General features: G+C 48.5%; 7 protein-coding genes, 1 non-coding gene and 1 pseudogene across 16 annotated transcripts; 4 read left to right on the top strand and 5 right to left on the bottom strand.

The window, feature by feature from the left end:
* Window positions 1-9,250: 9,250 nt before the first annotated feature.
* On the top strand, window positions 9,251-20,777 carry Pik3ip1 (phosphoinositide-3-kinase interacting protein 1). The gene is made up of 6 exons (XM_057771094.1): window positions 9,251-9,493; window positions 10,344-10,460; window positions 10,539-10,658; window positions 11,838-12,044; window positions 12,162-12,240; window positions 19,255-20,777. Exons 1-6 carry the CDS (start codon window positions 9,424-9,426, stop codon window positions 19,457-19,459), a joined length of 798 nt encoding a protein of 265 aa, XP_057627077.1. The 5' UTR covers window positions 9,251-9,423; the 3' UTR covers window positions 19,460-20,777.
* A 973-nt stretch (window positions 20,778-21,750) lies between these two features.
* On the bottom strand, window positions 21,751-88,140 carry Limk2 (LIM domain kinase 2). 2 transcript variants are annotated; one of them, XM_057771092.1, is made up of 16 exons: window positions 87,996-88,140; window positions 71,359-71,458; window positions 41,502-41,637; window positions 39,985-40,094; window positions 39,231-39,419; window positions 36,861-36,966; window positions 36,312-36,508; window positions 32,998-33,184; window positions 31,784-31,870; window positions 30,052-30,183; window positions 29,792-29,848; window positions 27,647-27,712; window positions 26,268-26,442; window positions 25,614-25,669; window positions 24,864-25,021; window positions 21,752-23,595 (listed from the first exon to the last, which is right to left on the bottom strand). In XM_057771092.1, exons 1-16 carry the CDS (start codon window positions 88,009-88,011, stop codon window positions 23,451-23,453), a joined length of 1,917 nt encoding a protein of 638 aa, XP_057627075.1. In that variant the 5' UTR covers window positions 88,012-88,140; the 3' UTR covers window positions 21,752-23,450. The 2 variants fall into 2 exon arrangements, with proteins under 2 accessions (XP_057627076.1, XP_057627075.1); XM_057771093.1 differs by lacking the exons at window positions 71,359-71,458; window positions 87,996-88,140 and adding an exon at window positions 50,867-51,280 and having other exon boundaries at window positions 21,751-23,595.
* Window positions 88,141-97,627: 9,487 nt separating this feature from the next.
* Rnf185 (ring finger protein 185) lies at window positions 97,628-136,216 on the bottom strand. Of its 2 annotated transcripts, XM_057772762.1 has the most exons (7): window positions 136,089-136,216; window positions 114,428-114,648; window positions 111,365-111,383; window positions 109,223-109,335; window positions 107,732-107,786; window positions 102,054-102,171; window positions 97,628-99,834 (listed from the first exon to the last, which is right to left on the bottom strand). In XM_057772762.1, the coding sequence occupies exons 2-7, from the start codon at window positions 114,601-114,603 to the stop codon at window positions 99,737-99,739; spliced, it is 579 nt and encodes a 192-aa protein (XP_057628745.1). In that variant the 5' UTR covers window positions 114,604-114,648; window positions 136,089-136,216; the 3' UTR covers window positions 97,628-99,736. The 2 variants fall into 2 exon arrangements, with proteins under 2 accessions (XP_057628745.1, XP_057628746.1); XM_057772763.1 differs by lacking the exons at window positions 111,365-111,383; window positions 136,089-136,216 and having other exon boundaries at window positions 114,428-114,481.
* LOC130876266 (small nuclear ribonucleoprotein Sm D2-like) lies at window positions 117,425-117,782 on the top strand (annotated as a pseudogene).
* A 30,435-nt stretch (window positions 136,217-166,651) lies between the features above and the next one.
* LOC130876629 (U8 small nucleolar RNA) lies at window positions 166,652-166,764 on the bottom strand. The gene has a single exon (XR_009057291.1). It is a non-coding gene; the product is annotated as a U8 small nucleolar RNA (small nucleolar RNA).
* A 14,696-nt stretch (window positions 166,765-181,460) lies between these two features.
* Pla2g3 (phospholipase A2 group III) lies at window positions 181,461-186,655 on the top strand. Its single transcript, XM_057773023.1, has 7 exons — window positions 181,461-181,974; window positions 182,836-182,968; window positions 183,218-183,352; window positions 184,004-184,290; window positions 184,973-185,102; window positions 185,207-185,323; window positions 186,023-186,655. Exons 1-7 carry the CDS (start codon window positions 181,461-181,463, stop codon window positions 186,234-186,236), a joined length of 1,530 nt encoding a protein of 509 aa, XP_057629006.1. The 3' UTR covers window positions 186,237-186,655.
* Window positions 186,656-187,396: 741 nt separating this feature from the next.
* On the bottom strand, window positions 187,397-198,878 carry Inpp5j (inositol polyphosphate-5-phosphatase J). Of its 2 annotated transcripts, none has more exons than XM_057773120.1 (13): window positions 198,724-198,878; window positions 195,792-196,939; window positions 195,314-195,427; window positions 195,081-195,189; window positions 194,780-194,896; window positions 194,355-194,530; window positions 193,877-193,988; window positions 193,629-193,738; window positions 193,314-193,497; window positions 188,774-188,911; window positions 188,554-188,631; window positions 188,319-188,423; window positions 187,397-188,177 (listed from the first exon to the last, which is right to left on the bottom strand). In XM_057773120.1, the coding sequence occupies exons 1-13, from the start codon at window positions 198,826-198,828 to the stop codon at window positions 187,671-187,673; spliced, it is 3,003 nt and encodes a 1,000-aa protein (XP_057629103.1). In that variant the 5' UTR covers window positions 198,829-198,878; the 3' UTR covers window positions 187,397-187,670. The 2 variants fall into 2 exon arrangements, 1 of the variants encoding a protein (XP_057629103.1); XR_009057284.1 differs by having other exon boundaries at window positions 188,041-188,177; window positions 188,319-188,451.
* An 8,448-nt stretch (window positions 198,879-207,326) lies between these two features.
* Window positions 207,327-209,719, top strand: Selenom (selenoprotein M). The gene is made up of 5 exons (XM_057772392.1): window positions 207,327-207,533; window positions 208,727-208,762; window positions 208,910-208,944; window positions 209,209-209,287; window positions 209,354-209,719. Exons 1-5 carry the CDS (start codon window positions 207,405-207,407, stop codon window positions 209,510-209,512), a joined length of 438 nt encoding a protein of 145 aa, XP_057628375.1. The 5' UTR covers window positions 207,327-207,404; the 3' UTR covers window positions 209,513-209,719.
* Window positions 209,720-209,890: 171 nt separating this feature from the next.
* Window positions 209,891-233,401, bottom strand: Smtn (smoothelin). 6 transcript variants are annotated; one of them, XM_057771449.1, is made up of 21 exons: window positions 232,804-233,401; window positions 231,043-231,148; window positions 226,087-226,235; window positions 225,664-225,757; window positions 225,494-225,572; window positions 225,318-225,415; window positions 224,123-224,449; window positions 223,967-224,039; window positions 223,326-223,397; window positions 222,729-223,244; window positions 222,401-222,573; window positions 219,272-219,424; window positions 219,114-219,189; window positions 217,976-218,140; window positions 217,819-217,881; window positions 217,545-217,620; window positions 215,380-215,553; window positions 215,068-215,185; window positions 214,387-214,538; window positions 213,416-213,484; window positions 209,891-210,210 (listed from the first exon to the last, which is right to left on the bottom strand). In XM_057771449.1, the coding sequence occupies exons 2-21, from the start codon at window positions 231,091-231,093 to the stop codon at window positions 210,060-210,062; spliced, it is 2,829 nt and encodes a 942-aa protein (XP_057627432.1). In that variant the 5' UTR covers window positions 231,094-231,148; window positions 232,804-233,401; the 3' UTR covers window positions 209,891-210,059. The 6 variants fall into 6 exon arrangements, with proteins under 6 accessions (XP_057627432.1, XP_057627427.1, XP_057627428.1 ...); XM_057771446.1 differs by having other exon boundaries at window positions 210,077-210,210; window positions 213,320-213,484; window positions 232,804-233,399; XM_057771444.1 differs by lacking the exon at window positions 213,416-213,484.
* Between the last annotated feature and the right edge of the window lie 13,962 nt (window positions 233,402-247,363).

The raw sequence follows: 247,363 nt of genomic DNA, 5'->3' as shown, positions 1-247,363 counted from the left end.
ACCCTGTTTCTCTGCCCGGCCTGCTGTGATTCTTAAAAAGAACTGTATATGAAGTGTGATATTAGGTCACGACTCGGGGTTTCTTAGAAATATTCACTGGCCAGGCGGTGGTGGAGCATAACTTTAATCTCAGCACTCAGGAGACAGAAACGGGCGGATCTCTGTGAGTTTGAGGCCAGCCTGGTCTACAAGAGCTAGTTGCTAGTTCCAGGATAGGCGCCAAAGCTACAGAAACCCTGTTTCGAGAAACCAAAAAAAGAAAAAGAAAAAACTATTCACTACACTAGCACACTAACCCAGTTAGGACAGAGTTATATTGGGAAATTAGAACTTTGTACATGCTTTCTCGGAAGTTGTATATAATGAAGCCAGGGCTTGAGAGATGGCTCAGAAGTTAAAAAGCACTTGCTGTTCTTGCAGGGGACCGAAGTTCTGTTCAGAAAATCCAAGATAGCAGCTATCCTTGCCTCTTGTTCCATGAGATTTGGTACCCTTTTCTGACCTCTGTGGGCACTAGGCATGTAAATAGTACACAGACATACATACAAGGCATATATAAAATACAATCAATAGGCTAGGCTGTGGTGGTGCATGTCTTTAATCCTAGCACTTGGAAGGCAGAGGCAGTCGGATTACTGAGTTCAAGGCTAGCCTGGTCTATATAGAGAGTTTCAGGACAGCCAGGGATAGACAAAGAAACCCTGTTTCATAAAAAAAAAAAAAAACCAAATGAATAAATAAATAACATAAATAAGCTAAATGTAAAGCTAGGCATGGTAGCACATGCCTTTAATCCCTGTTTTTAGAAGGCTGTGCAGACTGCTGAGTCCAAGTCCAGCCTGCTCTACATAGCAAGCTCCAGGCAAGTGAAGGCTACATAGTGAGACCCTGTTTCAAAACAAAACACACGCAAACAATATAAGCCAACAAACAAAATTAAAAGAAAGAAAAAATTAAATGTAGCTCAGTGCTTACCTAGCATGCATGCATGGACCCTTTTTCAATTCCCAGCACTGAAAAAAAAAAAACCAATATTGTTCATCCAGGACAAGAAATATTAAGGCTGGGGAGATGGCTCTATCAATAAAGTCCTTGCCTTGAAAGCATGATGACGTGAGCTTGATCCCCAGAACCCATGTACAAAAAAAAAAACTAGGTGTACCCCTGCACTGCTTACAGTCCCAGTGTTTGTCAGGCAGACACAAGTGGATCCCAGCCTAATCTGTGGGGTCTAAATCAATGAGAGGCCCTGTCTCATAAAACCAAAGTGGAAGTGTCTGAGGAACACTCCAAGGCTGACCTCTGGCAGTACACAAGCACAAGCACACTCACAAGAAATAAATCTGAAACCATGTACTTTCAAGCCTCAATCATCACTGGATCTCCACATAATCTTTAACTTTTATGTGTATGGGTATGCTTGTATGTCTGTGCAAGCCTGGTGCCCCAGAGGTCAGAAGAGGGCACCAGATCCTCTGGAATTGGAGTTAAAGATAATTGTGAGCCATCATGTGGGTGCTGGGAACTAAACCTGGGTCCTTGGAAGAACAGCAGTACTCTTAACAGCTGAGCCATCTCTCCAGCCCTGACTTTTCTTGTAAACATGGTGCTGGGGATTGAGTCATGAGCTTATTATATATGCTAGGTAAGTGTTCTACCATTCAGTTGCATCTTCAGTTCTTCTTAGTTTCCTTTTGCTAAGGTACCCAAGCAGGCCTTGAACTTGTGATCCTTCTGCCTCAGTCTCCCAAGTAGCCAGGATTTGAAATTTTTTTTTTTTTTTTCGAGACAGGGTTTCTCTGTGGTTTTGGAGCCTGTCCTGGAACTAGCTCTTGTAGACCAGGCTGGTCTTGAACTCACAGAGATCTGCCTGCCTCTGCCTCCCAAGTGCTGGGATTAAAGGCATGCGCCACCACCGCCCGGCTCAGGATTTGAAATTTACATGACCCTTGCCTACCTCATCTGTAGGATTTAATTTCACCTTGTATAGTCCATGCTAGCTTCCAATAGGCACAAACAGCTCTGTTACAAATAGTTATGCACCAACAACTTTACTGAAATGGGCACAGAACCTAAAAAGGAATGCCAACTTTTTCAGAAAGTAAAAAGGAACTCAAAACTGTCCATAGGAAAATTACTGAGATGCACATTCTTTCTGTTGCTCAAAAGGGAAAGAGTGTTCAGTAATGACAGTAAGGAAATCCGGGGGTGGGGCAGGGAGCAGGGCTGAGGAAGCCCTGAGTGAATGAAGTCTTAAATGAATGTGTATTGTTTAACATGGGCACAGCTATGGGAAAATAGGAAAGTCTTCCCTGAACTACGCTCAAGGAAATGGCAATTCCTTCCCTCTTGGTCCCTGTGGGAATGTTGACAGTGTATGCAGAAAATGCCCACCATAGCTCCCTGTCCTCCATGTTTACTGCCTGAAGACCCCTCCCCTACAGAGATTGCTCCTGTCAAAATTAGCTAAACCTGCCTCTTTATTTAGCTGCACGCAATAACCCTGCCCTCCTTGTTCAACAGGGTATAGTAAAAATGCTTAATTTTCTGGATGCTGAGACTTCTCCATTAGACAGTTCAGTGCATCCAATCCAAGCTTTTTTGTTAGTGAGTTTGTCTTTTCTTTATTCCCTTGCTGTCCCAGTCATGTGGAAGCCTGTAAGCCATGCTAGGACTTGGCAAGGGTGGGAAGCGAAGGCTATTTCTATTAGCACTGAGGTCACCAGGTTCTTTCAACAGGGTCTAGATCGCCTGGGAGTTCCTCTGTAAACACAGGGCAGACTAGATGTAGAAATTGCTGGCAGCCCGAGAGATTCAAAAGACAAGTTCTCTCAGTCAGTAATGGATCTCAGGACAAGGTGTTCATGTGCGTATCCCAGCACTTGGAAATACAAAATAAGAGGTTTTTTTTTTTTTTTATTATGTATACAATATTCTGTCTGTGTGTATGCCTGCGGGCCAGAAGAGGGCACCAGACCCCATTACACCATGTGGTTGCTGGAATTGAACTCAGGACCTTTGGAAGAGTAGGCAATGCTCTTAACCTCTGAGCCATCTCTCCAGCCCCCAAAATAAGAGGTTTAATACAAGTTCTAGGCTATCCTGGGCTTCTACTTCCAAATGACAAAAAGCTAGTCATGGTGGCACAAGTCTGTAATCTCATCACTGAGGGATGGAGGCAGGAGGGTCAGTTCATCATCAGCTACACAGTCAGTCTGACCCAGCCTGGCTACAAAAGATACTGTCTCAGAAAACAACAAAAATCCTTACAAGTCAGGTGGTGGTGGCTCAAGGCTTTAAATTTTAGCACTCAGAGGTCAGAAGCAGGCAGATTTCTGAGTTTAAGGCCAGCATGGTCCATATAGTGAGTTCTAGGACACTCCAGGCTACACAGAAAACCCAACCAAACATAAAAACCCTTCCAAACAAACAAACAAAAAAAAGAGTGAGAGAAAATGGTTGCAATTTACCACAAAACATATAGCACTGTTGCAAGGCTCCTGAGCTTTTCTTAGCAGGCCTTCTGTCCACATCTGTCAGGAAGGGTCTGTCTAAGGGAGACGGAGCAGCCCAAAGCAGTCACTAACACTCCCTGACATCCAGGGGGGGAATTATAGCTAAGGAGTTTGTGTACAGATCTCATAATATGGGGCCAGGCTTTGTCGTATATTAAAAACCAACAGATGAGCCGGGCGGTGGTGGCGCACGCCTTTAATCCCAGCACTCGGGAGGCAGAGGCAAGTGGATCTCTGGGAGTTCGAGGCCAGCCTGGTCTACAAGAGCTAGTTCCAGGACAGGCTCCAAAGCTACAGAGAAACCCTGTCTCGAAAACCAAAAAAAAAAAAACCAACAGATGAAGCAATAAGCCAACCACAGCAGTTAGGCGGTAGGACAAACACTTCTTTTTTAGTTACTATTTTATGTACATTGGTGTTTTGCTTTCAGGTATGTCTGTATGAAGGCAAAGGATCCCCTGGAACTGTTATAGACAGCTGTGAGCTGCCATGTGGGTGCTGAGAATTGAACCCAGGTCCTCTGGAAGAGCTGTCAGTGCTCTTAACCGCTGAGCCATCTCTCTAGCCCCTGGACAAACACTTCTTAACTACTTTAAATGGTAACAGTGCTGACTATTTGAGTGATCCACAAAGGAGTTGATGAGCTAAGAAAAGCAAAAAGGAGAACACAAAGTACTGATTACTGTATACAGTACTAAAATCACAAGCATATTTGGAATAATAAAAATGACCCAGATAAAGCAGCATGCACCTATAAATCCAGCTATTTGATAAGCTGAGGCAGGAGGATTCCTTGGAGCCTAGGATTGGAAGTTTGAGGCCAACCTCAGTGACACAGTAAAAATCATTTAAAAAATAATAATAAAATAAAAATGTGTGGATTAATAAAAATGAACATTTATAAAGCTAATAAAATTATACAGTACTGGTATAGAGGATGTGTATACCTCAATGAATAAAACTAAGAGTCCAAAAATAGACAGCTCTATGGACTATTAGTTTTCCACTAGGGTATTAAGACCATTTAAGAGGGCTGGAGAGATAGCTCAGTGGTTAAGAGCATCGCCTGCTCTTCCAAAGGTCCTGAGTTCAATTCCGAGCAACCACATGGTGGCTCACAACCATCTGTAATGAGGTCTGGTGCCCTCTTCTGGCCTGCAGACATACACACAGACAGAATATTGTATACATAATAAATAAATATTAAAAAAAAAAAGACCATTTAAGAGCGCACTGAAGTTTAGCAAGATTTAAAGTTTTGTACATAGGATTATCAAGAAAGTGAAGAAGGAGCCGGGCGTTGGTGGCGCACGCCTTTAATCCCAGCACTCGGGAGGCAGAGGCAGGCGGATCTCTGTGAGTTCGAGACCAGCCTGGTCTAAAAGAGCTAGTTCCGGGACAGGCACCAAAACCACAGAGAAACCCTGTCTCGAAAAATCAAAAAAAAAAAAAAAAAAAAAAAAAGAAAGTGAAGAAGGGGCTGGAAATTAACAATGGAGTGCGTGTTCAGTATTCAAGAGGACCTGAAAGAAAGCGGGGAGGGGCGGGGGCGGCATTAGTCACAAGAATTCCAGGGAGCTAGTTCAAGAGCCTCAGACCCCAGGATTAGGGCTATCATGTTGTCCCACTCCTGAAGCCTGTGTGAGGACCATCACAAGAGGCTGCCAAACACTATGGGAAATTAGAGTTGCTGTGGCATGAAAGAGGAAGACACTCAATGTCCTCCTTCAGTCTAATGCCTGGACTCTTAACTCAGGTCTTCAAGCTTGCAGGACTCTTACCCACTAAGCCATCTTGCCAGCTTCGTTCTCTCATTCTCTCCCTTGCTCCCCTCTCTCATTTTTTTTTTTTTTTGGTTTTTCGAGACAGGGTTTCTCTGTGGTTTTTTGGAGCCTGTCCTGGAACTAGCTCTTGTAGACCAGGCTGGTCTCGAACTCACAGAGATCCGCCTGCCTCTGCCTCCCAAGTGTCTTTTTTTTTTTAAATATTTATTTATTTGTTTATTATGTATACAATATTCTGTCTGTGTGTATGCCTGCAGGCCAGAAGAGGGCACCAGACCTCATTACAGATGGTTGTGAGCCACCATGTGGTTGCTGGGAATTGAACTCAGGACCTTTGGAAGAACAGGCAATGCTCTTAACCTCTGAGCCATCTCTCCAGCCCTCCCCTCTCTTCTGGTTTTGTTTTGGGACAGCATCTCACTACATAGCCCAAGACAGCCTTAAACTTAGGGATACTCTTGCCAAGCCTCCTAGTGATGTAATTACAGGCATTTCTTTCTTTCTTTTTTTTTTTTTTTTTTACCGTGCCTGGCTTCCAGTAGTTTCCTATATGTAAACAGGTCCTATGTTTGTCCCTTCTCATGGCCCTGTTCAGTCTGGACCCTTCCAGACCTTCCAGATGCCCCTGGTTGAGCTCTCCCTCATATCTACAACAAAACCTTCTCCTCAACCATAACTAGGAGTGGTCGTGTCCTTATTTTCATTCAATTTTCTTGGCTATCCCAAATTGCTTTTAAGTCAGGGTCTCTCTACATAATCCCAACTATCTTGGAACTCACTTTGTAGACCAGGCTGGCCTTGAATTCACAGAGATTCACCTGCCTCTGCCTCCCCAGTGCTGGGATTAAAAGTGTGAGCCACCTCTGTCAAGCTGTTCAATGTTTTTTAACACCATCTCTATAAGAACAGATTCTTTTCAAAGTTTATGCTCATAAAGTATTTGATAAACTTCTGTGTAAGTCAGTGCTATGCTCATGCTAGGTTTTGGCAAATCTTGTTTTATATTTATTTCAGGTTTTTTTTTTTTTGGTTTTTCGAGACAGGGTTTCTCTGTGGCTTTGGAGCCTGTCCTGGAACTAGCTCTGTAGACCAGGCTGGTCTCGAACTCACAGAGATCCGCCGGCCTCTGCCTCCCGAGTGCTGGGATTAAAGGCGTGCGCCACCATCGCCCGGCTTTATTTCAGGTTTTTCAAGACAGGGTTTTTCTGTGTATCTCTGGCTGCCTCGAACTCACAGAGATCTGCCTGTCTCTGCCTCCCAGAATGCTGGGATTAAAGGCATATGCCACCACTGCCCAGCATTTTACATTATATTATGTGTATGGAATTTTTTTTTTTCTGAGATAGGGTTTCTCTGTAGCTTTGGAGCCTGTCCTGGAAATAGTTCTTGTAGGCCAGGCTGGCCTTGAACTCACAGAGGTCTGCCTGCCTCTGCCTCCCGAGTACTGGGATTAAAGGTGTGCACCACTGCCACCAGGCCTGTATGGATGTTTTTCTGCATTTGTCTATATATTGTTTGCATGCCTGGTATGACAGAGGCCAGAATAGGGTGTTGGATTCCCAGGCCTAGATACAAAGCACCTATTGCTCTTTAACTCATGAGCCATTTCTCCAGTTAGCAAACCCTTTCCCCCAAACACACATACACATAATTTAAAAATAATAATAAAATCTAAATACCTCTGGTCTATACTTACCAACTATCTCATGCTTAACAGCTAAGTTTACAGTATCCGGTCTCTCTATGACCCTATGAGCATGTTTTCATAAATGGGAAAGCTATGTAATTTTTCTTACTTCCTTTCCTTCTTAGTTTCTTTTTTCTTTTCATTTTCCAAGACAGGGTTTCTCTGTGTAACTGCTGTGATTATCCTGGAACTCGCTCTGTAGACCAGGCTGGCCTTGATTAAAGGTGTGAGCTGCCGGGGCTGGAGAGATGGCTCAGTGGTTAAGAGCATTGCCTGCTCTTCCAAAGGTCCTGAGTTCAATTCCCAGCAACCACATGGTGGCTCACAACCATCTGTAAAGAGGTCTGGCGCCCTCTTCTGGCCTTCAGGCATACACACAGACAGAATATTGTATATATAATAAATAAATATTTAAAAAAAAAAAAAAAAGGTGTGAGCTGCCACCGCCCAGCTCAAAGTTTATGACAGGGTCTCATACAATTTAGTCTAGTTTCAAAATCCCTATGTTCATACTCAAGGATGACCTTGAACTTGTGATCCTCCTGCCTCTACATCCAGAGCTGGGATTACAGGGTTGTACTCCCCTACCCAGTTTGTGCTGTTAGGGATCAAACACACTATCAACTGAGGTGTTTAAGAGGACATGGCTCTGCACTTATGAGATCTGAGTTCAAATCCTCAGCACAAACATTAAAAGCCAGGCATGGCTATGTGTGCCTTATAATTCAGCACTGGAGAGCATGGAGAGGAGGGTCCCCGGAACTTGAGTGTGTTCTCAGGAGGATCACTGGCCAGCCAACCTAGCTTAAGTGTCCTCCTTCTGTTTCAGTAAGAAATCCTGTTTCAAGGCAGTAAGACAGGAGACATCCTGCTCTGGCTTCCTTATCTACACACACAGGCACATATCACACACCCCATGTGGTACCCCCCCCACATACATGCAAATTCTTTTGGGAGGGGGCATTTATTTGTATGAGTGTTTGGTCAGCATGTGTGATATGGGCCAGGTTGGTGTCTGGAGGTCAGAAGAGGGTGCTGGATTCCTGGAACTGGATACAGTTGGTTTTGAGCTAAGTGAGGGGAACTGAACCTGGATCTTTTGCAAGAACAAGTGTTTCTAAGCACTGAACCATTTCTCAACCCTGACACAATGTTTTGTTTTTGTTTTTGTTTTTGTTTTTTTTTTTAAAAAACACCTCAGGAAAGTTGGAGAGACAGTTCAGAGGTCAGGAGTACTTGCTGCTCTTCCAGAGGACCTGAGTTCCCAGGACACACATCAGTCACATCCCATGGCCCACAACTGCTTGTAACCCATGTTCTAGAGGACCCGAAGCTTTCCTCTGAGTGCAGACACCGATAGACACACAAATAAAAATAAAAAGACACCTCAGGATTCAATCACTTCTAATTAGTTCGAATCGTGTCAGCTTTCTACTATGATAAAGTCCATAAAACATATTTAGCAGTGTTACTTTCGCCTCCCTACATTATTGTGGCAAGATCAAAACAGAGTCTCCCATTTCTATTCTGGGACTTGCCTGAGTCACAAGGTAGTCTTGGCAAATCACTCTGCTCTATCTCTCAATTTACTGAGGCTGTTTGGGAACTTCAACTGCCAGCCAAACTAGCTCCAAAAGTCCCAAGTTACATGGTGGATGTGGTTTAAGGATAGGAATGCATTACTGCAACTGGATTTCCTACAGACTGGTGGGGGGAGCCATTTTACTTAATTTTAGGGCTGGTAGGAAGGGCAGACTTTACAATATAGCTAGCAATCCCAGTGTTTGTATAACATGCATTTTCAACTAAAGACACCCTCTCCGCATTCCTACTATATATGGGTACCCCAAACCTCAAATGTGAGTAAAGGAATGTGACTGACCTGACCTTGGCAAAGTACAGTTTAAATACATACATATGGCTAGAGTTGCTTCCAATATTCTTACTTGTGCTGCCAATGTGCTCTTAAATGCCTCCTACTTTTGTAATCAGCATCATCTCTCACTACTGCTCTGGGCTTTAGCCCTCGTAATCCAGCCCACTCCGCGATGCCTTCTGACACAATGGCTCTGTACTCACAGACGGAAAAAAGAAGAAAAGCTCTGGGGATGCAGTCGTGCAGGTCGCAAATGGATCTGCTGCTAAGCAAAGCCTGAACCTCATTCTTGGCCGAGTTCCTCTCTTGGCTCAGGGTTAGTGATCTAGTATGGTCTAGGAGGCTTAGGACCCAGGGGGCGCCTTTCAGCTGACAAACACCTCGGCTGCAGCAAGCTAGCTGGGAAGCTCCCAGTTCTAAAGAGAGGCTGTTTACCAGAAGAGCGAGCATAACAAGGGCCGGTCTCACTGCAAGGCTGGGAACTAGGAGGCAAAACTGCTGCCAAGGAGACCCCATTCCGACACTGGCTGTTCAGTCACCTGCAAGCCGGAAGAGGCAAGGATGCTGTTGGCAGCGGTACACATATTTCTTCTCAGCAACATGCTTCTGGCAGGAGCCTATGGATTTGGAGGTGAGATTACATTGTTTTTTTCTTTCTGCAGCAACTTAATGAAGCAGAACGGGTAGAGCCCCCCGATTTCCCAAAGTGGCTAGGCTGACAGAGAAGGAAGCTTTTGGCTGTTTTCTTGTTATCCTACGAAAGCTCTTCTTCTCCCCTCTCTCCTTCCTTGCCAGAGGCTTGCAGCTCCATCTTTGCCATTAAGAACAAAGACAAGTCACTTTCTCTTCCCCTTTCCGTGTGCATGAGTGGATGGAGCTTGGTCCCCAGAGTCCTGCCCTTTTAAAGTCCTTTTGCTTGATGTGGCAGGAGCACAGACCTCCTCCCCTCTCCAGCTTCCTCCCGTGGCTCTCCGCTGAGGGGAATGGGAGCTGAAGAGCTGTGGCAGATTCCCTCAGCTGAAGTCTCAAATCATTGGCTTCACTAAATCAAAGGCTTTTGTGGAATTCTCTTGGGAGCTGGTGGTGTCTGTTAAACTAGCAGAAGGTGGCTGTACCCGCGGAGAAGGGAACATCAGTTTATATAACATGGACTTCTCAACACTGGGATAACTTCCAGGTCTGACTGCCCAGAATCAAAATCTCCACAGACCGACCTTAGCCAGCCCTCCGGCACCTCCACAGCGGCCCCAAATCCAAGAGTAACAACACCTTGCACCTGGGTAGGCTTTTTTTTTTTTTTAAAAAACAAAACAAAACAAACAAAACACCAAAGCTAAATCTCTTGAGTGTTGCCTGTGACCGGACGCCGCTAGGGGCATGACAAGAGCTCTCCACTTTCACTCTGAGGTACACAGGGCTTTCCACCCCACGAGGCCAGAGAGCCGCACTCAGGGTCCCGGGCGGGTTGCTCTTCCTCACAGGCTGCTTCTGGGACGGCGGCCACCTGTACCGGGAGGACCAACCGTCGCCCGCGCCGGGTCTCCGTTGCCTCAACTGGCTGGCCGCGGAAAGCGGCCGCGGGTCACCCCCCGAGCCCAGTGAGTGTCCGCTGGGGAGGCGGGCGGGGTTGGAGGGCGGCGGCCAGCGGTCCCTGACGTCTCTTCTCTCCGCCTCAGGCCCCGGCAACCACAACTACTGCCGGAACCCGGACCAGGACCCGCGCGGGCCCTGGTGCTACATCAGCAGCGACACCGGCGTCCCTGAGAAGCGGCTTTGCGAAGACGTGCGCTGTCCAGGTACCCGCCCTGGACCCCGGGGGAGAAGACGCCAGCCCCCCGGGCGCGAGGCAGCGGCGGTTGCACCCGCCTCGCACGTGCAGCCGCACGACGCCCGCCCCGCCCCGTCCCACCCCCGCGCCGTCCGATTGGTCAGAGCTATCTCCAGGCCGCGGAGCCCGAAGCTCATTGGCCGCCGCGGCATTCGGAGTGAGCTCATCCTCCGCGAGCACTTGTAAACAACGGTGGGAGGCTGCTTGCTTCTTCAGCGAAGCGCCGCACCAGCCTTTGCTGTTTGTAGCGTCTGCTGTGAGCTGGACACCGTGCTCACAATTCCCCGGGAAGAAGCAGTGTGAGGGAACTGAGTCACCCAGAAGTTCGGAGACCTGCCAGAGGCTGTGGGGGTATCCGGATTTGTATCCAAAGCTTTAAGGCTTAAAATAACTAAGACAGTTCTCTAGGAATAAATGCAATTATTCGTGCCCTTAACACTGTAATTGGCACGAATCTTGCGCTCAGTGTGGACTGTCTCCTGACGTGAAGACTGGGCACTCTGTGGCGACACCCTCCAGCAAGTCCAACTGGGTGTTGGAAAATAGTAAGGACTTGAAGAGACAAGTGGGAGGCAGGAGAGAAGTTGTTCCTGAAGACGCTTTCCTCACATTTGCCTTGTATCACATCCCCTCCCTTTCAGGCTTCATTTTGCCCCTGGGGCAGGCAGGGGAGTTGTTTTTTTTCCTTTCTATTTTTTTTTTAAATATTTATTTATTTATTTGTTATGTATACAATAGTCTATCTGTGTGTATGCCTGCAGGCCAGAAGAGGGCATCAGACCTTATTACAGATGGTTGTGAGCCACCATGTGGTTGCTGGGAATTGAACTCAGGACCTTTGGAAGAGCAGGCAATGCTCTTAACCACTGAGCCATCTCTCCAGCCCCCTTTCCTTTCTATTTTTGAGACAAGGTCTCACTGTGCAGGTCTGCCTGACCTGGGACTCACAGAGATCCTCCTGCCTCTGCCTCCGGAGTGTGCCAATTCAGGTGTTTGCCACCACGTCTGACCGGGGGCAGGCTTTGGTTTCAGTCTAGCAGAGCATTTTAGGGTGAACCCCTTCCCATAATGCCCCCAGCAATCAGGTCAGGTTCAGCTGTAGAATGCACTCCGGGCAGTCTCTCATGAGAGCTTCTTCTCACCTCAGCTCCAGAGACGGCTTCCCAAGCACCACCAGCTGCTACAACAGAGCTGGAAGAGAAGTCTGAGGCTCCAGGTGACAAAGAGGCACAGGTGTTTCCTCCTGCTAATGTCCTGCCAGCCAGGAGCGAGGCAGCAGAGGTGCAGTCAGTGATTGGCATCAGTCAGCGCGTGAGGATGAATTCCAAGGAGAAGAAGGATCTGGGAACTCTGGGTAGGGTCGCCTCACCACTGCCTTGGTTGGGATTCATCAGATGACGTCATTTGCTGATTGTCTGGGGTGTGGCTAATAGGACCTTGTGTCCTGTCGTCCCCCCCCCCCCCCCCGCAGGCTATGTGCTGGGCATTACTATGATGGTGATCATCATTGCCATCGGAGTTGGCATCATCCTGGGCTACACTTACAAGAGGTGAGTCTTTTCTCTTCCTAGCTCTCTCTAAATAGGGCTACAGAAGAGACACAATGTCATATCGGCTTCTAGGTGTCTTTCCAAAGGAAGGAAGATATTGAAGAAGGAAAACCCAGCTCAGGAGCAGAGATCTGGTTTTTGTCACTGCCAGGTGACCTTAGACAACTAGGGCAAGGATTTAAATACTGACACCCCCCTCCCCCCACGCCCAGGGTCTCCATCTGTAGCTCAGACTGGCCTTGAAGGAGTAGTCTCAAACTCATAATCCTCCTGCCTCCACCTCTTGAGTAGTGGGATTTATGAGCACATGTCACCATGCTCTGAAGGAGACTAGATTCATTTTTGTCGAATTTTAAAATTCTGCTACTACACCGGGTGGTGGTGGCACATGCCTTTATCTCAGCACTTGGGAGGCAGAGGCAGGCGGATCTCTGTGAGTTCGAGGCCAGCCTGGTCTACAAGAGCTAGTTTTCAGGACAGGTTCCAAAGCTACAGAGAAACCCTGTCTCGAAAAACAAACAAACAAACAAACAAAAAAAAACTTGACCTTGAGCTCTTTGTTGTTTTCATTCACTGTGGTGGTGGTGGTTTTTTGGTTGTTTCCTTTTTGGAGACAGGGTCTCACTATGTAATAATTCTGACTGGCATAGATCTCTCTGGGTAGATCAACCTGGCCTTGAAGTCACAGAATCCTTGAGACAGGGTTTCTCTGTAGCTTTGGAGCTTGTCCTGGAATTCACTCTGTAGGCCAAACTGGCCTCGAACTCACAGAGATCTGCCTGGTATGCGTCACTATGGCCCCGCATGGCTTCTTGAACTTTGAATCCTCCTGCTTCCTCCCCATTATGCTCACAGTTGCGTTTATGAAACAAATGCTGTTCTTCCCAGTTTTCTGAGGAAACTTGAAACAAGAAAAAGTAGGTGCCTTGCCTGTGGCTTCACATCCAAAATATGGTGGAACAGACTGCCATCTGGGTGACCGGGCAGGTTGTTTTTTGTTACTAGTCCAAAGCATTCCTAGGGGGCAAATGTGTGTTAGCTCAGTGCACGGCACACAGGAAATGGTTCCTAGTCCTGCTGTGCTTATCTATACAGTGTGGGTACTTGATGAGTTATTCACCTTTCATTAGGTGGGGTATTAGAGATGATGATGACCCTGCAGCTCTGATGTTTCTGAGAAGGCACTGTTGACTGGATTGGTTTAAATCCCAGCTCTTCCATTGGCCTGAACAGATGGCTTTACTGGTTTCTCTGATTGTTCATGAGTCAGAGAGCAGAGAGGTTGTTCTGGGAGCATCCTGCCTCCCAGACTGAGGCTGTGTCCACAGAAGGACTGCTGACGTGCAGGTCCAGGGACACCTGCTTGTTCATTTAAAAAGTGAAGAAACAGTAGTTGCTTTGCCTGTACCAGCCATTGACCCAGACCATGCACTGAGCCCTGAAATACTCCCCTCTTCCTCGGCGTCTGGTAGCATTTGGCTGCCATTCAATCTGTGACAGTTTCCAGACCTTCCAGGTGCTCAAAGTAACTGCTCTTTCTTTTCTTTTCTTTTTAAAGTAACTGCTCTTAATTCCAAACTCAGCTGGTGCCCAGCGGAGAAACCAGGTCTTACTTCTTTTGTCTTACTCTTTTCACTGTCATGGGACTACCATGTGACCTTGAGATTACTTCCTGTAAACTCGGGGGAAGGCACTAAGTCACCAGACTGTCACTAACCTCGGACCACCCTTTTCCTTAGCAAACATGCTCTGAGAACAACCTGTTCAACAGGAAACCACATGTGGGTTAGAAAGAAGCTCTGAGACTCCATCTCCTCACAATTAGGGGACAGATGTCAGGGCAAGAGCTGGAAGGTGAATGCCTTTTCAGGCAGCCTTTGCTTGGTGGATATCGTGCCTGTTAAGTGGGGATATTTCTCCCTATACATCCAGCTACCCAAAAGTGTTGTTAAACATTGTAACAGCAGGATGATAATCAGATAGAAATCACATTATCAGCTCTTTGTTTCATGCTTTCTTGGTAAGTCAGGCCCTGCTGTGCGCCTTTCTCTGTTCTTGCCCAAGGTTCTTCCTAATGAGGAGCCCAGGCCTAGAAGAGTTAAAGTACCACGTCCTAGGTGCCCAGACTAGACCGTGTGTTCTTGTTGTTATGTGTGTGTTCCTTGTTTTGACATAGGTTCTCACTGTGTAACTCAGGCTGGCTAGGAACTCTCTCTCTCATTTATATGTGTGGATATTTTGTCTGCATGTATGTCTGTGCACCATGTGCGTACCTGGAGGGTTGTGAGTTGCTATGTAGTTGCTGGGAATCAAACCTGGGTCTTCAGAAATAGCAGCAAATGCTCTTTCCTGCTTAGCTGTCTCTCCATCCATGGCCAGTAATTCTTGGTCTTTATGTCTCAGCTTTCCTGAGTGCTGGAATTTATGAAGCATGAACCACCATGCCTGGCTGTCGATTGTCTTCAGAAAGTCCAGCAAAGTCCAGTAGCCTCATTTAAATTTAAATTTCTCAGGACAGTAGGAAAAAGTGAAACTTCTCAAAGAATGACTGAGTTTAGAAAGCAAAAGAAACAAGATCTTGTTCTGGAATTCCCTCCACTTGTGGACGCCACACACTAAGCACATTATTTACCTTTTCTGGGTCCCAGCTTACTCCCCAGGTAGGGAGTGAGCTCTGGTGACCTCCCAGCACTGATACTTCTGTAGAGGAAACTATTGCTTGGTTTAAATCCCAGTTCTGCTCTTGGTTTACACTTCCTCCCTCCCCACCCCCTTCTCAGTCTTCTCAAGTCTGACATGATAATAGAGGGCACATGGGTCTCAAGGAGGATGGAATCGGGGTGCTTTGGGTGTACAGTAGCGTGCCTGTACAGTAGCCACAGAGCACGGGGTGGCACAGAGCAGTGGGGTGGCACAGCATGGCTTCTGACTCGGAAAACAGCAGCAGCTCAGAGTAATCTCTGAAGAAACCTGCACTGCCTTGAAGAGGCTCCGTTGTTTCCATAACCCTAGGGTAGGAAGCCAGAGGCAGGTAGCAGCTCTGTTTCCTCTTCTCTCTGGCCAGCCCAGCTTGCACTGACCCAAGAGCAGTCAGGGTAATTCCTGCAAGTCTTGAACTCTGCAGAGCCACGGACTTGGCTGATGGAGGGAGCTTTCCAGAGCTGGGAAGGGTAGGCAGGCACCAGGCTTCCTCCTGCGAGGAAGAGCTAAAGGTGAGGGTAGAAGGGAATTGTTTGGCTGGGTCTTTGTCCTAGTAACTCTGGCCATGAGGTGGCTAAGCCCTTGGCTGGGCTAGCTCCTTGTCCCTGCTGAGTGCTGTCTTAGCTCTGCAGGGAGCTCTTATTCTCTGATAAAAAGGGAGGGAAACACTAAGTCAACACCATTTCACCCCCTTGGGAGAGAAGCTGAGCCGGTGAATAAGCCTTTGTTCTATCTTGGCTGCCGGACAACAGCCCAGCCCGACTTTCTCACCCACCCCCACGGCAGGGAGACGGTTCTGGGCCACCTAATGGTCAGTTTAGCAGGCCTGGCAGCATCAGCTACTTCATCTCCAGGATTCCCAGGCAGGACTCAGCAGGCACGTGGGGTCAGGCATGCTTCCAGGTTCCTAAATGGATGAGGCCAATCTAGACTAGGCACACTGTCTGCTTCCTTTACCCCAGATTGCCTTTCCAGCCCTGCTTTCCCCATGAATAGAAATAATCTCTCTCCCCCGCCTCCGGCCCTGCTCCTCCCAGACTTGTGTGTGATGAGGCCTGACAGTTATCAACTGCTCAGCAGGCTACAGATACATGCTTCATAAGCGAGGGAGCGGAGGAAAGAAAGCAAGGCTTCTTCATGTAGGCAATGGACACTGCTTGCGTCAAGTGTGTGGCATCCATCAAAGGTGTAGTTGTGCTCTTTTGCTGGGTGATAGGACACCCTTGGTACCTTGGCTAGGTATTTTGGAAGTCATGGGTTCCTGGCTTGCCTTCTTCCTCCATCCTTCTTATAGACTTCGAATTTTAGCCTCTGGCAAAAGATACTTGAATGTTTCATTTTTGCAAATCTCTGCTAGCTTAGGGAGGAGGATCCCTTACCAAAATTAAACCCAGACCTTCCAAATGTTTCCGTTCATGAGCAGTCTTTAAGAACGTGGCTTTTTATTATGCAGATAGCCGTCAGCCACCTCCGATGGGTGACTCAGGGTTTGAGGAAGGGAGTGGTTATTGTAGAGGACCCCCTCTTCATGAATCATGTACCTATCTTTGCCTGTGGTGCTCCAGGAGGTTTTCTGCTGTGGGAACTGATACCCAGGACAGATGCTAATGAAAGAGTGGGCTAGGCTGGGCTTACATGTTGAGAGACTTGGTTGCCCCTGTCCCTAACCCATGCCATAGGAAGATGAGCTTACTGACCTCCTGTGACCTTCCATTTGGGATCAGAGCATATCTCAGGTGAACGACTCTTCCAGAATATCCAGGGTTCTGGAGATTATTACATCCCAAATAGGCTGAGCAGGATCCACAGCAGAGAGAAGTGGCTACGTAAAGAGTCATGAGGCCTCTGCGCACTTGTCTCCTCCAGTACTCTGTTCTCCAGCTTTTCTCATTGTACATCACGTGACAGATGCAGACTACAGCAGATCAGAGCTATGTCCCTGAGATCTGAACCAGGCTCCTGTGCTGCTTTTTGTTTTGTTTCAGTTGGAGGGCAGGGCAGGGCAGGGAGCAGGTTCTCCTAGAGGGAAGCAGCCCCTACTCTGCTTGCCTGGGATAAGTGGGGTTCACAGCACACAATGGACAGGTCCGTCTTGGAGATGTAGCGGTCCATGTTGACTGGCATGGATGCCTTCTTGTCCATTACTCTTGGGGGTCCACATCTCCTTCCCATTCTCCAGCACCGTGTCTAGTGCCTGTTGAAGGCCTTCACCTCGCCCAGGGCCTTCTTTTGCAACTATTGATGAACACCAATGTGGTGGTTTTTCTTTGTTTGTTTTTCGAGACAGGATTTCTCTGTGTAGCTTTGTAGCCTATCCTGGAACCCGCTCTGTAGACCAGGCTGGTCTCGAACTCAGAGATCTTCTGCCTCTGCCTCCAGAGTGCTGAGATTAAAGGCGTGCGCCACAACCGGCCCGGCTCAGTGTGGTGGTTTTTTTTTTTTCGAGACAGGGTTTCTTTGTAGCTTTGGTGCCTGTCCTGGAACTACCTCTGTAGACCAGGCTGGCCTCGAACTCACAGAGATCTGCCAGCCTCTGCCTCCCAAGTGCTGGGATTAAAGGCGTGCGCCACCACTGCCCGGCTCAGTGTGGTGTTCTTGAGTGACTGCATGAGCAGAGAGAGGGGACCTTTGTTGGCTTTCTCATCCTCCCACTTTCGCAGTCCCTCTGGGGGGTCATCTCACTCTTGAGTTTGAGACTTGTGGAAGTTTCACTCAAAGATCACTCCCTCCTCTGCTGCATTGCTCTGGCCTCTACCCCAGAGTCCTGTGTTTATCACCCACTATCTCCTTCAGATAGTTTCCCTGGCAGCTGAGCCTAAATTGTTGGCTTCAAAGGATCTGCCCTGGGCTCTGTACTGGTTCTGGTATGCAGTCTATTGGAGTGTGTGTGTGTGTGTGTGTGTGTGTGTGTGTGTTGGCAGGTGGGCAGGGGTCCATTGGAAAGCGTCATACATGTCCATTAAGAAGACCTAAGTTTGGGCTGGAGAGATGGCTCAGAGGTTAAGAGCACTGACTGCTCTTCCAGAGGTCCTGAGTTCAATTCCCAGCAACCACATGGTGGCTCATTACAACCATCTGTAATGAGATCTGGTGCCCTCTACTGGTCTGCACCATATATGTAGGGAAAATGCTGTATACATAATTAATAAATAAATCTTAAAAAAAAAAAAAAAGAAGACCTAAGTTTGCCAGGTGGTTGGTGGTGCATGCCTTTAATCCCAGAACTTGGGCAGAGGCAGGCAGAGCTCTGTGAGTTCAAGGCCAGCCTGGCCTAGAGTGAGTTCTAAGACAGCCGAGGCTACACAGAAAAACTCTACCTCCAAAACCAAAACAAACAAAAAAGACCTAAGTTTGAATCCCTGTACCACTGTGCCTTAGGGGCTGACTCTTAACAGCAGTCAGTGCACAGTAAACTTGTTGGAGCCTATCCTGCATCCTTGGAGCATCCCTTAAATGCACTGGGCCATTTCTTTGTTTATAAAATGAACAAGAACTAAATCTTTGGGCTGAACTGAGAATGACGTGAGATGATCTTTACATACATACGTACACAATGCACACATCCATTCATCTCTGGCATGGCGTGAGTCGTCTACATAAGTAGAGCAACTCTATGGCTCAGATGAGTCACTGACTATCAGGAGGAATCAAAGGCAGTGACTGAGATGTTTGATAGCCATTTTCATTGTATTCTCTTGCTCGGTGCAGCCCTGAATCCTTTTGTCTCTGCATGGGTTGGGAATAGTTCACTGCCAGCCTGGGCTCCCACTTTCCAGGACTAAAGGATGACAAGGCAGTCTTTGAAACACACAAACTTGTTTTGTGGTGGAGAGGAACATGCCTGCTCCTGCAGCTGTAGATGTCAGATGGCAGCTTGAGATGGGTTCTTTTGAACTCATGTCATCAGGCTTGGTGGTAGGTGCTTTACTGGCTGAGCCATCGCACCAGCACAAGAAGGCAGTCCTGTAGCAGGATGGTCTGCTCCATTTTCTGGACAATTTCATTGGTTAGGGATGAAGCTAGGGTAGGTCTTTAGGTTTCTGGGACCCCTGGGCTGGAAACAAAGCCCTGCTTTGCTTTCAGTTTCTTCTACAGTATCCCCACTGAGTCTCATGCAGCAGCCACCCCACCTTACAGTACGGGATCAGAGACAAGAGCCGGCAGCAAGGCCTCATGGAGTTTAAGGCAGCCAGGACGGACTAGCCAGTGTTAGTCCTGTCTTGGTCAGGTGGTTCGCCGTCACCAGGGCGAGCTCCTGCTCAGGCTTTGGGAAAGTTAATTGAGCACAATCTGAGTGTTTTCTTTGCCTGACAGGGGGAAGGACCTGAAAGAGCAACATGAGCAGAAAGTGTGTGAGCGGGAGATGCAGCGAATCACCCTGCCCCTGTCTGCCTTCACCAACCCTACCTGTGAGATCATGGACGAGAAGACCATTGTCATACACAGCAACCAGACTCCCGCTGACCCTCAGGAGGGCAGCACCCTCCTTGTGAGCCAGGCTGGCACCCCTGGGGCCTGAGCCCCTTCAACGGGCAGGAGCCCATGAAGACACTGGTACAGGACAGGCCACACTCTTGCAGCTGGGAGGAGCTATATTTTGTGTTGTGGTTAAAACCCTATCCCATTTTTCTTTTGAGCGGGAGACAAGACCCCTCGTGACACAAGCAGAAGCAGGGAGCATTGTGGGTGAGTGTGAGGAGGCTGGGTAGGGTCCCTCAGTGCTATCCCTTGGAGCGGACCTGCCCCTGGATAGTGACTGCCACAGTGGTGCTGTGGCAAATAAGGGCTTCCACATTGCCTGACCCAGGGAAAGACGGGAGCTGGCGAGGCTCCTCTATGCTGTACACCTAAGGTGGCCTCAGTCTCTGCCTTTCCATTTGTCACCCAGGAACTTGAGTGGCGTATACTGTTATTCATAGTTAAGGTCAAACAGGTCATGCATGAGGCAGCATTTATATATATAGTATTTGGGATGGAAGGTCCCTTCTGACTTCTGAGAACCAGAAGTGAATTTGTACACGAGTCAGAACTTGGGTCTGCAAATGGGTTCTGGATGAGGGCTGCTGGGCGTGCTCCAGGTTGTGCCTTGACAACCCTGGGCCAGGCCTGGGCCCAAGGGACTCTTCCTGTTCTGTAAGGAAAGAAAGGGAAGAACTGCACTAAACATTCCGCTTAGGAAGACACACACGGGCCTGCTTCTGCCTTCGGCTTCAGATGTGGGTATCGAGATGGTCTCTCCGTTTTGTGCTGATAAGAGAATAACCAGTCAACCCGTGGGAATCACACATATCAGCGTCTGTGAACCCAGAGCAGGCCCAGAGGCTAGGTAATAGGTCACAAAGGCATGGAGGGGCTTGCCTTCACAATACATCTTGGCTCACAGGCAGCCTGATGGCCTCCAGGCCAGTGCCTTCCATAGGGCTAGGACTGTAACCTGTACAAAACAATCACTGAACGACCTTAAGGGGTTCCAAGTTTCAGACACAGGGTCTCCAGAGAGGGAAAAGTGTCTGCATCAAAGCAAAATCTGGATGGCCAGGGGTGCCCAGCTTCCTGGCCTGGGCAGTGTTCCCCAGCCATATGCCCTCTACCACCCACCACAGAGAGGGGTGGGTGCGGCCCACTCCCTTCCCGGGGCTGCTTTCTGGAGCCATCTGTTAAGGGGGCCTAGACCTCAGGGTTCCCATGGTGGAACTGACTATGGGAAAGAGAACAGTACTACTTCCGACTTTTCTATGAAAGTATTTCTGTGTATGTTTTATATACCTCATTCTGACACCTGTGTATGAACTGTGGGAAACTGCTCTGCATTTGACTTATATAAACACAAAACACAACTCTGCTTGCCACATTTTTGTAGTGCTGGGAATGCTCCCCGAGTACCAGTCCATACTTCTGCCTTCTTGATCACTGTGGCCCAGTCACTGGGAGGTAGTAATGGCTGAAGTGCACAAACTGCAGCCCCCGCACCGACTGTCAAGGCCGCCACGAACATCTTAAGGTTGAAGCGGCAAGTTGATCCCTTTATGTCTTCTCTCCTTTAGTATTCTTTCCAACGTAGAGGACTTAGGATGGACCCTCCCAAAATCTCTTGTTGGGGACTAGAAACAAAGAAGCAGTTGGCAGTCTGCAGCAGCCAAAGGAGAAATCACTGCCTGGGGCTGAGGGTGGTTCTTGCAGGTTAGGAGGGAGGTTCCTAGGGTGGGGCGGCTGGGTAGTGTGTGGGGTATTTCTTCAAGTTTCAGCAGTGGACCTCAGCAACAAACAGGTCAAGTTCTAGGTATATCAGAGCAGGGTGACCTTGCCCATGTTCAGCCATTGCTGTTTTCAGATCATCAGTGTTTACTAGGGACTAGATTCTGCCCGTATTCTGCATCCTTCAGCATAATACTTAGGTGAATTTCGGTTTATAGGGAAAAATCTGGCTGTTGGCCTGACACTCACTAGGTAGGCTAGGCTGCCCTTGAACTCACGGGGATTCTCAAGTGCAGGTGTGTAAACATACTGTGACTCCAGGGGGGAGTTGTAGGTTTGTGTTTGTGCACAGGACCTCACAACAGTAGCATCATTTGCTCCAGCCTCTGGTGTAGAAGCCTGGAAGCAGAAGGTCCCTGAGGACTGGGACGGCAGCTCAGAGCCAGGCTTAATAGCCCTGTGGTGGGACTAAAATGAGGCCACTGACCTGCTCCACAGAGAGGGCTACCTCAAGTGGATGTGCATGACCTCTGAAGGTTTGCTGTCCAGGGGAGGGGATTCGACTTGAGACTGAGAATTCCCTGATGTGAGCACTTTTGGATCTGGAGGTGGGCAGACGAATGTTTCTTTAAAAATTTTTAAACGAAATTTGATATGTATATCTGTACCTGGGAATATATGTGCACTGCATGTGTGCAGGAGCTCACAGATATGAGAAGAGGTGCTGAGTGCCCCCAAAACTGGAGTTAGAGATGGTTGTTAGCCATCATGTGGGTGCTGGGAACCAAACCTTGGTCTTCTGCAAAAACAGTAACTGCTTTTAAGTACTTACTATCTCCAACTCCTCCAGGCCCTGAGTTACTCTTCCACTCTCAGCGCCTTCGCTATGTTAACCGCTTAGTTTATTTAGTCTGCTTCACGGCCCCAGCTCAGGCCCACCACTCCCACACTTGCTGGGGACAGCTCAAGCGTAACCAGTTGCAGGATGCTGAACCATGCTGGGAGTTCAGGACTCCCCTACAGCAAGTTTGCAAACTCCACACACAAGGACAGTCCACACAGTAAGTAAAGTGACCAAAGATGACTTCCCACCCCACAGTTCATCTTGTTATGTACAGTATTTCACATGTCACCCAATAGAGAAAAATAACAGCAACCACTCTCCAGATCCCCTTACCAGTACAACCCACCACACATTGTATTTATAACCAAACCCACTCCCAATTTGTCAAATACGGTGTGAGCTGGAGAGTCCCTGGACACCTGGCAGCCAGGGGTAGAAGGTACCCTGAGGGTTTCCAATGCCCGTGGCCCTGGAGTGTGGCTCAGGAAGCAAGAGCTGGACCCGCAACAAGGGAGGTAGAATCAAGAGGGCCCAGCTCAGGGAACTCTCTTCGTATCTCAGCTCTGGGACTCAACAGCCACCAGTTCCTGTCCCAAGTTGCTGCCTGGAGCGGACATGCTAGAGATGTGCAGTAGCTGCCACAAGGATGCCAAGAAATTGACGGGCCTCCCCTTTCCCTGCTTAGACCCAAAGTCTGAGACAGACCACACTGACCTCCAGAACCCATCTAGCATCGGACTGCGCCCACCAGCCAGGATATGGGGCTTTTTAAAGGGCAGGACCTCCTCCTCTCCAGCCCCAGCTTCTTTGGTGCTTTTGTGAGTGGCTGCTTGTTGAGACAGGACGTTGAAGTGGAAACTCGCACACACTGATGTGGTCCCTGGGCCGGTGAGCAGAACCAGTCCTTTTTCTGGATCCTGTGGGTTTTGCCACATACTAAGAGACTCCTGAGAACCTGTTCCAGAGGGCAGGGCCTGGAGTGGAGGAGGAATCACTGCTGCCATTTGGCATGCTTTGAAGGCTCTCAGTTGTCATTCAAACTACTGCTTGAAGTTCTGCACCTTGCTGGACCAGACTCCAAAGCACTCAGGCCAGTTCATCTGTCATCCTGCCCAGCAGGCCCAGGCCATGGTTGATTAGTGTAAAGCTACAGCCTCCCAGAATCTCACTGCCGCAAAGGTCCCAGGTAGTCCCTAGTAACAGACTGGTCTAGAATCCAGGCTCTTTTTATCTTCTTCACAGCTTTCAGGCGAGTGTTGGATTTACAGACAGTAACCAGGCCCAGTACCTGTGGAGAACTGTTTCCCTGCACCCGCATGCCTCCTGGGGAGGTAGTAGGGATGGCTTATTCTGCTTCTAAGCAAGCCGTCAATCCACAGGAAGCCTAGACAGTCCTGCTCCTAGCAAGGACAGGGCGCAGAGGGGGCAATGCTGGCTGTGGAATGTCCCCCTGCAGGGGGATGGACCAGGGTTAGGGTGGCGAGTCCCGGGTCAGGCCGTACTCCATGCTCACAGTGTGGTCCAGTTCTTCCAGCTCTGCGGGCAGTGGGATGGCTAGCTCTCCCAAGTACAGAGACAGTGCCTCAAAGGAGTCCTCCAGCTTTGAGAATGCCGGTCTGCAAAGAAAAGGGATGACAAGAGAGGGCGCCTGTGAGCATGGAGGGGAGGACACAGGGCTGGCTTGCAGCTGTTTCCTGGGTCTATGAGCCCTTTAACCTCTTGCTGTAAATATAAAAGGTAATGCTATGAGAAGTCTAGCCAGGCTAGAGGTCCTGGCCTAGGACAAAAACATCCACAGGGAAAAGAAGCCCTTTCATGTCTTCTGAGTAGAGGCGACAATCAAAGATTAGATTGGACTTTTGCACTTACTAAACGAACGTTTCGGTGCTGGCGATGTGGCCGAGCTGGTATGGTGCTTGCCCACCATCCACAAAGCCCCAAGTTCAATTCTCAGCATATTAACGGGACATGATAGTCCTAGCATGGAGGAGGTAGAGGCAAGAGAGCCAGAGGTTCTAGGTCATTTTCAATTATACATCTAATTTGAACCAGCGTGGGCTACATGAGACATGGTCTCAAAAACAAATCTGCAAACAAAGATTGTGAGGCCCCCCCAAAAGAACATGTGTCAGGGATGGGAAGAGCTCTATCACCAAGCTGCATCCTTGGCTCCTGTGGTGGTTACAGTGAGCTCACACAGGCTCATGTCTGATGAACTGTTCTGCAAGGATTAGGACGTGTGGCCTTGCTGGGGCAGGTGGTGTGTCACAGGGCTTTGAGGTTTCAAAAGCCCAAGCCAGACCCTGCTGTGGATCAGATAATGCTCTAGTGCCACACCTGTCTACCTGCCTGCTGCCATAATCCCCTCCATGATGACATGGACTTTGACACCATCAGCAAAAATCCAGCTAAGTGCTTTCTTTTGTAAGTTGCCTTGGTCATGGTGTTTTGTCGTGGCAACTGGAAAGTAACTTAGGCAGCTTCTAAGTCTATTTTTATTATTCAGTTAGGTGCTTTATGTATGGGTCTCATGGTCCTTCCCTAGGTGCCTCCTCTTCACGTGTCTTAGGTGTGCACCTGCCTATGTGGTACTGGGGATAGAACCCAGGGCCCTGGACATTCTAGCCAAGTGCTGTACAAGGTGATATCCTTGCCCCCTCCCCCTTTAGATAGCGCCTCACTGTAGCTCTGGCTGTTCTGGAACTCGCTCCATCTTTCCCCTAATGTGGCACGTCAGAGCTGTCAGGTGCCTTCAGTGGTTAGCAGTTTACCCTCGAGCTCAAGGTTTCTGCCACTGCTTGTGCCAGGGAAGGGCGTGGGATCACTAAAGCGAGCATCTCGGGACCTTGGAACTGTGCGTTGAGAGGAAGGATGAGCCACCAACCTGCTCTCAGGCTCCAGTTTGCAGCAGATAGCAGCCAGGGGGAAGAAGGCTGGGGGGCAGTCTGTTGGGACAAACTTCTCCCAGAAAAGCTTTACATTGAGGCCAAAGTCCAGTGTGCGGGGCAGGCAGTCAGGATCAGCGTACACCTGCCCGATGATCTGCAGGCGAGAAGACAGCTGGTCAGGAGGGTCTACAGAGGCCGCAGACACATGCAAAAACCTACGCTAGAGGGCAGCCTCGTGCCCCCCTCTCTCTTCATCTTGCTAATCCCAACCTCTCCATGCACTAGGAGTCTGGCTAATGAGGGTTTAGAAGACGCCTCCCTGCAGCAGAAGCAATGCTGGTAACTAGTACCCGAAAGCTAGAAGCTTCCGTTTACCCCACCCTGTTCATGTCCCTTTGTAGCCATGTCCTCTACCAGGGCAAGCTCTACAAGGTGAGGGGCTGGGTCTGATTAATGTCTGAAGTCCGTTAGCAGCAGCTTAGTTTTCTGTAATGACAGCTATTCTATCGCTGTCTCCTGAAGGAAGTAACTAGGTAAGAAACTTGCACTGTTCCACCATTGTTTGACCCTCCTCTCCCACTCATAACTTTGTAGGAGTCACAAAAGCTGTCTAATGTGACTGCTTGACCAAGTGCTTGGAGAGATACTGAGCCATGCTGCAGCCTAACTGCTGACTTTGTGGCAAACTGTTCACTTCCAGGAGAGCTCAGATCCGAGGCAGGCAGGGCCTCTGAGCTGGGGCTCACCTCACAGAGAACGATCCCAAAAGAGAAGACATCCACCGTCTCGTCGTAGCTCTTGCCTTGAGGAAGAGAAGAAAACAGGCTTAAGGTCAGGTCTCTTACCTGCTCTGCACTGGGTCAAGCCTAGCCACAGCCAAGAACTAGGGCTAGAACACCGTAAAGGCATCCCGAGATGGGCATCACTTGGAAACCATCTTTATGGTCTCGGGTGGCCTGCCTGGGGGCTTGTAACACACATTACTCAGGATGCAGCTGTATGGCAGAAAGAACTGCACCCAGGTTCAGGTTCATCCAGGCTCTGGCTGTGAGCCACTGAAAGGCTGTTTCCAACAGTTTCCGAAGTCTGGCAACCCCAATGTTTTTCAAGAATGCAGGCCAGCATCCACCAGGGGGCACCACACTTCAGTTCTTGATCTGGAGAGGGGAGGCTAACACTAGAGCTCCGAATGACCTGGCCCTTAGCTACCCTTTGGAGACAAAAGGTAGTCAGGTTTCACCTGATGCCCAGGATGGCATGCTGCCACAGCTGAGTCTGGAAAGAAGGAATTTATTAGGTCTGGTTTGGCCAAGGCTTAAAAGAAACCCCATCACCTACTGAGTGTCTGTCCTTAGCAGGCTTCCCCAGCTTATGGCCCTCAATTTCCCGCCAGAACTCACCATTCAGCATCTCGGGGGCCATCCAGTAGGGGTTTCCCACCACAGTGTAGCGCTTCTTGCGGTCACTCTTTCGTAAGGTGCGTTTCTTGGAGGCGGCCTTCTCTACTGGGGGCCTTTTCCTCTCTTCCACTATAAGACGTGACAGCCCGAAGTCTGCCACCACCACAGTCTTGTCCTGGCCAAACAAGGGCCAGGTCAGAACTTGGGAGAACATTCTCCGGCCTGTCCCTGGGGTGTGGGCATAGGCCAGAAAGGCCACTGACAAGGGGAGTGGCTACACAGCAAAGGAGGGTCACACGGAAAGCTCTACAGAGAGGGAGTGGTTGGGCCTTTGTGGGTCTTTCCCTGGAAGTCTGATACCTGGCCACATCAGATTCCAGGCCAAAGAGGGAGGAGCCCCGGACAGGTGACATTCTGGGAGCCTTCAGAGTGCATTCAGGTGGGTCAGGATTTTGTCTTGTTCTTAAAAATGACTTGTGGTTGCCAGAATAGGTTAAGAGAAAAGGTCAGGCAAAGGATCAGGGAGAGCTGTGGAGTAGTTGTGAAAAAAGGGTTAAGATTATTTTATGCTGGGCTGGAGAGATGGCTCAGTGGTTAAGAGCATTGCCTGCTCTTCCAAAGGTCCTGAGTTCAATTCCCAGCAACCACATGGTGGCTCACAACCATCTGTAATGAGGTCTGGTGCCCTCTTCTGGCCTGCAGGCATACACACAGACAGAACATTGTATACATAATAAATAAATAAATAAATAAATAAATAAATAAATATATATATAAAAGATTATTTTATGTTGGTTCAGAGGGAACTCAGCAGGAGAAACAACATGGGAACAACTAACTGAGGGCTGTGGGAGGAAGGCTGGCCTCAAACTGGCCACTGCAGCCTCAGATCCCGCAGGTGTCAGTGCGGTAGAATGGGGTTAGCAACTGTTTTAGGGGCCTGTTACAAGGCAAGACCCGGTAGTGGGCTAGAGCTCTACATACACACAGACAAGAAATACAACCCCTATCCCCACCAAACCTGACACACTAGATTAGTGTAAGGGGTTGAGCCCAGGGCCTTCTGTCTGCCAGACAAGCAAGCTGATCCTTTCTAATAAAATGATTTCAAGGACTGCTACCGTGTGTGTGTGTGTGTGTGTGTGTGTATGTGTGTGTGTGTGTGAGAGAGAGAGAGAGACAGAGAGAGACAGAGAGACAGAGACAGAGAGAGACAGAGAGAGAGACAGAGACAGAGAGAGACAGAGAGAGAGAGAGACAGAGAGAGAGACAGAGAGAGATTGTTCCTGCATGTATGCACACATCAGAGAGCTTCCAGAAAACTGACACAGAAGCCCCTAGGTGGTGTGTCCACAGCTCGGGCAGGAACGGGGACGTACCAACTTGATGAGGCAGTTGTGTGAGTTCAGATCCCGGTGGATGATGCACATGGAGTGCAAATACGCCTGCAACAGAAGCAGGAGCCATGGAGCCAGACAGACCCTGGCTCTGGACTGTGGCCAACGAGCCTGTTCTCCCAGGCCAGGCCTGCGCAGCTTCCCCTCCCTCAATCCCAGCCACCCTAGTGTCCCTGGAAGCTTGTTCAGCTTCCCATCCCCGCCCCCAAGCCATGCTTGTGCCCCCACACCAGCAGAGAGCGGCCAGCTCCTGCCCAGGTTCCCCTACAGTCTCCAACTCTCCTGGCCTGAGCCCCCATCCTTTTTACTTAGACTGAGGCAGCCTAAAGGGAGCGCCCTCAGACACACTGCTCCTTCCTCCTCCTCCAGTGTCTGGCTTCAGCCCCTTTGGAGCTTTCCTGTCTGTGATGGGGAAGAAATGGCCGCCTGACTCACCTCCCCTGAGACTCCATCCCTCTGTCTGTCTGGACTTTAGTCCCCTCCCTCTTCCTGTCCAAATTGTTCTAAACTAGTTTTGCTAGACATTCTCTTGTCACTCTTAGAAACTTTTTTCTTTCTCTCTCTCCTGCCAGTGTGGAAGGTACACTGCCCCCTTCCCTAAGCCCCTGTAGACTGTCTTACTGTTCCCAGGCCCACAGAGGTCTTCCTATAGCTGGACTACATGTCCTGGCTGCCCGCACCGCCCCCCCCCCCGACACCCATTGTGTGTTCGAGTTTCCCTTCTAGCCTCCTCAGGGTCAGCCCTTTCAAAGTTATCTTTTATTTAAAAGTTTTTCAAGACAGGGTTTCTCTGTGTAGCCCTGGCTGACCTGGAACTAGCTCTTGTAGACCAGGCTGGCCTCGAACTCAGAGATCTACCTGCCTCTGCCTCCCGAATGCCAGGAGTAAAGGCGGGCGCCACAAATGCCCAGCATAAAGCCATCTGCTCATGTGCTGACCACACTGCTACAGTCTGTATACCTCTCCGGCACAGAGCTCTAGCCGCCTCTTCTCTTCGGATAACTAGGTGACCACCCCCAAATTCCTGCCCAAGGCATGCTGGGATGTTCTGCTGACAGGCAACAACTGCAGCTCTCCCGATCCTGTCCCTGACCATCACTGCTTGGTAAGTGGCAGCACTATTCTAGGGGCCATGAGGCTACCCGACTGCTAGCCTTACAACCGTTCCCTCACTGCCAGCCAGTCTCTCCATTCTGACCCCACCCTGCCTCCCCACTGCCGTTACCATAATCACACAAACCTGAAATGTTTCCATGGCCTCTAACCTATTCTCTCTGCTTAAGGCTTCCTCAACTCCACCCTAACACCTTGGCGAAAGCCCAGTTCTGTTCACAACACGCCCCCTCCCCGGTCTTCCTGATGATCTCTAAGTCTAGAATCCTTAGTAGCTGATACACATGGCTCCTTACTGCCTCCAGCCTCCTCTTCCAGACTGATACTGTGTGAGCCCCCATGTGAGGAGCAATGCTAAAACCTCAGGTGTGGTGGGGTCACTGACAAGCCCAGGATCCCAACCCTGACCCTTTCTACTCCACGTCTCAACTTGACACAAAGGTTACGGGAGGAATAGCCTTCTTAGGTGCTGGCCCTCGCACAGTGCCTGCCTTGTGGAAGCGCTCATTCCATCAGGACTTGTCAGCTGTGAGGACTGCTAGACTCATGCCCATAATTCACCCCATTCATCCTTCTCTCTTCCCAGTCTGCTGCTGTCATTACTAAAACTTGGGGCCTCTTTGTCTCTAGAAACCTTAATGTACTTCTGACTCTTCAGAATTCATCTAGAACTTGTTTCTTCCTCCTCCACTTCCTCCTATTTTCTAGGCAGCGAGGTCCTGTGTTTACTCAAGGACCCTTTGCACCCCAACAGCTCTTTGGCAGCAAGGTCAGGGTACCCTGTGCTATGATTTGCCTTGTTCATGCCTTGTTTGCCGTTAAAGAGATTTGGAATCCTTTGAGAATAAGATTGCTGGCTGAAAGGCAGTAGCTGGCCAGAATTTCCTTGGCACTGAAAGAAACTCAAACAGCTGCTGAGTACCACATCCCACACAGTGGGTATCTGGCTTCCAGAGCAGTCTGCGATCCCTGCACCTCACTCTACCCACGGGCAAGGCTGGTGGTAGGACTCACCATTCCAGAGGAGATGCCTTTGGCAAACCTGACCTTCTGTTGCCAGGGGAACGGGTCCTGCAGGGTAGGAGAATGTCCGTAAGAGGTGTCCTCTCCAGCTCATGGTCTGGGCTTCATGGGTCAGCATGTGTGCCATAGAAACCTTTCAGTCCCTCCCAGTATACTTCTTTGAGGGCAATGCAAGGTCCCTGGGTAATGGGCACCGGTGTCCCTCTGGTAACCCGCCAAGGCTCTTCGTGACTACGGGGCCGTGTGCTCACCGCGCTGCGCAGAAAGTCCTTCAGTGTGCCCCCCTCGATGTACTCAGTCAGCAGGTTCAGCTTCTTGTCCTTGTACAGAACGCCAATGAACTTGAGCACGTTAGGGTGGTCTAGGCTTCGCATCACTTTCACCTGGCGGGGAGGGGCAGAGCATCACACAGGTGGGAGAGGGTCCACCCACTGCCTTGCTTTTCTAGGAATGCTCTGGGGAGCTAGGGGAGGAGGGTCTAAGAGTGAGACCAAGGCCTGTGGTGGCCCGGACCACTCGGTGGGCCAGCTGCAGCTACCTAAGATGGGAGGGGCAGTATAAACTAGATGGTCATGGGATGGGGTATCTGTTCCCTGGAGTCCCACTTCAGGGTGTTTGGTGGGGATCATAACAGCATGTGTATCAACTCATGTGTTCAATCACCCCCACCACCTGAATCGCATCCTTCCATTGGCTTGTACCGTTTTTAGTGAGTGTTCACTGAACAGAGGCACTCATTTAGAAGGGACATTCCCCTCGGTCATTTTCCTCCTTCCTTTCTTTCTCATTTATTTATTTACTATTATTCTTTGTTTGTTTGTTTTTTTGTTTTGAGACATGGTTTCTTTGCATTGCTCTGGCTGTTCTGGATCTCACTCTGTAGACCAGGCTGGCCTCGAACTCACCGAGATCTGTCTGCCACTGGCTTGGGGCTCATTGTGTGGACAAGGCTGGCCTTGAACTCAGAGATCTGCCTGCCTTTAAGGATGCTGGGCTAAAAGTGTGCAGTATCACACCTAGATCTCCCCTCACACTTTAAAACAATGGTCGAGGGCTGGAGAGATGGCTCAGAGTTTAAAAGCCTGGCTGCTCATACAGATGACCCCAGTTCAATCCCTAACACTCACTGTCTATAACTCTAGTCCCGTGGGATCTGATGCCCTCTTCTGGTGTGTATATATACATACAGACAAAACATCCATACACATAAAAGTAGTAATAAAAGAAAGAGTGAGACAAAAGCAACTTTCAGCTCTTTAAAGAAATAAAGTAGTGGTTGAAGACAAATCTCTCTTTCTCTTCATCCTCCCCCGACTCCGTCCCTGCTCTTTGTCCCTCCCTCCTCCTTTGTCTCTTAATGGAACCCAGAGCCTTGTGCTGCTCTGCTAGCACTCTATTACTGAGTTATCCCTAGCCCAACCCTTATTTATTTAGAACGTATGTGCATGCATGTTTTTTCTTCATGTATGTATGTGTACCACACGTGTGCCTAGTGCTAGAGAAGGTCAGTGTGGGCCTCAGATCCCTGGAACTGGAGTTTTGGATGGTTGTGAGCCACCGTGTGGGTGCTGAGAACAGAACCCGGGTCTTCCATGCACACAACCGCTGAGCCATCTCTCTAGCCCCTCCCCACTCATATTTCCTATTTTGAGACAACCTCATTGTGTTGCTCAGGCTAGCCAGGCACTTCCAATCCTCCTGCCTCAGCCCCCTGGGCAGCTGGAATGGCAGGGCTGGGCCACTAGGTCTGGCAGCCAAGTTTTCTTTTGGGGAAAACAAAAACAAAAACAAAAGTGTATTTGTAGGTTTCTCCCTTTTGCAACAGAGGCAGCAAACTTCCCACACTCACATCTCGCTTTCTTTTCTGAACAGGGTCTCATGACGCCATATCTGGCCAGTTCGCGGCTCGCGGGAGCCTCTTGCTTCAGCCCCTCACGTAGCTACGAGTGTAAGTCTGATGGAAAGACCAACCCCACTTCTTACCTCAGTCAGGAAAGTCTTCTGTGTTTCCTCATCACAACGAATTAACTCCTTCATGACCATCACTTTGCCTGTGGCTTTGTGAGTCACCTACAGGAAGGGCACGTGTTAACAGTGCAGAGACCAGTTCTGGGGGACTGTGAACATCTGTGGGCCAAGGGAGGCACTCAGTGGCAGAGAACTTAGCTGGCATGCTCAAGGTCCAGGGTCTGACCTCCAGCACCAGGGGAAAAAAGAAGAAAGAAAAAGGGGGGAAAAAAAAGCAAAGGAAATGGTTGTGGTGCACCCCCATTCCTTGGAGGACATACTAAGCCACAGCAGATTGCCCAGAGATCATGTGTAGAGACAAAGCAAGGGATGGGGGACTCAGGAAGGACATGTGTCTTCTCCCCTAGATGCCAGGCATGCACAGAGGAAAGCCAGGACTCCAGAAGAGGAAACTGGGGAAGGGGGGTCACGCTGCCAAGCCAAGCAGGGGTTTTGCTCGTCTGGCACAGGAGTGAGTCCTCTGGATGAACAGACTACGGGCAGAGTGTCAGTGCCACAGACATGCACCAGGGGGCGGGTGGGTCCGAGGCGAGCCTTCCAGTCTGGCTACCTGGAAAGCTGAGCTACTCGGCTTACCTGACCCCCCCTCCCAGCTCTCAGCAGAGGAGGAGGAGAGAAAGAGAGAAAGGTTAGTTCCTGAGTTCACCAGGGTGGTAGGAGCCTTTACCTGGTAGCATGCCCTGCCCTGGGGCCTGTGGGCACCTGACACACACACCCTTACAGACTGGTGAGGGCTAGGGACCTGGATCCTAACCTGGGTTTCCAGAGCCCAAGCTCACTAGAGCAGCAATGCTGCTCTTAGGTGGCTGTGCAGGGACAGAAAGGCCACTTCAGATACCGTCACTCACAGCCAGGAAGGCCGAGTGTCCTACAGGGTCGCAGTGTGGCACTGTAAGGTAGACTCGCTGAAAAAAGTGTGAGAGGCCTAGCAAGGTGGCTCAGCAGGCAAAGGAACTTGCTGTATAAGCCTGACGACCAGAGCTGCAGCCCCAGAACACAGGTAAAGGTGGAAGGAGAGGACAGACCTGCTGCCGTGCCCTCTGGCCTCCCTACGTGTGCCACGGCACTACAGCACCCGCATGTGCCCACACAGGCATCACACACGCAACGAAACAAAGAAAAGGAAAAGAACGGTGGCGGCGGCAGCAGAGTCCAGCGGCTGTGCTCACCTTGATGGCCTGCCCGAAGAAGCCCTTGCCCAGGACCTCCCCGTGGAGCAGGTCGCAGGGCCGGAAGATCTGCTGTGAGTAGCTGCTGGAACAGCGCAGGGATTCGGAGCGGCTGATGTCACGGCTGAGGAGCAGGGGCTCCTTGGGAGAGCTGGGGCCAGGAGACTTGGAGATGCTGTTACTGCGCCTAAGGATGGGCAAAGGCAGGCTTTAGAGACTCGGCAAGACACCGCAACAGGAAGACACTGAGGTATACCTGGTCATTCTGGTGTCTGTAGTTGTGGTTCCCTGGGGGAAGGGAACTCTTATATCAGGGAGATATGCTATTTGGGAACTGCAGACAGTATTAATCATAGTAAAAATACATTCAAAATGGGAAATCTGGAGACTAGAGCTATATCTCAGTGGTGAATTATCCACCTCGCATGTATGCAGCCCTGGATTTCTTTTTTTTTTTTTTAAATAATTATTTTATTTTTAGATTTATTTATTATATATACAGTGTTCTGCCCATATGTATCCCTGCAGGCCAGAAGAAGGCACCAGATCTCCTTATAGATGGTTGTGAGCCACCATGTGGTTGCTGGGAATTGAACTCAGGACCTCTGGAAGAGCAGCCAGTGCTCTTAACTGCTGAGCCATCTCTCCAGCCCCAGCCCTGGATTTCATACCTAGCACTGCGAAGTGCAGCGCTGTGTATTTGTGTGTGCACATGCACGTGCATATGTGTGTGTGTGTGGACAAAGAACTTCACATAGATGATTAACTATAGTCTACTAGCGTATGATACTCCGGACACAACAGCACTGTAGATAGCGATCTATTCCTGCTTGATTCAAGGTACCATACAGTGATGGAAAGCTCCATCTACAAAAGGGACAAATGCATTTTACATCAAATTTTGAATAAATCTGTATCTGCCTGTACTGCTTACATTTTAAGATAACAAACATATGATTTTTATGGCAATAAAGTCACTGTATTTACATTTGCAAAAGCAGTCAGTTACAGCAATGACTGGTGACTGGTTCTTCATCTTACTGAGGGCCGACACTGCGGGCCAACACTGCGGGCTGACACCGTCCTGTGCTGCCAGCTTTCTTGCCCCTGCTCTTCGCTGTGCTGCCTCATGCTTTCCATGCCTACGGCACATGCAAGGGAGCTGCCTGTTCTTGCACAAGGCTTCTCTGGGCAGCTCTCCAGCCACTGCACTCCTCACCCTTTCCTGCCTTCTGCCCCTGCTGCTTTGCCTCTCCTCAGTCATGCTGGCCAAGGCCAAGCGGCTGTCAGGGTGATCTGGGGAGAGGTCGTGTTTCCGACAGAAGCCAGATGACAGGGAGCTGACTGATTCAGCTCATCTGAGCAGGGGGTGGAGAAAGGATCTGGTTCCTAGTTACTCTAATGGTACGTCACATTTATGGAGTGCAGACCTGGATCTGTACCTTGTCTACTTTGCTACATTTAACTCTTATAGAACCAAAGAGACAGTCACCTTTATTGCAACCCCATGACAGATGGAGAAACAGGGTAAAACGTAAGATGAACGTTATGGATGTTTCTGCCTGAGAACATGGCACTTCTGACTCTGGTCCTCTAAGTCACCTTCATGGGGCTCACACACAAGATAACTGTTGCCCTCCATGGGCTTTGCCAGCTTTAGGTGTGGGGGTGTTTGTCCCCAAGTCTTAAAACACCTATGTTTGACAGTACAGCAGTGCTTTTGACCCAGCCCTCAGGAGGCAGAGACAGGCAGATCTCTCTGAGTTCAAGGCTAGTCTGGTCTCTAGAGTTCCAGGTTAGCCAGGGCTACATATTAAGATCTTGCCTTGGCTGGGCGGTGGTGGCGCACACCTTTAATCCCAGCACTTGGGAGGCAGAGGCAGGCAGATCTCTGTGAGTTCCAGATCAGCCTGGTCTACAAGAGCTAGTTCTAAGACAGACTCCAAAGCTACAGAGAAACCCTGTCTCAAGAAAACAAACAAACAAAATAAAATAAACAAAAACAAAAGATCTTGTCTCAGAAAGGGGGGGAGGCTGGAGAGATGGTTCAGCGGTTAAGAGCATTGGCTGTTCTGTAGAAGACCAAGGTTCAATTCCCAGTACCAACATGGCAGCTCAGAACTGCCTGTAACTCTAGTTCCAGGGGATCTGATACCTTCACACAGACGTACATGCAGACAACACATGAATACACATGAAATAAAAGTAAAATTTTAAAACAACAAGAAACAAACCGAAACAACCCCAATAATACTGCCCTTCCCTATTTGTTCATCTCTCTTCTCTCTCTTTTTTTCCCCAAGACAGGATTTTCTGTGTAGCCTGGCTGTCTTGGAACTTGCTCTGTAGACCAGGCTGGCCTCAAATCAGAGATCCGCCTGCCTCTGCCTCCCAAGTACTGGGATTAAAGGTGTGTACCACCACTGCTTGGTATTGGTTCATCTCTTTCATATATATATACACACACACACACACACACACCCCATTTCCCCCATGTTGGATTGTAAAGATTTTTGGCATTATAATTTCCTGTCTAGCTTGAGCTTTTTTTAATTTTTTTGGTTTTTCGAGACAAGAGTTTCTTTGTGTAGTCTTGGCTGTCCTGGAACTTGCTTTGTAGACCAGGCTGGCCTTGAACGCATGTAGATCTGCCTGCCTCTGCCTCCCAAGGGCTGGGATTAAAAGCACGCACCACCACTGCCCAACTGGCTTGAGTTTAATGGATAGAGCCGGATTCTCTGTTTTGGTGTGTGTACACCTGTGCATGTGTCAGAGGGAGAGAGCACATTTGTTAGTGTGTATATGTGTGTGTGTGTGCATGCACTCATGCAGAGGGTGGAGGATATCACATGTTCTCTCTCACTTTCCACCTTATTCCCTTGGGAGATCTCTCCCTGAACCTGGAGCTAAACTGGCAGCCAGCAAGTCCATTAATCCTCCTGTCTCCACTCCCAACGGTGCTGGGGTTTCAGGAACATGTCATGGCGTGTACAGCTATGCATGGCTTTTTACACGGGTCCTAGGATCTAAGTTCTCCTGTCTGCTTAGCAAGTAGTCTGAACCCAGCCACAGCCTGGTCCTCTTTGAGATAGCATTTTACACTATAGTCCAGGCTGGCCTTGAACTCATGGTGATCCTCCTGCCTCAGCTTCCTGAGTGCTGAGATTATGGATGAGAGCAATGCTTTTTTAAAACTTGTACAAGTCTCCGATTCTGTCCCTGGTCCGAGGTTCCCTAAGGCTGCTGGCCTCCAAAAGCCAACATAGCCTCCGAGACACAGAGGATAAACGAGACAGGTAGGACAGCAGCAGCACCTCAGGGAACGTCTCCTCAGTGTCCCCTCCTGATTCTCCTTGGTGTCCAGGGTGCCGAGCGTGTGAGAGTGTCCAGTGCTCTGCACGTGGGGAGAAAGCCGGGTATCTAGCCGCAGCTGGTCCAGGCGCTGGGGGACAGGGTCATGCTCGATCAGCAGCTGAAGCGTCTGGCTTGTCTGGTTGATCGCATCTTCCACCTGTGGCCAACAGCAGTGTAAGGTTCGTCTCCACAACCTGTCCTACCCCAGGCTACCTACCGTCCCCACAAACGGTCTAAGTACAGTGTAGCCAATGCTCAGTTTGGTTAGCGGTGGCCTCTAGCCACTAGAGGTCATTCAGTGCCCTCTGTCTGGCATTTTGTTACTTCGTCACCTCTCAGCCCATCTTTACTGCCCTGGAAATGTTAGGTTGATCCAGAAGGTCAGTATAGTTGTCACAGGCTCAATGCTAAGATGGGGTGGCATAGAAAAAGGCAAAGGCCGCAGCCAGGTCCTCTGGGAGCCTGTTCTGTGTGCCTTCCTTACAACACACACTGGACACACACTGTACCTCTTCTACACGCAGAGTGCGGACAGGGGTCCCATTGATCTCCAGGATGCGGTCCCCAGGGTGGATGGCATTGCGGTTGTTGGGACTGATGTGCATCCGGTTGACCCTGAAGGCAGACAGGAATTAAGGCAGGATAAAAGCATTCTGAGAACTCACCTGACCGCTTGTACAGGGAAATCTCACCAAGGGCCCATTATGTCAAAACTCTTAAGGCCACCCACATGAAAACACAGTGCCCATCTCAGAATGCTTTCTTCTCAATGAAGGGAACTGTCCTTACCTATTGGCCTAAGCCAGAAGCCTGGACATTGTCCCCATTTGGAGTTCCCTCAAATCCCTCCTTTCTTCCCCCCAACCCCCACCCACTTCTGAGAATCCTGCCTTCTCTCCGTCACCATAGTTACCAGCATCTCTCTCTCCTGGATCACTGGAGGAACCTCTGCTCTACATCTCTAGGCCTTTCCTCTCTCATCTCCAGCCTCCACACCAGTGATCTTCCAAATGTCAATCCAGCTGTGTTATCTTGCTGCTTAAAGTCCTTCACGGACCTGCTGGGCCATCACAGTCAAGGTCCACCATGACTAACAGCCACTTGGGCTACCTATCAACTTACACTAAACAGTCCCAGATACCTACCTCTGGAGATAACTGGTCTCCCTCTACCCCAAACAATTTCCTCCTTTTTTTATCTACTGAAGCTACAGAACAGATCTCATCTTCTCCTGACTTCTTAACCCTAGTAATCGCCTACCTATACTGTAAGACCCAGCCTCACAGTCAATATTGACAGGGCTCCCTTTCTCCCTCAGTCATCATGAGGTGAGTAGTTTTACCACACTCCCTGCTGCCATGATGCTCTGCCATCAGCCACCATGAGGTGGGCAGTTTTACCACACTCCCTGCCATGATGCTCTGCTTCAACACAGACCCACAGAAAAAAATGAAGCCAGGTATTCCATGAGTGTAGTCTCTCCTCTGATCTTTGGACAAGACCCAGGGCAGGATCTTACCCCCTCTGAGGTCATGGACTCTTATTTTCTTCATCCTCCATTCAAATATGCAGCCAGTAAGACAATGACCGATGACTTCCTACTAATGGCAGGCCCTTGAACACAGTATCGAACGAGCCAAACAAAGCAAGTTCCCTTCTGGAGTTTATGTTGGAGTGGTCTCTTAGTTAGGGTTCTATTGCTGTGAAGAGACACCACGACCACATCATCTCTTATAAAGGAAATCCGGGGGGCTGGCTTACAGTTTGAGGTTTAGTCCATTATTACCATGATGGGAGGCATGGCAGCTCACAGGCAGAACTGCACTAGAGAGGAAGTCAAAGTTCTACATTTGGATCAGTGGGCAGCAGGAAGAGAGACTGACACTGGGCCTGGCTTGAGTTTCTGAAACATCAAAGCCCACCCCCAATGACACATTCTGGTGTGGGATAATTCTGTATTCTGTCAATTATGTTTTAAATAAACTCTGATTGGCCAGTAGGCAGGCAGGAAGTATAGGCGGGACAACCAGACAGGAAGTAGAGGCGGGGCAACAAGAACAGGAGTATTCTGGGAAGAAGGAAGCTCTTCCCCTAGTCCTGTCTAGACACTGAAGAAGCAGGATGTGACCTGCCCTGCTGAAAAAGGTACTGAGCCATGTGGCTAACACAGCTAAGAATAATGGGTTAATGTAAGTTACAAGAGTTGATAAGAAGCCTGAGCTAATGGACCAATCAGTTTATAACTTATGTAGAACTCTGTGTGATTTTCTTTGGGGATTTACCAGCTGTGGGAACTGGGTAGGACAGAAACCCCAACTAGCAGGACCTCATGTTACAACATTCCTTCCAACAAGGACATATCTCCATTAGCCACTCCCTAAACATTCAAATATATGAGCCTATGGGGGCCAATCTTATTCAAACCACCACAAGTAGGGAGGACAGATGACAATCAAGCTGATATGCATTAATCAAGCCAGATGATTTCAAGGAGCAAACATGATCTGAAACCTGACACCTGAAGGCTGAGAAGGCAGCCTTAAGAATCTGGTAGAGCCGGGCGGTGGTGGCACACGCCTTTAATCCCAGCACTCGGGAGGCAGAGGCAGGCGGATCTCTGTGAGTTCGAGGCCAGCCTGGTCTAGTTCCAGAACAGGAACCAAAAGCTACGGAGAAACCCTGTCTCGAAAAATCCCCCCCCCCCCCCCAAAAAAAAAGAATCTGGTAGAAAACAACTTGGGCAGAAGAAACATGAAGCACCAAGGTCAGGAGCAAGGTGGAGGTGAGAATGGAGGAGACTCCACGAGTTCTGAGCCCTGTAAAGACTACCTGTGGACTCATACCATAAGCTTCTGCTGCAAGGCTCCCAAAACACTCACTCTTTTACTTGTACGGTGGTGGCATAGTTAGAAGAGGCACTTTCCACGGACACGGAGAAGCCACGTCTGCACTCTGTGGTGGCCGGCATGGAGATGAGTGTGACCGAATAGGGCAGCTGGTCCTGGACAGACTCCGTGGACAGTCTTTCGAACATGGGTGCCAGCACCACCTCATTGTGGCACTTCCCACTGGAGAGAGGGGCACAGAGGGAGCTGAAATCCTACCGACCAATCTGGAAGCCCTCAGCAGGCACTGTGTCAAATGCCCAATGTCACCACTACTCTCTTTGCTACGAGTCTTGATGGCTTGAGGAGGCTGGGACTGGGTGGCAAGCTGAGACAGCGGCAGAGAGAATACTGGGAGGAACCCTGGCCTGGAGATGAGATGGGCTGGGTTTTCTTGCTTTGCCTGACTCACAGCAAGAACCTTGTCCTAGACTCTTGTCCCCTCTCTGGGTCCAAGCAAACTTCTTTTGTTAACCAAGACAGTTGGACAGAAGGATATGGATGAACTCTAGGGCCTTTTCTTTAATAGGAGGCTGCTCCTAAGAGGGCACCTTCTACCCATTTTCTCCCCCTGGGAGGATTACAGGACAGAGTGAAGTCCTGGGACAGGTCAGGATGGAGGGCAGAGTGATGCTATCTAGCAGTCCTCCTAGGATACCACCCCAGCCGCCTTCACCCTACTGCTCCTGTGCTCCTGTCCCACTTTCCTGGCTGCTATGACTAGCGAGGACACACAGGGACATCTTACCAGTATAGTGTAGCATGCTGCACCAAGGCATATGCATCCCCATCCTCAATGATCACCTTGCAGCTCATGCAGGCAAAGCACTCTGGGTGGTATTTAAACTCCCCAGCCACCTGTGAGCAGATGGGGAGAGCACAGAAGGAAGAGGTGAGCTATCACTTTTGTTAGAGTGGATGGAATCAGTGGTGGGTGAGCAGCCTGCATCAGGGTTGTGCTGACTGCAGCCACCAAGATCAACTCTTTTCAAGTAAGGACTTGCAGATCCCAGTCAAAACCCAAGCTGTCAGTCCCTGCCCTAGAGTTTCTGTGGAAGTGACAGGATGTCTCCTGCTGTTTCTGACACCACAAAAAACCGTTGGCCTCAGTCACGAGAACATGTCCCCCAAGGTAATCACTCCTACTGCCAAGGCTCACCATCTCTCTGGCACAGGGCTTTCAGGTCTGTCTATGCGTGAAGTTCACGTACAGAGTAGCTATAGGCAGCAGAACCTCTCTCAGTCAGCCCATGCTGGTTCCCACCGTCCAGTTTCCTGATCAGGACCTGGATACATCCTTTTCCCAACCTGTCACCCTGTCCTAATTTAAGGCTTCATCTCGCTACACTGTTTTCTCCCTCCTGTCTACCCGCCCACTCCCAACAATGTACTGTAAAGTCTCTAGGAGTATAGTAGACATTACACTGCTACGTTGTCATGTGTGGTTTGAGCTCACCAAGATACTGGCTCTGGAAGTGGGGCTGCCCGCTCCCATTTCAGACCTAAGAATATTTGTCTCTAAGTGTCTTCCCAGATCCCTTGTCTGGAAACGGGCTTGCCCTCCTTGCTCTGAGGGTGGGAAGAGATTGGCAGCACAACCCAAGAAGAAAAACACTGTCCTGAGAGCAGAAGTTGAAATCACTCAACAGAGGCTACTGCTGTTAGTTCATGCTATAAAATGCAGAAGAATTTTTACAGAGAACCTGGAAGTTCCCCGGGATGCTCATCTTTGGGAAGAAAGCTCAATCAGGAATGCTGACTGCTTCCAGTGTCTGCTGGATGTTGCACACACCCGACTTGATGTCACCTTTCTGTCATTTGTCTTTACTTGGAAGCTGAGGGGATGCTCCGTTCTGCCTTGGACTCTCCCAATCACCGAGGAGCCTCTCACTCAGGAGCCGCAGCTGGTGCCCTCCCTGGGTCCTCCCTGGGTCGCAGTCATTCTGCTGGTGTCTGTGAGCCTCTGATTTGATGAGGCTACTCCAGCGGTGTCTGCTACGTCCTTAGGAGCCACTACACTGCTCGTGCGTTGGCCTCTGTTCGCCATCTAAACTCACTCGCTGTGAGCCAAGCACAGCCATCACAGAAGGTCCTCTAGCCCTTGCAGGACAGAGGAAGGCCAGACCCGTCTTTTAAGAAGAGCTCAGCAGACACCTAAAGCTGAGTGGATGATAAAGGACGGGCCCTAGCTAATGAAAAGACCAACCGTGACTGACCATGGGGAACTGTGGACTGGGAGGGATGGAGGGGCAGGGGCTCACTCACCATGGCAGGCCCTGTCATCAGCAGGGAGCAGCCGTGGCAGAATTCTCCAAACTTGGCCCAGTAGTCCTTGTGGCAGTAGAGCCTCCCATCCTTCTCATAGTACCAGTTGGTGAGGGATTCCTGGCATTCTGAACACCTGCAGGGACAGAAAAGAGTCGCTAGGACAAGCCCACAGGTGGTCCCTGGCTCCCAGCTTAACGATGAAATGGGCGTGCCTCTCTTCTTCCAGAGACAGGATGGAAGGAAGCTACAGCTTAGTGCCCTCCCAAGGGAAACTGCTCCAGAGCGAACATGGCTCCAGATCCCGCTGTGTTGAGCCGCCTGCTCCTGTGAGCAGATGCATCAGGCGCCGGAGCCCTGAGAGAAGCTGCGAAGACCAAAAAATCCTCCCCTAGAAAAATGCACATATAACGTATGTGTGGGGCATGTGGGTAGCCCTCAAGTTCACGCACAGCCCCAGTTAAAAACCTCACTGCCGGGTGGTGGATCTTTGAGTTTGAGGCCAGCCTGGTTTACAGAACAAGATCCAGGACAACCAAGGCTACACAGAGACACCCTGTCTCAACAAACAAACAAACAAACAAACAAACAAACAAACAACCTTTCAGAGCTGGTTCAGCAGTTAAGAGCACTGGTTGCTTTTCCAGAGGACCTGGGTTCAATTCCCAGCACCTGAATGGAGCTCACAACTGTCTGTAATTCTACTCCCAGGGGATCTGACACCCTCATATGGATATACATGCAGGCAAAACACCAATGCACATAAAATGAGAATAGATCATTTTTAAAAATGTTAAAAAAGGACCTTTACTCTAGATAGATGTTTCAGTGATAAAATTTCAACCAACCCATCTTCAAAAGTCACAGTATGATGGTGCTCTTCCCCCTCCCCAAAGACAATGTTTCTCTGTGTAATAGCTCTGTCCTAGAACTAGCTCTGTAGACCAGGCTGGCCTTGAACTCAGAGATCTGCCTGCCTCTGCCTCCTGAGTGCTGGGATTCAAGCCACCATCTATCACCACTGCTGGCTATGGCGGTGTTTCTTGAGGAGAGAAAAAGGAGTGTGTGTGGGGGGGAAGCTCAGCATGAAGAAGTCTGTCACCAGGCTCAGCACTGACAGCGTCACAGCAAAGAGCCAGAGTGTGTTCCCAGCACTCCTCACTGGTTCCCAATTGCCCACATCTTCACAGTGGGGGTCCAAACACCTCTGGCCTCTGAGAGTGCCACCTGCACTCACACACACAGCTACTCACTGACGCGCTTGAAACCAAGGACACCACGGCTCCAGGGTATGGTTGAGGGGAAAGTTTTTATTGTAGATATGAGGGAGACTACAACCAGAGGCATCGGAAGGGTCCAGAGCAGACAAAGTAGTAAACTGAACATGGCCAGCAGAATGGATAGGGCCATAAGAGGAGGGAGATGGAGAGATCAAGAGAAGAAGCCAAAGAGATTGTGGACAGATGAGACTAGGAGGGAAGGAGGGAGGGGCCAAGAGAGGAAGAGAGAGAGCGAGCCGCGAAGCACAGCCTTAATAGCAGGGTTATCAGGGAATGAGGAGCCAGCACAGGGAAGTCCAGGAGCAGAAGGTTAGGGTAGGTGGTGGGAGAGAAGAGCTAAAAAGAGGTCGTTGTGACACCGAATGAGCCTGGAGGCCAGCGCACTTTGGCATGCTAACAGGCACCACAGTGTGAGCCGAGGACAGCGCGCTTTGGCTAACAGGCACCACAGTTAGCCATTTATTCTCAGGTTTTTTGGGGCCTGATACATATACATTAAATTAAAATAATTAAAATTAATAAAATCTTTATTATTTATTTATTTAAATAAATCTTCCTTTCTTTTTCCCTTTTTTTGAGACAGGATCACAAGTATCCCAGGTAGGCCACAAAAGCACAGTGCAGCCCCAGGGCAGACTCCTAATTCTTCTGCCTCTAGCTCCCTGCAACAAGCTAGGCTGCCACTAGGCCTTGACTATTGTCATTAGTATTTTCTCTTTCTCTCTCCTTTCTTGAGAAACTTCTATTATTTCTTACTGTTGGCTAAACTGGCCTCAACTACTTGGCAAGACTTGAAAAAAAAGCCCATTTCATTGGAGTTGTAAATTTCAGAATAGAGCGCGTGCATGCTTTTTTTCTCTGAGTAACCCTGGCTGTACTGGAACTCGCTCTGTAGACCAGGCTGGCCTCAAACTCAGAGATCTGCCTGCCTCTGCCTCCTGAGTGCTGGGATTATTGGCATGTGCCACTAATGCCCAGCCACAATTTTTAGTATTGTAATTAGCCTGAGTTGTTCTTTTCTTGACAACTTAAGGCTTTTTCACAGTTTATTGTACCATTTTTTTCATTTAAATATTTTGGCACATCTATTTATATACATTTATACAGATTTATTAATTTTATGTAAAACCTTCCTTTTTATTTAAACAGAAAAGGGGAGGTGATGTGGGAGTCCCCTCTGTGTGTTGCTTGTATTGGTTAATGAATAAAGAAACTGCCTTGGCCTAATAGGGCAGAACTTAGGTAGGCAGAAAAGACAGGACTGAATTCTGGGAGGAAGAAAGCAGAGTCAGGGAGAAGCCATGGATCCTCTGCCTGAGACAGACGCCGGTTAGAATTTTACCCGGTAAGCCACAGCCATGTGGCAGGATACAGATGAACGGAAATGGGTTAAATGAAAATATAAGAGTTAGCCAATAAGAAGTTAGAGCCAATGAGCCAAGCAGTGTTTTAATGAATACAATTTCTGTGTGGTTATTTTGGGGCTAAGCTAGCCAGGCAGCCAGGGCGAACAAGCAGCCCCCTCCTTTGTAACAGTATGCGTATGAATGTTTGCCTTGATGTGTGTCTGTGTACCGTGTGTGCCTAGTACCTGTGAAATGAGAAGGTATCAGATCTCCTGGAAGGGGTTATAGATGGCTGTCAGCAGCCAAGTGGTTCCAGGAGAGGCAGGTAGAGTCTCACTACGTAGTTCTGGCTGTCCTGGAACTCTCTCTGTAGATCAGGCTGGCCTTAAACTCTGGCCTCGGCTCTTGAGTGCTAGGATCAAAGGTGGGCACCACCACGTCTGGTGAAATTTGTTAATTTTCTTAGTCTTAAGAGTAATAGCTGTCACCTGGTGGGCTAGTTCAGTCTACACTGGCACCTCCATCTCCTTCCTGAGCCTCCCAGCACACACAGCTCAGAGCCAGCTCCCTGGCCACCCAGTCAATGTACCTCCTTCCTTTCAGCTAGATTCTCTTTTATTGAGATGGGTCTTACTATATCGCCTGGTCATGGACTCAACAGATCTTTCTGCCTAAGCCTCTCAAGTAGCTGGGATTGTAGGCACCTACACTGTGAGGATAGACTGCCTACCGTAAGTGCCAAATACTCTGTCTCCCCTACACTGGCTACTTTCTTGCTTCTCAGAGGTCACCTGCAGTAGCCCCTTGGTAGGGCTCCTAGTCCTGCCACTTACTGATTGCCTGGGTAAGATACTTCACCTTTCTGATCAGTTCCTCACCTGTGAACAGACCGCTGTGGAGATGAATGAGACAACAGGTATACATGTGTATAAATGCACAGATAGCTTATATAAAAGGTCCAGTGCAGCAGGGACAAAACAAATGTTAACTTAAATTAGAGGTCACAGCTCATGTCATTGGACGAGTTAGGCAGCTTTGCACAAGTCTTTCTGTGTACTCCTGGTTATCCTGAAACTTACTATATAGACCAGGCTGGCTTCCAACTCAGAGAACCTCCTGTGTCTGGCTCCTGAGTGCTGGGGTTAAATGTATGCTACCATACCTGGCCTTGTTATTTATTTATTTATTTATTTTTTGTTGTTGTTCTGAGGTAAATGTTCACTCTGTAACCCAGGATAGTCCTGAGCTCACAGCAATCCTCCTGCCTTACCTCCCACTATACCCAGCTTGGACAAGTTCCCTTAGAGGGCAGTGTTTGAGGCAGGCTCTGACTATGTAGCCCTAGCTGCCCTGGAACGCAGAGATGTCCATCTTCAAGTACTGACAGTAAAGGCATTCATCACCATGCCTGGCTTTCTTAGAAGCTTTGTTAGCCAGATGTAATTAACAGCCAATGTCAGGATCCTTCTCCAAGGTCTAACAGGACAGAGACTCTTACATAAAACAACTGATCAAAGCGCCGCCAGGTTCTGGAGTGCTCTCCCAGCCGATGCTACCTGGGCTCAGGGAGCACTGTGCAAAAAGGAACAGAAAGACTGAAAGACTGATCTAGAGAACAGGAAGTTGGGGTTTTTTTGCTTTTTTCTTTCTTTTTTGTTTGTTTGTTTGTTTGTTTTGATTTTGGTGTTTTGAAATAGGGTTTCTCTGTATAGTCCTGGCTGTCCTGGAACTCACTCTGTAGACCAGGCTGACCTCAAACTCAGAGATCCCCCTGCCTCTTCCTCCTAAGTGCAGGGACTAAGGGCATGTGCCACAGCTACCCAGCCAGGAACCGGAAGTTTGATTGTGAAAATGTGTCTCCTAGAAGGGTCTGAGGAGCTACTTGAGGTCTCTATCTCAGAAACACCACCTGCCACCTACCTCATCTGGGTTATCCCCTTTCTCCTATGGTAAGATGATCTCAGGCACTCAGAGTGGCTGTGAGGGTAAATGGTTCTGAGTGACTGGGAGGCACCTAGCAGGGAAGCCAGCACTAGAAGCCAGGGCTTCTCGTCTTCCCATTCCTGATTTTCACACTCTTGTGTAAGCAGCCTTCTCTTTCATCAGATTGTAAAGTCCTTGAGAGGAGAGACTGGGTCCTAGTCCCTCTTGGTACACTCAGCATCCAGGCCATGGGCTAGGCAGAGTAGGCCTTCAGCAAATGTTTTCAAGCTGAAAATGGTGCAGGAACCATGTGTCAGGAGTAACCATGAGCTAACGTGGGAATACTAAGGTCCCAAGTCATCAGACCTGTCCCTCTCCAGTCTGCTGTAGTGAAAAGCTGGTGCACTGCAGGCCTGGGCTCTGTTACACCCTCACAATGGTATGTGCGCCACCTCAGGGTATGGGAGCACCAGAACACACCCTCCTTTCTACTGCCAGTATCCTGCTTTTGTTCACTGCAAGTAGCTCTTGCCAGGCAAGGGAACAGGCAGAGAAACAAGTGTAGGCACGCGGTAGCAGCCACACCAGCCTGCTGGGAGGCACACCTGGCTGGAGAAGGACATGGCCAACGCACGTCGTGTGCCATGGAATGCCTTTGTAGAGTACGGCCAGGTACTGCACAGGTGCCTGAAGTACAGGACGGCGAGCAGCTGACAGAACTGGCTGCAGGTCCCTTAAGCTCTGTTCTTGACAAGGAACTCGATGGGACTCTCAGGCCACTGGAGACTTCAGAGAGCTAGCCGAGCTATTAACGATATCTGCTATTAGTTGATCAACACCCAGGTGATGGAGCTGTGACCATCTCTGCCGCAGCTTACCTCAGACACGGCATGTCTAAACTGCCAGGCTTCAGGATTCCTGTCTCCAGTAACTGGAAGACTGGAACCGTGACAGCCCAAGTCGAGTGCTAGCCCTTCATGCTGTTTCCCCCTTAGCTCAGCCAGTGTAACTGGGAACATCCATTCTCTTCATTCATGGACCCACTGTTCTGTTCTCCAGTGGTAATGTCTGTCACAGACTCCAAAATACACCGTAGAAAGGCGGCACCACACAAAGATGTCTGTCCCACCTCAGAGTTTCATAAGCCATGCCTTTTTCTACCCCCACAGCTTTCAATTTTTGAGAGCTTCAATAAGTCAGTCAGTCTTCTCTGGCTCAGACCCCAAAGCACCCAGCTAGGAGGCATTAATGGTGGGTCAGAAACCAGGGCTCCTGAGGAACCAGGTACGCAGAGTTAAAAACCTCAGAGAGACACACAGGAGGCCAGGAACAGGAGCTGAACCTAAGGGGAGCCTTTGAAAGGCTGGGCAGATAGACAGGGTGAATGAGAACAGGGCGCTACTTCCCTCCGCCCTGACTCTACAGAGAAGGCGTCAATGACCAGCTGAGTTTTTCCCAGGTAACCGCCACCTTTCACTGAAGCCAGTTGCTTAATGACTCTCGTGGAGCTATGAAAATGACATCAGGTGAAATGCCCCCAAGTGGCACTCACAGCAGCTGCCCAGGAAGTGTTCCATTTCCTTCCTTCTCCAATTTGAGAACAGTAAGGGCAATGGAGATGAACCCTCTTCCCCCCACGCCCAGGGAATACACATCTGTTCACCTAGAATTAAGCAGGCTTCTCGGGAGAAAAGGGAGGTGCTGGAATGAATTTTCTGGAGTCTTAGCAATTAGGGCCTCATTACTGTGCATCTACAACACCTAAGGACCAACTGGCCAGATAAGTGCTGGGAGAAGCCAAGTAATACAGGCCCCACCTTCACACATCCAAACAGACCGCTGTTTACAGGTAAGCTCTCAAGCCCATGGCGGGAAGGAACTGAAGAGCCATCACTTGGGTGGGTTTACACATATTAAAGCAGGGCCCTCCCATGTCCTGGGGATGGCTGAGCTGGATGCTCTCATCTCTCAAGAAGTAGCTCTGGCTGCTGCTGTCAGCCTCTTGTCTCTGAGTTTGGACTAGGCTAAGGAGGAGAAAAAGAAGCTACATAACCGGAGGGTACCACGAAGTAGGGGTGCCAATTGTCCTCCAGGGCCCACCAGGGTAGGTATGAACAGGGGCATGGATCCACACGATTGAAATCATCTGCAAACACACCACGCCTCATGTGGAGTAAATTGTTATTCCGTTTTTACAGAATCCACCCGACATACACCAAGTTTCCGCTCAACCATGGTGTGAACTGTAAAGCTAGGAGGCTGGCGGTTCAAATAATGTGTGCAGCTTCACAGAGGGCTTCCTCTCCCTGGGAGGGGGAAAGTTTGCACGCCTGAGTAGCCAAACAAGTTACAGTTAGGAACCATTTACCTGATCCAAGCCCTTCGCTTCTTCAGATAAGAAAGTCTCAGAAGGCTGAAGGGAGGCTGCCAACGCTTATTACTACGTTGAGTAAGTTTTCTTTTTAAACATGGGTTGCTAATTTATAATGCAAAGCTGTGTTTGTTTTCTTCAAGAGATAATGTAGGAAGCAAGCTCATTAAACCAATGTTGGACATTAAGGGAAATTCTATACTAGGGAATTCCTTCAAAGATGGGGTGGAGAGGGCACCCGTCACTCTTCCGACTGAGGAACATAACTCAGTGACAAGAGCTCCTACTGATAAATGCGTGAGGCTGTGGCCTCACCGGCACTACACAAAAAGACCACTCCCTAATTTACGTCTTCTGTAAACGGACAGTCTGAGGTGTTTCCTTACCTGGGGCAGACAGGGAAGACCATGTGCTCTCTGCTACTGAGGACTGCCAGGCCAGGGGGTGTACAGGGTACAGGGATGACACCCTTCCTTCCCGTCTCCCTCTTTCCCCATCACATGGTCACGCCTGATCACGTCCCAGGGAATCTGGTTGCGTCACCTTCCTTGCAACCACAGCCCAGAACTCCAGGACTTTACTCCTCCGGAGGCCTGAGGGTCAAGGACTTAACTTGTTTGACACAATCCAGGAAGGGCTCTGGTTCAGGAGCCCAGGAAGTCTCATCCCTGCCTTCTGTGTAGGAACAAACAGGCCCCGGGAGGGGACAGGCACTTGGTCACAGAGGAGCACACGTAGGAAGGAGGGGGCTGGTGGGAGGCAGCTTTATGACCAGGTAGTGATTTAGCCCGAAAGCTTAGAAAGCAGAGAGTTCAGGCAGTCCCTCCCCTGGGGCACAAAGCCGCGTGCTGCCCCCCTTCAGCAGTAGCTTCAGGAATGCGGAGAGGGCTGAGGGTCCACTGCAAGCCAGTGCCCTTTTGATTCCAGCTGGGCAAACAGAGCCTGGGGAATGGAGGTGAGGTCATCAGGTTTCCCAGAGGCTGGTGTAGAACAAGACAAAGGACTGTTGGGCCTGGGAGGCCCTGGGGACCCAGCTCTCAGAAGTTCATTACCTGCTCCAGCTCCAGAGAAGCTCATGACCACACAGATTAAAAGGGCACAGTGTTCCTGGTCGCCAAAGGAACAACCCTTCCCCCGAGATTCCTTTCCAGGACTTAGAGGAACAAGGACCCGAACTAACGTCTACAACACTTGGCATTTGGATTCCGCAAGGTAAAAGTCACCTCCTAAACTCAGAGCAACTTCTTTCCACATTTCAGAAAAAAACAAAACTAAGACCTCAATAAACCTGGCAAAAACATCCCTTTTCTGCTCTGTTGGGGGGAAAGTGAACCTGAGAGCAGGTGTGTGGGGGAGATGTGGACAGAGGCAGCTGCAGCCCCCTAACCCCCAAGGATGAGAAACTCCAAAACCAAAGCAAGCCTTGCATTTTGCTGCTGTTGAGTCTGGGAGCTTCATCAGTAAAATGGGGTTACACAGTCTCTTTTCAGGCTTGACAGACAAAAGGCTGAAGTGCCCAGCAGGACGGCTGCTGTGTCACTATCTGAGACCAGTCCCTCTCAGTCTCTGCTTCCCAGCACTCTACAAGGGCCCAGTCATTCACTGAAACCTCGTGGTAGCAGCTCTTCTGCCCAGGGACAGCCACAGATTACTATCCTAGGAGTGAGATCTGGTCACCAAGCTAGGCTGGGGAAGCTGGAAGAAAAAGTTAGGCAAGACTACTGGTGAAGGGGAGGCAGCCCTCAGAAAAACAGGTTTCTCCCAAAGAATAAAAACAAGCCCCACCCCAGGCAGGAATGGCTCCATTCAGAAGGGACCCAGAGGGCCAGAAACCCCCTGGGGAGTTTCTCTTGAAGGTGGGGTGGGGCAAAGAGCAAAGACAGACAGGTCAGGGAAGAAAGTTTCATGCCTCCTCCTGAAGGGCCCACAGAGAGCCCCTGCGGACACTCAGACCTGGGGGCTGACCCAGAAACTTCACTCACGGGAGCTAAGAAACCATTCAAGGCCAGGGCAAATATGCTTGCTATTAAGGGCACACATACACAGTGCCTACTGTGTACCAGGCTACTTACACCCAGGCCTTGCCAGCTTTCAGTTTGGCAAAACCTGCCCATCCTGCTTGTTGGGACAAACTCCTGGGCAGGCGGCACGGCCTGTAGGTAAGACATGTGAAGGTTACAGAAGGCAAGCCACTTGTGGTTCTCCCCAGAAACAGCAACAACCAAGGTGCGTTAGGAAGGCAAGCCCGGGCTCTTAGGCGCTTCCTTGACCTCCCTGTTTTCAGGACATCGGGGTGCCCTTTCCAGGCCGCTTCTGCCCTGGCATAAGCTCTTCTGGCAAAACCAGGCACAAGTGAAGTCAGGAGAACAAGGAAGACGTCGGCCTTCCCCTCAGGAGCAGGGGCCGGGAGAGGGGATGAGGAGGAGGACTTGGAGAGCAACTCACCTAAAGGGGTCTCTGGAGGTGAAGTAAGCCGGGACAGACAAGTAACTCCCCATCTTCTTCCCACACCAGATAAACAGGCTCAGCTGCAACCCCGTCTGGGAGTGCCTCAGGCTGGCTGCAGACGGCCACCATGACAGGCGGGGTTCCCGGCACCTCTGGTTGGAGCCGGCCGCCCGGTGCTCACCTCTGCCTCCGGAGCAGTAGGAAAGAGAGGACTCTAGGCCCCTGGCTCCCTGGCAGATTCCCGCAGAGGCACAAGGGTGGTGCTTCTCCTCCCTAGTGCTCGGGAGCCCCGTGCCTCCTCGGGGCTGCGGGAGAAGCACCTCTCTTCAGAGGCTGTGGACACTCAGGCATTCTGGGGAAGGGGCCGGTGATTAGCTAAAAATGAGATGCTGCTGTCAAGTTAGTCCCGGCCTTCAGTCCCACCCACCCCGAATGAGGGAGGGAGGAAGAGGAGGGGCTCGGGCAGAACCGAGGTGTGTGGTTGGAGCAGCTCTTAGGAAACAGAGCTCGCAGCGAGGGGTGGAGCCCGGGCGGGAGCGAGGCTGCGGGCAAGCGCGGTAGACAATAACTGGAGGTAACCGCGCGTCCACCGCACAGCTCTGGGCGGGACAGCGCGGGAGGGCCAACACATCCGAGTCCGAATGTCCCCAGCCTGAAGAGCTGCCTGCGGGACTGACTCGGCCGAGACGTGAAAAGCACGTCAGCCAGCATCGACAGAGCGACACCCACGGGAGGTGGGGGTCTCTCCAGGAAGGGAGGCCGCTCTCTAGAAACATCTTCAGCTCCTGACTGGTTCTGTCCTGGTGTGGGGACTCCCATCCACCTACTCCCTCTGGCTTGGTCTGGGGACAGCCTCAAGGGGCTGGTCACTTCCACTCTGGGGCAGGGCTGTGCTGCTGGACAAAAAAACAGGGCCCAGGGTAGGCATTCTCTCAAATAGAATCATCTCCACTTTATCTTATAGGAAAGTGCAGGGGCAAGAAATTAGGTGACTTGCTGCTGGCCAAAAGCCACTCAGTGGTGAGGCTGGGACACCCAGCTTCGCTCTGTGTCCTCTCTCGTTCCCATAGTCACCTATTGATCCCAGTAAACAGTGGTTTTTCTTCCACTGTGTCTGTACTAATTAGAGCCACCCGAGAAAGGGAAACCTCAATTGAAGAATTACCTCAATCAGATTGGTCTGTGGCCCTGTCCCTGAGGAACTGTCTTGATTGATGATTGATGTGGGAGGGCCCAGCAGGTGCGTCTAGAAAGTGTAAGAAAGCTACAGAGGGCCAGGTACAGTTACCCACACTGTTAACCCAGAGTTGGGAGACAGCGGCAGGCCCAGTGCTACATAGGAAGAGTCTGTCTTTTTTTTGTTTGTTTTGTTTTCGAGAACAGGATTCATGTAGCCCTGGATGTCCAGGAACTCGCTCTGTAGACCAGGCTGGTCTTGGAACTCAGAGATCCACCTGCCTCTGCCTTCTGCGTGCTGGGAATAAAGGTGTGTGTCATCACCTACAGCAAGACCCTGTCGTTAAAAAAATAAATAAATAAATAAAGCTAGCAGAAAATGAGAAGAGCAAGTAGGAAGTAGCTTTCCTCAAGATATGTACTCCAGGCTCCTGCCTTGAGCGCCTCTCCTGACCTGGACGTGTAAGCTGAAATAAACCCTTCCCTCCCCAAGTTGCTTTTGGTCCTGGTGTTTACCACAGCAACAGAAAGGAAAGTAGGCTAGTGTCCAGTGGTAACTATGCTTCTCCCACTGAAGAATGGACAGGCAGAAGAGATCCGAGGTGCTGCCCAGGAGAGCGACAGCCCTGGATATCTGGGATAGGAGCAGACCAAACCAGAGCCTACATGAAGATCTCCTCTCCCCGAGTCTAGAGCGCTACAGAGGGGAAAGGGAGACTGCTGGAGGGGACTAGGAGCCCCCCGGGCCCTGATGGACAAGGAGGGCTGAGACACAGGCTCTTCCCATCTGGTATGCACACCTAGGCAGGAGACAGAGCCTTAAGTCACACAGCGACTGTCACTGTGAAGGGTGACAGGGAGGTCCAGGACAGAAGTGATCCCTAGGTGACAAGGGACTGCTTTTCCATTTCTCCAGCTGGGTGTGCAGCCTGGCTGGCCTGTGTGGTAAGAGTCTAGGTCTGTATCCTGGCAAGGAGCGTTCACTGAGCATGTAGTACGTCCTTGGCCCCTGGTTAAGCGCTCACCATACATTCTTTACTGTTTTAAAGTGACCCAGTCTGGCAGTGGTGGCACATGCCTTTCTTAATCCCAGCACCCAGGAGGCAGAGACACGTGGATCTCTGAGTTTTGAGGCCAGCCTGGTCTACAGAGTGAGTTCCAGGACAGCCAGGGCTGTTACACAGAGAAAATCTGTCTCAAAAAACAAACAAAACAAAATAAACAAAAAAGCCTTTGTGCGGCATACATGTTACATACATGTTACACCCATTGAACAAATGACAAAACCACAGTTCTGAGGGGTTATTGCCAGCTTGAAAACACCTTGTTAATAGTGAGGATGGATCTCAACCCCAGTAAGAATAATGCCTTTGGAGGGGGGCAAAACACTTTCTTCTGTAAGGGGTTAGAGGTCAAATAGGTCAAAGATCATATAGACCCTGTCCTAGCTACTCAATATTCAACAACACAGCATCCTCAGTAAAATATAAACAAATAAATACAGCTGTGTTTCAATAAAACCTTATTTGTGGATACTGATATCTGAATTTTGTATAATTTTCTGGTGATGTGAAATAATCTATGGCTTTCTTATTTGTTTTTTTACCCCCTCAACCATTTAAAAATGTAAAAACTCAGCCTGGTGGTGGTGGCGCACGCCTTTAATCCCAGCACTCAGGAGGTAGAGGCAGGTGGATTTCTGTGAGATCGAGGCCAGCCTGGTCTACAAGAGCTAGTTCCAGGACAGGCACCAAAGCTACAGAGAAACCCTGTCTCGAAAAACCAAAAAAAGTAAAAACTCAAAGACAGTGCAGAAACATGGTTAAAAATGGCTTTGAGTGCTAACTGTGGTATTCTAGCAGAGACAGGTGGCTCTCTGGGAGTTTGAAGCCAGACTGGTTGTCATAGAGAGTTCCAGGCCAGCCAGGCTTCATAGTGAGACCCTGTCTCCAAAATTAAAGGCTTTGGCATCTGTAGTGGATGTTGAATTCAGGTTTGCCCATTTACCACTGCAGACAGCACTGCAGCTCTAGAAGCGGTGGAGAGTGGGGAGGGGGCATGCAGCCTGCACCTCATCAGTGGAGAAGAGTGAGCATGGGATGGCCACGCAGCCTGCACCTCGAACTGCTTGCAACACTGGGAATGACGGTTAACCCACTATTTGGTAGTGCCATACCCACCCCCCCCCTTAGAGAGGAAGGAACTGAGGTACACTGAGGTTATCTAACTGAACAACTAGGAAGGGAAGCCAGGATCTGAACCTAAGCTAGACAGGATAGGCTGTGCTTCACCATGCTGGACTGGGGTAGTGCAGCCTGGGCCCAGAGCCAGACTGTCTGGGTTTGAATGCAACAATGCACTCCCCTTAAGCCCTTGGCATTGAGTCTGGAACACATTAAGAGTTGATAAATGCTAGCTGTTAATATCATTAAGACTGCTGTTCAACTTCTGCACTAGATGCGTAGCCTTTAGAAAGCCTCTGCCTGTCTAGGCTTTGGGTTAGGTCTCTAGATAGCTTCAACATCTTTTCATTTCTATAAGGGGCTGGTGGGCTCCCTGTTTTCCTTGGACCTCAAGTTGAGATTAAATCTCTTGAGCCAGTCTTGATGGAATCAGGATCTTGGCTGGGGGCCACACAAGAGCCACGGGGGGGGGGGGTGAAGCAGAGTGGAAGGGAGGTACCACAGGACACTGAGGGCTGGTGGCTGGCTGGAAGCTCTTTTTCCTCCAGCTACAGAGCCCAGATGTACTTTGCTCCCCTGTAATTCAATCAGGCAGGGAGGGAGCCCCTATTTAAATCTACAGATAACATCAAATTTATCCTTTGATTTCCATCTGATGAACGGAGTGTAGACGGAAGAAAATCAGGGCACAGAGGCCAGGGCCAGGGAGCCCCTGAGCATAACTCCTTTTGACGTTTCCCAGGGCTGTTGCTCCGGTGGCCGCGGGCTGCAGTGAGTCGGTGTCTAGGAATGCAGGCAGGAGGCTGCGGGCCTTCTCCTCTTCCCTCTCTCCTCACAAAGGATATGGTGGGTGGAATAGTGGGGAACTAAGAAGAGGATTCCTCAGCGCCACGTGAGTGCCCCTCACCCGGAAGTGCGGCAGCTGTCTCCCCAAGCTCTGGGCTGCAGCGGAAACCCCTCCCTGCTGGAATCTATCTGACCCCCATTAATCTGGCTTTCAGGAGATGCCTTTAAAGGATTGATTACCAGATAAAGGGAACGCTGGCTAGTCAGATGCTGGCTACTCATAGTGAGATTCCTTCAGGCCAACCTCAAAGGGTCCAAACCACTCAGAACCAGGAGGTGGAAAGCCACACTGGGGGATACACTTTCCCTTTCTGTCCAGAAAAGGGAGCTGCTCTCAAAGGTCCAAGGAGCAGCTGGGAGGGACCCAACAGTCACAGATGCCCAACGCAACAGCAAGGACCCTGGGACCGGCAGTTATAGCTCAGACAAAACGGCAAGGTGGTACTAGTCTCCTGTACATTTCACGGTTTGGAAACGATCTGTCCAGAACCAGCTGAGACTCCAAGGTGCCTGGATTTGGTACAGGTTGAAGAACAGTTTTCAGAGCTGAGAGCCTCCAAGGTCATCCTGTCGAGCTGTGGTGAATGAATGGATCACCCACCCTGTCCTCTGCCTGCACGAAAGCTTCAGACAAACGAGCTGAAACTCAGCGACCTGTGTTTGCAGCACGAGGCCCTCTGTTGGTGTGGAGGACTCCAAGCAGGAAAAGGTTGCTGCTTGCTTGCTTGCTTTACATAGTTCTGGTGACTACTTGAGCACGCTGGGTGAACATTCCACCACTGGGCTATAAATTCATAGCTCCTTTTCTTTTTTAAAGAAAAATTTAAATTTTGAAACAGGATCTCAGAATGTCAGGCTGTCCTTGAACTTGTAATCCTCCTGTTTCAGCCTCCTGAGTAGCTACAGGCATACGTATCATGGCCGTCTGGGGACCTGTCTCTTATCCGACCATCCGGTCTCTGCTCTTCCCCTCCCCAGCTTACTTTCTAGACTTTGGAAGCACCTAGAAAGAACACTTACAGCATGCCCCGATAGCTTTATGTCACCTTGACACAAGCTAAAGTTATCTGAGAGAGGGAACTTTAAGAAATGAACTTCATACTCGGGGTGTGGTGGTGCACATCTTTAATCCCAGCACTCAGGAAAAAGAGTCTCTGAATTCAAGGCCAGCCTGGTCTACCTTGAGTGAGTTCCAGGACAGCCAAGCCAGGATTACACAGGGAAACGCTGTCTCGAAAAAAACCCAAACCCGAACCCAAAGAAGAAAGAAAGGAAAAGAAAAATGAAAGAAAGACAAAAAATGCCCCCACAAAATAATGCTGTAAGCAAGTCTACAAGGCATTTTCTTAGTGACTGATGGGGGAGGGCCCAGTCCATTGTGGGTGGTGCCACCCCTGGGCTGGTGGTCCTGGGTCTAAGAATGTAGGCTGAGCAAGCCATGATCAACAAGCCAGTAAGCAGCATTCTTCCATGGCTTCTGCACCAGCTGCTGCTCCAGGACCCTGTCCTGGCTTCCTTCAGTGATGGACTACAAAGTGGAAGTGTAAGCTCACAAACCCTTTCTTCCCAACTTGCTTTCTGGTCATGGCGTTTCCTCACAGCAACAGAAACCCATAGCAGGACACCAGAGGACTCCCCTCTAGGCTCATCTGTTTAACTTTTGGAGTAGCGTGACAAGACCAGGGATGAGGGAGCATGTGCTTTCTGCCATTTACACACGGCTTCACCGTCACAGAATTCCTCAGCACAAATCCCTCACGACACCCCATCCCCCTTGGTGTTGTCATCCCACCGAAAAGCCTGGCAGGACCACCACACCAGGACCCGAGGCTGTCACTTTAACTACTCCACCAGATAGGCTGCTTTGACCATATCCTGCCCTGACCACAACTGGCTTCCCTCAGGTGCCCCCAAACCTCTGCTCTTAGCTCCTCCCACAGCCTCCTGTGCCTTCATCTGGCCGCTGTCTTTTTTTTCTTTCACCCAACTATAATGGAACACTCATTCCCTTCTAGGGTTTCGACATGTCTTCAAGCCCTTCACACACAAGCAAGGTTCCGTGTCCATGTGCGTCCACCACTCTGCCATATCAGGCTCGAAGAGGGTAGGTGCCAGGTACTAGGTTTTGGTATAAGACGAGCCTAGCTATGTGATCCGTAACTATGGCTCTAGACTCTCCATGTGGGTGTGACTACAGTCCCAGAGGGAGGACGATAACTAAAATCTTCAAGGCATGCTCAGTTCCCAAGGACTTTAGTCCCTCATAATGGTGGGGCACGGCAAGCCAGCTCAGAGGCGTCAGGCAATCCACCATATTTACATGGACGGAAGTACAGGGCTGAGGTAGAAGCAGTGCCTGCTGATCTTAAGTCTCAAGGCCTTTCTCCTCCACAGACCAATCTGGGAACTGGACCTGCACTGGCAGATGTATTGGATCCTGCTTCCTGTTTCCCTCCCTACAACTGTACTGTGAGGATAAAAATGAAAGGGTAACAAACTCCTGGGAAACCCCAAGAGAACTGCATGACCAGCAAGCCCCTGGGAACTGGAAACACCCACTTCCTGCAGAGCCTAAGTAATCGGCTCCTCCCCCATGGGTTCACTGCCACCTGCCCCTCATCTGCCCAGAACTTGTATGGAGTCGACAAGATCATAAACTTACGTTTTTCAGGACCTCTCTTTCCCTGTTTAAAACAAAACAAAACAAACTGGGCCACTTGTATGTGTTTTTCCCTCTCAGATCCCCATCTGGACAGGCACGGAGACGGAGGGGGCAGCCATTAGACTCTGGGTATGACCACCCTTCTCCAGTCTCTCTAGAGCTACCACAGGGGCTCCACCACCGTATGTGCTTTCCAGCTGCGCCCTTTCAGTGTGGATCATCTAATATCTCACACATCATATAACTGGGTGCAACTGTACATTTGGGCTTTTCTATTTGCCATTCCTACTTTTGACTCAGTTTCCACGCAGAAGCCAAGCTGTATGCTCTTTCTTCCCGTGAGAGCTGATTAGTGTGATGCCTTCGTCAGGGCTGGTAGGGCAGCTTGAGCCCAGGAGCTCACAGTCACCCAGAAGTCGTGGGTACTTAGTTTTCACACTAGGAAACACAGAGTTCCACAAGGCAGACACAGAGGTGAGCTTGGTATGCATGCACATACGGTCACTAAATTACCACGCTGGGGACTGTCACCTCCTTTTTACACAGTAAGAAATGAAGGCTTTTCTTCAATTGAGACGGCCTTTCAGAGAGGCTCCCGTATTAGAACTGGCAGGGCTGGGATTTAACTTGAGTATCCAGGTTCAAAACACTGAAGTTGTCACAAACAGCTATTCTGGAGCACACTAGGAAAATGAAGCTATCCCCGGCAGCGCCCAGTACACAGCACCACAGTTTCTGAGGCTGGGGGAAGACCGAGTAGTTGTGGTACACACCGAAGGCCGAGGATGCTGCTTTCTTCTTTCCAAGCACTTCTCCACTTGATTTCGTCTCCCTGCCATGCTAACCCTGGAGCGGACAGAATAACCATTGCCGCGCCCTCGCTGCAAACGTGAATGTACAGAGAGATGCTCATTTTATGCTGAAGGCTGCTTGGTTACTGTCAGGGTTAGGGTTGCTTAAGCCTCGACTTACTGGGGACTTTTGCCTTCCTCGTGCTGCTATTACTCATTTGAAACTCCATGGCAACTGTCGCCCTCTTTTTGCAATGACACTGTATGGAAGAGGAGCTTAGGGGACATGGTCATCCTGTTCCAACTGGAGTTGCAGAAATGACTCAGTGATAGAGCTTTTCTAGTATGTAGGAGGCCTTGGGTTCCACCTCCAGCAACACATGCATGCACATACATGTAAGCTCAAACAAATGCGTACTGCTAACTTCAGAACCCGTTGTCACGTCTACAGGAGTCAGTCATGGAGGAGGTAGGGAGGTAGACCTCTGAGCCAATCACGTGTTTCAGAGCACTGTCAAGAAGGCGGAGCCAGATGATGATGACAGAGACACAGAAGGAAAAAAAAAAACCCTAATTTAAGTCCGACATGGGATGCCGAAGCTGTTTGGTCATCGTGAGAAGAGTGAAGAAAGAAGAATTGTGCTGTGGCACATGCCTTGCATTCAGGAGACAAAGACAGGAGGATCTCTGTGAGTTCGAGGCCAGTCGAATCTACATAGTGAATTCCACGACAGCCAAGGCTATGTTGAGAGACCCTGTCTCAAATTCCTGCCCCATCCCAAAGAGAGAAACCTTGGTGGCACCTCTCTAGCATGACTCAGAGAGGGAAGGGGGGCGGTTCGAACATTTGGTGGGGGTGGAAGAGAAACAGCAGAGTGGACTGCCATGGCAGCAAAGGAGGGCTTTGGTGGTTTAATACTCAATCATATCATGGACAGAGGTCTTTCCGTTTGTTTGTTTTGAGACAAGGTGCTCTCTGTGTAGCACTGGCTGTCCTAGAATTCACTCTGTAGACCAGGCTGGCCTCAAATCCAGAGGCCTGCCTCTGCCTCCCGAGTGCTGGGACTAAGGGTGAGGGCTAACACCGCCCGGCTCTAGACAGAGGTCTTATTACACTGTCCATCTCAGAAGAAAAGCTCGCCTGGGGGTACTGCACAGCAGACAGGATGAGGGTGCACACGAGAAGGACTTCATTCAAGCTCTCTGAAACATTTCACAAGGCACTACTCACCGAGCGAACACTCTGACACCGCTCCATTCTAGGCAGTGTGCGAAGCCACGCAGTGTGCAACGCCACGGGGCACAAAGGTAGATTAGATATGGTTCCACCCTTGGAAAACTATACTCGAAGACTACGGCTATGTGAGCAAACAAATATGGCAAGGGCTATAACTCAAGTATGAGGAAGATTAACAAGGAGGGTGAAGAAGTCTCCTCTGATTGGTGGGAATGGACACGGGTTCCTCCAGAGGACAGGCTGGATCAGCTGACATAGCAGGCTGATTGCCATGCAGACAAGAGACTTCTAGCTTGAAGGAACAACATAACCCTGAGCCTGTCCACTAGTAACAATGTAGTTGAAGAGGGCGGGATGGTGAACAGTGATAGATCACTAAAGACCAGACCCCTGGGCAACTAAACATACACACAGGCAATGAAGGGTTATCAGAAGCATTTAAGCAAGTAGAGGGTCCCAATGGCTAGGGACCTGCTAATATCTGTTTCTAATATCTGAAACACCAAGGTGCTGTCTGAGCTCAAGTCTACAGCTAGCTGTGTTATGTTCACACCAGTAGACTATGTCTTTGTCCCGAGGCCACATCTCCATGGACCTGGCTATTTTAACCACTGACATGTATCTGTATGGCTGTGAGCACTTAGAATCAAATGGTGGCCCCTGTAGATAATCATCCACTGCTCTGTGATACTGGGAAATTCAGGGCTGGGGTGTGGCTCAGTGGTAGAATGTTTGCCTAGTACTCATGAAGTCTGGAGTGGATCCTCAGTACTGAAAACAAACAAAAACATCACAAGAAAAGGGCTGGAGAGATGCTCAGTGGTTAAGATGCAGCAGATCTGGGTTTGATTCCCAGCACACAAATGTCTGTGACTCTCGACCAGGAGATCTAATGCCCTCTGCAGGCACCAGGCATGTACATGATGCTCGGACACGCATAGAGGCAAAACACCCATACACATGTTTAGGTATGTGTGTGTGCCTGCTTGAGTTTATGTGTGTCAGGTGTGTGCAGGTGTTCATGGAGTCCAGAGTGTGTCAGAACCCCCTGAACTGGAGTTAGGGGGTTCTGTTGTAGGTGCTGGGAACTGAAACCAGACTTTCTGAAAGAGCCACAAGTGATCTTAACCACTAAACCATCTCTCCAACCCCTATTTTAAAAAAAAAAAATTAACAAAAATAACAGCAACAACAACAACAACAAAAACCTCATAAAACAACAGCAAAAATGGTGGCCATTCATTGTCAAATGCTTCATTCGCATGGACATTCTTCTCCTGGGTGCACCAGGAGGGAGAAATCCTTTTGCTATGCCAGCACATCTTAAGGCAATGGCAGCAGAGTCCGTAAAAGACCCGAGATCCTTCCCTGGTTAACAACAGCTTACCGTGTGATCTCACCAAGGCTTTAACCCTCTCTGTGCTTCAGTTTCTTATTTGATAAAAGGATTAAGGTGAGAAAACAATTCCACACCCATTAGGTCAATGCTGAAAGACGCCATGGTGGTCAGAGGAAGGCCGGCTGCTAACCACCCATAGCCCTCTCTACAGCTGGCATCTTGGTGAATGAACCTAAACTGGGCCCTTTGGTCTAGCAGCAGACGTACCCCAGAGAAGTGGAGACACACTGTGACGGTTTACCAACCCCACTGTCTACCTACACAATGACAAGAGAAATCAGCACAGGGAGGACCGAGATCTATGCTGGGCATCGTAGTTCACACACTTAGAGCTCCAGTCAACTGGGAAGCTGGGGCAGAGAGATCAAATGAATCAAGCCTTAGTGCTTAAAGCCAGCCTGGGTGATGGAGTAAGACCCTATCTCAAAAACAAACAACAAACAAAACAAAGCCTGCGTGGCTAACTTGGGCATCAGAAGGCTGCTTTGTATGCATGGGCAGAGATTTTTTTTCCCTCTGGGATGTAATGAGTTGGTCAAACTAGCTCTCTTTCCATATAGAACCCAGCCTGGCGGCATATAGGCGCAGCAACGACTCTGCCTCACGGGCCTTTTCACTTCTGCCTTGCTGCTGGCCACTGAGTTACTCATTTTTACTTTTGTGTGTGTCTTAGTTAGGGTTCCTATTGCTGTGAAGAGACACCATGATCATGGCAACTCTTATAAAGAAAACATTTAGTGGGGTGGCTTACATCTTCAGAGGTGTAGCCCCTTATCATGGTGGGATGTGGCGGCATGAGGACAAACGGAGTGCTGGAGTTGAGAGCCCTACATCTCGGTCCTGGCAACAGGAAGTGAGCTGACTTACTAGGCATGGATTGAGCATATATGAGCCCTCAAAGCCCACCTCCACAGTGACACACTCCCCCCAACAAACTCACATCTCTTAATAGTGCCACCCCCTTTGGGGGCCATTTTCTTTTAAATCACCAGTTTGTTTTACTGTTCTGTTTTTTTATGGCGGGGTCTCATGTATCTAATGAAGCCCTGAGATTGTATGTCCTGAGTCAGTACATGCTGTTGACTTGAGACAACCATTCAAGGACAAAGTCTCAGACCCACAGGAAATTGGCAAAGCCTCACTGTCCCCTAGCCCCTCAATGAGGCTCGGAACGGTGGCAAAGTCCCATGTTGACAGCAGAAAACGTCCACCACAGCCTTCCCTACCTGGATGTTTACGGCCTGGAGTCGGTTCCTCTACAGAGACTGTTCCCACCGAGAATAACTAACCCTGCCTCCTCATTCAGCTATATATAATAACCTGCCTCCTTGTATCTGTATACAATAACCCCACTTCCTTGTTCGGCTATATAGAATAACATCGCCTCTCTGTCCAACCCTATATAATAAACACACAGGAGCCTAGTCCACCCTATCCCAACTTTTCGGTACATGTGTCTGTCATTTCTTCATTTCCTTGTTGCCCTAGACAGAGTTCTAGGATTCAAGCCATAGCAACCCTCGGGCCGGCCTCCAACTCACTATGTAACTGAAGAGGACTTATCTTTAGTGTCAACTTCAAACACTTTTCCTCAGATTGCCCTGTAGACAAGTCTGTGGGAGCATTTTCTTCATTAATGACTGATGTGGGAGGGATCCATCCACGGTGGGTGGCGCCACCTCTGAGCAGCTGGTCCTGGCTTATGAAAGAAAGCAGGCTGAGCAAGCCCTGGGAAGCAAACCAGAGCGCAGAGCTCCTCCCTGCTCTGCTTCAGTTCCCATCCAGGTTCCGGGCCCGACTCCCCTCAGTGATGGGCTGTACTGTGGAAGCGTGAGATGAAATAAACCCTTCCCACCCAGTGGCTTTTGGTCATGGTGTCTAGTGCAGCAACAGAAAGCACACCAGGGGAATGTGCAAGGCCCGTTTCCAGCGCACTTGTGCACCCCCCACACTGTAACACTAGCAGCTAGGACACAAGTTAGATCTCCAATTAGGAAGGAATTAACAACTGGTCCGAGCACGGAACCTGGAGATAAGGAGGGGAGACAACAAGTCACAGAAAGTACCTGCAGTGCGCAGCCACTCGAGGCACAGCCAGGATGTGCCCCTGGAGTCTGGTCTTACTACATGCTGCTGCTCTCATGGCTGATCTTCAGCTCACAGGCACAAGCTTCATTTTCTTAGAAACCTGCCGTGTATTTGCTATCCCCACCACAAGCCAGCTACGGCATAAGTAAAAGACGCCATTCAAGTATTCCATTGTTTCCACTCTATGTTTGGCAGTATCTTCAGCTAGTGCCGTATTTTGCAGGTAAATTATTTTGTTTTAGCAGTGCTCAGGACTGAACTCTAAGCCCTGTGCATGCTGGGTACATAGTCTACCACTGAGCTATAGATACCCTCCCCCACCCCTGACCCATAGGTAACAGTAACACAGCCGAGCAACAAAGTAGTTTACTACTGGTTGGGACTGAGAGTTTGCACATTCTAGACAATTTAGACTTGGTGTGGATTAGAGCAGCTGGACTTATTTTTCCCTACTGCCTTTCTTCCCAGAGATCCCGGGCACCCAGGACTTGCTCCTGTCTGGGCTGTACCTACAAACGCAGTTCAAGGCTGCTGGAGGCAGGCTCTCGGGCCTCTTCACTGCTCCCCACTGCAGGCTAGCCCCTCTGAAGGCAGAAGACAGGCTTATCTTCTTACCTGACCTACAATTCTCCAGAGCCCAGTGTCTGGCCCAATTCCTCCCTGCCGTCTATGGGAACCGCAGCCACAGCCCGCTAAGGGAAGGATGTGGAAAAGCCGAAGTGCAGGAAAGGCCGCACTTACATCACAGCTTGGGCAACTCTTTCAACGGCTTGTTTCCTACACCAGTGATGTGTCGGTGGTGACACAATGAGGGACAAAATGCCCAGACGTCCCTGAGGTCCCTTACCATGAGAAGTCACGGGGTATCATAAAGGAAATCATTGCACAAATCTAAAACTCCAAGAGACGCATCAGATGAAACCGAAAGCTCAGATGGGAACTGACCAGGGACAGACCTGACCTATGAGCAGAAGCTAACGAGGCACAAAGAGGGAGCTGGCATTCCAGGCCCAGGGCACAGAACAATACAAGCGTTGTCAGCAGGAAAAGCAGGGGGGTTCAAGTGCAGAAAGCAGGAGGCCCTGGACACACACCGTTGTGGAAGACAGTAGAACAGAGCATGTGCAGATCCTTTTCAACATTGGGGAGCCCTGTGCATGCCAGGCAAGCACTTTGCCACGGAGCAGCAGCCTCAACCCGTTTTTGTTTGTTTGTTTGTTTTGTTTTGTTTCTAATGCGTTTCTGAGAGTTGCAACTGAATGAATGTATTTGTACCACACGTGTGCAGCGCCAGAGAGGACCAGCAGAGGGTGTCAGAACTCTAGAACTAGAGTTACAGACAGTTGTGAGTTGTCATGTGGGTGCTGGTATTGAACTCAGGGGCCTCGGCAAGTGTTCTTAACCTCCAAGCCATCTCTCCAGTTCCCAGATTTTTTTTTCAAGATTTATTCTATTTTTTTTTTTTTGAGACAGGTTTTCTCTGCATTAAAGCTCTGGCTGTCCTGAAACTCATTCTATAGACCAGGCTGGCCTCAAACTCACAGAGATCCACCTGTCCCTGCCTGCTGAGTGCTGGGGTTAAAGGTGTGCGCCACCACTGCCTGGCTATTTTAGTTTTAACTGTGTGTGTGGGTGAGCATAAACTGCCTGCGGAGGGCACGGACGCCAGGTCCCCTGCACCTGGAGGTGCAGGAAGTTGGGAGCTTCTTGACATGGGTGCTGGAAACCCAACTCAGGCCCTCTGCAAGAACCGCCTATGCTCTTAACTGCTGGGCATCTCCTCTCAGACATTCTGTGTGTCACAGACTTCGGCTGCTCTGCAGAGAACGCTGGAGATAGAGCTGAGAGGCAGAGGCTAGAGATGACTCAGGAGCTAAGGGCACTGCCCGCTTTTCCAGAAGACCCAAGTTCAGTTCCCAGTGCCACATCAGGCGTCTCACAAGCACCTTTACCTCCAAGTCCAGGGGATACAATGCCTTCTTCTGATCTCTGAGGGCATCCCCACCCACGCGGTACATATGCTCACACACACACACACACACACACAAATACAAATAATAAACATAATCCCTGGACCAGGCATAGTGGCAGACACCCTTAATCCCAGTCCTTGGGAGGCAGGAACAACCTGGTATAGACAGTGAGTTCCCGGACGGTCAGGCTATATAATAAGACCAAACCTCAAAACTAACTAACTAACTAAATCTGGAAAAAAAAAAAAAAAAAAAAAAAAAAGACAAACAAAAACTGACAGAGGCTGGGTCATGAAGAACAAGGAAGTAGAAGTATCAAGGACTTTCATTTGTGACCTAGGCAGGTGATGGAGTGTGGTGTCCATCATTCAGTGAACCAGGCTAAAGTGGGTGAGTCCCAGCTGAGTCCAGCGTTTCTGGAAGATACCTGAAGAGACATAAAAAGTGGACCACAGTGGTGTTTCCTGTAAGTCCCAGCTACTTAGGTAGCCGAGTCACAATGACTGCTTGAACACAGAGTTTGAAAACAGCCTGGGCAACCCTGTAGGATTCCATTTGAAAACAGAAGAACAGGCAGCTAGTAGGACAGACGAGGTCAGAGCTCAGTAAGGGGCTGGGGCAGAAGGAGCTCATCTCAGGGTCTGTGTGCGGTGGATAGTGGAAGTCAGAGCTGTTCAGGAGGCAGCCCGGGAAGAGGAACACACCTAGGAGTCACACCACAGGACGGGGAAGATAAGAAAACTGCAATTACCAGAGAGGCTGGGCATGCGGAAAACGGGGACATGAGGAATGTCATGGAAGCCAAAAGCAGGGTGTGATGATTTAGGCCAACAATTCCAGCACCGGGAAGCTGGGGAGTGTGGCTGCGGTTGTGGACAGCCTGCACTATGTAGCTAATTCTAAGCCAGTCCCAGAAAGACAGAGACCATGTCACACACACACACACACACACACACACACACACACACACACGTCAATTATTCCTCCCACGCCTTTCTGTTTTAGTGTAAGGTGGAGGTGACCGTGAGTGTTGAATCAAATGAGAAAGCTCTTAGTATAGTGCCTACCAAATGTCCACAAATGTCCCCCTGTCTCTTTCCACCTCTTCACTTCTGTCGGACGGTGGCAGCAGGCCTCCTCACTTCACAAAGAGCAGTGCAGGATGAAGGCACATTGATGGCCACAGACTGCCACATCCCAGAGACTCAAGGGGGACAAGGAGGGGTCAGGTGTCTGTTCTTCCTTCCTTTCTGTCCTGCAGGCTCGGCTCCAGCCAGCATCCAACAGTCAGCTTCGGTGACCTGCCTGTGCCTCATTTCCTCAAAGATAAATTGGATAAACAATCTCTTTCCTGAGTCGTCACAGCCAGAATTGAAGCCGGGGCCAGCACCAGCAGTGAACAGCAGAGGGCGGAGTTGCTCTACAACCTGCGGCCCCAGAGGCCAAGACAGAGAGTTAGCTGCAGGTAGGTCTGGCTCCGGGGAGGGCAAGAAGACTTCAAGGTTATCTGACACAAGCGGTGTGGCCCCTTAACAGAAGCAGCAGTGAGGTTAAATGACATACCCAGAATTAAGCAATGCCAAGGTTCACAACAGCAGATGCCTAGGTTCAGATCCCAGACGGGCGTCTAATCGGCTGCACAACTTTAGCAGATAACTCTCGCTTCTCTAAACAGAGGCAAATAGCAATTTAAATGCATTTACATCTGTTGATTTGTTCATTTTGAGGCAGGGTCTCACTCGGTAGCCAGGAATTCATGATACTTTTGCCTCGGTGCTCAGATTACAGGCAGAAGGCACCGCGCCTGGTTTGGTTCTGCCTTTTGCATTTAAGACAAGGTCTTACTGCACAGCTCAGTTGGTCTCAGGCTCACAGCCCCCTGGGGCAGCCTCTCAGGTGCTGGAATTATAGGTGCATATGAACACTCCTCAGCTGTCCACTTTCAAAGGTAAGACAAGTAATTCATTTACTGAGTTATCTCCAAGATTAAATAATACAATGCTTGTAAAATGCTAAGCCAGTGCCTGGCATGGGTGCTAATTTGTGGTTCCTAGAACCGTAAGTAGAACACCACACCTACGTAGAGGAGATGCCATCATTTATATGGTCTGGCAGTTCAGAAAGTTCCTCTGCCAGGTGATCTGCTCCACTACAGCTTCGGATTCTCCGTATGCCATTTCCTTGCTGACATTTTTAAGATCACAAGCGGAGCAGAGGGTGGCATTAGCCCTTCCCAGAGCACAGGCCTTGTCAAACACTTCTTACAAGACACAGTTCAGTCTGTGCTTGTCATCCTGAGAAAAGAGGCTGGACAGTTTCCAGGGCCCTGGGAGTGGTGCATTCCTTTTGTTAATTCAGCCAGAAACCAGTTCCAAAAACAGCAATTCAGTTAAGGGCCGTGAAAGACTAACAGGGCCACTCCTCCTTCTCCCAGGACCCTGCTTACAAGGCTGAACGCCTGTGGTGAGAGCGAATCCAGAAATCTGAGAGCTAGCTTGTGGTGATGTGTTCCCAGAACTCCAGAGGCTTAAACAGGAGGCTCTCAAATTTGAGGCCAGCCCAAGATGCTCATAGACTGGACAACTTGGTCTCCAGATAACATTCTAAAAGGACCAGAGTTGTAGCTCAGTGGTAGAGCACACTGCGCAGTATGTGAGGTCCTGGATTCAATCCCCAACAATGGAACAACCACAAAATCACCAAGAGGCGGGTAGGGTAGGCATGCCTGTAATCCCAAAGCTAAGGATACTGAAACAGGAAGGATTTTTGAGGCCAGTCTGGGTTACGCTGCAAAACACTCTCTCAACAATTTTAAAAGGGCTAAAGATGTAGGTCAGTTGGTAGAATACTCTCATGGCACACGGGAAACCCTGGCTCAATCAGCACAGCATAAGCCAGGCATGGTGGCACATACCTGCAGTCCCAGTCCAAGGCCAACCTGGGACATGAGACTGTCTTAAAAAGAGGGGGAGATGGACAAGAGAGACAGGCAGGGCAGCTAGGTCACCATTCACAGTTCCACACGCTAATTTCAGCTGCCAGCATGTGTTCCGGTTCCTCTCTCGGCCCCAGGAGGTACCCAGGCCAGGAACTTCAGAGAGAACAGCTCCAGATTTAGAGTCAGTGGCATGCTTCAAAGAAAAGCAGGTCAGAAGCGCTCACAGTTTAAAGGGGAAAAGGAACGAGGGCAGGGCTAGTCAGCCAAGTCTCTGATAGTTCAGAAGGATCCTGGCCAAGTGCCAATGCTCTGAGCTACTTCCAGGAGGCCCACCAGGTGGACATCCCTGAACCTAGGGAAGGCTCTCAGAGGTGGCCCGACAGATATCACTCCAGATCAAGGTGGAACCCAGTGAGGAAGGGGAGGGGGGAGCAACCCCAACAACCTGTTCATTCAATCCAGCCTCGCCCAGTTACAAGGTGTGTGTGGTGGTGAGGGATGGGGAGCAGGGGGATGGGACACACGTCCCCCCTTCCTTTTCTTTAACTGTGGCACAGCTAGGAAGAGCAGGGCTAGAAGGAAGTCATAAAGAATGAACTTTTCTGAAAGCCACAAAGGGAAGGTCCTGTCCCAGCGGGCCCACACCACATACTCTAAACCAGATTGCAGGCGGGCTGGCTGGGTAGGAAGACTGTAAAGGACTGTTCAAACCCCTTAGCCCCACATTCCCCTTAGCCCAGTTTGCCCCTGAGGTCAAAAAATGCTCCTTCCTAGGCCTGAGGAGCTTTCTCTGATTTGGGCAAAAGTAAAACTGGATCTAAAAGACAGCAACCCTCCCTGGGGCGTGTGAGCATACTCTGCGGGAGGGCACCCCACTTCTACTGTGAGAAAGCTCCCGGTGAGAGCCGGTCTCCTTCAAAAGAGTCCATTATAGAGCTATCTTCAAGGCAAAGCAGTCATCAACAGGAGCAGATGCTCTACCTGCCACCCGCCACGACCCAAGTCCCCACCCCCACCAGTCCCCACCTGCCAGCCCCCCCACGGTCCCCACCCCCATACCTGCCCCCCCATGGTCCCCACCCCCACCCCACCAGTCCCCACCTACCAGCCCCTCCACACCTCCCCCCAGTCCCCACCTGCTCCCCACGGCCCCCACCCCCACCAGTCCCCATCCTCCACCCCCACCCAGTGATCTTTGCACCACAGCAGTTCAAAGCCACCCTCCAGAAACTCCGACAAAGGGCCAAGAGCAGAAAGCGACAGCTACTAGTTATTAAGGTGTTTTTTTATGGGCAAATTATCTGCAGAGTGATTTAGAGTATCGATTACCCGCAACGAGCCTGAGAGCTGAGTAATGGTCTTATCTAAGGCAACAGGACACCTTGAAAGGCTCTGAGAGCTTTGCCGTCCCACACCATAGCTTGCAGCCTTATGTGGTCATCTGCGTGCTAACAAGATTTACCTTTTGTCTTTTTAAGGTAAGGGTATTGCTATGTAGCCCAGACGCGCCTCAGACTCAGAATCCTCCATCGTAGTTTTCTGAGAGCTGGGATGACGTGCACGCCACCGGCCCTCAGCTCTCCTCACACCCTCGCGAGCAAACATCTGATCAAAACTTCAAAGGGTGTCAGCCCTTGTCGCCCACGGCCCAGCAACCCTGAGCGGTCTTCTAATCCTCAGTGTGAAGAGGCTACAGATTTAACAGGTAGCTTCTTCTAGCCATCTGAAATAACAAGGACTAGCATATGTTTAGTGAGAGGCCAGCCTGGTTGGTCTACAGAGCAAGTTCTAGGACAGCCAGGGCAAAAGAAAGAACGAACGAACGAACGAAAGGAAGGAGAAACAACAAGCACTAGCTTGTTCTGCCATGCTCTGCTGATCCGAACAGAAAATAATATGGATAGGAATGTGGACAGGGACAAATGCAATTGTGTGGGTCAGATGCCAAAGCAAGGCTGGCCTCAGCTATAAAATGAAAGAACTAGCTAGCCAAAAGTTTTTCCTACAGGCCCCTTAAGGCTCTGCTAACCTCTGCCTCTAGCATATAAAATAGCACAGAAAAGGCAGAATCCACTTCCCCAGGAGCAGAGGGAGGAGGAGCCAAGGCAAGGAGAACTATGAACAAAACGAGGAGTCTGGGTTGGACCTAAAGAACAGGAAAACACTGATCCATCTCCAGCCCTTTCAGAGGTCAAATCGCTCCAGGCAAACCCCCACCTTGAACCTGAAGGGTGGAGAGAGGCAAGGACTTAAAGGATCCTTAAATTATTTGACACCAGCTTTGCACAGAGAGCTGTGTGGGCAGCCAAAATACATAGCACGTGGTCTCTTGTCTCATTCTCAGGACACAAGCCTAGGGGCGACACACTCTCACCCCGCCTCTGGAGGGGACAGTACTTCATCCACCAGTTCAGAATGACTGTGGGCTAGAACTGTTGTCTGCAAAAACAAGGCTCCTCCCCTTGAAAGGAGACCGGTGCTCAGTGGGTGTCTACTGCACACTGCGCACTGGGGTCCCTAGGAACATCTCTAGTTCCAGATAACTGAGCCCTAGAAAGCAGGAGCAAACGTGGCTTTGAAGCCTGTAATATTTAAAAATATCTATCTGTCTGTCTGTCTGGTTGGTGTGCATGTGTCTAAGCGCAGGTGCACATGCCATGGTGTGCATGTGAGGTCAGAGGACCACTGCTCAGAGTTGTCCCACCACAAGGGCCCGAGCATGGAACTCCGACAGCCAGGCTTGGTGGCAAGTACCTTCTCGCCTGCCCTGACACTGTCATTATTAAGAAACTGAGCTGCTTCAATAATAATCTGGAAGCAATAAAAAAAAAGTCACACAAAGGAGGGCCACAGGGAGGTATCCTGCGGGACAGAGATGACACTCATGAGGCACCCCATAGCCAGTGGTGTGGCCATGGGGACAGTCACTCTCTGGTCTGCTCCCATACCCTGAGGTGAGGGCATTGGAGAAACCCTAGAACAGCCCCCCCCCTTTCTCTAGCTGTCCTTGACTCACCTGTGGTTCCTGCACTTTAATCTGGCCTCAGGGGTGTTCCTCCTTGGCACAGTCCTCTCCCTGCCCCTAATGCCCAGCTGAGATTAAAGTTCTCAGGCCAGAAAACTGTGTTTTTCCAAACATGAAAACAGTGCAGGGCCACAGGACGGCGGTGAGGGGAGGAGGACGAAAAGTACTTACCGGAAGCAGGAGCTGTGCCAGGCTTCACTGGTCGTCCTGTACAGTCTCTGGCTCAGAGGAACATAGCCCCCACAGCCCCGGCACCTCCAGGCTTCCTCACCTGAACACAAAACCAAGACAGTCAGTCCCTAAGTAGCAGGAAGCAAAGGACCAGAATCTCAGTCATGTGGAATAAGATCGAGTTAACAGAAGCTCTGGCTGAAGGAATTAGGCTCTATCCATGCTCGGTCCACCCCTCCACAAGACCGCTGCTAAACACTTGCCTGGCCTCAGGGAAGGGAATTTCTGACTTCAAAAGTAATCTCAACTGAAAAAAAAAAAAAAAACAATGGCTCTGATTGGGCCACTGAGATAGACTAGACCAACAGGTAAAGGCGCCCAGCCTGGTGACCTGGCACCCACATGGGGGACGGGGAACCAGCTCCTGCGAGTTGTCCTCTGTCACACACATGCCACAGTGTGTGTAAGAAACATTAAATATTAGTCTTCTCTATCAAACATGTAAAACTTGTATGACAAGGAACTCAAACCTTTTTTATCGTCTCCACCTTGTAAAACCTTTCTGCAAATGTTTTAATGCCCATCTGGTTAAAGTCTTGTTTGTCCTAAGGCCTGCTGCATTCTTGGAACTAAGTGACTGCAGCAGCCAGCCCCATCCCGCTGCCTTCACTGCATTCTGAACTAAGTGACTGCAGCAGCCAGCCCCATCCTGCTGCCTTCACTGAAATCCATTTAAAACTAGTCGCTCCGGTTACAATAAAAAGTAAGTGAGCTGCCTGTCCTCCCGTGTGGGCGGAGGTCCTTTTTGATCACGGTGTTCTCTTCTGTGCTCCTGAAATCATGTGTACACACAATAAATTAAAATGTCAGTTAAAATGACTGTTTCTATCTCTAGCTCCATTATTTTTCACTTCAAAACAGGGTTTCTCTATATAGCCTTAGCTGACCTATAACTCAATATGTAGGTCAAGTTAGGCTCAAACTCAAGGAGATCCACCTGCCTCTGCAGGTGTTCTGAGTTCTGGGATTAAAGGCATATGCCACCACATCTGGCCCTATTTCTATTTTTTTTTTTTTTCGAGACAGGGTTTCTCTGTGGTTTTAGAGCCTGTCCTGGAATTAGCTCTGTAGACCAGGCTGGTCTCGAACTCACAGAGATCCGCCTGCCTCTGCCTCCCGAGTGCTGGGATTAAAGGCGTGCGCCACCACCGCCCGGCCCTATTTCTATTTTTAACTAATATAAAACCAGCCTTTTATAGGTAGGTGTCATAGTACATGCCTTTAATTTCAGTGCAAACAGGACTTTGAGCATGAGGGCCTGCCTGGGCTACACAGCAAGATCATGTCTCAACAAAAACTACGACTAAACTCCGGCTGGCAAAACAGCTCAGCGGTAAAGGCACTTGTCACCAAGTTGATGACCTGAGTTTGATCCCTGTGACCCACACAGCAGGAGAGAGCTACTCCCTTAAGCTGTCCTCTGGCCTTCACCACGGTACACGCATCCTCTCCACACACAAAGGAATGTAAAAAACAAGAAACCAAAATAAAAAATCCCAACCTAAGACGTAAGTCTACTACCCAACAACAAAACCCAGCACTTTCCCCTGGAGCTGTAGCCTTTGCTTCTATCAGCAGAAGTGAAAGGGTCCCCTCCCCAGCTCCTTCCTAAGACTTCCCCAGCTGTACCCAGAACCGCTCTGTTCTGGCTCACACCAGCTGTTGTCTTTACTGTCTCCCGCCTCCATCACCTGGTCCAGGAGCTCACTCATTGATGGAGGCGGATGGACACATTGCCTCGCTGCTTTGAGAGCAAGTCCACTGGAGAAGAAGCACCTGCCCGTGTTTTAAGTTTTGCTTCAAAGGTAGAGCCTTTCAGAGGTGGAGTTCTCTTAGTTTGGTGACAGAACAAACAGCCAATGCATGCTTCCTGTCTCCTGCATACCAAGAGCTATTGCTGATTTCACAGAGCCAATTGGGTTTTATTCTCAAACAAGCTGCATTCTTAACGGATGGATGAGAGACTGATGCTGAGGGCTGTGTGTGCACATTTGTGTATGTGTGTGTGTGCATGAGAACTGATGCTGAGGGCTGTGTGTGCACATTTGTATATGTGTGTGTATATGTGTGTGCATGAGAACTGATGCTGAGGGCTGTGTGTGCACATTTATGTATGTGTGTATGTGTGTGTGTGCGCATGAGAACTGATGCTGAGGGCTGTGTATGTGCACATTTGTGTATGTGTGTATGTGTGTGTGTGCGCATGAGAACTGATGCTGAGGGCTGTCTGTGTATGCACATTTGTGTGTGTGTGTGTGTGTGTGTGCACATGAGAACTGATGCTGAGGGCTGTGTGTGCACATTTGGGCATATGTGTGTGTGCATGAGAAGTAAAACAACATTTAAGCAGAGGTCTGGCCTCTACTCCTTCTGTTCCACCACATTAATACTGTTCCTTCAAATGAGGGGCAGAAAAGTCTCTGTAGAGGAATTGGAGCCTTGAGCCGAGCCTTGAAAACTGGAGATTTCCAAGGATGGAGAGAGGATGTTGCAGGGCTGTGCGGGTTAAGATCTGCACAGGCTGGTCCATGATCCTCCAAAACAGAGGAAACCCAAACAAAACACAGTACTCTTGGAATGGAATAAAATAGGCAGCTGAAATCAAGCTGTGGTACCTAAGTCAACCCTAGAAACAGGGGCAAAGTTGTTACAAGACCCCCTTGTGCACTCTGTATGCAGCTTTGTTCTGTCTGGGTAACTCCAGACTGCCACAGGCACAGGGGCCATGAATAAACAAAGCAAGGCTCCAGGGATGTCAGGACGGCTCAGCACTCTGGGGGCAGCCAGGGTATGGGCTGTCTTATTTGTACCTCAGAGGAAAATTAAACGAGTGCTCAGGATTTGAAACTTGCCCTCTCCACTCCTTCCTCAAGGTGGGACATCAATCATTCTCCTTTCTCTTCCTGTGCTCCTGGGATTTGTTCCAAGGCCCTGTTTGTTCATACTAAGCAAACACTCCACTGCCGTTACCTTACTAGCCCATCTCTCTCTCCCTCTCTTTGGTTTTTGAGACAGGGTTTCTCTGTGTAATAGCCCAAGCTGTCCTTGGAACGCAGTCTGTGGGCCAGGCTGGCCTCGCACTCAGGAAGATCTGTGTGCCTCTGCCTCCCAGTGCTGGGATTAAAGGCGTGCGACCCCTCTCCTGCCACACACACACACACACACACACACACACACACACACACACACACACCAGTTTAGCCCTTCTCTTTTTAGACAGAATCTTACGACAATGTCCACACTGGTCTCCAACTCATTCTGTAGCACAAGAGGACCTGAGGTTGCCCATCTACCTGCCTTACTCTTCCCATCAGCCAGGATTGCAGTCCTGTGCCATATCAGATGAGTTTATAAATCATTCTTCCTGAATCTAGGGAAGTGCCCTATGACTAAGCCACACTCCCACTTGAGCGAGAGGGGCTTACATGTATATACAATGTTTATTGTGTGTGTGATGTGTGTGTGCATGCATGTGTGTGAACGGCGGGGGTGATATGCATGTGCTGCAGTATGTATGTGGAGGTCAGAGGACAACTTTTGGGAGTAGTTCTGTCCTTCCACTATGGGTTCCAGGAATGGAAATGAGCCACAGCCAAGTCAATCTCTCAGGGCTCAACAGCCTTCTTGAAACAGTTAAGAATGCTTCCCAGTGCCCACAAGAGGCTGCTCACCCCTGCCACCTGTAACTCCAGCTCAGGGGCTCCAACACCCTCCTCTGGCCTCCTTGCCCCCCTCCCCAACACACTTTTGATTGATCGCAGTGTACAAGCACACACACAAATAAATCTATTAAAAACATTTCTTAGGGGCCAGGCAGTGGTGATGCATGCCTTTAATTCCAGCACTCAGGAGGCAGAAACAGGAGGATCTTTATGAGTTTGAGACCAGCCTAGTCTACAGAACAAGTTCCAGGACATCCAGGGAATAAAGAATAAAGAAATTCTGTCTTGAAAAACAAACAAACAAACAAACAAAATCCTTTTAGGATTAGTTCATGCCGGGCGGTGGTGGCGCACGCCTTTAATCCCAGCACTCGGGAGGCAGAGACAGGTGGATCTCTGTGAGTTGGAGACCAGCCTGGTCTACAGGAAAGGCTCCAAAGCTACAGAGAAACCCTGTCTTGAAAAACCAAAAAAAAAAAAAAAAAAAAAGAAAGAAAGAAAGAAAGAAAAAAGGATTAGTTCAGGAGATGCCCATCTCGTCTTCCCTACAAATGTCATTACTCTGAAGCCTAATGTAATAGAATACATTATGTACCTGAGGGTAACCTTGAACTCCTGATCCTCCTACCTCCTACAGCTCGTACTTCCTCTCGTTTTTACTCTATAACCCAGGAGGAACAGGGTTTAACCTGACTACCCACCTACTGAACAATTCAACAACACCTTGGTTCTGAATGAATAACGTCTGTTTCCAAAACTCAGGGCACCTAGGCTTTCTATGTACTGCCTCTCTCGTGAGCGCGCCCTATTTCCTCCAGTCCTGAGACACACAGAGGAAACTCTTAGGTCGGTGCCCTCCTTCCCCAGACACAGTGTCGGGTCCTTTCCTGTCTTACCCTTGAGTAGTCTACTGTACAATAGCTGCTGGCTCACCCACACTCTGGGCTATCTCAGTTCCAGGTCAGACTCAGGACAAGAGCTGGGCTGTCTGACAGGGCCCTCTGTTCTGGATCCCTACCCCACTCTGAAGATACATTCTTTCAGTTATTGCCTCCCTCCCACCCCACAGGGCTCCTTTCCATTGTCATTTAAATAAGCAAGTCTTTCCTAATAGAAACAGCAGCCATTCCAGCTTCTCCCTCTCACAGTCTAGGAAAAAGCTGTCTACACCTTACTGGTAGCACTCAATGCCTCACTTCCCGATTTTCACAGTCCACTGCCATCTGCCATCCACCCATCATTTCTCTGAAACTGCCTCACCAAGTGACCATTTATTGCTAAATTCAATGGATGCCCTTCAGGCCATTATTTGAGGACATATTTATTCCATGCCAGCTACGCCTCCAGCCTGTGTTTAGAGCGCAACCATCAAACAGCCTAATTGTGTTTATAACTGGGGCAGTAGCATGGAGGCGTAGTGAATTCAGAACTGGGAAAACAGGAGCAGGGAAAAAGAGGATTCCTTGAAGAAGTATTTCTAAACTGAGCTCTGAGGAAAATATAAATTAACTGGTGTGTGGGGAGATAATGCTAGAGATGGAAGGGGGTGACACAAGAATTCACACGGTGTTAAAGTTGGCCTCTGCTGACTTACAGAGCCTAGGTCTTGACCTGTATAGTCCTCTGATAAACATTTATGTAAGGAGGGAATGGGGGCTCGGGCTGTACATAGTTCAACTGACAGAGTGCTTGCCAAGCACCGCAAAGCCCTAGGTTCAAGTCCCACATAAGCAGATGCCTGGAATGTTGTAGCCTGTAACCTTGACTGGAGCCAAGAGAGTCAGAAGTTCAAGGTTATTCTTAACTACACAGGGACTTGGAACCCAATCCAGAATACTGAGCTCAAGTCTCAAAATGGGGGAGGCTTTCACAAAGTGACCACAAAGAACCTATATGCCTCATTGCTCTTTACAAAGGGGAGCCTAGTTACAAGATGTTCTGCATTCCTGCCCCATGTTCACACCCTTGCGCTCACTGTTCACACCGTAAGCTGCCATCTGTTCAGCAACCTTCTCCTCTGTTCACAGCGTAAGCTACTGTCTCTGATCAGCACGCCTTCTCCTCTGTTCGCACCATAAGCTACTGTCTCTGATCAGCACACCTTCTCCACTGTTCACACCATAAGCTACTGCCTCTGTTCAGCACACCTTCTCCACTGTTCACACCGTAAGCTGCCGTCTCTGATCAGCAGGCCTTCTCCACTGTTCACACTGTGAGCTGCCGTCTCTGTTCAGCATGCCTTCTTCTTCAAATGTCTTTCCTGGCGCTTCCAAAGGCATGGCTAGTTTCATCTGTCTACACTCACCGACACAACCTGTTCTTTCATTACAGCTCGCAGTGCAAACTCTGCCTCTCTTAGCCCCTTACTCACAGCTCTAAGGGGCAAACTGTCTACCTTGGTCCTCTTTCCTCCAGGGCCTAGCATAGGTCTGGCACAGAACGGACAATATTTTGGCAGCAAATCCATCCGGAAGGTTGGATGTAATTGCCACCTATAAAATTACCAAAGTGGAACTCCAAAGGTCAGCCAGGCAACCACTGAAGTGGTATTCTGGTTCACGGGACCTATAGAAAAGTCTCCTGTGAATGAACCTGACCTTGGTTTGTTTCTCGGTTACACCACTGGGGATGGAGCCGGCTCAGCAGGCAAACACCTGCTGTGCATGCCTGACAACCTGAGTCTGAGTGTAATCCTGCGACACACTTGGGAACCCTAGGACTCCAGGGAGAGACAAGAAGCTCACATGTGCAGCACAACCATAGCAACAAGACCCGACCTCAAAACAACACTGCACTGTGGCCTTCATAGGCTGGCATTCCTGCGCGCACGTACACACACACACACACACACACACACACACACACACACACTGCTTTTCCTATAAATGGTATTAGGTAGAAAGATATACACACCCAGATATACCCTCCCTACCTCCCTCCCTTCTTCCAGTGTCCTCACCGCACAGAACTTCTTGGCCTCGTTAGTCCCCTTAGAATCCCGCAAACCAACAATCCTGATTCTTTTGCAACCTTTAGTTCAGGAACTACAAGAACAGCATAATAGTATGAAGTCTTGGGGAGTCCTGTAAATCCCAGTCCCCACATGATGGTCCGCAGCCATCTCTAACTCCAGTCCCAGGGGATTTGACACCCTCTTCTTGCTTCCACAAGCATTAGGGATACATGTAGTACACAGACACATCACACAAAATACATTTAAAAAACGAGATCGAGAGAGACAGAGAAAAGAGCACAAGACAGGGGCTCACTATGTAGCCCAGGGTGTGCCAGAACTCCCCATGGAGACCTGGTTGCCTCCTCCTGGGAGTGACACCAAACCCAGCCAGTCTGCTGCTTTAAGAAGTGATTAGGTGCAGAGACAGGCGGATCTTTGTGAGTTCGAGGCCAGCCTGGTCTACAAGAGCTAGTTCCAGGACAGGCTCCGTAGCTACAGAGAAACCCTGTCTCGAAAAACCACAAAAAAAAAAAAAAAAAAAAAAAAAAAGAAGTGATTAGGTGCATGTCTTTAATCCCAGCATTCAGGAGGCAAAGGCAGGCAGAGATCTCTGCATCTCTGTGAGTTTGAGGACAGTCAGGGTTACACAGAGAAACCCTGTTTCAAAAACAGAACAAAACAAAACAACAACAAAAAAGAAGTGACCAGATATGCGCCTTTAATCTCAGAACTCAGGAGGCAGGCAGATCTCTGAGCTTGAGGCAACCTGGCCTACAGCGTAAATTTAGGACAGCCAAGGCTACACAGAGAAACCCCGTCTCTAAGAAAACAAAACGGAACGAGGGAAGATTAATGCTGAGAACAGTAGCAAATGGCTTACTATAAGGATTCCCACCTTCAGGACTTTTTAATCGGTACTGTGACTCAAACAATCTGTGACTCCAGACACACAGACACTAAGGCAGCGGAATGGCTGAGGCTGGAAGGGCTTCAGTCCCTAACTTAGACACAAGGTCTTGCTACATTGTCTAGGCTGGCCTAGAACTCGTGACCCCCTGCTTCAGCTTCTCAAGCAGCTCGGAATACAGGCATGCAGCATGCCAGACTTAGAGAAGAGAACCTTTAAAATAATCTAACCAAATCATTTAATTTTTCTAAAAGACACACGGACTTGGAGGAAAGGGAGCTGCCATCACAGAGCTCCCAAAAGCTGGTCCCACAGGAACCCCAACCCTCAGCCCAAGACCACCAGGAGAGTTGCGGAATTTTATTACCCTGAAGAGCCTCAGGCAATCTGAGACTTGCTCAGACCACAGTCATTCAGTGGGAGGGCTTGGTGGGGTGCCCCAGCCCAGAGTCCCCACTTAGCCTTGGCTCAAAACTAAACACAATCTCTTCAGATTGGACCCTAGGCTCCAGGGTGGTGAGAAATCCACGCGCAGGGAGAGACCCTGATGCCTGAACGAACACGTACAAAGCCCAGCCTCACGTTTGAAGACAAAACAAAACCCTTTGAACCGTCTCATGTTCCACCTGACAGTGAGAACGAGGAACAAAATGCAGCCAATTTAGGGCAGCGTGAAACAGGTCTGGTAACTGCTGGACCCCTTTGGGAAGGGGCAGATCAGGTGTATAAACCCCACCTGTCCTAGGACAAAGCTGAAGGGTAGGCAGGGCAGCAGTTCTGGGGAACGGCCAAAGAAGAAAGATTCCATTTAATGACGTAGCTCCCAACAGGCCTGGGAGCAACAATTACCATCTTCCGATATTCTCCCGGCATCCCAAACCTTTTCTTCCTCACCAAGTGTATCACAGAGAGGGTCTCACTATACAAGATAGACGGACTTTAAAGGGGCGCCTGGGTTTCTCTAGACCTTGGGTTCTTTTCTGTACAAGGCTCTGATGTCTCCTTCCAGCCTAGAGAGCCTGTGACACCACACCCGGCCTCTCACTCCCAGGTTGGAGCACTGACATGGACAGGAGCCTTGGAGGTGTCTTTCTTGGTGGTGTTATCTTCTTTCTCTTTTCAGTCTATCTGTGAGGGTCAAAAAGAACTGGAACTAAGAGCTGGACTCCAGGGCTCGACTGGTGGTTCAGTGGTTAAAAGCACTTGCATCTCTTCCAGAAGACTCGAGTTTGGTTCTCAGCACCCACTTCAGGTAGCTCACTTGCCTGTTAACTCCAGCTGCACGGGGACCAACATCTTCTGGTCTCCACAGGCACCCACATGTATACAGCACAGACATACACATATACACATGAAAATTTTTAAAGACTTATTTATTTATGTGCATGCGTGTGTGTGTCACATGTGTGTCTGATGCCCATGAAGGTCAGAAGGCATTGGATCCCTCTGGCACGGAACCTACTGATGACTGCAAACCATCACATAGGTGCTGGGATTTGAACCTGGGTCCTCTGGAAGAGCCACAAGTGCTCTTAACCACTGAGCCATCTCTCCAGCCCCATGCACGTAACATTTAGACTAAAAGAGAAAAGGGCCAGCAAGACGGCTCAGCCAGAAAAGGTGCTTGCTGCTAAGCCTGACCACCTGAGTTTGATCTCTGCAGTCACATGGTAGAAGGGCAGAGCTGACTCCCACAAGCTGTCCTCTGACCTCCACACACTCCACACGAGTCATCGACAGCACCACCCCCATCAAAAAAACATCAGTGTAATCAGGGCCGGAGATCACCCAGAGGACTCAGGCTTGATTCCCAGCATCTATGTGGTGGTTCACAACTTCCTATAGCTATAGTTCCAAGGGATCTGATGCCCTCTTCTGGCTGCTACAAGTGGTGCACACCCACACACATAAAACCAAATAAAAACCTGGATTTAAAACCTGGCTCCATTACTGACTCTATGTCCTTGAACAAATTATTTACCCTCTCTGAGCCTCTCTCCTAATTTTCTTTTTTTTTAATAACTTATTTATTTTATTTTATTTGCACTGGTGTTTTGCCTGCATGTATGTCTATCTGAGGGTGTCAGATCTTGGAGTTATAGACAGCTGTTAACTGCCATGTGGGTGGTAGGAATTGAACCTGGGTCCTCTGGAAGAGCAGTCAGCACTCTAAACCACAGAGACACCTCTCCAGCCCCTCTCCTAATTTCATTTGCTTGTTTTTGGTTTGAGAAAAGGTCTCATGTAGCCCAGGCTATGTGACCAGGGTTGGTCCTCCTACCTCCACCTCCCAGGTACTGGGATCACAGATGGGCACCACCGTATTAACTTCTCTCCCCATTTTAAAGAAGTATTATTTATTTATTTATTTTCATTTTAGATGTATATTTGTCTAAATACATGTTAAGTGCACCATGTGTGTGCTTAGTGAGTGCAGAAGCCAAAAGAGGGTGCAGGATCGCCTGGAACTGGAGTTACAAATGATTGTGAGTGGTCATGTGGATGCTAGGAACAGAACCTGGGTCCTCCACAAGAGCAGCAAGTGCTCTTAACTATTGAGCCATCTCTCCAGCCTCCTTGCTCACCTAGGTTTTTCTTTTTCCTTTTTCCTTCCTTCCTTCCTTCCTTCCTTCCTTCCTTCCTTCCTTCCTTCCTTCCTTCTCTCTCTCTCTTTTTCTTTTTCGAGACAGGGTCTATGTAGCCTCGGCTGTCCTGGAACTCAATATTAGACCAGGTTGGCCTTGAACTCACAGAGATCTGCCTGCCTCTGTCTCCAGAGTGCTGGGGTTAAAAGCATGTGCTAACATCGCCCAGCGTCCCTTTGCTCATTTTTAAGGAGGCTAAATAAAGTTACCACCTTTCAGGATTAACCTTACGGAAGACTAGAAGTAGTTATGGCCGTGTGAACATCTCTTGGGTGCCCGGCCCTAAGCGGGACCTGTCTGTGAGCTTCTTCCCCTCCTTCCTGCAAGCATGTCCAGAGGTTAGCCAGAGAAAGGGCTGAGTGGACTGGCTCCCCAAATCCAATGTTTCCAAAACAAGTTCTGCAAATTTGTTCTATGTGCAAGGCACAGAGCGGGCCACAAACACGCAGGGCCTGGTGAGTGCTCCCTGGGTGAAGGACAAGGACGTGTGGATAAGTCAGAGATAAGTCAGGTTCTGGGGACAAGGTGAACTGTGCACATAACAGTCGGCACTGCAGACCAGTGGCACAGAAGGCTCCTCTGGCTGACTGTCAGACTCCGACTTCATTCCGTGAGAAGACGTTTTCTTATCTGGGGAGCCCCACAACGGACCTCTTATCAGAGAACCCCAGTTACTTAACTCACGGTTTCTCATTCAGCAGTTCCCTACCTATTGTCAATGAGAGAATTGCTTTGAGTCCTCACCAATGTGCAACATGCTAAGCGCTAGTCAAGTATGGATTAGCCAATTAGTGGTCAGGACCACACCATCAGATTCCAAACCTATGGTGTTGGTTATAGTTTAGACTTCCATTTATTTATCTATTTATTTATTTAGAGACAGGGTTTCTCTGTGTAGCCCTAGTTGTCCTGGAACTCACTCTGTAGACCAGGCTGGCCTCGAACTCAGAGATCCACCTGCCTCTGGAGTGCTGGAATTAAAGGTGTTTTAGACTTTCTTTTCTGATCCATCGGATTAGAGGAGGAAAGACCTCATCAAATAGAATCCCAGGGTGAGGGGGGCTGGAGAGATGGCTCAGAGGTTAAGAGCATTGCCTGCTCTTGCAAAGGTCCTGAGTTCAATTCCCAGCAACCACATGGTGGCTCACAACCATCTGCAATGGGGTCTGGTGCCCTCTTCTGGCCTGCAGGCATACACACGGACAGAATATTGTATACATAATAAATAAATAAATATTAAAAAAAAAAAAGAATCCCAGGGTGAAGTTCAAGGAATGAGCTAAGGGAAGTAGGTGAGGTCTCCTGTTCCAGCTGTTAGCAGCTGTAAACTTAAAAAGGATGTGACTCCCACTGCTACGTAAGTGTAGCAAGTCACAAGGAAGACCTGTGACTGCTACAGTCCCCACTGAAGTGTCAAAGTGACAGAACACACAGAGGCAGTCCCCATCCTTCCCTAATATGTCTCAAAAGACCTCCTCCAGGGCTCATTGACCGGAGCCAGCCCTGGCATGGTAATCACCAGAAAACACAAAAAACCCATCATGGATGTGGAGGCCCCAATTCAGCATCCTAAACATGATGGGTTTTAGTGAAGTTAAATATCTTGTGGTTATCTTAGATCCGACCCTGGTGTCTTCACCGTACATCGAGGGCCACCCAAGTCACCTTGCCCTACCGGTGCCATGAGGCACCTCCTACCGGTCAGTGCTGCCTTTGCTACCACTAACACCTCATGTCAGAGGCCACTGTACCCACCCGCAGACTGGCACCCTGTGCCCATGTCATGGCGTCTATGATCCTAACCAGAGTGCCGGCTGTGGGTTGGAAAACTCCACAGTCCCTAGCCCGCTACTACTAAACACTCCACAGTCCCTAGCCCGCTACTAAACACTCCACAGTCCCTAGCCCGCTACTACTAAACACTCCACAGTCCCTAGCCCGCTACTACTAAACACTCCACAGTCCCTAGCCCGCTACTACTAAACACTCCACAGTCCCTAGCCCGCTACTAAACACTCCACAGTCCCTAGCCCGCTACTACTAAACACTCCACAGTCCCTAGCCCGCTACTAAACACTTCACAGTCCCTAGCCCGCTACTACTAAACACTCCACAGTCCCTAGCCCGCTACTACTAAACACTCCACAGTCCCTAGCCCGCTACTACTAAACACTCCACAGTCCCTAGCCCGCTACTACTAAATACTCCACAGTTCCTAGCCTGCTACTACTAAACACTCCACAGTCCCTAGCCCGCTACTACTAAACACTCCACAGTCCCTAGCCCGCTACTACTAAATACTCCACAGTTCCTAGCCTGCTACTACTAAACACTCCACAGTCCCTAGCCCGCTACTACTAAACACTCCACAGTTGCCGACCCCAGCCTCCTGCTTCACGGTCTCCCCAGCTCCCACTGCTGCTGAAGACTGAAGCTCACTAACCTGTGAGTCCTACTCTATGGTTTCTTCACTGTTACGTTCTCATTCCTCGCACATTAAAACAAACAACAACAAAAACCATCTACATTTGCTCAGATGTTGCCTTCAAGAAATATTCTGGGGGGCTAAAGGCACAGCTTATTGGGAACATTGGTGCCTAGCACTTGTGATCAGTTCCCAAAACACACATGTAGGCAAGTGCGCGCGCGCACACACACACACAGAGACCACTCCCCCATATGCACAGTGTCCCTGGTCCCATCCCTGACCAAGACTGGCAGCCACTCAGCACACTGCCATATTTCCACTCTCACGGTTGCGAGCACACCTGCTGACCACCCATTGCTCCTTGCCCCTCTGACTTTCAGAGCACCTGTCCTGATGACGCGCTCAGGATTTAATGTCTAGCTGCCATCAGCACGCGCTCCACAGAGGAAGGGGCTTGTCCTATCTTGCTTCCTGCTTTGCCACTCAGGGCTAAACACGCAAACACAACTTCTGACATTCCACTGTCACACAGAGGCTTTGCAGCAATGCATCTTGATTTCCATCTTCTTAATTACCCTGACCAGGCATCAAGTTTCTCAAAAGCCACAAACCACGGATTATTCACATCCACAGCTACTTCAGTGTGTGCATGCGAACATGTGTGCATGTCCATGTGTTAGGGTGCGTGGGCATTGCATGAGTATACATGGGGTCAGCCTTGCATGTTATTACCCCGGAACCACTCACTCTGGTTTTTGTTTGTCTCGATTACATTTATTTATTTATGAGGGGTAAGGATGTGTGCACCACCAAATACGAATACAATTTACAGAAATTAGCTAGGCTTCTGGTGACCAAACTTGGGTCTTCAGGCTTGACAGCCATCTGAGCAATCCCAGACATCTTGTTTCTTTGAGACAAAGCCTCTCACCAGGACCTGGGGCTAACCAGTCCAGCTAGGGATCCACCTGTCTCCGCCTCCCCAGCACCAGGCTTCTATATGAGCCACTACATCTGGCTATTTAAATGGGGTTGGGGATCAAACCGGGGTCCTGATGCTTGCAGCACCTCACCAACTGAGCTGCCCCTCGGCTACTCCACGGGTATTTTCTAAGGGTCTGTAGGTTGCTGCCTTCAGATGTCTCCCAATGTCCTGGCCTCTGAGGTTAGTCCTGGCTGACCCTGGACAAGCCTGTTTTCCTCCTGGAGCCTCAGTTTCTTCAGATGTAAAACAAGGAGACGGCACATAGTCTCAAATATCGTTCCTGGCTCTGGCATCTGTTAAAATTTGTAAGAGGTAAAACTTGGCCTAGCCCAGTTCCAAAGACTTCACAGGCACTTGGTAAATATTTGATTTCCTTGTCGTTGATTCTCCTGTTACACAGGAATGCAAGGTGTCCGAGAATGTATCTGAACAGAAGGAACAAGTAAGTTCCAGGCCCCACTTCCTTCTCGGACTCGCTGGACAACCTTATTCTGTGGTTTGTGATGCAGAAAAGATGAAACACTAAACTGAGACCACAAAACAGAGTCTGAGCCTGAGCCCCATTTGTTCAGTCATAGCCTGTGAACAAGGTACTTCAGGCTTAAAGTCTCCTTAACAAAAATAAATAAATGATAACAACAATAATAAAAAAGGAAAGCCACTTTCAGGGCTGAGGATAGAGCCCAGTAGTAGAGTCATTGTCTAGCACGTGCGAGACCTCAGGTTCCATCCCCTCACCTATTAAAAAACAAACAAAACCTGCCTGCCACTTCAGCGGGTGCAGTGCCCAGGAGACTGAGGAAGAACCAACCTAAGCAACGTCACAATGGGCTGCTGTCCTGAACAGAAAAATAGCGACAGCACTAGATGCTCTTGCGGAGACCAGAGTTCAATACCCAGCACCCACACGGTGCTTACACCCGTCAGTAACTCCAGTCTGAGAGGATCTTCTGGCCTCTGCAGGCACCAGGCATGCAAGAGGCACATGTGTGCACATGCAGGCATGCACATAAAAGAATGCTTCAGTTAAAATGAAGGGAAGTTTAAACGGTGCTGAGGATGTAGCTCAGCGGCAGAGTGCTCAGCTAGCTTGCACTGGGCCCTGGACTGATCCTTAGAACCACACATAAATCAAAAATGACTAAACTCTTTCACAAATTTCTGAAAATCAAAGATCAAAGTTGAGACTCTACAGTGGTTAGAAGTCACCAAGGTGCACACCTTTGATCCCATCACTCAGGAGGCAGAGGCAGACAGATCTAGGAGAGCCAGGGCTGCAAGGAGAAACCTTGCATCAAAAAATAAAACAAATAAATAAAAAGAAGTCACTGAAAGTCAGTTGAGCTGAAGAACACATCTGTAAATTCAGGGACCGATTTTATTTCTGTGTGCGCTCTGTGTGGATACACGCCATGGGAGTGCAGGCACTGTAGAGGGCAGAAGGTGTTGGGTCCTCTGGGGTAACAGAACTGAGAAACAGCCGGGTGCCAGGAGCCAAGCTCTGGTCCTTGACAGGAGCAGCACACACCATTTCTCCAGCCTCATAAACACAAACACAGGATCTCTTGTTTAGCCCAGGCTGGTCTCACAGTCCCCACGTAGCAGAGGATGACCTTGAACTTCTGATCCACTGCGTCTAAGCAGTGCTGGGGATGGAGTCCAGTGTTCCACCAACTGAACTGCAACTCCCAATCCCCAACTAATTTTTGCTTTGTTTTGTTTTTTATAGAGAGAGACATGGTTTCACTGTGTAGCTCTGGCTGTCCTGGAATTCACTATGTAGACCAGGCTGGCTTTAAACTCACAGAGATCTGCCTGCCTCTGCACCCCCCCCCCCCACTGCTGAAATTAAAGGCATGTGTTACTAACGGCAGGCCTCATTTTTTAAAAATGAATTATTTATTTAGAGACAGGGTCTTATTCTGTATTCCAGATTGACCTAGTTAGTACTCCACACGCAGACCAAGCAATTCTCCTAGTGCTGGGATAACAGGTGTGCACCACCACAACCAGGCAGGGAAAAAAAATAACTAAAGAGCAAGACAGAGGCATTTCCTCCCAGTTCTTTCTTTCTCCAGAGCATATTATCACCAATGAAAACAAAAATCCCATGCTCCCATAGAGAGGAAGTGACCCACTGGCGGCCCAGGCCTTGAATTCAGGATGGAGGAAGTGACTGTCCACAGGCCCGAAAGCCAGGAAGTGGAGGCAGCTATCCAGTCCCTCCCCCACCCCTAAAATTCTCCCTTGGCCTTTCTGGAAAGCTTTTGAAAGTCGGCACTGGTAGACCCAGAAACTGAACCACTCACACAGGTGGCTGGGAAACAGGCGGCAGAAGGCTCCTGGTGCCGCAGGGCAGGGAGCTGCAAGGTGATGCGTGAAGGGGCTTCAGACCCAGCCAAACCAATTCTGAAATTACCTTCCCACAACCCTTCCTCTCAGGATGCCCCGCTGGCTTCCGAGAACACTGAGGACTCAACAAGTCCCCTGAGAAGACTTGAAACTTCTCCACATGATGTGGCGAGCTTTGTGCCTGGGGAGAAGGGTTCAATCTCTTCTCCACAGTCCTCATCTTAAGCTCTATACTCCTATTTCCAGGACCCTCCAAAAATCCTTGGCTCCAAAGACACCTTTAAGAACTTTGGATCTACAGAAAACCCAGGACCCAGAATAACTCGGAATCTCACGTCCTGAATCCTAGAAGACCCTGTACTTCTCATTCCAGACTTTCCCATCACAGAGAATCTCTGCCGTAGGCTTCCGTAACCTGGAGACCTGCCCCGACTGCAGACCCGGGGACCCACCTCGTGGGAAGCGCCCCACGCGCAGGACACTAGGAGCCCTCAGTCTGCAGGACAACCCACCCCTAATTCCAGAGTCCCAGGACCTCTAAGTCCCTAGCGAGTTCGGTCCTCCCACCCTGCCAGGACCCAAGAGGATCAAGCCAGCCAGAAACCCGCAAGCGGTGGGCAGGACGGCGTGGCCCTTTCTTACCCGCCAGCGCCGCCATGGTTCCGGGCGCGGACACCAGGGGAAGGACCAGCCGGTAGCAGCAGCTCAGGTCCGCGCCCGCTTGCGGTTTAGAGAGGAGGTTGTCCCTGCCTCTGCTGCAAGAAGGATGCACCGCCTACGGCGCCCGGGGAGGACCAAACCGCACCTGGCACGGGGACCCGCCTGCCGACGCCCCGCCCTGAAGCCCCGCCCACTCCGGTTCCCGCCCCGACACTTTCCCCGCCTCCCGCACGAGATCCGCTGCGTCTCTGGCGCCTCTTAGCGAGTGGCGTCCCCTAAAAGCATTCGGATTGATTATTATAGGCTGGGGGTCGCAACACAGAAGACCCTCAGCGCTCAGTGTAGCCCAATTTCCCTAATACACTGCTTGAAAATGGCTCTATTCATCAGGTGCAGAGCGTGGGTGGGAATCTCAGGTCTTTTGACCCCGAGTTTGTAATGAGCATTGTGAACACGGAGAAGCTCCCAGCTAAGAGAAACCACTTTTGCATATCAAAGGTAATTACTGTGGAAGTGAGGTCTCCAAGAGCAGGTGCTTATGGAGACTAAGTAAATACAGTCTATTCTGAGTATCTGGAATGTTGATTCCAGGACTCTCACCACCCATATAAAACCCCTGAATAGTTAAGTCTCGTAGTAAATAGCATAAGCTTTGCCTGTAATCTATGCATAATCCTAATATGCTTTATTTTATTTTATTTTTTGTTTTGCCACCAGGTCTTAGTATGTAGCCAGTCGGAACTTGAACTTGCCAACCTCAGCTTCTAGAGTGCTGGGATATACTTGCTTTAAATCATCTTTAGATTGCTTCTAAAACCCAAAACAATATAGATGCTATAACATAGCTATCTTATTCTGGGACAAAGAATAAGGAAGACAGGTCTGGGTACTGGATCTGGGGTGCAGTTGGGAGAATACTGTCCTAATAAACTCCTCGGTTTGATTCTGAGCACCATGAAGCAGCTAACTTGTGATGCCAGCAGGAGGTGGGAAGACCAAAGTTCAAGTTCATCCTCAACTTCATACCAAGTAGTAGGCCAGCACAGGAAACAAAAGACCTTATAAGAAAAAAGGAAGACAGATTCAACGCAATGCCCAGCAAAATCCCAGCAAAATTCTTCAAAGACCTCAAAAGAACGGTACTCAACTTCATATGGAAAAGCAAAAAACCCAGGACAGCCAAAACAATCCTGAGCAATAAAAGAACTTCTGAGGCATCACAATCCCTGACTTCAAACTCTGCTACAGAGATACAGCACTGAAAACAGCCTGGTACTGGCATAAGAACAGACAGAAGGACCAATGGAACCAAATAGAAGACCCAGATATCAATCCACACATCTTCTAATACCTGATCTTTGAAAAAGAAGCAAAAAATATCAAATGGAAGAAAGCATATTTAAAAAATGGTGCTGGCATAATTGGATATCAACATGTAGAAAAATGAAAATAGATCCATATCTATCACCATGCACAAACTCAAGTCCAAATGGATCAAAGACCTCAACATAAAGCCAGCCACACTGAACCTTATAGAAGAGAAAGTGGGAAGTACACTTGAACGCATTGGCACAGGGAACCACTTCCTAAATATAACCCCAGCAGCACAGACACTGAGAGAAACAATTAATTAATTAATGGGACCTCCTGAAACTGAAAAGCTTCTGTAAAGCAAAGGACACGGTCAACAAGACAAAACAACAGCCTACAGAATGGGAAAAGATGTTCACTAACCCCACATCAGACAGAGGTCTAATCTCCAAAATATACAAAGAACTCAAGAAATTGGTCACCAAAAGATCACATAATCCAATAAAAAAAATGGAGTACCGACCTAAACAGAGAACTCTCAACAGAGGAATCTAAAATGGCTGAAAGACACTTAAGGAAATGTTCAACATCCTTAGTCATCAGAGAAATGCAAATCAAAACAACTCTGAGATTCCATCTTACACCTGTAAGAATGGCCAAAATCAAAAACACTGATGACAACTTATGCTGGAGAGATTGTGGGGAAAAGGGAACACTTCTGCATTGCTGGTGGGAATGCAAGCTGGTACAGCCCCTTTGGATGTCAGTGTGGTGATTTCCCAGAAAATTAGAAAACAACCTTCCTCAAGACCCAATAATACCACTTTTGTGTATATATCCAAAGGATGCTCAATCATGCCACAAGGACATGTGCTCAACTATGTTCATAGCAGCTTTGTTAGTCATAGCCAGAACCTGGAAACAACCTAAATGCCCCTCGATCGAAGAATGGATAAGTAAAATGTGGTACGTTTACACAATAGAGTACTACACAGCAGAAAAAAAATGACATCTTGAATTTTGCAGGAAAATGGATGGAGCTAGAAAACATTGTTTTGAGTGAGGAAACCCAGACACAGAAAGACAATTATCACATGTACTCACTCATAGGTGATTTTTAAACATAAAGCAAAGAAAACCAGCCTACAAACCACAATCCCAGAAAACTTAGACAACAATGCGGACACTAAGAGAGACTTACATAGATCTAATCTACATGGGAAGTAGAAAGTAGAAAAAGACAAGATCTCCTGAGTAAATTGAGAGCATGGGGACCTTGGGGGAGGATTGAAGTAGGGAGGGGAGAGGCAGGGAGAGGAGCAGAGAAAAATGTAGAGTTCAGTAAAAATCAATTAAAAAAAAGAAAAAAAAAAAGAAAAAAGGAAGGGGCCTTGAGAGATGGCTCAGCAGTTAAGAGTACTACTGGCTGCTCTTCCAGAGATCCTGAGTTCAATTCCCAGCAACCACATGGAGGCTCACACTACCTATAATTCCAGTTACAGGGGATCTGTCACCCTCACACAGACATACACACAAGCAAAATGTGAATGCACATAAAATAAAAAATAAATAAATAAAAAGAAAAAAGGACGGGCTAGAGAGATGGTTCAGTGGTTAAGAGCAGTGGCTGCTCTTGCAGGGGATCTAGGCTCTGTTTCTGGCACCCATGGGGCAGCTCAAAACCATCTGTAAGCCCAGTTCCAGGGAATCCAATGCCCTCCATGGGTACCAGGTTCACATGTGGTTCACATACATACATGCAGGCAAAAACACTCACACACATAAATCAAAAATATTAGCTGGGAATGGTAATACACGCCTTTAATTCCTGAGTTTGAGGCCATTCTGGTCTACACAGCAAGTTCCAGGACAACTGGAACCACACAGAGAAACCCTGTCTCAAAATAAATAAATAAAATAAAAGGAAATGAAAGGTGTGAATGTGTGTAGCAATGACATAGGTTTATTTCCCTTAATAGTTTTAATAGTGTTCATTTTTTGTTTGCTTTGCTTTTCTTTGAAATAGAGTCTCATATAGCCCCAGCTGGTCTCAAAATTATATTGTCAAAAAAGGCTTTGAATTCTTGAGGCTCCTACCTGTTTCCACTGTGCTGGAGTTATAGACATGAGCCACTGCAACTACTTCCTTAATAGCTTTGGTTTCGGGGACCAGCAAACATACTGCAGGGTGAGGATGCAGGGTGAGGATGCAGGGTGAGGAAGAACAAGAGAAGCCTGCAGCTCACGTGCAACCTGCATCCCCAGCCTCCAAACTGTTCAAAACAAGCACAACTTCCAGCTCTTTTATAAAACTTCTTTTGATGCTGATAATAAGTGCCTGAGGACCCAGGTTTGATTCCTAGGACACACAAGGTAGCTCACAGCCATCTGTAACTCCAGTTCCAGGGGCTCTGACTCCCTCTGTGGGCACAAGGGACATATGTAGTGTTGAATTATCTCAGGTTGGGAAAAAAACAGGCCAGCTGAAAGATAGACCAATTATAATTTTCTTTATTAGAAGGGGCAGACTCACAAAACAGGAATGAGTAGTCCAAGCTCAGCTGTACCCAGGAAGTCACCCGTTAACCTGATCCCATCCCTTAAAGATCACTGGCTGACAAAGATTCCCCATCAGTGTGACACAGATATACACAGATATGTGCACAGTTCTCTGTCTTCCTACCTTGACGTTTTAATAGAAGTGGCTGCTAGCTAGATGTGTCTTCTGTGGCGCCTCTGTATGACCCAGTGCACTTCCCTCCTGGGAACCCTCCCAGGCTGTGGGCTTCCCTCTGAGGAAGTATGTGATTTTTAGGAAACACTAGATTTTGTACTGACTTAAAGTGAAAGAATTCGGGGGCTGGAGAGATGGCTCAGAGGTTAAGAGTAGTGCCTGCTCTTCCAAAGGTCCTGAGTTCAATTCCCAGCAACCACATGGTGGCTCACAACCATCTGTAATAAGGTCTGGTGCCCTCTTCTGGCCTGCAGGCATACACACTGATAGAATATTGTATACATAACAAATAAATAAATAAATAAATAAATAAATAAATAAATAAATAAAAAGTGAAAGAATCCACAGGCCTCTTCATGACTAGCAGAGAGGAAACCGGATTCTACTCAACCTGCATACGGAGGGGTTCTGCTGTATTTTTCCAGCCACAAAGGAATGGGAAGTCTTACAGCCAACAATCCTTGGCTTTCTTCTTCATCCTTCTCCTCCACAATCCAGCACCCACATCTGTCCTCCTCCCATTCTGTTTATTGCCCGTCCTTCCCTCTCCCTCATTCTCACTCAGTCCATTTTCTCAGTATCTCCAGTCTTGTGTCACAGAGAGCAGGTGTGGCCAACTCCCTCAAGTTCCTCCAGGAAAAGTCCAGGTAATTCAGAGAAAAAAAATGTAAAGGAAGAAAATAGCTATCTGAAGGATGACGAACCTAGAAGGGAGCATTCCAATGTGAACCCCAAAACCATTCTCACACCATCTGAGAATAACGAAGAAGGTTTGGAGAGCAGGAAGGGTCTACTAAGTTTCTAGAAAGCACCCACCTCGTCAGCTTATTTAGCTAACTACACTTGGTTAGTTAGTACCCAGGTCTAGATCCTATGGGCTGAATCACAATGAAGTCTCTAGATTCTTGAAGACTTGGACCTTACAACTACTTCAAACTGATCTTGGTGCCTCATATTTGTGGTCCCAGACACTTGGGAAGCTGAGGCAGGAGGATAGCTTGGGCGTGGCAACAGTTGTCTAAGGAATTGCCAAGTTTGCTCCCTATTGTGAGCAAAGAACTAAAGCAGAAGATTAAAGTAACAACTTTATACATTCAGGATGGACTAAAGATAAACACCGGCTTAGATATTTTACAGGGGTGCTGGGTCTTCCCCTTTCCCCTATTGGTTCTCTCTAGACACCCACCCAGCCCTGTGCCTTCCTGCATTTTCTCCTTGAAGAATCTTCTGAGAACAAGAAGCTACCATCTCAGAGAGCTTTCCTTTCCTACTGTGTTTCTCTAACCCTGCTTCAAAGTCATGTTACAAAATAAACAAGCATGCTGGGCAGTGGTGGCATATGCGTTTAATCCCAGCACTTGGGGAGGCAGAGGCAGGAGGATCTCTGTGAGTTCGAGGCCAGCCTGGTCTACAGAGTTCCAGGACAGGCTCCATAGCTTTTGTGTCCTGCTTGTCTAATTAGGACAGCTTACTGTCAGCAGTCAGTCGAGGCAGGAGCATTTTCTTGCCTAGTGGCTTGCTTTTGCCACAAAGAAAGTAAACTCCATGTGGTGTTTCTTTGATGCCGATTATCTTCTCTGAAGTAGATTGGTGCTGCCAGGAGCAGACATGTCTCACTGTCATAAAAAAGATCCTAGGTTATTAAAGCGCCTTAAATGCCATATTCTGTAGATATCTGAAGTGTTTGAAGAGGACCTGTCTATCTAAAATATATCTTTGTTTGACCTTGAAAACATACCTAATGTGACTACAAATTCAATTATACTAGGTGATTAACTACTAACCTATATTTACTTATTATCCTAAACAGATGGTAATAATAATTTTCCAGAACTAGAACTTTGCATTATATTGTTAAATGAACTGTATAGGTACAATACCTTGAACAAGATTAGAAATGTATGTACAGTATGTTTTAGCAAATCTCAAATTTGTATCAATATACAAAATTTGTATACAATACACAAAAGTTCAATCCAATGTAAAACATTCAAAACTAGTAGCTGTTTTTTTTTAAAGTAGATTCAATAATCTACCTTTTATCTTATCTATATCCTTTTTTTCTTTTCAGAGTAGATTCAATAATCTACCCTTTTATCCTATCTATATTATCCTTTTTTTCTTTTCAAAACAAAAACCTTGAATCTAATTTCCTTTCTTTAGCTTTTCTCCTGACCATTGTCCATGACAATTTGCAACCAACCCTCTAAACAAAGATAAACATCCATAATCCATTTTTTGGGAACGTGGGTGTAGTTTTCTAGGTTACTTGCTGCTGATTGGGGGCACTGATGATCTTATGGGGACCCAAAGAAATTTTAGTCAAGTCCTGATTGGAGTATTCTGTGAGACTGGATCATCTCAGCCAGCAGTCTTGAAGCTGTTCTGGATGTAGAACTTAGAGGAAACCGCGACAGAGATGCTCTGAAACATTGAACCATCTGGGCCACCAGCTCCTATCGGAGATTTTTCAGGGGGTCTTCCTTGATCAAACCTTATTTTTCTTAATGCAGAATGAATCCACAGCCTCTCATTTCCTGTGGAAAAAAATACAAAACTTCTTCTCCAAAGTAACATCTTTTGACTTAAATTTTGAAGTCAGGGCATTTTCAAAATATATAGATTGGATTAATCTAGCAGCATTTTTTGTCTCCCTGCCCCCCACCGAAGTTGAGGACTGAACCCAGGGCCTTGTGTTTTCTAGTCAAGTGCTTCACCACTGAGTAAATCCCCTCCCCCAACCCAACAGCATTTATAATCAAATGTCTTTTAGCAGCTGTTACTCTTTCCTCAGCAGTCATGTTTCAAAGACAATACAATAACATACAGTATCGAGATTCTCTGTGTATTTTCCATCTTTATGTGGAAGCTAAGTCAGGGTGGATGGGAGTTGTGAGCACTAGTTTTTCTCCTGAACCCAGGTGGTCAGGTTTTGGTTCTAATTCCTCTGGCCTGGGCTGTTGGCTAAAAAGCCTCAGGCAAATGGCTTTTTTGTAAATTCATGCCCCATGTTGGGCGCTAAAAGAAGGATGATTAATAAAAACTCAGCAACAGATATGGGGCTTCAACCTGAAGATCTGAAAAGCAAAACAGCCAGCCACTGGCTCTTACCTCCACCTCAGTCTGAAATGGCAATCCTGTCTCCAGGAATTTCAGAATGAGACTGTGTCTGAGAGCTGCCTTCTCCTGTTTTATGATCTCTCTAGAGCTAGGATAAAAGACATGCACTGCCCATTTTCTATGGCAACTAGTGTGACTACTGGGATTAAAAGTGTGTGTTTTTACTACTGCCTGGTCTGTAAGGTTGACCAGTGATGCTGTTTTACTCTCTGATCTTCAGGCGAGCTTTATTTATTAAAATATAAATGGAATGCCACTACAGCCAACGTAGGAGGAAGGGGGTCTTCCATTATTGCTCTCACTCATCTTTGGTAGCTCCAGCGATCCTCCTGTCTCTGCCTCCCTAGCAGTAGGATTAGAACTGCACCACATCAAACTTTGTACAAGGGTGCTACGGATCCAAACTTGGGTTCTTGTGCATACTAAGGCATATCTCTAGCCACTATTTTGTACATTTTGTTCCCCAATAAAAACTGTCAGGATCCCCAAATTACTAGCACGAGACCAAATCCAATACAAGAGCAAAGAGTCTTTATTGTGAGGTGACTTGGGTCCCTCCGTGATGGCAGCAACAGGAGCAGAGCAGGAGAGACCCTGAGCAGGGCAGGAAGGGGGTTTTTATAGAGAGGAAGGCTTGTGGGAATTCCAAGCCTACAAGCTTGTGATTGGCTGTCCCCCATGGGGTGAGGGGAATTCCAAGTCTACAGGCTTGGGATTGGCTGCCCCTCTGGGCTAAGGTGTGTGTGGGGGGAAGGCCGTGGTAGTCTCTAGGCTAGGGGTTACTACTTCCCTAGGCTTAAGATCTATGGGGAGTCACACCTCTAGAGGTTACTACTTCTCTACTCATGGATTGGTTGGTTTGGTTTTCTGTCAGGGGCAGAGATGGCTCTGATTACAGGCAAAGTGTGTTCCTTTCTCTGGTCCTCTTTAGCTTTTTGATTCCGATTTTAGGGCCAGAGTGAATTTCTTTAACAGGTTCTGATTCTAGGGGCAAAGTGTGTTCCTTTGGCTCTGGTTTCAGACTCAGGATGTTTTTCTCTGGCTCTGGGTTCAGGGGTAAAGTGTTTCTTTCACTGGCTCAGATCCCAAATCCAGGGTGTATTTCTTTCATTGGCTTTGGGTTCAGAGCTGGGGTGCTCAGGGATTGTGCTAGGGCTACAGATCACAGATCAGCTGGGGCCTGGCCTGGGTCTCTGAAAAACAAAATTCTGTTATTACTTGCTTATGAGTTCTAGGAGTTCATTTATGTTTTTGTTTTGTTTTTGAAGGTATTTGGGATTGAACCCGGGCTTCGCTGATATAAAGTGCTCTGTCACTGAGCTGTATCTCTAGCCTTGTTTTTTGCTTTTTTTTTTTTTTTTTAAAAATTAAACCTTATTTTTGTTTGTTTGTTTTTTGATATAGTGTTTCTCTGTGCAGCTTAGATCCTGAACTTGCTCTGTAGACCAGGCTGGCCTTGAACTCAGAGAGATCCACCTACCTCTGCCTCTTGAGTGCTGAGATTGAAGCATGCACCACTAATTTTTTATTGTGTTATAATGTGACAGGGTGGGTGGAGGTCACAGGACAACTTTTGGGAGTTGGTTCTCTTTTCAGCCACCCTATGGGTCCCAGAGATCAAGCGCAAGTTGTAGGGCTTAGTGGTGAAAACCTTTACCAGGCGGAGCCATCTCACCAGCTCAAGACCTCATTAGAGTTTTTGGGTTTTTTTTGTTTTTTTTTCCCGAGACAGGGTTTCTCCGTAGCTTTTGGTTCCTGTCCTGGAACTAGCTCTTGTAGACCAGGCTGGCCTCGAACTCACAGAGATCCGCCTGCCTCTTCCTCCCGAGTGCTAGGATTAAAGGCGTGTGCCACCATCAATCTTTTTATCCTCCTGCCTCAGTCTCCTGAATGGTTGGCTTGTGCCAACAGGCGTATTCTGGTTTCCTTATGTCTGCATTCTCCTGTTATATTCTGGCATTGGTCAAAGCCTACGAGGAAGAAATGCACTTCTTTTAGAGGGTGTGACCTGTAGCTTTGGTGTTCTGGGGCCTGAAGCTGAGACAACTTCATAACCTTATCAATCTCTATTTCATACTGTAATACATTAGTGAGCAATCTCAAGGAGGGCACACTCCCTGCTCCAGAGAGAGGGATTGGCTTGAGGGCCCTTCTGCTCTATACCTTAACACAGGGAGACATTTTAATACTGAGTAACCTGTGATTTCTCTACATGGCACACTCAAGGCAAGGCACAAGCTAAGTTTCATCATGGCAGCTTGGTGCTTGCAGACTTAGGAATTCCATGCATTTGTCAGGACTGGGGCCGTCTGCCACAGGCAGCTAGACTTCTAGTTCACTTTATTATTCATTCCTTATCAATGGTCTGAAGATGCAAACTTTCCAGGGGCCAAACCAGTATGCCCACTCCCAGTCACTAACATCCCAAAACACAAAGTCCACACTCACAACAATGTAAAACCATTTAATTCTAAATCAAATCACTTTCACAACAGTGAAAATCAGTGGCTGGTCAATGTATGCTGCCTTACATGTTCCCATTTTCTGACTGTCCTTGTCCATGGGGTGGCAGGAAGGTGGAGGCTGAAGGGCACACAAACTTAGAAGGGGAAGCTGCCTTGGCCATAGGACAAGTGGTGAGCCTTCAGAGGGATAGCCTACAAAGGAGAGGGAATTCCCAAGTTGGCTGTCCTGCCTCAGCCGCTGGCAAGTGTGTAGCCCTGTTCACAAAGGACACACAGCTCATCATTACAGCTTTGCTACCGGCGTGTCCTGGGATACCCTAGGTGAGCACACACCTGGGTTCATCCATTTTACCAGATTCCAAATGATTCACTCCACTACTAAATCTCTTCTTTCATTTCTCTTGTGTTCATTGGCTTAAGTTTTCCCTCTACTACTTAAGGCTACACTAAACCGAGGGCTCCTATCAATTCTCTCTAGAACAGAGACACTCCAGGCGCCCCTGTGACTGGGGATTCCCAAGTGACAAAGCATATTTTAAATCTGTCAGCACACTATAAAATTGGTGGCTTATTGTTATCAGCTGGATTTGCCAAACCACCCTCCTACTCAATACTTCATACTGTATCCATTTTGATACTAACACTGGTATTGGCAGGTGGGGACCGTGCAGGGAGAAGGAGGGCTCTCTCACCATCCTCAATCTATTATCTAGGATTCCATAGATAATAGAGAGTCTATCTAGAAAAATCACCAGGCAAGGCAAGAGCCCAGTTTCTGGTTATTGCTAGGGCAATGGTGCTGGAAAAGTGAACAAAAGAGTCCTGCAGAAGTTCATTTTGCTGCCCTGCTGAGGTCTCCAAGAAGAGATATTTCTAAGATGAAGCCTCACAGGCAGAGCAAGAACTGTTTGAGCAGGGAAACTATTCTCCTGCCTGGTACCATACTCCAAGAATCAGGTTCAGAGGAAGCAGCTTATGAATTTCAAGAACAAATCAATGTGTGGGAAGAATGAAGAAGGAAGACCACACTGTACCACTGTGGTCCTTTGCTTTTACATATCACCAGGGGAGGCTTGCTCAGAAGCCTCATGTGCCCCTGGGCTCAGCACACATTCAAAGAGTTTTCAGGTAAATCCATCAAGCTATACAAACATCAGGACCATAGGTGGAATCAATGTCCCAGACTCTTTTGAAAAGGACAATGGCTTCTGAGGGTGGTAGTTCTATGTGCAGCTGGGCTGACCTGAGGAAAGCCTCCAGTTTCTCTGGGCAAGTTCTGAGAGAGGACTACTCAGGTTTCTACAGCCGAGGGGTAGGGCTACTTATCCTGCTGTCCCTGCATCAAATCTCTGAAGCAGAGTAGTTGGTTCAAATTCAGCAGTAGTCTAGAGGAGGAAGCTGATGGGAAATCTGAGCCAAGTGACACTAGGGACAATCTAACCAGGAAACCAGGAGGTCATTCAAGCTGCTTTCCAGAGCCAAGACACTGCATAAGACCCAGGGCCAATCAAAGACCAGAGTCTCCGGCAAAGTCACATAGCATCTTCAGCTTCTGCTGTTGCAATTATGCCTTCTTGGGGCAGTAATTCTTATGTCTTTGCTGAGGAAGGGGAGGGCAGGAGGACAGACAGAGCAGCACTGGTATCTGGACCAGAGTCTCACAGTAGAGGGAGTGGAGGCCACTTATCAAGGGTATTTAAAATGATGAAAGTAAGTTTCCATAAATACCATTTGGTTCATCCCTTCATTTCTGTAATATAAAGTTCTGGTGAAAAAACTGTTTCTTTTTTCCCATCTCTTCCCTGTATGGAGCTGGGACCTGCTGAGAAGGCTGGAACAGGACTTCACATTGTCACCTCTGAGAGGTGATTCAACAAAAGACCTGAGGTCATAGAAGGTGTCTACAGCAGCGGTGGAACTGGGGACTCCTCGTCAACTTTTGAGTTCCAAAGCTCTAATGGAGAAGCAAGACTCCTTGACGTGTTTCTGACCCTTGATTCCAGGGGTAGGGATTAAGCAAGCCAAACACCAGAAGTGGGTGTGGCACATCACCAGTGCAGAGGTGCTGCTGTAGATGCAAACAGGGTCCTGTATTAGGCGATCAGGAGCCAGAACATGATCACTAGGGCTACAAACAGGAAGAGGCGTGACAGAAACTGCTCATCCACGTACTGGGGTGTCCCAGGGACAGCTAGAGAAACAAGAGGAAGAGACTTTGTCAGAAGGCTGTTCATACTGCCTTGGAACATGAATTCTAATTGGTATTGCTAATAAAAACCCGGAGTCAGATATTCGGGGGTGAAAGCTGAGAGATCAGAGAAGCAGTGCAGCCACTAGAGAAACCTTTTACCTCTACCAATGCTCAGACTGAAGGCACGATCCTGTCTCTACAGATCCTCAGACTGGATTTCAGATGGCCACTGAGTTCTTGTCTCTTCCTGCCTTATATTCCTCTCTCCGCCCAGTCATATCCCTTCTTGTCTCCACCTTCTTAGTGCTGGGATTAAAGGTGTGAGACTCCACTGCCTGGGCTCTATGGCTAACTAGTGGCTTAGCCCTGCACTATAATCTTCAGACAAGCTTTATTTGTTAGATTACAAACAAAATATCACCACAGTGCCCATTGGGGACAGAACTGGAGAGGATAAATCTCTGTTTCCTTATAAAAGCAGAATCCTACAATAAAAAAGACTCCCAAACTTGGAATAATAGGAGCCAAAACAAACATAAGTGAAATACTACAATGAGGCCATGATCTCCAGTGTTCTCCACAAGAGTTGTCCTGAACATGCAGTGAGCAGTGGACTATCAGGAACCCCCTGCAGGAAACAGAGATCCTCCTGCCTGTCTTCGCTATGCTGCCACTGCATGGTACTACTTCGTAGATCTCATTTAAAAAAGCAGCAGCAGAAGCAGAGTATGGGCCTCCTGAGATCATAAGGGCTCACACATGAGCAGTGGCACTCTCCTGCCTCTCTGCACACTGTTCCAGATGGCTCACCGTCTGTCTGTGTGCTTGCTTTTTCCAGAAGAGAACTAGGGCCCAGAAATGATAATTCAAGGTCGAGGGAGACTGAGTAAGAACCTCTGCTAGTAGAGGAAGGAAGGTGACAATTCACATCCAGGCTGTGCAAATCGTATCAACCATGACGAAGAAAAACTGTGATCCAGAGCCCAGCCTAGTTGGAAATGAACTGGGGGAGAGCCAGTCTGCATGCTGGACCAGGCTAGAAAGCATCAAGCTAGTCGGAAGTTCCTGTTGCTGCTATAAGGATCTGCCTTTCCTTTAAGGCAAATCACACCCTTCCCTTTGGAGTCCCCTTCCTCTGAGAAAACAATGTGTGAACAGCAGAGAGACATTCCAGGCAGATAAGACATGGAGTAGTGCCCAGTATTTTGTGGGGTTGCATGCCATTCACTCAAAGTTGGTTGCTCTGATAAACCCATGCAGGCAGGCAACCAAGAGATTCATCACCTACTATGTCCAAGGAATCGGATAAAGCAGGGAACAGCTCTGCTGAGTAGGTGATAATATTCAGAGTATAAGCTCCTGATCAGAGCTACACTAGTTACTTTTGTTCCTCATACTGAATTCAGGGCCCAGAAGGCTCTGACTATAAGCAGGGCTCAGCTGACCATGTCATCTTTCATAGACTCCATGACATGGGTGGTGGTTTAGGCATTAGAGTGTAATGGAGTCAGTCAAGCACACAGCTTGCTACCTTGCTGTACTCTGGATACAGCTGCTATAGACAAGTGGCTAAAGGGAAAAATGCAGCAGGTGACAGACATAAACACAGTCCCCAAAGCTCTGAAGTTTGGTATCAGTCCCATTTTGTGTCCTGAGAGAAGCTGGGCAGAGACGTCAGGGAACAGGTTGCCCTAACATTTTACTTCTCTTTGGCCCCAAAGGGTCAACAAGAGGGGGGAGAGAGGGGGAGAGAAGGAGAGGGGGAGAGAGAGAAGGGGAGAGGGAGAGAAAGGGAGAGGGGGAGAAGGAGAGAGAGAGAGAGGGGGAGAGGGAGAGAGAGGGAGAGGGGGAGAGGGAGAGAGAGGGAGAGGGGGAGAGGGAGAGGCGGGGGGGAAGCACATGTGTAGAATTAAGCTTTTCATTTTAGGTATCGTTTATAATTTTCAGTTTAATAGTCATGGACTGTCTTGGAATCATTACTGAGAATTTTCTGATCTATAAAGCAGCTAACTGTACAGGTATCTGGAATGTAGATCGTGAGCCCCTCAGTTTGTAACAACCACTAGATGAGTTTGGCAATCTGCAAAGAATCTGAGGGATTTTGGAAAGTCTGATTGTATGTACTGACAATTATCTGTAACTTCTATACTGCTGCATTCCAAGGAGCTTTCAAGCAGGATATGTTCCTGATTTTCTTTTCTTAAAGAAATGGGGCTTACCTGGAGGAGGTCGTCCGTCATTTATGTTAAATGCTGTGGCAAATATCCCAAATGGAAATGCTCCGATTCCAAAAGACATCTGAAAGCCACCATCTCCAAATCCAAATCCTTGAAATCCCTTTGGAGAAGAAAGGCAATTAAGAAAAACAATCAGATTCACCCCACACCTCTCAAACAGTGTCTTATATCATAGTAATCAGATTCACCCCACACCTCTCAAACAGTGTCTATATCATAGTACATGTGACATCCATGTTTCTTCTTGTTTCTCTGCCGCAAACAGGGCCTCAGCTCTTTCTCCTACCCAGGCCCCAAAGTAAAGGAACTCTAGAGTCACCTCTGACCTTCTACTCTTAGCTTCGATTTAAGGAGCTATATGGTGCAAAAAGGGCTCGCTCTGACCAGAGGTGAAACTCACTGTTGTCAGCATGCTTAGATCATTTATACAGATCTAGACCATTTTCCAGGGTTCCAGTAAAATTTCCTACATGCTATTTATAATACACTATTGCAACTAGTCCCACACCCAAATGCAAAGGAGCATCACAAACTACATACTGTAAGTCATATAACAAAAAAGATAAAGCTCTAATTGGTCAATAGTATCAGTCAAACAAAATATTGTAATATGTTCTTTAAGGACCCTGGTGCTCATTTATGAATCAAGACAGAAAACCTCTTTTTTGTTTTTTTTTGAGACAGGGTTTATCTGTAGCTTTAGAGACTGTCCTGGAACTCACTCTGTAGACCAGGCTGGCCTCGAACTCAGAGTGCTGGGATTAAAGGTGTGCACTACCACCACCTGGCAACAGAAAACCTTCTTATGACTTAAACTGTCAAACTGCTTAAACACCCACACATGACAATATAAGTGTGTTGTCAAGATACGGGTAAGTATTTCCCCTGAAGCCTGCAGGGGCTGCGGATGTAGCTGATCGTGAAGCGCTGGGTTTGATCCAAAGCATTGCTTAAGTCGGGCTTGGTGGCACACACCTATAATCACAGCACTCACGAAGTAGGCATAGGAGGATCAGAAGTTCAGATCATCCTCAGCTACATACTGAGTTCAAAGCCAGTCTGGGGTACATGACAGGACCTTGACTTAAAAAAATTATTCTAAGCTAAGGGGTGGTAGTTGGATAATTAGTTCCTTTTCAGCATGGTCTATATAACAAGATCCCCTCCATAAAAAAAAAAAAATACAAAATAAATCAAAATAAAGAAAATTTTCATGGCCCGAAATTTTAAATATTTAGAACAATTTAAGTTTTTCTAACTAATGTAGAAACCTGGGTGTGATATTGTGGTCCTAGCTCATGGGAAATGGGGACTGGGGGAGAGAGAAGAATATGTACTTGTCATAAGAAAGTAAGTCAGAGATCTTCCTAAATAGCCACTGTCAGCAGTGTGTATACGAGCCTTGGTTTCTTCCCCAAACACATTTATCACACATGGTCTTTTCCAAGGACGGACTCAGTAGAACACCAACAGCTCTGCTAGTAAGTGGTGCCTCTGTCTGAGTGCAAGGACTCCTGGCACAGGACACACAAATCCAACGTCTCCCTTCCCTTCTCCCAACTCTGACAGGATCTCACAGGTTGCTTGGGCTGGCCTAACATCGGCAATGCTCCTGCCTCAGCATTCTGAGTGCTGGAATTACAGATGAGTACCTCCAAGGGTAGTAGCTTATGTTTAATTCTTGCATTAGCATTTTACAGAAGACTAAGTATGGCCAGTTTGATCTGAAAATTCAAACTTTAAAAAATGTGCTATTGTGTACAGTGTTCCTATGTGTATTACACATGTGTCATGGTGCACATGAGTTGTCAGAGGACACTCTGTAGAGTCAGTTCTCTCTCTCTTTTAATTTATGTGATTTCCGGGGATTGAACAAAGGTCACTGCACTGGGCTTGCATAACAAGAACCTTTACCCAGAGCCAACTTTATCACCGTGCACAATTTACAAATTCTTTTCCTTCCTCTATACTGTTGGTGAGCTCTTTAGAACAAATGATGAAATAATAGAAAGACTGGAATTGGGGAGCAGACATTGTGGCACACACCTTTAATCTCAGCATTTGGGAGGCAGAGGCAGCAGGGTTCTCTGTGAGTTCAAGGCCAGCCTGGACTACACAATGAACTTTAGCTAGCAAAGACAGGGCTTCAAAGAGAGGTAGGAAGGAAGGAAGGAAGGAAGGAAGGAAGGAAGGAAGGAAGGAAGGAAGGAAGGAAGGAAGGAAGACAGACTACCAGCAGCTACAGGTGCTTATGACACTAGAGGTCTGCCCTCGGCCGTCAGGGCTAAAGTCTCTGATTTCTGTTGGCTGCGAATGTTGTTAGAGCAAGCAGAGCCTGAGAACGCAAAGGGCTGCTATCTAGCAGTGGAGAGCAGGGACGGCGGTAGCACCCAGGTCGGGTTTTGGCTCTGTGCCCCTGAACAGGCACACTACATATATCTGTCCCTCAGTTATCCCCTTTATATGGAAAGTTTATGAGGCTTAAATGAGATCATGCATACAAAACTACTGTTTCTAAAGTTTTTTCGAGACAGGGTTTCTCTGTGTAATCCTGACTGTCCTAGAATTCATTATGTTGACGAGGAAGGCCTCAAACTCAGAAATCTGCTATCTCTGCCTCCCAAGTTCTGGGATTAAAGGTACACACTACCACCACCCAGCAAAACTCTTAATATAGGAGAAAAGACCCTCAATTTCCATTAGACCTTGACCTTATAATACTGGGAATCCTAAAGAAATGTACCAGTTAAGTCAGGTGGTGGTGATGCACACCTTTAATTCCAGAACTTGGGAGGCAGAGGCAGGTGGATCTCTGAGTTTGAGGTCAGCCTGGGCTACAGAGCGAGTTTCAGGAACAGGCAGGGCTACACAGAAAAACCCTGTCTCAAAAATAAATAAATAAATAAATAAATAAATAAATAAATAAATAAATAAAAATAAAAATAAAAAAAGAAAGAAAAAGAAAAGAAAAAAAGAGAGAGCAAGAAGAAATGCACCAAGTCAACTGAAAAAAGGATGTGTATAAAGATTATCATAGTATTATTTAAACAACAAAATCTGCGAGCAACTCTAAGGCCCTTCAATAATGAACTGAAATTATACTGAATCAAAATTCAATGGAAGGGCAGTGATATAGCTCAGTGGTACAGTGTTACCTAGCATACTTAACACCTTGATTTAATATCCAGAACATTCCCACACATACACACACACACACACATCCCTCTGGTAGATGGCAGCCTTTAATAAAGGGGACCCAGAGGGTTAGAAGAATAGCCTGGATGAATAGAGCTGCCGAGCATACACCAAGCTCTGGGTTTGACCCTAGCACTGGAGAAGTGCAGGCAGAGGGAATCACAAATTCAAGGTTATTCTCTATTACATATCAAGTTCTAGAACTGCCTGAGATATGTGAGACTCTGCCTCAAAAAGTACAAAATAAGGGGGCTGGAGAGATGGCTCAGCGGTTAAGAGCATTGCCTGCTCTTCCAAAGGTCCTGAGTTCAATTCCCAGCAACCACATGGTGGCTCACAACCATCTGTAATGAGGTCTGGTGCCCTCTTCTGGCCTTCAGGCATACACACAGAAAGAATATTGTATACATAATAAAAAAATAAATATTTTAAAAAAAGTACAAAATAAGATAAAAGAAAATTAAAAAAAAAACAGCATTAAAAAAGAAACTGAGGGTGGAATATATCTATAACTCAAGCACTTGAAAGGCTGAGTTCAAGGTCAGCTGTATATGGCTATATATGGAGATGCTTTCTCAAAAATAAAAAGACTGGGCTAGAGGTTGGAGAGGTGGCTCAGTGGTTTTTTAATTGATTTTCTAAGACAGTTTCATATAGCCCAGACTGGTCATGAACTCACAAGGTAGCTGTAGTGGTCTGAATGAAAATGGCCCCCATAGGTTCATTTTTCAATGGTTTGGTCCCTAGTTGGTGGAACTGTTTGTGAAGGATTAGGAGGTGTAGTATTGTTGGAAGAGGTGTGTCACTTGGGGTGAACTTTGAGGTTTCAAAAGACTTGAGGACAAAACCACAGAGAAACCCTGTCTCAGGAAAAAAAAAAAAAAAAAAAAAAAAAAAAAAAGACTTGAGGCATTTCCAGTTAGCTCCCCCTGCTTCCCTGCTTATAGGTAAGAATGTGAGCTCAAAGGTACTGCCCAGTGCCCTGCCTGCCTAACTGCTACTATGCTCCTGGCCATAAGCTACATTCCCAGGCCTCATTAATATTTTAACAAGAAATTACTGTTTGAAAAAAAGACTAACATTTTATTTAAATGTGTGCATATTTTGAGCCAGTAATTCTATGAATTTACCATAATAAAATAATGGTGGTTCTGTACAAAACCTTGTAATTTCATTTGAGCATGTTTAAGACAGCAGAAGTAGCAGGTAAGTGTCCCATAATACAATGCATGCCATTACATTAGGTCTATACATCAGCTGTCAAATGTTGTCGCTATGGGTCTCAGTAACATTTTAAACTGCACTGCTGAAATTCCAGTTCTCATGGGTACATTTCATGAGGGCAGAGACCACTTGCAAGTTTTGTTGATAAATTACCACTGCCAAAATTGTGACCAGAGCACATTAAGGTACATAGTGTAGAATAGATAAAATTTTAAGAATTACAAAATAAGGGGCTGGAGAGATGGCTCAGCAGTTAAGAGCATTGCCTGCTCTTCCAAAGGTTCTGAGTTCAATTCCCAGCAACCACATGGTGGCTTACAACCATCTGTAATGAGGTCTGGTGCTCTCTTCTGGCCTGCAGGCATATATACAGACAGAATATTGTATACATAATAAAAAAAAAAAAAAAAAAGAATTACAAAATAAGAGCCGGGGGCTGGAGAGATGGCTCAGTGGTTAAGAGCACTGTCTTTTCTTCCAAAGGACTTGGGTTCAATTCCCAGCACCCACATGGCAGCTCACAACTGACTGTAATTCCAGTTCCAGAGAATCTGGCACCTTCACATAGATGTACATGTAGGCAAAACACCTGCACATAAAATAAAAATAAATAAAGAAATAACTGAACTATGTATATATATTTAAAAAAGCAAAAAACAACAACAAAAAACAATAAAAGTATGTCAGGCACAGTGGACTATGTCTATAACACTAGCACTGGGAGATGGAGGCAGGAATATCATGCGCTCAGGTGAGCCTCGGCTACACAGTGAAACCCTACCTCAAAAAGCCAAGAAATAGGCTGATGAGACAATCTGGTGGTAAAGGGGCTTGCCTGATAACCTAAGTTCCATCTCCAGGGCTCATGACTGAAGGAGGGAATCAATTACCCAAAGCTGTCCTCTCACCTCTATACATATGACCCCCACCAGATACACGCAAATAATAAAGTAAAAGTTAAATTTAAAAATACCTAAGAAATAAATATGTAAATCAATAAATACATGTATAAATTAATAAACACATGCACACACACACATACACACACACATACACTCCCAGTGGCTCTCTCTGGATGAGTGGTTCTAGGATTTCCCCTTGCTTGTCTTTCTGTACTTTATAAATTTTCCTCTACAACCTTTCTCAATGTTTTAAAAGAAGAAGATAAACTGCAAGGTCAACAGGAAAGTTTCAAAAGTCACAAGCACACTTCTGGAAGCTTCTCCTAGAATGTTCCTCACCCCTCTATTTTCAGGTTCCGGCCTTTGGCCTTGAGGACGAGGAGGAGTCTTCTCTCTGAAAAAAAATTGTACAAAGTAAGGTCATCACAAAATATTGTGAGCTGCTCCCTGTGAAGACTGACTGACCCACAGAGTTTGGGCTGCTCTCCTGTTCCAACAAATAAAACTTGCTGGGCCAGGCGGTAGTGGCACAGCCTGTAATCCCAGTACTCAGTAGACAGAGGAAGGCAGGCTTTGAGTTTGAGGCCAGCCTGGTTTACAGAGTTCCAGGACAGCCAGGGTAACACAGAAATCCTGTCTCAAAAAACCAACCAACCAACCAACCAACCAACCACACAAAAAACTGCTCTGGCTTAAGCAAATGCTGGCTTAACTCCATTCTACCTCAAACCAGAAAAATCAGCTTGTTCTGAGAGAGCCACCAGTTTACACAACCTATCCTTGCAACAGAGATCTTGACCCAAGGATAAAGAAATGGCCAGTTGCCTTCCCTGGGACTGCTTGATATGAGCTCATGGGTGCCAGAGATCCCAAGCTAGACTAAAACAAAAGGTGGATTGTCAGCTGAGAGGGTTAGGGTTCAAGGTCTTTCTGATCTGCCTCTATTAACTTCCATTTGGCCTCTGTTACTCTTGGGCTAGTACCTCACGCTATCTTACTTTTGCCTCTAGTTTGCAGACTCTCATCTAAATAGCTTGACTGAGAGTTTATGGCACAGTAGGCACGAGGCAGGATGCAACCAATACTAACAGGTGACAGATCCCACCTTGAGACACAATCAACACAACATAATGGGGGAGCATTAGTGTGTGAGGTGGGAATACGGGTGAGGGCAACTCATATGGAGAAGATCACTTGAAGGAGAGAACTTGAGGGCTTTCCTAAAATATGGGCAGGAATCAAGAAAAGGCTGCAGGAAGTCGGGTGGTAGTTTGAGTAGGTAGGAGCAGAAAGCATAGAAGACACAGCAAATCCAAGCGTGACAAACACAATAGGACAGCCCTTTAAGGGAAGTTCAGGATGTCTCGTGGACAGTAGATGGGAGTCGGGAGAAGTGCTAGAAAAATTAAGATAGTCTTCTGAAAAGGTACAGATGCCAGACCAAAAGGGCCACCCCCAAAAGTCATCCAGACTTCCCGGTCCCCGTCTCCCCAGAATCACATTCACCGGTGCTGCAACCCCACTCCTTAGTCAGGCTCCTGCTTCCCAGGGAGGGAGTGCTTTCACAATACTCTGCACACTTGCTGTCATGATGTCTCAAACACTGCAGGCTACCCGCTAACTGGGTACCTACTGGCAGATGACACTGAGCAGCTACCGAACACTGGCCAGCACATGTCAGCTTGGCTCCTCTTCTCTCTCAAGCCCCACTGTTCCCATGTGACTTTCCTCTTGACCAAAATGCCTCAAAATCAAGCAGCCAAGGGTTAGAGTGCTAAATGGATGTGAATTCATGTCCAAGTAGGAAGTGGGTATCAATCAAGTCTTTACCTGGGATCCTGCTGCCCGGTGCTGCCCCTGCCATAGAGTGGGATGACCTTGTCTCGGCTGATTCCAGCTTTGCAAACTGGACACACTTGTCTATTAGGTCTAGTCTCCAACCACTGCAAGTGAGAGAAAAATGCAAGAATGGTCCAAAGCTGTCCCGTCTTCAGTTAGTACAGTGTGGGAACATGGAGCCAGAGTCCGAAAATGGGAAACACCAGCTAGAGTGGCCTGAGTTGGGAAACTTCAGGAACCAAAGTTCTGATGTCTGTTCCTAGCATTGAAAAATTCTTACTGGGGTTAAAACAAAAACTGCCTTTAAATACCAGTAACTAAACAAGCTCCTTCTTTGTCTCTTACTCTCTGGACTGTGAGTAGTGCAGAAGGAGAAGCTGCAAGCCTGAGGTCTCCAGGCAGGCTCCTGGGGTGAACAGAACTTACATTCAGAATCAATCATATTGTCATTATCTTGTTTTTCTTTCTGTGATTTCTCATTTTTCTTAAAAAAAATATTACCACATTTTTAATTATGTACATGTCAGTGGAGGCTGGGGGTATGTGCAAATAAATATATGTGCCCTTGGAGGCCTGAGGAGGAAGCTGAAGCTGGAATTCCAGGTGGCTGAGAGTATGGGAACTAGGAACTGCACTTGGCTCTATGGAAAAGCAGCTCCAATTTCTCATTTCACAGTATTTCCCCGATGGTGTGACCTGACATTAGCACAGGGATGTGTTAGCCACTTCTGGGTCGCTCAGTATTGTGTTAAGGGCTAGATTCTGCTTATTATCTAAGCTTTATCAATATTTTATACTAAAACATTTGTATTTTATTTTCTTAAAAATGAACAAAAGATTATTTTTAGCACTAGGGATTCAACTCAGAGCCTTGCACATAATGAGTATACACACCATGGATGAATTATGTCCCAGCCCCTCAATATTATTTTAGGGCATAAACTGCATCTCTAGACATGGAGATAAAAGTTCACCATATGAATATGAGCCAAAGACTCAGGGATATGGAAATAACAGCATCTCATGATTTTATTTACTACATTCCCACCTGTCGATGGCCTCTCAGAGCTCATGCCACATGCTCTGCCACGTTTATTCTTTCAGATTGGTTCGGGTCAGAATGCTCATCCCTAGTTCCCCCTTTTTTCCCCTATGAGGATCAGTCAAGTCCCTGTCCACCACCTACACCCTCTAAGCCACCTAGGAGTGTGCTGCTGAACTTCTGACCCATGGAGATAGTTACCTGGCTGTGATTGTTCACATTCAGTTGCCAATGTCAAATCCAGTTCTTAGTGAACACTAACAGGTTTTCATAATAAATTAAAACAAAGGAGACAAACTTTACTCTTCTGCAAAAGCTATCTATGGTTACCAAAACATTTACCTCTTCTCAATGATTTCAAGATTTTTCAGGAAAGTGAGGCGTACTGATATAAAAGGAGTTACCTTTCTACTTCTTCAAAATTTATTTTTATCTCAGTATGTATGTGCTGGTGTGTGTAGGTATACCATAGAGGTGCTGGAGCCCCTGAAGGTGGAGTTACAGATACTGGGAACTGAAATTGAGTCTCTGTAAGAGCAGCAAACATTCCCAACCACTGAGCTGTCTCTCCAGGCCAGAACTTATCTTTTATAAATAAATATATAAGTTCAGAAACTAAAAATAATCTAATAACTGAGGATGTGGCTTAGTTAGCAGATCAAGACATCCTGGGTTCCCAGCACCACATGAAGTGGGCACTGTGGTGCGTACCTAATTTCAGCACTCTGAGGCAGGAAGATTTCAAGGTAATCCTCAGTGAGCTTAGGACACAGGTGGTTTTAAAACAAACAAACAAACAAACAAACAAACAGGCTCTAACTTTATCAAACTCAACCTATTTTCAAATGAGTCATTGAGACCCAGAAAGTAGCAGTCAGCCAAGGCCATAAGGGCTATTCTATTGTTGGCAGAATCAGGTATGAAATGACCTCTTATTACATCAAATACCTGTCAGTGGGCAGGTGTATAAAAAGGGCAACTGAGCCCAGAAGCAAGGGAGATTGCAGCTTCTGACAGTAGTCCCTTGAGATGAGGGATGTCTTGTGCAACTATAGCTGATGAAAGACAAAGTAAAATGAAGTACATCTTACCTGATGCAAACACGGCCAACTAGAGAGTCCCCAGGGCAGCCAATCATCAGGAAGGGAAGCAGGAAGAAGGAGAAAAATGCTTTCATTAGCAGAAACACTCCATGAGTAGGGAAGACATCAGAATGGGGTGCCTGGGGTGCTGTAACCCCAGTGAGCCTTCTTCACAGGGATTCCTGGCATCACAGATAGAAAAAGGAAGGGAAGGCTAAACTGGATATAGAGGCGTATATCTGTAATTCCAGCTCGCAGAAGGTAGGGATAAGGAAGGATCAGGAGTTCAAGGTCATCATCTACTACTTAGTAAGAATGGATACAGCCTAGGCTATAGGAGATCCTGTCTTAAAACAACAACAAAATGAAAAGAACACATAAGAAAAGGCTAAACTCACAGGAAAAAAATGAGAGAGTAAAGAGTTAAGACTCCAGTCTCTAGCTCAAACATCACTACAAAACCAGACTCCCTTGGCCCAGACAATCCAGGCACAATTTACCCACAGGTTAGTCTTGGAGAGATTACAGGCTCTGAAGAAATCCAATAAAAGCCAGGTAGTCTCTGCAGGCAAAGTTAGAGCACACAACAATACGAACACACACGCACACTCGCAATTTGCACCAATGTCAGCGGGTTCACAGCCTCCTCTGCTCATAAGTGGTATATGGATTCTCTGTTATTTCAGATCCATTTTAACAAACTGTGTTTCTGGCAGGAAGCTGTTTAAAGTCCAGGCCTATTCAAAGCATCTTTGAAATGGAAAAGATGGAGAGGCTACTCAGAAAAAAGGGTTACTACCTCCATCTTACAGAGTTGCTGCCTAACATTGCTTTTTATTTATTTATTTATTTATTTAAATGCAGGGTCTCACCATGTAGCCCAGACTGGCTTCAGACTCATGATCCTCTGCTGCAGACTTCAGGGTACTAGGTTTACTTGATTTTATTTTTATGTGTATGAGTGTTTGCTTACATGCATGTTTGTGGACTACATGTATATACCAGGAGCCCACAGAAGCCATAGGTTATTCCCCTGGAACTGAAGTAACAAATGGTTGTTAGCTACCATGTGGCTTCTGAGAATCAAACTTGGGCCTGCAGAAAGAGCATCTAGTGTTCTTAACCACTGAGTCACCTCCTCAGCTCCCTTCAGGGCGCTAGGATTACAGGTGTGTACCATATCCCTGGTTCCAGTGTCTCACTTTTTAAAGGAGGAAGCCAAGGTGCCGAACATGTAACTTACATTAGGACTAAAAACTCTACTGCCTTTTCAACACCTAGCACTACATTAAAAAAAAAATGACATTATAATATTGAGGAACAATTACTCAATTCCAGATTTTTAGTATTTCTTTTCTTATTAATAAAGTAAGTCAACAAATATCTACTACAATTTACTATGTGGCAGCCATGGTGTGTCTCACACATCATGTGCCTTTTCTAGATGAATAAAAACTGTGACTTAATCTGAACCCAACACTGAGCTTATGGTGACACAAGCCCTCTACAAATCAGAGCAGGACTCCTTTAGAGCTCCCTTTAATATTATGGGGAGAAGAGCAAAGCTTAGGGCTGTACTAAAGGTGCGATTCCAGAGCTGGAGGCAAAAGGAGGGCTAGAATTTCAAGGTCAGTCTGGTTTATCTGTCAACTCTGTCTCAAAACCCAAACAAACAAAACTAATGATGCAGATTTCTCCCATTTATGAAGCAACTACTGTGTGTCAAGAGAGTGGCTGAGCTGATTTTTATTTTGCCATTGGATGATCACCAGGAGATAAAACCATTCCTACTTTACAGAAAAGAGAACACCTGATGTGCAGAGAAGACACTACAGTCTGGGTGAAACTGCTTCTTCAAATCTGTTTTTTTTTTTGTTTTTTTTTTTTTGGTTTTTCGAGACAGGGTTTCTCTGTGGTTTTGGAGTCTGTCCTGGAACTAGCTCTTGTAGACTAGGCTGGTCTCGAACTCACAGAGATCCGCCTGCCTCTGCCTCCCAAGTGCTGGGATTAAAGGCGTGCGCCACCACCGCCCGGCCGCGATGGTGGCAAATCTGTTCTTTTTAATGGTACTCTGTCTCTTAATTCTGTCATTTTGGTCTATCTATAAAAACAATTAAGTCAAAACAAAAAATTTAAAACAAAAAAGAAAAACCTCTGCTCTATTTTACTAACTCACCAATAAGTTTACCTTTTATATTGCTGAGAATTTAAACTTTCGTCACCATTTTCTTGCACAAAAACATTAAACCGCTCTATACCTCTAGGTTTGGTAATCTGGTTCAGCCCTCCACAGCCATTCTTATTTCCTAACATCTCCAATCCCCATCCAGGGTTCTGCTGAGAGGAGGACAATAGCTCAGGGACTCAGAAGACCCAACAGTGCACAGATCCACCCCTAGGAATGGCACACACCCTTCATCTTATTTACCATTATTTCCCCTCAGCTTTCAAGGCTTCTCTGTAGGCTTCAAAGTCTAGCGCAACATCTCAGTAGAAAAAACAACCACTACTCAACATTCACCGAAGTTCTCAGAGACAGCAGGGATTTCTTTAAGCATGGAAACCAGAAGGACACAGACCTTGCTGCTTCATTTCACAACATATTATATATAGAACGATTACAATCATAGCACACACGCTATGTGCTCTTTTAACATGTTTACTAGTTTTGGTTCACTCACTCAATGTTCATAAATAAGCCTGTAAAATGAGGCAGAGTGCATGTAAGCACCCTGTCTAAGGTCACCCCTTAGGGAAGTGGCAGAGTCAAGACAGAAGACGGGAAGTTTGGCTACACAGTCCTTGCTCAAAACCACTATGCAATGCTGTCTACAGGCTCATCACAGCAAGTGGCAGTAATGCTCACTAAATGGGGTTACTGCTGGAGAGATAGGCAGACAACTAGGATGGGAACAGGATTTGCCCTAGGTTACCCAGAACTTCAGCAGTAGAGATGGGATGAAAACTGAGGCTTCTTGTCCCTTGGGTCTGAGTGTATCAGAGCTCAGCATGAGTGAGACATCTGCCTAGGACTTGGTAGGGTGTCCACAGAGATGAAAGGAGGGTACTCACCAGAAGAGGTGGCCACACAGGCTGATGACAGCGTCCTTGGCTGTATCCAGGCATATGTTGCACTCGAAGGTACTATCCTGCCCTCCACTCTCACCAGTGCCATTGCTGCTGCCGCTGGGTCCCCCTGCACTGGAATTCTCAGTGGATGCAGCGGCCGAGGGCCCCTTACTCGCCATCGCTGACTGCCAGCAAAGATTTCAGTGAAGATTCTTAAGACAATCCTGGAAGGCAGAAAGCACTTGATTGTTCATTGCTGCAGCCCACTTCCTACAATGTCCATGTCAATGTTTCCATCTTCTTTCAGCTCCAAACAATAATTATGATTGAATGTGGTAGCAGATTTCCCAGAGGACTGCAGGGACAGTATCTGTGGGGCTATGCCTTTCTCATGAGTTGCTCATGAACATGGCCCAAAACACATCTCATAAAACACAAACAGAAAAATACTGAGCAGCCTCTAAAAGGTTCTCAACAAAGCTCCCCCATTTATATTTATATTCTGTATTAACCATACCAGTCGATAAATATATGCTCCATTAAACATTAAGTTGAACTGTCAAGCTATCCTTTAATTTTGGACAACTTTTATGCTGACTAGGAGAACAGACTCTACTCAAGACTGTAATTGGTATATGGCAGAATAAAGAAATTCCTGTGACTGTCGAAGATTAGGAAGCTTGGAGCAGCCAGATGATGGTCTCTGATACTTCCTGCCAGATGGAATACCACTACCTTATGTTGTCTAGATTTATCAACACCCTTAAAGAGGTAGTTGTATCAGTGAAGGAAAAGTTGTCTATCCTATACCATCCAAGGTCATCTGGCATATTCATGATCTGAGCAATCCTGATCACTTCAGGAAAGAGCAGACTAAATTATCTGGCCAGCTGACTAAGGTGGGTTTGAGACTAGGATTCATGGCACACTATTTGTATTCAAACCACCACATTGCCATAGATAAGGCTGGTCACCAATAGCCCAAGGAAACATATCACAGTTGACCAATTCCAAATCAAAAAAAAAAAAAAAAAAAAAAAAAACCAAGGAAAGACAATGAGATCTATACAAGTGATACCCAGGGACTCTGAGAGCACATTAAGAACCTGTCAAGAGCCTCATCTGGTTGCTCTCATTATCTCAGAAATTAGAAGCAGGAAATACCACACTCAGAGAACTGAGCTTAGAATCAGTCCAGCCTCCAGCTTGCTAGGAACTACACTTTATCCTGCTATGCTTTTCTCACATGTAAAATGAGGACTCACCACAGGGTACCTGAAGACCACCTTGATTTCAGCTTCCAAAGTAAGAAAAGATGAAATCCCCAAAGCTGGTTTTCTCTGACCAAGAAGCCTTCTTTCTACTGCTTCTTCCCAGGGCAGACTTAGAGCTTGGGGCTCATGAACACCTCTCACTACAACAGCAGCTTAGCGACTTGAGCAGGAAAGAGGCCGGCTCTCCACCACTTTTTCACTCAGTTACATCATTTCACATGATGTCCCAGAAGGGCAGCGGGCTGCTGACAGTAGCAGTGTCTTGTTAGCTTCAGTTCCAAGACCTTCTCCATGGTGGAAAGCTTCCTCCTCTTTTATAACTGTGTGTGTGCATGTGTGGTATACTGGGGAATAAATGTAGGCCCTCACACATGCTTGCTAGATACTAAGCACTCCACCACTGAGCTATAAATATCCCCAAACCCCAGTGTTTCTTTGTTGAAAAAAATCTTTTTGAGATTTATTTCATTTTATGTGTATGACTGTTTTGTCTGCAGGTATTTATGTGTGCCACATGTGCACCTGTTGCCCATGGAGGTCAGAAGAAGAAACTAGAGCCCCTGGAACTGGTGTTATGGATGGTTGTGAGCCACCATATGGGTGTTGGGAACAGAACCCAGGTTCTGTGCAAGAGCAACAAGTGCTCTTAACCACTAAGCCATCTACCCAATCACCTCCTTGTTTGGAAAAAAAAAATCTTTTAAAATTAAGAACTAGCTGGGTATGGTGACACAGTTATACACATTTAGTACTCTGGACATTTAGGAAATTGTCAACTGAGAAAAAAATCAGCCAAGCTAACAAACAAAGAAGTGGTTTTGCTTTTGAGAAGGGTCTCTCTGTGTAGCTCAGACTGGCCTGGAACTCACAGGGATTCCTGCCTCCTGAGTGCTGGGATTAAAGGTATGACCACAACACTCAGTCCACTAATTAGGACTATAACTCAGGAAAAATATATTTAAGCAGTCTTAAAAATGTGTTCTGAGGTCAGGTGGTGGTGGCGCACGCCTTTAATCCCAGCACCCAGGAGGCAGAGACAGGTGGATCTCTGTGAGTTCAAGGCCAGCCTGGTCTACAAGAGCTAGTTCCAGGACAGGAACCAAAAAGCTACAGAGAAATCTTGCCTCGAAAAATCCAAAAAAAAAAAAAAAAAAAAAAAAATTACCATCTTGCCTGGAGAGATTTCTCAGTCAGTAAAGTGTTTGCTATGCAAGCACTAAGGCCCAAGTTTGATCCATAGAACCCACCTAAAATCGTCAGGTATAAGGAGATACGACTGTAATCCCAATGCTGGAAGGGATTCCTGGGGCTTGCTAGCCAGCCAACCTAGCCTAATCAGGCCAACTCTGCGCCAACCTATGAGAAACCCTTAGCCAAAAACTAAGGCAGCTCCTGAGGAAGAACATCCAAATATATATGCATGCATTCTCTCTCTCTCTCTCTCTCTCTCTCTCTCTCTCTCTCTCACACACACACACACACACACACTATACACACACACCATCTGCTAGAGATACATACAAAATATTTATTAAAGAATAGGATATTTGGGATTTACTTTATAATATTCCAAAAATGAGGCTGGGGAGATAGTTCAGTCAATAAAGTCTTGCTCAAATTTGAAGACCTAAGCCTGGGTCCCCAACACTCACATAAAAAGCCTCCTCTCGCTCTACTCCAGAGACTGGAGCAACCATGGGAGTGGTCTGCAGGCAAAACCTCCACCATGAGTCTCCTCAATAAACCCAAGAGTGAAATGACCACAGAGGAGCTGCAGAAGCTAGGGAAGGAGGAATTCAACACAGGTCCCCTCTTGAATCCCACAGTCAGTCAAGAACAACACGCATGTGCTTGCTCATTAACTGTTGTAACAACAAGAAGTTCCTCGGACAGGTGAGGCCTTTGACAAGCACTGCAATATGGTGTTGGAAAATGTGAAGGAGATGTGGACTGAGGTCCCCAAGAGCAGCAAGGGCAAGAAGAAGTTCAAGCCTGTCAACAAGGACGGATAAATCTCCAAGATGTTCCTGCGTGGGGACTCAGTCATCCTGGTGCTGTGGAACCTGCTCATCGCCGGCAAGTAGAGTAGGGGTCTCTTTCCTCTGTGGGAGCCTGCTCCCAGCCCTTCCCAATGGCATGGAAATAAAACTCTGTGTTTTTTTGTTGGAAAAAGAAAAGAAAGAAAGGAAAGAAGGGAGGGAGGGAGGGAGGGAGGAGAGAGAGAGAGAGAGAGAGAGAGAGAGAGAGAGAGAGAGAGAGAGAGAGAGAGAGAGAGAGAAGAGAGAGGAGAAAGCCAGGTGGGATGGTGCATGTCAGTAACCCCAGAGCTAGGGGCATGTGTGGAGACAGATTCTTAGCGCTCACGGACCAGACCAGTCTAATTGAATCTGTGAGTTCCAGGTTTAGTGAGAGACTTTACCTCAAAAAAAATGAAGTGGACAATGACTGAGGAAGGCACCTGACATCCAACACTAGCCTCCACACATCTGCAATGTGTATATAGGTACACACACACACACACAGGGTGGTGGTAATAAAAGATGAAACAAGAACAAATAAGTTGACTCTTAGAAATAAATGATATGCTGGGTGGTGGTAGTGCACGCCTTAAATCCCAGCACTTGGGAGACAAAGGCAGGTGGATATTTGTGAGTTCAAGGCCAGCCTGGTCTACAGAGCAAGTTCCAGGACAGCCAGGGCTACACAGAGAAACCCTGTGTCAAAACTCCCCCACCTAAGAGAAAAGAAAAAAAAAGAAAAGAAAAGAAGGAAGGAAGGAAGTTAGGAATTATGTAGCATTTTATTTTTATGTATATTTTGAAACTTTTCATAATAAAAGAAAAAATTTAAAAAGTTGCCAAAAGGTATACTTATGAACTTCTTTTGAGTTAAAATTTATACATGCAAACACACACACACACAATGTCTAGAAGGCAATACTGATCTATTAATTACTTCTGGTATTATGAGGATTAGGAACTTTGAACTTTTATATTCTTATTCTATTTTAAGGCTTTATAACAAGCCTATTATTACTTTTAAAATAACTTTTATAAAAGAGAGTGAATGTGTGTATATTACATTTGTTCATAAATTATAAATTTTAGGAAGTGTCTTTAAAAATTTTTTAATCTTTATTTTCATTTTTTTTTTCCAAGACAGGGTTTCTTTGTGTAGTCCTGGATGTCCTGGAACTAGCTCTGTAGACAAGGCTGGTCTTGAACTTAGAGAGATCCACCTGCCTCTGCTTCCTGAGGCCTGAGATTAAAGGTGTGTGCCACAATGCCCAGCTGTATCATATTTTTAATACATTATTTTTGAAATGAGACCAATATAGCTGTAATCATAATGTCAACACTTCCCCAATCCTGAAAAGCTCTAAATTCAAGATCTGACTATACTACTGACTTGCTATGGTTTAAATTTCTTTTCTCTAGAGCTGGGGTGTAGCCCAGTTGGCAGAGTGTCTGCCTAGATACATGAAACACTTGGTTGATTTCCAGCAAAATCAGGTATAGTGGCACACACCTATGATCTCAGAACTTGGAAGGTAGAGACAGTTAGATCAGAAGTTTAAGGTCATTCTTGGCTACACAATAAATTTGAGGTAAACTTTAGGTTATTAATTGAGGGTTAAAAAGATCTTATCTCAATAAATAAATTAATTTCTTTTGTCCCCTGAAAAGTAAGTACCAAGTAATCTACCAAGATGAGTGATCTGGAAGAGGAAACAAAGTGGGAGTGGCTAATGCCACATATGTACCACTTAGGATGGACACCAGGATCCAACAAGGTTCTGCATGGCTTAATCTACCACTCACAGGTATACGGGAAAAACAGGTAAAGATAGATGTTCGGGTGGGAATAGTCAGGAGACAGCAACAGGTCAGTTCAGAGTGTGCAGGGTGTAGCAGCCATGCAGCAGGTCAGATACCGATACCTGCCAACTCTAAACAGATCACATCACTCTTATTCTAATGCCCTTCCCTGGGCCTCATCCTAGTAGACACTCAGATAACTGTTGAGTGAGTGGGTGCAAGCATGCTGACTGGTTCTGGTCGACTGCCAGGCTGGTTGTTCACAAACCCCTCTGCAATTCTGGGTTCCAAAGTCACATACTCATCTCCAAAGCCTCTCCTCTACCTCCTCCCTAACCCCATGTACAAGAAGAGATGAGTAGCATCCTTTTGGGGCTATCTACCGAGCACCCACAGAACAAAAGAATGTGGCCACAGACTCAAGGGTCCTGTAGGATTAGGTCAGTGGCCAGATAATGCAGGTTCTCTTTGGCTAGACAGCAGATCAACTAAGAAGGAAACAGGGCCTAGGCATTGCTGAGCTTGTAAAATCAATCTTGGTCCCTACAGAACCTACAGACTTTGACCTCACCAACACAGCAACCTCACTGGGGCTGGTCTTGAACTTCTGAGCTTAAGTGATCCTCCTACTTCAACTGCCTCTGTGCTGGGACTAAAGGCATGTGCCATTGTACCCAGCCATTCATTACTCTTCACCTGAAACATATTCCAGCTGTAAATCTATTACGGCTTCTGATCCTTACTCCATTTTACAGTTAAAAACATCAAGTCAGGGAAGTTAAAGAACTTGCCTAGGGCCAGGCCACCATCCAGTGCCAAATTAGATTTTCCAACACAATTATGAGCACACTTTGCATTCTTTTTTTTTTTTTTTTTTGGTTTTTTAGAGACAGGGTTTCTCTGTGGCTTTGGAGCCTGTCCTGGAACTAGCTCTGTAGACCAGGCTGGTCTCGAACTCCCAGAGATCCGCCTGCCTCTGCCTCCCGAGTGCTGGGATTAAAGGCGTGTGCCACCACCGCCCGGCACACTTTGCATTCTTATAAACGATAAGTATAGATGTTGGGAACAGAACCTGGGTTTTCAGGAAAGAACAGCAAGTGCTCATAACTATGTAGCCATCTCTCCAGCCCCACTCTACATTTAAATTTTATTTTATGCATGTGATTATTCTGCCTTTCATGTATATCTGTGCACACATGTATGCCTGGTACCTGCCTACACAGGACAGAAGAGAGCATGAATTGCCATTTGCGTGGTAAGGAATCAAACCTAGATCCGATCCTCTGGAAGAGGTCAATCCTCTTAACCACTCAACTCTCCAGCCCCACCACTCTACATTCTTTGAGACAGGATCTCATTTTGTAGTCCTGGTTTGCTGTGGGACAATGGTCTTGTACCCTGTAAATATTTATCTCTTGTACTTGTTGAATAAAAGGCTGATTGGCCAGTAGCCAGGCAGGAAGTATAGGCAGAGCGACCAGAACAGGAGAATTCTGGCAAGAGGAAAGACTCAGTCTACCATTGTCACCCATACACAGAGGAAGCAAGATGAGAATGCCTTACTGATAAAAGATACCAAGCCACGTGGCTAACATAGACAAGAATTATGGGCTAATTTAAGATGTAAGAGTTAATAAGAAGCCTGAGCTAATAGGCCAACCAGGTTATAATTAATGTAGACCTCTCTGTGCTTCTTTGGGACTGAAACCTCTGTCAACACTAGTTGGCCTGGAACTTACTATGGAGACATCCTGGTGTCAACTATCTTCTTATATGCTACCTCATAAACATGTAGCTTTATGAGGTGAAATGCACATTCTTTGTTGTCCTCAAACTCCTGCTGTAACTTTTGTGCTTTCTGAATGAAATACAGAGCAAATTCATCATCCATCCACCCATGCATGCAGCTAACAATTCTTCACTGACAACTACATGCCAGATTGCTGCTACCACGTGGAAGCTTCACAAAGAAGAGCAGTACCAAGTTGAGGCTCTGGAGTTTAGCAGTAGAGCTAAAAGGCATAAGAATCCTTAATAAGGACTCCATCAAAAATCACCTAAGTTGCCGGGCGGTGGTGGCGCACGCCTTTAATCCCAGCACTTGGGAGGCAGAGGCAGGCGGATCTCTGTGAGTTCGAGACCAGCCTGGTCTACAGAGCTAGTTCCAGGACAGGCTCCAAAGCCACAGAGAAACCCTGTCTCGAAAAACCAAAAAAAAAAAAAACCAAAAAAAAAAAAACCACAAAAAAACACCTAAGTTGCGTTATTCCCCCCCCCAAAAAAACCACAAAAAAACCAAAATAAAACAAAAAACCAGCACCTCTGTGTTTGCTATTTTTGTATTAATTTGGTAAAAGCTAGAGTCATCTAATCAGAGAGAACCTAAATTGAGAAAGTGACTCCATTGTAGGCTGTGGGCAAGCCTGCAGGGCATTTTCTTAATTAGTGATGAATGTGTATAGGTCAAGTCACCACTGGTGGCTGGTGCCACCCCTAAGCAGGTGGTCCTGGGTCCTATGATTCTTCAGAATGTTCAACCTTCAGGCACTGCAGAGTCAGATATATTGGCGTGGTGGCCACATGAGGTGGCCCATATAAACTAAGTACCTGGGCGACTGAGGTAGGAGAATCAACACAAGTTAGGAGGCCAGATTGGGACACAGTGAATTCAAAGCCAGTCTAGGCTAGACAGAACAACCTTGTGTCATAAAAAACAGAAAATAAAAGTATTTGGGATGGGGCAACTCTGTTGGGATCTCAGACCCTGAGAGACAAATGATTGTTTAGTAAACAAGTACACACCTAGTTTGGAAAAACATCCCTCAATTTGAGGTGTCTGGGGTGACATAAGTGATGCTTTGAGACTAAGGTGGATCTGCAACACTTAATTAGCAATGTAAAGCTTAAAGGTGACCAAGACAGCATCCTCGATTCTTTGGTTTGACTGCCCTGACTCATCCTTGTGGACCTGGACAGTGAGACAATAAGAGTTGACTATCAGCTGGGTGATGGTGGCACACGCCTTTAATCTCAGCACTTGGGAGGCAGGTGGATCTCTGTGAGTTCGACACCAGCCTGGTCTACAGAGCTAGTTCCAGGACAGGCTCCAAAGCTACACAGAGAAACCCCTGTCTCGAAAAACAAAAACAAAAAAAAGAGTTGACTCTCCTTACAGCAATCATCAATGAACTGACTCCTATTCTTGTGCTCAGTTCTTAGGCTCTGGAAACTGTAGGCATTTTGGAATTCATCAGCTGTCTTATGGGTTCCTCCCCTGCCCCCCAACCCCAAGATAGGCTTTCTCTGTGTAGTTCTGGCTGTCCTGGAATTCGGTCTAAAGACTAGGTTGGCCTTGTACTCAGAGATCAGTCTGCCTTTGCCTCCCAAGTGCCGGGATTAAAGGCATGCACCACCATGCCTGGTTTATGTGTTTCTTTTTAATGTCCCACCCCCACAGTTTCTGAGGACAAAACTCAGGTGACGGAGGTGGGTCTTGTATTAACTTGTTGCTTTCATTGGTTAATTAATAAAGAAACTGCCTAGGCCCATTTGATAGGCCAACCCTTAGGTGGGTGGAGTAAACAGAACAGAATGCTGGGAGAAAGAAGCTGAATCAGTGAGTCGCCATGATTCTCCCACTCCAGACTGACGCAGGTTAAGATCTTTCCTGGTAAGCCAGCTTGTGGTACTACACAGAATATTAGAAATGGGTTAGATCAATATGTAAGAGCTAGCCAATAAGAGGCTGGAACTAATGGGCCAGGCAGTGATTAAAAGAATACAGTTTCTGTGTAATTATTTTGGGTAAAGCCATCGGGTGCCGGGGACGCAGCCCTGCCGCTCATATTACTACACTCAGGTCTTAGGCATGCCAGACTACAACTGACTATATTCAAGCTCCTATACCCCTTTTATTTTTTTTAAAAATGTTTTTATTGAGCTGTATCTATACCCCTTTTTAACCCTAAAAATTCCAGGCCAAGGTGTACAGAGATATCAAAAAGACACCAATCTTCATTATGAAAATTACAAATCTGGGCATGCTCCCAGCAAAAGGCTTGTCCTGTGGCATGTACTTGCTCACATGGGAGCTTTCTGTGAGGTTCGAGCCTGACTACACTGATGCTTAGGTTGCTGATGGACCACATGGAGACAGATGAGACTCACATTCCAAGAATGTCTACGTCACACTCACAGAAGGCTGCAGAGGGAAGAAATAAGTAGGTTGAGTGGAACCTGGGACACACATTAACCAGGTGTAAAAATCTAAGAGTCTAAACAGTGTTTAAGTCCCAAGGCTATCCCTCAAGAGACCTAACCCCAAATATAGGACCAAAGACATGAATGATCTTAAGTCCAAGAGGAGAGAGACATCTGAGTGGATGGCTTCCTTTTCTAGGGACTGCACTGGTCCTAGTCTTTGGTACCATGTAACCTCCCCTACCTTCTCAGATTTATTTTAAAAGAACCTCATTATCTGCTAGGCATTCAGGATACAGAGATAAAAGTTTCAGTCTAAGGGTGACAATGACAAGTAAACCAACAAGACGCCCAGTCTGTTTGGCATTCACAGGTGTACAGAGTGTGTAAGGGCAGAGGATACAGACACAGTACGACAGGTGGACAATTCACTTTGCAAATTCAGTGTAGAGGAGCCCAGGGAATGGTAAAGAAGGCAGCAAAAGCTAGGAAAGAGCAGGGAGGAAGTCCGTAGATTACCCAGAGCCCTTCAGCCTTGGCCTGCTTGCTCATATTCCAAACTTGGGTCCATAACCTGAATCCCCCATCCAACCTTCCAAAATTCCCTATGATTTTAATGATCCTCTCCCTATCCGGCTCACTCCAACTCCTTAGCTAAGTAGACTGATACATCCAAATGGTGGATTTGGATGAACATAGATTACGCTATGTGACGCAACACTATTATATTATCTTTTATTTTATTTTGCTTTGTTTGAGATAAGGTCTTGCTATGTCACCCTGGCTGATCTGGAACTTGCAGTGAAGCTCCTGCCCTTGTCTCTTGAGTACTAGGATATAAGCATGTGCCACCAGAGACAGTCAGCCCACCATACTTTTTTTCTTTTTAAATGGCGGTGAGGGGTGTATGGGACAGATATCTCAATTGATACAGTATTTGTTTCGCAAATATAAGGACTTTAGTTTTATTCCTGAAGACCACATAAAAATGCTGGGTATAATGGTATCACACACATATAATCCCTGCACCAAGAACGTCAAAGTAGAAGAATCCCTGAGGCTTTCAGGAGGAGACAGTATTCCTAAGAATAGCACCCAAGGTTGTTCTCTGGCCTCTATATGCAAGCACAGAAGCCTGCACAATCCACGAACACATACACACACTATCTTATTATGTAACACTGGGCTTCACCCAGGGTCACTGACCTAGGCTAGGGCCTTACATGTGGAAAAAAGCACTTAGTCACTGAGCTGAATTCCCAGCCCTCCCTTATATTATCCCAGTTTGTTGCACAAAGATTATATTATACTTTCACAGAGACTTTACTTATATGAGAATTTTACCTACATGACATAACATTAAATGAAAAAGCAATATACAAAACTGTATACAAAGAGATGATGAGAAAGTGCAAGCCTATAAGATCAGCACTTGGGAGGCAGGAGCATGAGTTTGAAGCCAGCCTGAACAAAACTCTTTCTCATAAAACAAAACTGTATACAAAGTCAAACACGGTGCCATATACCTGTAACCTTACAGCTCTTAGAAGGTGGAAGCATTATAAATTTTTTTTCAAGATTAGTTTCAACTACAAAGTTTGAGCCCAGATGCTTCCTACATGAGACCCTGTCTCAAAATAAAATCCCAAAGAACCTTGTATATGAAGTTGAACATATCCTATATATGACTACAAGAGGTAAAAACCATGTAAGAAAAAATTCAAAATATATTATTTATGGTGGTTTCTGAAAAGAAGAATTATGGTCAAAATTCTTAAGCTTAAAAATTTTTGCAGGGGGAGGCCAGAGAGTTGGCTCAGCTATTAAAGCACTGGTTGCTCTTTCAGAGGACCCAGGTTCATGTACCAGCACACATATATTGGCTCACGAGACCCAGTGCTTTTTTCCCTGGCCTCTGAAGGCATTGCACACATGTGGTGCACAGACATACATACATTTAGGAAAATACTCATACACATAAAATAAAAATAAAATCTCAAAAAAAATTGAAACAAGGTCTTAAACTCAGAGACCCACCTACCTCTGCCTCCTAATGAGGCTAGAATGAAAGAAGTGCACCACCACAGCCAGTTAAATTTTTTAAAATTACTTTTATTTATTATGTAAGTGAGTCCATGCGATGGCAGGCGGGGAAGTCAGAAGACAACTTTTAGGAGTCAGTTCTTTCACCATATGGATGCTGGGGATAGGACTCAGGTCATCAGGCTTGGTGACAGACGCCTTTACTAGCTGAGTGATCATGACAGCCACAGGGTTGTAGTCCACCACCCTCCCCACTTGTACTTTCTGCTTTGCCCACAATAAATACTATATTTAAATGCTTTATTATATTTTGGGTGTGTGTATACCTGCCACAAGTGACTTGTGTAGGTTAGTATTTTCTCCTTCCATCATATGGGATCTGAGGATTGAATACAGGTCATCAGGCTTGGCAGCAGGCACCTTTACCCACTGATTCATCTTGACAGTCCACATATTCAAAAATAGGGAATTTGTTCAAAATCCTATACCTTCATATTTCAACAGAGGACGAGAAGGAAAACAAGCAGACTAAGATTCATTCACATGAAATTGTGAATGAGTTTTAGTACACTTTTCTTAGAAATTTTAGGTTTTTGTTGTTGTTAATTTTGAGACAGGCCTATTCCTCTCTGGCTGTCCTGGAACTCATGACATAGATGAGAACAGATCTCTCCTAGAGATCTGCTTGCTAGGATTAAAGGCATGAGCTACTACATCTAGTGACATTTTAGCACATCACACACACACACACACACACACACACACACACACACACACACTTCCCCCCACCCTGTATCGGGAATAAACCTAGGGCCTCGCACACCAAGAAAGTGCCCTACCACTGTTACATAAACTTATCCTTTTTAACATTTAGTTCACTCTTGTGAGACAGAGTCTCTATAACCTGTATTGTCCTAGAGCTCTTTGTGAGTCTCTCCCAAATGCTGGAACTACAGACTTAGGCTACCATGCACACAGTTATTTTATTTTCTGAGACAGAGTCAGTCTAAGTTTTACAGACTGATCTTGAACTCACTCTGTAGCCCAGACAGACCTTAAACTTGAGGTCTTCCTCACTCCATTTCCCCAGTAGCTAGGATCACAGGTCTGTGTTACCAGAGTTAGCTCATTTTCAATTTTTATTTAGTTTTCATTTTTTTAAAAATATTTTATTTTATATGTTGTTGTTTTGTCTGTATGTGTGTCTGTGCACCATGAAGAGGCAGTGTCCAAAGAGACCACAAGAGGGAGCTAGATCCCTCTGGACCTGAAGTTACAGATGGTTGTTAGCCAGCGTGTGAGTGCTGGGAATTGAACTCAGGTCCACTGGAAAAGCAGCTAGTGTTCCAGCCCCTTAATTATGTATTGCTAATACCTTCAGATGCTCAAAAAGAAAAGACTCTCCCAGCCCTGGAGCTCAATCACCCTGTTGTCTGATCTGGAGACCAACGGTACTAGATCATGTCTTTAGGGTAAACCTTAGCAGTAGAACTAGAGTCAAAGGATGTGTGTGTCATTTTAACAAACACCCTCCAGAAATAATGTACTAGTCTGTATTCCTGATGAATATGCAACAGTGCTTTTATTCTCCAAGTCCTTGACAATATTAAGGCTTTGGATTTCAAAAGAGAATGCATACTTTCAAATGGAAAGTAGAGTACTTTTTAGTTTAGAAAGATTTAAAGTGAAATTCACTGTTTCCTTCACTAATTAGTTATCAGGACCCATACTGGTCCATGTACTATGGTAGACACAAGAAACACATCAATTTTCCAAGTACAAGTCAAAGTTGATAGGGGAATCCAGGAACAGCCTTTTCATATTTTTTTCCAATATTATCAATTCAAATGGTGTTTCTCTTGGTGAGGCTCTGTTTCAAAATAAAAAGTGAGCTAGGCAGTGGTGATGCATGTCTTTAATCTCAGCACTCAAGAGGCAGGTGAATCTTTGTGGGTTTGAGGCCAGCTTGATCTACAGAGTGAGTTCTAGGACAGCCAGGGCTACACACAGAAACCTTGTCTTGAAAAACAAAGAAGCAAACAAACAAAAAAGGTGGAAAAAGGGGCTGGAGAGATGGCTCAGTGGCTAAGAGCACTGGATGCTCTTCCAGAGAACTTGGGTCTAGATACCAGTACCCACACAGCAGCTAACAGCCATCTGTAACTCCATTTCCAGGGGATCCAACACCCTCTTCCCACCTCCTTTAGTCCCAGTCTGGTCTCCAGAGAGAGTTCCAGGATGGTAAGGGCTACACAGAGAAACTGTGTCTCAAAAGACGAGGGGGGGAGGAGGAGAGAGAACCTCAATTTAAAAGACATCCCTAACCAGATTGGCCTGTAGTCAAGTTTGTGGGACATTTCTTGATAATGATTGGTGTGGGGTGACCCACCTACTGGGGGTAGTGCTACTCCTGGGCAGGTGGTCCTGGATGGTGTAAGAAAGCAGGCTGGACAAGCTTGTAAGCAGTATACCACCATGGCCCCTACTTCAGTTCCTAACTCCTGGTTCCTGCCCTGCTTGAGCTCCTGCCTTGCTTCCTCCAGTGATGGAGTGACTGAGAGTTGAAAGCTAAAACAAACCCTTCCCTCCCCAAATTGCTTTTGATTGTGGTTCTTTATCACAGAAACAGAAACCCTAAATAATCCGATACCCATACATTTTTGTTAAAGATTTATTTCATGAGTGTTTTGTCTGCACATATGTCCCAGTGTAGGAGGTCCTTTTGTCTTTGTGTTGCTTTCATTGGTTAATAAAGAAACTGCTTTGGGCCTGTTGATAGGGCAGAACTTAAGTAGGCAGGGAAAACTAAAGGGCATGCTGGGAGAAAGGAGGCAGAGTCAGAGAGAGATGCCATGGATCCTCTGCCTGAGATGGAAGTAGGTTAGAATCTTGCTGGTAAGCCACTGCCACGTGGCAATATACAAAGATTAATAAAAATGGGTTAAATCAAAATGTGAGTTAGCCAATAAGAGGCTAGAGCTAATGAGACAAGCAATGATTTAATTAATACAATTTATGTGTAGTTATTTCAGGGCTAAGCTAGCCAGGTGGCCGGGATGAACAAGCAGCCCTCTCTTTACAACAACTGCTCTTGCCTGAACTGCTAAACTGGACAGGCAATAGCTGCAGAAAAATGACCACTGAACTTGCCTAAAGGTGAAATGATCCTTCGAGGTTTCTACTTCATGAAAGAGTCTGCCAGATATTCTGCAGGACACAGAAGAAAGTGACTGACAAACTGCCAATATAGGTGGAACTGTCTTTAAAATTTCCTGCTTCATGGAAAAGTCTGCTGGATACTATGAGCCTGTAGGCTGAAGATGGATGCCCCAACAGTACAGAAGAACTTTGGGTGACTGTCCAGGCAGCGAGATGTCTCTGTCAATTCTAGAGTTTTGGAAGTTGCTTACAATGCACTTCCTGTTTATTTAGGTAATATTATATCCTTCTGGAGTCTTTGATGGAGTTGAAGAATTTATAGTTACAGTTTTCCTTAGTTATGATAAAAGATAAAGTAGATATAAATATTATAACTAATTCTTGCTTGATAACTGTTTTGTTATATGTAATTTTACTATGTTAAAGTAAAAGCCTTTCTATTTTGTTTAAATAGAAAGGGGGAAATGGTGTAGTAGGTCCTTCTGTCTTTGTGCTACTTTCATTGGTTAATAAAGAAACTGCTTTGGGCCTGTTGTAGGTGGGGAAGACAGAACTGAATGCTGGGAGAGTCAGAGAGATGCCATGGATCCACCACAGATAGATGCTGAGAATTTTACATGGTAAGCCACTGCCACATGGCGACATACAGATTAATGGAAACGGGTTAAATTAAGATGTAAAAATTAGTCAATAAGAAATTAGAGCTAATGGGCCAAGCACTGATTTAATTAATACAGTTTCTGTGTGGTTATTTCAGAGCTAAGCTAGCAGGGCAGCTGGGACGAACAAGCAGGCCTTTCCTCCTACAATGTCCTTGTACCACAAGTATGTCTGGGGTCCAAGGAGGTCAAAAGAGGGTGTTGGATCCCCTAGGACTAGAGTTGTGATCCCATGTAAGTTCTGCGAATCAAACCCAGTCCTCTGCAAGATCAAGTGCTTTTCTTAAATGCCAAGCCATCTCTCCAGGACCCAAAACATTTTTTTTTAATTGAAAGGAAAAAAAAAATGGCTGGAGAATAATTCAATGGTAGAAAGCTTGCACAGCATGAGAGAGAGAGGTCTTGTGTTCAATCCCTAGTATTGTAAAAATAAATAAATAAATACAATTTCATTAAAATCATGCCACAGAGCTTTGATGGCTCTGTGCGAATTTCAGTTCCCACCTATTCTGTAGCTTTACACAAATTATCTCCTCTCTGTGCGTGTCACAGAGAAAACTGTACAGGACTCCGTCCAGGTAAGGACTCTGAGTTCAGGGAACAGTACTGTTTACACTCCCCACAGAGCAATGAAAGCAGCAAGTGGTTACCTTGTCAAATGAGTCACAATTTCCCTTTCTCAAAGAATACTGTTCCTTGAAGGCAGACTGGGTAACTGTCCATGCCTTGACAGAAATCCAGTATGGGGCAGTTTGATCCAAAGAAATAAGATTTCTACCTGAAGTGTTGAAGTCAGGGGCATTTGCACTTCTTACCATAACTTTCACTAACTCCACACTAAAATTGTCTGTGTGAGTTATTTCATTTAATCTTTACAGTCTGCCTTGAGGCGAACACTACTACAACACTGTTAGTATTCCTGGGATGTTAAATTAGACCCAGAATAGTTTAGGTCATTTGGTTGGTCACAGAGCCAGTCAGCAGCAAAGCTTCCCAACCACAAGTCACGCATGTAGCAGATGGTACCTCAGTGACTTGTGCTTGGGTGTTTCCTCATGTCTGTCCCAGCTTCCAGATGCATTACTCAGCACAGGTTTGGCACCTAAGGAGCACCTCATAAATGTGGATGGTGTGTCAAAGCTGATGCCCAAGAGCACACAACCAGCACAACTCAACACTAGTCAACATACTCCATTCAAGTTTTGGAGAGTCAGTGCCTACAGGAGCAGTGGTTGTTTAGAGACCTAGAACTGTATTACAGAGCTGACTCACTCCTCGTTTTTCAACTGTTGCTCCAAACTTTTTTGGAAGGAGCGGGAGGTACTAGGGATGGAAGCCAGGGCCTTGCAAAAGTAGGCAAGTACTCCCACTAGCCACACTCCCAGTCTTGGTACAGACTTGGAAATAGAAAGGGGTGAGTACAGGGGACAGACCACAGGGATTTCATGGATACAACCAGAAAACAGTCTAGGTTATCTGGGTTGCCTTTCGTGACTGGGATGTGTGTGTACGTGCGCGTGTGTGCATCTATACTGTAGACTGACTAGGCAGTTTGCTGTGCACTCTTATAAGACCCAACTGCTAGTTCAACAGCAAACCTGACAGGGAGAGGACATCAAATAAGGTACGTAAATGAGTAGGAATTTGGCAATTTTAACTCGAATCAATATAGGTGGGCAATGCTGCACTAGAAAAAAAGCTCTCCAGATTGGAAAAGATCCCAGTTAAGGACTGTCACTTTCTAGTAAAACATGATTTTTAAAAAAAAGTATTTAGAGCCAGAGGACATGGAACGAGGCTTATCTTTGCCTCTCACTCGCCAGTATCCCTCATCTGTAAACAGTGATAACTGCTCCTGCTTTCTTTTTTGTTACAAGAAGAGTTCATAAAATAAGGAGTGTTTGCTTCTACTGTCATGCAAGTCAGTAGAACATCATTAATTCAGGTTTTCCCTGGGGTTGAGCTAAAGGCCTCTAAAATACTCCAAACTATTAAAGGAGAATAAATAGGGGTGACACTAAGGAGAAAACTTTCTAAGAGTTTAATACCAAACAGCAAATACCTGACGAAATAATGATCTCTTTTCGCTTTCTAATAGTTCTCGAAGAGGATCTGTGATCATAAACAATAAAGCAGGGATGAGGAACAGATCAGTTGGTAAAGAGCTTGCTTTGTGAGTATGAGGACACTCAGGTTAAATCCCCAGAACCCCACACTCATCTGACACACACACAAACAAGCTGGGCATGAAGCCATACGGAGGAAAGGAAGACAAATCCCAGGGAACACTGGCTCCCCAGCTTTGCCTACTTAGTAAATCACAGGTAAGTGAGACCCTGTCTCAAAGAAAACAAAAGTAGATGGCACATAAGGATGGTGCCTGAAGAGGATGGTGCCTGAAGTTGCCTTCTGGCCTACAAGTGCACATGCACACAAGGCACCTGTGCACACAGGCATACAGACACAGACACACACACACACACACACACACACACACACACACACACACACACACCATAAAGCCAGGTATCACTCGGAAAGTCTGTAACATCAGCTTTTATAAATCAGGCTTGCACACTAACGCTTCCTCTAGCAGCTGTGCTTACTGCCATTTAGAAAACGCCAACTAGGCTCAAAGATGAAAAATAAGCCTGACAAGATCTGTTCCCTGGCCCCAAGGAGTCTAGGGCCAAGTCGGAATTTAACTTTTATGTAACAGTAACAAATTTCCGCACACTGCACCATATCTTGGATCCACTATCTTGGATCCCCTTTCATATTCAAAGAGCTGTCTTTCTTTACAAACCCACCATGCCCACATCACCAGGTACTTCTGAGGAACAGCTGGTAGAGTGGGAACTAGTTTGTCAGGTGTTACAAAGACCACCCAGGGGTCAACCTGGCAACTAGTCCTAGAACAGAACAGCCAGCTTGGATCAGTAACCACAGAAATGCAGCTTCAGTACGTCCCACGGTCACCTGGAGGTCAAGGGCTCCACATTCAACTGTGTGTACACAAACAAAATGTCTAATCCAGCTGATGTGAAACAGCAAAAGCAGGCTCCACTTGGAAAGCGAAAAGTTCTGGAGAGAAACAGCAATGATGCTTCTACAGTATCAATTTTCTTAAAGATGGCTAGCATGGTCATTTTATTCTATGTATTTTAGTAGATAACAAAACAAAACAAACTGGGTAGCCGGATGGTGTTAACATTAAGATGTTAACAGGCTACCTGCTAATGGTTGGACCAGTAGTCCCAGGTACTTGGGAGACTGAAGCAGAAGGACCAACTGAGGTCAGGAGCTTGAGACTGGCCTAGGCAATCCAGTAAGAGCCAATCTCAAATGATGATAACTGGAAAAAAGTGGAATACAAGAACTATGTATAGCAACTGATTCAACTATAAAAATGTACTCAGTGGTGAGCCAGGGAGATGGCTAAATGATAAAAGCCTTTGCTATGTAAACATGTTTGACTCCCCAGAAATCATGGAAGACCAGACACTGTAATGAAAGTGTCCATAATCCTAGCGCCCTTATAAAGCAAAGTCAGGAGAATTTCTGAAAATTTATGGGTCACCTAGCCTGACAGTGGAAAACAAAAGAAACTCTGCCTCAAACAAGGTGTTTGAGGAGAGGACTGACACTTGAGATGGTCCTCTGATGTCCACATGCACACTTGGCATGCACACTGACCCTCCCTCTTCCTCTCTGCCTGCCCCCACACCCACACACACCTGCGCTGTACCCTGTGACAAGAAACAAGGAACTGAGACCAAAGGTTCTCTTTAGATGATACACGGATGAGAAGGCAGGTAAGAGGGATACTTTTCTAAATTTCCCAAAGTAAGTAACAATTTAAACGACGGGGGTGTTTGTTTTAATATTCATGATGGTGTGGTTAGGGCCAAAGACTGTGGAGTCAGAATCAGCATGGTGAGCCAGCAGTTCTGGAACCCTAAGCCTACATTCACCCTGAGTACTCCACAATATAATTGCACCCCTGTCCTCTCTGCCTGTGACAGACACAGGATCTCCACATGCTCTTACCACATTTTGGATGATGCTGTGCTTTCTGGGCACAAATAGTATCCCTTGCACAGGAACATGGTTGCTTAGATCAGCAATGATTGGGGTTGTGCCAAGTTTTGCATAATCAGCAGTCTAAAATGGACAACTTACTCTGTGCTTTAGAATGTCCAAATCGCCGGGCAGTGGTGGCATACACATTTAATCCTAGCACTAGGAGGGAGAGGCAGGTGGATCTCTGTGAGTTCAAGGCCAGCCTGGTCTACAAAGTGAATTTCAGGTCAGCCAGGACTGTTAAACAGAGAAAACCTGACTGAAAAAAAATAACAACAACAAAAGATTAAAATAAAAGCTTATAGAATGTCTAAATTCAACTTCCTTCAGATAAGTTCTCATTGTGCCATTAAGCTCACAGGGCTTACAGAGTTACTCCCAGGGCTGTCAGAGATTAATTAAACACTCTGAATATTTATAACCAAAATTATACATGGATTATATGTAACCTTGGCACTAAGGGCTGGGAAAAGACACAGGCAGATCCTGGGAGCTTGCCAGCCAGCCAGCTTAGCTCTAGGTTTAAACCAGAGAGTCTGTGCAAAATAAAAAAGTAAGTGATAAGTAAGTAAATAAATAAATCAGAAAGCAAAGAAGTACCTGCACACACACACACATATACAGCTCCAAGCACAAGGGATTTAAAGCCATACAAGTATAATGACACATCTCAGCACCTGGGACAAGAGGGCCACCAAAATTTGAGATCAGCCTGAGCAGGAGAGGGGGAAAGATTAAGGCTCAGTTTATAAGCTAGGGAGAAGACTGACCCAAACACCTGCAACCAGTCCTCCTTTCTGTGATCCATAGTTCACTGGCAAGTAGAGCCTTGGAGGGAACACAAGCAATCCTAGCATTTGGAGGCTGAGGTAGCAAGACTCTGAGTCTGAAGTCAGCCTGGGCGACATAATACTCCGGAAGAGAGAGAGAGAGAGAGAGAGAGAGAGAGAGAGAGAGAGAGAGAGAGAGAGAGAGAAAGAGAGAGAGAGAGAGAGGAGAGTTAGTTCACAGTGTTCAGAGGCTTTCTAAATTGTTCTTAGAAAACAAAGTACTAATGTCAGATATAGCCTAGCACTGGGGAGGCTGAGGCACAAGCCCGGGCTATAGTGAGGCCCCGACTAATAAAATGAATTAAAAAATCAAAATCAAAACAAAAATATTACTAACCAATGGAATGGATCACTGTTTCTCAATACAACAAACACTTCCGATACCTCCATCAGATACTGGGTCGTTCCAAAGTCCTTGAAAAGAAGGATGGTGAATTCGAAGACTCAGAAAAGATTACATAAGGCAAGTGTGTGCTGGTCTGATTACAGGAGATGTAGGCTAGAAGGAGGGCTCAAGAGAAGAAAGGGAGACAAAGAAATTTCAAATTCAACTGGCATAATACTAAGTAATGAGGAATCCCAGCACTGAGACTGAGGCAGGAGGATCAGGAGTTCAAGACCAACCTAAACTACAAAAGGAGTTTGAAGACAGCATGAGATCCTATCTCAAATGACAAAGGAAATGTCACATACACTCTGAGGGCAAGTTAGAATAAGAGACTTCCAAGTTGGAAAGGCCCTCCCTCTAAAACCTGTATATCTTCTTCCACAACGAGACAGCCAGTCAATAGTCACTTCTGAAGATTTTTCCGTTAAATTCTTAATAGCAAGCACACATTTGCCTTCCCGTAAAACCCACCTATTAATCCTCGTTGTACGTCTTTCAGCCCCAAAGTTTAGGTGGGAGTCCTCGTCGCCATAACCTACGTGCGCCACGCCCCCGGCCAGTTACTCTCCTCCGGTGGGCTCTCCTAAGCTAGACGGCTGTTTCAAAGAGACGGACGGGCCCCGGCTGCCTCCCAGCGAACCCCGCATCCACAGCGGGAGAGCGCCCCACATGACCAGGCTTCAAACAGCGGTGGGCACAGGAGTCCCGAGGAGAACGTTCAAAAGAAGGTTTCCTAGGTTCCAAACCCAGATTCGAAACAAGCTGTCGGGGGAGGCCGGCCGGAGCTGGGGAGCGGCACCCCAGCGGACCTCAGGGCGGGCGGGTTTTACAAGTGTGGGAGGCGGCGACCTCGGATCCAGGTCTCCCACGCTTCCCCCCACATCTGTCCACCACCCTCCGCAGCTCCCCACCCGGCCGAAGCTCGGGAGACGGCCCCGCACCCGAGGGAGACAGGGAGTCCGGGTGAGCCCGTCTGGAAGGGGAGCTGCTGCGCGCCCTTCCCTTTTCCGGGGCCTCAGTTTGCCCAATCTGTACCCAAGGACGCCTGCCTGACCTTCTTCTGGGACCCGGAGAGAGTCAGACAGGCTGTCTCCGGGCCCCGGGTTCCAGGTCCCTCAGTCCCCGGGCCCCGGGTTCCAGGTCCCTCAGTCCCCGAGCCCCGGAAGGGGTCCCGCGCCTCCCGGGTCCGCCGCCCCTGCTCGTCACGTACCTGCCGCGGTCCCACGGTGGACAAGCCAGTCTTAGAGACTCGTCAGTCAGAAGGATTGAACCTCCGGCCCCTCCCACCCGGACTTCAGTCACCTGACGCGGAGCCGCCTCTGTCAGCGCGACTTCCGGTTACGGCCGGAAAAGGCTGGTGTGTGCAGCGCCGAGCTCCGGCCAGGTGCGGGGCTCCTAAGTTCCGCCCAGGGGCCGGAAGCGGAGGACGTCCGGCCTTTGGGTAGTGTTTCCTCGACCGTGGGGAAGAGAAGGGAGTTCGGTGGGTGGAGTGCTTGCTTCGCCTTCTTGAGGACATGGGTTCGAGTCCCAACAGCGTGTAAAACGTGTCTGTGCCCGGCAGTAATCTCAGCATTCACTCGAGTGGTGGATCAGAATTCCAGTGTCGTTTTCGAAGCAAACTTGGGATGCAAACTGCGTTGCTAAACAAACAGTAGCAAAAAAGTATGGGGGGGGGGGAAGGTCCACCTTGATGAAAAAGTCAGTTCTAGAGATACCACGCCTTGTACTAGACTGTAAGGATGATAGTGACGGATGGGAATGTGTAAATGACCCTGGCGCTACCTTTGAGGCTCTACTAACCAGATCCGTGAAATTTCAGTATCAAGATGGCTCAGTGGGTAAGGATACTTGCTGCCAAGCCTGTCAACCCTAGTTCAATCCCAGGGACTCACAGTTGTCCTCTGACCTTCTCTTGTATACAGACACAATTCATGTTAACTTTTTATTTTAAGAGTATAATTAATTAGATGAACTGGTGACCCATGAGGGATTGTGGCAAGTACATTTACTATCTATAAAAATAAGTGAATAGAAAAATCAATGTCTTAACTTTCAGCTGTTATTCCAGTGCGGCAGTGTTCTGTGCGGATGAGTGACTGCCACGCAGCCCCTCCAAAGCTGTGGTGCCGCACAGGGTGGGCAGAGAGCAGGCACCTCATTCAGGAAACAGGATGGGACCTCCATCCTGGCCTTGGACAAGCTGGAGCAGTACCGTCCAAGAGTGCAAGCTGAGGTGGGGCTGGCACACCGACCTTGAAGTATCCTGCACTGGATGGTTTTCAGCTTCGGCTTGGCGTCCTGAGAGCCCGAACTCCACGTGACGCTGAGACTGCACGTTCCCAGAGTTCCTCCCTTGTCAGTCTCTAGCTGTAGCTCCACCTGTGGAGGACCTGAGGAAACTACCAGAATACTACTCCCGTTTTGTTCTTGGGAAAACTACAGTTCTTTTTTGGGGGGTGGGGGGGGTGGGGGAGTTAGTCTCATTAATAAAAGAATTTAGAAGTGGACTCAGAAAGTGCAGGGGCAGTTTTGTTAGAGTCTGGGAGAAAAGCAGTACAACTGAAAATCCGAGCAGCTGCCAGAAAATGGGGAAAAGTCGTGTCTTTTAGACTAGGCATGGAATAGAATAAGGCAGTTTATCAAGAAGGAGGAAAACTGGCCTGGCAGTTGTGGCACCTGCCTTTAATCCCAGCACTCAGGAGGCAGAGTTCAAGGGCAGCCTGGTCTACAGCACTAGCTCCAAGACAGCCAGGACTACACAGGGAAACCCTGTCTCAACCCCCACTCCAAAGGAAAAAGAAAAAAAGGGAAGAAAGGGGAAAATTGGAGGTGGAGAGATGGCTCAGCTGTTAAGAGCACTGGACCAGAGAACACAAGGTTGATTCCCAGCAGCCACACTGCTCCTAACCTTCCCCAACTCCAGTTTCAGGGGCTCTGGGGCTCTCTTCTGGTGTCTCTAGATGCTCCATGAACTTGGTGCCTAGATATGCTTACGGGCAAAATACCCATATAATAAAATTTTTAAAAAAAATTAAGAGAGAAAAACCGGTCTGGAGAGATGGTTCAGAGGTTAGGAGAGATGGTTCCGAGATTAAGAACACAGGCTGCTCTTCCAGAAGTCCTGAGTTTAGTTCCCCACAACCACATGGTACAGCTCACAACCTTCTATAATGGTATCTGATGCCTTCTTCTGGCATGCAGGTATACATGCCGATAGAGCAGTCATACCTAAAAAAAAATATAAATAAATAAAATTTAAAAAAAAGAATAAGAAAGGAAGGAAGGAAGAAACCACCCCTAAGAATGAGCTGAGCAGAGAACCTAAGCATCTGGAGTGCAGGGCTCTTACAAACCACTCCCCTTGCTTGTCTCTCAAGGGCTTTGTTTCCTTCAGGCTCTGTTCATGACGCCACAGGAAGGAAGGGCTTTGGGCCTTCGTCTACACACAGGCTTCCTTCCCAGGTTAGTCTTGACGTTGCTTTTGTTGTTCTTTCTCTCCTGTCACATTATTGTGGGAGCCCTTAATCTCAGGGCAGTGTAACATGCTGAGTCCAGACAGGATCTGAGAACGCCTGCTTGTCCCCTGAATAGCTGTGCTGGACAGAGGCCCCAGGGCACAGGGGACTGGCTTGCTAGAGATGCTCAAACTCCTCTGAAGTCTTCTGGGTACCTCTGGTCATCCTAATCACTGAAGTACTCCAGGCAGCGAGAGTACCGAAGCCGCTCCCCCCCCCCAGCTTCTTGGGGCTGTGCTGAGATGCTTACACTCTGTTGATAGTCCAGCTGCTAGGGCCTGGCTCCTGGCCTCCACCTACCGAGTAACGCATGTTTTAGTGCATTTGTCTTGAAGTACGTGGCCCATTTGCTCCCAGTATGAGGCCAGCAGTGCCTGGCCCTCAGATTTCCTGTCTCACAGCATACCAAGGAGGCGACCTTTTGTTATTCTAGAATCTGACTCTGAGCCTGTTCCCGATCAGCGTTTTATGACATGAAGTCATGACATGAGCAGAAATCTGCAGCTCAGGCTTCTGCACTTCTGTCAAGCTAGTGTCCTGGACCATTCTTGCAGCCGCCAGCTCCAGCTTCACTTCTGTATGGTGGCTTATTTTCTCCTCCCTCTGCCCATTTGGCCTGGAGGTCTCCTTCCTTGTCAGCTCAGGCTCATGGAGGGGATGCTGTCTTCTCAGCTGCACAGGGAGCTGTCTCATCCTGGCTGCCATCAGAGCACTACCATAGTGTAGACAGCTTCTCAATGAAACACCTTGTGTCTCAACAGTCAAAACAGCAGGGAGAGTGGGTCTCTCCCTGCACTGGCTGACTTATTGGGGATTTCCCCCATGCCTCTTTTGCATGTTGTCATTTGTCCAGATTCTTAGCACATGTGAACAATGGTGGCCATTGTTTTGTGCAGAGACAAGTCTGTTCTCACCCCCACATACACTCCTGACTATGCCATGGCAAAGGTCTGCTTCAATCCATTGCTGGCAGCTAAGGCAGTTTGTTCTTCCTATTTCTCTCTTTCTCTCAAAATTTATCTTATCCCAAGCAGTGGTGGTGCACACCTTTAATCCTAGCACTTGGGAGGCAGAGGCAAACAGGTCTCTTAGTTCCAGGCCATCATGGTCACAGATTGAGTTCTGGGATAGCCAGGACAGCACAGTGAAACCCTGTTGAAAAACAAAGGAAGACAACAACAAAATTTATCTTATTTTATGGGTATGGGTGTTTGCCTGCATGTTTATCTGTGCATCACTTACATGCAGTTCCCATGGAGACCAGAAGAGGGCATCCGATTCCCTGGAACTAGAGTTACAGGGGCTGTGAGCTGTAGAGTAGGTGCTGGGAGTCCAACCCAAGCTTTCAGGGAGAGCTGACAGTGCTCTTACCCACTGAGCTGTCTCTCCAGAACCCTTTTCTTTTCTATCACGATCCCCTGCTTCAGGATGGTCCCTTCTCTCTCCGGCGCTGTGGTTGGCACATTGGTTACATCTTCTTTTCCTCCTAGCAGGACAGTAAATCTCCTAATTTTTGTTTCAGAGGTTCCAGTCTGTTCAGAGGCAGGGAGGGTGTGGTGGAACAGAACAGCTTACTTTACAGTGGCCAGGGACCAGCAAGAGAATCCATAAATTTTTAGTCAAACAGAGAAGCAAATAAAGGGGCCAAGGAAATGCCTCATCAATAGTGACTTCAGCCTTCGGCAGCCATGTAAAAAGCCAGGGATAGTGGCTCTTGCTTGTAATACCAGTGCTAAGGAAGCAAAGAAAGACTGATCCCTGGAGTTTTCCGACTAGCTGGTGTGCTCTCACTGAGAATAAGAGCTGGTGAGATGGTGCAACCAGCAAAAGCACTTGCTAAACAACCTGAAGAACTGAATTTGATGTCCGAAACTCATGGTGGAAGGAGAGAACTGCTAAAAGTCATCTTGATTCCCCTAATTAAAAATAAAAAGGTGGAGAGATGGCTCAGAGGTTAAGATCATGGACTGCTCTTCCAGAGGTCCTGAGTTCAATTCCCAGCAACCACATGGTGACTCACAACCATCTGTAATGAGATCTGGTGCCCTCTTCTGGCCTGCAGGCATACATGCAGGCAGAATACTCTATGCATAATAAATAAATCTTAAAAAAAAATAATAAGGTGAATGTCTTCTGAAGAAACCTGAGGTTGACCTCTGGTTACATGAACACATGTTCTAGTGTACACGCCACCACACCCACATGAACACACACTCATATACATACAAACACACACACAAACACAGACGGGAGTAAACTATGGTGGCTATAATCTGAGGACATGGGAAACTGAGACAAGAGAAGTGAGTCCAAGGCCAGCGGGGCTACAGCAAGACATACTGCCTCAAATATATACACAGACGATGCAGAGATAGCCCAGTGGTTAAGGGCACTGACTGTTCTTCCAGAGGACCTGGGTTCAAATCCCAGCACCCACATAGCAGCTCACTGCCATGTATAACTCCAGCTCCAGGAGATCTGACTCCCTCTTCTGGCCTCCCTGGACACCAAGCTTGCACATGGTGCGCAGACATACAGACAAAGTACTCATGCACACAAAAGTAACTAAAGCACACATGAGAAAAAAGAAAAGAATAAACGGGGAAAGGAAGACTTTCAGCCTCTCCTTTGAGTGGAATGCCGAGCAGGAAATATGATGGAGTCAGGAACTAAACAGGATGCTTACGCAGACGCGTCTCTCACCATTAGTCATCACAATGCAGAACCAGTATGTTATAACGTCTTGGCCAAGCAGAACAAATTATATCAAGGTAATCAATGTCAACATCTTCTCAATCGGTCAAGTAGATATCACATGGCTCCCAAGAAGATACACATCACTTCCACGTAGCTGGGCTGCCAATAAGTGACAGAGCTCTTATGTAGCAATCCTGAAGGCCTGGGTCTCAATGCCACCATTGCCACCACCTCTTAAAAAAGAAGAGCTGGGTGATGGTGGCACATGCCTTTAATCCCACCACGTGGGAAGCAGAGGCAGGCGGATCTCTGTAAGTTCAATGACAGCCTGGTCTACAAAGGGAGTTCCAGGACAACTAGGGTTGTTACACAGCGAAACCCTGTCTTGAAAAATCCAAAGGGGGGTGGGGTGGGGAAAGAGTGCACAGCCAAATCTCAGGAGAAAACATGGGATCAACTACAAAATATCTGAGTTCTGCAAAACTGAGGACTAAAGGAGACTAAAGGAACACGACAACCAAGTGTGCATGGCTCTAAATTGTGTCCTGGGCTGAGGATTGCAGTAGAACAGCCTCAATGAACAGTATCGGGACAAATACCAGCATCTCTACATGGACGGTAGAGTTAGTACATAGTGTTCAAATGGCACACATAAAGAGTGTAGACTTATGTGGCACCCCAGTAGTTTTCCCGACAGCATCTCCGATTCATCCAATAAGTGCCTGTTAAAGGGATTGTCAGTGACTGGGCCTGAGTAGAGAGTGGGTGCGATGGAGGAAAGAGAATCATAGATGAGGACCCTACACTGCAAATGAAATGACATGGACTTGAAAACAGGCTCAAGTACAGGATTTCACAGAATAGCTACACCCTTTTCCGTTAGGGGAGAAAATTCACCAACAATCACATTCAGATGTAGACTCAGCATGCTCCAGTGCCTGGCAGGGGACAGTCTACCAGGACAGTGGTGGCGTGGATATCCTGGTGATACCCAATCACTTCCTGATTGGATCTTGTGAAAGATCCTGATTGGAAGAGAGTGAAACGGGCACCCAGCCCACAGCATAGCTGACGCCATGATGGAAGTGCCATTCTGGCTGCCTAGCATGTAGGCAGCACTACCTGCCAAAACCAGAACAAAGTCCTGATCCAGCCGTTCTCAACCTGTGGATCGTGACCCCTAAGATCATCAGAAAACACAGATATTTACATTACAATTCACAACAGTAGCAAAATTACAGTTATGAAGTAACAACAAAAATAATTCTATGGTTGGGGGGACCAGAACATGAGGGACTGTATTGAAGGGTCACGGCAGTAGGAAGGTTGAAAACCACTGTCCTAATCCATCAAAGTTTACAGTTCTGGGAAAGTCCTTAAGTGTGGATACCTTGAAACAGGAGTATATGCCTGGCACGGTAGAATTGGTTAAAAGCCTTTGATCAGGAAAGTCCAAGGTCCTCTGGAAACACCTCTACTATTAATGTTTTGCTAACTGGATATGTAGTTAAATTGTTCTCTTATATATTTATCACATTCGAGTGTGCGTGTGTGTGTGTTCTGTGTATTCAAGCCCAAAGATGAGTACTATAACAGGGCCCCAGACCTTAGTAGGCCCTCAGATCTTAGCACAACTAACTCCATGATGGAAATGCCATCCAGGTTGTAAAACCCAGCAAGCAAACATCACCACCTGCCAAAAATGAAAGCAAAGTCCTAATCCATCAAAGTTCATAGTTCTGGGAAAGTCTTTAAATGTACTAACCTTGCCTTTTGGCTTCGGTAATTCTGCTTCTGGCTAACTGTTCTTGTTAATTGAAGTATGTCAACCCAGAACATGGTTTTTGTGCATAAAAGATCACCCCGAGAAAGGCTTGGGGCTACACTAGGATCCTAACCACCCATCAGCTACTAAAGACTTTCTATTGGCTTAAACCCATGTCTGATCAGTCTTCTCTGGTGGATACACCATAACATTTCTCACTGAGATTTCCAGAGATCAGACCTTGAGACACTGGGGGTCTCAGGGTCCCTTGGAAGGAGGAAGACTATGGTGGTCAGGGGACTCTTAGGGGGTGTGCAATCTGAGATGTTCCAGGTACCCAGGACTCCCTTTGATCAATCTCTGCCTAATGCTTCAGAGGGGTCTGACACCTCCACCCCACAAGGAAACTAATTAGAAAGTCACCTGGCCTGTCACTTCTGGATATTAAGTCTGGTTAAGGCTCCTCCTGTTTGGACACACAAGAGAGGTTGTGCAGCTGCTGATCCAGGATCCATGCGAGACGTCACTAGATCCCTCTGCCATTCAGATATATGAATGTGTGGTGCCCATCCCTGGTCCTTTTTACTGTGTATGTGTCTATGTCTGTGTGTCTTTCTATGTGTTTCTGTCAGTTTTGTTTCCTTGTATTGACCGGTGGCTTTCTCTGGTGTAAGACTACCCCACCCTGACCTTGCTCCGTTTTAAGACCTGTGCTCCCTCCTGTTGGAGACCTGAATCCTTTGGGCTCTGCCAAGTCACCCAGAGAGACCCCCAAATCTTCACCTGTCCCACCGCAGGAGCAGGAACACTTGCTTGTTTTTTTTGTTTTGTTTTGTTTTGTTTTGTTTTTTGGATTTTTTTGAGACAGGGTTTCTCTGTGTAGCTTTGACTATCCAGGAACTCGCTCTGTAGACCAGGCTGGCCTCGAGCTCCCAGAGATCCTCCTGCCTCGGCCTCCTGAGTGCTGGGATTTAATGGTGTGCGCCACCACACTTGCTTGATTTCTGCTCATGGCCAGGGTTGGTTCCTGTGGAAGGAAAGGAGGAGCTGGGCCACTTATCCAGGTCCCCTGCCATCTAAGCCGAGTGTATACAGGGAGGGAGAAATAGTCCCCTAGGTGAGCATTCTCTCTGCCCTGTGCCTGCTCTAAGCAACCCCAGGGAAGAAGAAGTTCTCCTGAGCTAAACCCAAAGGAAAAGAGAAAGTTGCCTCCTTTCTCTTTCATGACTTACGCCTTCTAATTAATCAGTAATCTGTATAATTGGAAAACTCAAAAACCCACCATTCTCTGAATATCCCCCCTCCCCCTGTAGAAGAACTGCCCTAGGGCTGGGAGGGGAATTGTTGCCGAGCTACACAGCCTGTACAGAACAGGTTTTCCCTCTGTCCAACACTGACCAAGGAGACTTTAAACGTTTCACTAGGTCCTTTTAAGAAAGCTTAGAGACAACTGCTAAAAAGATGTCCTTTGTTACCAGTTGGCCCCAAATATTAAAAATAAAGTTATGAAAGTTAGAACTGTGAAGATAAAGTAGGTCCCAGTTGCTGGAGGTGGATCAGAGGGTGTTGGACAACAAGGAACTGATTTCGACAAGACCTATTGCATAAACTGGAAACCACTGTCACCTGCTCTGATAATGAAATGCAGTTAGACTTACAAATTTTACCCAGCAAATTTTGGTGTCTTATCTTCTGTCGGAAGAAACCACCCCAAAGGGCTGGCCCAACACCAAGCTCCTATAATTAATTGTTCAACTAACCAGTTCTGCTACCTTTGTCTAGACAATACCCAATGACTCTGGAAACAAAAGGGGGAAATGCAGTCCATATGGCTTGGCTTAAAGAGACAGGCATCCTAGTACCCTGCCTGGCATCCTGGGACACGCCTCTCCTGCCTCTGAGCCTGGCATCCTGGAACACGCCTCTCCTGCCTCTGAGCCTGGCATCCTGGAACACGCCTCTCCTGCCTCTGAAGAAACCTGGGACCTCTGATTCTCATGAGTCTGATTCTTCCAAACAAACAGGTGTATACTGTCTTTACCTAAAAGATGTATTCTTCAGCCTCCAATTGGCAGAGGTAAGTCAACCCATCTGTCTTAGTTAGGGTTTTATTGCTGCAAAGAGACACCATGACCACAGCAACTCTTTTTTTTTTTTTTAAGATTTATTTATTATGTTTACAACATTCTGCCTCTATGTATGCCCACACACCAGAGGAGGGCACCAGATCTCAGTACAGATGGTTGTGACCCACAATGTGGTTGCTGGGAATTGAACTCAGGACCTCTGGAAGAGCAGCCAGTGCTCTTAACCTCTGAGCCATCTCTCCAGCTCTCCCACAGCAACTCTTGAAAACATTTCGTTGTGGCTATCTTACCGTTTCAGAGATTTAGTCCATTATCTTCATGGTGGGAAGCATGGTTGCATGCAGTCAGACATGGTGCTGGAGAAGGAGCTAAGAATTCTACATCTTGATCTGCAGGAAACAGAAGGAGTCTGTGTCCCCCTGCACAGACTTGGGCTTTTAAATCCTCAAAGCCTGCCCTCACGGGGACACACTTCCTCCAACAAGGCCACACTTCCTAAAAGTGACACTCCCTATGGGCCAATCATTCAAACGCATGAGTCATTGGGGTCCATTCCTATTCAAACCACCACACGATCTTTGCTTTTAAATGGACAGATCACTGGGAGGTTACAGAGAGAGACTTACATGGACCAGGTTGCCCCAAAGACTTGAAAATTAGCCAACCCTGTTTGATAAGACACTCAGTGCTGACCTCCTGTCCTTCCATCAGAGGTGTTCTGGGAAAACAGGCAATAGAAGGGTCCCTGAGGATCTGCTCCGAGAGTTACAGACCTTGAGCTATAGAGTGCGGGCTAAGAAAGCACAGTCTGTAGAAAGCTACCTATCTTGTCTGCCAGCTGAGGGGAGGCAAAATGAGCCGATCTCCGAGTAGGATTGCGGCTATCCTTCAGAGCCCAACTCCAAAGACTAAGGCACAAACAAGTTCAAGAGTTCCCAGGTGCAGCTGGGTTTTGTTGCCTCTGGACACCGGAATTTGTGAAGATGCACGAGCACAAAGTGGGGCCGTGAGCCCCTAATCGTGACTGAGACTAAACAAAAGATATCATGAAAGGGATTTTAACCCAAACTTTGGAGCCATGAAAAGCCCCATGACACACCTGTCCAAACAGGTCTTTCTTTGAACTACTAGTTCTCTAATAATGACTTAGAGATTTTTTTATTAGTTATGAAAGCTTGGCCTTAGCTTAGGCTTGTCCCAAGTAGCATTTAAAACTTAAATTAACCTGTTTATATTAATCTGCATTCTGTCATGTGACTCATTACTTCAGAAATGTACATTCAACTTCCTCTGAGTCTGGCTGGCAAATCTCCTGCCTCAGATTCTGACCCAGAGTTCCTATCTCTGTCGGGAAGTTTCGCCTATCTTCTCCTGCCTAGCTATTGGCCAGTCCACTCTTTATTAAACCAATCAGAAGGTGCCTTAGACAGGCAAGGTTAAACAGAAGCACATCTTTACACGGTGTACCCAAAGGTTATTCCAACACCTGTCCAAACAATTGAAGGTGGCCCACCTATCCCAGAGCAGTGGCCACCACTACTAGTTTAATAAAAGAAAGCAAACAAGTTAACTCTAAGATCGAAGACCTCCCACTGCTTCCTAGGCTCAGAGACCAGCAGTTAGCACCTTTAATCCCAGCACTTGGGAGGCAGAGGCAGGCAGATCTCTGTAAGTTCAAGGCCAACCTGGTCTACAAAGTGAGTTCCAGGACAGCCAGAATTGTTACACAGAGAAACCCTGTCTCAAAAACTAAACCAAACCAAGACAACAGGACATAAAAAAGCAAAAACAAACATGCAAACAAACAAAAGAACTCTAACAAAACTCTCATTAGAGTTCAATAAAGTATAGATAGTCTGCTTTGCTTTGCTTTGCTTCAGCACCCTGCATCCCTTATAGGAGGGATTTACCCCTATGAGATTATATTTGGAAGCCCTCCCCTACTGATTCCCAGGCTTGGAGATCAGCAGCTGGCTGAACTCTCTGTTTCTTTAAGTCGCTACAGGCCCCCCAGTTCTCCACACAGGCTGTTCATTAAACTCTCTGAGGGACCCAGCTGACCTGAGTCCACCACCAGTTGCCTTTGTTTGAATCCAGTGATTCCATCCAGGTCGCGCGGATAGCCAAAGGGGCACTGAAACTAACCTGGAAAGGTGAAAAGGAACCAACAAGGTGATTCTCTCCACTCCTATGGTGACAAATGTGGCTGGCATCACACCATGGATCTACCACACCCAGGTCAAAAAAAGCAACAGATGCCGCCAAATGGACTGTCTCTGGACTGTGGACCTGTTAAAATTAATGCTTCATTGGGCCCAGGACCCTTCCATTCCCTGCCCCTCTGCCTTCTCCAGAGTTGTGCTTTGCCTGTGGGTATGAATACAGGGTCGTATATTCATGTGGAAGTCAACCCCCGCCACCCTAGGCCTGGACTGGAGACTGAGGAAGACAGATACCGAGCGTATTAGCTGATGTGACTGCAGACCAGCGACCCATATCCCATCTTGATCTTTCCTTGCTCATGCCTACTTTAAGTGTCTAGTTTGATGGAAAAAAAGAAATATATGGGAATTCATCTTTTGAGATAAAAATACAGAGTTTGCAGTTTTACACATGCCCCGTGACTGGGCCCTCTAGTTGTCAGACGAAAGGAAGTTTCTATTGCAAAAACTGAGGTTTCCTGAAAAATCTCTTTTAAAAGATTCTGGCCTTTGGGAAACAGGAAAATCCTGGGGAAACAGAGTCTACGCCACAGGAAGGGACCCTGGGGATGGAATTAATCCTCCCCAGGCAAAAATTAGGAGATGGAAGAAACTATTTTTGAGAAAAACCTGGTGTTTCTATGCTAATTGATTTGGAATAATTTTTTTTTAAAAAATCTTGCCATGGCTGAAAAAAAAAACTCAAAAAGAAAAAAAGATGAAAAAAATAAAAAAAGACAGAGACATAAATCAGATAACTGATACCAGTCTGTTCTCTTGGTTCCCTGGCTAACTACTCTGCCATCAGCAGCGGTGGGGCCTTTCTCATTCTGATTGGATTAGCAGTGAGAACCTGCACCTTAAACTAAAACAGAATGAGTCCATGATTTGACTCATTCACTAAGACAGTGGGGAATGTAACAGGCCCAGACGGTAGCCCAACTGACTCCATGATGGAAGTGCTATCCAGTACCTTTACTTGCTGTAAAACTCAGCAAGTAGACAGCATCATCTCCAAAACTAAAACAAAGACCTAATCTATCAAAGTCTATAGTTCGGAGAAAGGCTCTAAATGTACTAATCTGGCTTTTTGGCTTCTGTAGTTCTGATTCTGGCTAACTTTTTTTATTAACTGAAGTATGTCTACCCAGGACATGCTTACGTGTGTGTGTTTATAAGCTCACCCTAAGAAAGGCTTGGGCCTGCAATAGAATCCTAAAAACCCAGTGTAGTCGCTGTTTGGCTAATAAAGACTTTGTATCGACTTACACTGGAGTCTGAGCAGTCGCCTCTGTTGAATACCCCACAACAGGGCAGCTTTAACCTCAGTCAACGAAGCCTCTCTTGGCGGTGAGTGGGCAATGGTCACAGTGGGAACTCAGGCCTAGTTAACGTGCTGAGAAAGAGTGACTGCTGAGTGCTTGGCCCAAGCAAGACATCGGTATCACTGACTCTGAGGCTTAGAAAACATCACAAAAGAGAGGATGGGTGTCGTGGGAACTAAAAGGATGGGGAAGACCACAGCATGGCTGTTAACTTCTTACATAACATGGACGTGGCAATCATGAACACTCAGCAGAGGTGACTGTCTACATGGGGTCTGAAGAAAGAAAGTGAGGAAGGACTTGAAGGTGGTGGGGTCTAGCTGGGAAGAAGAGGGTGGGCAGGAGTGCCGGGGCGTGGGACAGGGTATGGGAGGCGAATGTAACTGGTACAGCTTCGAAAATTAAAAATGCCTGCTTGAGCCAGGCATGTGGCTCACACCTGTAATCACAGCCAGAGGAAAGTGAGGTGGGGGATGGTGAAGTTCAGACTCTCCCAACAAAACAAAACAAAATTTCTGAACAAACAAAGCAGTATCAACGACAGAGACGGAGGGAGACGGGGGAGGGAGGGCAGGAGGGAAGAAGGGAGAGAGAGAGAGATCTTGCTTTAGCTAGTATTGCCTTTTTAGAAAGATCACAGAGCCTAACCATTATGGAAATATTGAAAAATGTTTGAAAATATACTGACTTAATCTCAGCTTGAATTTTTTTATTTTTAAAAATGTAATTAATTAATTAATTAATTAATTTCTCCTGAGACACAGTTTCTCTGTATAGCCTTGGCTGTCCTGGAACTTGCTCTGTAGACCAGGCTGGCCTTGAACTAACAGAGATCTACCTGCCTCTGTCTTTCAAGTGCTGGGATTATTTTTTATTTTATGTATGTGAGTGTTGGCCTGTATGTATATATCTATGCACCACATGTGTGTCTGGTGCCTACGAAGGTCAGAAGATGGTGTTGGATCCCCTGAAACTGAAGTAACAGATAGTTGTGGGTCACTATGTGGGTGCTGAGAATTGAACATGGGTTCTCTGGAAGAGCAGCCAGTGCTCTTAACCTCTCCAGTCCCATTCAGCCTGAATTTTATACTCCTGTTAATTGTCATTGAATTTATAATGCAGACTGAAGGAAAGAGGTCAACATGGTGTGTGTATGTGTGGTGCTATGGACGGAACTCAGGGTCTAGTACAAGCTGTGCAAACACCCTACCACTGGGCTAATACTCAAGAATTCACGTTTTTGCTGGGCATAGTGCTGCATGCCTTTAATCCCAGCTCTTGGGAGGCAGAATCAGGAGGATGGCTGTGAGTAGAAGGCCAGCTTAGTCTACAGAGCAAGTTCCAGGACAGCCAGGGCTGCACAGTGAGACTTTGCTTGAAAAGAAATTCACCTTCTTTGTTGGAAAATGGGTAATTCTCAGGGTCTTATCTAGGAAGCAACAATTAGGTTCCTGAAATTTTAACACTGAGGAAATAGCATTTTCCATTTCATCATGTTCTTGTTATTAAAATCGTCCCCAGGAATTGGAACTGTGAAGTTTGGAATCACTTTAGCTTCAAAAATAAACCAGGCAGGTCTGGATAGATAACTCAGTGATTAAGGGTGCATCTTGTTCTCACAGATGATCAGAGCATAACAGCCAGCACCCACATCGGGTGACACAAAACTGCCTGTAGCTCCAGCCCCAAGGAATCAGACGTCCTCCTCTGGCCTCACAAGGCACTGTACTTGCATATACATACTATTGCACTCCTAAAAACAGTTAGATGGATAGGTAAATCAAACAATGTCTTTGCTTCATCACACGAAGGCACTTAACTGATCCAGGTCAAAGGTTCCTCCTTCTTGTCTCAACTGGAGCCATCTTTGGTTTAACCTGAAACTGACCCCCAACTCCCTTTGCTACTCCTACCATGAAAAGTCCCATGGGAAATTTCCCAACCATGTTCTAGAAATCCAGAGTCAAAAATACCCCCAGACAATTTTATGATCTTGGCTTCTGCTAAATGTCCTGCTTGCTTCAATGCCCCCTGCAACTTCCAACAAAGATGTAGTTTTCTGTGATTTTTTTTCCCCCTTAAAAGCTCCCTGTAAATGCTTTCAAGGCTGCTCTGGCAGAAGTGTTTCTCTTCAGGCAGTTGCTGTGACTTAATACAGACCCTCAATTCAGACTTTGGTTGTGCTGGTGGTCCTTGAGTCTCTACCCTGCAACAGTTGGAGGCCCCAGAGAGACTCTTTCAAGACTCCTGCCAATGTGACCCACCCGCAGGTCTCAGCAGGAGCCAGCCACAGACCTTGGTGTTGTGGACTTCCTCCTAGGAAGAGCACAACCTGAGTTATTCCAGGGTTCTGGGAGAGAATGTCTTGGCATTTGGAACAGTTGGGCCCCTCTGACACTTGTCTCTAAGTTTCCTTCAGTGAGAGTCATCTGTTCTGTCACCTCTGGAGGTGAGTCTGGTCAAGGCCTGTGTGGATACGTAAGAGCTGTTGGACAGGAGCCCAGGATCTGGAATCCATGTGAGATGTCACCAGATTCCTGCCCCACCCATATGAGTGGGTGGTGGCCACCCCTACTTTGCCTCTTTATTGTCATTGTTTGTTCCTCTTTTGTCTGTCTCTGTCTCTTCTGGTTGGTCTGTTATTTGCCATTATGAAATGAGATCTGGAAAGTCAAACCAAGGGCAGTTTTGCTTCCAAGCAACTCACTCCTTTGAATTGTTTATTCCATGACTTTCAGGAGGTATATAAAGACAGGGAGACAGACTAAGGGGTCCATCTTTTGAAAGGACACTTCTGGACTCTCTGTAGAGTGGCCCTCTTTTGCTGTTGAATGTCTGTTTGCAGGTACATACGAGAGCCACATGACCTAAACAGTATGACTGGCAATCACAGGAAATCCTGCTCACCCTGATCAGTTCCTTACATAGATACTTGGCTAAGTCTGTTACAAAATCTCTTCCATGGCTCAGGATCTGTTTGTTCCCTTAAAGTTGATAGCAGAATTCTGGTAGCTAAGCCCCAGTGGGGAAAAGCATCAAGAATTATATTGAGCAACCCAGAGGAGGAAGAATACTCTCACCCAATGTCCCTGGACAAAAGTGACCCCCATTCCAGGTCTCAGTCCCATAGGCCCATTCCTATTCTTCCCCTACAAAGACCTGCCCTGATCTACGTCTTCCCTGCAGACCTGCAGTGGCTCCAATTACGCTTCCTCTCTGAACCCGGCAGATATCTCAGTTACCATCCTGATTCTCTGGACTCCCTGGATTTGACCCAGATCCAGCAGTTTCTGCCATTCTTCCCCTCTGGCAAGCCCCTAAACTCATTCTCTCTGAGCCAGAGAATCTGAGTGAGAGTCTCTGCCCAGTTGTGTTCTATGTACAACAGCAAGTTCCAGAAACCTAAGAAGCTTCAGGTACTCATTCCTCTCTAGAGACTGTTTGCTCTTTCTTTCTTTCTTTCTTTCTTTCTTTCTTTCTTTCTTTCTTTCTTTCTTTTTTTTTTTTTTGACAAGGTTTCTCTGTGTAGCAGTCCTAATTGTCCTGGAACTCATTCTGTAGACCAGGCTGTCCTCAAACTCACAGAGATCCATCCACCTCTGCCTCCCGTATGCTGGGATTAAAGGCATGTGCCACCACCGCCCGGTGAGACTATACCTCACCTGGGATGATTGCCAACAGTTACTGGACACCCTGTATTGCCACCTGGTGTGCAGCCTTCAAACAGTTCTGGGCTTGAAAGGAATCCACAGTGTCAGCACAAGCTCAGACTTTTCTTTCTGAGGAGGTTAGGGAAAAAGACACTCACACACTCTTGATGGCTTCCATATTCTTTAAGGTCTATGTGACAGCAGGAAGGTCTTCTGATGGACTGAACTGGACTGGGCTGGGCTTGGTCTAGACTTGACCCCGAACAGCCATACAAAGTCATATTATAGATTGGTACACAGAGCATTTCCTCATACCTGATGTGGGATTTCCCTCTGTATGCTGTGAATATGTTTTATTACCATTGGTTAATAATAAAGTCTGTTTCAGCAGAATATAGCCAGGCTGGAAGTACTATATAGAGAGAGTAGGCAGAGTCATAGAGATGTCATATAGCTGCCGAAGGAGGCAGATGCCATGTAGCTGCCCAAGAAGCAAGAGGTAACAAACCACAAGCCTCGAGGTAAAATATAAAATAATAGAAATGAGTTAATTTAAGATGTAAGAGTTAGCTAGGAATACACCTAAGCTATTGGCCAAACAGTGTTGCAATCAGTATAGTTTCTGTGTGATTATTCGGGTCTGGTAGACAGGAAAAGGAACAAGCAGTCTCCGTTTGCACGTACCACAGTTTCTAACCATGATTTCCATGTCTTACTGAAGGGGAGCATTCCCTGCCTCCATGACTCTAGTCCTTTACTATGCATTGTGTGCAATACACAATATTACAAGAACCCCAGGTGTACCTGAGGTGCCTTGTGATCAAAGTCATGGGATGGCCACAGGGCCCTCTTGGCAAAAACAGTCACTGTTTTCCATAAGGATTCTTCAAGATCAAGGTACTTCTGAAAGCAGCTGCTCATTCTAATGTCTCCCCATCCAGTGATTCCACTGAATTCCTACAGAGCACAGGTGAAAATGCTTTGTTTCAGCTCATGATGCACACTGAAACCCGTGACTGAATCTTTCAGCATTAGTGTCTTTCAGCATTAAGATTAAAGGAATTGGAGCCAGCCTGGTTCCTGGGACTCAACTGCTTCTCTTAGTCATTAACTTGAACTTTGATCTAGGCAGTGAAACTCATAGGCCCCTGCTTTGTAACATTTTCTTGTGTTTGCTTTTATTCATCAGAACTCTGTATAAGCTAGCATTTTTATTATCAATTAGATAGCACAGTTTAAGAAGAAGCCATCTTCATAGTAATCCACAGGTATAGATGCTCATTAGAACAGGACGTTTCCATGAGATAAATACATTACATTAGAAGCAATGGGAAATGTCCCACACCCAATTCAACCATGTCAGACATCAGTGAAAGACAGCAACAGCAAACATGTAAAGGCACAGCAGAAGCAAAGATATTCTGGGGTTTGTGATCTCAGTGGTCCTGCCTAACCAAGAATTATCCATCCGAGGGGGTTGTCTCCTGGTGGGCTGACACCCTGGACCTCAATCACCACCTGCTGCTCCTCTGACATGGCCACCGGCAACCCTATTTATAACGGAAGAAAGGGACTGCAAATAGAAGCTAAGAAAGCTGTCCTGGGTCTGTTTGGGGGATATCTGGCTAGTAACACTTATGGCATCAAAGGTATATTTCTGTCCAACCAACCCCACTGGGATCTTAACACTGACCAAGGTAAAGGAGCACTAGACACCTACCTCAGACTTCACTGGCTTAGCTCCAAGCGGTGGCACAGAAGCCCACAAACCTGTCAGAGGTAAGTGAGGTCATATATGGGACCTCAGATTATCTCATTGGGTTCCTAGAGTACCTTCTAAAGGTTTCCTGTACTTATATGCCCATAGACCCAGAAGCACCAGAGAACAGGCAAGTGGTCAACACTGTCTTTGTTACCTAGTTAGTCCCAGGTATTAGAATTTATAAAGTTTAGAGGGATTGAAGGTATGAATAGGTCCCAGTTGCTGGAGGTAGCTCAAAGGGTGTTTAACAACAGAGAAACAAATGCAAGTCAGAAGTATAAGAGACTTACCAGGGACGTAGTGTGGCCTTATAAGAAAACCCAGGTAATAAACCAATCTGGTGCAATAGGCAAGAAGGAGGCCAGGAGATAAACAAACTACTTAGAGAAAGACCAATGTACCTATGGCAAGGAGAAAAGACATGGGGAAATGAGTGCCCTATTGGAAGAAGGCCTACGGGTACTACAGTCAGAAAAGTGACAGGGCACAAGGCTCCTACACTTTATGCCCTAGGGTAACATTTAAAATTGGGAGCAAAGCAACTGGCTTCGTAGTAGACATTGAGATGATATATTTAGTCCTAGGCAGTGGTGACACATGCCTTTAATCCCAGCACTCAGGAGACAGAGACAGGCAGATCTCTGTGAGTTCAAGACCAGCGTGATCTACAGAATGAGATCCAGGACAGGCTCCAAAGCTGCAGAGAAACCTTGTCTTGAAAAACAAAAACCAACCAAACAAACAAAAAACAAAAAAGAAGTCCCTAGGCCAGTTGACTGATCAAAAGACTGTACAAGGACCGACAGGAAAAATGGCCTGCCAGCCCTGGACCACTAACCCATTCCATAGACCTCTCCCCGCTACTGAGATGAGACTTTTTGCATAAGCTGAAAGCCACAGTCCTTCTCTGATAATGAGATGCAGTTAGACTTGAGCTAGCCAGCAAAATTTTGTGTGTTGCTCTCTGTCAGAAGACTATCTCTTAGCTGAAAGTCTTGACCCCAATCAAAAGATACAGTTAGGTTATCTCTCAGATTTACAACAAAGATTCCTTGGGGTGTGAGCAGAAAAGCAGCTTCTTGGAACTGGCCAACACCAAGTCCCTAGCCAGTTCACCTAACCAGTTCAGCTATCCCTATCAAGATTAAACAATACCCAATGACATTGGAAGCAAAAAGGGGAATTGCAGTCCATATTGCCAGGCTTCCAAAGACAGGCATCCTGGTACCCTGCCAGTCACCCTGAAATATATCTCTCCTGCCTGTGAAGAAACCTAGGGCCTCTGATTGTAGACTCATTCAAGATCTGAGGTAAGTAAATAAGAGGGCTGAAACCATCTACCCACAGTGCCAAACCCATACACTCTTATCAGGGACCAGCCTTAACGAAATTCATACGTTCCTGGGTAGGAGTGTGAGGATTAAAATTATTAAGCAAAAGGAACAGAGATAAGAGAGAAATAAAAGACAGAAATACAGAACAGTGCCAGGAGGGAAATTCAGTGATTACTGAACTGCCCTCATTTATTTTCCACATGCTTATATATTTCAGTCCAAAAGGGGAGAGGGGAGCAAAACAGACTTCATTAACATGATATAAAGAATAGACCAAGTATCACGCAGGCAGCTACTCCCTGGAACCTCCTGCCAATCTCTTTTGAAGGAGCAGGAATAGCAAGGTGGAGCGGATTCACCTCTATACTCAAAATACTAATTAACCACACCCTAGATCAGGATCTCTTGTTTGTAGCCACACCTGTTGTGAACAACTTTGAAAGAGCAAAAATAGAATAAGCTCAAACTCCCTGACCTTTAGTCATGACGGAACAGACTTGCATCTGTGGGGCCTGATAATTCTTTCTTTTTTATATTATTTAATAAATCCTGTGCTTCAAAGTCTTCTTCCACTTTCCAGACTTACCTGGTGTAGGAGAATTGTCTGTATTCTGTCAATCATATTTTAAATAAATGCTGATTGGCCAGGCAGGAAGTATAGGCAGGTCAACCAGACAGGAAGTAGAGGTGGGGTGATGAGAACAGGAGAATTCTGGGAAGAAGGAAGCTCCTTTGCCAGTCCTCCCTGGATCACCGAAGAAGCAGGATGTGACCACCCTGCCCTGCTGAGAAAGGTACCGAGCCATGTGGCTAACATAGATAAGAACAATAGGTTAATATAAGTTACAAGAGCTAATAAAAAGCCTGAGCTAATGGGCCAATCAGTTTATAATCTTATGGAGATCTCTGTGTGATTTTCTTTGGGACCTAAATGGCTGGGGAACTGGGTGGGACAAAAACCCCAACGAGCCTGGCCCTCGTGTTATACTTACTCATCATGGGTACATATATTCCATCATGTACTTCCTGTCTTAGATTGCCGGGGGTGGGAGTGGGTGATGGGGAGGTGTAAAAAAGATCTTACCCATATTTGACTACCAGCCTCTATAAATAAAACAAGAACTCTGAATTGAATCTCCCTTGTTTAGCTTTCTTCCTGACCATTAGCCATACAACTTGTAATCAACACTCTAAACAAAGACAAACATTCATAATATGTATTTTAGGATGCAGGCGTAGTTTTCCAGGCTACTTCCTGCTGATTGGGGACACTGATAATCTTATGGGGACCTAAAGAAAATTTAGAATTATGATTAAGTCCTGACTGGAGTATCCTGTGTGGCTTCTTGATAATCTCAGGCAGCAGTCTTGAGGCTGTTCTGGATGTAGAACTCAGACATCTGGCTATCTGCTCCTAATGGAGATTTCTCAGGGGGCCTTCCTTGATCAAACCTGACTTTTCTTAACCCAGAATGAATCCACAGCTTCTCATTTCCTGTGAAAACAAAAGCAAAACCTCTTCTCCAAAGTAACATACCTTTTGACTTAAATTTTGAAGTCAAGGCATTTTCAAAATATATATGTTGGATTAATCCAGCAACATTTATAATCAAATAACTTTTAGCAGTTTTTGCTCCTTCTTCAGCCTAGCAATTTTTTGTTTTGTTTTGTTTTTTTCGAGACAAGGTTTTGCTGTAGCTTTGGTGCCTGTCCTGGAACTAGCTCTTATGGACCAGGCTGACCTTGAACTCACAGAGATCTGCTTGCCTCTGCCTCTTGAGTGTTGGGATTAAAGGTGTGTGTCAGCACACCCAACTACTCTTTCTTTCTTTTTTATTTTAAGGACTTTATCCTTTTTCTTTTCTCTCCTAAGCCTACATATATTTTTAAACACACTGTAAACCGTTTAGAGGTTTTCTTCATCTAAATCTATCTTTATTGTATATCTTTCTTTTTCTGACCACATGAGTCATTAATTTGCTAAACAATATGGCTAGGATTAAAGTTGTGGCTTTGATGACCGGATCCAGCCCATTCCTTAGGTTTTTTTTTTCCTTCTGAGAGTCTAGCCTCATGGCAGAACTACTGGCTGGAGCCATGTTTATTGCTACAACCCTATGGCATTTCAAGGTCCCTGCCACCACCAAAAAGCATATGGTCAGCTTTCCATCAACACCATTTAAGAGTTTCGTGGCAGGACCTCTTAAAAGAACTTCAAGATTTTACAACCAAATCTGAGTCAGGAAGCCTCTCTTAAATGAGAGCACTTGCCTGTCGCGGCCACCCTCGTCCAGCAAGGATGACGCGACCACCGGAGCTCTTCTCACTGCAGTTTTATTCAGGACCTTTTGACAACTGTAAAACCTCTTCCTCTCTCCTTCTATCTCTTTTCCTCTCTCCCTGGGCAAACCTCTCCCAGCCCTTAAGAAGGCCTGGGCTGCCAACCCCAGATTGCCAGGTGGGCACTGCCCATAGGTCCACGCATATGCAAGCAGCTGACAGTCATTGCGTGATAATAGCATAAGTCAGGCTTTAGCCATAGGAGTTGATTATCACAGAGAGCACTCGCTTTCGGGATGGCGGAGGGCGGGAGCCAGCACCATCAGGTGCGACTCCATGCAGCTCTCTACACATAGCCATCAGGTGTGACTCCACACGGCTCTCTACAGTTCCCCCTTTTTATTTTGCAAAGCAACAGGCAAGAGTAGAGGTCTGATCTCTGTTAAAAATGGAACATGTACTAGTGTCTGTCCAGGTGTCATCCACCCAGAGAACACTAGACCTGTCCGGTGTCCTTTTACAGAGGTGGGAGCTAGACACCAACCCACATGCAATCAGACTTGCTCTTCTTGAGGTTGATGTATGCTTACCTCAAGTGCAGTGCGCAAGCCTCGCATCCTGTGCTCGCTTCTCTTTTAATAGATAGCCAAACTTGGGGAGACTGTCCTGCTTCAATGGCTGTGAAGGCCTGAATGATCATAACTGCATTGCAATGCTGTGAAACCCTTATGTGACAGACGCACCACAGGCATACCAGGGAGGCAAGCACCATTAAGCCTGTTAGGGCTCCTACTTCCGCCCACTCCTTCAGATGATCCATGGAGTGATCCAGGAGGATAGTCCTTCTGCCAGGCTGGTATCCATGCGTGTGGAATCTGCAGTCGCAATCGTCATCCGCAGCTTTTCCAGTTTTCGAATTCACCAGACCAATTACCTAAAAGATATCTAGACAATTCTTTAGACAGATTAGCTGCATGGGTTAATCTTTCATACTGAACGCTGGTCACACACAGCCCTGGATGGATAGAAATGTCTGACAGACTAGGGTATGGACTTGCCTCTCAACATACCCCAGCTGCCATACCCCTGTGGCACATTCATTCTTGTCAGCTGAGTGCATGGAAGACACCTTCTCCCTCGTGCACCTCTTTGACTTCCCTAGCAGCCCAGCTGATCCTGCTTCTGCTAAATGACCATATGCTGTATTCTCATGGGTTGTCTGATCTTACACAGGATTTAATGATAAATGCCCATGACAACAGGTGTTGAGATTGCCAGCAGTAGGGTTCCTAATCACCATTAGACCCAATCTCCCATTTGGGCTACGGTATTCTACCAACCCTTTGGCTAAAACAGTACCCACAGGTACCTGCTCCTACAATAAGGCAGTCTCTTGATTTAAATTCGCTCTGTTGCAGACTCTTCAGCGGTGTGCAGAGCCTGAAACTGCCATTGCCTTTTCCTTGCCCTGCAGCTACGCTGCGTTCTCGGGCAGCCCTGTGGGGTCTGTGCTCCAGCTTGTCTCAGCTCCAGCACTTGTTGCTTTGCTGATACTCTTAGCACTGCTGTGGCATCCGCCAGGCTAGGCACCGACTGCTGAGGCAATGTGCCTTCCACCACAGCCACCTAGCAAAGCTCTGCTCCAGCTCTGCTCCAGCTGCCTTCTAGCCCCAGCTGCATTCGTTCTGGGTCCAGACTGGTGCATGGAGTGGAGCGGAACTCAGGAAAGCAGGCTTGCTGCTCTGCAACCATTGAAGGGTCCCCACTTACACGTTTTAGGGAATTTGGGCGTTGTCAATCTGTCTGGCTACTTCCTGCTGAGCGGGGACGTTGCGTTTTTACTGCCATTTTCAGCCTCGTTTGGACGCAGGTCACGGCAGCGACTGGGGAGAGGCAGAGACTCTACCTCCCAACCAAGCTGGAAGGTGGAGGCGTGGCAGTGCAGAACAGCCCTGGTTGGGCTGCCCTTCTATGCTCTGAGGCACACGCTGGGAGTGGCCTAGCGTTCTGGCCTTGTGGGTCCTCAAGGCAGGTCCTGGGTGTTTGCAGGTTTGCAGACCCTCAGCTCCGCTTGGCCTTGGAGCCGCCTGGAGCTCCATGGCCTTGGAGCCGCCGCTGCTCACACTCCACTGCAAACTCAGGAGGTCTCGGTAATTCAAACCACATGAATCTAACTCCCTTCCTTAGCGTACCTTGTTCTGCAGCAAAATTCAGATCTCTACCAAGCTTGTCCCAGGATGACACGTTAAGATTGCCAGAGACGGCAAACCAAGGAGCAATTGTGTCACATTCAGTCAAAAACCTTTCCAATGCGCTCCTTAACAGCTCGTTGAGAGCCAGAAAAATCAGGTATGATGCTGAAGCGCCCATTCTAAAATCCCATTCTTTTATTTTTACTTTAAACCGTCCACTTTGGTCGTGGCTCTCATTACCCCCACTCTCCCTTCTACTGGCGAGAGTGGAAAACCCGCTTTTTTCGCGGATCCCCAGTCTTTACCTGAGGATTATCCGGTGCACCCCCTGACTGCAGCAAGTTCTGGGCTCCACGGAGAGAGGTTTGGAGGTTCCCCGTACGCGGCACCACTTGTCTTGTCCCCGTACAGGCCACCAACTGTCGCGGCCACCCTCGTCCAGCAAGGATGACGCGACCACCGGAGCTCTTCTCACTGCAGTTTTTTCCAGGACTTTATTCACAGCAATCTTTTCCCTTTCCTCTCCCTCCTTCTCTCTCTCCGGGCAAACCTCTCCCAGCCCTTAAGAAGGCCTGGGCTGCCAACCCCAGATTGCCAGGTGGGCACTGCCCATAGGTCCACGCATATGCAAGCAGCTGACAGTCATTGCGTGATAATAGCATAAGTCAGGCTTTAGCCATAGGAGTTGATTATCACAGAGAGCACTCGCTTTCGGGATGGCGGAGGGCGGGAGCCAGCACCATCAGGTGCGACTCCATGCAGCTCTCTACACATAGCCATCAGGTGTGACTCCACACGGCTCTCTACACTTGCCTCTAGCAAGCAGAGCCTACCTTAGAAAGAGCTACTATCAATAAGCCATGCTTAACTCTATTATTTTCTGTCTAGAATTATTTTCCAAACTCTCTCAGGTTTTTTAAGTGGGTGCCATTTGTTGACAGAGGTTTCTTTCCTACCAGGTCCCACAGCTGTTCAGTCCCAAACAAACACATAGAGGCCAACATTAATCATAAACTGACCAGCCTAGTAGCTCAAACTTCTTATTAATTCTTATAATTTATATTAGCCCATAATTCTTGTCTGTGTTAGCCACATGGCTTGGTACCTTTTTCGGTGAGGCAATCACATCTTGCTTGCTCTGTGTCTGGATTCCTCTGTGTCTGGGTGACAACTGCAGACTGACTCTTTCCTTTTCCCAGAATTCTTCTGTTCTCCCTGCCCCACCTCTAGTTCCTGTCTAGTTGCCCTGCCTATACTTTCTGCCTGACTACTGGCCAATCAGCATTTTATTAAACAAATACAAGAAACAAATCTTTACAGGGTAAAACCATTGTCCCACAGCAATTTTCCACATGCTTTTATACTTCACTCCAAAAGAGGAGGGGGGAGGCAACAGACTTCATTAACGGGATATAAGGAATAGACCAAGTATCATGCAAGTAGCTACTCCCTAGAACCTCCTGCCAATCTCCTTTGAAGGAGCAGAAATAGCAAGGTGGAGTGGATTCACCTCTATATTCAAAATGCTAATTAATCACACCCTAGGTTAGCTCTCTTATTTATAGCCTCACCTGTTGACAACAACTTTGAAGAAGCAAGAATAAGCTCAAACTCTCTGACCTTTAGTCACGATGGAACGGACTCACATCTGTGGGCCCTGACACACTCTCGTGAGTCTGATTCTTCCAGAGAAACAGGTATCCACTGTCTTGCACCTGAAAGATGTATTCTTCAGCCTCCCATTGGCAGAGGCAACCCAGATGGAGGTTACAGCTGGCAACTCACCAGGACCATGCTGCCCCAAGGATCAAGAAATTTTCCAATCTTGTTTGATGAGTCAATAAGTGCTGACCTCCTGCCCTTCCATTAGAGCTTTCTCAGGACCACACTCTTAAAGTATGTAGGTGACTGCCTAGCTTCTGAAACTAAAATAGATTATAAAAGGGCCACGGAGGGACTGCCACAAGAGTTACAGACTGGGCTACAGAGAGCTGGCTATGAAAGCCCAACCTTGCACATCAGAGACTACCTATCTCGGCTCCCAGCTGAGGAAAGGGTAAAAGGAGCCCATTTCTGAGTAAGATTGCTACCGTCCTTCAGATCCCAACTCCAAAGACTAAGAGACAGGTTCAAGAGTTAGTATGTGTTTTTTGGATATTGCTGCCTCTGGATGCCAGGGTTTGTGGAAATAGCAAGGCTTTTTTATATACTACTACAAAGAGGGCACTGAGCCCCCTAATCTGGACTGAGGCTAATCAAAAGGCTTTGGAGGCTTTGAAAACAGCTCTGACTTGAGTCCAGCCCTAGCATTTCAGATGTCTCAAAGCCTTTTTCATCCATTTGTCCATGAAGCAAAGGGCACTGAAAAAGGAGTTTTGACCCAAACTTTGGGGACATGGAAACTCCCTGTGCATACCTGTCTAAATGATTGACCTCCATAGCCACAGATGGCCACCTGTCTAAGAGCTGTGGTGGCTACTGCTAGTCTAAAGAAAAACAAACAAGCAAGGAAGTTATTTCTGGGCCAGGATCTTATATTCACAGCACTCCATGTGGTTAAGGTCCTCCTCCAAGAAACACCAGAACACTGTGTTTCTCGAGCCCAGTTTGAGAACCCAGCACCATCAGTCCTGCTACTCTCTTGCCTGATGACGACCCCACAGGTGCTCATCCATGAACCATGTGGCCAAAGCTGCCCAGTTCTGCTGCTTGCTGGAATGTAGTCACCTAGTTCAACCACATCTGTACCAATTTTCTGTTGTTGATGCTTGTTTTCACTGTTTAAACTTCTCTTTAATTCCCCACAGCTGGAAACTTAGCTGGATGGTATCTTGCCCCACTTAAGATGTTCAACTGTTTTCCTAACCCAAAGTCCCAAAGTCCACAGTCAGTCACAAGCAGCATAGCCCGACCTGTCAACTGGTGCCAACTTCTGTTGGTAGGAACACAATGACCAAGGCAACTCTTATAAAAGAAAGCATTTAATTAGGGATTGCTTACAATTACAGAGATTTAGTTCATACTGTCACAGTAAGGAGCATGGCCACGTTCAGGCAGATATGGTACTGAAGAAGTAGCTGAGAATTCTACCTTCGGATTCACAGACAGCAGGCAGAGAGAGACACTGGGCCTGGCTTGGGTTTTTGAAACCTCAAAGCCCATCTCTAGTGATACATTTCTTCCAACAGGGCCAAACCTAATCCTTCTCAAGTAGTGCCACTCCACGATGACTAAGCATTCAAATATATGAGCTATGGGGGCTGTTCTTATTCAAACCATCCCAGCCTCCAGAACAACTTAGGGAAATGCTGCTTTGCCTTCCAGGCACAGAGTGTGAGGTGTGTGAAGGGCTGGGGCAGTGAGGGCTAAGAGCCCATGCAGAGACATAAAGAATCTCTCCAGAAGGAAGAAAAAAAAGAAAAAGAGATTTGGAGAATAAAACTAATAGGAAGCCATTGAGAAGCCTCAGGGAGAACCAAGACCTGAGATAAAGGGTTTGGGGACCAAGAGGGCTGAAGAACAAAGAAGAAAACACTGTAGAATGATGTGTGGATTAGTTTTTTGTCAGCTTGACCCCAGCCAAGTCAACTGGGAAGAGGGAACTTCAGTTGAGGAAATGCCTCCATCAGGTTGGCCTGTAGGTAAAAGTCTATAGGGCATTTTTCTGATTAAAGATTGAAATGGGAGGTGCCAGCTCACTGTGATCATGATCCCTGGGCAAATGGTTCCAGGGCTGTATGAAAAAGCAAACTGAGCAAGCCACAAAGATCAAACCAGTGAGCAGCAGTCTTTAAGGTCTCTGGTTCAGCTTCTGCCTTCAAGTTCCTGCCTTTTGTTCCCACTCTGATGTCCTTCAGTGATGGGCTGTGATCAGAACGTGCAAACCAAACAAACCCTTCCCTTGCCAAGTTGCTTTGGTTACGGTGTCTTATACTGAAGCATAAGCAAAGTAGGTGAGCCAGGAACAGGATGAGTGCGACCCAAAGCCTTAGTGTTCACTTGCCTGGAAAGCGAAAGCATCTAGACCCCATCCTTCTCTGGGCCTCAGTTTTCTCATGTCTTCAGTGCAGGGAGGGGATTCCAGGCTCCCAGGAGGTCCAGCTCTGGGAGGTGGTGGGAAGGCGGCACTACTTCTCTTCTGGTCTCCTTACCTGGTGCGGAGGAGTTGGGGCTCTCTGGGCATGGCCAGCCCACCGTGCTCACCCTCAGAGGTGAAGACAGAAAAAAACCATGTGTATAGTCAGAAGTGAGACTAGACCAGGGAAGCAATCTTCAGTGCTCCACAGAAGACTGGGTTAATTTTAACTAGTCTTCACACCTGGGCAACTAGTTAAGTCCTTGCTGAGTGCCCTCAGGCCTGTCACCTAACCTCCAGACCACAGACTCCTCTTGTTCTCTCTGCGTGACTCCTAGCAAAGTTCAGAGCCCAGTGCATCCCTACCGTGTAGTCCTCCGCCCCAGTAAAGTTCAGGGTCTATTCTTTTCCTTTAGAACCTTCGAAATGTCCTAGAATAGAATTTCCAAATAAAATACACATGTCCAGTTACATTCAAGTTTCGAAAAAAAAAATCAGTTAATTGACCAGGGACAAGCTTATACAAAAAGATTATTCATATATATATATATATATATATATATATATATATATATATATATAAGATTATTCATATATATTAATCTAAAATACCAAGTTAAATTATTTTAATTTTTTAAAGAGGTGTGTCTCACTCTATTGTTTAGTCTGGCCTTCAACTTTCAGGCAATTCTCCTGCCTCAGTCTCCTGAGTAGTTGTGGGTCACCGCACCATCAGTTTGGTGTTTGTTTTTCCAAGTCTGGAAATCCCAGTTAGGAGGAATATCCAAGCCCTCAACAGCAGGGACAGGCCGACTTGGACCCCAGAGATAAGTGTGGGTGGCATTGTGATTCCCTGGCACTAACATCAGGCCACCAGGTGGCAGTCAAGGTTTACACAGCTTTGGCTGTAGGGGGGCTGGCTCCCAGAGACTGCTGACAATGAAGACTTAAAGGGACAAGGACCCTTATTCCCTCAGTTTCTCCTAACCCCATACCCATCTGTCATCTTCAGCCTCTTCTATCCCACCAAATTAATCCACTTTTGTCTAGTCACACTCCAGCCAGCAGTTCAGAAATTGTTCTCCACCCCTAAACATAAACATTAGATACAATTTTCAAAAAAGAGTAGCTTTCTGTTTGGCTCCTCAGAGGTCTTCATAAGTAAACACTACACATGCCAGGCTACAAGGCTGAAGCAAGCACGGGGCACATGCCTGCAATTCAAGGGCTTGAGAGATAAACACAGAAGGATCAGGAGTTCAAGACTAGCCTCAGTCACATAGCAAGCTGAAGGCCACCAGGCTATAGAGGACCCTGTTTCAAAGCAGACAAGCACAGACATATCCAGACAGACAGACAGACAGACACACACACACGCCCGCATGCATGCACACAGAGCTGTGCTGTTTGATACCCTTTAGTGAGCACTTTAGATGTAAATTTAAATTGAACAATACAGCAAGTGTAAAGTAAACACAGAATTCGTTTGTTTCTGTGTCAGGGTCTCACATAGCCCAGTCTGACCTCAAACTCGATATGTAGCTGAGAATAACCCTGATCCTGTCTGTCTTCCTGAGTGCTGGAGTTGCTGGTCCTCAATACCACGGCAGGCTGCTCAAAGGATTTATAAAAGCAGTATGAAAGGCCTGTAAAATACCCTGTCCATCCTTTAAAATGTCAATGGCATGTCAAAATAATATTTGGTTGCAGTAGATTATATAAAATATACTACTAAAATTAATTTCCTCTGTTAATTACATTCTAAGCCACAGTAAGACTTTGCTAGGCTATCTCTGAGATTTGCATTAGCATTCTCTTGCTCAGGGCTGGCGTGAGTATAGTCTCATTATCTTTGAGACAGGGGGTCTCCTGTAGCCCAGGCTGGCCTTGAACTTACTAGCTAGCAAACTTTGGCAAACTTTGGACTCCTGATCCCCATGCCTCCACTTCCCGGGTTGGGATTACAGGCACACACGACCATGCACACTTGTGTTCATCTATCTAGTAGGTACTTGGATACTGGGATTCATTAGTTACCAATCACAGCTACTTCCAAATCACAGCAGCCAGGAGAGCCTGGAGCCTGACACAAACGCCTCTCTTCCCGTGAGGACTTGGGCATAGATGCAGGACAGTCACTATTTAGTCAAACAAAGGCAAATCCTATAACGAGACCTCCTTGAGTGCGCTGATTCACCTTTCATGTTTCCCAAACATCCATACTTTTCATTCTATTGGGTGAGTTTAGCTCCCAGAGCTTCCTTAAAAATATATTTGTTGGGCCGGGCGGTGGTGGCGCACGCCTTTAATCCCAGCACTCGGGAGGCAGAGGCAGGCAGATCTCTGTGAGTTCAAGACCAGCCTGGTCTACAAGAGCTAGTTCCAGGACAGGCTCCAAAACCACAGAGAAACCCTGTCTCGAAAAACATATATATATATATATATATATATATATATATATATATATATATATATATATATTTGTTTATTTATTTAGGTTTTTCAAGACAGGGCTTCTGTGTAGCTCTGGCTGTCCTGGAACTCACTCTGTAGACCAGGCTGTCCTTGAATTCATAGAGATCTGTCTGCTTCTGCTTCCTGAGTGCTGAGATTGAAGGCATGCACCACCACTGCTCAGTTGCTTTGTTGTTGTTGTTTGTTTGTTTTTAATGTGTATGAGCATTTCCTCTGCATGTATGTCTGTGTGCCATGTGCATCCCTAAGTGCTTAAAGAGTTCAGAAGAGGGTATTGGATTCCCTGGGACTAGAGTACAGATATGAGCCACAATGTAGGTGCTGGAAATCAGATCTGGGTCGTCAACAAGAGGAACAAGTGCTCCTAACCACAGAGCCTCTCCTCACCCCTGTAAATAAATATGATCACCAGAGATGCAGATATGAACAGCCAAGATGCTGTGGGCTCTGGTTATACCAAGACTCTGAGCATCATTTTCTATCTGCCCTCCAAAAAGAAGGACAGGTAAGGATTAGCCTAGCTGAGGATCCTAGAACTTCTTAAAGACGTATCAGTAAAACCACAGGATGCCAATTAAGTTACAATTTTTTAATAACTTTGAACTCCTGGGTCTTCTTTCTTTAATCCCATGTGCTGGGATTGCAAGAATGTGCCACTATACCCGTCTGACTATAATAGAAAACAACAAAAATATTTTTAAGGATTTCTTTTTAATTTTAATTGTGTTATGCATGTGTGTTTGGGTGAGGATATGTGTGTGTGGATGCAGGTGTCACTGAACGGCTAGAAGAAGGCATCAGATTGCCCAGCAGCAGGACTTCGGGGCAGTGGTGAGTCATGGATGCTGGAACTGAACTTGAGTGGTAAGAGCTCTTACTGCTGAGCCATCTCTCCAGTCCCAAATACAGAAACACCAACAGTGAGAGGGATCAATGGGTAAAGATACTTGCCACCTGTGAACACCCTCAAAAACTTACTTTACGGGGGCTGGAGAGATGGCTCAGTGGTTAAGAGCATTGCCTGCTCTTCCAAAGGTCCTGAGTTCAATTCCCAGCAACCACATGGTGGCTCACAACCTCATCTGGCCTTCAGGCACACCCACAGACTGAATATTGTATACATAATAAATAAATAAATATTATATAAAAAAAAACTTACTTTGCTCAACTGCCGACTGAGATGAACCTAGCATACAGGATACACCATGAAGACCTAATTAACAGCGCCCCCATACAGCACAAAGCAGTTTGGAGAGAAAAAACTGTGCCCATATTCCCAAATATTGTTTATAAATATACTTTTACATTTAAAGGGGGGTATGATATAGATATGAATAATTTACATTGGTATGGATTTTGCTTTATTGGTATAAATTTAAGGTCAATCTTGTTATATGTATATTTTTGCTCTTGATTAAGGTATTGTGATTATGTAGTTCATTTAAAAATGTAATGTATAATTAGGAAATATAGGTTGTTAATGGATAATCATCGATAATAGTCAAGCTTGTAGTCATGTTAGTTAGTTTTTCTAGATATGTAGAGATATATTTCAATTAGATAGGCATTCTTCATATCTTTCAAAGAATACAGAATATGGCATTTAAAATGTTTTAATAACTTAGGGCTTTTGATGACAATGAGACACATCTGCTCCTGGCAGCACCAAGCTACTCTCTGAGGAAGATGGGCATCGAAGTGTGGCAGACGCCATGGTTCTCCTGACCAAGAGGGATGCTGGTTAGACTCATGCCGGTAAGCCACAGTCAAGTGGAGATACACATTAATGGAGATGGGTTAAACTAATATGTGAGAGTTAGCCAATAAGAGGCTAGAAATAATGGGCCAGGCAGTGTTTAAATGAATACAGTTTCTGTGTGATTATTTTGGGTGTAAGCTAGCTGGGTGGGAAGAAACAAAAGCCCCCCCACCCCCCACCCCCACCTCCCCATCAACAGCCACCACACTGACTTATCTGAGTCTGATGCCTGGAACACACATGGTGAAAGGAGAGAGCTGACTCACACACATTAAATAAATGCTATTCATTTCTCCAGGTAAGTAAAATGTAACCAGAAATTTCATCTGTTCCCTTGCCAGTGGTAGGACTGTAGTCGTAAGTGCTTTCTAATTAGAAAGGCTGTAAGTTTTACACTCAGCATCTCCCAGTCCCATACCCCAGGGCCTTTGCCGCCCGTTGTCCAGCTGTACAATACCCTCAGGGCCTTGCTACCTATGTTTCTTCTGACTTTCCTTATAGCTCCTGAGTTACTGGAAGTTTTCTCTTTGCTGAGCTCCTTCCCTCCCCTTGGATCCTATGATCACTAGCCCGTGGCACTACTGGACTATGGTGGGAGCTTTGAGGCCTGGGGGAGCAAAACTGGTTACTGCTCTTGAAGGGACATTCGACCTTTGGCCTCTTCAATACTTTCTCACTGACTCCAGGAGGATGCCGCATGAAATTGTTCTCTCTATGAAGACTCTGTTTGACACTGCTTCTGGGGAGTTAGAAACAAATGTAACTAACTTAAATGATCTCATTTTTTAAAAAAAACTACATTTTGTCTCTGGACTTTTTAACCTTTCTTTAATCTATGTATCTTTCTTTCCTTCTTACACCGTGTCTGGCTGTGCAACTGGGCCTAGGTTTCTCCTCCTATTTATTCTCTCCACATGCCAGCTCTGCCTACCCTTTCTCCTGCCTTGCTATTGGCCGTTCAGCTCTTTATTAGACCAATCAGATGTTCTAGATAGACAAAGTAACACAGCTTTACAGAGTCAAACAAACGTAACATAAAAGGATGCACACATTTTTATATCATTAAATAAATATTCCACAGCATAAACAAATGTAGCACATCTTAAACTAACATTCCACACCAGGCATCGTAGCTTTTTTTAGACCCCTTTATCAAGAAGGCACCTTCTGGGGAAATGGAAAGAGTTGACGTTCTGCTGCCCTGGGGACTGGGCCTCGGGTCCATTACTCACACTGTCACCCTTCCTTGCTCCTGCCTTCAAGCCTCCAACCTAAATGAAGATCTTACTTGCCAAATGCTGCATGATAACTAGTGAACTTTGCTTCCACCCACATCAGTCCTCGAGCCTCATATCTCTGTTTTAGTAACGAAGACTAAGGAAAATTTTGTACGCGGGTCAGTGAGATGGCTCAGTGGATAAAAGCACCTGCTGATGAGCTTGGCAACCTCAGTTTGATCCCAGGATCCACATGGTCAAAAGAGAGAGCTGACCCTCTCACGTTGTCTTCTGACATCCATGTGTGTGTCACAGTACACTATGTGCTTCCTCCCGCGCACACACACACACACTAAATATGTGGGGGAAAAGTGTTTTAAATTTGAACACAAATTAAGGCCTATCTTGGGCTTATTTCAGCCTGTCATCATACTTTGTCCCTATACTATACTCTAGATGACCTAGACCAGCAGGTCATTCTTTAGTGACAGGGTCCTTAGCAGGAGGACCATGGATGAGGAAGTAAAGACGATAAGAAAGTTGGGACCAGCCGGGCGGTGGTGGCGCACGCCTTTAATCCCAGCACTTGGGAGGCAGAGGCAGGCGGATATCTGTGAGTTCGAGACCAGCCTGGTCTACAAGAGCTAGTTCCAGGACAGGCTCCAAAACCACAGAGAAACCTGTCTCGAAAAACAAAAAACAAAAAACAAAAAAAAAAAAAAGAAAGTTGGGACCAGGAGGTCTTGCATAAGCTGATAGCTCATGCCAAGCAAGTTTATTTACACCAAGAAGTACAACATGTATGGTTTGTGGGGGGAAAACAAGCCAGAGTCAGCAGAAAGCCATCAAACAATGGGACAAAGTCGACAGGAAGTTAATCAAGCAATGCCGCCGAAAGGGAACATGGAATATCTCAAATGTGTCACAGACCACACACTTAGCTGCCTTGGGACTGATAATCACAGGCCTTCAAGGAGCAGTGGGGATAGGGATGGAGTGTCGGGGTGTAGAGTTCCCAGGATCTGAAACCACAGCTCTCCCAAGGTCCTGGCCCCAAGACAATTCTGGTTCTGCAAAGCATGCTACTGGTTTTAGGCAAGGAATTATGTCTTCTCCACACATCAGGGCCTGAGGGAAGCCTGACTCTATACTGGATACGCCCCAAGTGTTGGAAGGGTGGTGTGTTCATGTGTGGTCTCATGTGGTCTGTGTAGGTGCATGTGCATGTCTCCCTAGGGGGTGGTGGCCGGTGGTTGATGCTGGATGTCTTTCCTCAGTTGCTCTCCACATTTCTCTTTTCCCTAAAGATTTTTATCTTATGTATGTGAGTGTTTTGTTCGAATGTGATGTAAGTGCGTGTCTGATGCTTTCAGTGTAAGTACTGTGCAGGAGTTGGGAGCTGAACCTGGGTCCTTTGCAAGAGCAACAAGAGTTCTTTAACTGCTGAGTTATCTCTCTCTAACCCCTCTACTTTTATATTTTAAGACAAGTCCTTTCATTGAACGGGAAGTATAAAATTATTTTTGTATTCCTGTCTAAGATAATTTGCATATTGATACAAATTCAAAATTATATGTTATATTGTTTATGTTCCTATTTCTGTTTACAATGTTTTTGTATACAAATGTAAAATTACTTTGTTATATTGTATGTATGTTTCTACTTCTACTTAAGATATTTTGTATATGATACAAATTAAGGATATTTTTGTCATATTTCACTATACATTCTTACCTATGATTAAGATATTTTATATATTGTTACATTTTCAAGGTCATTGTCCTCATGCTGCACATCTGTTTAAAGAATGTTTATTTTTATAATGTGAAGCTTTCGTCTTTAAGATATATAGGTTATTAAGAATTACAGGTTAAGCTGGGTGGTAGTGGCACAGGGATGCCTTTAATGCCAGCACTTGGGAGGGCAGAAACAGGAGAATCTCTGTGAGTTTGAGGCCAGCCTGGTCTACAGAGCTAGTTTCAGGACAGGCATCAAAGCTACACAGAGAAACCCTGTCTCAAAAACAAAACAAAATAAAATAAAAACAAAAACAAAAAACCCAAAAACAAACAAAAAAAGAATTACAGGTTAATAGTCACCCATGTTTGTCATACTTATGTTAGTTAGGTTCTTTAGATGCACATAGATGTACTCCTCATAGATAGGTAGACCTCAAACACTTTAAAGACCTACAGAATATAGCATTTAAATGTTTTAGTAATTTAGAATTCTGTTGATGAGAGACACAACTGCTTCTGGCAGCATCAATCTACTCCTGAGTGAATGACGGGCATCAAAGACGCTCCGCTCCATATGGAGCTTGTTTTCCTACTGGTAAAACTGGCCTATCAGGCAAAGAACTGCCCTTACCTCGACTGCTGACAGTAAGCACCTGTCCAGTCTGAACAGGCAGGATACAAGGAAAAGCAACTGTTGAAGCTTGCCAAGAGAGGGTAGGACAGTCTTCGAATTTTTCTGGTTATGAAAATAGTTTGTCAGATATTCTAGGCCTACAGCCAAAGTTGGTTGCCCCAATGTTGCAGAGAGACTTTGGGTGACTGTCCAGGTCAACCTGTTTATGTCATTTCTTGCATCTTTTGGAAGTTGCTTGCTTGTACTTCCTGCTTACTTAAGTAATATTATTTTCGTTCATAGGTCTTTGATGGGATTGAAAACTAGATATTCACAGTTACTACCCTCTCATATCTTAGCTAAGACACTTCAGATACAAGATTTAGATTCTTTAGGATAGGACAGCTTTTGGAATAATCTCTGTTATTCACCAATTACCTGTAGCCTGGGCATTTAGTATGTGTTTCTTGCTTGATGTTGTTCTTGTTAGTTGTATTCCATTTTTGTTATTACCCTTTTTTTCTCCTGAACAATACTTGATAAGTGTTCTTATTGTATATAGTTTTGTATTAGGTTTAGAACCTTCTTATTCAGACAGAAGAGGGAAGTGTTGTGGGAACTCCTTCTGTCTGCAGCCTTGGGGCACCAGCCCTAGGGTGTGGTCTCCTCTGCTGAGTGACAACTGATAAACTTGTGGTCTCTTGCTCTTTCTTGCTCTCTCAGTAGGAGCTGAGCAGGCAGCTTGCTGTTGGTGCTCTTTCCCCTTGGGCAGAACAATTGCAGTGGCATCTAACTATCCTGTATCAGTGAGTGTTTACCCCTATTATATATCTAAATAAACTCTTTTGAACCCTTCCCACACTCTCATGGAGTCCCACTTCAGGGACATTCACTGATTCAGTGAGGCTGGCTGAATCCATGGATCTCTGCCCGCCATCCTCACCCCAGTCCTGGGGTTACAGTCATGTGCTGCCATGCCTAGCTGCCTACATGAGTTCTGATGATCCAAACTCAAGTCCTCATTCTTGTGTGAAAGGCACTTGACCAACTGAGCCCTTCCCACCCCGTACTAATGCTTCAGGAGTTCCTAGGTAGAAAATCAATCTAGGCGGTGGTGGCGCACACCTTTAATCCTAGCACTGGAGAACAGAGGCAGGTGGATCCCTGTAAGTTTGAGGCCAGCCTGGTCTACAAGAGAAACCAGGTGTCAAAAAAAGAAAAGAAAAAAGATAAAAAAGATAAAAAATCCATCTAGAAACATGACAGTTTTGTTTCTTTCCTTCCAAAATTTACACTAAAACATTTTTTCTTACGTTATTACACTACCCGAGTCTCTGCATTATTGCAGGCACCCATGATATGTTCTCATTTTATCTTATTACTGTTGTTGTTATTATTTACTTACTTATTTATGTGCATGTGTATGGATGCTTTACTGGCATGTATGTCTGTGTACCACCTGCATGCTTAGTATCCACTGAGACTAGAAGCAGGCATTGGACTTCCCAGAACTGGAGTTACAAAGGGTAGTGAACTACCATGTGGGTGTTGGGAATCAAAGCCAGGTCCTCTGGAAGAGCAGACAGTGCTCTCAACCATGGAGCTATCTCTCCAATTCTGTGTTTTCCATTTCAATAGAATGTTCCTGTGTTAGTTATCTATTGTAATGTTTAAAAAAATCTTTCTCTTAACTGGGTGTGGTGGCACACACCTTTAGTCCCCACACTAGAGAGGTAGACAGAGGCAAGTCTCTGAGTTCAAAGTTAGTCTGCCCGGTCTATGGAGTTAGTCCAGGACAGCCAAAGAATTAATCAAACAAACAAACAAGCATGTTGTGGGAGCTGCGGGCTGCATTCCTGCCACCCAGCTCCCGGTCGCCTGGCTAGCTTATGCCCCGAAATAACAACACACAAACTGTATTCTTTTAAACACTTCCTGGCCCATTATATCTAGCCTCTTCTAGGCTAATTCTCACGTATTAATTTAGCCCATTTCTAATAATCTGCGTAGCACCACTAGGTGCGCTTACCGGGAAAGATTCAGCATGTCTGACCTGGCGGCTGGCTACATTGCATCTGGCTCTGAGAGGAGCTGCCCTGCATCTGAGCTCACTTCCTCTTCCTCCCAGCATTCTGTTCTGTTTACTCCACCCACCTAAAGGCTGGCCAATCAAATGGGCCAAGGCAGTTTCTTTATTAGCCAATGACCTTCCTCCATCACAAGCAAATAAATAAAGTTCTCTCTATATATGTATCTACACAAGTATAGGTTTGTGGATGGATTGAATGGTATTTGAATTTACACACACACATACACACACACCATTGCCTAAAATGCATGAGTTCATATTCAATCCCTAGCACCTACTCAGCATGTGTGTGTGTGTATGTGTGTGTATTACAGTTTCTGAAATTCAGGAATTCAAGTAGCTTAGTTGAGTGGTTTTGGTTCAACACTCATGAGGTTATAGTGGTAATGTTATGTCAGCTATATTTCTCTGAAGATTTCAAATATACAAAGGGCAACAGACTCTGGAAATATGCTCACTTCATAAGCCATTAGGGAAATGCAAGTAAATGAGATGTCACTCCACAATAGGGCAGCTACAGCAGGGCCAGCAACTAGTGCTGGTAAGAAGTCAGAACTCTCACATCTGCTGCTGAGACCATAAAATCATAAGGCCGCTTTGGAGTGGCTTAAAATGTCATATAGTGTGACCCCCGCTCAGCAAGTTCCCTTGTAGGTATAAAGCCAAGAGAAAGAACGAAATCGTACAAACATTTGCACATAAACATTCAAGACATCACTGTTCATGTCCACCAGCTGATAAACAAAACATGGCAAATCCATAAAATGGGATATTATTTAGTTATAAAAAGTCAGGAAATGGGGCTAGAGAGGTGGGTCAACAGCAAGGAGCACTGGCTGCTCTTCTAGAGGACCCAGGCTTGATTTCAGCACCCACGTGGTAGCTCATAACCATCTGCAACTCCAATTTCAGGGGATCTGATGATCCCTTACAACCTCTGTGGGCACCAGGTACACATGTGGTGCACTGACAGACATGCGTGCAAAACATTCACACAAAAATGTAAATAAAACTTTTAAAATTTAAAGGCATGAAATACTTTCGCATTCCATCACATGGACAAACTTTAAAAGCATGCGATTGAAAGAAGCCTGTCATAAAACACCACATCGTAGGCCTCTCTATACAGCCATTCTCCACATTACGTAACAGCGATCTGCAGGCTCCCTGGTGGTCCTTGCTGGTTAAGCCACCTTGCTTGTTGCTGGAAGACCTGAGCTCAGTTCTCAGCATGTCAGCCGGCAGCAACTGCCCTCACCTACAGCTCCATGGGATCCAATGCTCTCTTTTGAACTCCAAGGGCAACTACACTCTTGTGCCCAGCCCTACCCCCCCATACACATAATTAAAAAGAAAAATAAAACCATTTATAAAAAGATTAAAATTGTTGGAACGTTCCAACTGCCTAGTGATTTTGTACTCAGAGTGCAGAGCACAGCGCATGACTCACGTTTTGTGGTGACAGAGGGACAAGGAGCCACGGCACCACAAGTTCTGAAAGTATAGCATATGCAATTAGGCATAGTAAATAGCACTAGCTAGTTAATGACGCATGCCTGCGTAACTGGTTTATGTATTTATTGTACTAGTTTATTGTTATTTCAGAATACACTCCTTCTACTTACCAAAACCTTTACTGCAGAAGCGGCATGCCTTGTTTTTGGGTAGCGCCTCCTCAGCCTCGTATTTAACTTCTCTCTTTGTGCAACCAGGAGTCATATCGAGGGATTGACTCAGCTCCTTCAGTTTGTGTAAGCACACTCTATTGTGTTTGCACAGTGACAAACTCATCTAAGCAAGAGTTTATCAGAACATGCCCTGCTTGTTAATACAGCGTTACTGGCCGTGAACTGTTTGGAACAGATCGCTCCACGGAGACCGATTCAAAGTCACCGTGCTAGAAGGAAGCTGAATAAACTATTACTAGTTCTTATTTATATTATTTATATCACTGGGAACTGTGAAAATACTCTGGAATTAGTGGTGCTGGTCACACAGCTATGGACATTGTAAACTTTTTTATTTTATTTTTTTAATATTAATTTTGCTTTGTCTTCTGTGTCTGAGTCTCACTATATAATCCAGGCTGACTTTCAAACTCACAGTCCTGCTTCAGCCCCCGGAAGGCTAAGATTATTGGTGCCTGTGACACTACACCCTGACCAATGTACACTTTAAGTACATGCACACACACATGCACACACACGCGCGCGCGCGCGCACACACACACACACACACACACGCACGCACGCACACCAGGGGAAGAGAGGAGACGAGGGATAGAGAGAGAGAGAGAGAGCGAGAGCAAGCTGTATTCCTATGAAACCTGAAATACTTCAGAGTGGTTTGCTCACAGACCTTTCAGCTCACCTCTCAGCCCAGGAGCCTTTTCACAAGGCTGCCCCAATGACAATGACCACCCTGCTTCCCAGCAGGGACCATTACCGAGAAAGAGAAAAACAGTTCCTTCCCAAAGCTGGGAGTTTGTCACTTCCAACACATTCTAACTGTCAGAGCAAGTCACTATTCAGTACAGCTTCTACTCAAGTGAGGGGTTTGAGGCCCCCTCCTTGGAAGGGAAGAGTATCAAAGAATTTGTGGGCATATTTTTGGACCATCATGGTTTCCAACGGTGCTTAGTGAGGTCCGTTGGTTCCCATAGTCTCTTACTTTCCCTCATTTATTCTTTCTTTCTGAGACAGGTCATACAGTCCAGGTTGATCTTGAATTTGCTATGTAGCTGAGTTCCTGACCCTCCTGCCCCTACCTCCAAAGTGCGGGGATTACAGGCGTATGTCACGGCAGTAGCCCAGGCATCTACAGCATCAGATCTAATGTTGAGCTGTCTCGTTGGGCCTCATTCTGTTTCCTCATACTTGGAGCTGGGCACAGTTGCGGTCAGGAGCACAAGGGACCCAGTCCCACATGGGAATCTTACAGGTGTGTTCTATACCCAGTATTCCTTTCTCTGTGGCCTGAGATCTCCCGGGAGAAGATTGTCCCTCTCACTGGCCTTCTCGGGTCCCTGTGAGAGAGCAGTTGACTGACAGCTAAAGCTGCAGCTCCTTCAGGATCTGCAGCAGAGACCACTGCCATCTTGGGAAGCCTCCAGCTATTGATAGAACAATTGGGTCACTAGAGCAGGGCTGACTGGGTCCAAATGGGGCTCCTCCACAGGAAATCTTCACACCAGAGCTTGCTGGCTGACTTAGACCTGCTGGTGTCCCGGTACCTCCCTTCCCATAGATGTCAGAGCTGAAACATGGCCTCAAGGGTTCCCTTGCCCAGTTCTACATCCTCTCCTTTTATCTTTATCCAGCTATTTCCTCCAATAAATCTCTATCGCTTCTAACTCAGTCTTGGCAGTGGCTCCTGGAGGAGCCAACCGAGACTGGGCTCCAGCCGCTCTCCCACTTCCAGCCTCTCTTCTCCCAAGGGAATGTGCTCCCTTCCTATTCCCCCCGAGCTCCCTCCTCCGCCCACCCCCACCCAGCTCTCAGAAGCATCTTCTCTGCAGGGTCTCATCCTGTGCCTGGCACACAGTAAATGCAATGACTTTTTGTTTCTAAGTGAATTAATTGCATGCTCTGAAGCTGGGCACAGCCTGTCCCATTCTCAGAGCACAGAGCACACGGCGCCTTCTGGGTAAAGCTGGGGGTGCCAGCTCAGAAGGCCAGAGCGAGACACCATTCAGGCTGGTGGAGAGAAAGATTCTGAGGTCAGAGTGGGGTGGGGGCGTACAACAATGGAGCATCTCCAAGTCCTGGGAAGGTATACTCCCTCTATGTATCAGGTGTGGTGTGCACTTGGGAGGCCATAGCAGGTGGATCTCTGCAGGGTGCAAGCCAACACGAGCCATTCAGTGACTTCAAGTTCTGCCCGAGGTACAATTCTGAACACTCTCTCAAATAAAATAGGACAAAAGCCCCAAAGATACAAATAATAATGAATAGCAGAGAAAAGCCATCTAACCAACGCATTGGGAAGGGCTGATAAGGGGTTCAGCTACCCCTAAATTCATATTTGAGTGCTGACATGAGATTTAATTTTTTTGGAGGGAAGGTTTCGAGACAGGGTTTCTCTGTGTAGCCCTGTCTGTCCTGGAACTCACTCTGTAGACCAGGCTGGCCTTGAACTCCCAGAGATCTGCCTGCCTTTGCCTCCCTACTGTTGGGATTAAAGGCATGTACCCCCACTGCCTGGCGGGTTTTAGGTTTAAATTGAAGAAGAAATGGGACAAGAGTCTACATGCCTAAGCAGTCCTGGTTGTGTGAGGAGGTCCTAAGAGGCTCTTATTTATTTGAGGCCAGTTCTCAGGCAATGATCATTCATATCCAAGGTGCAGCCTTAGCAAATAGACGATCGCGATTACAGGGTGGTCTGTCCTTCATGGATCTGCTGTTCCTGAATCTAAGGCAACTGAAGGTTCAGGACAACTGGGGCCCAGAATAGGACACTGTGAAAAGGTGACAGTAAGATGAAGCCTTGACAGGGAATGAAATGGGGGAGGTCTCTCAAGTTTTGAGATGGCCACTCCATGAATGATGAGCACAGCTACATGCAGAGTTAGGCAGGAGACAGGTGGAGCTGAGGGCAGAGACTCTAGGCTCTCGGCCCACTTTTACCTGTAGTTACCAAGTGAGGAAGGAGTCAATGCTTTTTTAGCAAAAAGAGTCCCTAAGCATCTGTTACAAAATGGGCCTGGAGATGTTGCTCAGTAGCAGAGAGCTTGGTGAGTGTGTGTGTATAAGGCCCTGGGTTCTAGCCCCGGCACCATAAAACAGAAAGGAGTGGGGAGAGAAGAGATGTAAGCAAGAAGGAGACCGACCGAGAGAGAAATGGAAAGAGGTGGAGAGATAAAGTCAGGGAGATAAGAAGATGGGGCTCAGGGAGACAGAAGAGACCACAGGCAGATGGGGATTTGAGTGAGAAGCCAAAGGAATGAAGTCATGGAGCTGGAGCGTGGTGTGCTCACTGGTGAGCTCAGCGTTCGGAAGGTTAAGGCAGGAGGAGTCCGAGTTTGATGCTAGCCTGGGCTATTTAGCAAGACCCCACCAAGAAAGAAAGAGGAGGAGCGGAAGGGGGTGACATGGACAGGAAAAAAAGGACCAATTTCTTGGGCAGACATCTATTCCTTATTCCACCGATGCCGGCTGTGAATCAGGGTGGTGAAGGCTCAGGGGAAAGTTTACACCTCTGTCCTATCCTGCTCATTTGGACCCCACTGTTCTCTGAGGGACACCCTGATGGGGCACAAGGTACAGCTCCTGTTGGCAGACTGATGTGGCCACCCAGGGAGAGTGGGGAGAGAAGCCCCGTGATTGCCTCCCTTGAGGCCTGTGCTGCTCCAGCCTGCCTTCCCGCGGGGCCAAGACAGGAAGAGATCTCAAAGATGCCCCCCACGGTACTTCTCATAGCAGAGGAGAAAATAGGGACCCAGAGAAGACCACGTTTCCCTGTGAGGCAGTGCCCTGGCCACAGTCCCACAGTCCCCGCCCCAAAGTGGGTAGATACAGACACAGAGGCCCCCAAATCTTAGGATTTGCTTTCTCCTAGATAAGCTGCTTCCTGCTGCCCCGAGGCATGAGTGTTTTGGACTACAGATGCTGGGTCTACATTAAGAGTCTTGCCTAACATCCTATAGGTAACTGCAGGGATTGCTCTGCTCATGCAGAAGAGGAGACCAAGGCTCAGAAAAGTTGACTTCTAAGGCCAGGCTCACCCCGTCCCAGCTGGATCTGTCTGATTTTCCCAAAGCTGGGCGCTTGATGTGATCTGTTCCAGCCTTTCCAGGTGATGGGTGAGGAAGAGTGTGGAATGTGGAAAAGGGAGCCAAGCTGCAAGTCAGGCCCTATGACAAAAGAAAATACCACAATAATGCAAAAAATTTTTCCCTTTAGAAAGGTTCCGCTGGGCTTGCTTGTGTCCCTACCCTCTCCCCCTTCTGTCACCACTTCCTCTATTCCTCTACTCCGCACCTTCTGTCTCCACCTCTGGGGGGGTTTGGTATGGAGGTTAGTCACACCCATCCCCTTTTCACGGTCCTCTGCTATTTCCCCCCAGGTCGATGCTAGTTCTGCAGCCGCAAAGATGGACCTCATGACCTGGTATTCACTCCCCTGAAGCAGCACACTGAGCTCCCCTGCCCACTGTTGGCTCTGACTCTGCCAAGCTGGGATCTGATTCCTGGAGGGATAGGAAGGGGACTGGAGAGGGGCTGGGCTAGGCCAACCCTGATTCCCTGCTTCATGAGGTCTGAAAGCAATTTGAAATTTAAAAAAATTTATCATCCTTATGGAGTTTCATTTTCTTTCTTTCTTTCTTTCTTTCTTTCTTTCTTTCTTTCTTTCTTCCTTCCTTCCTTCCTTCCTTCCTTCCTTCCTTCCTTCCTTCTTTCTTTCTTTCTTTCTTTCTTTCTTTCTTTCTTTTTGATTTTCGAGACAGAGTTTCTCCGTAGCTTTTTGGTTCCTGGAACTAGCTCTTGTAGACCAGGCTGGCCTCGAACTCACAGAGATACGCCTGCCTCTGCCTCCCGAGTGCTGGGATTAAAGGTGTGCGCCACCACCGCCCGGCTTTCTTTCTTTCTTTCTTTCTTTCTTTCTTTCTTTCTTTCTTTCTTTCTTTCTTTCTTTTTAGTTTTTCGATACAGGGTCTCACTACGTGGTGCTGGCTGTCCCTGAATTTACTATGTAGACCAGGCAGGCCCCAAACTCAGAGATCCACCTACCTCTGCTTCTCAAGGGCTGGGATTAAAGGTGTGTGCCACTACATCCAGCTGAGCTCAGTTTCTTCATCTATATAATGGGTGTAAGTACCAGCTTCCCCAGATGGTTGGAAGCTGAATGACACATCAGCTTGGGGACATGGGAAACAGTGCTGAGTATAACCCTGTCCCTAATAGAGAGTCCCTTATCTCCTGGGGGACACATGATACCTTCTGAGTCCTCAGGTGACCATGCTCCTAGAATTAAAGGCATGCAGACCTGGCCCTCTGAGCCATTTTCTGCTTATCCAGGGGACCCTGTCTCTCTAATCCCCCAGTACCAGCTCTGCTCCACGTTGTTCCAGGTCTTCCTCTGGCTGTGGGTCCCCACTATCAGGTGCTGGACCAGATCTGTGCTTAAAGTCCCAGGGGTCCCAGGGGTCCCAGGGGTCCCAGGGGTCCTAGGGGTCTGGGCACTTTCTTTGGAGTATACTAACAGTCTTTTTGAGATCCAGGACTCGGAAAGACTTGGGAACTCCCAGGGTGGGCCCCAGAGTCCCAGCCTGCCCTCACCTCTTTTACCCGCCCTGGATGAGTGAGATACATGGCCTCTTGCCAATTTTGTAGACTTGGGTGCGGCAGCCACAACTGGGTTAGGAGGACAACGACAGGTTTTGGGGGTCTCCTCTCCTCCGGGGGGTCCCTGCACTCTCTTCTTACTCCACAGGAGACACAGCTCCTCCTTGGCTTCTTTCCTCCATCCCCCACCCTCAGAGCCCAAGGCTTTGGCTCCCACAGTCGCATCCTTACAGGCTGGCCTGGGGCAGGTGACTGGACAGCACTGAGGGCAGGGAGAGTGGAGGCGTGGGCCCAGCAAGGCACTTCTCAGCCAATCAGCAGCCTGCCCAGCCGGTGGATTCGGTTACAAGCCCAAGATCACCCCATGCTCCTGCCTTTCTCCTCCTCCTTCAGCTCCATTCATTGGTCCGACTGACACCCAGGGCATGCTGGCATCCCTTCTGATCCAGACTCAGCAGCTGCCTCGTGGGTAACCAAAGGCAAGCATCCAGAAGGCTTTGTCTGAGCAGGCTGGCCTAGGACAGAATGGGGGTTCAGGGGGTCCTTCTGGGGATGCTGGCTTTTCTAGGGGTTGCTCCAGGGGGCTCCCTTACCCTTCACTGGGACAGTACCTCCTGCTACTTGGTCAAGCCCATCCCTGGTAACCCTCTGGGTTCTCTGAGCTTCTTGGGCAAAGATGCCCAAGGCCTGGCACTATTCCAGGCCCTCTGGGATGCGCACTACAGGCTGAAGGTATGTATCAGGCAGGATGACTCTGAGCTCATCAGAGCTTTCGGGGTCCTCTGTACTCGTGAGCCCTCGAGGCACTCCTTCACCCACACCGCTGGACCTGAGCTGCAGAGAGCCCTGGCCACCCTGCAGAGCCAGTGGGAGGCCTGTCAGGGCTCTGAAGATAGCCCTACGGGAGCCAGGGAGAAGCGAGCCTCAGGGCAGAGTGGAGCACCTGACAGAGAGCACGTTAGAAGGAGGAGAGGCTGGACCATTCCTGGCACGCTGTGGTGTGGAGTTGGGAACTCTGCAGAGAACTCCTCAGAACTGGGTGAGCCACGGGGGTGTGTATGTGGGGAGGGGGCTGTCTTTAGAGAAGTGACTTATGTACTTTGAACCTCAACTTTTTTTTTAATCTGTAAAATGGGGTGAGCATGAGTAGCTCTTCATGGGACACATAAGTAATGTCATGGATGGGTCTTACTCAAACCCAGAGTCCTGTGAATCACCTTCTGAGGGAGGAGGCAGGTTGGGGAGGATCCCACTTCTGCTGTAAACAGCCTCTACCCTTGAGGTACTTCAGTGGAAAAAGGCCCTCAGATCTGGGTTCAGATTGCCGCTCAGCACATTCAAACTGACACTTCTTGTAGCTCCAAGTTTCTTATCTACAAGATAAAGGGCCACTTCCCCTTCAGGACTGCTGTGAGCTTTGCTCCTGGGGAACACCCATGAAGGGCGTTATTGCTGGGGCTGTGGTTGTTGGCTGTGTGTCTGCAAGGAGAGCTGGTGGAGGACTTGACCTGAGTAGGCTACCCAGCGCCTTGTGGTACCAGAGAAAATGTCACACCCTCCTGCCCGTCATTCCATTACACACACCTTCATAACTTGGAGCTTTATTTGGGTGTGAGCTTGGGAACTCTGTGAGTCAGCTCTAGTGACTTCCGAGGAAGACACGTCCACATGCTGGAGTGTGAGCTTCCTGGCATGGGGGAGGCAAAGAGGTTGCGAGCCTGGATGGTCTTCTCAGAATATGTTGGCACTATGAGTGTTGTATATCCAGAGACCAACTGTCCTGAGGCCACCGTGGGCTGGGATGACAATTGGGCAAATTCTAACTACTATGGCCAGGTCGGCCTAACTGGTGCAGTATCCAGGGCCCTGTTCTAGCCTGTTCCCTCTTCTCTCCATGCAGGTATGTTCCACGGCCCTGACCTCTGCTGCAGGGAACACGACCAATGCCCACAAACCATCTCACCCTTGCAGTTTAACTATGGCATCCGAAACTTGCGATTCCACACCATCTCTCACTGCGACTGTGATGCCAGGTTGGCAGCAGGCAGAGAGGGTCCGGGGCTCAGGGGGCAGAGCAGAGTTACCCAGTCTTGGGTATCAGCACTAGAAATCCAGAGTATTCTAAAGATCAGAAGCAGGACCCCCTTCCTCTCCCGACCACCTTCAGTGCAGTTGGGCAAAACTGAGGCCCCAGAAATGAATGATCATCTATAGGGTGGGCCATAGAACGTGCCAGGAGGCTCTCTGGGGTCCCGGGATCTGAATTCTGGTTCTGGGGGCAGGTTTCAGCAATGTCTGAGGAGCCAGCGTGACTCCATCTCTGACATCATGGGCATGGCCTTCTTCAATGTGCTGGAGATCCCATGCTTTGTGCTGAAGGAGCAGGAGGCCTGCGTGGAGTGGCACTGGTGGGGCGGGTACGTGGAGAGTGGCTCTGGCAGGGTGGGTGCATGTGGTGTGCACTGGTGGGGTGGGTGCGTGTGGCGTGGCACTGACAGAGTGGGTGCATGTGGCGTGGCACTGGCAGGGTGGGTGCGTGTGATGTGACACTGGTGGGGCGGGTACATGTGATGTGACACTAGTGGGGCGGGTACATGTGGTGTGCACTGGTGGGGCGGGTACATGTGGTGTGCACTGGTGGGGCGGGTACATGTGGTGTGCACTGGTGGGGCGGGTGCGTGTGGTGTGCACTGGTGGGGTGGGTACATGTGGTGTGCACTGATGGGGCGGGTACATGTGGTGTGCACTGGTGGGGCGGGTGCGTGTGGCGTGGCACTGGCGGGGCGGGTGCATGGCTGCCCACTTGAGTCCTTGCATAGCCAGCAGGGCAAGTTGGGCTCCAAGACCAGGGAGGGAAGGAGATCTGTCTGTCCTCTAGAAACCGTGCATTGCAGAGTTTGTCCTTTCCTTCGGGCAGGGTCAGGGGTTTGGACCCTTCTGGGGTTTATCCCATAACCCAGTGGGATGGCAGATGGGACTGGCAGAAATTTAGCCTCTGTAGAGATGACTCTGGGGTCTTTGTGAACAGGAATTCTGGGTCATCAATTGCCTTGAATTGTCCCCTTCAGGTGCAAGGCGTATGGCTCAGTGCCCCTCGCTCACCTCCAGCCCAGGACCTACTATAATGCCTCCTGGGAGGCTGTAGCCACCTCACCTACCTCACCCAGCCCCCAGAGTCCAGCCCCCAGCACACTCCCCCAGAAGAGGCGCCTACAGCAGACACAAGTCGAGCACCAAAGCACAACCACCACCACAACCCTCCAGACCCCTGCTGTTGCCTCCAGGCCTGATGTGGTCCCCAGAGCTCAGTCAGGACTTCCCCATCCAGGCTATCACAAGGGCCCAAAACTTCAAGGTGAGTTTAAAACCAAACTTTCAGGGGGTGGGGTGAGTGGGTGTTCTTGCTTCTATGTGCAAATGCAGGAATTACTTCTTTTCTTGCTCTAAACACCTCCCAGGCACCCCAACTTTTCTCATCACATCCGGATAGCCAGGGGGTTCCATGTTTCATAAGTGGGGCCACACCACATCCTGTTGAGTCCCTCACCTCTCCCCCAATTAGCTGATGGGATCTCAGCATTCAGAACCCTTAGGCCCTATGGACTCTGACTGTACCCAAATGCCAACTGCAAGGGTGAGATGTACCTGGCTGGATGAAGCTGGTGGCGAAGCATTTGTCTACAACATGCATGGCCCCAGGTTCCATGCTCAAGCTGAGAAGAAACAACTGAAGTCCTCACAACCAGCTCTCACTGCTAGGCTTTGACGCATGCTCTTTTCCTGTCAGGAGCCCCCCCCCCCCCCGACTCATCTTTGTAGTCTCTATGTCTAGGAAGCCTTATCTGGGATCTCCAGTGACTGGGCATGGGTGGGGGGTGTGGTTCATTCTATGTAAGTGACATTCTGTGACTATAGGGGCAGAGACAAGAAAGGACCATGTAACTAAGCATACGTACTGGTGTATCTCCTGGATGGTGGCAGGCACGGGTGGGCTCCCTGGTGGGTCAGGCTTTCTTAATGACCACATCTGCCCCCAGGTGCCCACCAAGTCTGTCGAAGGCTTCAACACCTGGACCAGTGCAAACACCAGATCAAGCCCCAGGAAACCAAGTTCCACCTTCTCAACAGCGCCCAGATGCCCCTTTTCCATTGCAACTGTACCCGCCGGTGAGGCCTGCTGGGTGGACTTGGGGGTGGGCTACCTGCTGCCAGGACTGTGCAGGGGCACCTGGCAAGGCTCTGGCACAGCCTGAGCCTACATCTACCTTCAGTCTGGCACATGCCCTGAGGCTCCACAGCTCACCTGCCGGCACCAGCAAGGTTTGGGAGCTCCTGGGAACCACCTGCTTCAAGCTGGCCCCCCAACTCGACTGTGCTGAAGGCAAAGGGTAAGTGATGGCAGAGTCAGGAGGAGTGGGGGCCTTTGCCAAGGGCTGGGTTTGCCTACATAGAGACCAGTTGTGTGCCTGGGACGAGGGGCCTGGAAAAGGGTCTGGGGGCTCTGAACTCCATGTTGCCCTGGGCCCAGCTTTGCAGCAGGCCGGGGTGACTGGGGGATGTATGTGCCTGGGCTCTGTGATTTAATCCTCGTTTGTCTTTGACAAGCTGATGTAGCTTGCCAACTGTCTACCACTTCCTTGTCTGTAGAATGCTATGGGAAAGGCAGGTGTGGGGTACGTGCCTGGAGTCCCAGGACTTGGGAAGATGAGGCAGGATAAAGTACTCTGAGGCCCAGCCGGGTTAGGCAGCAATTTTAAGGCCAGTCTAGGATGCACAGAAAGATTCTATCTCAAACAAACAAACAAACAAAAAGATTTCAGAAGACAAGAAAATAGCAGATGTGCTAGACATAGCTCAAGACCTGCTTGATACAGAGATAGGGAAACTGAGGCTCAATTACTGGCTCAGGTTTCTACAACCATTCCGTATGGAGCCTAAGCCTCTGGGTACTAGCCTAGGTTAATTCTGCCTCATCTGGGTATAGCCATGCCCTCTCTGCCTTGCTGGTGACTCTGGCCTCACACCTGCTCCTCTCTGGGCCTTGTAGCATGGGATTCTGCTGGTTTTGACCCCTGCTCTTCCCACAGCTGCTCTAGAGGCCACAGGGCTATCAAGGTGTCAGCGCGGCACCTGCAGAAGCTTCGACGGAAACGACTCCATTTCTGGGGTAAAGGTGCAGATGGGACCGTGGCACAGCCTCTGGAGCCTTCAGGGACTTCCTGGTCATTCTACAGCCAGTGTCTACAACTAACCCGTGCAATCTGGAGAGTGGGTGGACAGAAGACATTCCAGAGCTCATGACCTTAGGTGCAGCAGCCTGGACCTCCCTCTGGCTTTGCTATGTTCTGAGAGACTCGGCCTCTTCTTCAAGGAGCAGCATGACTCGCATGGACAATAGGAGGGCTCAAGGCCACATCTGCTGCACTGGATGACCTGCAGCTGGTTACACAACCCCTGTGCCTGTGCGTGCTGTTGAGGAGGCGCCTTCTGAAGCCTTGGGTTTCGACCTTGCTGGGAAACTTCATGCACAGGTGGAAACGGGGAGTGACTGATGGCAGAGGTGCCAGAAGTAGGGCCTGACTGTCCCTGCTGCAAAACTGACGTGTCCCGGGACCTGCATCCGGGAGCCTCAGCACCTGGCTCTGAGGCCTAGAGCTGCAAGTGGGAAAACACCCAGATCTGAACCCAGCATGGGGAGCATGCTCCCCACTCTCCTCACCCATCTTTTAATAGCCCTTCCTAGCCCGAGCTAATCTTTCTATTCTAACTCTAAGCTGAAATCTCTCCTGTGCCCTTGCGGAGTTAGGGACCTCCCTCCTCCCGCTCGGCCTTAGTTTCCTCCTCTGAAAAAAGGAGGTGTTTCTTTTTTGTACTTGTTTGTGGATTTGGTTTTGTGTTTTGTCTGAGCCAGGGTTTAACTGTAGCCCAGGCTGGCTTCTGCTATGTGCATGAGTATAGCCTTGGACTTCTGGTCCACTCTCCTCTACCCCCAAGGACTGTGATTACAGGAGTAAGCCATCACGCCAAGTTTTATGTGGTACTGGGAGTGGAACCCAGGGCTTCAACCCTTCAACTCAGGGTTGCTAGGCAAGCATGCAATCAACTAAGTTACACCCCCAGCCTGAAAAGGGGAGCCATAATCATGAACTACTTCACAGGGCTGCTGAGGAGTAACTGAATTAATAAACACATGTACAACCAGTAAACATTCTCTTCTAGTGCATAGCCAGACTGAGCTTTGCTATCTGCTCTTGAAACCCTGAGGGGTCCTCTTGGAGGCTTCAGTTTGCCCATCTGTGAAATGGGTCTAAGATTAAACGGGAGATTAAAGGAGTTGACATGTTTCCATATACAGCTGGTGCCTAATATATGTTAGTTTTATCACTTCTCACATCTATAATTCCTCCCACCCCCATCTGCAAACTTCTCACAAGTCAGGAAGGAGCCAGGAGTGAAGCTGGAGAGTTTTATTCCTAATGGATGACCTCCCAGATGGAAACACCTGCCAGAGTTTCCCCCCTCATCCCAGATGGGGGCCCAGGAGAGGCTTTGCTGATTGTCACAGTTGAGGTGGTGCCAGGACTGAGTTTGGGGAGCCCCAGCTGGCCACTCCTGGCCAACACAGAGTGGCAGGTGTGGTGGACGGACCGCTGGAGCAGCAGCAAGAGAGAGGCAGGCAGGTTTGTGGAAGAGAGAGGCAGAGTGAGGCTGTCCAAACCCTTCTGCCTACCCACATCAGGGCCCCAAGCCCCCTTCCTCTAGCCCCAGTCGGCCCTGGGGACTGGGCGACAGGCTGTTAGGGTCAGGGGCCTCCCGGTCAGTTCTCCAGGAGCCTCCACCACCAGGGTCTACGGTCTCCAGGCGCAGGGCTGGAAGCAGGCCCAGGCTTCGAGGCACAGCAGGTGGGAAGGCCCATGGGCCAGGCAGCCCAGAGGGCCCCTCCTCACTACTACCTCGGCTGCCACTACTGTGACCCCTGTCAGGGACCACCCGAGGCAGCTGGCGACTCTGGGGTGAGGGGCTCCGGCTGCCACCGCGGCGCTCACGGGATGAAGGGCGGAGAGCGAGACTAGGGAAGCGGGCTAGGCCAGGGCTGCGGCTGCGGTGTCTCTTGGACTTGCCGGGGCTGGGACTGCGGGACTTGGGCGCGAGCAGCTCCAGAGTGCTGTCATCCTCACCCTCCGAGCTGGTGCCGGAGCTGTCTGTGCTGCTGCTGGCTGATTCTGAGGTAGGCAGCGAGATCTGCAGAGGATACCAGCCACTACGGCAATCCCACTTGCTAGCCTGCCCACTTCCTCCCTCCAAGTTGGCAGACCCAGAGCGGTAGGGACATTTGACTGGGACTTCTTGATGCGCTTTGGCCCTAGAGTCTGATCTGTTTACCTGAAAGGGTTCAGTGACACCAATAAGGATGCTGTGGTGGTGGCTATAGTAACCCAGGATGAAGTCTCCATGGCCCTTGGGCAGTGATTCCTCACTGAAGGTCACCTGGTGGGCACAGGGGTAGAGGCCCAAGCTGGGGCCAAGGGGTAGCCTCAGGACCCCCTCCCTCAGGCAGAACCCTTGTGTCCCCAGGGCGATGGGTGCCTTCTTCCAACCCTCCTCTCCTTCTAAGTACCTGGTAGACATTTCCATCTACTTCTTCGTGTTTGGCCCAGACATAAGCCACGTAGTCCTTGCAGTGGCGGAAACCCACCTAGGCAAAGAGGAACCAGGGTTGGAACACCCTAATGCTGCAGCTTCCCAGCAGAGAGTCAAACACAGGACAAGCCAGTGATACTGGGGGGGAGGGTAGGCCCCCTCCTTCCTCGAGAGTCCCAGACTCTTGCCTGTCTCACCCGGTATAAGCCGATCCAGTCCCAGGAGCTCCGGGCGAACACTGTTTCCATGCGGTACCGCACCACAGCTTGCTCCGGCCGTGCCCACTCATCGGCTACCTCCAGTCGTACCAAAGGCACGTCATCCCTGAAGGCAAACTGCCCAAGCAAGGCAGGGGCAGGGGACAATGTCAGAGGATGCCCTTTAACGTCTCACATTACCTAGGGCTCTTGGGTAGTGACCCGTGTTTGTAACAACAGTCTTACTGAAGGCTGAGGCAGGAGGATTTATAATTTGAGGACCACCTGGGTAACATGGCAAGTTCTAGACCAGAATGGGCTTATAGTGAAAAACTGTTCCTAAAACCTGGTAAAAATCCAAACCAAACCCAAACAAGCAAAATTTGTGCCTCCATTTCGGGCCTCCTTTTACCCTTAGCTTTCTTAGGAAGTGAGCGGAACGGAGCTCTGAAGACAGCCAGTCTTAGATTTGACCTCGGCTCAGTCATTGCCGGCTTAGACAGAGGGTTACTTCCTCGACTTTTCTGAAAGGTAGAGCCTGGTCTGTAAACTCACAGGCTCTTGTCTAGTTTTAGCTTCTAAAAAAAAAAAAATTATCTGTAGGCGTGTTTTTGGCTTGCATGTGTGTCCGTGTACTCTGTATGTGTCTGGTGTCTGGACCTGGAGTTACAGATGGTTGTGAGCTGCCATGTGAGTTCTGGGAGTTGAATCCGGTTCCTCTGGAAGAGCAGCCAGTGAATGCTTTTAATGGCTGAGCCATCTCTCCTGTGCTCAAGGCTCTTCTTTTAGACCCAGGATTGTACTGCTGATTCCCTGAATTCCCTGAAATGCAATTGGTAATATTTTCCTCAAACTGCTTAGGTGCTCGCTAAATAATCTACCTAAAGGCTAGCAAGGGAGATAGACAAAGCCCTGGGGTACTTGAGATTCCAGGATAAGCGTGGTTCCCTGGAGTCAACAAGAGCCCAGACCTCAGTTCATTTTCTAGCTCTGTCACCAAATTGCTGTGTGACCTCAGACAAGACCCTAGCCACCCCAAACTCGGTTTCCCCCATCTGAATCTTACTATGAAGGGCCCACTAATAACTGCCTTTGTCATCAGTCCAGGAAGACAAAGTATAAACATGAGTGTTTTCCCCTGGGACCAGCCAGGACAACCAGAGAGTCACCTGACTAGGTAGAGTTTCTGCAGTGGCAAGCAGCCAGAGGACTGGCCACCTGTGTCCCTAGGAGCCAGCTCAGGTGGTGCCAGCCTCAGGTCTTTGTCTGGTCCCTGTTGGTCTGGTTTCAGGTTTCCCTCCCTCAGCTTCAGAACCTAGCTGTTCCAGAAGAAACCAGTGCATTCTTTCCCTGTCCCAGGTTCCTAACAGAAGGGCAGGTTGAAATGTGCGCCAAGGCTTTGCAAGGTCAAAATCCCTGCAGAGGCATGGTGGTCCACGTCTATAACCCTAATTCTTAGGTGGAGGCTGAAAGATCAGATCCCAGGATGGTCCTTGGTTGGAGGCCAGACCAGACTACAAAGGACTCTGTTCTAAAAAAGACAAGAACAAACAAACAAAGAAATCCCCAATCAATCAAAACACAAGGCCTGAGAGATGGCTCAGTGGGAATCTTGGTCCTCAGTCTGACCTGAGTTTAATCCCTGGAATCCACATTTGGGAAGAGAGCAGGAACTCCCAAAAGTTATCTTCTGACCTCTTCCAGGGAGTGCACACCTGTGCACATAAATGAATGGAATTTATTAAAGCAAGGGACTGGAAAGGTAGATGGCTCAGTGTTTAAGAGCACACTGTCTGTTCTTCCAAAGGACCTGGGTTCAATTCTCAGCACCCACATGGCAGCTCATAGCCATCTAGTTTCAAAGGATCTAATGGCTCCTTTGGCCTCTACAGGTACCAGGTTCACAGAAACACACACAGTCAAAACACATAACATAAACGAAGAGCATAAAGTAAATAAATAGACTCGGTTTCTCCCAACCTTCCAGGGCCTAAGACATAAGGGATGGTGCATGCTAAATGTCCGCATACAGCCTAACACAGAGTAGGTATGTAGTAGTAATTCTGGGCTTTGTTTCTGAGACAGAGTCTCTGTGCACCAGGGACTCCCGAAACTCACTGAATAACTCAGAATGGCCATGGACTTGAAATTCTTCTGCCCCAGCCTCCAAAATACTGTAATTAGAGAAATTTGCCATCATGTTTGGCTCAATGGGTAATTTTTATTGTTGTTTAATCCAGGATCTTACTATGTGTGGCCCAGGCTAACCTTGAACTCTCTTTCTTTCTTTCTTTCTTTCTTTCTTTCTTTTTTCTTTCTTTCTTTTCTTTTCTTTTTTTTTAAAATATTTTTCAAGACAGGGTTTCTCTGTGTAGCTTTGGAGCCTGTCCTGGAATTCATTCTGTAGACCAGGCTGACCTCGAACTCACAGAGATCTGCTTGTCTCAGCCTCTCGAATGCCAGGTTTAAAGGCGTGCTCCACCAATACCCGGCTCCTGGCCTTGAACTCTTGATCCACCTGCTTCACTATCCTGAATCCTGGAATTACAGGTGTAGGCCACCAGTCCCAGTTTATGCTAATTTTTCAAAAAGTTATTTTCTTTTAGTTCTTTTTGCAGCGCTGGGATTGAACCTGGTGCCTTGCCCATGTTAGGGAAATGCCCTACCGCTGAGCTGAATTCAAGCCCCAGGTAACTCCCCCCCCCCCCCCCCCCCCCGTCTACCACAGGAAGGAGCAGGTAGTGTGGCAAAAGTGCTGAGTCTCAAGGTGAGGTCCCTGACTAAGGGCTGGGGTGAGGTGGCACATATCTGTAACCCTAACACTAGGGGATCTGAGGTAGGAGCTCATGAGCTCGAAGAAGCCTAATACAAAGTAGGAAGCAATCTAAAAATGACAATAGCAAAAGATCCTGCCTGTCCCCGTCCCAGAGTTCACCGGAGGCCAGGCTTGGGCCAATCTCCATTGCAGTTGAGGTATTGGCTTAAGTCCCACTGACTGATCACATGACAAAGTTACCATGGGAAACATTCTTTGGCCTGCAGGGCTCCTTCTTATCAGACCAAGAAATCCAGAAAACACAGCTTAGGTTTCCAGGTAGGAAACATGGTATCCACCCAGTTTTACTTCCTTCACCGAACCTTTATGTGACTTGAGGCACACGGCCATCTCAGTAGGAGCCTGAGGTTACCCCAAAGTCAATCATGGAGTTAGATGACATCATCTTCCAAACAGTTTCTAAGAGTCTAGAGCGTCCCTCTTTCACTTTGGTGACTAGAAACTGTAGCTCTAACCCAATAAAGCCCCCCGCCCCCCCCCCCCCCCCCCGCCGAGCATCTGAGTGGGTTTGGTTTCCCTGGTAGACACTGAAAGCCAGGGATGCTGATGTGCCTCTGTAAAACAGTTTATAGTATGTACGTGTACCTGGTACAGCCCTCTGTACACTTTAAATTCTTCCTAGATTACTTACACTTACATAACATACAATATAATAGAATACAGTGCAATCTAATGCAGATGATATGAAGGTGGTTGTTACTCCGTAATGTGTAAGGAAAGTGACAAGAGTCTACATATATTCAATATAGGCACATGTTTTAAAACAATATTCTTAAATTATTTTTAAAATTTTGTGCATGTTTGTATGGGGAGGTAAGGTGGGTATGTGCATTGTGGGGGTGCCCACACAAGCTAAAAGCATCAGATCTCCTGGATCTCAAGTTTTAGGTGATTGAGGGCTGCCCTATTCATGTGCTGGAAACTGAACCTGGGTCCTCTACAAGATCAGTTAAATTCTCTTAACAGCTGAGCCATCTCTCTAATCCCCCTGGACACATATTTTCTCAAAATATTTTTATCTGTGTATCTGTAGATGTGGAGACCGTGGCACTGAGTTTGGTGCTGGGATAGAACCCAGGGCCTTGTGCATGCTAGGCAGGTAGTCTGCCAACTGGTGTATCTACAGCCTGACTTTGCATTTTTTCCTCTCTCTCTTCTTCATCACTGCCCATTTCATAATGCCTGCCATATGATAAGACGATCATTCAATAAATTAACAATAAATGAAAATCACCTGGGCTTTGAGTACACATTTTGACTTTGCTGCTCTTATTATACATGTGGGGTTTTCTTTTTTTGAGACAGGGTCTCATATACCACAGACTGGCCTCAAATTCTCTATGTATCTAAGGCTGGTCCTGAACTCTTGATTCTCCTGCTTCCACATTCAAATTTTAACCTGTTGCCCTAAACATTTCTTAGAAGAAGGAAGTCAGTTATAGATACGAGCTCTGCAATCAAACAGCAAATACTTGCGTTTCCTCTTACTACTGTATGGTCCTGGGCAAGGGAGGATGCCACGGTCTTATCTGAAAATGGAGATTATAACCCCACGCCCTCCTGGTTTGAAAGAATGGATGTTGTTAAGGACAGATGAAAAAGATTGCTAGATAGATAGAGGATTGCTAAAAAAAAGGGGGGGGATTCTCAGAGGGGCCAAGGGGCCAAGGGATGTCACGAGCTGAGGATGTGGCCAGGACTCACTTGCAGGATGAACTGGGCGGCAACGGGCTTGTGGTCACTGACAGTGTATTCCATGTGGCTGCGGTAGCTGTGCTGGGTCACCTGGAGCCTGTGACTCTCTCGTCCTGAGGGGCTGGGACCTCCACTTGGAGCCTTGACCTTCCACAGAATACGGTCTGTCCAGGCTGGCTTCCGCTTCTTGGCACTGTATAGGAAAGGTAACCTGAGTTCCAGGGCCTGGGGCGGGGCCGGGGTCAAAGCACAGTCCCAGGCTTATCTTCTGCCCTGACTCTCACAGGCTCCCTTGCCCTCAACCCACCCCATCTCTTGGCTTACCTGGTATCATATTTGTTGGTACCCACATCAAACTTGAAGGTGGGAGCAAAGTTAAGGGGCCCTTCCTGGAAACCTTTCAGGATGGGCCAAGTGTTCTTGGCCATGTTGAGCTGTGGGGTCCAGAAAAGCAGAACAAACAACTTGGGCCTTTCAGCATTCAGACATGGGATGGGACAGATGAGGATGGGGGCAGAAACCTGAGCAGTTGGTTGAGTTCAGAGTTGAAGGAGGGACAATAGGGTTCTTACCTGATCCTTTTCCCAGAGCTGATGGAGCTGGTTGCTGTCTATGGCAAACTTGACAAAGTGTAGGTCGTAACTCTCAATGCGGAAGTTCAGGTCCCCAAACCAGAATACGAGGCTGCTCCGGGGTAGGAATGGGGATTAGTGGGTCCATGGGGTGCAAAGGCTCAATCTAGATTTTTCCTGGCACCTATCCAACCCCACAGCACTGGTACCTTTTGAGGTCCCAATGGGCAGGGCCTGCCAGAGCCTTCAGTCAGCCCAGGAACAGAGACGGAGAAGTAAGAGGGTCTAGAGAAATTAGGTTAGGACCCTCAGCAAGAAGCTGTCCCTCAGCAAAGTTCCACCTTGCAGGACCCACCCCTTCCCACCAAACTGCTATCTGCCTCCGTTTCCCTACAGGTAGTATGAGTGGGTCCCTCACACCAGTCAATAGCCCCACCTCTCCGCATCCATCCAGCCGACACTCTGCAAACCCACTTACTCATGGTCCAGGATGCCGTGTGCACCGGGTCCCTGGAACTGCTGGAGGCTAAGGATAGTTTGGAAGTTATCCTTGCGCTGCTCTGCCTTGTCCATGTGCGCCGGCAAGTGGCAGTTTAAGAAGCACAGCATGTGCCCGAAGGCTGCTAGGCGCACGCTTACTCCGCCCTTGTTACCCTAGGGGCGAGGTTTGACGGAGGAGAGTCACTGGGCTGGGCATCAGAGCTGGTGAGCAGCGGAGGAGGCTTAAGCGTAAGCAGGGATGGGGTCTAAGGAAAGAAACAGCATGCTGGTACAGGGAAGGGGCAGAGAGGGAACGCAGTCTAAAGAAATGGGCGAAGCGATAGGTGGTGCTTGGGTTGGGGGGGGTCTCAAGTGTGAGGCAGGAATCTTGCAGGCCACACTCAAGCCCGTTTCCATGCTCACCCAGTAGCCGCCCAGGCCAGTCCGTGTACAGTCCGTCTGCACGTCCCGCAGGAAGGGCAGATGGTAGTACTTGGCAAACAGCAGAAGGATGACACCCTGCATCCTTACGGTGCTCACCTGCAAGGGGAGACGTGTTGGGGGACACTCCACATACGGCTCTCCCCCAGCCTCTGCCTCTGTTTCCTGCTCCCCCTTCTCTCGGATTCAAAGGCCCAGCCATGGAGTCCGTGAAGAGCCCTTAGAGATGGGAGCAGGAAACGGGAAGTATCCCTGCTTCCCACGAGGGTGTTAGCGTCCTCACCAGCACGAAGTTGAAGGGCCCCAGAGCATCCATGAAGAGCTCGCTCCACTGGTCGGTGAAGAGCGCATCCTTGAGACGCTTGTTGATCATGGAATTGACTTCTTGCAACCTGGGAGGCAAAGGGGAAGGGACCGACCATCAGATTGGAGGGGCTGTTTTAGAAATTCCTTCTAAGGCTGAGTGTCCAGGAGGCCGGAATGCTTAGGAAGGGACACACCCACACGACTCCTCACCCTATGGCAATCATATCTGCACCATCACTGTCATGGCCACCGCCCAGGTGAAGAAGAGATGTGACATCATCAGGGGGCATGGCAGTCCCCACGTTCCATGTAACCACAGTGATCCTAGAGGCAGGGGCATGGGGGAGTTTACTGCTGGGCACCATTTCCCCACCCTCCCTTCCTCTCTCACAGGACTCTCTCTGGGGAGTTAAAATGTGGCAGGTAAAGATGTAAGTGCCCTTAGAAAAGACGCAGAGTCGACCTAGCATCCCTAGCTACCTTCCTGGGAAGATAAACTGAAGGAAAAGCAAGTTCCTTAGGAAGATACAATATCTTCTAGGGTCCCTAAGTGGGCCCAACAGCACTCCCCCGCACCAGGATAAATACTTAGGGAGGTGAACTGAGTGAAAATACACCATCCCCCTGGAAGCATGGCCCATCTCTGCTCTTAAGCCCCAGTAACTTTCCATGAGAGAAAATGTCTCACCGGAATCCAGGGTCACTCTTGCAGGTAGGCTGAGCTGACCAAGAGGAAGATGGTGAGGTGGTGGTGGAGGCTGGACTTTCTTGTGCCTGTAGGTTAGGGCTCGGGGACCTGCCAGGCACTGCATTCTGGGTGCCAGGTCTTGGGAGAGCTGTCTCAGGGGCTGGGGGTGCACAGGGAGAGCGGTTGGGAGAACGACTAGGGGAGCGGCTGGGAGACCGAGGTGGCTTGGGCAGAGGTGGGGGCACAGTCTGGTTTGAATGAGTTCCTGGTCGAAAGGTAGGGGACAGAAGTCCAGGGGAGCGGGTGCCAGGCTCTGGAAGGCCTGGGCTCACTTCCAAGGGCAGGGTCTGTAGTGGCGGCGGCAGGACTGGATCCTCGGGGCTGTGGCGTGGAGCCTCTGGTCGGGCACGGAAGGAGGGGGAAAGTCGGGGGTCTGAGGAAGCTTGGGCCCTTGGTGGAGAGGTGGCAAGAACAGCTGCCTGAGCTGGAGTCTGGAGACACCCCTCTGGAGGGGGAATGGGCCTGGGTACTACGACATCCTTCTGTTTAGCTGGCAACTGTCTCTCAGAAGCTGGGGCCGATGTCATAGGTGCTGGAGCCAGGGTCTGCTCCTGAGAGGGCGACAGAGTAGGACTCGGCACTGGGGAAGGACTGGAGGGGGATTGCAGGGGCTGCTCCTGAGAGGCCAGGGCCAGGCTCAGGCCTGAGGCTGCCAGCGCTGGCTTAGGTCCCACAGAAGTGGGTGATAACTGCTTCTGGTCCTTGGAAGTTGGAGAAAGGATGGGCCCCAGGGTAGCTGGAGGAGGCCTTGGCATAGCAGAGGCGGATATTACTAGCTGCCCTAGGGACTTTGGAGCCAGGATGGAGACTGAGGAGGCTGCTGGAGGCTTTGGTCCTGCAGAGGCAGACACCACCAGCTGGCCCACAGATGTTGAAGCCAGGTTGGAGGTGCGGTGGGATGGAGGTCTTTTCTGTTCTCCAGGGGTGGAGAGTGGAGCTAGGATGGGTCGGGAAGATGCCAAAGCTGGCCTTGGTCCCTCGGAGGGAGGTAACACAGCTGCCCGTGGTCCCACAGGTGCCAGAGCCAACCTTGGTTCCGAGGTTACTGGGCCTGTGTTCTTTGCTGAAAGCTGAAAACTTGAGTTCACCTTGTGGAGGACAAATCAATGACTCAGGGTGAATTTTACCAAGGGCTTGAGTCTCCATTTCCATAGAGACCCTGGCAGACCCATACAGCCAAGAACAGCAGATCCCACAGAGACCCCGGCAGACCCACACAGCCAAGCACAGCGGATCCCATGGAGACCCCGGCAGACCTATACAGCCAAGCACAGCGGATCCTGTGGAGACCCCAGCAGACCCATACAGCTAAGAACAGTGGATCCCACGTAGACGCCAGCAGACCCATACAGCCAAGAACAGCAGATCCCACATAGACCCCAGCAGACCCGTAAAGCCAAGAACAGTGGATCCCATGGAGACCCCGGCAGACCCATACAGCTAAGAACAGTGGATCCCATGGAGACCCCAGCAGACCCGTAAAGCTAAGAACAGCGGATCCCATGGAGACCCCAGCAGACCCGTAAAGCTAAGAACAGAGGCTCATTCCAAGGAAATTCTCCCCTGCTATTGCACTCCAACCCGTTCTGCTCTAGGTCAGTTTCTCTCTCAGAAGACACGGGAGACAAAACCATGTTTCCATATTAAACTTTAAAAGACTGAGAGAGACCCTGAATGGACCAAGAAGAGCATGCTTCTGAATCTGAGGGCTTTCCTAGTCTTCCTCTATCTTGACCAGCTTCTAGGGCAGCTACCACTGTAGCCCCTACAGCTTCCCTTACCGAGGGTTGCTGACAATACTCCAAGTCTGTCCCTGTGGGTTTGGAGACACAGGGTCCACCATGCTGAGTGCCTTTTCCTCCCTCCACAGTGCCAGTAGCCCTTAGGTGACCCCTCGGTCACAGCCCTGCTTGTGCTGATCCCTTCCCAGTGCTCTGTGCAGTGTGCAGAGCTGGCAGCTGAGCCTGTCATATGCATTCCCACCCTGGCTCCGTGATTTCAGGCAGAGGGACCCTGGGAAGGGTCCTCACCACAGGGTGAGCAGCCTGTCACTTTTAGCCTAGCACTTCCTGGAAGTCCCCAATGCTAGAGAGTGAGTTCTCCCTTGGCCAGGTATCCCAGGGAGTGTGGCCTGCTGCCACGCCTCTCCATGCCCAGGCTGTGCCCCCTTATCCTGCCTGTGAGGACAGGCAAGTAGGGACCCTTTACACCCGGCAGGTGGACAAGGACGGTAGCCCCCTGCCTTGTCAGTACTGTTATGATGTCCTCAGTCTCCAGAGGCCAGGAAACCTGTCCTTTGCCAGGGAGGACAGAAGGTCCGCATTCACCCCAGGGTGGCCCCATCCTGCTCCATCCCAGTCTCTGTCCGCGTCCTTCTCGGTTCAGAGAACCTGAAACTCTGCCTCCTCCGCGAACTCACTCTTTGAGGCGGCAGTTTGGGTACTCCCAGTGTGTGCCCCTCCCCCCAACCACCATACCGCCTCCAACACTCACAACTTAGACATCACAGATGTCACAATTCTAGTCTTCAGACACAAACCCCCTCATTTTGCATGGGCTCAGAGAGGACCAGCAACTTGCCCAAGGTCACACAGCAAAGCTGGAGAACAGCTGGGTTCCCTGACAACCATCCAGAGTGCTTCTGGGGGGGGGGGGCTCTGGGCCGTGACTGATTCTATTTCTCTATGGGCACCCCACCACTGCCCCTACAAGGTGACCTTTTTTGTCCAGTACCTGCTTGGTGGGCACAGAAAAGTACCAGTCTCTTAGCCACTTAGCCAGGGGCACCAGAGTGCCTGCAGAGTGTGTGTGTGTGGTGGGGGAATGTGAGACCAGAGATCAGGAATGGGAGCTAGGGTTTGGGGGCTCTTACCTTTGAGGGTGCCCCAGCTTGCAAAACCCCATGGGACACAGGCAAGGGTCCCAGGCCAGTCCTGGTACCTGGCCTGGCACTACCACTGCTGCTCTGGCCCTCCATGTCTGCAGCCCCTGGCAGTGCAGCCTGGCTCCCTAGGGTTCTGACTCCAGCTCCTCAGCTCCCGGGAACCAGTGATGTCACCAGCCATTTCAACCTGCTGAGAATTTAAAGGCACAGGCACCCACTTACCACATTGAAGGGTGGCCAGGGCTAAGTGGCTAAGCCCTAGGAAAACTTCAAGCTGTCTGCGGATGCTGGAACATCCATGGGTAATATAAGCATCTATCAGCCTGGCCCTAATCCCTCCGGGATGCTGTAAGAGACCCCCTGTCTGCTCCATCCTCCAGACAGTGAGCCAGACCCACCCTTCCCCCAGGGAGGACCACAGGCACACCTGCAGGTTTATAGGGACTGGTGGTTCAGAGGTCAGCAGCCTCTTTTAAGGCCTCAGGGACACCAGAGTCCCTGCCCAGTTGTTTTCCTGACTTCCTGATTAGCTCAGGACTTGGCTTGGCCCCCACCCTTGCCCCATTTTTAAGCCTTGGGCCAGCTCCCCCTCCTCCACCTCATGCCTGTCTGGCTTATTCTTCTCAAACCAAAACCAGACAGTCGGGCTCCAGCCACTGGAGTCTTCTCTCTTTCAAAGCCAGAGCCAGTCCCTCCTCTTCTGCAGTTATCTCATTGCCCTCAGATGTCCCCACGTCCAATCTCAGCCTCTCTCTAACACTCACTCACTGGCTGTGGATCTGAAAGGCCCTTGTCAGGGTCGGTGCAGGAACTGAGGAGGTCCTGCGGTTCAGTGGGTTAACCCAGGGATCCCACCGACTTGAACCAGTGGGGCACATGGGGGAGGAAAACTAGGGAGGAGTTCACAGTAGGAGGGGGACACATATTGTCACCCTAAAACCAAGGAGGCCATCGCAGGAGGCTTGCTGAGAGTTTGGGGCTAGCCTGAGCTATAGTATGAGTTCAAAGTCAGGCCTGTTTTGGGTGTACAGGGAGACTTCTCTCAAAAAGCCAAAACCCAAAACAAGCCCAAAGCTCACTAGTCTTTCAGACCTTAAAGATCAGAACCCAGAACAGGGCCTGGTGCCCAGCAGGTGCAGGGGAATGAATGAATGAATGAATGAACGAATGAGTGAATGGAGAAGAGTTGATCCGTCTGTAATCCCAGCACTTGGAAACAGGAGAATCGAGAATTCAATGCCATTGGGCTGGAGAGATGGCTTTAGCAGTTTAGAGTGTGATTGCTTTCCAGGGGGCCCAGGTTCGTCTCCTAAAAGCCTTGTCAGGTGACTCACAACCTGTGACTCCAGCTTCAAGGGGAGCTGATCCTGTGAGAGCCCACACATGTGGCATACACACACATGCACACAAGATGAAAATAAAAGTTCAATGTCACCTTTTGTTATAAACAGTCGGGCCCCACTGGGCTATGTGAGACCCATTTTCAGTAAAAATAAGTAAGAAGAAAAGAAGAGCGAATGATTGAAAAGGTCGGGTTTGGACAGAGATAAATGTCCTGCTCCACGCTGACTGGTCTCAGCTAAATTACCCCGGAATCTGAATTCATCTAGGATCTCTAGGTTGTACCACAGATGAATGACACCCAGGTCAGGCAGAAAACGTTCAAAGTTCTTTCGTTCGTTTGGGCGGCCATGCAGTATTTACTTCTTTGTTTGTGTTGTGCATGTACTTGGCGTGTGCCTGTGTGTGCAGGAGCATGTGTCCAGGTGCATACGTGTGGGAACCTCAGGTGTCTTGTTCTGCCATTCTCTATCTTATTCCTTTGAGACAGGGTCTCTCACTGAATCTAGAACTAGGTTAACAGCCAGCAAGTCCCAGCAAGCACCCTGTCTCTGCCCTGTACCTGTTCCATGATAGGGTTTCAGGTGCACACAACTATGCCCAACTTTTTACGTGGGTTCTGGGGATTTGAACTCAGGTCCTCAAGCTTTCACAGCAAGTTCTCTTATCTACTGAGCCATCTCCCCAGCCCAAAATGTTCAGAAGCCTGTGCCCAGAGTCCTTGTAGGTCAACGGCCAACTCTGCATTTTCACTAGCCTGTGCTAACCCCACTGAAGTTCTTGGGAACAGATACTACAGGCTGTCTGTGCTCGCTCTTTTGGACTCGCTCTGAGTCAGGCCTGTGTATCTGAATTGGCTTCTTTGTAAGTAAGGCTGGACTGTGGAGAGGCAAAGACTCAGGCCAGTGTAAAGCATGGGATGGAAAGATACTTTGAGGGAGACGGGGGAGATGACTGTCACGGTGGGGGTGTTAACACACCTGATGATGGTGGAAGCAAGGGCCTGTGGGCAATAGCAGGAGTGGAATGGAAGGGGGTAAAGGTGGGGGCCGTGATGGTGAGGATGATGGTGTGTGTGTGGTGGAGGGGGTGATGGCAGATGAAGTGAACAAGGCAGTGGTGGTGGAAACCGCGGGATGAAGGGACAGTGACAGTGATGAGGGTGGTGAGGCGGAAGAGAAATGGAGCCGTGGTGGGGGTGTGTGAGAGGGAGAAGGAGCCCGACCATGGTCACCAAGAGGGAAGAGAACCTTGTCTGCTCCTCCAGCTCTTCTTTCACAGTGGGTAACTGGGATTCTCAGGAGAGCTGGCCTCGGATACCATCCCGGAGGAGTTTAAAGGTGCAGATTCAGGCCTCTCAACCCCAGGGCTGAGAAAGGGGTACCTAGGCCCTTGGCAAGCGATGCAAAAATCACAAAATGAATGGGCAGGTTATTCCTCTGCCAACCAGGGTTCCCCACTGTCACTGCTCACTGGGCTCAGGATGCTGCTGCTGGGAGCTTTGCTCCTGTCCCCGTCACTGATTTACTTGGGAGGTTTCTGAGAGTCCTGATCTGTGTAAGGAAAAGTAAAAACACCAGATGTTTCCTGCATTCGCCACGACGATTAAACGAGCTATCCGAAGAAGTTAGCTTGGAGCAGGGTGCGAGCAAGCAAGTTCTTAGTAAGCCGCTCTGCAGTCATCACCACCATCTTTTCCAGACCACCCATTTAGTGGATGCTGAAACTGAGGCCTAGGGTGGTTGTATTCTGGGAAGAGAAAGGAAGGGGAATGGGGTGGTGGGGGGTGGACCCCTGCTGAGACGGGAGCTGGTAGGAGCTATATTTGAGCTTCTGGAAGGATGACTAAGGAGGTTGATAACAGGCTCTGGGGCTCAGGGCGGCAGGCCGGGGGCAGCTGCCACGGAGAACCGCCCCCCTGAAGACAGCTGTCTTCAGAAGCCCCTCCCAGCTCCCTGCTTTGTCTCACTCTGTGGAGGTTACAGCCCAACCTGGCACTTTCTGGAAACTTCTCACACTCCCCTTCAGACTGTTGAGGTCAGGGAAGGGAGAGTCCTGGAGGGGGAGACTAATCCAGTCCCTCTCCCCATCACCCCGTTTTCCTGCCCAGAAGGTCCCCAGTGACAGAGGGAGAAGTTGAGCTTAGCAGAGGACAGGGTGGACAGTGCTCCTTGGGAGGAAGGAGATGGGTAGTTCTCCCCCTACAAAAGAGGTCACATGATTGTCGAATCCTTGCTTGGCAGAGGAGTCTGAAGTGACAAGGAGAAGAAAAATAAATGTCTAGGAGCCAGGTGACAGCTAGGGTGTGGAAGATTTACCTGAGGGAGGATTCGAAATTTGGTTCTGTGCCCTCCTGGCCTTATAGCCCAGAGGGAACACATGAGCAGGCAAAGGAGAGAAGGCCCCTTCCTCCCTTTTCCTCCTCCTCTCCCTCACTTCTCACTCGCTATCCTTTATGGTCCTCTCTGCAACCCAACTCAGACCCACGGTCAATGAAGTCACTGTGGCACTATGTGAGAGATGCCTACAAAGGAACGGAGGTAAGCATCAGGGAGCATAGCGGCCACAAAAGGAGCCCTCCTCCTCCAAGGGTCCTCACTGGTAGCAAGTGCCTCGTCCTAGGGCTGGCTCCTCGCTCCCACTTTGTGGGACAGATGGATGTCCTCGTCCAAATGCTGTCACGCCACTCAGGAAGTGGGCTGGAGGAAGAGGAGTGACTTTCCCAAGGTCACACAGCTGGGACTGAGCTCAGACATCCCTCCTCCCTCTTCTCTGCTCCCCCTCCTCCCAGGCAGCCAGGCACCCGATGTCAGCTGCTCTGAAGTGAGTGGCTATTTTTATTCTGGTGCGAGGGACCTGAAACAGCAGAGCCATGTAGGTTAGAAGACTCGAGGACACCGGCCTCAGCAGCAAGGAAAAGCTCACTGCAGCTACTGGACCCTGCTAAACTTGCCTGGGGGAACTCTTGTTCCTGAGCTTCTGGGTCTTCAAAAACTTCTTCATTGGAGGTCAGGGTAAAGCATAGAACCGGAATAAGCTCTGTTGGTGGCCCTCATCCTATACCCAGCTTGAACTCTAACCTTGAGATTGACTGAGACTTGATCCCATACCAAAACAAATCCTCTACTGCAGCTCTCCAAAGAGCTCTGACCATCACCTTAGAATTGCTCTCTGAGCCAGGCAGTGGTGGCACGCGCCTTTAATCCCAGCACTCGAGAGGCAGAGAGAGGCAGGTGGATCTCTGTGAGTTCAAGGCCAACCTGGTCTACAAGAGCTAGTTCCAGGACAGGCTCCAAAGCCACAGAGAAACCCTGTCTCGAAAAACATAGACACACACACACACACACACATATAATTGTTCTCTGGCGAGCCACATACTGACCCTGACCTAATCCTGATAAAAGGCCAATCCTAACTTGAGACCTTCATTCTGGACCACGACTCAGTCCTATTTCTAGCCTAGGGATTGAACCCCACTCACAGAGAGCTCATTAACCTCAGTCAGGATTACCTCTTGCTGAGACTAAGTCCTGTCTCTGATATAAGTGAAACACTGGTTTTGTCCACAGAACCCTGAGCTTAATCATTGACTGATCCTTGATCTCACAATGAATTCTCACCATGTATCATGCAAATTCTGTTTATTTTGGTCATACATGGAGCCTTGAATCTGGTCAAAGTCCAAGTCCTAAGTTTAGTTGTTGACTGAGCCATAACCCTGGTCATACACTGAGCCTTAACCTGGACAAAGACTGAATCCTGACTTCATTCTAGGTTTAGTTCTAAACCTACTGCGCTTTTGTTATTGCTATTGTTATTGGTGGTGATGATATCTATCTGTCTATCTGTCTGTCTGTCTATCCATTCATCCATCATCTGTCTATCTTCTGAGAAGGCATCACTATGTAGCTGATCCTGCAGTTGTGTTCCTCTTCTATCTCCCTCTTCCTCTTCCTTCTTCAAGACAGGGTTTCTCTGTGTAGCTTTGCTGGTCCTGAAACCCTCTGTAGACCAGGCTAGCCTCAAACTCAGAGATTCCCCCGCCTCTGCCTCCCGAGTGCTGGGATGAAAGGTGTGCACCACCACCACCACCTGATTTCTTTCTCAAATCTTCATTTGAACTAAAAGCTGCCCCAACTCTGACGAGCCTAAACTCATCACAGGCTAAGCTTCAGTCCCGACCTACCCAAGGCTGCACTCTGCCACCTAAGGGCTATGGGCTGTGAGCAGAGCTCTATCCTGGGATGCCTTGTGCTGCTGATACCAGAAAGTTCCTGATATTGTTGTGGCCTTTGTCTCCCTTGCTGGTTCCACCATCTGGTGGTCAACCCTCAGCAGGCCAATCTGTGGTGCAACAGCCACAGCGTCTAGGTTAATGCAATGAGAGTGGTTTGGTGGCATATGTCCAGTGAACAAGAAGGGCCCATGGGGCACTGGGGCTTGGGTGTGTCAGCAGAAAAACCACAGGCTCTGTGGGGCCTCTGGTTGCAGTTGCCCTGGGGCCCTTATTAAGATAGATAGGGGCTGGCGGGGGGGAACTAATGGATTATATTCCATAGTTTTGTAAACACAATTTACTACTTGTGTTTAGTTGACAAACACAGAAAATACAGAAAAGGGTACAGAGGAGAAAAAAAATTACCTATAGTTTCAACCTCTAAGAGACAGCCATTTTTATTTTTAGATTTTTTTCTTGATTGTTTTGATCTAGTCAAATATATTTGTGTATGCATAGTTTATAATATTGGTTGGCTATGTGGGCCATCATCACACGTATTACCATCTACGCCTTTCTCAACAGGAACAGGGATGCGGCTGACCTTGTCCCCAGCTTTAGGAATGGGTCAAAATTGGTTATTCTGATGAGAAATTCTCACGGCACATGATTGGATCATGGAAAGATTAATGGATAGAAGGAGATTTTTACTGGGAATTTGAAAAAAGAAGCTTACTTTCTATCCTGGCAAATTTGAGAACCCACCCTTCCTCTCTTAGAAGTGAATGTTACCAGCGATTCTTCATCAACTAGACCTTTTTTATTTTTATTTTTTAAAATGCAGTCACACTGTATTGCTCTGGTTGGCTTGGAACTCACAGAGATCCACCTGCCTCTGCCTCCCGTGTGCTAGGGTTAAAGGCCTGTGCCACCATGCCCAGCTTTTTATTTATATTTTAAGTATGTGACTATTTAGCCTGCAAGCAAGTCTGTGTATCACATTTGTTCCCCCAGGGCCTGCAGAGGGTAGGTTGAGGCATAGGATCCCCTGAAACTAGAGTTACACATAGTTGTGAGCTGCCATGTGGGTGCTGGGAACCAAACATGGTTCCTGTGGGAGAGCAGTCAGTGCTCTTAACAGCTGAGCCATCTCTCTAGCCCCTCTGAGGATGACTTGAACTCTGATCCTCTTGCCCTGTCTCCTAAGTGCTTTTATTATCATGGCCAGCTTCTCACATTGGTGTAGGGACCCAAACTCACATCTTCATCATTATGAAGCTCTTGATCCAACATGTTAAGCTATCTCCCCAACTCAAAAGCCCAATTGTTTGCATTTACTTACTAGTGTGCATGTGTCTGTGCACATGTGCACACATGCATGTGTGTAAGACTGAGAACTTGACACCACATACATGTGAGGATCAGAGGACAATTTGTGGGAGTCTCTTTTCTCATTTTGCCATATGGGTTCTGGGAATTGAACTTAGGGCATCAGTGTTGACCACAAGTGTCTATAATCACTAAACCATATAAGCCTCCCCGCATCCTATTTTTAAGATGCATTTTTAAAGTGGGGAATAAGCTCAGGAAGGTAAAAATACCTCAGATCACCAAGCAGCCTTGACTCAATGTTGATAGGGTTCTCTAGATTCAGTGGGAAAGGGCACAGCGCGTTCTTACTGTCTGCCAGGGATTCGTTCCAGAGCGCCCTTCCATACATACACCAACTTGAAAGACAAGGATGCTCAACCCCATAGGTAAAAGGGCTTATATTTCCCTCAAATCTGTGTGGCCCTCTCTTGTACTCACACCGTCTCTAGATCATTTATAACACCCAATACAATGCAAGCGCTATAAATAGCTGTCGCGTCCTATTGGCTGGAATAATGAGAGAAAAAGAGTTGGTGCATGTTCAGTACAGAGACAGCTCCTACTTGCTGATATTTCTAACTTGGACTGGTTGAATCCAGGGTGAGGAAGAGCTGACTGTACTTGTTGTGTTTGCTGGAGGCGACATGACCCACAGAGGTGTTTGGGGTTCAAACCCAGATCAAGGCGTAACTGGGTCTGTTTTACATTTCTGAAACAGTTCCTAACCTGCAAAACGGAGTTCGCTGGGGGAGGGGGAGTTTTGATGAGGAAAGCGGAGGAAGGACAGCGGAAGGCTACACAGCAGGAGTCTGTCCTGATAATCCCAGCCCTCGGGAGGCTCACCTCAAGGACAGCCGGGGATAGGTGTGGGGGGCAGGCTGTACAAAGTGAGTCACCCCCACCATCTCTGACCAGATACTGTTCTAATGAAATGTATTATGTATAGAAATCCTTTCAACCTTTCTAGCTAAAAAGGATAGGAAATAATCCTTTTTAATAATTTATATTTATTATTATTATGTGCACGCTGTGACCCGAGGTATCCTGAGCTTATTCCACCACTTTAAATAAGCATATTTATTATATATATTATATCGGTGCAGACACGCTCATGTCAAGGTGCGCGAACTGAAGCGCATGTGAAAAACAGAGCAAAACTTGTGGGAGCCGCTGTTTTCCCTTCACATTTTTGCCGTGGGGGGGTATCAAACTCAGGTGTCAGGCTCGCATGACTTTTACCCACTGAGCCTTCTCGTGTTAGGGCATAGGTCATAGTTCTCTCTACAATGTGGGCTTTGGGGAATTGAAGCTTTGATCGGAATTTCGTTCAAAGACATCAAAAGAATATAAAGGAAATTTCTTAGGTTTCTATATCCTTAAGTCTGACCCAGTTATCCTCGCGTCCGCCTGCGACCCGCCTGCGCTCTCTGGTGGCGAGAAGTGGCGCTGTCTTCAGGCATCCTGCGGGAACGTCCACACTCAGTGGGCAAAGACAGTATGGGAATTGTCAGGACTGGGAACGTGAAATCTGGAGGACCAGAGAGTAACAGAGACCGGGAAGGGGCTAGTAGGAGGCGCCCACCGGAGCCTGGGTGGGTAGTGTTTCTAGCTCGGGGGGCGTGGGCTATGGATGGGTGGGCGGGGCCTTTAGCCGGGGCGGGGCGGGGCCACCCTGCGGGCCAGACGTGGCGCTGCGGCCGAGTTTGGGTGCAGCCTGCGGAACGTCTTCTGCCAGGCACAGATGAACATCCTATTGTGGCCACCGCCGCTGCTGCTGCTTCTTGCGGCCCTTGTGGCCCAAGCCACCGCCGCCACCACCTATCGACCGGACTGGAACCGTCTTCGAGGTCTGGCCAGGGGGCGGGTGGAGGTGAGTGCGCCTTTTCCCATCCTTAGTAGGACAGCCCTAGAACCCCGCAGCCCCTCAACCCTGGACTACAGCTCACTCCGGTCTCGGGAACACCAGAATTCCCGAGGCTCCCTCTTTCTCTCCTGCGTGGCGCCGGGGATCATCTCTTCTATTCCCAGCCACAGGATGCGCAGCATGCACTGTGGGAGCAATAGATGTCGACCTTGCGGCCTGGCATTCAGAACCTTGGCTCTGCTCCCGATTAGGCCGTACCGTGGGTCTCTGAACACCCAGCCCCTCTTTTCCAGGTTATAATTCTCTTAAAACTGCTCCTTAGAACCCAGTTCCCCCCACTGATAACCACGCTTTTTTCTATTATTCCTCCCACATCCCGTTTTTAGTGCCTGGAGTTCAAGAATCTTCTGGGGGAGAAAAGACCTTTTAAGCTCCTCCCCTCACTGTTCTATGCCGGAGCCAGAGGAGAGTGCAGGGAAATGATACCAAGCATCCCAGCAGCCCTGGACCACCCCCACCATCACTCCACCCCCACAAAGGAATTCCCTAGAGTCGTCCTAAGTGATTCAGATGCTTACAGACTCTTCATGGGCCTTGGTTATATTTTGAGAAAAAGGAATGTAAGGGAGGCCTGAAATAGGAGGTTGTGAGGTCTGCGCTTCCTGTCAGAATGTGGCCTCCCTTCAGGGAAGACAGAGGGTCCACCCATCCTCCATAGTCAGGGAAGGGTAACAAGATGGTTTGTGGAGCTGGACCACAGGTGGCTAGCAGGGTTAGCTCTGCATGGGGTGGGTAGGGACCAGATGGCTGTTGCCTCTATGGGGCCCTTAGGGCAGTTCTGAACTGTTTTCTTATGGTCTGACTCTCCCAAGTGGTTCCAAGGGCCAGAGGGCAGGTTTAGAACTCTACTGGCGGAAAGGAGAATGCTGTATATGTGTCTCCTGGGTATTGGTCCGCTATCAGTAACCTGCAGGCAGGAACCCATGGCTAGCTCTTCTCCCGCATCCTCTACCCCATGTCTCTAGGTCTGAGTTTCCCCGACCTGTACAGAGGTCTCCTTTCCACAGGACCTTTTTCCCCCTCCATACCTTGACGCTGCCCTTCCAGATCCCAGCCTGACCCAACTCGGTGTCAAGGATAGCATGGTCTTGGCTGTATAGTGATGGGCTCCTGATTTATCACATTTTATCTCTCTCCAGACCTGTGGAGGATGACAGTTGAATCGCCTAAAGGAGGTGAGTTCGAAGGAAGGGGTCCCCTTAAGGAATAAGCAACACTGCTTACTGACTGGGGGCCAGGGAGGAACTGTGCGTGGACCTGGCATTTCCCCATGTCTAGAGAGCTCTGAGGTCCCGTTTTCTAATGTTGTGCTTCCTCCCCAGGTGAAGGCCTTTGTCACCCAGGACATCCCACTGTAGTATCCTTCCGTTCTGGGGAAGGGGAGGGCTACTAGTTTTCAGAGATAGAAAATGATTTTCGTCGGCCAAAGAGGTTGATTGGCCAGGGGATTCTGCGGAAGTAGACAACAGAGATTACTAGTGGAGAGAAGGGCCCTTTACTAATTTCACAGTGAATGAGGATCGGGTCCCCACCTAGGCTCAAAGTAAGTGATCAGCTAAGGGGATCCAGAAGCCACCATCACTCTTGGCCTCTGTCCCCACCCCCTTAACATCTCCTCCAGCCACAACCTGGTGATGAAGCACCTCCCTGGGGCAGACCCCGAACTCGTGCTGTTAAGTCGCAATTACCTGGAACTAGAGGTGAGGCATTGACGGGAGGGGCCCCAGCAGTGCTGAAGTACTGACCCCGCCTTTTCTCCATCTCAGCGCATCCCACTCAGCGAAATGACCCGAGACGAGATCAATACGCTGGTACAGGAGCTCGGCTTCTACCGCAAGTCGGCGCCAGACGCGAAGGTGCCTACCGAGCACCTGTGGGCGCCCGCTAAGCCACCCGAGGACGCTTCAGAGCGCGCCGACCTGTAACCCGGAGCCCCAGTGGAGCTGGGACACCCCCCCTCCCCCTTGCCAGCGCCCTGGAGACAGAATGAGGCGCTCAGTATCCCGGGAGCATCTCTCTTGCTGAGAGCTGACGCCAGTCTTCGAGGCAACGGAAATGGGGTGTGTGTATGGGGGTCCTCTCAATCCTCCTTTTTTCCTCCCTAGCTCTACTAAAATCCCCTTCCACCCTTACTAAGGCTCTTCTCTTTACTTGCTGCGAGTAGATGGTGTGGGAAATCAAACAGGAGTTCCCGAGTATCCTAGGGTGACTCCTCCCACTGCCTGGTTGAGGGAGTTGGGGACATTTGGGGGGATAATTCACAACCCAATACCATTCCCCAAGACAACAGAGAGAAGTCGGGATCGTTGAAAACCAATAATTTATCAAAAACGCTGCGTGTGTACAAGAGGGGGGGGGTTCCGACAAACCGGGCAGCAGTGGGCAGGCGCACTGGGGGGAGAGGGGCGGGAGCGGTGCTGGGGTGGGGTGGGGACAGCCTGCAGCGCGGGTCAGGCGGTGTGAGCAGAGTGGCTAGACATTCTTGCCGCGCAGGCGCAGCTCATGGCGCCGCAGGTGGTTGTACAGCGATTGCACGTAGGTGAAGACGCACTTGGGGTCGGGCTTTTTGCCCATGATCATCATGTCCTCCACCTCCACCAGGGGCACACAGTCCACCAGCATCCTGCAGGGGAAGGGGCACAGGAGTTGTTGTCAGTGCCGGCCTGCTTTTTGCTGTGTCCCTCTACCCCGAGGTCTTTTCTTTGGCGCAGCCTGTTAGTCTTTCCATAAACTCCAGACTGTCCATGGATGAGAAACACTTTCCAGGAAGGGAAAGCCACAGCCAAACCCAGGGGCCATCCTGCCCATAGGCTAAGCAGGTAGAGAATAAGATGGAGCTGCAGAGTAAGTCATGCCCCACCCCAGGCAGGTAGGTTCTGCTTCTAAACCCCAACTTCTCTCTGGAGGGTCCACCTCCTGCTCACGCACTGGTATACCCCAGTCCGTAGAGTCTCAGCTAGGCCACTACACCCCTGAGAGCATTCCTCTTTGGTTAGTGTCTCTCTGCTGCCAGGATTCCCCAGTGACCCCCTTTCTCCTGGGGACGGGGCTATGTCAGGAGTGGCCCTTTAGCTGTTATCACCTGCACTGGGCTGAGCAAGGGAAGCAGGTGAGGATCCCAGCCACATCAGCTGGATCGTCTACACCCTACACTGTGCTCTGTGGTGCAACTGCCCTTCTGGTTCTCCTTCAGAGTGCTGCATTTCACACAGCTTCACAGCTCAGAAGGTGCCAGGCTGGACCTGGTATGGGATACATGCCCTCAACTGTGGGTGCTAGCGACTGCCTGGAACTCCCCTTTCCCTACTGTAGGAACCCTTCCCCCACAGCTTTAAGATGGGGTACAAGCTCAGCTTTACTTTCCCTCCTGTCCCAAACTACGGCAGGAGTCTCTTCTGTGTTGCCTCCTTGTCGCTGCTGCTCAGTAAGCTTACTTTGGCAGGGAAGGGAAAAGCAGATTGCTGCTGGTTCCCAGACATGGGATAACCCAAGACCCATCTGGTACCTTCAAATCCGGGACTGTGGTAGGACTGGAATCTACTCCCAGCTCACCTAGACCGTCTTTGTGGTGGTACTGGAGATTAAATCCAGGGACTCAAGCTTGAGACAAAAGCTCTCCACCACTGAGCTACATCCTAGCTCTTTACCTTTTGAGATTAGTGTCTCAATAAATTGCTGGGGCTAGCCTTGAAATCACCCCCGAAGCCCAGGCAAGCCTGGAATTTGTGGTTCTCCTACCTCAGCCTCCAGCGGAGTTGGGATCACAGCCCAGCTCCTCACCAGATCTTTTACAAAGACACTGAGAAGCTGAAAAGTTTCTGTCCACTTGTGGGTGCTGGACAAGACTCTGCCCTCTGTGATCCTATCCCACCCCTTATTAGTCATCCCTGATCTCATCTGAGACCTTGGAAGTACTCAGGATAAGTGACAGGTACCTGGCTCTACTGATGATGGACTATGTGCTCTTGGGGTCATCCTCATCCCACATTTGGCTTGTTTATCCAGCTGTACCATGGTGAGAAGGCAGCCTCTCTCTGGAGCATCTTCCAACTGCAGCTATCTTCCCAAGGATCCCTGCCCCCAACCCCCCTCCTGCCCATGGTGCCTTCCCTGGAGACCTTATAAAGCCATTGTTTATACCGGGGTACATGGTTCAGGCTACCCAAGTGACAAGCCAAGCACCAGGCAACTGAAGCAACAGCACGTAGCTGAGTCACACTTTCCTACCGGACCAGACCTACACTAAGCCCCTTTCTCTTTAGAGTGGCCCGCTGAGCTGCAGCTAAGTCCATATAAGACCTAGAGCCTGTACCAAGTCTGTTTTCCACACCTGGACCTCTGAGTGTAAGCGCACGCGTGTTGCTCCCCCCAGGGACCCTGACCCAGGAGGGTGCTCCAGCGCATGCTTGTTGACTCTGAGTCAGATAACTTCCAGCAATCCCTTTGCTCCCTGGGGACCTCTCTTTACTTCGGTCCTAGCTCTGACCACTTGAGGATGCTGGATATCGCTCTACCCTCTCCTGTGCTCCTACCTCCGCCTCCAACTTATTTCTGCCACAAAATTGGTCGGAACACAGTGGTGGGGCTAGAAACACAACCGCTAAGGAGTCTGGAATCATTCTGAGGCTGGCCTGAACGCTTTCCTTATCTTTCTTGCTTCCTGAATTCCTTATCTGGAATGGGATAGTCCGTTCAGGTGGGAATTCTTTACTGGGGCCCTGAGGTGAGATGACCAGAGAGGAAAGCCATATGGCTCAGACAATGCAGCCAGAAACACCTTCCTGTTGAACTGGCCCTGTTCCCAAGCTCCCCACTTTGGAGAAGGGCACCTCCAACTCCCCATATGGCATATTCCAAGCTTGTCTGTGTCTTGACGCTCCTCCCTTCCTCCGAACCAGATCAGGGAGCCTGTCTTTCTACCTTTTTTTTTTTTTAGATAGGGTCTTGTAGCAGGGCAGTGGTGGCGCACATCTTTAATTCCAGCACTCGGGAAGTAGAGGCAGGCGGATCTCTGTGAGTTCGAAGCCAGCCTGGTCTACAGAGTGAGTTCCAAGACAGCCAGGACTACACAGGGAAACCCTGTCTCAAAAGACCAAACCACAGGGTCTTGTTATGCTGCCCAGGCTGGCCTTCTACAGTGATTCCCAAGCTTCAGGCTCCTGAATGCTGGGATTGCAAGCTCACACACCACACCTGGCTCTGCCCTCCCTACTTCTGATGCTGCTCCATCTTGAACATCTCAAGTTTCACCTAAGGATCGTTTTAGAACGCTAACCTGAGCACACCTCTCCTGTTTGGATACCTTTGATTCCTGGGTCCTCGCAAGGAAGTTCAAACTCAAACTGTGGTCGTCTTCTCTCATCAAGTCCCTCCCTTCCAGGTAATTCTAATTTCTCCATCTCTCTTGTCCCTGGCCCTGTTGGGCCTGTTCCTGTGCCTGCAGCTCCTTCTCTTCCTTCAGGCTAAACTACTTGGATCCCAGTTTACTCTTCTCTTTTTCACAGACTGCCACCCTCAGCCTGAAGCCTGAGTCCGGGCCTCTGGGCTCCCCCATTGGTCTTCCTACTTTGTCATCACTCCCCATGGGCAATGGTGTCACCTAGGGTCCTGCCTGTCTCCTTTGGCTTTTCGAAGGCTCCCCCTGCACTCCCCCCTTTTCCCTCATCCCTCTTTGTGCACTGATGAGCAGATTCCGGAGAAATGGGGCAGGTGGGAGAGGCGACATTTCTCACCGTGGGGCCCCAGGCAGGGGTTAGGACTTTTTGGTTTTTACCAGCCCCTTCTGGACCAGACAGCGGTAGAATTCCTGGATGTACGTGTACACGCACTTCCAGTCAGGCTCTCGAAGCCGCACCATGTCCTCTGTATCCAGGAGCTGCGGGCAGTCCGCATGGGTCCTGGGGAGGGTAGGGGGCCAGGAAGGGGCGGGGGCAGGACCCGGTGGAGGAAGGAGGGAGAGGCCGAGAGAGAAGGGAGGACAGAGACACACACACACATACACACACAGAGACATGAGTTCAGTTATGTTGTCAGTGCCGCAGTCTGCCAGCCTCCCGCATGCCCCCTCCCAACGGTGGACGTGCCGCTCACTACCCATCACTAATGGTGTGCGGTGCAGACAAGGGTGGGGGGGGCAAACCAGTCAAGGTGCAGAGAACTCTTGGGGCAAGCGGGGACGCAGGGGAAGGGGGGCAACGGCACTGGTGCCGAGGTTGGAGAGGAGGGCTGTGCCCCAGGGATGGGGGGTGAGGGAGGCGTGAGAGGAGTGGGGGAGGAGGAGGGAAAATCCTGGAGGGAACCAGAAAGAGAAGGGGAAAGTAAGAAAAAGATGGAGGAGGGTGCTTGGGTGCAGTGTGCAGAAGGGGCAACGATTCCAAAGTGGAGGGCTTTTGATGTCCTATATAAGCCTATATAGGTCACTCGGGCACGGTGCCTGGGCCAGGAGCCTCCTTTTGGAATCTCCAGCTGGGATCCCGTGGGAGCAGGAAGCTCTGGTGATAGTGGGAGGAGAGCAGGACAGAGAAATGGAGAGAGGAGGGACAGGGGCAGAGGGAGGAGGGAGAAGTTATGGACTGGGCCACCTGGTGGGCTGTAGCCTGGGTTGGTAGGCGAGCCTGCTGCTCCTTCCTTCCGGTGGGCACCTGGCACACTCAGCAACAGGTGGGCATGGGTGGAGGAGGATGGAAACTCTGGGGAAGGGGGGGTCTCGTCTGCAGACCCACAGAACAACTGGCCACTTCCATGGGGTCTCGGGGCTGCTGAGCCCAGCTGACACCAGGAGGAGGGGGCCCACACTTACTCAGCAGATGAGAAGGCCATTTCAAAGTTCTGACGCCTGTTCTGTGGGCTAAGCTGCCCATAGTCAAAAGCCTCGGGGAAGAAATTGTGCACCAGGGCACAGAAGGCCATTCCGTCACTCCAGCTGGAGGAGAAGTTCTGAATGTCCACATGCTACGGGAGGAGAAAGCACCGGTCAGGACCCTAGGGAAACCTTTCTGTGCTTGCTGAACCCCCCCTTCCCACGTCCTGCATCCCAGACCTACAGCAGTTGGGCTCAGACAGACCTCGTAGCTTGCTGAAAGTTGTACAGAAGGTGAACAGTCAAAACATGAGCCTCTTCCAACTCGGATTATGAACCTTTGAGCTGTGATTTTTAGCGGGGGCGGGGGAGGGCTACTGAGAGCCCAGTGCCACTTAGCTAAGGCTGTGGTCAATGTTCCAGTCACTCCTTTCCTCGCTATCATTTACTCTGTGTAACACTGACTGGACTCCAAGAGCAGGATTTGTCCTTGAATCATGCCCATCAGTGCAAAGGGCCTTCCTTCGTTAGGCCCTCAGGGATCCAGAGCAGGACACATGGTCTACCCGATACTTAGTTTTCCCATTGAGAATGTTTTCCGTGTTTCCTGCCAGAGCACATGGTAGCGGCAAAATAATTCTAAGGAGCGGGTACCAAGCTGAGGCGTTCCACTGGGCTCACCTCGTAGCCACGGGTCTTGGCTCTGCACCAGTCCAGCAACATCTGCTTGATGCTATTGGCATTGGGGACTCCGAAGCTGGTGGAACGCTGTACAGCTGTACGGGGTGTGCCAGGACTGCTGTGGGGGGCAGTGTGGGAGGAGGGTCACAAGACCCCATTAGTGGGCCAGCCTACCCTTTGGGCCCCTGGTCTAGAGTCTTCCATGACCTTCAGCCTTTCTATCCCACCTCTGACTCCACCCACTGAGCTTCAGACCCTATCCCCAATGCCCAGACCACGCCCGGTGGGCAGCCTACACCCTGTACCACTCACCCCGCGGAGCCTTCTTTCTCCAGTTTCTCAATCATGGCCTTGCGTGCTTGCGACGCTGAAGTCTTGGGCAGACTCTGGGCCTTCATTAACTCTTTCTTCTTCTCTGCCTGGCGCTTTTCTAGGGCAGCCAGGCTGCCAGGACGTGGGCTGGCTTGGTCCTCTCGGTCGAAGATGCTGGAGGGTGACAAAATGCATGTTGTGGGGCCCGCCCTCTTGGCACCAGACCAGGATCATTAGCTTTGATGTCGTTGGTCTTGAAAACACTGAAACCGGTGCAGCTCTCTGCACAGCTGCATGGTGTCCTCCTGGGCTGCTTTGGAGCAGCATTTAGGAGAGGTCTTACACTACATGAAATGCCACCAGCAACAAATGAAGGCATGAGCCTTTAAGACTTTCTCGTGTGTTCTTTTATTATTTCTAGTGCTGGGGGAAAGAATCCAGGGTCTCCTGAGCACTAAGCAAATGCTCTACAAATGAGCTACACCCTCAGTCCTCCCACTGTGCTATTTAAACACCACAGGGGACTCTGATGTGTTGGTGTGCTCCTGGAATCCCAGAACTCTGGAGGATCACAAGTTCAAAACCAGCCTGGGACACAGAGTGAGACTTCTGCCAAGTGTCTGCCTCCCACCACACTGCAAAATACAAAAAGTGCAGGTCTATAATACCAGATACTCAGGTAGCTAAGGCAAGCTCACAGCCTGCTGAACCACAGAGCGAGATCGAGGCCAATATCGGCAATTTAGGGAGAGACCCTGCCTCAAAGGAAACAGTGAAGAGAGGACCAGCGATGGAGCTCAGTGGTGCAGTGCTTGTCCAGACAAAAACCAATCAACTTTGCAAGCGGTGAGAGGAATCCATGTTGTTTCTACTAACAATGAGGAAAACGAGGCCTCTTTTGTAGGGTTTCAGAGGACACAGTTGCAGGGCTATAGCATCTGCATTGCAGTTCACCAAATGAGAGCTCCTGGAGCCACTGTGCTCTGCTTTCTTCCGGCCCTGCATCCTCTGTACTGTGGGGCGTACCTCTCTGTACTGTGGGCGTACCTCTCTGTACTGTGGGTTGTACCTCTCTGTATGTGGGTTGTATCTCTCTGTACTGTGGGCGTACCTCTCTGTACTGTGGGTTGTACCTCTCTGTACTGTGGGGCGTACCTCTCTGTACTGTGGGCGTACCTCTCTGTACTGTGGGTTGTACCTCTCTGTATGTGGGTTGTATCTCTCTGTACTGTGGGTGTACCTCTCTGTACTGTGGGGCGTACCTCCCTATACTGTGGGGCGTACCTCCCTGTACTGTGGGGCGTACCTCTCTGTACTGTGGGTTGTACCTCTCTGTATTGTGGGCGTACCTCTCTGTACTGTGGGGTGTACCTCTCTGTACTGTGGGTTGTATCTCTCTGTATTGTGGGCATACCTCTCTGTACTGTGGGCGTACCTCTCTGTACTGTGGGGCATACCTCCCTGTACTGTGGGGCGTACCTCTCTGTACTGTGGGTGTACCTCTCTGTACTGTGGGTGTACCTCTCTGTACTGTGGGGTGTACCTCTCTGTACTGTGGGTTGTATCTCTCTGTACTGTGGGCATACCTCTCTGTACTGTGGGCGTACCTCTCTGTACTGTGGGGTGTACCTCCCTGTACAGTGGGGCGTACCTCTCTGTACTGTGGGCATACCTCCCTGTACAGTGGGGCGTACCTCTCTGTACTGTGGGCATACCTCTCTGTACTGTGGGTTGTATCTCTCTGTACTGTGGGCATACCTCTCTGTACTGTAGGCGTACCTCTCTGTACTGTGGGTTGTATCTCTCTGTACTGTGGGCGTATCTCTCTGTACTGTGGGTTGTATCTCTCTGTACTGTGAGGTGTACCGCTCCCTCAAGTCAAGCTCTGTGACCCAGAAGTGGCTTGCAGATGTGGGAAGGTGGCAGTACTAGCGGGCGGTGGCAGGTCACTCTCTAAGGCTCAGTGTGAAACCCACAGCAAGTGTCTGGCCTCCATAGTCCTCCACCCCTACCCTGTGGTGTGGCTGAGGATTAGGAGAGATCACAAAGCAAGCAGGGCACATTTGGTACCTCCCTTACTGCAGGCCTATCCTCTCTGTAGGTCAGCCTGCCCCTTGCAGAATGAGTCCGCAGTGAGATCCCCACAGGCACTGTCCCATGCTCACCTGCCCATCTTTTTGGATGAGGAAGAGGAAGAGGAAAAGGTCTTGGTTTGGACTGTGGTGCTGCTGCTGCTACCATCTGCGGAAAAGGGGGTGAGATGAGGACCTGGGCTAGACGCGAGGATATGTGGGGGGGGGCTGCCCGAAGGGATGGTGACAGACACAGTAGAGAAGTGAAAGTGAGGGTACGGTTGAAGACACAGAGTGTTTAAGAAAGAACTTAAGGAGGTGAGCAGGCAGCAGGCAGGCAGGCACAGGAGAGAGCAGGTGGCCTTACTTTCTGAGCGCCTCACGAAACTTGACTCCACAGTGGTGGTGCGGGCCGTCTGTGTGCCATCATCTGGAGGGACAGCAAAGGGACAAAGGAGCGTGTGAAAGGTACAGGGAGTTAGCCTGAGCTCGCCCCGAGCCCCAAGCCCTGCTCAGTCTCTTACTGGAGTGGACGAGCCGCTCAGTTTTGGTAACTGTGCTGACAGCTGAGCCGTCAGCCGCCCGCTGACTGTGCTTCGTGGTGGTCTCTGTAGCCAGATTGTTTCGGCTCTCCCCTGGCCGGGCCCGTGCCTCCCGTAGTCGCTGTTCTCGCTCCTTGTCCCTCTGGTCTGAGCAGGAGATGCCCCCATGCATGCCCAGAGGGGCCGCCCAGCGCCACACAGCACACATGCACAGACACAAGGGGTACATGGGATGGAGTGGAGGCAGCTCGTTAGAAACACCATTGACACAGGAAACCCGTGCCTCTCTAGGGATGGTTGAAAGTGGGTGGGTGGGGGGCACAACCACAATTTGGCACCATCGAGTGTGTGCTGAGGGGGATGGGCTCTGAGATGGGAGAGGGGATATTTGGACCCAAGACAAGTTTCTGTGGTACTAAGCAGCCGAGTCAGGAGGGAATAGCTGACATCCAGAGAGAGCTGGGTGGGCACCGCAGCTGACTGGTGAACCTTCAAACTAGTCTCAAGGAGGAGAGGAGCAACTGCAAGGAGGATGCTGAGACCCAGGGGTGGGTGCAGGTACTGGCAGAAGCCATCAGATTCAGGGAAAGAACACTTGAGAAAGAAGCTGGTGGGGAGGGCTAACTGGGTCTGCAGAAAAAGCAAGTAGGCTGGGGACCAGGGACATCAGGGCACACGCAGCTCAGCGGGAGGGACAGCGCTTGTCGGGCTGCAGGAGGCATTTGACTGCCAGCTGGGAGTGGGGTAGGCCGGGGGAGTGATTGTTCTCAGAGAACAACTGTTCCAGAAGTCAATCTAGAGTACGAGGGAGAGAAGAGCCAGATCCAGGGAAGAACCGCAGGGAAGGGAAATGGCCACAAATGGGCTAGAGGCTAAGGGGAGCAACCCAGGGGAGAGGAGCAACTGGGGGATTATCTGGATTAAAGCAAGGCACAATTAGATGCAAGGTGAGAAGGGCTGAGGGGAATGGCCAGGAATGCACAGCTGGACACAGGGCAAGGAGGCCAGGGAGCAGATGGCTCCAGGGAGGGGGGCACGAGGAGGGCAACTACTGCCTTCAGAATGAGGGGCGCGGCTGAGGAATGGAGCAGTTACATCTAGTGGGCAACTGGCTCTTTACCTCTCTTTCTTTGTCGGAGCTCACGGAGTGCAGCCCGGATGAGCTTCCGTTCCTCAAAGTTTGTAGTCTGGTCCAGCTGTAGAGAAACAGTTGCTGCACACCTGGGGCCTGCCAATCCCTACCCTCTGCCAGCCCCCAGCCTACCGGAGCTAACATACCATCTTGTCCAGGACTCCTTCATCCTCAATGGCCATCAGCTCCTGGGCACTCAGGGGGTTCCGCCCCTCTGGGGCTTTGTCCACTCGAGTCTGCTCTGTGCCGTTAGCTGCTTCCACTGTCACAGAGGGGGGCTCTGCTGGATCTGGCTCCATCTACAGAGTGTGGAGAGGGTGTAGGGTTTACACAGGGATGGGAGTGAAACCTGGGTGGGAGAGGATTAGATCCTGGGGCTGCAGGCATAGCACTGGAAAAAGCCAACAGTCCACCAGGCCTACTAATGTAGGTTGGCTATGTCGGCTTCTGGCCCACGGTAGTCAAAGTGGAAGCCCCGTATACAGTTCCCCACATATCCAGAATCCAGAATCATATTAATCCAACTTGGTGGCAGTAGGAACAATGGTTTCCATTCTGTAGAAAACACCTGTATAATCACTGGGGATATTATTGTCCCTGTCAGATACAGGAGAAACTGAGGCTAGGCCCTCTGCGAGTGTGATATGACCTGGGGGTTGAGTTGCAGTAGTTTAGTTCCTCAACTTGGAGTTCTTTCTAATATTTTTTTCCTAGCTTCCCCCAGGCAAGTATTGCTTGCCAAGGGACTGGACCAGGTCCCAAGGTCTCCTAACAAGGTGGCCGAGTCGGGCTACCCCAAACCAAGACGTCTCATCTCTGGAGGTCCAGACCACTTCCTTCCCCACCTTGCTGGGTACCATTACCTAAGGGGCACCAGCACTGACCTATCTCCCCCAAGGGAACTCCCTCCCACCCTGCCCCTTGAAGCCAAGGCCCAGCTCAGCTACTACAGCCGTCCCCTCCCAGCAGGGCCTCTGTCTGTCATGAGGGTAAGGAGAGCCACGGTGGTAGCTGCTCCAGAGAGGCCTGGCCTGGTTGAGGCTGCAGGACAGCCACCAGGGCTAAGAGTCTGGGACCTTCTTGCTCCAGTCTTAGAGTACCCGTGCTTAGTTCTCTGTACAGTGAGGTAAACTGAGGCTGAGGCAGTGTTGGTCTGTCTACAGACACTCAGCAGAGCTGGGTTCAAATCAAGTCCCTCCCATGGGCTGACTTACAAGACTGCTGCTGCGAGAGGGACCCGCAGAGGAGCTGCGGCGGGTGCTAAAGGCAGGCGGGTGGGCCACAGGAGCCCCAGCATCCTCAGCTGCCTGGAAGAGGGCCTCAGGGTCGGCAGCAGCCAGCAACAACTCGCTGGGCTCTAGCTCAGACTCCAGGTCCGGCAGAAGTGGAACACCCAGCCGCAGGCTCAGTACCTCCACCTGCCTGGTCAGTGTGTCTAGTCGCCGGCTCAGAGCGGCTGTCTCTGCTCGGAGCTCTTCAGCTGCCTGAGCCACTGGCTCTACAGTGGCTAGGGCTGCATCAGCTGCCTGGGTCACCGCAGCCCGGCCCGCTTCAGCTACCGCCTGCAGCTCCTGTAATGCCCGGCTCAACCGTTCCTCAAAGGCCACAGCCATCTCGGGCCCAGGCCCTGGTACTCCTGGCATCGTGCTACCGGGGACTCTTTGGGGTACGATGGTGGGACAGTAGCAGGGGCTGCTGTCTATGCTGGCAGCGTCAGAGTCTTTGCAGCTGGTCTGAGGGCGAAGGCAAGGGCAGTGAGCCTGCCCCGCCCCTGCTGGCCTCCCAGCCTGCCACCAGCCAGCTGGAGCAACTGCCCAAATAGAAACCTATTCTGGGCTCCTCTATGGAGGGGATGGAGGGGGATGGGTAGCCTGCCCAAACAGCCACACAGCCTGCTGCATGTCTCAAGGATTACCGTGACCAGAGTCCTATGACCCATAGGTAGAAAAATGGAAGCCGGGAGCAAGACACAGGCTGAGACACCGTGTACATTAGCTGTGGACTTCGATTTGCTGGGCTCCTGCAAATCTCTGCTCTCGTGCCACGTTGTCTTAGAAAGTTTTGAGCAAGCCAGGGAAACGGAGGCACAAAGAGGTGGGCCTTTAAGCAACCTGCAGGAAAGGGGCCTGGCCCTGGAGACATGTTCTCTAGCCCAGCCAGATCCAAGCCCAGATGCTGCGCAAGTGCATTATGGACACGCCATCTGCTCCCCCCAGTTGGGGAGACAGGTGAGTTGTTAGCGCCAAAGTCATCTAACCCTGACGCCTTCCATTCACCCCGAGAACCTCATCTGTAACCATCCCTCATGACACCCATCCCAGTCTGTTGGGTCCTGCTTTGTGGCAAGAAGGCCGCTGTCATTCCCATTGTCTTCCTGTCGCCCGCTAGAAGACCCAATGCTAGCTCCGCCTGACCACCTCACCTCAGTCAAAGTCCCATTCGGTCTTTGGTACAGCATAGAGGGCACTACCTGGGCAGCCCACTGGGAATCTCTTCCCCATCGGAGCTCCCAGTCAGCTGATCCCGGGCTCGGGAATGAATAATAGAAGGAAAACATCGTATTCAGTTCCCGTGGCACCTGCTGGGCTGATGCCTCATTGCCTGATGCCCCCCTGCCTGCCTGTCTTCATCAGTGGCTCTGCTCTGCCTCCACGGCGAAGATGCTAATCAACAATCTCCTAATGCACCAGGCTGAGCTTGCGTGAGCCTGTGATCTGATCTCCATGCTGGGGCTGACGTCCAGCGTTGGGTGGCAACAAGGGTATCAGGGCTGCCATAGGAAGACCGCGGGAGCCCCTACCACCTTCTCCGAGCCTCAGTCTTCACACTTGCTCATGAAGAACGAACTGATCAATTTAGGTACAAGGATCAGAGACCAGAAAATGGACCCAAGCATGGTGGCTCACCCCTGTAGTGCCAGCTCTCCGGAGGTGGAGACAGGAGGCTCACTGGGTTTAAGTTCAGCCTTGGCTATGTGCAAAGATCATTGCCAACCCAGGGCACAGGAGACTCCACATCAAACAAACTAAACAACAAAGGGTCAGCACATGGGGAAAATGACTTCAGCTATGTCTCTGGGTGATACAGTGGTTCAGTCTTAGTCATGCTACCCACCACCTGTGGACTATTGGCAGTGATGCTCCTTCTCTGACCTCAGTGGCTTTGCATACACAGTGGCGGAGGAGCATCGCAGAGAAAGCCTGCTAGTCCTGCACCCTAAAAGCACTCTCTGGAGCTGCTGAATGGTGAGGCTGGTGGGATAAAGAGGGGCTCACCTTCAAGTTGCAGCCTCCTCGGTTACCAGGGGAGGCATGGCTGAAGGAGGTAACCTGAGTGACACTACCCAGTCGGGTCACAGTCCCAGGGCTGCTGATGTGGCTGATGGTGCTCTTGCCCCCACTGCTGGTGCTGAGAAGAGTCGGGGGCGCCCGCAGTCCCAGGGTCAATTCTGGTTGGGGAGAAGGGTTGCTGTTAGGGCCCGTTGGAGTGAGGGCAGTGCCAGTCAAGGGAGTGACACCTTGGACACTGGACACTGCCCTGGCCATACATGCAGAACCAGGAGGGAGGGATTGCAGGGCTCCACCCTGGCAGTGAGAAGCCTACCTGCTCGCTGGTTGCCTGTGGGCAGCAGCACCCGGCCTGAGGAGGCCTGGCCACGGCCATCCTTGATCTCAATGGTAAATGTGGTCTTCATACTGCCCCCTGGTTCCCCAGTGCCAATGCCCACAGAGAGCGGGGTACTGGGCTCTTCTGAGCAGGGCCTGGGCCCCCCTGCTCTGTTTTCAAGGGACCTGGGAGCCAAGCCCCGCCCCCCAGGGCCCTCCTCTTGAGGGCAGCTCTGAAGCTGGGCCAGGGAATGAGCAAGTTCTCTTTGCTTCTTGTGGGAGGAAGTGTCATTGGGACCTCGGGAGGAGGAGTTGCTGGAGGAGGAGGCAGGGGTGGTGCCAATGAAGGAAGGGCCCAGGGGCCTCGTGGGGGTCAGCGAAGCGAGGGCTGTTCGAGGTGGGCCATCCTGGAGCCTGGCAGCCACCGCCGGGGTATCAGACGTGAACTTGCGGACTCGGTCTCTCACGGAGCCAGCCCGTTGGAACTGCGACCGTCCTGCAAGGGGGACCGGCTCTGGAAGAGACGAGAAGGCTGTCAGTGACTGGGTGGGATAGGGACTGCCCAGAACTTGGGGGTAGTAAATATGGGCAGTACCTCGATTTTGGGTTGGCTGTCGGGGACTGAGCACAGACAGGGAGCGTTGGCAGGGCTGTGGCTCAGCCAGATCTGGTAGGTTGGTGAGTAGGTGGCAGCCATATGGGGGAAGAGGAAGAAAAGTGGATGGTGGGGTGCTGTCCATGTCACTTTTGTCTCAGCACCTCGGCAGCGCCTCGCCATGCCCAGCACCCCCACTGCCGAGGCCTGCCTACTCAGCTGCAACCCTCGTGCAGGCTCCTCCTTTCTCTCCTGCACTGACCCAGGATGACGTGCGCACTCTTAGGAGCCAGGGGTAAGTTTGGGCCAGAGAAGGTATCCAGATTCTCCTTACTGATGGGACTAGGGGACAGTCCCCCCACCCTCCAGCCAGGACTGCCCATAGATCCAGCTGGGTGATGGGTGTACTCCCTTATTGGGGAGAAGAATGTGCCTGAGGCCTGTTGCCTTTCAAGGCTGTGAGGAGGCCTCTGGCCATGGGTGGCAGGGGTGGGAATACCTCGGGGGCAGCGGTGGGGAGTGCTGGGGACTGCCTGAACCTGGAAGCTACAGCTGTCGAAGCATCAGAACCCATCCTACCGGCAGGGAAAGGGAAGCAGGGGAAAGCGGAAGCCTGTAGCAACCTGCACAGGGATCCTCACCTGCTCTCTTAGTGCTGGAGGAGCCTCTGCTGGGGGCCAAGGTGTTCGAGGGCTCCGTGGGCCCAGGCGGGGGCTGCAAGGGAGATATCACATAGGAAGGGGCTCTCAGACCAAGGGCCTCACCTGCCTGGCATCCCTGCCTCTCACCAAACTCACCTTGCTGATGACCGGCCCCTGAGAGCTGGGGGGTGCTGGTGACATGGGGGGTTCAGGGCTGGGAGCTCCTGAAGGGCAAGGAAGTGTCTCGGAGCTGTCCAGAGCCTCAGCAGCAGGACACTGGGCTCCAGCCGGCTCTGGGAGAGGCTCAGGGGAAGCAGTGGTGGGTGAACTGTCAGGTGAGGCGGGTGAGCTGGGCGTGCCCCCAGGCGGGGCCCTCAACAGGAGTGTCACCGTGGTCACTTCCTGGCTGGTGTCCTCAGGGGCTGGGGCTGGGGCTGGCTCTGCCACCTCTGTCTGCTGTTTCTGTTGCTCTTGCTCTGGCACCTGCAGCGGACCCACAGGACGCAACCAAGGTTTCTCTGACTCCGAGTGCTACCCCCACCCACGGAGGGCTAAGCTGACAGAGCAGGCCATGCAAAGCAGAGGGGCTGGGCATGGCTTCCTGTGGGCACACCTGCATAAGGAAGGCTAGTCAGTGCCAAAGGTGGGTTGACAATGACCAGATCCTAACGTCAACAGTTGGTGATGACAGGAAACTGGCTGGGGGCGGGGGGAGCTCCTATGTCCAGAGAACCTCGAGAGCAGAGCTCTGGCCTCAGACTGGCTAATCAGAGAAAGCCAGCTGTGCAGGACTGGGCAGCTAGCACCATCTGCTGGCCATTAGTGAAAACTGTATGTTGTGACTTCTCTTCCACACTCCTGAAGAATAGAGATGGCGCTGAGCACTGCTCAGCAGGGGCCTGGCAAGCAGGCCATGATGAGGTAAGGATGTGGTGCTTTCTGGAGGGTGAAGGGCAGCACAGAACGTGCTTAATCAGGAGAGGTCCAAGACTAGACTTGCATTTCTAGGAGATCCTTTGGCTGCTGAGCACAGGCAGGGTGGTAGGGGTAGGGGTGGGAAGTAGGAGTAGAGTTGGAGAGGTGCCAGCGTATCCATGAGAGTAGCGATAGGGAAGGAACAGTAACTTGGAGCTGTGTAGACAGGCTGGCTTTGAGAAAAAAACCCGAGTTCAAGGTCTGGAGTGGAAGGCGTACGCCTGAGAGTATAAAAAACGAACTCCAGGGTTTCCTCAAACACTGGCCAAGGGCCAGCTCCCCAGTCAAATGATAGTGTAGCAAAAATGCCCTGTACTACTGGCACCAGGAGGCACAAGACACTGGCTCCCCCTCCCTCCACACCCATACTCCTTACCTTACCAGGGTCCAGTCTGTGCGCTGCCTGCCTCCTGCTATCCTCTCGGGAGTCACTACTAGGAAGTCTACTGCACAGTCTCCCAGCCAAGGTGGCATCTGGAAGAGCAGGGGCAAGTGTCAGGCGGTGACTGAGATGCTGTTAGGGCAAGGGCGGGTCTGGGCCGGGGCACCTACCCTCAATCTCCTGAGCTCGCACACGGCGGATGGCAGCTCGGATCAGCTTGCGTTCCTCGTACTCGCCGGCACTCCGAAGCTGTGGGTGACAGGCAGGCCACAAGGGATGGACTGTGGAGTCTGGGTTTTTATTTACCCTTCCCCTATCCCTTGCCTGCCCTGGGCCTCACCAGTGTGGTCAACTCCTCTACATCATTCATGGACTCCAGCCTCCCTGCCAACCGTGCGAGGGCAGCCTGCTGCTCGGCTTCCCGCTGTTGAGAGCTGCAGAGACACCATGAGCGTAACTACCATTGTATGACAAGGTCTGGAGGGTGTGAGCTCAAGGAAAGGGTCAGGATCCGAGGCCTGAACCTTGACAGAGAGACACGGAGCTGTCTGTGTAGAATCTCTGAGCAAACACCAATATATATACATCTATGGACACAGGCACTAATGCCACATGCTACCCATACGGCACAGCCATAGTTAGCACTTGGTCCATACCCACAGGTATCCTGTTCATTCCAATGCTCACAGGCATCAGACATACCTGCCTCCACACGAGCTGATCCCTGGCACCACATGCAAACCCAGCCCCTTCTGCCACTCACTGTAGCCAGTTCTCCTTGTTGTCTTGCCGTTCGGCGCGGAAACGTTTGGATGCCAAAGCCCCCTCGTCTCGTTCTAGCTCCTGCCGCTGCAGCTCCCGGATGGCGGAGCGGATCCGCCGCCGCTCTGCTAGATCTGCCGTGACCTCCAGCTGCAATGCAGGTGGGAGTGAGGGGTAGGGCATTCTGTCAGGGGCAGAGGGACTGGCACCATCTGTCCATAGTTAGGCCTGGGACACAATGAGAGGCTTGTCTCCAGTCTCTCTACCCTAAGCCTTCCACGTGCCTGCTTCCCACTCAGGGTCTTTAGGAGAGACCAAGCTCATGACGCCAAAGATCCTGAGGAGCCCACTGTGCACTGTGGTACACAGACCACCTTCTGTGAGTGCAGGGCCAGCAACCACCCACCCAGATCAAGGGCCAAGCAGTCAGACACTCCTTTCTGTGACTTGATGCCTGCTCTCCTGAGTCATTGACCTTTTAGACCAGGGAGCCACAGGAGGAAAGAGTGTGGTCACCCTTCTGAGGGGCCCTGGAAAAGGAAGGGTGATTCAGGTAGCTGAAGTCCCCTGCTGATCTAGACCCAGACAGCAGGGCCCTGCTGGGAAAGACGTCAGACAGGGAAACCGAGGCAGAGGAAGGTGCTGTAGGGTCCTAGTTCTCTGCTCGGCTGAGGGTTACTTTTCCCCTTTACTGGCTCTGGCCTAGCCCTAACCACCATGGAAGAAGTCAAGGCCCAGAATGGGAAGGGCTGGTCCCCTAGAGAGATAAAGATAAGGCAGCTAGCACCAGGGTCTACCTAGAGCCCCCAGAGGTGTCCACAGAGTGCAGGAACTCTTATCAGCTTCTCAGCCCAGAAGTTCATGGGAAATTGGAGACCTGATAGAAACAGGTTTAGAAAAATGTGCTCCCTCTGTGGTGTGCGGACAATGCTGGTGCCTTCCCCACACCACCCGGCACAATGACCCCTCGAAGGGATCTTATGGTAGAGGCCTGGCTCAGGGCTGGCCAACAGAGCAGTGACAGAGCCAAGCCTCCCGTGAGTCTAGCAGGCAAACAGGAACAAGAAAAGCACACAGTGACTGACTCTCCCTTTTCAATGCTCTTCCTTCTCGGGTGGGGAGCTGGGTGGGCAGAGATAAAGTAGCTTCCATAGGGACTGTGAGCTGGTCCAGTTTAGTCAAGAACCAGCTTGTCTTCATCTGAAGAGAACAGGCAAAGCCTTGAGGGACAGCTCTCCAAGATCCACATTCCTGAGGAGCTACGGAGGGTCAGTCCCTTGCAGCTCAGGCCAGAGCTGCCATTAGGTTCCAGTCTTGGCTCTACAGTTGGGGTATATTCCTTAACCTCTCTGTCACTTCTTCCTAATTTTCCAGATGGAACAAAGGCCTTTGGGACTTGGCAAAAAGAGGGGGAGGGAGCAGTGACTCAGGGTGGCCTCTTCTACATACACAACATGAACATGCAAAACCGTTGCCTCTCCTCTCAGTTCCCATCAGCCAGGAGTAGACGGCGAAGGAAAGACAGAACATATTGGTATATTTATTGAGACCCAAATTATGTCAGGCCCTGCACTAAATCCCCACCTGTCATTTCTGTTTGTTTGTTTGTTTGTTTGTTTGAGACAGGGCTTGTGTGTGTGTGTGTGTGTGTGTGTAGCTCTGGCTGTTCTGGAACTTGCTTTGTAGAACTGGCCTGGAACTCAGAGATTTGCCTGCCTCTGCCTCCAGAGTTGTTGTTTTTTAAAGATTTATTTGTATTTATGTGTATGCATGTGCATGTGTCTGTATGTGTGTATGCTTCATGTGTACAGGTGCCTGTAGGGGCCAGGAGAGGGCATCAGATCCCCTGGAGCTAGAGTGGTTGTGAGCCACCTGATGTGGGTGCTAGGAACCAAATTTGGGTCTTCTGGAAGAGCGGCAAATGCTCTGAACTGTTGGGCCTGTCCAGCCCCCTTATCTACTCTTGATACATTATTTCTATCTGATAAGAGAGAAAGGAGTGTCTTGTTCATGATCAAAAAACTTGAAAGTTTCAAGGTAGGTCTTTCTGACAGCAAGGCTCGTCTAAGACTGAAGATGGCTGCAACCCTGGAGTCTCTGTCAAGGTGGGAACTTTGAAGTTCTGTATTGGAGACCCCTCTAGCCTGGTCTAGAAATGTCAAAGCCTTAGGAGACCTTATCACAACCAAGGGAAAGACGCTTATTTCCCTGAAACATTTGGAGGTTGGTAGCCTTAGGGACAGCTGGTCCAGACTGGTCCAGAGGGTAAAGGCCCCGAGATACAATGACTAATCCTTTATATTATGGGCCCCCGTTTCCAAGCCCTGGGGGTGGGGGGAGAATAAGATGGGAAGTTGGCTATTTCTTCAACCCCTGGGTACCTCAATATCTCGATCTGGAAACTGTAATTCTCCCTCTGAATCTCCTAAGTGGATGGGGTGGCCGAGGGATGGACCTCATTCTGCTGGCCACTTCCAGGCATGTTCCTTCCTTTTGGGACTGTGGGCAAAGCTCTGACCTGTGTCCCTCTTGTGTGTCTTGTGTTCCCCACCCTCTCACACATCAAAGGTCAGATCACAGTGTTCCTACTGTGTCCAGAGTTCCCCACCCTCTCAGTAACCCCCACTGTGTGTGGAGGGGACTGTGGGAGGGAGGGAAGGAAATACAAAGAGCTATTGTCCACCAGGGGGAAGGGGACGGTTTCCGAAACTGCCTAGTGAAATTCTCCAGGGAGGAAAGAGGGTGCTTCCTCCTCCTGCGGGAGGCTGGAGGGGGCGGGACAGGCAGGACTGGAGCTCTGGCGCTCTCTACTCTTGCTGCTGGGGCGTCCGGCCGACCCAGCGTCTCGGTAACTTTTGTCTCTCCACCTGCCTAAGTAAAGATTTCTCCCTTCAAGTCCTCCCTCAATCCCAGGATCAGAGCTGCCTGCAGTGTTGAGAGCAATGGAGGAACGCCTCGCGAGGGGGCGCTGGAGGTCCGCAGGCTGCGGCCACTAGCGCGGGGCTCACCCGCGCCCCACCCACCCCAGTCTCCAGCCGGGCGCCGCTGCTAGGAGTCCGGCAGGAAGCCCCCCGCTACCGCATCTGCAAAGGAAGGGAGGTTCACAGCACCTAAGCCGCTTCCCAGGTCACCCGGCTGGGAGGTGGAAGGCGTGCAGACACGTGGCATGGAGCACACGCGGCGTGCTTGTCCCCGGGTACCCCTGTCCCACGCAGCCCACCACCCCGACCACAGGAATGTGCGGGAGAGGGGCCGGAAGCAGCTGCGGCTCCCGAGTCAGCTGGGCACAGCTTTCCCATATAAGGCCGGGCCCCGCGGGGAGGAGCCGGGCTTGGGACGCCCCCGTTCCTGCCACGAGGCCGGAGGGTGGGACCCTCACAGCTCCGGGGCGCAGCAATGGCGGGTGCGGGGCGGCGGAGCCGCAGGGCTGGGGTGGGCCTGGGACAGCGATCCGAGTCGGGGCTTGGCCTCGCTTGTCCTTTCCTCCCAGGCCCCGGGGCCGGGAGGAAGCGCGTCGGTCAACTACTGCTTCTGTTTCTTCTCTCTAACGCTTCCCCCAGCTCCCAAACTTTGCGTGCGTGGGGTCTGATGCTGGATAATCCCTGAGATGAGAGTGCGTGGACACCCAGCCTGGCTTTCCCTGTGGAAAGTCTGCGACCCTCACGAGGACTCTGATTTCTTGAGGGACGGTGAAGACGGCTGCGGGGCGTCTTTGGAGACCCAAGCCCATCTCCTGGCTCTAGGAGTGGTTGCCCTGAACTCAAGGTGCTGGCTCCAGGATATACAGGCTAACTGCCTAGGGGAAGTCAAGGCAACTAGGTCAAGTGGCCCCAGCCTCTTTCTCTAGGGGCAAGGATTGCTGGTAGCGTGGGGCACTAGGAGAGAAAGTAAATCTATTTTTTTTTTTTTTTTTGCCCAGGACAGAGATCAGAGGCTGGGAGGTGGGGCTCTGGCCCCTCTCCCCATGGCCTGCTGCATGGCCGTGTGGATGGACACATTACTGGCCCGTGTTGTCGCACTGCCTCTTTGTACATGGTCGTAGGAAGAAGGTGGTAAACAGGGATGGAGTGACTAATCCCAGCCTCTATCCCAAAGTTAGGGCCCTATCTTGTTTCACCCCTGTGCTAACACTAGCAACCTTATTTATTTATTTATAATTTAAGTGCATTGATGTTTGCCTGCATGTATGTCTGTGTGAGGGTGTCAGAAGCCCTGGATTGGAGTTACAGACAGGTGTGAGCTGTCATGTGGGTGACTTGGATTTGAAGTCAGATCCTCTGGAAGAGCAGCCAGTGAGTGCTCTTAACTACTGAACTATCTTTCCAGCCCCCCTCCCCCCCATTTTTTAACAAGTAAAAAACAAAACAAAACAAAAAAAACCCTGAGGCTTAGAGAAGAAAACAACAGACGAGACATCACAAGACCCATAAGGGTCCACAGTCTATTTCTCTCTCATGGCCAGACTCTGGGTATCCCTAGATCCCCTCTGGAGTTTGGACCTAGTAAAGCTTATAACCCGGAACGTTTGGGTATGCGATTTCAGCACACAGGTGGCGGCATCCTGGCTCTTGGAGCATGTGTGAGCATTCTGTAAGATGGTCTACTCAGTGCCCTACTGTTCTGCTGCCATTATCATTGGGCAGGCTTCCAGGAGTGGGCAGTGCCCAGGCTGCCTTCCCACACCTGCGGCAGCCCATGGGTGAGTCCCCAGAAGTTACTGTTTAAACAGGAGATGACAGTTGGGGGTGGGTAGGGACCAGGTTTCGGCAATGGACATGGACAGGCACATGCCACAAGGGCCTGTGGATCAGCCGAATGGAACCAACTTGGCGCTGTTTCCGTAACCTTTCCTCCAAATCCCTCCCTCTTCTTATGTGCTGAAGAGTGCAAAATCAGAGGCCCTATAGCCCTGGCTTGGCTCTTGCCCACCCCATAGTACAGTAATAGGGCTACTTACCAGTTTTCGGAGGGCTCCCTCATCCAGCCCAGCTAAGGCCTCATCTGCCATCTTGCTGGCCACTGTCTCCTTAAGTGTGTCAGCTCTCGGTGTCACTCAGGGAATTCTGCAAGAGGCAGACATGAGTTGGATTGCTGGAGCTTGTGGAAATCTCAGTCCCTTAGTTTTATGCCTGTTTCCCTCTCTATCCCCTGAGCAATTGTTTCTGTTCTATACTAACTACCCTGCCATGTGCTCCTGGCTAGGAGCTGTCCTCTGCCCCAGGGTGGTTTGCTGAAAAACTCACTAACCAAGAATAGGTGTTCCTGTTTCAGCCTTACCAGCTTGGCTGCCAGTCTGCCCTGTGGTCTAAGTTGTCATCCTGACCAAGCCCCAAACAAGGAGGGCATGGACCTGGACTGAGAAAGGATTCAGCAAGGCCCACCCAAGCTGTTTACCACCAGGGGGTGCAAGCTTCCTGTCACACCCATTCATCTCCAGGGCTACCCAGCCTCCCCCTCTACCTGCCCTCCACAAACTGGGCGTCTGGCTGTGGGCTGAGGCCATGTCCATCTTTCTGCTCCTGTCACTAAGTCCTTCAGGTGTGGGAGGTGCTTGTGTCTTCTGGATTCTCAGAGCCAGCCTTCTGGTGCATTTCCTCCCTGCAACGCTGACTGGCCTGGCTCTCTGGAGCCGGGTGTCCAGTTTTCACAGTCAGCTCACACACTCAGAACTCACCTAGAGTTTGCTTCCCAGCTGGAAGGGCCTTGGAAAGCTGACCCACCCAACCTCTGGACTTTGGGCAAACGGAGAGGATGGGAGAGGGCCAAATGGTCATCACGGGGGGTCAGTAAAACTCAGACTCAAAGGGCAGGAAGGATCTAATACAAATCGTGGTTATTTCTGCCTTCTCAAGTCCCCTCCCAAAAATGCCGCCAAGACTCCAGGGTGTTTGTTTCTTGTCCAATCACTATCCATCAAAACGGATCCCTAAATCTGGTGGCAGTCTTTTTAGCCCGACTCTCTCTTCCTGGACCCCCGAGTCTCTGGAATTTGAGAATCCATGGCCTAGCACACCTAGATACTTAGTTAATATGATGACTGAAATGGCCTCGGGACCCCCACCTCCATTGATTCATCCCGAAATCATCCCTTCTCTCCACAACAGTCACTTAGTGTGAGTCACCCCATCCGGTGAATGGGTCTGGGGGAACCCTAATGTACACTAATTGGAGTTTGAAGAACCCTGTCTGTTCAAGTCAGTGCTTGAGCTTGCCAACCATTCTTAGGGTCTTTGCCTCCTGATCTAGCTATTCTGTCTGGGGTAACTCCCCCTCCCCGGTGTCATTTAATGGTCACCGGTCTTAGATATGCTGTGCTTCCTCATGTTGGGCAAGGCTGTTCCTAGTACTACTCTGCTCAGAAATTCCTGTCACTGATTGCCACTATTCCCATGGCTTCATGCTACACAGTTTGAGGTCCCGAAGATTGTTAAGGCCCTGTGGGTGAGGGGGTCGGGATCTGGGAAAGCTTCCTCAAGGTATCAGTTCCCCACAGATTAGTGTCTTTGGGGACCGTGGAGCCCTTTCGAGGTCCATAGCTGCCTTCATCAAATCTCAGAACCTTAATCCTGTGGTCTGAAGCTCCCATAATTTGGTTGGGGCTCCCGGACCTGAGAGTTCCAGAATCCCTGTCCTGACATCTAGGTTTCATCACCCCACCCCTGATCCACCCCCTGACTCATCTTGGCTCTGAGGGTCGCCCCAAGATCCTCATACCCACCTCTCAATCCGGCCCGCCCTTTCCGTGCGGGCTCGTGTTTGCTCGGGACCCGGCAGATGCAGAGGAGACAGGAGGGCGGGCGGGACGCGCCACAGCCCGGGATCCCAGCCGGTTCAGCAACGTCCCCTGGACTCTGCGGTAGACGCCTGTCCCGCGGCGCCTGCCAGCTGGCTGGCCCCGCCCTGACAAGCTGTCCCAGCCAATTCTCTGTTGGTTCCCGCCCCTTCTCGGATCCTATTGGGAAAATTCAATTTTTGGCTCCCGCCCCCATTAAACTCCCGCCCCTCACTGTCCAGGGATGTTGGGTATTGTAGTTTTGGGGGCTGCTGCCGCGGTGTCTTTGACCTCCTCGGGTGGGCTTCGGCAGGACGCAGGCTGTAAACCGAAGTCCAGGAAGGTGCCACAAGCCGGGCAAATAGCTTGAGATGGGGTAAGCCCTGAGAGGTCTGGACAGCCCCTCCCCGCCCTCCTCTTTGTTCCTGAGACTACATCCTTTCTCCGGACTCCACCCACTACTGGCTTCGGAACTCAGGCTTGCTCCGCCAACGCTCACAGAGCGCTTTCGGGACACCTGGTCTTTGCCATCGCGGGGTAATGACCAGCAGCATCATGACCCTGTATCGAGTCGCCAAGGACACTCTGAGATGGAACAGGATCAATCATACCGGTAGTACGTCTTCCCCTGTTCATAAAGCCATGCTCTCCCAAACATTTTAAAGTCTGCCTCTGGGAGTCCTGTAGTCCTAAACAGGGTCTATGAACTTCACAATCCTCAGCAAATGGAGGGGGGGCGGGGAGAAGCAGAAGTCCCAAAGAACCAATATTCCCAAGATCAAATAAGAGCTCAGACCCCGTAGAGAAAGCCACCTCAGCATCCAGCCCTGGAGGCTGTGGAGCCGCCCTACCGGTCTTGGTGGAGACAAAAGTGGGTGGAGCCTCAACTGGGAAGGAGTCTGGCCCGATCGAGTCTGGAATCCTGCTTGATAAGTAAAAACTGTAAGTCAAATAAAAACTATAAGAACACCAATTTATTTATTTTGTGTGTTTCATGTGCCAGATTATAATATCCATAACAACAAATGAGATTTGAACTGTCCCATTCATTGTACAGATGAGGACAAAAGCCAATGGAGCGGCAGTTCATACCTCCTAGCCTTGATTCTAATCTGTGCTTCTGACCTCTGTGACATGGGATTGTGGGAGCTGAGGTGGGGTCCTGTTGTCTCGGAGAGCGCCAGGTCAGATTTCTCCAAGACCGCCCTGTGCACACCTAAAGAGAGGCCCTGTGTCCATTCCGAGCGTCTTTTCTACATGCCATTCATTTCCTTCTACACCGCAAGAGGTGGTCCTCTCATCTTACGCACTGGGAAATGAGACCGAGAGAAAGAAGCCGCTTGCGAGTCAGGCAGAAGTACCCTGCGTGGAGACTGTTGCTCCAAGCCCTCTCTACCTGAGCTAGATACCAGCTTATTCTCCAGAATGAGGGCGAAGGCTCTGCAAGGCCAGATGGGGAGCACTGCAAACCTTGCGTCCCTGGGGACCGACCTTTCCCCTGGACACACCTAAGTCTCAGGATCTGTTTGAGTGGGAGCTGGTTGCTCCAGTGAGCCGGCTGCTGGGTGCTAACACCCTGGATGCCTGTTTAGAGCTTGTACTCCCTCGCTCTGACCTAGGCATGGCAAGCCCTGGCCTGCCTCCAGGTTGACCTACCCCGCCTCTTTTTCTTCCTTCTTACAAGGGATGGGCGCCATGCGAGGGGGTGACTGGTGGTGGTGATGATGATCTGGGCATCAGAGGGCAACCCAGGGCAGGTGGCCAGAAACTTTATAACCACGCGCAGGGAAGAGTATACACCCCGTGAGAGTGCCCAGCAGGTGCTGTACACCAGATCACCAAGATAAACACTATGCCTGCTTCCTCAAGGAGCAAGCCAACTCGCTGGGAGGCAAAGGCACCATCATGGCAGAATTTTGCCCACTGCCAAAGCACCTCTCCAAACCTCGTTTCAAATATGGAAGAAATCCTGGAGGGCTTCTTAGAGGTGGTGGTGTGCTAAATATTACTGAAGATGAGTACAAAGAAAACTCACCCGATAGAAGAACATTTTCCAGAAGAGACCACGTATGAACAAAGTCTGGGAGGTGTGTGGGTGAGAAGCGGAGGTGAAGGGGCTGTGGGTAGGAAATCCAGGTAGTGTTGCCAGTGAAGAGCCCTGGGCACCAGAGGAGAAGGAGGAATGAATTTTGAAGGCACCCCAGAGGCCCGAGTTTCTATCTGCTCAGTTTATAAAAAGGCAGTGCCAACCTCTGACGGACTGACTGCTCTCAGTCCTCCAAAGGGCTATAACAGGAAGGCTCTGGATTCCTCCACATCCAACCCTGTCCTGGCAGAGTTAGGGCGCAGTGGCTGGAACAGCTCACGGGCCAAGGGTAATATTTTGCTCCAAAGCCTAAGTCCAAAAATGATGATTTTTACCAAGCTGGCAGCATTGGTTCCCTGACTCATCTGGGTTCTTTCTCCCCCCATTCCCTCTCCCCCACCACACCTGGGGCCAAGAAAGAGGCAAAAAAATTATGTTTTCTGGTCCCAGTTCTGCCTTGTGCAAGGCCTTAGGCTTCTCAGAGCCTTCTTTGTTTCTTTCTCTGCACGATGGAGGTGTTTTCCTGTGAGGAGCTTAAGCACCAGACCTGTCAGCAAGATCTTAGCCTTAGGCTATGCCTGTTCATGCCTCTAAGTGGCTGTAAGGCTAGCTGAGGCCTGAGCCTTGGAGTGTGAGGTGGTCTCGGAGAAAGAATTGGGGAGCGAGGGGTGGGTTGGTGACTATGGCACAGCGGAAGCAGGAGGAGAGAAAGCCCAAAGGCTGCTGAGAGCAAAGCCTGGATTGGTGTACGAGAGCCTGGAGGAAAGGCAGCTTGCAGACAGCCAGAGCCAAAGGCAGCAGGGAAGCAAGGTAGCAAGGTGGCTGAAAGGGAGCAGTCGGGCAAATAAGGCTGGACCAAGGTTCCGAAAGAGAACCGGTTCTTGCCGGTGCTGGCTGGGCCCTTCCTCTCTGGGGGCTGAGCTGGAGGCCTCCGAGGTCACATTCAGGAGCTTGGGGAACATTGCTAACCAGCTTCTCCAACCGGTTTGGCAAGGTCATCACAAGTCTTCTTGCTGTTGTGTCTTTGGGCAACTACAGTCTTGGAGGAGAGGAGGGGCTGTGAGACCTCTGGGTGGAGTGGACGTCAGAAGAACAGCCCCAGAGACAAAGGGGAGGGCTTCGTGTGGGCCAACCTGGACCTCTTATGACTACTAAGGGGTTCCTGGTGCTGGGAGAAGGAGGGTTCATTGGGGTACAGATGATGTGAACCCTGGTCTGCAATATCATGTGGCAGCTCGATCATAAGGACCCTTGAAGCTTGAGTCTGGTGAGATGTCACCCTTACAGAGATGAGGTGATCCCAGTGAGGCTAAGTTCTCTGACACCCACAACTCAAACTCAGACCCTTATCCTAATCACAAATCCGCTGCCCAGTGGGATATAGGCCCGTGTGATAGTTTGTTAGCCACCCCCCCCCCCCAACACACACACACAGGGTTTCCCTGTGTAACAGCCCTAGCTGAGCTGTCCTGGAACTAACTCTATAGACCAGGTTGGCCTTGAACTCACAGAGATCCGCCTGCCTCTGCCTCCTGAGTTCTGGGATTAAAGATCTCATCACCACCGCCCAGCACTTTGTCAGATTCTTAAAACAAATTCTCTTACTGCTTATGAGCACAGGAGCTGGATTTCGCCACCCCAAAGTTCTAGATGTGCCCTTTATGATACAGGTGGGTAACCTGAGTCCCAGACAGGGCCAGGAGTGGGAGTTAATCACACAGCAAGTCAAGAGCAGAGCCACTGTGGACCCCAGTCTCCTCAATACCTTCTTTCTTTCTCAGGGTCTGATCCACCACACAAGCATGAAATAAGATCAGTCCTGGCACATACTGAGCACCTGCTGTGTACACTTCAGTTGTTCAAGGCTGAGCACAGCTCTGTCAAGTAGGTGCTGGGATACGTCCATTTTACAGAACAAAAACGAGGGCGGTTTAGAGACAAGAAGATCCTCATCCAAGTTGGCGTAGCACGATGGTGGAGGGCTGGCATTTGAAGGCAGAGGTGTGCACCTTTCTTCTTCATCAGACCAAGGAACCCTTAAGGGATGCATGGAGAGCCATAGAGGGGAAGGCAGATGGCTCTCTCACAGGCTCCAGAGGCAAGCAGGATGGACTCCAAGCTTCTGTGCAGGTCTGGCCGGCCTTCTGGGGGCTGGTAGGAAAGCGCTAAAGGCTGCAGAAGGCCTCTGAGCCTTCCTAGAGGAGGCAGCTGTGGTGGGAGGCAGTCCTTAGCTCCAACCTCAGAGCCAAGTGTAGACGTGGCTGCTGGACCAGCTGCAGGCAGGGTGGGGCCCAAACCCACATCCAGCCTCCCCGCCGTGGCCCCAGCCTAGTCCCTGCTCCTCTTACTCCTCATCTGGATTGGAGACGAGGACTTTGGGCCTAATAATAGCCAAATGGCAGACAAGGCAGTGCCTGGAGCTATAGCCAGTGATGTTGGGGGGAGCTTGGGGCCCCATCATCTCCTGCTGGCCTTGAATAGCCTTCAGAACCTTAGAAATATAGAAAGTGCTTATGGGAGAAAAAAAAAATCAAACCACAGCCTACAGTAACTCATTCATTCCTCAAGACCACTCAATGGGATAAAGCTATTGTGAGCCCTTTTGATGGACAGAGCAACTGAGAGCCACACAGTTGAGCAGCTTGCCCCTGACGACCACTAAATTTGGCAACCAGCAGTTTCTTAGTCCCCTAAGCAGCTGTGTGCTGTGTCCCTCTGGGCACAGTGCTAAGAAATTGCAAGGGTGTTGCCCACAACCATACTAAGCAATTTCCAATCAAGTCCCACAGCCTTAGAGTTAGGCCCCAAGTTGTAACAGAGAGAAGAGTGATGTGCCCAAGGTTGAACAGCCATGGTGGTAGGAGTTGGGGCCTAAACCCAGGATGCTTCAGCCATTCATACCTTAGCTTCGGGAAAAAGACAAGCCTGGAGTGAGGTCCTTGCTTCTTGCTGTGTGACCATGACACATGGCTTGAGTCTGCCTTCCTCCTCTGTGGACTGGAGGTGTTGGTAGCACTGTTCATTTTACCCTTCCTGTTCTGCCTCTTCTCATCCATTGAAGGAGCTCCAAAGGAAGCTGGGCTATGGTGGCGCATGTCTTTAATCCTAGCACTCGGGAAGCAGAGGCAGGTGGATCTCTGTGAGTTCGAGGCCAGCCTGGTCTACAAGAGCTAGTTCCAGGACAGACTCCAAAGCTACAGAGAAACCCTGTCTCAAAAAACAGAACAAAACAAAACAAAACAAGAGCTCCAAAGGCCTGAGGTCATGGTCACTGATGGGGCCATCCACTTTCCAGCTCCAGGTAAGTCTGGTTCAGGAGCACAAGGCCGCTGGTTCTGTGAGGCAGAGGCAGGGAGGGGAGGCAGTTTCATTTATATTCCATCACGGCCCTCTTGATCCAGTCTTGCTCACTGTACTGTGGGACCTGCCACATTCTCATGCAGCCCTCATTCTGACCTAGGAACCTAGGAGCCAGTACTTTGTTTTTTAGTTTTCCTATTTTTAAATTAATTTGTATACATATTGGTGTTGTGCCTGCATGTTTGTGCACCATGTGCATGCAGTGACCCAGGAGGCCAGAAGAGGGCATCAGATCCCCTGGAACCAGAGTTACATATGGTTGTGAGCTGCCATGTGGGTGCTGGGAATAGAACCCAGGTCCTCCGCAAGAACAAGTGCTCTAAACCCTGAGCTTTTCCTCCAGTCCTAGAGGTCAGCATTTTAAACAGCACTGGGATCAAGTCCTTCTCTGTGAATGGGAAGTCAGCCTTCCATACGGCTCATCAGATGTGTCTCCCAGCTTTTGTAGTTGACTGACTTCTCTGTGCAGCCACTCAACTTGTCCATGTGTGCCCAGGACATCTTGGTGCATTTGTGATAACACCAAGCCGTGAACAGGTTCTGAAACAGGTGGACTCAGGACTCAGAACCAAGGCTGGGTGACAGAACACATAGCCATGGGAGATGGCTGCAGCAGTGACACCTAGGTTTCTTGCCTGTTTATGCATCCATTTATTTATTTATTTATTTGTTTATTTATTTATTTTTATTTATTATGTTTTTGAGACGGGTTTTCACTGTGCAACTCTGGCTGTCCAGGAACTCTGTCAACCAGGCTGGCCTCAAACTCAGAGATCTGTCTGCTTCTGCTTCCTAATACTGAGATTAAAGGTGTAAGTCACCACTGCCTGGCTTCTTGCCAATTTTATTAAATAGAGTTATGAGGCTCAGAAGATTATGCTAACATCTGGAGGCTAAAAGGAACTTTGTTTTCAGGCAGTGATGGCACATTCCTTTAATTCTCTGTGAGTTTGAAGCCAGACTAGTTTACAGAGCAAGTTCCATCTAGGACAGCCAGGGCAACACAGAGAAACTCTGTCATGAAAAACCAAAAAATAAAAAAGGTATTTTGTTGAAGTCAAGTATGGAGGCTTCTGCGTGCAGTCTCAGTATTTGGGCAGCCGAGGCAGGAGGACTGTAAACAGAGACTGCTCATTCGTTTCCAGACTGCCCAGACCTGAATAATCACACAGAAACTATATTAATCACAACAATTCTTGGCCAATAGCTTAGGCATATTTCTAGCTAGCTCTTACATCTTAAATCAACCCATTTCTATTAATCTGTGTATCACCATGAGGCTATGGCCTACTGGTAAATTCTGGCATCTGTTTCCTTTGACAGCTACATGGTGTCTCTTTGACTCCACCTGCTCTATCTCTTTCAATCTGCTAATTCTGTTCTACTATAGGCCAAACCAGCTTGATTAATTAACCAATAAAATCAACACATATATAGAAGGACATCCCACATTATCTCCCCTTTTAGGTCTATTTAAAAAGTAAGGTTTTAACTTTAACGTAGTAAAATTACATATAACAAAACAGGTATCAAACAAGAATTACACTTAAAATATTTAGTCTATTTGGATCTGGAAGGTTTCGTATATAATTTATCTTTTATCATAACTAAGAAAAACTATAATTATCTTTTTTCAACTCTTCAAAGACCCCAGAAGGATATAATAATGCCTAAGTCAACAGGAAGTGCATTGTAAGTAACTTCCAAAGTTCTAGAATTGGCAAATATTTTGTTGCCTGTACAGTCACCCAAAGTTCTTCTGTAATGTTGGGGCATCCGATCTTCAGCTTACAGGCCCATAATATCTGGCAGACTTTTCCATGTAGCAGGAAATTTGAAGGCTTGTTCTGCTTGTAATGGTAAAGTTCATCAGTTGCTTTCTTCTGTGTCCTGTAGAATGTCTGGCAGGCTTTTTTGCTTTGTTTTTTGTTTGTTTTTGTTTTTGTTTTGGTGAAGCAGGAACCCTGAAGGGTCCTCCCATCTTTTGGAAAGTTCAGTAGTCATTTTTCTGTGGGTCCTGCATGTCCAGTTCATACAGCATAACATCAAGCAGCCCAGGCAAGAGCAGTTTCTTGCCCAGATGTCTAACCTTGCCATTGAAGGCAAAGTCCATAATGAGTTTCTTCAATGCCCATCAACCTCTCTGAAGTAATTGGTGCTGCCAGAAACAGACATGTCTCACTGTTGAGAAAAGTCTAAGTTCTTAAAACCTTTTAAATGCCATATTATATAGGTCTTTGAAGTGTTGAAGATTATCTAACAGAATTATATCTATGCATATCTAGAAAACCTAACTAACATGACTACAAGTTTGACTATTATAAATGTCTATCTATTAATCCATAATTTTAAATTATACATTACATTTTAAAATAAAGCCGGGCGGTGGTGGCGCACGCCTTTAATCCCAGCACTCGGGAGGCAGAGGCAGGCGGATCTCTGTGAGTTCGAGGCCAGCCTGGTCTACAAGAGCTAGTTCCAGGCCAGGCTCCAAAGCTACAGAGAAATCCTGTTTCGAAAAACCAAAATAAAAAAATAAAATAAGTGTATAAACATAAAACTTTAAACAAGAATAGAAATGTACATATAACAAAATTGACCTTAAATTTCTATCAATAAATCAAAGTCCATACCAATGTATTCATTTCTATCTCATGTCCCCCCCCCCCTTTTTTTTTTTTTGGTTTTTCGAGACAGGGTTTCTCTGTGGTTTTGGAGCCTGTCCTGGAACTAGCTCTGTAGACCAGGCTGGTCTCGAACTCACAGAGATCCACCTGCCTCTGCCTCCCAAGTGCTGGGATTAAAGGCGTGCGCCACCACCGCCCGGCTCCCCCTTTTTTTTAGAACAGAGATTGACCATGATCATTAATTATAACCAACCCTTTTAAAATGAAAATAAACATTTACAAACAATCATTTTGGGAATTTGGGCATAGTTTTCTCCAAACTGATTCCTGCTATTTGATGAACAAACTATTTTTCGGGTTCACGGAGACCTTTCAGGAGGGGTCTTGTTCAACAAAACCACATTAGCCTGGAATGACTCCACAGATTCTTATCTTCTGTGGAGACAAAAGCAGAACCTCTTTTCCAAAGTAATATATTCTTAGACTCAAATTTTAAAGTCAAGATACCTTAAAATATATATGTTGGTTTAGCTTAGCAGCCTGAACAATGATATATCTCTCTGTACTTAGATCATTCACAGCCAAAAAATTAAAAGAAAACACAATAGTATACATAATCCAGACTCTCTCTGTGTTTTCTATCTTTATGTGGATTTTTAAAAACTCTTTTACTTTTTATTATTGAATTATCTTTACTCCTTTAATCTACAGCTGTCTGTTTTCTGTCTTTACTCTCTCATAAGCCCATGTACATTTATCCAACACTGTGACCCATTCAGAGGTCTTTTTTTTGTCTGAATTTGCCTTTATTGCATATCTGTACAATTTGTAACATGCTACTCACAGACCCCATTTAAGTGCTCCATAACAGGACCAGCATAAACCAGGAAGCCAGTTCTTAAAGGAGCCGTACAGTGTTTACTGCTAATACTGAGTCAGGAAGCCTTCTCTTAATGGAGTCATGCCTCTGCTTGCTGCCAGCAAACAGAGCTCACTGGACAAAATGCTGCTACCAAGAAGCCATGCTTAACTGTGTTCTTTTGTGTCTAGAATTCCTTCCCAAGCTCTCTCAGGTTTTCTGTGGTGCCATTATGTAAAGGAAGATTGTCTGTTCATTTTCTGACCACCCAGACCCGAATAATCATGCAGAAACTATATTAATCACAACACTGTTTCTAGCTAGTTCTTCCATCTTAAATTAACCCATTTCTATTAATCTGTATATCATCATGAGGCTGTGGCCTACTGGTAAGTTCTGGCGTTTGTCTCCTTTGGCAGCTACATGGCATCTCTTTTACTCTGTCTACTCTATCTCTCCCAACCTGGCTATATTCTGCCCTGTCATAGGCCAAAGAAGCTTTATTCATTAACCAATAAAAGAAACACATATACAGAAGAACATCCCACATCAGAGGATAGCCTAGGTCAAAGAGTGAAACAGGCAGTGGTGGCATACACCTTTAATCCCAGAACTCAGGAGGCAGAGGCAGGTGGATCTCTGTGAGTTTGAAGCCAGCCTGGTCTACAGAGTGAGTTCTAGGACAAGCTCCAAAGCTATATAGAAATCCTGTCTCAAAAAACCAAAGCCAAAACTAAACAAAACAGAAAGTTATGGGTGAGGGCATTCCAGGAAGAACCAGTATGTGTGTAAATGTCCTGACGTAATCCGGGGACATAGGGGCTCTGGACTCAGAGGGAAACTTGATAACAATTGTATTGGTGTTTGAGAAAGAAAGCAACAGGGCAGGCAAGCTGGAGCCTCCATGGTTACTGAGGCGGGGGGGGGGGGGGGGAGCAAAAGAGCAGGAAAAAGGAGGCTTGCCATTTTAATTGTGAGCCAAGAGAGCAGCAGAATGAGCAAAGGAAGGTTTAGGCAGCTGCTTGAGCAAGAGTGAGAGTCAGTGCAAAATGGGAAAGGGGGACCAGTCCACAGGGAGCCGGTTCCACATGAGATTCTGCAAGCGCTTGCATTGAGGGAGAGGCCTTTGCAGCAAATACATACCTCACTAGGCGGAATAGTTAGTCTTCCAGGCTCCGCTTTTCTTTCTTCTTATCGTATGGACAGGTGTATCAAGAGAGGATGGTCTTTAGGTTGTAAGAATGATTTTCTCCTTACCAGGTCTCCAGCCTTGTCTGGACAATGGACTTGCCTGTCGTCTGCATCAGATGAGTTTTTCAATTACTGACCCATCCATTTGGAAACTGGCTGCCACACTGTTTCAAAGGAAGCAGGCATCCTGAGAGTCATATGGGGAAACAAGCCCAGGGAAGTGGGCAGCTGCAGAGGGCCCTTTTATTCCCACTCTTCCTGCCTGGTCCCTCTATCTCTAGGCAAGACTAGGGTCCTTTCTGTGCTGGCTAATTTTTTTTTTTTAATGTTAACTTGACACAAGCTAAACTCATCTGAGAGGAGGAAACCTCAATTGAGAAGATGCCTCCGTAAGATCAGGCTGAAGGCAGGTATGTCGGACATTTTCTTAATTAGTGATTGATGCCAGCCCATTGTGGGTGGCAAATCTCTGGGCTGCTGGTACTGGATTCTATTAGAAAGCAGACTGAGTAAGTTATAGGGAGCAACCCAGTCAGCAGCACCCCTCCATGCCTCTACATCAGCTCCTGCCTCCAGGTTCCTGCCCTGTGTGAGTTCCTGTCCTGACTTCCTTCAGTTATGAACAGCGATGTGGAAGTGTGAGCCGAATAAACCCTTTCCTCCCCAACTTGCTTTTGGTCATGTCCTTCATCACAGCAATAGAAACACTAATAAGACAATACTTCTATATTCTCTGAGTTCAAAGAGTGAGAGAGAAGTGGTGTGTGTGCAGGAAAGGTGAGGGCAATGCGGGCTGGGCAGAAGAGTCCCGCAGGCAGGACTGCCTACGGAACATGGTGCTCTTCCTTCAGAGAACTAAGAATCTGGGCCAGCGAGTTGACTCAACAGGCTTGCTGCCAAGTCTAAAGACTTGAGTCCTGATTCTCAGAATCCTTATGGTAGAAGAAGAGAACTTCTTCCACAAATTGTCCCCTGAGACCTCCCCCACACCATGCACAAAGACGTGAACTGAATAAATACAATAAATAAAGGTAATAAGAGTTCCAAGATGGTGGAACAGAGAACTAACTTGCATCGGGCCAGTGATCTGCACAGTCTTGAAGCCAGTCCTGCCTGGACAGAGGTAAGGAAAAGTTTTTAGGCCAGGCGGTGGTGGCACACACCTTTAATCCCAGCGCTAGGTAGGCAGTTCTCTGTGAGTTTGAGGCCAGTCTGGTCTACAGAGTGAGTTCTAGGACAGCAAGGGCAACACAGAAAGACCTGTCTCAAAAAACAAACAAAACAAAAAGAAGGATGGAAGGAAAGAAAGAAAGAAAAAAAGGAAGGAAGGAGAAAGGGAGGGAGGGAGGGAGGGAGGGAGGGAGGGAGGGAGGGAAACTGCTGTGCAGGCTTCCAGGAGCCATGGAGAGTTTTTCACCTAGGTCCTCTTAGATCTGATTTGCATGAGCCTTACTTGTCAGCACTAAAACGTGGAATGGTCTGTGCCTCTCCGCGCAGGCGCCCTGCTTCATTTCTCTTTTGTTTGGCTTCCTGTTCCAGAGCCTTCAGCTGGTCCTACTCTGTAGCAGACTCAACCCAAACTCTCTGACCAGACAGACCCTCAGGATCTTCAAAATCTTCGTTCACAATGAACTAACCGAAGAACAGCTAACGTACAGAATGCACCCTGGCCGTGGAACTCCTCTCTACTGAGGTTGGCTCACCCAGCCCTGGAGGAAGAGGCGTTTCACTGTGCGCAGAGTGTCTCCCAACCTACCTTTGAGTCATCCACAGTAGGTCAATGTGTGCCTGTGATGGTATATTCTTCCTGGGGCACGGATCTGCCAGGGCAAGGTGTATCACAATATAGACTCACTGAGTATCCTCTGGCTTCTCCTCCCTCTAGGCACCCACCAGCCCCAGAGCGTGCACTGACTCCTCCACAAGTTATTTCACACAGTAACCCCTATTTTTGTAGTCTCGGCCTAGGTCTAGATTCCACACTGTGGCAATTCTTGTGGGAGAGGAGTGGGGGATTCCGCCTTAATTTCAGCCAGATAGTTGAATTTGGGATCCTAAAATAACAGCTCTAGTTGTTGCCACGGACCAAGAAGGACTCCCGAAGCAGATAAGCCGTACCACTTTTGTGGACATGGAGACTCATAATTGTCTGGAACTTCAGTTCAAATCCAGGGGATCTGATGCCCTTGTCTGATCTTGATGGGTACCATACATTTATGTGGTACACATGCGTGCAGGCAAACACTTATACACAAAAAATAAATAAAAATAAAGATCTTTCTGTAGTATCTGCTTGCAGTTCCTGAAGATTAGCATAGACCCCCCCCTTCCATCAACGGTGGTTGTTACCAGAGCAGGTCTAGTGGTAGTTCTCTGCTCCCTTGGACTCTCATCCCCACCAAAGCCAATGGTGGAAGGGTCTCCATGAAGCCAGTAGTCTCTCTCAAAACAGGTCTGGAACAGGGCCTGACATCAAAGAAGTGGAACAATACTCATTTGTGGAGCAAATGAGGTGTTGGATTCTCAAAGACGTTTCCCTGGAGGCTGCAGCTGCCATCAGAGAGGTGGAGGGGAACTGTCATGGGGTCCGCAGATTTGCGATCAGAGAGCGATCAGTCACTAGCTGACTGATACAAAGAGAGTTCAGGAAGGGATTAGGGAGCCTCAGAAGTGGGGTGTCTTAGCTACTGTTGTATTGCTGTGAAGAGACACGGTGACCAAGGCAACTCTTAGAAAAGAGAGCATTTAACTGGGGGCTGGCTTACAGTTTCGGAGGTTTATCATCACAGTGGGGAACATGGCAAGCATGGTGCTGGAGAGATAGCTGAAAGCAACATCCTGATCTGAAGACAAGAGTGGAAGAAAGAGAGAGAAAAAGGGGGGGAGGAAGGGAGAGAGAGAGAGAGGACTGAACTTGGCATGGGCTTTACAAACTATAAACAGAGACTTTCTTGTCCTGCCTGGTCCTGCAGCCACTTTTAAAATAATCACTAAGAGGCTTAATATTAATTACAAAAGGTTTGACTTATTGCTAACTAGCTTTAACAACTTAAATTAACCAATTTCTATTTTTGTTTTGTTTTGTTTTTCAAGACAGGATTTCTCTGTAGCGTTGGAGCCTGTCCTGGAACTAGCTCTGTAGACCAGGCTGGCCTCAAACTCACAGAGATCCGCCTGCCTCTGCCTCCTGAGTGCTGGGATTAAAGGCGTGAGCCACCACTGTCCAGCCTAAATTAACTCATTTCTATTAATCTGTTTTTTTTTTTGTTTGTTTGTTTGGTTTGGTTTGGTTTTTCAAGACAGGGTTTCTTTGTAGCTTTGGAGCCTGTCCTGAAACTAGCTCTATAGACCAGGCTGGCCTCAAACTCACAGAGATCCGCCTGCCTCTGCCTCCCAAGTGCTGGGATTAAAGGCATACACCACCACCACCCGGCTAATCTGTTTCTGTTTGTTTGTTTGTTTTGTTTTGTTTTTTTACCTTGTGACTCCATGGTGTTACCTGTTCTCTAGTATATCTTTTTTTGTTTTCTTTTTCTTTTTTTTTTTTTTTTTTTTTTGGTTTTTCGAGACAGGGTTTCTCTGTGGTTTTGGAGCCTGTCCTGGAACTAGCTCTTGTAGACCAGGCTGGTCTCGAACTCACAGAGATCCGCCTGCCTCTGCCTCCCAAGTGCTGGGATTAAAGGTGTGCGCCACCACCGCCCTGCTCTCTAGTATATCTTGTTGTTGCTCCCGCGACTTGCCTTGCCAGTATCTGCCCCTGACTCCACCCTTCTTCTACCTGTATCTGTCTGGTATCTACCTGGTTCTATCTTGCCTTGCTGTCAACCAAAGCAACTTCTTTATTAATCAATGGTAATGAAATATATTCACAGCAAACAGAGGGGTTATATTCCACAGCAAGAAACCTCAAAGCCCACCACAGTGACACACTTCCTCCAACAAGGCCACAGCCACCAACTCTTCAAACCCTTCTCGAGTAGTGTCACTCCCTGATGGCCAAGCGTTCAAACACATGAGGCTTGGGGCCATTCTTATTCAAACCACCTCAGGGTGCCTCTCAACATTTTCAAGAAAATATTGAGAGAAGTCTTGAGTAATCCCCAGGGTAACTTTTGTGAAGCCCTTCTGTGTTACTGAAGGAGACTTAAATGTGCAGCAGACCCCTAAAAGGGTTTTGGTCCCTTTAAGTGTGGGTGTGCCTAAGACTGCAGAGGATGGATGTAAGAAACTGGGCTGAAGCGTGTGTGTGTGTGTGTGTGTGTGTGTGTGTGTGTGTGTGTGTGTGTGGTCATCCTGTCCTACTATGAAGGACACTCTACTTTGGGGTGTTAAGGAAGATTCTGAATTGGAGACACAGCTCTGTGGCCGTGTGGGTGTCTACCT

The sequence above is a fragment of the Chionomys nivalis genome, chromosome 6 (genome assembly GCF_950005125.1).
Source record: "Chionomys nivalis chromosome 6, mChiNiv1.1, whole genome shotgun sequence".
Classification (NCBI taxonomy): domain Eukaryota; kingdom Metazoa; phylum Chordata; class Mammalia; order Rodentia; family Cricetidae; genus Chionomys; species Chionomys nivalis.
The sequence above is the reverse complement of the archived record's forward strand: the minus strand, read 5'-3'. Positions and strand labels throughout refer to the sequence as shown.

Excerpts from the sequence above, each read along its gene's own strand:
- Rnf185 (XM_057772762.1), bottom strand. The coding sequence starts at position 114,603 with ATGGCGAGTAAGGGGCCCTCGGCCGCTGCATCCACTGAGAATTCCAGT. Across the intron at positions 107,787-109,222 it reads ACCGGGCAGCAGGATCCCAG|AGAGAAGACTCCTCCTCGTC; the intron begins GTAAAGACTTGA and ends ATTTTTTTTCAG. Across the intron at positions 102,172-107,731 it reads CGGAACCTGAAAATAGAGGG|GGATTTCAAGGATTTGGATT; the intron begins GTGAGGAACATT and ends TCTTCTCCAAAG.
- Inpp5j (XM_057773120.1), bottom strand. The coding sequence starts at position 198,828 with ATGGAGGGCCAGAGCAGCAGTGGTAGTGCCAGGCCAGGTACCAGGACT. Across the intron at positions 195,428-195,791 it reads AAGAGTGACCCTGGATTCCG|GATCACTGTGGTTACATGGA; the intron begins GTGAGACATTTT and ends CCCTGCCTCTAG. Across the intron at positions 188,178-188,318 it reads GTGTCACTGAACCCTTTCAG|ATCTCGCTGCCTACCTCAGA; the intron begins GTAAACAGATCA and ends TATCCTCTGCAG.
- Pik3ip1 (XM_057771094.1), top strand. The coding sequence starts at position 9,424 with ATGCTGTTGGCAGCGGTACACATATTTCTTCTCAGCAACATGCTTCTG. Across the intron at positions 9,494-10,343 it reads AGGAGCCTATGGATTTGGAG|GCTGCTTCTGGGACGGCGGC; the intron begins GTGAGATTACAT and ends TCTTCCTCACAG. Across the intron at positions 12,241-19,254 it reads CTGGGCTACACTTACAAGAG|GGGGAAGGACCTGAAAGAGC; the intron begins GTGAGTCTTTTC and ends TTTGCCTGACAG.
- Pla2g3 (XM_057773023.1), top strand. The coding sequence starts at position 181,461 with ATGGGGGTTCAGGGGGTCCTTCTGGGGATGCTGGCTTTTCTAGGGGTT. Across the intron at positions 183,353-184,003 it reads GAGTGGCACTGGTGGGGCGG|GTGCAAGGCGTATGGCTCAG; the intron begins GTACGTGGAGAG and ends TGTCCCCTTCAG. Across the intron at positions 185,324-186,022 it reads GACTGTGCTGAAGGCAAAGG|CTGCTCTAGAGGCCACAGGG; the intron begins GTAAGTGATGGC and ends CTCTTCCCACAG.
- Smtn (XM_057771449.1), bottom strand. The coding sequence starts at position 231,093 with ATGGCAGATGAGGCCTTAGCTGGGCTGGATGAGGGAGCCCTCCGAAAA. Across the intron at positions 219,190-219,271 it reads AAGGAGTCCTGGACAAGATG|CTGGACCAGACTACAAACTT; the intron begins GTATGTTAGCTC and ends GTTTCTCTACAG. Across the intron at positions 213,485-214,386 it reads ATGGCCTTCTCATCTGCTGA|GACCCATGCGGACTGCCCGC; the intron begins GTAAGTGTGGGC and ends TACCCTCCCCAG.
- Limk2 (XM_057771092.1), bottom strand. Across the intron at positions 29,849-30,051 it reads AGGACTTTCTGCGCAGCGCG|GACCCGTTCCCCTGGCAACA; the intron begins GTGAGCACACGG and ends CCTACCCTGCAG. Across the intron at positions 27,713-29,791 it reads AAGGCATCTCCTCTGGAATG|GCGTATTTGCACTCCATGTG; the intron begins GTGAGTCCTACC and ends CTTCTGTTGCAG.